The sequence below is a fragment of the Aquila chrysaetos genome, chromosome 4, assembly GCF_900496995.4.
Source record: "Aquila chrysaetos chrysaetos chromosome 4, bAquChr1.4, whole genome shotgun sequence".
Lineage (NCBI taxonomy): Eukaryota > Metazoa > Chordata > Aves > Accipitriformes > Accipitridae > Aquila > Aquila chrysaetos.
In genome coordinates this window covers 9808617-10096974 of record NC_044007.1, presented here as the reverse complement: position 1 = coordinate 10096974, position 288358 = coordinate 9808617, and the positions used below count along the sequence as shown (strand labels likewise).

Sequence of the window (288358 nt, the reverse complement as noted above, 5' to 3'; positions counted from 1 at the left end):
TTTGTCTGAAAGTTTTTGGATGTGTTTGGGATATATTTTGAGATAACAGGAATTATTGTGCTAGTTGCAGAAAGATTTTCTGTCACTTTATCAGCCTGAGTTTTTGAAGTCAGACCCATAGGGTAAGTAGGGCTGCATTAAGAGGTGAAATACAAATCAAAGGGAAGAAAAACATGACTTTTAATTCTTGGGCTATTGGACTCATGTGGATATGTACTCTCCATGCACACGAGTGTGTTCGTGCATAATTGGAGCTCAAGAGAAGGTTGAGGGAGTAGATGCAAGATAAATGGTTCCTATAAGAGCAACATGCCCAGTACTTTTTTTGTAATTTTAAAGCATCTCTCTCCTCTGAAGAAATTATTACAGTTATTGTCCCTTCATTACTCTAGAGGTCTGTTTTCTGCAAGGATTGAGCATAAAATATGCCACTGCTAGTGACATAAATAGTGTTTTATTTCTGCTAGCCGTGCAGAAAAGCACTTCAGGGAGAGGGAAGCAGGATTCTGCCCTTCCTTTTGCTTCATGGAGGGAATATCTGACTAGTTTCCCATCAAGACTTCACTCTGTATAGCTATAAAAGTGGTGGAATTACAGAGTTGTATTTCAGACAATGATTTGAAGCTTTGCACAGGTCAAAGTCAGGCCATACCCTCTGTCAGCTTGAAGGGAGATGGACAGGAACCGGCACATATCTGAAAGTCTGAGGTAAGCTTGTAGTGTCCATGAAAAGCAACTGCAGAAGTTCACAGACCTGAAGGAAGGCTCTGTGCCTACCAGTCTGCCTCCTTTTTACCCATTAGTCTAATTGGTTTCATAAAGGATATAGCTTCTGCCTATGAAACTCTCAGTATCACTTGTCTTCATGTTAGATACACAAGTTAAACTTTTCTTCCTCAAGATGTACTACAAATTTAACAGCTGACTGTTATTTTTAATCTTTTCTTGGTATTTGCTGCTGTTCCTCATTGATAGTCAGGTTTGTTTTTTTTACTTTAAGGTAGGTTTTTGTGGGTTTTTTTGCTATGTCCTTGTCTTAGGAGCAAATACAGTGCTTGCCTATTTGTTTTCTGGTACCCCATTACTTTGGTTGTCACAGCTTGATGCTCAGTGATATATATGTGCCTGACTCTGTGTGTGGTACTCATTGTGCTAATTGCTTCTCCTCTGTGTGAAAGAAGAGCTTTAGGTAGCTAAGTGCTGCCTCAGAGATGCAAATATTAAGAAGAGCTGAGGTTATTCTATTTTTAAAATTTCATAGCTCTGAATTTGTGCATTGAAATAGAGGAACCTGAAGGTGATGCTTTGGGCTCACTGATGACAGTGGGAATTTTGACATTGGCGTTAATAAGGTGCAAGACTCCTTCTTTGAGAACTCAGGATAGTCCTTGCTGGATTTCAGGTATTTACTCAATAAGGCCTCGTTTAAAGATAGATCTGTTTCTCTAAATACCATTTATTATAGCCAGGCATTAAGAACAGAGAGACACAGAGCTGGCATATAGCTTACAGCAAGCACCTCCCTTCTGCCCTGCAGCACCTCCACAGGGGAGCCGTGGGTCTGTATAGGCATATGGCAAGAGATTGCTTTCTTCAGTGAGGCTGATTCACCTAATCCTTAAGTGAAATAACACCACACAGAGCAGGCTTCTTTAAGCTGCATATTTGTTTTTTACTTTAGAGCTTACAATTATAGCAGAGCATATGGCAATGCAGATGAGCAGTCAAGGTCTGGACCCCTGGGATGAGTGTAGCTGCAGTCCTACCTCAGTGAAACCCAATGACTTATGCCAGGGATGACTCTGGTCCCAGGAGCCATCTGCTTCCTTGCCGGGGAAAAGCCGTGTTGGCTGCGCGGAGCCGGCTGATCAGAGGAGCAGAGCTCAACGCCCAGCTCAGCCACGTAGCCAACAGCATGCTCGGAAATGCAGGGAGTAGTACCACCAGAACTGCTTTTGAGTGCCTGCAGTAGTGCCCAGAAGTAGTTGAACGCAGGCTATATATCAGTAGTTCTCTGCAGTATCCTGGGTCAAGGGAATGAAGGAAAACAAGCTCGTTGTCAGCACGGTCACATGTCCTTGTACTACTAAGTGATCTTGCCCTGTTACTCAATGTGCTGCCATCCCATTGTCCTGGTTTCAGCTGGGATAGAGTAATTTTTCTTTCTACTAGCTGGTAGAGTGTTATGTTTTGGATTTAGTACCAGAAGAATACTGATAACACACTGATGTTTTCAGTTGTTGCTAAGTAGTGTTATACTAAGTCAAGGATTTTTCAGCTTCTCATGCCCAGCCAGCAGGAAGGCTGGAGGGGCACAAGAAGCTGGGAGGGAACACAGCCAGGGCAGCTGACCCAAAGTGGCCAAAGGGATATTCCATACCATGTGATGTCATGCCCAGTATATAAACTGAGGGTAGTTGGCCAGGGGGGGAATCGCTGCCCCGGGACTGGCTGGGCATCGGTCGGTGAGTGGTGAGCAATTGTGTTGTGCATCACTTGTTTTGTATATTCCAATCCTTTTATTATGATTGTCAATTTTAAAAATTATTATTATCATTAGTATTTTCTTCCTTTCTGTTCTATTAAACTGTTCTTATCTCAGCCCATGAGTTTTACTTTTTTTTCCCGATTCTCTCCCCCATCCTGTGCGGTGGGGGGAAGTGAGTGAGCAGCTGCGTGGTGCTTAACTGGGGTTAAACCACAACACCCATTCAGTCCAAGAGTAACACGACAATAAAAAAAAATAATCTCAGATCTATGCTGCTGGTTGGGGACATTTGCGTAGACAATTTTAATTTCAAAAGGATATTTGCTCTAATGCGTACCTTTCCAAGATCTGCCTTCGGGATGGTATGTACCATAAATCTTCTATCAGGTGAAAAAACCTGGCACAGGTTGTCTGCCTGCCTTCGCTGCCTGTAAGAACCTTCTGTTAGCTCAGTTTCTAAGGGCAACTTCTAAGTCTGCTGTGGGTTTGATCCCCCAGTGCTGTTTCTTTGTCATCTGTTCACTCCTACTGCAGACATCACTCTCCTACCAGTATTTAATTCCCGTCCAATCTGTGCACTTTGTTCTTGTGCTACTTGCCCCAGCATGTGAAAAGGGTGACACTGGTTGTGCCAACGTGGTACATCTATTGTCCAGGGTAACTCTACGCTCCTGGTCTGAGGGTCGGATTTTCCACACCACATGTCAGGGAGGAAGGAAAGACTCTCAGGTGTTTCTCCTGCGCTGTGTATGGTCTTACTACTGCTTTACTCAGTGCAAGTGGCTGGTAAGATGCATGTCAGTGTGGTTGAGTGCAGCTATTTTGAGAAGGGCTATTGCAGTGTGGAATTTATCCTGTGTTTACGTAAATGGCAGCAACCACTCAATGTTGTTAAAGGACAGAGCGCGGCATTTTCAAGGGAGAAAGTTGGTACGACTATAAATCCTATGGAATAATGGGATTTGTATGGGGGAAGTGTCTAATCCCTTTCATAATAAACAGATTTATGAATGACAGATGTGGATAAATAATGAATGCTTCCAATTCAAGATCAAGGATTGAGTGCGCACAAGAAAATGCGGTCACAGCTCTGGCTGAATTTTAAACACCACTTAAAATCTCAGAGTTCAGCTGTGAAGAAGACCTATTCGATCATTTGGTTCTGCCTGTGCTCTTTACTTCATTGGTATTAAAAACTTATAATTCTGCAGACACAACTAAAAGCTGAGGTGGGCTGAGAACAAAGAAATGCAAATAACTAATAAGATTTCATGCTTTATCCAAAGTGTTCCTCAAAGCTGTTTCACTGTGAACACTCGAGCACAAACAGTAAGTGTTAATTGAATTGAATTGAGTGTGAATGCGCACATCAGGCTTGTCAGCAGTAATAAGGCCAAAGAGACAACAGTGAGGAATATTATATCCAAAGAAAAAATTAGTTCAAAAGGCACTCAGGGCTGGATAAGTTCTCCAAAGCATGTAATGTGCTTGGGATTTGAGCACATATGGTAAAGTCTTAAAACAGAAATTAGAAAAGGGACTAACTTTTTCTTATTAGGTCATCTACTCAATCTCCTTGTCAATGTAGGATCCTTCTCTGAGGTATTGCCTTCAGGGTTAACTTTCTAGTGTTTTACTAATTCTAATTTGGGGATTTTGTCTGCGCTGACACAGTGAATAATTAACTCAAGGAACTCCTTGCTGCAGGTTAGCCTTGGAGCAAATTGCTTAGTAGTATTTTAAAAAGGCCTCGATCCATTTGTTAATAGCATCTGCACCTGCGCTCTTGGCAAATGAAACAAAGACTATCAATCTGACAGTGTCTGGTCTCAAGACAATTTCCTTAATGGTATGCTATAGCTGGATTATAAGACATTTGTATCAGCTTCTAAAGCATCTCTCCATTCACTTAGAGACAGGAAATCAGGTTTTCTAACTGAGCTAATGTATGAGGTTTTCTAGGGTATCCATCAGCAATGTAGCTAAACTGCCCGTGTCAGTGCAGCAATAAATATGAATGCAATCATGTTAAAGGGTGCACAGTGTGATTAAACTGGCTGCACTCTCAGCACAAAAGATGTCCTCAGACCAACCTCGTAGTAGATGGGCCACATCTGCCATACGCTACGGCAGGGAATTATAAAGAGGAACACTGGCTGTAGCTAGAACAAGGTGAAGGGCTGTATTCATACCAGTAACTTAAATGGTGTCAAGGAACATTTCTAGGAACTGGAACTTGATCATTTGTACTGTGAAAACACCAACCCAGCCACCGGCACTGTTATGGCTTGGCTCAAATTGGCCATCTCTTAAACCTCCCTTGGGGACAGTCTGGGGGACAGCATGGGACGGGGGTTCTTCTTCACAGGCGGTTTGAATGTGGCCACCCTACTCTGCAGGGCAGACACGGGTTGTTCTCCAAAAGCTGAGAAACGACCCTGGGCACATGTGACATGCTGATACAGGTGTGGTTTAGGGTGCCCCGTCCCCACTCCTGCAAGCAGGGACCTCTGGGCTCGGGTCCAGCCCTTGCACTGCTCACAGCGGGCTTGCAGCATCCAGAGACAGAGCGCACGAGAAGCAAAGCTTAGGAGAGTTCATAGGAGGATCTTGGATGTGCTTGCTGTCAGGACAATGTTGCCACCCTCGCATGCAAGGTCCCCTGTGGTAGGTTCCTGCCGCATTGTCTTTTCATGGAGCTTTTCACACTTTCTTGCCCGCCACAACAATCTGCATCAGCCTTTGTAGTCTCCAGGCTTGTACCCATACAGCTCCCTGTGCCAAAACCCCCTGTCACTGTTCTTCCTTTGCTCTTTTCCATGGCCATCCCTGAAATGCACCCTTTCTGAAAAGGCCTATGCAGCCCAGTTCCCATACAGAAGAGTGTAACTTAATAGTCAATCATGTAAAAACAATTCATTGTAACATCTATGGTCTGTGTATTTATCTATGGTTATGAATATATGTGTGTATGTACCTCCACTTATATATATCTTTCTCCACAGATATAGATAGGGAGGTAAATGTAAGCCAAAAGGGCAAAACTAACAAAATATTTGAGGTCCTTCCACGGCCCTCCTCTCCCATAACAACTGAAGTCCTGACAATTTTTGTGTTATTATCCCAACAATGCTTCCCTGACAAAAGGAGGGGAAACAAGCAGGAAGAAAGACAAATTGGTAGAGGAACGGGGAGCAGATCCAGCTTGCCTGAGGCCTGTTCACCAGAGCACTGCAAGTGGTGTGTGCTTGACCCACATACTCCTGGGTGTTGTAACCGAATGAGCAATAATAATAAAAAAAAGAGCCGTGCATCCAGAAGATAATCTTTTACAGTTCATTTCAGGGGATTATATCTGAGGTTTCTATTTAATAAAAAACCCTCAAACCTAATGTCATGTAGACTGATGTGTAGGACTAGGAAAAATAGTTACCACTGAAGTGATTTAGGGTTAGTAACCCAGACCACCTACACATTATTGGACTGAAAAATGTCCAAGTTCAGTTTTCAAAATGCTTCTCTAAGAGTAGCCTGCATGCCATATGTCTGCAAATGTTGCCTTCTACAGTACGTACAAGGAAATCCAACAGCCTTGGAAAGCTCATATTTCATTTGATGCTGCTGCTGTGTTTATAAGAAACAGAAGAAAAATAATGATCTGATGGCAGAATATGATTTATAGCTTTATGCGTAGGAGTGGGATGAAAACCCTGCCTCCTGGCAGCCAGCCTCTTGTCCTGCATCTTTCCAGTCAATTTCAACTCGGCGACAAACATCTAAAAGGAGTGGAGTTAGAGCTGACTGAGTTTTCCATTTAGGAAACGCTGGGAAGTGGCCAGATATCTAAAAATTATTTTTGACTGAATAATCTAGGAGCAGACAGAAGCATTTCCGTTAGCCTTCTGCATTGCATTTTGCTTCTAACTACATTTTGGTTTTGGTTTAGGATGTAATTGCTGACTTTCTGCAGAGCTGACAGAGATGCAAAGTCAAACCAGCATCCTGGATTGGACATTTCACGTGTGAAACTGGCACCAAACTTCAAAAAGAAGCAAACACAGGGAATCTGAGTGACAATACAAGTCCCTAGGACTCACTGAGAGGTCCAGCCTTGAACCTTTACCCAGGACTGAGGCCAGTTTACACCAGCTGTGATATAAGAACACAAAACTGCGTAGAAGATAGGCTAAGCATCTTCCCTATGAATGCTCAAAATCAGAAGGGCTTTATTTTCAGTTTTCCAATGGAAAAAGTATGAGGGACACCATTTTAGCTCAAACCCGAAGTCTCGTTGACAGCAGGATGACGCTAGTTAAATGGCTTCAGTCAGGACAAGTCACTTGCAAGCCCAATTTTTTTACTTTTAATAAGATGTAAGATCTAGCACATTTGAAGTCCAGAGTTTTTAAATATCCAAGACACCCAGAACCCAACTGCCTTCAAATTACTTCAGTGGAAGTTAGATACTTACCTGTTTTTGAAGATCTGGTTGAACTGATAGATAAAAATGGGACTTCAGTTCTGAAAGATCTCCACAATTTTTGAATCCATTTCTTTTTCTAATTATGTAGCATGTAAGTGTGGTTTGGCAAAACTTTGTCATAAAATGAAATCCAAGGATAACTTCGGACTTAATTTTTTTCATACTTTCCAGCATCAGTGGTAACTTCAGTAATTGGGTATGGTCTGGCCCCATTCCTAATTCTGATACAGAGCAGAGGGTACTTGATACAAAACCGTGAACTAGTTTTAGACAATATAAAAGAAATTAGCTACACGAATGGCTGCTGTGCAGCAGAGTGCACTGAAGGGTCTTTTAAAAAAATACGCCAAGTCTGGAGGAGAGAGACATGTTTTCATGACTTGTAAACCCAGTTACTGCAAGGTGAGCTTTTCCTTCACATATCTTATTTGGGCCCTAAATCAGTGACTCTCACATGAGCATGCGTATGAACAACCACCAGCAGATGAATAGGACAATTCCTGAGCGTCATCTGAACTGATCTGTCTCTGTAGGCTATGGCGTAGTCACTGCTTCCTTAAAGTCCAACAATGAGTAGTTCCCTTTTGCAACGTGTTCCCCAAACTGGCCCAGGGATACATGAAGCCCTTCACAGCACTGCCAAAACAGAAAAGAAATGAACTGTTCAACCAACCCAGACATCATTTATCTTTAATATTGGTGCTCCTGGTGCCTTGAGCCCAAATGCAACTGTGTATAAGATGGAAGTACGAGGCCCTGCCCTATGCTTATACAGTGAAACTAATAAACGTTTCAAGATCAGCAGTGACTAGAAATCTCCATTCTCAAATAAATCAGATCCTGCCTTATAGATGATATCGTCAATGACTGTTCAATGACCTCTGGTAGCTGATCTCTGGTAAACCTCTATGTAAACCACAGATGCTGTCATGTTTAGTGGTATAAGCCACAAGACCAAAGACGTAAATGGCTCGAAGACAGAATTGTTATTTTCCTGCACTGTAGTGTTTTCTGTAGGTCAGAGCGAGGGTGTATCAGCATGGACAGCATGGGTCAACTTCAAGCTCACTAAGAAGCAGTTTATGGTAGAGCAAAACCCTTGTACAGGGCTGACTGGTGCTGAGTATCAGGAGGCATTGCCATGAATGTTGTAAACCCTATTCCCACCCATCCAAAATCCTCCTGCACAGAAACCCTCAAACATGCAAGTGAGCAAAACAGGGGCGAAATAAAAGTAACAAATGGATGTTTATCACTTAATCTATTTTTTATGCAGTTGGAAATAAAAACCATTGCTACAACATTGCAGCAAACTTTCTGTGAATATTTTTCTTTGTCTATTTGGTATTTTGTTTCCAAAGGAACAGTGCGCCCTTTAATTAACAAGGATGGGAAACACTGTCTTGAGGTCAGAACAGCGATAAAAAGTGCACGGCTCTGGACTCTGCGATGAGACACAGGTCCTCCATCTGCCAAAAGCCTATGTGTGGTATTAGCCAAGTCGCTTCACAACTCCATGTCTATGGCACATTTTTCTTCTTCAGTGTTTATACATATACTTGGGGCATCAGAGGAGTCCTGAATTACAAGCACAGCCTTGTATTTAAATAGTCACAAAAAGATTAATGGCTGGTATTTGAGCCACTGGTCTGAAGTTAGACAGGTCCAGCTTTTTAGCATTTAATAGAGAACCTTAGAAAACATGGAAAACAATTTTTAAGAAGCAATTTTTATGCATATGAACTATAATTGATACCTACTGGCCTTCGGCTAGCTGAACTTTTGTGGGGGTCTTCAATAATTGCCAAAGGTAAAACACAGGCCAAAAACACAGTTCAAGAAACATTGTCACCGGTAAAATGACAATATCTGATTAGATGACTCAGTGGTTTAGCTGACAGGTACTTTAAAACAACTCGGAAAAATGACCAAGAATGGCCTGAAAACTAAATAAATTAAAAAAAGAAGAAAGAAAGAAAGAAAAGATCTCAAGAAATTTTCTTGTTGCTGTTGGAAGGTGTCTCATCTTTTTGGTTTAATGCAAGACCTTTCAGCCCCTGAAAGACTCCAGCATCACCCACTACTGTTGCTGAAGCGAAGGTCATGCCTGCCTTTCCATTATAAATTCCTCCATCTCCCTCCCTTCTCTCTCTCCCAGCCTCTCTTTCTTCCCAGAGTTTTATAACTCAGCTGTAAGAAATTGCTTCTGGCTGAAACTTGGCAGCAAAAGTCTGATTTCAGGCCAGGAATAATCCCCCTCCCCTCCTGATTTTCAAAACCCTTTTCTTTTTGTCAGATTTAAGCCGCAGAAGAGCAGAGTGGAGGGGGAGGGCAGCGCGGTGGATTCGGCGCAGGAGCTGGCTGGCTTTGGCTGCTTTCATAATGCTTCAGCGGCTCTTTATTTTTCCGGCTGAAATAAGGGTGATTTCTGCATAATGTGGCAGGGATATTTTTGTGTATGTGTTTGTGTTTAAGCAGAAAATGGCTGAGTCATTTCTGCTCGAAAGCGATTTTGCTGTGTGAGCTGCTTGCTTGCTTTCTGGTTCTCCTTCATTTTTCTTTGTGTTAATGTTTAAAAGGAAGGTCCAAAGTAACACACTTCTCTTCGGGTCAGCAACAAACGCCTTCACAAATACTTGTGTGTGCATCCAGAGTGCTCCTGTAGTGTTGGAGATGAACAGAAAAATTGAAATGACAGTACTGATACCATTGTAACAGTGGTGACATAGTAAAGACCTGGGAGTACTTTAGATGGTTTTCCTTGGATTATGAGAGGGCTTAAAAACCCAGACTAAAATCACGTCTCATTGTGTGAAAAGGCCGTGAGGATAAGTCCTGATTTAAAAGCTACCAGTCTAAAAAACAGAGAGACAAAATACGAGGAGAGGAGATGCAGGGGCTCAGGGTAATGACCTCCATAAGGTCGCCCCGTGGCTGTTGGCACATTTGAGCCCAGCAGCAGCAGCGAGGGGAGCATCATAACGTAGCTGAGGGCCCACCGCTGCTACGTGTTTTCTGCTAATGTTGTATCCACTCCCGCAGTATTAAAGGAGCGTGGCTGCTGCTGGGTGGTGCTCACAAAAGGAGAGGTAATGCCGATGTCCAGGATGGCTGTGAAGCCTCCTCTCAAACACCGTATGTGTGGGGATGAGGGTGCTGCGCTGATTCTCTGCCAAGCCCCAGCAGCTAGTTTATCATCTGCTCTGGGCAGTTTGTGACCTCAATACTGAAGGTGCTCCATCCAGCCCTTGAGTGACTTGAAAATACTTCTTTTCTCTGGTGCTTCTATGAGGGTTTACTGGAAGGACGTAATTGTCCAAAGCGGGCTGTAACACGGAGCAGGGTACTTGAGGAGGGTCAGCCTCATGCACCAGGTTGCCCCATAGCGTAGCACCTGCTGGCTTCAAGTGCGTATGTTCCTCCCTAGACCTGGGAGTATTAAGCGACATATCCAGCGAAAAACATCAATTAGCGACCAGCTGTGAAAATACAGGAATCGGTGATTTCCCCACATGGTGCCAGAGGGCAGAAGAGCCCTGCCTTGCTGGATCTGAGCCTTTGCTTTCCTCAACCGTGGGAGCATCTTTGCTGCTGCTTGCACAGCTCTGCCCTGTTTTCCCTGCCGCTGTCGCCTGCCGTACGAGCAGGACTGCTGGGGACAACAGCCTTTGCGCCCAGCACCGCACCCAATCCCTGCACTGAAAATATTCTTTAGGCCCTGTGGAAAAAATAGTATGTGGTCACCTAATTAAAGACTGTATCATAAAGCTTATACACACTGGGGCCCTGGCAACTTTAATTCTGGTATTTCCAAACTTCAGGCTTCGGAAATTCTTTTGCTTCTGATCAGCCTCTTGGTTTCTGTTTTTTTTGCATCTATGTATTGCCCTCAGATCACGCCAACCTCCTCCGCCTAAACATCCCCATGCTTCTGCAACCTTTTCTGCTAACCTTTTAACTCCCACCTACCCACATCCCACAGGGCTATCGCTACCTTCTCCCCAACACTTGGGCATGGAGACACGCGTGGTTCTAGTTTCCAGTATTTGGAACCACAAATATTTGGGGTGGAACTGCAGAGAATAGTTCGGTCAACCCCTGCATCTGCTGCCCAGAGCACGGCCTGCGTGGAAGGAACCGCTGGTGAATTCAGCTGACTCAGCAAGTCTGAGAGGAGTGTGTGCAAAAGGAGATATTTTAGATATTTTCATGGAGAGTAGCAGAAAGCATATTCTTGCTATCTGAGTGACCCCTGAGTCAAAGTCTCTGCTTCTTGCTGTGAGAGATACTGCACACCCCTCAAACCACCGCCATAGTTTGTGGTTTGAAATACCCAATTAAAAGGACTTTTTTTAAGGCACCTCTGTATGAAACTCTGTATGCAAATTTTCCCATGTGTTTGTTAATGAACATCTGAAGGAAGCTATTAACTTTTTTTTCTTTTTGCATACCACCGTGATCTCCTGCAGGCACAAGGGATGAAAGTGGCAGATATTTTAATCCATATGACACACTTTGAGATATGTATGTTGGGAAGTGGTTTATCTACACTCTCCTGTGACTAGGCTCAGGTAGCCACTACTAAGAGCAGTCTCTTAGTTGCAGGATCACTCCGTGATTGCAGTAAGGATCTCTGCAGTCCTCACTTTTCCAAGAGGCAGCTGTTAAAGACATGAGGATTCATCCTGGATTCATCCAACCTGAGTTTAGGCACTTAATTAATATGTCAAGATTAAGGTCATGGTCATCAGAAGGCTTCCTCTACAGGCAATGGAAGCATCTCCAGAAAGTCATTGGATTTACATCTTGGAGAGACCTCTGCCTCCCTCATTAAGGAATACATAGCTGCGGCTCCTGCCTCAGGTGCATTTGCTAAATATTTACAGAGCGTTCTTGCCCAGCTCATGCAATTGGACACCGAAGGGGAAGGCAGCCTGGAGGGAAGCCATAAGCAGACACAGCCTGACATTTGTTTTCAAAGCATGTAGGGAGTCATCCGTGTGGACTGAAGTTTTGCATAGCTCAGGGATGCTGTTGTGTTCATTTTGCCTCTCGCTCAGAACTGTTAGGCTCCTCGTTGGCAAACCTCCTCATCTTGGGAAGCGGGACTTCCAGCCTCGGGCACTCAGAAATCTTGAGTCAGGTATCAGAACAATCATGTGACAGGTTTAAAAGCAAGGAGGTGTTAAAAAAAAAAAAAAGAAAAAAAAGAAAAAGAAAAGAGAGAGAGAAAGATGGTTCGATTCTTCTGAGTTTCCTTCTGGTTCCTGAGGCTTTTAGGTTTGACTAAGATTCATGTTTTCCAAGCCTTGTCCTGCAACAGTGAGGTCTGGAAACTTAATTTTCTCCAAGAGAAAGCTGAGATTCTTGAGCAATGCATGTTTCCAGGAGCAGGGTCTTAAAGAAAAAAAATGAAATAATGTGAGATGTAATAAAAAACATTGAGGTTGGCAGTATTGCAGAAGAGATGGTAGGTTGTGGCTCTGTGAGAGCAGCAATGATGAGTGAAGCATAGTGTCGGTCTGAACTTGAACTCTTGTGATTATACTGAGCTATGTGTGTTATGCCAGACTGGGTCCATAAGAATGTTGAATTTTCTCTCTTCCTATGTATTTAAACCCCTGAATTTTCCTCCACATCCCATCCAGAAATCTCAACACTTTGTTTTTGATTATTTAAAGAAGAAAAAATTGCCACTAAACTGGTGCTGCCCTATGTGGACAACTCAAAACTATTCCCTCTCCCTAATTAATTGACATTGGCATCGTATTTATTGGATGTGTTTTCCTTCCCCCTTTCTTTTTTCCAATAGGAGTGGCCAAATCAGCTATCCTCACTCAGCTCCTGTGTCATTTGTGGGTGGAAATTTACAGCTTCTGAAGCCGAGCAGGGATGAGAGAGTGAGAGAAGGAGTCAGGCTGTAGCTGGGAGATCATGTCTTTGTAGTAACTGCTCTGGGCCCCAGTGCAAAACCAGAGATGTCCCCAAATGCGATCTGCAAGCCTTGATCCTTAGCCTGCTGCAGGGAGAATAAAAAGGAAGAAAAGGTAGTAGTTTAATGGGATTTATTCTTTCCATCGGCAGTGCTCAGTGCAGTGCACAGTCTGACGTGAGAGGCAGTAACGCTGCACAGCCCCCATGAAGTTTGCGGCTGCATCCACCCCTACAGTGCAGTACATCTCTATAAACATCTCTTCCCTGGCCTCTCTCAAATGGTAATTGGTAAAGAGCACTTTAAACCCGCTCCAACTGGCAACAAAATCCTACTTTTAAAATATTGGATGGGGCAGCTTATTTGTATGTTTTGAACAATACTGCACGAGCAATTGTAGATGCTTTTGAGAAAAATTACATTGTGAAAAAGCCCCAGAGAATCTCTTCATGACCATTAGGATTTAATTGTGGAAGGCAGAAGAGGGAAAAAGCAAAGGACAGCAAGTAATGGATCGTTATGACTCATGTTGCCTCAGAGGCTTTTTTTCAGCTGGTGCTGTGTGTATGGTTATTAAGTTATTTTATTATTAAATTTGGACTGACTTCTTATGGTAAATTTGGGCTTAAAAATTACCAGCCTGCTACCCATGAGATGTGTGTAAAAGGTGTAAAATATTGATAAAAGGATCCACTAAGGAGAATAGAAGGGTTAAACTAATGTAGAGGTAGTTTTTACACTTTAAACCTAAAGATAGATAAAACCTTGGGGTTTTACTGGAAAAAAAGTAAATCTCATTGCCTAAAAGGCAAAATACCCTGCCTGAAGAAAAACAAAAATTAAAAAGGAACAGATTTGGGGTTTCTACGTAAACACCCCCCCCCCCCCCCCCCCCAAACCAACAAAACAAAACAAAACCCACCACAAACTGAACCAAAAAAACCCAAAACACAAGAAAAAAAAAAGTCCTCTGAAAATTAGCAATACTGAAATCTGGAAATCCTATCTTAATCTACATCTATATGTAATGCTTTGCAATCTTACCCCCCCCCCCCCATCATTTCTGATTTTAAAGTGAAGGTTTTTTCCTCTCAATGAATCTCATTTTGTGTCCTTGATTATTATTCCCCAGCATGTATTTCCCATTCTTTGGCCTCCCCTGTGAAGCTTAGACTGTAAATTTTTTTGAGGAGAGGGACTGTCTCTCATTATGTGCTATACAGACTTGAGCACCACAGATCTCCAAAGGGTCTAATTCCCAGGGAAAGATGCTGCCAAGTTCTTTGCTGGTGGCCCACTTCTGATTTCAGTTTTCAGCTCAGGACTTCATTCCTTGTTGCAAATCCAACTTCTGGAGCTATCCTCAGGCTTCCCAGGAGTTTTGCAGCCCCAGTGATGAGGGATGGAGGTCAGGCTAGAGGGAAATGGGAATGAGAACTGAAACAGAGCTGTGGGAGAGGCTAGAAAAGCTGTACAAAGGGGATGGGAGGAGTAAAAAATGGTAGATCTTTCTCCTGGGACAAGATGTTCCTCTCCATCCTGCTCCCTGCTTAGTAGAAACTACCACCTTAGCACCTCCCAGATCCTTCTTGGATGCAGCAAGTAATAATAGTAATAGCAATAGTAGCAGCAGCAGTAACAGCAACAGTAATAATTAATAATAATAACAACAACAACAATTTATCTTCTTTTCTCCAGAGGCAATCCATCATCAGGTGAACCCAAGTGGACTCTCACTGTGTTGCCTTCTGAGGACCTTCTATATAGTGCCTTCATAATAAATCTTTGTGGCCCATCTTATCTGTCACTCTGTCAAGCGAATGCTGCATCAGTGCTAATATCAAGGTTAAAAGTAAAGAAGGGAGCAATATCTCAATTATCATTCCAGGCACGTGGTGTAATTGTGCTGCTGGCTGCCGGCCATGCAGCTTTTGTGGTAGCAAACAGTACTTTCCCTCAGCAGTCCCAGCCACCCTGTTTTCATATGGGCTGGGAAGGTCAGAAAAATCAATTAGCAGTATGGGATGTTAACAAAAGCCAAGTCCAAATGCAACTTCAGAAACACTTTTCTGAAAGATTAATGTATCTTTAAAAAACAAATGGCTATCTATATCATTTTTCAGAGCTGCTTGTGTTTGCTTCTCCTACTAGAAAAAGCCAATGTTCTCACTCTGTAACAGCAACACCGTCTCTTAGCTACCATACAATCATACATCAGATGGGAACTGCTGAACTTGGTGTTGTCCATACAAAATCCACAAAAAATTAGCTCATCTCCAGCTGAGACGGTGTTTAGGAAGCAGACAGACACACCAAGTCGGCTGAAGACAGAGACAACAACAAGATGTGATTGCACGATTCAGCCACCAGACACACCATGATGTGAAAGTCTGACCACGCTGCCAGACCCCAGGGTGAGGGATGGGGTAAGTGGGCCGACATAGTTCGGGCTTTATAGTTAAACCAGGGAATGAACTTCAGACTTCTGAGTTTTATTGCCGCTGTAGTGGTACCTTGGGCAAGTCACCTTCCTTTTAGTGGTCTCTAATAGCAATACCTGGCAGGGGCATTGTAAAGTTTAATGAAGTGCTTCACTATCCTACTGTTAGAGATGCCAAAGACTGTAAAGTATCATTAAATTCATTGTCATCTGGCACATCAGTCTTCAAATGGTTTAATCTAAATTGCACGTCTGCTTTCTAAAAAAAATATTTTATTTCTCTCATGCAGAAATGTACAAAGTAAAATATAATCTTGCTGCCCACAAACCCTATTTAAAGTCATATATAATGTATTTGTTAGATATTCATACTCTATTCCTCACTGTTTCCTTTTCTCATTATAAGGGAAATGATTTAGAACTGCAAAAGCTACTCAAATTGTCCCCTGGGCTCATCTCTGAATTTTCCTACCTAGCTGTACCATTCAATTAGAATTTTGCTCCTTAATAGGTGTTTTATATTTTAATGTGATGAACACTAACAAAACCATGCTGGGCAAAATGGCAAGTTCTGATGACTCTCCAAGAAAACAGTGCTACATTTCCTAGGCTGGGACTGCAGTGGGTACACAAACCACATTTGCTCCAATGACATCTGTGCCACTTGCAGAGCATGTTGTGTAAAGAAGACAAGAAAAGTTGCCATCCAGCTGATGCACCTCTTTTTCCTGATCCCCTGCAAAGACAATAGCAAAAAATCACTTTGATTGTTTCTGCAATTTATTAAATTAGGTGGGAATATGATCTCTAGTGAAATGAGAAAGGGAAGATCAAGTAGGTCAATCATGGACCTGTGAGGACCCAACCATGACCTTTTAGAACCCATCATGCTGAGCAATGATTGAACATGCCCACATAAGAAGAGGTCTTATATTCAAATGTAGAGTCACCAACCACACTACAATTAGGATTTCTTAGTTGGAAATGAGTAAACATTATCCAAAGCACCTGCTCTGTTTTGGAATTGACTTGATCCTTCTTCCTCCAGAGCCTGGGATCTGGGGCTTAAAAAGAGCAGGATGACGGGGGCTAGGGAGCATCCGTCTTCAGATACATCCCCATTCCTCCCCCATGCCACTGAGGAGGAAAGGCACATAGGACAGCTTGGCTAAAGCGATCTGAAGAGTAATTCTGCAAACTCAAAGGAGAGGAGTGTGCCCTTGAGTGTTACTCTTTTAAATGTGACTCTGAGTGAATATAAATTCACTGAGCACTCGTCATGGCCTAGCAGAAACTTGCTTAGGGGAAAGTTTCATAGGAAGATCATTAACAGTTACCATTAGGTGGAGGTTAAGAGTATCATGTCTCCTTGGAAAGCTTCTTTTTCAGGAGGATTCTTTCCCCTCATTTCTTTAGCAGGGAAGTATAAAAAAAAAAAAAAAAAAAAAAAGAAAGAAAAAAAAAATTTTACATGTCTTTGAACCACTTGATTACCATTATTCAAACAGATCACTGTCTTGAGACTCTCAAAAAGCACAGAACCTCTTTCTGTCTCAAAGGCTGGAAAATGATCATTAGGAACACAGCTCATTTCCTTAATGTAGGGCCAACTCTGATAATTTGTTATAGATGACATTATCCTGGCTGGGGAATAAGCAAAAACTGTACACAACAGCTAATTATCTCAACACCATTTGAAGTTAAACTTTTTTTTCCTTACAAATCATACATGTACAAGTACATTAGACTAGGAAAGAAATGCAGCAAAAACTCAAAAAAAAGAAAAGAATTATCCCGTTTTCACCCAGTAGGGTACGGATTGTCAATCTTCTTTGGCATCCCTGGTGCAATTTGGTTTTGGTCAGTCCAGTAAAACAATTGCTCCTTTAACTATAGCAAAGAGCAATTTACCGATTATCTGTTTCCTAAAAGCATTGAATGCTGAGTATCCTGTTCCATTTCCTGTCAGATATTCACATGCAATTAGATACAGGCAGTGGGAATGTAATGTGAAATGGGTATTTTGTTCTGAAACATGGCACTGTGCCTGTGCTCTTCCCCATCTCCTTGAGCAAAGTTCAAGTGCCAAAATGAAAGGCATGTTTAATGCCAAAGGTGATTCAAGTTCAGGCCAAAAATAATTCCAGACAACTCAATTCTGAATTATTTTCCTTCTAAACATTTTTTTGGGAAATGGAAATACTGCCGGGTGTTTGAGGCTGGGATGCTAACAGCAAAACCTCTTGCAAGCTATTCAAATGTCAGCCACTATTGTGTACAAAGTCCTCCGTATCACTGTGGAATTTGGAAGAGGAAGCCAACAGAGCAGCCAGATTTACAGTGTACTTGCAGAATTTTCCAGAAACTCTGGTTTTCTTTCTAAAAAATAAAAATGTTGTGAGAGTATTCTCTTCCTATCACATTTTTGCTTGGCTTCCAGGAAACAGGTTGCCCACATAAAATGTATTTACTGATATTGGATTTTGTAAAATTGCATTTCAAGAAGACAGCCTAGAGAGCTTAAACTTGAAGTTAAGAAATTATGGGTTAAATACTTTGTGTGAAATAAAGTACATAGAAATATCCACATTTGTGTATTTGAAGAATCTTGCTTTTCTTATATGCTATTGCAGAACACCCTTAGATCTTTTCTCTTTTTTTCTTGTTATGTAGCATCTAAGCCTCGTTATTTCAAATGCCTTCTGAGGCAAACCAGGGGGATTTGTTGCTCACAGTAATGATATTTTGAACCACCTGTCCAATGGAGATGAAACATGAAGCCAGGGACTGGTTTTCCAGCCTCTTCAATGTGAATTTTTGGGTAAGTCCTTCCATCTGAATAGACTTTAAAGATAGAAAGGCTTTGGAGACAGGGATGTGATATAGGTTAACCATGGTCCATGGAGGGCCCTCAAAATTAGATTTGGGGTTTTGAATTAGCTTAGATAGTACTGTGTTGGAGTCATGAAAAGGACTAACAAACCAGTGGTTTTGGTCCTAGCTGCTAAAGAAATGTCCTGATGAAGGTGATATATCTGAAGTTTTCTGACCAATTTGTTTGATCACTGTTCAATGGAATATTTGAGCACAGAAGTGGTGGGGGGAGAAGAAAAAAAACCACTTTTGTATCAGGTTCTTCTCTGGCAGGGGAAGGTGAAGCCTTCTGTCCAGCTGAGAAGACTGCTACTTATTTTGTCTAAAATGCAAGAATAGCCAGAATCCAATGACTTTGCACCTTCTTGATTGCAGTCAACTATGGAAATGAAGACACACAGAATCATAATGGGGAAATTACTCCTTCCAAGGGCTTTGAAGACAAATGCCCTTGCAGGCTTCTTGGGAAAGAGCAAACCAAAGAGCCAGAGGTTCAAAACCAAAATACTAAATGGACATAAACTAGACCTGAATGGAAGGTATAGAGGCAGTATGCAAAAAATGTTCCTGGACTAACCACAGCTAACAGAGGCAGAAAAGCTGACAGAGTGATAGTCTATGCAATGCTGTTTGAAAAAACCATCTAGTCCTAAAAGCAGCTCCAGGTGCTATACGGTTGTGAAGGTTGAGAGGACAATGGGGATTTCCATCTTTGCTGACACCACAGACCCTTGGGATTAGGAGCGAGGATCCTGCAGGAGGTGGCTGCAAGGACAGCCGTTTCCTAGAGGAGTCTACCTCTGAGACGAATGCCATGGGGGTGTAGTTGTGCGAGGGGTGCAGAGTCACAACGCTCACTCTGACACCCTTCTGAGCTGGCTGCACCTGAGCTACCTCCAGCAAGAAGCTGTGGAGCTCTGTTTCATGCAGTGCTGAGCCTCAGTGAACGTGCACTATTGAGTGCTTGGGCTCCCAACAACTTCAGTGAAACCAGCCAATTTGTGTACTGGAACCGGCTTGTCTCCGGCCGGCTAATGTGCATCTTTCTACTTCTCTGAGACATACTGTCAAAGAGTCTCAGCAGGGAGACCTGTGAGAAAGCTTTATAAACAATAGTACATGAAAGAAAGATAGAAATCTATTCACAAAAATGGACTAGCTAGCATGAGCAAAAATTCATTAAAAATGTATGACCAGAGTAATAAGACTAGCTTTGTTTTGGCATTGGCATCCTGCAGGAAAAAAAAGGAGGGCGAGAATCATATTACCCAGATGAAAAGGAAGGGAGGCAGAAAAACGGATTAAATAGATACCTATATACTTTAGTTTTAAGGATTATCATTGAAAACCATATAAACCTGAGAATGTTAAAAATCAGGAATGCCAAAAGGGGCAGTTGGATGATGCAGAATTAATTAAAGAGAAAGACACAGACAGAAACCATTTCACAGGAAACAGCAAAAAGGAGTGTGAAATCTGCTGACTTTGGTGAAATCAGCATCTGGATCTCTTCGCCAAGAGGACAGAGAGGAGACGTGAGCAGCTATTTGGAGACGCTACATAGACTATATTGCACTGTTACTGTAGAACGACTTTTGCACAGTCCTGAGAAGTGTTTTCTAGTCTTTTGAGAGCTGAGGCCCCCTTCAGGAAGATGGAGCCACCCACATCCCCACCCTGTAGCCCTGCCAGGTGTTGTGCCAGATGTTTTCCTATTGCCATCTGCCCTAACCACCCTTTCCTTCTGGCTGCGAGCAGGGCTGGCAAACTGGTGAAGCTATTCCCAGGTTGTGACACCGCTTCTGATTTTTTTCTAGGACAAATAAACAACTAATGATTTTTTAAGAAATAGCAAAGTAGTCATCCATATTTCCTAGATGGGAAGGTCTTTAAGATCCTCTAGCCTGACCTGGGGCATACTACAGGCCATGAAACACGACCACTTCTGCACTAAGCACATCATGTCTCACAGTGCTAGCTGGCATTTCCCATTAGCTCCACTCCCAGGCTTTCTGGCTCCTGTTTACTTCTGCCTATCAGTACAGCGGAGCAGGCAGACCCATTTTACATAGCAAAAAATCAGCTCAGAAAGAATTGGCCAGTAAGCCTGGATTACAGTTACCGCTGAAAAGTGCCAGCTGGTGGCTTCTGGAGAACTTCTTCAGCCACAGTCGCTATTGGTTTGTCATGCTCCCTGGTACTTTGAATAAAGCAGGGGATTAGCGGGTGGCATTTGTGAAGGACTTGAAGCTTCTGGGTTGGTTCATGTCTGAAAGATGGGAGAGCCTAGCAGCTCCCCTCCTTCTGGGCTGCCTCCCTTCTTCGGAAACGGGGATCACCCCGGGGCTCAGACACTCTTGGTGAGAGATGCAACCTCTGCTCACTCGAGTAAGCCTGTGATATATAAACCTATGGTATTAAATGGTCTGGAAAACAGCGTCTATCCTTCTTTTTTTTGCCTCAGCAGAATATAGCACTGCCATGCCTTTTACTGTCCTCTCCTTCACACAGCTCCCTTCACTTCTGAGTTTTGTCAGCATGGTAGATGAATATTTTCTTAATTAAGCTAGAGCCAAAACCGAACTCTGTTCACATGGACAGAGAAGATTAAAACAGAACAATTGAGGTTAATAACACATTACCTCGGTGTGAACTTCAGAAATGAGCTAGCTTGATTCCAAAATACCTCGGTAATTCTTTGAATGGATTACAGCTTCTTTTTAGGAGAGAAAACAAACCCAAATCCTCCTTGGCTAGGTTTAACTCTCTGTGTCACATTTTGCAATTTCATGTTGAGCCAAAACCCCCAGGTTCGCTGTAGTCAGATTATAGAAACTAGCTTAAATATGGATCTGGGAACTGAAGTCACTGTGTGACTTTGAGCTGACACTACAGTGCTTAAAGTAGATGAATGCTGGGGACTGGAGAACAGAAGCAAGGCAGGTTTTAAAAGCTGCAGCAGAAGTGAGTTGTGAATCCAAGGATAACAGCACCCGTCCTCAGATCCACTCTCGCCACCACTTGCCCTGCTGCATACAACGCCAAAGTTAGCAGTTATCTGCCAAAGTATTCTCAATGAAAGCGTTTCAGCCTGACATGGACTGTGTTTGGAGGTTGATAAAGAAACACTGCATAAGATTTTACTGCACAGATAAAAGGACACAGAGTCTGTGCCTAGAGGGAGAAAATCAGGAACAGGCTGGGTTTTAGGGTTTTAAATACCTAGGAGTGACTATGGTAATCCTAGCATAGCCAGCACCCAGCTTAATATTACATGCTCAGAGTGTCTTAAGAAGAGCAGATTCATTAAGGTCAACTCCAGTCCTCATCTTTATCCTTGAAACAGAGAAGCAGCATCCTTAGTCTTTCCCTGCGGTGAGTCCTTGTGATGAAATGGCACCTGCAGCATTGTCTGGTTGGGGATGTTTCCAGTCCCTGTTCCGTCGGCTGCCAATGTGGCTCCCACAGCAGCAGAGATGCTCAGAGTCTCTCCATCAAACGCACCACGCAGTACATGGTCAGAGTCTGTATAGCTGGTTGGCAACAGTTAGAAATAAATGCACAAGGACATGACTGTTTATAAAATAACACAGGTCAGAAGCCCCAATCCAAATCTGGCTCCTGTTTTGCTGCATATACGGGGGTAGATAATCTTTTTATATTAGAAAGTTTACTGCCAAAATAAACAAGGCAGGCAAATGGGGGTTGGTTTCATTGCATAAGTTAGGAAAGACTGAACCTACTGGTTATCACCTTTATTCCAAACCTTTGCCCCAGCTATAGGGCCTCAGAGCACCGCAGTAATTGCTTTTGTTCCAGTTTTGCCCATATAAAGGCCCCAAAGTCCTTTCAGAAAGAAATCAGTAGGCTTCTTTGTTCAGTTTAAATTTTGATGAAATGACTTTTTTTTTACCACAATGAGAAAACAAACAAACAACCCCCCCCCCCCCCAAAAAAAAACAAACAACCCCAAACCACCAGAACTCCTCAGTCACCTCTATCTAAAGTTTACTCCACACTACCACCTTGACTTAGAAATGTTTCCTGGAACCCCTCTGTTTCTCCTCTGCTCTCTGGTGCATGGCCTTCTGTGAGAAGCATGTTTGTTCTCCAGGAGGTTTTAGCTAAATCAGAGTAGATGTTTTTGAGGCAGGGTCATGAAAAATGAGATGTTTTTATTCTCTTTTTGATTTTGGAGGAGAGAGGGGAAAAATTAGGAAATTCAATTTCTGGGTCTCAGAACTAGCATAACCTAGCCTAAATATTATATATATACATATATATATATATATATGTATATATATAATATTTACTCCATTCCTGGCTAAAATCTTTGACTATTTACCCAGGAGGCTGATTGATTCATTTTGATGCAATCTGCACCAAATGCTTGGACCTTGGAGAACTTCTTAAAAACTCAGTATTTACAAACTTTTTCATAGCTCAGTACTTGTGGAGTTTGTAATTGCTGCTGAGATCTCTGGTGGAATTTGTACATTCTGCCAGATAAACTGCTTCGAAGCTCTAATTTCCTCAAAGCTTACTAACGTAGCAATTGAATGAACTGTATATGAGGTCTGGTCCTGATGCCACTCATGTACATTTTATAGCCATGTTTGAATACAATAAAATGAATCCTGATTTATTTTCATACCTGTGAAATAATAGACAGGCATTTAATTGTACAATCTTTGCAGCAATTAATTATTTCATCAGATCTTGCTATAATCAAGAAGGAAGTCAGGGAAGGAAGGACTGTGTTGCATTTTCTGTTATCCTTGCAAATGCAGCAATTAGTAGAGACAGAGGTTCATGAATAAATAAAAATTTACTAATGGTCTCTCATCTATACATATTTAAGACCCTTTTATGATTTGAAGGAAGCAATTGATTTAGACCCAAGTAAGAGTCTGCATTATGACCACCTCTGTAATGTCTGCAATGAACTTCCATCTCTACTCCAATGTGCAAATTGATTAACCACAATTTAAATGCTATATTGCCTTCGTTCCAAACACTTGGCTGCATCTCAATAGCCTCATCTAAACAAACACTTTTTCCTTTGTGTTATGACTTTTCAGAGAAAGGGAGAAAGACTCAGTTTTCTGAAGAAATGCAGTGCGTGGAAATTGGTACCTCCTATGACAATAATCTGTGGCTGTTGCCCTTCCACTGAGCTGTCACATTCCCAGGTGAGATCCTGGGGCTCCAGGTGTGGCTGCAGTGTGCTGAGAAGAGATGAAAATGCTTTTGCTTGCATTTTGGGTCCAAGCCAGATGGCAGAGTGACGCATGGGTCAGGCATGATGTGGCAGCTAATAGTGTCTTGCAGCCACTTACCTACCATAGCTCCCTGACCAGTGAGGGACTCGAGAACACATTTAACTCTTCACTCTTAAACGTGCAACTTAGGCATGTACTTAGGTGTTTTGTTAACCAGGATTGGATTTCATTGCATGCATTGCTAAACTAGTGCCTCAGATCTTTTGGTTGTCGTTGATAAGACGTTGTCTATAAGCTATGCAACAGAGGCCCAGCCCTTTCAGACTCTTGCCATGCTCCCTCCTCACTAAATGACTAAAGGAAGTAACAAATGTCCAGATTTCTCTAGGACTGGGATTTTAATCTTTCTTTTTGTTTATTAGATGTTTGCAAGTCTATGTAAATGTAATAAAGCATAGGACTATACCATAATGATTGAAAATATAAATATTTAAAATGTTCATATTGTAGAAGACATTTGTCATGATGGTGGAATTGCAGTCAATTTTTATTTCAGTACAGACTGTCTAGAAACCGATGGCATGTTGAGGATAGATGTTCACCTTACGCTCCATAGATTGCCCCAACTAATGCCTTAAAAAGTGAGCTGTTTGCTAGATGAATCTTCTTTATCATCTGTTTGTTTTGACAATGTTACTCTTTTCATCTTCAAAGCTCCATCTGTCTGTCCTCTATTAAATTTACCAGTGGAAAAAAATCAATAATCTATTACTCTCCTGATGACCCCTTTGTTACATTAGAAGGAAATGCATGTTCGCCTGGGTGCCTCAGGGAGTGAGGGGTGTGTGCATGTGAGATTTCAGAACTGCTAAGTGCCAGCTGAGTGTCACTTGCACCACGTACGCAACCTATAACTCACCCTTTAAGGAAAGACCAACATACCGGTGGCACTGTGAAAGTGAGAAATGACTGTGGTAGTAACAAGCATCTTAGTTTGTCTTTACCTGCAGGGTCATGGTGGGTGTCTTTGGCAGCTGTTAGTAAAGGAAGCGTAGAAGTTTTCCCACAAAGACTTTCCCTTCGGTTGTTTTCTGCCCTTTCCTTTGCCCTTATCAGTAGTACCCTTTGCTCCCACAGCTACCAGTTTGACTAAGCAAACCCAAAGCTCTGCCCACATCTCAGCTCTCCGGAAACGGGTGCCTGCTGCTCCGGGGCAAAGGCAGCCACTGTGCAGCTTCTTTCTCACACTATCATCTCGTGACTGGGGGGGATGTCAAGTGGTGTAACTGGAAATTAGAGTGGATAAACAACTGTTACAGTCTTTACACTTCCCCTTCCTCCCTCACTAAACCTACTCTTTCTGACTCAGCAACAGTGAGAACCTGCCCCTCCCCATAACTGAGTATACAGATACACTTTTTCTGCCTTGATTCAACACACGGGGCAGTGGGATATGGAATGAAAAGGTTTCAGACACTGTAAGCTTCCTATGTCCCCTTTCCTACATAATCCAAAGCATTGAGTCTGTAGATAAGAAAAGAGCCTGCTGGGATCATGGTAAAAAAAAATCTTGGTTATGCTGCTGTTCACTACTGTACCTCAGAGAACCCTGACGGATCATGTACTTGCAAATAATGTTTACCCCATGGAGAAAACTTAGAAAACTTCTCACTGATTATTATCCACAATGAGGTTATTTCACTAGCTCTGAGTATAATGAAATGGTTCTTGGTTAAAAAAAAAAAAATAAAAAAATCTGCTGTTTTTGTCTGCTTGGATGACATTAAGGACATGAAACTGTGGAAATTTACCAGCAAAAAAAGTCAGAAGTTCACTCAGCTGGAGACATCAGAGACATGCCAAAACCAAAAGCTGATCTCCAGCACCCCTCACTGAATTCAAACAAATAAGACTTCTCCTTATTTCAACTAATCCATTTAAGTATGTGGATCCAAACAACCCTAACAGGCGTCTTGCACTGTGCTCCATGTCCTTAACTCCTGTTGAGGTCAATGTCTGCATTTACTCTCTTTATTGAGATGGCCCTTAGTCTGCAGCCCAGACCAGACCCGCTCACCAGACATTCACTAAGGTCCTCTGTTGGATTTAGGTGTAGCTGGGATGTGCCCACCAGAGCATGTGGGACCACTCAGGCAACTTTTTGGCTCACACGTTGCTGCTCAGCACTTTTTCATCAACACGCAAGCTGGGGGCTATCCACAAGGTTGCTATGTGGGTGGAAGGCAAACTAGACATGGATATAAACATGGACACCACACTTTGTTGTTCCATAGACACAACTAATGAGACTTGGGGGCACACAGCAAGGCTAAGTGAGGAATAGCTACTCGTTCCAATGACTACATTTCTAATGAATAAATAATATTTGGCCAGGAAAGGAGAAAGAGCTTGGCTGAATCTCAAGCCTTGTTGTTTGGACTAGGGTTCAAATTCCTACACCAATAATTGTTCAGAGAATGCAGAATAGCTTTTATAGGAGATGCTGAAACACAGTCAACTAAGAATAGCAAATGGGCTGCTAAGCTAGTCAACCAGGTAACTGGGCAGCCAGGTCCAACGTTGTGGTCTGGGTATGGATTTGGGCCTGGATGTCCTGACCTCAGCAGGTGCCCTAACAACAGCATGTTGGGTTTCCTAGCGGAAGGAAAAGCATCTCTCTTTCTCTTTGGCATTTTGACCAGAAATCCTATCCTACCATGGAAACCTTTCTTATGAAAATTTCATCAAAACTGGCATATTCCCAAGAAAAGTCTTAATTTCAACAAACTGGCATTTTCCAATGATAAACTATGTTTCTGGAAAATACCCAAATAACTCTACTGCTTGGCACCTGTTTAAGTTGCTAAATATTGAATCAAGTGGTTCACATTACCGTGGAACACCATAGCATTTTTCATTATATGATACTTGGAAAAAAGGCAGCTATATCAGAGGGGAATTTTTGCTGAGAGTCTCTCTTTTGTAGTACCAAAGAGCACTCTGAGAAGGGTGAAAGCTCAGGGGTGATCAGATCATGAAGCGTGTGAGACTCCCACTGCATGATCAAAACCCTCAGGCTTTGGTCGCCCAAGATGAAGCATTGGCAGCAATGCCTGCCCAAGGTATATCTGTCCCTTTCTGCTCTCACGCCCACATAACCCCTCACATGTGTCTGCACACCCCCTTGTGATGAACTGTACTAGGGAATTTAAACTGGTTTTAGAAAAAAGTCCAACATGTTTCTGTGAAAGTGGGCTTCATCCACCACAGCTTCACAGACAGTTCTGCCCACACAGCTAAGAAAGTCCAGCAACAGGTCAGGAACAAATGAAGGTGTGAAAAGGGGCAAAGCAGACTAATGGAGACCTCATGGGTGGACGCAGCCAGCAAGTCTGTGGGGCAGAAAACCGAAGATAAAAGGTGTGACATTGGTCCTACCTCAAGTAGGTATTTGATGTAAAGATGTGTTTCAGCCTCTTCTTGCAGGCTTGATTCAAAACCCACTAATGTCCACAGAATTCCCTTTTACTGACTTCGGGAGTTGTGGTCTCTAAAGTTATTCTGTTTTCTAGCCCATCAGTAAGAACCAAACCAAATTATGTTTGCTTTTGGTAGGACAGAAATAGAAAAACCCTGAGGATATTTTCTTGTTTTCTTCAGAGATCATGAAGATTTCTTACTCAGATGTAAACCTCAACAGTGAGATTCATTCTAATTTTATGTATCTAATGTCTTTACATAACTAATGATCGGGCATGATTCATCTCAGCTACCTGAGATGACTACTTTGGGATGAGATGAAAGGCACCGCAGGCAACGTCGATTCTGTTGATTACTTCCCGCCTGACCATTACAGATGAATCCTTGTCCAAGTGTTGGAAGTAGAAAACAACATCTCTTCACAGTCATGTTAACGTTTGTGCCGTGGAGCTCTTAACAAGTTTCTTGATGACTCAGATGGCATAGCTTCAAAGGGATGAGGCATGGCTAGTCTGAAATGCTTATTTTCTATCTGTTTATGCACACACATACACACAGAGCTACTTAAAATACATACATGCTGAAAGTCCATTTTCTTCCATAATCTGTAGACTCTCCACTACAAAGACTCGACTCCTTGATGCCTGGCACCCTGTAGGGTTACTTACATGACTGCAAAGTGGATGCTTACTCCTGTTGTGAGTTTTACATCTGCTTAGCACAGCTGTGAATGGCCAAATTTAGTACAGGGTGACAGAGAACTGAGTCCTCAGGAGTTTTATTCTCTTTGACTGCAGTTTTTTTCTCCCCTCAGTGCAGAGCTACAGCAAGGAATTTCTAACAGTCAATCAAAACGTGTACTTAACCCGATGAAACTCTGAGAGAAACATTCTCTTTGACAGAAAACGCGTGACTAACTCAGGGCAGGTCTGACAAAATCATCAAGAAATCATAAGATACATAAATACAGGTGAATTTCCTTCCTCCCCTCTCCCATTTCAACAGCTACAAATTAAATGTAAATGGTTATTAAAAAAAAAAAATAATCCTGTGTGACATTTATTGGCTGTAGGGCAGTTAGAAGCTAACATTTTCTATTTATTCCCACAGCATATGGAAGATAAGCAATGGCACAGCAGGACATGGTGCTGTGGAAAGACCCCCTGCCATTTCCAGCTGGTACCCTGGATCAATGTAAATTCATTGACCTCTCTGCTATGGCTGTTAATGTGACTTCTTGTGATGTGCGTTCGTATTCACTGGAAATGGGACTCTTCTCTTCAGGGTGGCATATTCTGTAGCATTAGGACACCCCACCGATCAAGAAATAAATGAATGGCTCTTCCATAGTTTGTTCTCTCTCTCCCTGCTGGTGAGATAATTATAGTTTTAAATTACTGTTATTAACTTAATGACCTGTTGCTCGGTGAGGAGAGTACTGCGAGGAGATTTATATTGGTACTGGCAAATGGCAACGGTCCAGTCCACCTGAGATGCTGGAGGCTGCAGAGACATGGTTTGGCTGTTGAGAAAGCCCTTATGCTGGTGGACTTTCATGGTAGGCAAGTTTCTCATTCTCTTGGAAGTTTTCAGGAGCATCCCAAAATGCAGAAGTTGAGGTCTGGTAGATAATATGGGCCTTTTCTGCCCAAATAGGATAAACACTGAACTACTCAACTCCTGTTCAGAAACTTTACCACAGAAAGCAACAGGATTAAGGCGTGTTGGTAGGATGGAGATTTTAAAAGATTTTTTCCAAAGCTTTGCCAGTATGTTTAAATTTGGGCCAGTATTCAGCAGTAAGCCAATAAAGTGAGCCCAGAGTAGCATGTCTGCAGACAACTGTGAGGCTGAGAAGATCCTTGCGCTCTTCTGTACCAAGGAAACATCATGGGAAGGTAAAAAGCATTGCAAAAGGTCATTGAAGAGAAGGCAAGGTTGGGGTTAATGTCATCTGAATTTTGAATGTGGCACTTATCTTACACCACACAGAGGTCAACATCTGGGTTAGTCCTTGTGTCTTGACAGGCTTCCTTTCTAGCTTTGATATCTATTCCCGGATGCAATGAACTGCCCTGTGGAAATTCCCGTTTCTCTTCACTGACTAGAGAGAAAGGCTAAACAGTTCAGCTGCAGACATCTATGTTGCAGCCCTGGTACTAGCCAAGGTAGCATTTAATATAACAAGTAAGCTAGGAGAATCAGCAGCTTATGGAGATGGGAACAGGATCTAAGTTAACACTATTAGCACCAACTCCTCAACAAGACCATTCTGCCCCTTCCAAAGGACATATTGTTTTTCAGTGCAAGAACTTGATGCAGAAAAATGCACCACTCTTGCAGGTGAAATCTCACAGTAGCTCCCTGCAATGATATGTGGATAATACATCAAATGCAGGAAAGGCTGGAGTCTGTGGGGCTCCCAGAGGCAAGTGCAAAGTCGCTTTCTGCCCATCATTTTCTGGAAAGACTCCAAACCAGGTTAACGATTGGCTTATTTCCACTTAGGAATTTGTAGCAGTTGAGTCATTGCTGCCAGGACTAAGTCTCAACCCGAGGAAAGGTTTTTTTGGGAAGGCTATCCTTATTAGTAACTACTGAAAATCCTCAGTCTCAGCAAAAATCAAATCTAATTTCTGGGAGAAGAGCAAGGGTTAAACAAACATGTGGATATTTCTTTGTCACACTGCTGTCTTTGTGACTCTTAATTTTTCCTGCCCTTTCCAAGGCTCCCTTGGGAAGGACTGGATGCATTTTCCTTGGAAGTCAAGGCAGAAATGTGAAAGTATGAGCAGAAAATGAAAAGCTCTTCAGTCAAGGGATTAGTTCACAGCGAGAGTGAGTGGAGTACATCCTAAACATATAAATATCAATGAGACCTCTCTAATATGCCTTGATATGCAGTTGTACACCATCTATCAAAGGTGTTAAAGAGACAGCTAAAGTGAGAAGAAAAATCCTTAAGTTGAATAAAGTGAAAGTCATAGATCAAACCTTATTAACGCCTGTCACTTACAACACCCACGTCAGAGGAAGAAATTAACACCTCCTGACACAAATCCCACGTGTACAAAAAGCAAGTAATGCACACGAAAAGGCACAAAAAGGGATGAATATTAAAGCAATCACTCAAAGGGAGGATTCATCTCCTGCTCCTAACTACGCATGAAGCAAAAAATAAAAAGCCTATAGAGAAATTTTATAGGCAGAAAAACAGCTGGGTACACCAGGGACCAGAGTCAAAGCGTGGAAGCTGTGAAGAGCAGATGAAGAAGAACTCAGTTTGATCAAATGTGGATGAATAAATATCAGTGAACTGAGAAATAATGAATACTTAGATGAGTAATGGGGCTAAACACTGATTTAAAATTAAGCACCTGTTTAGAAGGAAAACCAATCCTTTTAAAGTACCAACAAAAAGCAAGAGGCTGAAGCCAAAGCAGTGACAAATATTGCTGTGACAGAAAGTCCCTACAGTACTCTGGGTGGATAGAGATAGCAGAGGTAAATAACTTTAAAGTGATGAATTTAAGGGATGTGTGCGTTTGATTTTCTCTCTCCTTCAGTACAGGTCAAAAGGACTGGAGTTTGCAATCATGTTGATGGAAATGAAAAGACCAGAAGAGAGCTAGGGAGAGGAGAAATGTTCTGTGTCTAATTTACTGTGAGGTGAGGGAAAACAGTGATGAGCCACATAGTCTTGTTTCACTGTTTTGCCACTCTGTACAGCTGCACTAGCAATACTGATGTCTGGTCATCCGTTAACTTTTGGTGTCTATAAATATACCACTGCCCCTTGCTGGCAGCAATGATCAAGTCTCTGCAATCCTCCTCATCTCTAAGAGAACTACTCCAGGGCCATCCCACCTCTGCTGTTCACCACACTTTGATTGGCTTTATAACCCCCAATGTAAGCACAAACCTTGTCTTGAGTTTGGGGATGCAACAGCCATTGGGAATCTGCTTATCGTGGCTGTGTTTGCTGGCAGTCTCCCTCATCCAGGGCTCAGTTTCTCCTGGCCATGTGAGGCCAAGGATGAGAGTGTGTGTGCATGTATGTGTGTCTATAAAGGGAAGGCTGGGACTGTACTTTTTACTGACGGAGTTACAGATGCTGCAGCCTACTCACTCTCTCTCTCTTCCCCTCTTATACTCCTACCCCCATCAGAGCTAGAAATACTCCAGAGACTGCAGTAACCTACGCTGGCTGGGAATGGTGCCAAAGTGGCTGTTGGCTGAGAGTTGCTGGAGTCTGCTTCAGCGTGGCCTTTCATACCCTCCGCACAACCCTCCTAAACCCTAGGGGATTAGTACCCCTCTGAGCCCCATTATGCCATCTGTCAAAGAGCTCCCCACATGAGGGAAATGCTCAGATGGCCAAGGAGAGCTGGAGGCTGGGCAGTACAAAGACCTTCGTTCACTTCTCAGTGGAGGCTCTTAATTTTTAGACTTGCTGACTGTATATATACAGTGCGAAACGCTCAAAGTGACTACTTCCTGGGATTAGGAATTAAAACAAACAAGTAAACAGAGAAGCAATGTTAGCCTGCTTCTGCCCTACTATTAAAAACAGTTTTATGACCTGAAAATTATACGCCAACTGATTTTGGCAGTGCTCTCTCAACTAATCTACTCTGCACATACATGCATCTGTCTTCTTACTTACAGTATTAGCTGTCACCACGGGACTCTGTCTTTATTTTCTTCAACAGATTTTTAGTGGGTTCTTCAGCCTTAAAAATAAACAAGCTCTCCTGGGGTGTATGTTTGTCTCCTCAGCTCCCATGTGCAGGTTGCTGCATGATTCCTGCTGGCTGTATGGAGATTTATATCCCAGAGCTCTGTACAGACCTGCCATGTGGCAGAATGGGAGTGGAAGCCAACAGATGAGTTATGGAAGTTCCTGGGTATTTGCAGCAAAAGCAAAAAAACTGCCTTCCATAGAAACATGGGGACGGATCTTGCTTATCCTTTTGCATTTCATACTGACATGGTCAGTCTGTTGTGGGGTACAGGGCCTTCTACACTGGGACTCCCCTGACAGCTGGGGCCTCAGGACGGCCTCTATTGCAAAACACGGTGAAAAATAAACTGGCCTGAGTCACTTTGTGTGCACCTGTCTTAAATATGGAAACTCATTCCTTTTTGCATGCACCTTCAGTTCCTTCAGACTGTCAAACCCTTTGGGCCTGCAGTACTCAGAGCATTAGGAAACAGGCTATGAGCTCTACTTCATCATCTGAGCCCAGCTGATGGATTTAGGGGATTTAATTTTTTTGATTACTGCACTTAGAGAGTTAGCCTATATGAAGAACTCTGAATCACAGAATCACAAAAAAGTCTAGGCTGGAAGAGACCTCTGGAGATCACCTAGTCCAACCTTCTGTTGAAAGCAGGCTTTAGATTAGGTTATTCAGGGCCTTGCCAAGCCAAGCCTTAAATATTTCCAGCGAGGAAGTCTCCACTGCTTCTTTGGGCAACCTGTTCCAATGTTTAATTGTTCTCACAATGAAGCATATTTTTTATATCCAGGTGGAATTTCTTTTGAAGCCAATTGTGTCCATTGCTTCTTGTCCTGTCACTGTGCATCCTTGTGAAGAAAGTACCTTCATCTTCTCTATAACTACCTCTAGATATAGGAAGATTCTGATTAGATTCCCCCTAGCCTTGCCTTTTCAAGGCTGAACAAACCCAGTTCCTTCAGCCTTTCTTCGTATGTCAAGTTCTCCAACCCTCTGATCACCTTGGTGGCCTGGACTGTCTCAGATTTTTTAGCAGCTCCAAGTCAAACTGCATTTGTCTTTTCTGTACTCATCTTGGCACTTACTGGCCACGTTGGGTCAGGCACAAAACGCAGCCATGCATGAATAAACTGCAGAAATTACCTGTCTCCTCCTTTATAGAGCCTGAGGTACCTTTGCAACAGTGCTGTAGGAAGCTTCTTTGGCTGTAAAGCCTGCTGCAAGTCTGTAGTGGATCAATCCTGCACTCAGGTCTCTGAGGCTGCCAGCCTAGTACACAGTTCCTCTGTGCTAAGCATACTTACGGACACACACGCACACATAAAGTCCCTCTCTCAGAAAGCTGGTTTAACTGATCTGTTTGGAATGCTTGGGCCATATGGTTCTGATTATTTATATAGATAAGCGTGTGTATTTTTCTCTGCCTAAAAATAACCAGACTTAGGGAAGGAAGAAGCTTTTGTGTAAATTATTTAAAAATAAGAAAGCTGCTAATCCCTGGAGAAAACCCCCACTAGTGTTCCCTAGGAAGCCCCTGAGACAATAGGGCATGGGGCCTGGCTGCCCAACCACGCTTCAGCCACGTCCTTTTACACCCTCAGCGTGACCACCCCGGCTGCTCCCTCTTGAGTTAGTGCACATTCCTGCAGAACAGCTGGTGAAAGGCAGCTGCAGGGCAAATATAACTCGTGGCCTTCTGTGTTGTGGCTTGTTTTCTCCCTCTACACTCCAAGTTTTCAACAAACCCCTTAAACTCTCACCGATTGAATCTCTAATGAAGCTGGAAGGCTGAATGCTAACATCTGTGACTGCTCACAGTCTAAGTTGTCGTGGTGGATGTTGCTCTCAACTGCCTAGCGGCCTCGGACAGGATGAGCAATGTGGATGTATGTGGTGATGAAATTCAGGTCTAAGATGCGTAGGTCTATCTAAGGTCTAAACCGGGTTGGATGAGGGCCCCCAGGTATGGCTGAAGAACATGCACCATCCTTCTTTTCTGCTCCTCCTTCTTTGTGTGCTTTGAAGCTGGTGTCTTAAGCAGGGAAAAGTATTACCCACAGCTCCTTGCAGCCATCATGTTTCCCCTCCATCTACCCCATCCTTGTCTGGCTATGCTGCATCTTGGAATAAGCACGGAGGGCAGCTAAGCCATGGTTGCCTTTTAACTGGGCATGTTTGTTGTTCTTGGCAGTTGGCTGTCCTAGAAACTCTGTCCTCCAACTGTACCTATGCCTACTGAAGGATTTCATAAGGTTAAGCACACTAACACTTGACACTAGCATCTCAGATGCAAGTGTGAACATGACGGAAAATGTCCATACTGTTCCTCCTAGTACATATAAACAAACAATTAAACTTTGAATTTCTCCTCAGTTACGGCATCATTCCTTGTGACATTCTTCACAGAACAGTGTTGCCTTTTTGCTGATGCTGAGCAAAAAATCCTCTTTACAAGATTTATATTTATATAGAGCTCTCTCTAACAAGGACTTTCTATGGCACAATTCATAACCTTCCTTCACCCCCTTCCATCCCTAGTCTCATCCCGTAAAAAAGTGTTTCTTGAGGGTGAAATTGCGAGGGGACCAGTTATTTCTGTCTCCCTGACATTTCTTATTACAATCTTCCTCATTCCCCTAAACGGTTTGTTTCTGACTGTCAGCACTGCACAATCTCTTTTATGACAGTAGAGGAGATCTGACATTTAGCTGAGCTTTGCATTGGTTATTTGGGTGTAACAGTGCAGTGAATAGTTATTATTAATATTATTATCATTTTCTGAAGTTGCTGTGGGAATGTAAAAAGTCATTCTGCATCCCAGTTCCTCTCCTCTGGTAAGCGTGGGCCTGGCAGACCGCTGACTCATGCTAGCTCCCCCCAGTTTCACAGAAGATCCAGACTTGTGTCCCATCCAAGGACTTCAGGTCCTACATGCTTTCGTAGCTGTCACTGCTGCACTATGGGAGCACCTTCCAATTTCATCCTCCCAACACTTTTGTGAAGCAGGGAAAATAGAATTACACCCGTGCTGTACACGGGGACCTAAAACATAACCAGACCATATAATTTGTCTTCGATTCCACACTGGAAGTCTGTGGGAGGTCAAGAGCTTAGCTCAAATTCCCCCCTTGGAAGCAAGCGGTCTCACCGCTGGATGACCTCTTCATCTCTACAGCTACCTCCTGCAAGCCTACGGGGACCTCATCTTTTGCTTCTGTTTCTCAATCAGTGTTTTCACAGCAGAGCTCAGGCTCGGAGATTTGCTCTGGGCTGCATTACAGAGCACTGAGCTGGCACTCAGTTTAGGAGATGGCTGCCAAGCAAGTGGGCTCCAAAGCCTTTCAGCAGCCCCGTGGATTCCAGCCAACCCCAGCCACGTGGCACCTTCTTCCTGCACTTTGGGAGCAGGGAGAGGGGATTAGTCTTCCTGCCTTGCCTCCAGGTGGCCAGCAATAATGAATTGATCTCACTCATGTCTCATGAGAGACCAGATCCCCTTGTGCATCCCATCAGAGCTCCCTGGGTTCAGGTCCAGCAGACGAACTACCGTACCATACCACTGGAGTGTATACATGCATAATAATGATTAACATGGTGCACAGAAGTTTTGAGATAAAAATCTCAGACTGTGGCTTGATCTATGGTAGAAGATACCAAGAAGTGCTGAGTCAAGATCCCTTGCTCATTCAAAACAGGGTGACAGGGGAAACTGTTCCACTTGCCACCTTCTCTTCCTCTGAAAGGTGCTGTGATTAATTACTGATAGGTAGTCAGAAAAAGAGATTTTTTTTCTCTGCTGAGCAACAGCTAGACTCTGTTTTCATGCTAGTGGCAGAACTGGTGTTATTGTTTCAAATCCTCCAAGGATATATACTAATTAGTAGCAACAGTGAATTCCAGAGATCCAGTGCTCAGCCCTGACCCATTTCTCCAGCACAAGGACTGTCACTGGAAGTTCTCCTGGGAGAGTTTAAAAAAGCCCCAAACAAAACCAAGCCTTTGAAGCAATGTGTTTCAGAGGTATGTTCAATGTCACAAGGGACAAATAATGTTTCTGGGGGGGGTCTAACTGAGAGTCATTCTGGAGCTGAGAGAGCATCACAAAAGTAGTTAAAGATATTCCTTTGAGATGACCTCCTAGTTACCTTCTTCCATCACAAGCAATTCCTAATTGTCAGAAATCATCCTTTTTTGTTGTTGCAGTTGATTTCAAGGGCTAAGAAGAGTAAGGAATTTTCCTCCAGGCAAAGAAAGGTAGCTGGAGATTTACACATGTTTTCAGTGGAAGTACACTAAATCCGTATGTCTACATTTGGAATCATGCTCTGTTGTTTTTGGACATGAAAATAATGAAGTTAAGCTTTCTGTTTTACAAAAAAATAAAGTCTAATGGAAGGAAATCAGTCCATGGAGCCAATTTTGGATTTTCTCCTACATTTTTTTTAGATTTAAAGAACTTCGAAATGCAGGTTAACTCCAGCCCAGAGGAGAAGAAAAACCTGAAAAATTCTTATCCAATTCCAACTAACTCAGAGAAAATAGGGCTGCTTTGTTTCAGGTTTGTTCCCAATACATTTCTCAAATTCTTGTTTTCTCATCTATTTTGGGATATTTTTCTTGCTTGAATTTATTTCCTTGTAGAAGTGTTAAAGCCTATCACTAGGTTCAAAAGTAATATGGGATCCTGCTGTCCCCAGATGAGCCTCAATAAGTTTACTTAAAAACTTCTGTTTAAGGGTTAGTCAACTGCAGGGTCTGCAGACTGGGAAGAAAGTATATCCAGAAGTATTTTTCAGGAAGTACACCAACAAGTCAGGTTAGAGCTGAATTTAAGTTCTGTGAAATGAAGATTCAAACCAATAGAAATGTTTCCATATTTAAGCATTCCAATGAAAACAATTTTGATTGGAATTATTCCCTTGCTGGGTTTGTAAGCCAAACACTGCATCATTTTGCTAGAAAAGAAGAGCCAGATTTGTTAGCTTCCAGTAAGTTTCACAGTCTATTTTCATTCTTTATGTGGAGTGAAATACAGAAAGTAAGTATGCAATGACAAAAATTGAAATGCAAATTAAGTTTTTAAAATTATTTGCTGTGAGCGACATAGAAATGTAAATGCACTGAAAAATATGATCTCAGGGTTGAACATTTCCCCTGCTTTATTTCAAATCAGAGAGGAAATTCTGTACTTTCAAATTGCGTTTTACGGTTGATGTTTGCAATGCTCTCCCAGGTGCATAATACAAAGGAGTGTTAATTATTTAATGATGTGTACAGGCAGTCCACGGGAATGGGGAGAGTGGGAAATAAGCAAGAAGAGTGGAAAGAAACAAAGAGAGTAACCTAATGTAAATAATGAAACTTATAAAGCTCTGTCCTAAAAAAACTTCAGGATTACCATAGCAACAGAAGGCAGGAGCATGGCATGGGCAGCATCTCTGTCCCCCTCAAAGACAGCTGTTGCTGAAGGGAAGTAAGCTTCTGAGATGAGCTTTGCAGACGTTTTGGGGTTTTTTTTGGATCCTTTGCCTAGAAGGTTGGAATCTGTTCCCTTAGATGCAGATGCCTTCCAGGAGGTGCATAAATGTCCCTTCTGGCACTCACTCTTTTTCTTTGGCAGAGCTTGGACCCTTCCCAAACAGTGACTGCTTCCTGGAAGAGTACTGTCTATGCCAGTCCTGAGGAATGATACCTACTCCAGGCTTAAAGCCAAAATAGAGCTTCACAGCATGTAGTTTCTATACTTAGACCATAAATATCATACCAATACCCTCTTTCAGACCCCAGACTATAGCTAAGCTAGAGTCTGGGGGACCAAATCAGAGAGGACTAGAGAAGGTGAGGTTCCAGAAGTGCTACAAGACCATGCAGTGTCAGGACATGATTTTAGGAGTTGCACCAGGATGTTATTTATGTGTCTACATGGGTCCTGAAAGCCAACTCTGTAGATAACATTGTAAGTCACCATGGTAATGAAGCAATTTCCATTTAAACAATCTTACAAATTAATGCAGCTTCCACTGAAATTGCCAGGGGCTGGGTTTTTGTCTTCAGTGGAAGCAAGTCTAGATCTTTATTGCTTCATAGCATTTTTTCATACAAGCTAGAGCTTGGGAGAATTAAATAATTCATATACCAAGTTGAAATAATGAATAATCAGTGAGGGGGGGTTAAAATTCACAGTACGTAAGAAAAGATGGATCATTATAGTTTATTATAAAGCTTCCCTTATAGCCAAGCCTTGGGGTTCAGTGCCATAACATAATAAAACCAGTGAAACTGTAATTAAACTCTGCTTCTCCAGCCCCTTGAAATTCAGACGGGAAAAATGCAGGAGAGGGATATGATTCAAATGGTGATGGGAGGGAATGGTAATAACACAGAGTCAAAGAGAGGTCACTCTGAAACACACCTTGGAGACAGCAGGTGCTGTAATAAATTAACTGTATATACTTCTTCAAGGCAGGGCAAAAGAGACACAGAGGAATTCCAAGGAAGAGTAAATTGCACATGGCAGAGCCTGCCAAGCAATAACCTGCTGATTTAGGGTCCATTCTTGGAGGTGCTCCATGCTCAAAACATCTACAGACAACTGAACAAACAGGGCCAGACTTGTTCTTGCCTTGCAGCCCCTTTGCTATGCTGGTGCCTTTCCAGCACGGTGCATTGATCTACCAGTGATTGAAGTGGCTCACTCTGGCCGATGAAAGGCATTGAAACACAAGATGGCCCTGGAGGAGTTTTAGATCCATCTCTCCTTCCATACATACACTGAAATAATTACAGTGCCACCTAACCTATTTAGTGGCCCATGGCTGTGTACATGACCTCCTATTCTAGAAAATGGCTCTTGGGGAACTGGAGTAGCCTGCCCTCCCCAGCTAATCCAGGCAGGAGGAGATTTCATCCCTTCTCCCCCGCCCTTATCATGGAGGGTAAATCAAGGGATCAAGGTTTTGAGGTACAGTAAAATTCACTGCCCTCCTGTGTGCCCTCATCCTGACAGAGGAGCACAGAAATCTGATGGTGCAGACACTTAAAAAGACCTAAGACTGCAGGAGCCTGATGCCTTCACCCAAGACTCAGATGGATTCAATGATGCACACAAATAGGCTCATTACTGCTCATTTCATCCTTCTCCAATATTTTATAAACTAGGTGTTGAAAATCAATGTATGAATTGCACCATTTTGAAAACTGTGTGGAGAACCCCCCAAACAATCAGGAGAAACCCAATCCAGCATCAATAATTGCTAAACAGACAGTTTTATGGCTACAGCCTTAAGGCTTTGGAAGAAAAGAAAAGATTTTACTTGTAGCCGTCGCTGCAGTTGAATGTTAATCACCCCAGACTATGAAGTTTTGTTGACACTTGCAGGCTCTGAAATTACATGACCTAGATTCTCCATCTCCCTTTTCTCATTTCAGAAGTCCAGATTTGAGAAGCAGATCTCTGTTTGCGACATTTTAATGATCTGCAATTTACACAAAAGAAAGGGAGACTCAGTAGAGAGCTTTTGACATTACATTTTTTGGTAGGAAGTTTTACTGTGCACTCCGCCTTTTGATCCTGTATCCATATGCTGAAAATACATGAAGTTTTGTGTATGCAAGGACGGTAGGATTGAATCTTAAATGGAAATCAGAGTGCTTTTCCATCTCTTCTCCCCCAGTGTACGTTGTTTATACAGATGCTATAGTATACTCAAATATAAAGATAGTCTTCTACTTGATAATATTTACAAAATAAATACATCCCAGCTGAACTGAGAGAAAGTGGGTAATTTGCCTGTCTGGATTTCTGGAAGTAATGAATTTTTTAGAGAAACAAACTCAGCTAACCTTCTTGAAGAGCTACATTTTGCTTTAGGTCTGAAACATTGGTAGTTTGCTTCAGTTATCTTTGAAAGAAAGAGAGTATTTAACATTTTTGTCCAGTCTCTCCCTGCTGAAGGACGTAAGGGGCTATGGAAAGAAATAAGATCTCTTTAGTTAATGGATTTTACATGGGAATTAATGGGAGAAAAATTGGTGGTCTTGCTTTCTAGATACAAGTTTAATTCACTATCAAGGGTTGGTGGAGAAATCAATGGTCATGACATGCCTTGGATATTCCTGCCTGAAGAGGAAGAGTCTTTGCCTATAAGTCATAGAAGAATTATGTTCTTGATGAATAGCTGATCATCTTCATATTTGTCATAAGTAGAGATGACTTCCTTGACATCCAGATCCAAGCAGTAGCACAGCACGTCCTGTCACAGAAGTGGAGGTTGTATCACAAGAACAGGGAGTAAGAAACAGCTTGGATAAGGAGAGAAAAGGAAATTATGTCCCTATGTGGTTAGATGGAGGAGAACAATATGTAAGAACTAACTGGAGTACAGGCTCAAAAAAATGGGAAACAAAGTCACTTCCATCCAACTCAAGCTGGGCAACTCAGAAGGTAGCTAGGATTGGCCAAAAGAGGAGAAAAGTCTTAGAAAATTGATCAGGTCTCCTGCAAGGAGAAGAGTAGAATGGTGCAGCTACTTACTAGGAGAAGGAGGGGAAGCTTTTGTTAACTACAGATGAAATCCTGAGGTATGGAGGGACAGTCCCCTGGCAGTGGTCTGCACTGGAGCTGGTGACGTCGTAGGAAGCTTCATTGCACAGATCCTGGGAGATGTTGCAAATGGGAGGAGACATCTCTCTTGGTAGCAGAGAAGCAAGTTGCTGGGGAAGATAAGATGATCCTTATGGTTCTGTAACATTGGAAGGGAAAGGAAAAAGAGGAGACACTTTTCATCACAGCCCATGTTACCATTATGGGGCCATATGTGATTCCAAGTCAGAGAGAATGCTTGAATACTTACAGATTTGAAATACTAAAGTGTGAGATGTTTGGCAGTTACCACTTCTGCTTGGCTTTCATTGGACAACACAACTGTCGTCTTAAACATCTGTTTGCAATGTGGGAACATAAGTGGCAAATCTTAATGAATGTCGTAAATTGGTTATCTGAATATTCATGAAGGACCATAAGATCATGATCCTCCAAACTCAAGAAAGTGGGGGTTTTTTTGGAAAAAAAGGCATCCTGTAGGAAAAAGCACCTGTGAAACAAACATTTCCCAAATGTAAAGAACAAGAAAGAAATGGGGGTTAATAACCATGAATGTAAGTTACAAGTTTTAAAATATAAGTGCTTGATAGAAAAAGCTAAGGAATCAGTGGAATAGCAACAATTGCCAGGATTACAGACAGTAAGAACAAACATTTTAGGGAGGAAAAAAAAGCTAAGGTCAGGTATAAGTCTTTTACTGGATACAGATGTAGAATCATGTAATAAGTAAATGTAGAATCACACACAGAAATGCAAAAATGTTCAGCAGATATTTCTGTTCTGTATTTGAAGGACATAAAACAAAGAAAAAACCCCATCCCAAGTGATGTTGTGGATGAAAAAGAATTTTTACTAAACGTATCAAAAGAAGCTATGAAGCGGCATTTAATACCAGACTTCTTCAAATAAACAAATCAAGAAAAAAATTTACATTTAAGAGTTGAGAAGGCCTGAGGCGAGAATTACCCTAAACCTCTGTGGTTAGTTGGTAATTCATCCTGGTAACTAAGGCAATGCCGTATCATTAGAGAATCCTCTTGTGATTCCTATAGTTAGACAGAAAAGGAATAAACCAGAGAAGATCAGTCAGCCTGGTGTTCTTTAGGGGCCAGGCAGTGGGGCAGTGAATTCAGGACTCTGTCAATGAAGAGTTAGAGCTTAAGAAGGTAATTGATGCCAGGCAAAATGGTTTTAATGGAAGGTACATCTTGTTAAACAAGTCCGTTATCTCTTTTTGATAAGATTATAGGTTTGGATGATTAAGACAGCTGTGCTGAGGTGGTACCTTTGGATTTCTCCAAGGCGCTTCACTTAATACTGCCTGACACACTGATTAAAATCTTGCGTTATAAGGAATCAACAGGGCACAAAATAGATGGATGAAAAACTGGCTCAGTGACAGACCTTGAAATGGAGTTAATGTAGCTGTTCCTGAGTGAGGCTATTAGTACAGGACTTGTCTGGACACCAGCTCTTCGTCTGATACCATATGATGTTTTCATCACTGACGTAGCAGGTCATAGTAAATATTTGTTAGTTAACACACGTTGTGAGAAGAATGATTGGAAATGTCTGCTTTTTTAGTTTTCATCCAGAAATTTAAGTCTCATATGGTCTAATCAAGGTGCAAGGACTTGAAGGAAAGAAAACGAATGTCTCCACAGGGGCTATATGAAAAAAGGGCTATATGTTTGTAGGGGAGTGATACTTTCTTTGGACACAACTTTGGGTGGTTCATTAACAAAATATTTCATCCAATTGAGTTGACCATCCTTCCAGACAGATATGGAAAGAACAAAAACACTCCAGAAGAGGCTAAAATATTAACTGGGAGCTAGGAAATTAGCCTTCCTTTAGAAAGTTTGAAAAGCACAATCTATTAAGGTTATTCAAGAAAAAGTAGGAATAAGGGATTTGGTCCTATATATGTCCCTCAAGATTGTTAAGAATAAACATCAAATACATCAGCAGTTTAGGTAAAGCTGATCCCTTCCTGGAACACTATGAACCAAGACACCTCTCAGGGTCCCTCCCGGCCTTGTTCTCTATTATATTGTGACATGATGGGTTATAAGTTAGAAAAAAATGGCAATGCCCTAGTTGTGAGATTAATTAAACATTGCAGAAGCTACCAGCAAAGGTGCTGAACAAGCCCTTGCTTGAAGTCTTTACAAGAAGACTAGCTATCTCTATTAAACACATGCTTAGTCTAGTGTTTTTTTGAAGAATGCAATGGCCTGTGCCACCCCGCAAGATCCTGGTGGCCCGCCACCTCCTGGCCTTCCAACCTGACAGTTAATCTACAGAATGGGAATATTTCTGTCAACATGTCTTTGTTGCTTACACCTCCATGCATCTTCTTACTTGACTGACTTTTTAGGTACTACCTGAGCATCTCACTGTCTTCTATTAATTTAATATTCACAATCCTTAGGTCAAGCCTCTTCATGGTGCTTCTTCAATATACAGCACTAGCTTCACAAAGTTACCTTTGAAACTATAAATCTGGACTTTTCTGGGGGCTGAGGTATCTTAAAAAGTCTGATGGGGCGGCAAAGCATTCAGCTGTGTCTTCAGGCTGCTCTGTGTATCTCCTGAGGTCTTGGACACATCTCAACTACTTCCCTCTGTCACCCTTTGTGTCTTGCTTGGGGCTTCTCATAAGGTAGTATTGCAGTTTTCTTCCAAAATGCTTGTGTCAGGGAAATCTAGCTACAGCTAGAGGATTTAAAGTAGTTTGGACCTTTTACTTGGTAAAATAAAGAACATAATGCTAGAATTGAATCCTCCCTAATTAACAGAAGGGTGAATAGACTGGTGTTTTGGGTGCAAACTTAGGACTCAACACAATGCAGTGAGATGGAGCTACAGCCAAACTACTGCTCTGCACGTTGCAGCCTCTCCCTGTCCCTGCAATGGGCTGTCACAGAGAAGCACTCCCAGCAGTTCTGGTTTCCCATTTCTCATACCCATTTCTGCAACAAGGCCTTATCTCTGACATATGAAGAAATGCCAGGCATTTTTGGTAAAATTCCAAGAAACTAAGTGTCCTGGAAGAAAATTAATACGCCTTTGCTTCTGAGTAATACAATCTTGTTTCATAGTTACGGTTTCCTACATTATTTAGTGTTTATAAAACAGGTTGGAAGTAAAGTGCACACTTTTATTACTTTGCAGAATCCTATGATCAGAAATACTCTTACAGTCTAGTTCCAAGAAATAATTGTCTGGTTTTGGTTTGTTCAGAAATAACTCAATCCTAAATGATTGTTATTTTTGCATCAAAGAATTTTCTCTTCTTTCTGTGCTTCATTTTTTCAAGTGATATCCCAAGCAGTGTCATCCTTTAATAATTTAGCAATATGGCAAGGCTAGACTGTAACAGTAAGAAAAATGTATGACAGGTTTGGATAATGTCACAAATTGTGATGCAGAGAATACAATAACCAAATTTCACCCTCTCTGCAAAGTTTGTTTTGCAAGATTTCCTCATAGGAACTCCTGAGAATGAAATATTACTGTGGGTACCAATACTGATTTAGGGGACCAGCAAGCTAGGAGGGACCATTTTCTTTTCAACACAGTTCCACTTGGCTGTTCTGACTCAGTGAAAAAAGCTAGAACTGTTATATTATCATCAGCCTTTTGCCTTTTTTTTGTCCTTATATCAACATTTTTTTCCTTAGCAAACAGAAGATACAGCACAGGGCTGCTCAGTTAGTAAAGCTTTTTTTTAAAAGAATGGATGCTGTCAAATCAGTGTGCATGCTCATTTTGTTTTCTGAATTCATTACTAGGTCTCTAAAGACAACTTCTGATTTATTACTCCACGAATAATTATTAGAACTATTAAGGCTCATGGTGTCTGGTCTCCTGCTGATAATGTTTCTATTGTAAACATCTTAAAGAAAAGTTGATAACTTAGTCTATTGTATACTACAAAACCTCATTCCCACTGATTTCAGTGGAAGCAGGGTAGCATCAGTTGATTCCTACTGATTTCAGCGGGATGTTAGGAGCTGTCTAAATAGGAATTAGAAACCTAAATACTTTGTTATAGCAGGGGCTTAGGGAGTAATAAGATGGATTTGTTATAAGCTGGGAGCTCATCAGCAGGAAATAGCTAAGGAGAAGAAAGACTTGTGTGTAACAGATAAAAGCTGAGCATGAGCCACAGAAATAATACAGGTGTGAAAAAGACAAAGGCAGTCCTGGATTGTCTCAAGGAAAGTATTTCCAGCAGGAAAGCGTTAAGTTGTGCTGCATTCTGCACAGTTCTCATCACCCATTTCAGAAGAAAGATGAGTTGATACTGCAGCAGTCACAGAGAGAGGTCATGGTGGTGACCGGGGAAGGGGGAGTTCATCATTTGAAAAGAGTCTAACTGAGCTGGGAGCTTGTCTGGTGTTGCAGAAGGAAGAGTGAGAAGGGATGTGGCTGTCGGCTATAAATACACCAACGGGTGAACACAAGGGAAAGATCAGAATGAATTAATTTCAGGGATACAACTGGAAGAACAATTAGGTACCAACTGCTTATGGATAAAACTGGCTAGAAGTTAAAAGAGTGCTTCTAATTGTTGCAGCAGTAAGATTCTGGAAATCCCTTCTCCTGTTTGTTTTTTTTTTTTAAATTTGAAAGCTTATAAACTAAACTCGATGATATGCGGCAGCTGGGGATGAGACTTGGCCCAGGAGATCCTTCCAGTCTCCTATTCCTAGCGGTTGTCCAGGATTGTTTAAACACAGGATTGTCCTCTGTGTCTCAAGCACACAGGGATTTCCAGTGGGGGCTAATTCCTGACAACGTTTTGTATGTGACAAGAAGAGCCTGGGTCACAACAACACCTGCCACCATGTCCAGTGTGCCCAGTCCAGGAACATCTCCCATTTTTCTGGGGAAAGCTCAGGAATGTAAACAGAGGTCAGTGCCATTTTTAAAAGTCTCAACAAAGATGCTGCTGCAAGAAGTAGAACAAATGAACAAAGAACGAGGATGAAGCCAGTTCTTTCGCAAGAGATGGGAAAAAAAGAAGTTTGTCCTGCATGTCCCTTTGGGACTATTTATCTTGTAAAACCCTAGTGTTTTCTCTCACTATTTATTACTGCTTGTTCCTGAAATAAGCAATACTGAATCTGGAGGCCAAGGTAATATAAAACTTTGTTTGCATTGAAACAGTCTCACAGCTATCATTCTGACCTGCTGATTTTTGTTCTGTCATTTGGGGAACATGTCACAGCGTGGTCAAGTCAACCCTGGCTCCTGGGCTAGCTTGCTCAGCTTGAGAGACCTGTGTGTGCCCAGAGGGAGGCTGCTTATATCCCAACGAGCTGAATATAGCTTGTGAAATCTCATCATTTCCACTGAGCCTCAAAGTGCTTAGACTTGTGCATCTTAGGTGCCTGTCAAATGAGGCTTTAGGCAGATTTGCTAATGACCTTGAGAGATGGACAATACTAGAGCAGCACTGAGTGAACAATGTTTTCCTTTTCAATGTGTTTCACCCTGCAGAGCACAGCTCTGCTATGATCTCTTAGGTAAGGAGAGGGAGACTGAGACACTGTGGTAGCTTACAAGAGCCTTCTTAAATTAAAAGGAAAGTACTTGTGTGAACGTATTGTGGTGCTTGGTTTGTTGGACACGTCTACCCACTGTCTTCAGTCCTTCTTATCATCCTGAGCTGCAGCTCAGGCTGTTTGGTTTCCAGAAGCTGAAATTTGCCTTGTGGGAATAATGACCAACTAAATTCTTTAGTATTCATTGCAGGAAAGATATTTACAGAAGGTGTTCATGGTTGATCATATGATCAGACAAGTATCCACCAGGGGCAATGTGCTTGGCCACTTGAATTATATTTAGAAAAAACAAAAATCCCATTCTATTCTAGTATTATTTCTTAAGTCACACCCAGGGGGTCCGTAGGCAAACTGGACTCATTGTGCTAGATTCTGTACATATGTAATGTAGGAGTCAGGAATCTGGCTCAAAGGCTCTCACGATCAAAGCAATAAAAATGTGAAAATGGGCCAGAGAGGCTGGTAATTAGCGTATTCTGCGAGCCTTGCTTAGGTGTTGTAAGAATTCCCTACTGTCTGTGCAGATCCTAGGAAATGAGTCCTGATCCGACTCTATCACCCCACTGTTTCAGATGTCAGAGTAGCTGCTATAGCTGAAATTAGGCATCTATTGCACCTGTACATGACTCTGAATGGGGCTGTAATTGGAAAGAGATAAAATGGGATTCATCTCACCCTGCTTTAGACACCTACACTGTAGAGCACTGCCCACCAGAGAGGCAACCTCTGCTCTTTTGAGTCAGTGAATTGATACAGCATCTTTAGGGCATATCATGCCAAAATAGATGTCTAAAGCAGACCAGACAAAACTCTCCCTGAGAGTGCCCATTTCTTTCTCTTCACTGTAAAAGGAGTCCAGATGTTGATGCTTATGTGGGGGTGTCCTCCTTTTCCTCAGGTGAACCGTGTGCTGTGGCAGGGCTGTATCCAGATTTGGTTTGTTCCTTGATGGCAGATGCATTTTGCCTTAATTCCTTATAATTGTCAGATTTTTGTAACAAGGTGATCACTCACATGACCTGGAGCAGGTGAATATAGCTCTTAAATGGACTAGAGCTTCTGTGCATGCTAATGAAACCAGAAAAATAAGACACAGAGAAACAAGCTGGGAATACAGAACAAAAAGTAACACAGTAAGTGTCAGAAAAATGCTGGTTGCTCTCAAATAGTGTGTGGAAAATAGTTTGAGCACAGGCATTACAATGATGGGGGACATATAATTTGTCAGTCTGATATTATCAGCAAATAAAGCAAAGCAGAATTGTAGTTAAAGACCAAACAGGTAATTGAAGTTTTTTGTAGCTCTTAGAGGCTTTGCTGTAACTGCACTGGGCATATTGCATTAAGTTCTAACTACTGGAAATTAGAAGGCATTCAGGAGAGCAATAAAAATGATTAGGGGCCTGAAATTACTGACCTAGGAAGAAAAGATGAGGTAGATTAAAGCACATCCTTGAAAAGATGAAATGATGAGCTAATTGCTCCACAAAGGGCTCCCCATGTGGTTTTCCACACCACCCAGAACTTCAAAGGACCACAGTGTAGGTGAATGCCAGTTCTGATGTTAGTTAGTAATGTAAAAATCCAGTTTAATCCAGAAACACAAGCTTGATTCATTTCTGATGCCTTCTGACCCTGAAATACTGTTTTTATAACCACAAACCCAAGGGCTGGAAAATCCCTTTGAATTTCTTCCTTCAGCCTCTTCTTTTCCAAGTACTCAGTGTCTTTCTCTCAGGACAGAAACTGAGATCATACTGGTGAAACACAATGCTTTTAAACTCTTTATGCAATACTGGCACAAATAGTTCATCTCTCTTCAAGGGCCCTTGGGCAAAGTTCCTGTATATGTCAATAGAAATTCAGTGAATAGATTGAAGTGAAAATATTGTCCCCAGCAAAGAAACTTTTTTCACAACTCCAAATTTGTTACTGCTGTATTTTGAGGTTTAATTGCCACCTAGAGCATTTGGATGCCAACAAAAGTCAAAGTATTCATCTGTAAATATTTTACCAATGCCAGTGGCAAGAGCCTCTAAAAATACACTGTAAAAGGCAAAAGGCTCAGGCTGAGCATCAAACTTATGTCTGAAAATGCGGACAATCCAGCGAATTAATTTCCTGATTGAGGGTATTGTCCTGAGTGTTGACCAACCTGCAGTGAATCAAACTGCAGGACTCGGTATTGTCATCATGCACGCTCCCCCCACGGGTGGTAGAAAAGTGCACTGATAAACAGACTATTTTTCTGGAGGGTGAGTAGTGTAGGGCCAAGAACTTGAAGCTGACTATGAGCTCTTTGAAGCGGGAATTATTATTCACAAGAGCTAGCTGTTATAAATAAACTAAACCACATCAAAGCTGCAGAGGTTATGTAAGGATCCTAACATACCCTTGGCTTTCCAGAACCCACAGGATCTGGACTGAGGAGACCTGAGCCAAAGTTACAAGTGCAAACTCAGGCTGCTCTTAATGATCACATGATGTTTAATGATGATGCAGGAAAAAGAAAGAAATTAGGATCCAGTTCACTGGCATGGTGCATCCAGCCTTTAATGTAAATCAAATTCAAATGAACTCTTTTGCATGTACTCATGTCACTGTGGAGTTCATAGGATGTAAGCAGGAGTCATTTTGCAAAGTAAGCATATGGCTGAGTGCTCTCTGAAATAGAGATGGTTTACTGGAACATGATTGAAATCAGAAAGAGAAAATACTAAGACTGGAAAAAAAACACTGTGATAAAAAAATCCAATCTTTTCTCTACCAGATGTCAGAAGATGTCACCCATGGGATCCTGCATCACATATATACTTCTGTGGAGAGCTGGAACATAATTTTCTTCTTGATTTAAAGATCTGCCATGATGGAGCTCTGGCTTTCAGCTAGTTATGCCAGTGATTAGTTATGCTGTCAGTGCATTAAAAAATGCCTTGTTTCAGCAGTTGTTCATCACTCTGATTATTAGAAAAAGAAAAACCAATGTCTTTTAGGGACAAATATGTAGGTTAAGAGGAATTGCTTGAACAGAATTAACCTGTCCCTCCCTCCATCCCTCCTTACTACTTCATCTCTGGTCACACCTTTTAAAATAATGAACTCCTTAGGGCTGGGTCTGTTCCTTTTGCTTTAGATCTAGATTATCCAATGTGCTTGGGCTGTTATATTAGTCATAGCTGATATCGAAGTCCAAGGCTCAGTGTCATAGTTATAAATCAGGAAAGCACCCTAGGAGAGGCATGATATAAAAGAACATTAATTAATGGAGTAGCAAAAGTCTTCTGATCTCCCAGTAACAGCTACCAAATATTTGACAGCTGTACTCTAAATGTGATCCACATTGTACCTGTTCCACATGTCTGCTGTGTGGAAAGCACGGGCTGCCAGGCTTCTCCCGGGTAGTTAAAATTCAATATCATTCTATAAATTTGAAATGTCAAGTCAGATCAAAGAATCTAAAGCCATCCAAGGAGTGTGCTGCAAACACTGCATGCTAAGTGCCCGCAGGTTTTCACAACCTGCCAGCCAGATATCTTTTACCCATGCACACACTCACAAAAGCCAGGGAGTCATTAAGGAGGCAGGTGGAGGGATAATTCTCTAGCAGATAATTCATTTATTTTCCAGGGGTGACAAATTCACAGGTAGTATCAGCAGATCAGGTCTCTTCTGCAGTATCCAGTGTCGGAGCATACTGACAAAAAACCAGCACGTCACTGTAGTTCAGCATCTTTAAAATGACACCTGCCCTGCAGTCCTATGGCAGTGAATAACAACTAATTCCCATAGAGGAGAAATAACAAAGAGTCCTTGTATTAATGTTAACCCTGAACTGACTGTTCTGCACTGTGTGTGCTTGATTGACCTACTCCTATTCCTTCTTTGGAGGCATCATTTTTTTCTTTGGAAGAGGATGTGGTGAAATCCTGGCACCTGTGAAGCAGTGGGGATGTTGCTAGAATAGCCTGCAAGGCTTTGGGACTGGGTGAGACAATGACCCAGTTCTATTAGCTGCATCTTTGTACGTCTACTTCTGAAAGATATTGGCTTAAACAAGTGTACCAGGTATCAAAGGGTCACTGCCAACATCAAGTGTGTCTGAAAAGTGACCTTCACCACTGCATCAGCTGGGAGAGCTGAAAATGGCCTGGGTGACTCACAGGGTGCTTTGGGAAAGCACAGCAACTGATTTTTAAGATAACAGAGTGACTCAGATTCACAGATCACCTCTCCCCCTTCACGTGTCCCCAGAAATTGAAATTATTTTAAGACATCAGTATGGTTTTCCTAGATTAACATTTTTTTATCTTCACACACAGAAGAAATCTTTAAACTGAATGTGATAAAATATGACTGTCAGTTACTGAGATGTTATTTTATTTGATACTCTGTTCCAACTCCTCTGTTCTTTTCCTGTCCTGTCCTTTCTTTTTACTTCAATTTCTCACTGGATTTCTCCTTTGATTCTTTCCCTGTTCCTCTTTAAATTCTCCTCAAAGTAAAGATTGAACACAAAAGGTCCAAGTTCTAACCCAACATTTAAAATCACCAAGCTGTCAAGAGAATGTTCTGCGAATACATTAGAAATATAAAGGAGGAAAAGAGAGTGCATAGCGGCCCACCGTTTAATGCGAAGAACAAAAAAAAGGGGGTTATTGCAGAGAAGACTGAAAATAATTGCCATCTTTGCTTCACTTTTCTCCCCCAAAAAGATTACTTATGCCTAGACACATGACAAAATTAATTTTAACAAAGAGATTGAAATGCAAATGAGATCAGGGAGTGAACCAAAAGTCAACGGTTATTTATATAAAATAGATGTGTTCAGCTCAGCAGGGCCTGATAAAATTGAGCGGATTTAAGGAACTAGCCAAGGCAGCTCAGAATTGTTGGTGATTATCTTCGAGAACTCAGCAAGGGCACTATGGTCCCAGAGGACTGGAGGAAATTGTACATTGTATCAGGGATATCAAGATCAGCTAGTTTAACTTTGTTACCCAGGTAGGTACCAGAAAAGATTATTAAATAATCAATTTGTGCAGGTTTGTAGAATAATAAAAAGATGCTTAAAAAGCAATGAGTGTAGGTGTGTCAATAACAAATTGGGCCAAACTAATTTAATTTCCTTTTTTGAAGAAGAATTGGAAAATCGTGTGGACACAGAAGATGAGATTTGTTTAGTAATTTATAGATCCAGCTTTAGTGATGTTATTGATGATCTCCCAATCAACGGTAGCACATAAACTAGGAGAATACAGTTTAGATCCTTGACAGCCAATGTTCACCGGCACAGGAACGGGGCAGGACAAATAATGGGTTGTGTTAGCCTGTTCTCCTTCATTTCCATATCCTCATTTTCCATTAAGAGGGTCCTAGGTTAGAGACCAGGGTCTAAATTATGTCAGTGGATGTAAATACGGGTTGAGGAGCCATGGAGAAAGAGTAGATTTTCACAGTGAAAGAGGGCTTCAGTGGGGCCCAGTGTGGGCTCCTGTGCTGGTTATTTTTTTGTGAGTGATTTTGATGATGAAGAGGCAACATAGTTGGGACAGCTGAAGAGACCCCTGGATGGAAGTGGGCTGCAAGCTCTTGGTAGGACATCAGCCTTGAAAATAGCCTTGGTGAATTGGAGAGGGTGTCTGAAACCAGTCAGATGAAATTCAGTGAAAGACAGGAGCCAAGTTCTGTACTTTCAGAAGAAGAATGGACAAACACAAAGTGGCTAACGCTTGCATTAGTACAACTGCCAAAAAGAGTATGGTGAATATAGCGGATCACAAACTGAAATTACATTAAAATGAGGCAATGTTGCAAGATTGAAAAATTTTCTTCTGAGAGGTGTTGAGCAAGGTTTTGGATGTGAGACCAAAGAAGTATGACTTCCAGAATAACTTAAAAAAAAGATATAGGCAACATCAAAAGAATCCAAATAAAATGTACAGAAACAAATGAGTTTTGAAAAGGCTGGAGAAAGTGTGTTTGTTAATCTAGAAAAGACCAGGTTAAGTTATGGTCAGTCAGTGTGCAAAATGGTGTGATGAGGCCAATGAGAATGTCATCATTTGCGCTTGTGGTAGGACAGGAAGAAATTAGTTCACTTTAATAAATTTAATCAGCTAGGAAAAGGTATATTACACATTAGGAAAATATTCCAAAATATGAAATATGCAAAGCACAGACAGTGTGCAGATTTCATGGGATCTTCTTCACTGACAATTTCTAAGAGTAGTAGGACAAAAATTTTTCACAGACAATCTAAATATAAATACCTGTCCTTAGGGTAAAATGGTCTATTGTCATTCCTTCTGGTCCTATACTTCCATGTATGCCTGATTAAGTGATTAAATGAATTTACCCATCCATGCTAGCTGCATGCCTGTAAAACATTGTCAGGATGTGCTGAAGCAGGAAAGGGGATGGAGTGACTGTGGTGCAACATCAGGAAGGAACTGGCTCTGGCTCATAGGGATAAGAACTGCAGAGCCCCATTTCTTGAGACTTTTTAGATACGGCTTGCACACTGCAACTTATCCCATCTCTGTAAACATCCGTTGAAACTATTGGCCTGGGACTGAAAAAAAGGTGCTGGAAGAAGTTAAGCTGAAACTTTAAGAGAACAGCGAATACATACAAATCCAAGTGATAATTTGCAGTAAGCCTTGAAAGGATGAAGGAAATGGGATAGTGCAGTACAGAAGAGAGGATGTGGTCTGTGGCCATGAGCTGGCAATCAAGAAGGGTCCAAAAGGAGCCACACGTGATGTCAATGTTTCTCCATGATAGTGATTCAGAAGTTAGTAAACTTTGGACAATGAAATAAAGTGCACCCAATCTTTCCTTAGAGCTACAGTGTTCTCCCTGGTACCCACCTTTGCCCAGCACCCACACCTGATCCTCTGTATGTCTTGACTATCTGGACCTCATTTTAGAGAAAGGCCAAAATAAGCTTGGAAAAACTTTTCAAATATGTGCCTATGCTAAAAGCAAAACACAAATACTGTAGTCATCTCTTGAGTTCAGTATTCCAGGCAAAATGGGTGCAGTGCTCAGGCTCTTCTGAGGGACAAGGACCCCTTTAAATACCATCATTCAACCTCGCTGATAGCACCTAATGTCTTGTGATGGAGGGGTCATAAGAAGGTATATAGAGGTATATGAAGGTTTTAAGTAATTTGCCACATGACAGTCTGGAACAGAATTTGGATCTTCTTACTCTGAGGTTTAGCTCTGGTTTTAAATTTTCATCTGTTGTGAAATAGAACAGATCTAGATTTTTATAATGATTTTCCATTCTAGTACAGCATCAATGAAAATCCTTCATGACCAAGCTCTATTGACCTAAACTTCTATCCTAGTTTCAGCTGGGATAGAGTTAATTTTCTTCCTAGTAGCTGGTATAGTGTTGTGTTTTGGGTTCAATATGAGAAGAATGTTGATAACACACTGATGTTTTCAGCTGTTGCTAAGTAGTGTTTAGACTAAGTCAAGGATTTTTCAGCTTCTCTTGCCCAGCCAACAGAAAGGCTGGAGCGGCACAAGAAGTTGGGAGGGGACGCAGCCAGGACAGCTGACTCAAACAGGCCAAAGGGATATTCCATACCATGTGATGTCATGCCCAGTATATAAACTGGAGGGAGTTGGCCGGGGGGGGGACTGCTGCTGGGGAACTAACTGGGCATCGGTCAGCAAGTGGTGTGCAATTGCATTGTGCTTCACTTGTTTTGTATATTCCAATCCTTTTATTATTATTGTCATTTTATTATTATTATTATCATTATTAGTCTCTTCTGTTCTATTAAACTGTTCTTATCTCATCCCATGAGTTTTACCTTTTTGCTTCTGATTCTCTCCCCCATCCCACTGAGTGGGGGGAAGTGAGTGAGCATCTGTGTGATGCCTAGTTGCTGGCTGGGGTTAAACCACGACAACTTGTTAAAATGTTATTTTTATTTCATTAACTCTGAAGGTATTATTGCACTTTTACTGGCTCTTTTCTTGTAAGATTTATGTTTCAAGGCAATTTCTGAAAGCAACTTTTAATCCACTCGCTTCCATTCTTGCATATTTTTTTTCTTTCTCTAATGAATACTAATGCTGGCAAAGAACGCAAGGCTTGACCCAGAAATAAATTTATGCAAAACCAGCTTGTACATTCTTGCTTTAAACCTAAGGGGACAATAGTCAAAGTCTCTTCACTTCTATTTCCACTACGCAGATTAATTAATTCATGATCACCAAATGCTCTGAAAATTTTGGCTACTGGTGCTTATATAAGTGTTAATGTTAATATTGTGAAGGATTTTTTTCCTAGTCCGTTTCAACAGACATCAGTGTCAGGAGGGAAACCCACTGTAATTAGTGGTTAGCTTGCTAGTATATTGAGACAGCTGATTATTACTGGAGGACAGAAGGGTTAGATAAAGTTTTGCTGAACACTTTCATTCTTTGATCATTATTGACACAGGACTGACAGCCATAACAAAGGTCGGAGAGGGAGCAGCATGTCTAAGTGGCTTGTGTATGCCAATGTCTCACACAGGTAGTGTTTGGGGTAGAGCTGTTGATCTTCACCTACCATTTTGAGGTGTGGTAGGGTAACTTACAGTTTTCTTATCATATTAATCTTTTCCTATCCACAAACACTGTGCAAAGGGCCAAACAACATTTTTATTAGTCCCAGAGGACTGGAATTTAAGTGAATTCCTAGGTTATGCTTGTTGGATCAAAGGAGAAGGGACACTCCACCATGATGCCTTCATTGAAGACCCTTAGTGGGGGAGAATGGTGGAGGAGCTGGAATGTTTGTAGTGCCTGTCTTTACTTAGGGAGACCCTTGTTCCTTTCTCTAAGCCATAGCCAATTTTCATGGGTAATATATTCTAAGTCTATTTAAAGCTGTAGTGTCCAGCTCTTGCAATGGTCAGCTTGAAAGACCACCCAGGCTGTGGAACAGTGGTGGAAAACAGCATCTCCTTGGTCTCCCAGTAATGCAGGGCTGATTCAAGCAACTCTGATAAAATAAAACCCCAAAAGCTTGAATGCACAACATAGCTGAAGAAAACCATTAATGTTTTGTACACAGACATAGCTCATTTATCAGACCTCACAAGTATCGTGTCTCTAAGTGCACCAGACCTTATGCACTCGGTCATGGGACTTGGACTATATACTGGGATATGTGATGCTTGGCCTGGGCTGTCTTCTAGTGATATATGTTCAGCCAGCCTCCATGGTCTTCTTCAGCCAGGGGCTTTGACCCTTCTCACCAGGATATCTGTGCTGTTATGTTGTCTGTTTTTTATTTATACTGTCTGACAAGCAATATAATACTTGCATACAGCTGGTCAGAAACCACCCATGAAGCAGTCACAAGACAACATTCCAAAGCACGAGGACTATCCCATTTCATTGTGTTGTGTTGCAGATTAGCTAATTGGCTTTATAGTTTGTCCCTACACTTAACAGTGCAAATCACACTTCTGGTATACGCCCACCCATACAATGGTTCTTACTGTTGTTTCAAAAAACACGTAAGCAGGTCAGTTAAATTCCAGGTATTCTGTTTCTGCTAGGCCCTAAACTGTGGATTAAGTCCTGTCCATGTTGGACTTCTCAGAGTTTAGCATCACCCACAAGATCTTTGTAACCAACTTCCCTGTTAGAGGAGTTCCCCTGACGATTAGGTTTGCTCACTGCCAGGACCCATGCTCATTGCCAGGTGCACAGCCAGGGCTTCTTTAAACACAGCTTTCCATTTTTGTGGCACATCAGAAGCTGTGACACAGGCCTGTGCCACTCTTCCACACTGGGCTGAAGCAGCACATCCTGCACGGTCCCCTTCACAGGAGGAGATGGAGCTGGGAGGTCTGGTGAAGACAGTGGCTGGGAAGTCCTGGCTGTGATGCTATGTATGTCTTACCTGCAGAGTAACATGAGACAGAAGCCGATTTCGAGCCTCATGTTCAGTACGTGAGGCTCTGCAGGTCTGTTTTAAATGTGTGTGCCTTGGTAGTAGCAGTGTTATTGCATCTGTAATAATTGCCATCTGGTCTAAGCGAGCTGATGAAGCTCATCTCCTCTGACCTTATCGGATGGTCTGACAGGAGACATGTCCTCTTCTCCAAACTTTGCTTCCCCCCATGTACTTATATAAATGACTACTTTCCTATTTATAAAACTAAAAGTCATGCACTGCTAAAGAGCCTCATAGACAATTCTGGCTTATATTTTCCTTGGATGTAAGTGTGGTATCCCTCATATAGTGTCTCCAGGAAGCCCTTTCATGTGCAATATGGATCACAAAGAAAGATCATTCTGCTGTTACTATTTATCATCAAGATACAGACATTAAAAAGGTTTTAAAATATCAGCTTTAAGCTGGCCCAGTGATTATTCTGTTGCTGTAAACCAGCAATGGGGAACAAGGGACAGAAAGGAAGGAAACCATTAGAAAAATGGGCTCAGGCTTGTCAGTGTGCCATTTATGAAACACTATCTTACTTTTGTTCTTCTATTTACTTCAAATGCCAAAGAACCTCTGAACTGACGGCGATGAATGGAAGTTTTCTGGCATGCAGCACCACCAAGTTTAAAAGGAACAAATGTGATCAGGCCCGTAAAACATGTTCCCTGTTTCATTGTATGCAGCCTCTCTTGTGTGTTTATTTAACTTCCCTCTAGTCATACAAGACAGAAATGATGAGATGCGAGGCTACCTGGTAGCATTCTTGCAAAAACATTGCTATTTTGACCCATCTCAGCAACAAAAATGTCTTCAAAACAGACCTTTGGCTTAATACAATCTTTGCTTTCAAGATAGGCCAAGGTTATAATAACAATGCTTATACCTTGTATGGTGAATTAGCTCCAAGCTTGAAAGCACTTTGAAAAAGAAAGGTTCTTAATATTAGTAAATCTGTTTTCAGATGGGAACAATGAAGCAAAAGTGAAATAAGTTTCTTTGGTAAGCAAGTCAGTGGCAGGGCCAGGAATAAAACTTATTAGCATTATAATTGGAGGCATCTTAACCAACATTAGACTATAAAACCCCTGAAAGGAGTATTCAAGTTTAATTTCAATAGAGCTGTGAGATTTTACAATAGCTGAAGAGCGAGGCACTTCTGCAGAAACATTACCTTGCACTTTGCACTAGGGAACAGCTGGTTAAATGAGATCTTTGGTGCCTGTTTATGTTGAGTCATAGCAGACTTGTTAAAGCTGTTCCTGAATCTCAGCAAACTAATAAATAGGTGTTCTGGAGTAGCTTGGCCATGATCTGATGGACATGGGCTGCTTTCAGGCAGAACAGGCAGTCAGAAGGCTCTTGGCTGCTGCTATAAATAATAAACGTTATTGCAAGATGTTCTCTGTGTTGTTTATGCATGAAGGCAATGCTGTTAGGATAGCAGACCTAGTCCAAGAAAGTCTTCTGTAAATGTATGGGTATTATGCAATAACACCCCAAATGCATGTGCAAGTACTGCATTGTTGGGAAAGGAGCTGGCCTTTTTAATGGGATCAGTACCTGGGCAGTATGGTCTACTGAGAAATGAGAACTTTTGGTGTGAATTTAAGCATTTCCTAGATAACGAGCTAGTACTGAAAGCCTTTAGCTCTGAAAACGGCTTCTTCTTTCTTCCTGAACTGTCTGAAATGGACACTGTTATGACCCTGACAGTTTAAAGCTACAATTAATTGGCAATTGATAGATAATGACCTCCTTGCCCCCCACCCTCAGCCAAGAAACTAGTGGAAAAACTGGGTGACCGGCTTAAGGCTACTCCCTGTAAGCCCATGGCAAAGGGATGGAGTGACAAGAAGGCACAGCTAGGATGTCCTCATGCAAAACCACTAAATGTTGGGCTCCAGGCTACACAAGTATTTGCTAAAGGAAGCAGTAATGGGTGTAAATTCCTGGAGCATGCACGAAGGTGTAAGTGGAGGCCTGGCTGTGTGATGGGGACTGACTGCCGTGGAAAAAGGGCCCTGGGGGGACTACCCTAGTACACCCTTTCCCACTCCTTTTTTCCCCTTCTCCCCACTGGTGTGGTAAGCACATAGGCCACAATATCCTGATGGCTGTTGGAGATGAAAAGGGGCTGATATTTCCAAATCTGGGCCCTGGTAAAGCAACGTGGCAACTCCTGTCAGCTGAGTGCGGGGATCAAACCCCACCAACTGTTGTTTAAACTCTGACACTGCTATGCCGTCTCACGCATATCCCTGGAGGAAGGGGGCCATGCAGCAAGCCACAGGCCTGCACAATATTCAAGGCTGAAACTATGTCATCTAGCCACTGTCCCAGCTCAGATTACATCTCATGAGCCTAGTATGATACCACAGATACATGGCACTTGGCCACCTGATGTTTAATTCCAGGCTTAAGCAGTGTTTGCCAAACTCTACTGGAAGTTAGCAAACATGGTTTAGTCCTTCCAGTCCATCTGTCATAAAACAGGTTGCATAAAATGCAAGCTATTTGTTAAAAGGGCCGTTTTTGGTATTTCAGAGGAAGGTTTAGCTCTGAAGTGGTTACCTGAAAGTCCTTGTCATCCACCAGCTGTCACTTTGGTCTCTGGTAGTCGAATCGTTTCAAATCCCTAAATAGAGGTTAATCAGCTCTTCCACATCCTCTCTCTTTAGTCAGCTTAGGGAAACTTGGATATCAAGGCTGTGCTAGGCAATTGCTTGTGCACTTTACCATCTTGCTGAGTCCCAGATCTTGACTACTTGCAGTATTACAGGAAAAACAGTTTAATTGCATGTGATGTATGAAAACCTTACTGGTTTTGAACTTCCAGTTTTCAATTTTGGTGAATGCCTCCTTGTTCTTAAATGAGAATTGGCAGAACAAGCACCCACTAGCTTCTTTGGATGGAGCATTATTTTTGTTTCTCACCAGGAATGACTTTACCAGGGACAGAGAGGGGCTAAAGAGCACCCAGCTCTCTTTTGGCAGCAGCAGCTGCTGCTACACCTTGGCCAGAATCTGTTGATACAACTCTCAGTGTGGCCATACAGATACCACCCCATCCAGCCTGGGGGCCCTTCAGGTTAACAGTCCCTGTCTCTTCAGCATCTCTTCAGATTAGGTATTGACAAAAAGAGAGACTGCCAACAGATGCCCATTTCCCCAAATACTTGCTTTGACACAAGGCAGCAAGGATGATTGCAGGCAAGTAATGGCCTGATTTGAGCAAGCTGATGGAAAGGAATATGTGCTGTCATCCCTGGTTCATCTGCATGGGCTCTGTGCGTAGTGGTCCTGAGACAGCCCTGGGGAGAATCTGGGCGTTGAAATGACCCTTGCTAACAATGAGGGGTAGAAATAAGAGAATTCATGGTTGCCTTTCATCACAGGAGGAGGGGAAAATAATTTCTTTCTGCAGAGCCTCAGTTAGCCCCAGTCTGTTCCAACTACAAAGGCAGTCTGTTTGTCTTTTTTTTTCAGTCCTTAGGAAAACTGAATGACTGTCACCAGAGATGCTCTAAAAATATCTAGGCAGATCTCCGGACTGCTCTGGGGAGGCAGTGAGCTCCCTGCAGGAGATGAAAAACCAGGCTCAGATCACAGCAGATCCCAGGTCAGGGCTGCCAAGCACTGCCTCCCTCATTGCTTGCAGAGTGCTAGCAATTTAGAGATGTTAATAAAAAGTTTGGAGCAGTAACTTGTCCTTCAGCTAGGTGGGAGGAGATATAAGGAATAAACCAATTTCTCAGCCCACTGTTTTCATTTAGGCAAACTTCGGTCTTGTGTCTATCTTCCAAAAAGATCGCCTAAATGAACACTGGCTTGTGGTCATTGTGGCTTTGTCCTGCACTTTTTTCCCCTTGCCCTGCCCTTGTCACTCTTCTTTTCTTTGCATAAATAGAAAGAGCAGGTTTGTCCTTAAACGAACTCAAATGTCAGCTTGTACCTGTAGTTGGCCTCTACATCTTTGTATTAATTCATGCCAGCTGGTAAATCGATCTATTTTTCTAATTACTAGATTTAGATACTATACATGAAACCAGTTTGTAAAGACAACATTTTCCTGTATTATTATCTCTACTGGGAGAAGAGTTTTTTATTGTACTTTCCATATTGTCAGTTCTACTTTTTAACAACGATAGATTTACGCATGCAGAAAAATACTTGAAAATTATCATAAAACCTGGGGAGGGATGGATGAAGGAGGTAGAAAAGACCTTTAGTTTCTGTATGTGTGTACAGCAACCATTTTCTGCTTTGGTTTATATTTTTGCGATGAGCAATGAAGAAGGTCCCCATTTAAACATTTTGACTGATGTACCAAGTCATAGGCAGTATGACAGAAGTAGCAAGTGGACTTGTTTCTCTGAGCATGTCCCCATGAACAAACTGCCACAGCGGAATCAGGAGGAAGATGCTGCACTCCCATGTGGTCTCCCAGTGATGCTCCATGTACTATTTTACTGCACTGGTAGGCAGCAAGGTTTGTATTTGGGACCTTCAGCCCTGCTGAAGGAATTCCCTTGGAGTTCTGAGGTGGTGAGACACTTGTATCTGCTAAGCAGGCTTGGAAAGTGAGAACTGTAGGATTCAACTGATAGCCCTTGGAGAGCTGGCAAATGTGAGGCTCCCTGTGGAGTCAGTGGATAAGAGCATGTCTGGTAAGGAATCATGGAAGAAAGTTTTCAATGTGGTGCCTGGTCCCACTTTTCCAATGATTAGAGGGAGCCTGAAGTTTGAGATGAATGAAGACATGGGAGCTGAATCTCACTTTTGTTGTTAAGATTGTAAGAACCTTTGTCTCTCTTCTCTGCCCCAGCCTTCTGCTTCGGAAGGCAAGTCCCCAGTGCTCTAGGGTTGACACGTACTTCATCAAGGTGCTGAACCTTGCCTCTCCCACAAGCAGCTGCACCTGCTCTCAACTGTTTGCATAAGCAAAGTTTGGAGATCATATATTACTCCAAAAAGCAGCACATCCTGTCATGGGCACAGGCTTGCTTTGCTTTATGGAGGTTACCTTCTCACGGCTATCTTCTCAGTGTGCATCAGCTTGGCAAACAACAAGTTTGTTGAAGGGAATAGCAGTGCATATGTATTTAGAAGGAGGGGACCTAGATAGATGGTTCTGACCCAAAGTGACTAATTGCTTCTGATAAAGGACTGGGAGACATTTGCACCAGTGGTTTCTTAAACTGCAGTTCCTGGTGTTATGCTGACAGGTAATGAATGAGGATGCTGCTGAACAGGGATGTAAACAAAAAAGATGGCAAGTTAAACTTCATCATAGTTAAAAACCAGGAGAGAAAACAAACAGAGAGCAGTGCTTCAGAAATATAAAAGGACAAAAACGTGCAGAGAAAAGAAATGTTACTGTCTTTCTTCCAAGATTGCCATAAAACAAATGATAAAATGCACAGATAGTGTGTCATTAATATGAGGTTCCAAGTGCTCTACAAGCATTTTAATTAATAGCTCGCAGAAAGCACTGGGGGAGACCTGAGGCTGACCCCTAGGATTTTGGAGTTGGGGATATCGAGGATCCAAGGCTCACTATACTCCAACTGAAAAAGATATTGGCAGCATATGAAAGCATATTGGCAGTTCGGGCTGCCTCAGAAGTGGTTGGTACTGAAACACAGCTCCTCTTAGCAACCCGACTGCCAGTGCTGGGATGGATGTTCAAGGGGAGGGTCTCCTCTACACATCATGCAACTGATGCCACGTGGAGTAAGTGGGTCACACTGATCACACAAAGAGCTCGTATAGGAAATCCCAGTCACCCAAGAATTTTGAAAGTGATCATGGACTGGCCAGAAGGCAAAGTTTTTGGAATGTCACCAGAGAAGGAGGTGGCATGTGCTGAAGAGGCCCCACTGTAGAATAAACTGTCAGAAAATGAGAGGCAATATGCCCTGTTTACTGATGGGTCTTGTCGCATTGTGGGGAAACATTGGAGGTGGAAGGCTGCTGTATGGAGTCCTATACAACAAGTTGCAGAAACTGCTAAAGGAGAAGGTGAATTGAGTCAATTTGCAGAGGTGAAAACCATCCAGCTAGCATTAGATATTGCTGAAAGAGAAAAGTGGCCAGTGCTCTATCTCCATACTGACTCACGGATGGTGGCAAATGCCCTATGGGGATGGTTACAGCAATGGAAGCAGAGCAACTGGCAACATAGAGAGAAACCCATCTGGGCTGCCACGCTGTGGCAAGATATTGCATCCTGGCTTGAGAATCTGATTATAAAAGTACATCATGTAGATGCTCACATACCCAAGAGTCGGGTCACTGAAGAACGTCAAAACAACCAGCAGGTGGATCAGGCTGCCAAGATTGAAGTAGTTCAGGTGGATCTGGACTGGCAACATAAAGGTGAATTATTTATAGCTCAGTGGGCCCATGACAGACACCTCAGCCTATCAGGGAAGAGATGCAACATATAGATGCGCTCACGATCGAGGGGTGGACTTGACCATGGACACTACTCCACAAGTTATCCATGAATGTGAAACATGTGCTGCAATTAAGCAAGCCAAGCGGTTAAAGACCTTGTGGTATGGAAGGTGATGGCTGAAATATAAATACAGGGAAGTCTGGCAGATTTACTATATCACGCTCCCACAAACTTGCCAAGGCAAGCACCATGTGCTTACAATGGTGGAAGCAACCACCAGGTGGCTGGAAACATATCCTGTGCCCCATGCCACCACCTGGAACACTATCCTGTGCCTTGAAAAGCAAGTCTTATGGCAACGTGGCACCCCAGAAAGAATTCAGTCAGACATCAGGACTCATTTCTGAAACTACCTCATAGACACCTGGGCCAAAGAACATGGCATTGAGTGGGTGTATCACATCCCCTATCATGCACCAGCCTCCAGGAAAATCAAACCGTACAGTGGACTGTTAAATACTACATTGAGAGCAATGGAGGGTGGAACTTTCAAATATTGGGATACACATTTAGCAAAAGCCGCCTGGTTAGTCAACATGAGAGGATCTGCCAATCGGGGGGGCCCTGCCCAGTCACAACTTTTACGTACTGTAGAAGGGGAGAAAGTCCCTGTAGTGCACATGAAAAATATGCTGGGGAAGACAGTCTGGGTTACTCCTGCCTCAGGCAAAGGCAAACCCATTTGTGGGATTGCTTTTGCTCAAGGGCCTGGGTGCACTTGGTGGGTGATGCGAAAGGATGGGGAAGTCTGATATGTACCTCAAGGGGATTTGATATTAGGTGAGAATAGCCAATGAATTAAATTGTATGATGTTAATTGCTATATAACCCTGCCAGAACTGACTTCAGCATGCAACAATCCAACACTACACACCATCCTCCTGCTGTGCCCAATAGCACTCGCCCACCGCACTGCACCGAAGCCCGATCCTGCTCTGCCGACTGAGCGGACTTCGCACCACCCCTCCTGCCCAGAAAGATTGGTATGATAGATGGAGCCCAAAGTCAGGGACTCAATGAACTCAACAGACATTTTATAGGGATGGCCCATAGACTAAGGGATCGATAACTGTGTGTGTATATATATGTATCTCTCAAAGGACAGGAAAGGTGAAGGTCATTAATTAGGATGTATTGGAAAGTGTGGGACTTGAGCATGATGTAAATGGTATAGAATAAGGGGATAGTTTCAGCTGGGATAGAGTTCTTCCTAGTAGCTGGTATAGTGTTATGTCTTGGATTCAGTATGAGAAGAATGTTGATAACACACTGATGTTTTCAGTTGTTGCTAAGTAATGTTTATATCAAGTCAAGGATTTTTCAGCCTCTCATGCCCAGCCAGCAAGAAGGCTGGAGGGGCACAAGAAGTTGGGAGGGGACACAGCCAGGGCAGCTGACCCAAACTGGCCAAAGGGGTATTCCATACCATGTGATGTCATGCCCAGTATATAAACCGGGGGGACTTGGCTGGGGGGGTTAGATCGCTGCTTGGGAATTAACTGGGTTAGCAGGTGGTGAGCAATTGCATTGTGCTTCACTTGTTTTGTATATTCCAATTCTTTTATTATTATTATTATTATTATTATTGTCATTATTATCATTATTATTTTCTTCCTTTCTGTCCTATTAAACTGTTCTTGTCTCAACCCAGGAGTTTTACTTTTTTTTCTGATTCCCTCCCCCATCCCACTGGGTGGTGGGGGGGAGTGAGTGAGCGGCTGCGTGGTGCTTAGTTGCTGGCTGGGGTTAAACCACAACAGCCAGAAAAGTAGCATCAGCCTTTCATAGCCCACATGGACAGGAGAATTCAAACTGCTGTTTGTGTCTTTAAAGAGGAGAGAGAGATGATAGACACAAATCTTTTATGTTTATTTTTTAATGTACAAAATCCTGGTTTCTTGAACATAGGAGAAATGAAATTAATAATGGCATCCTCATTCTTCGTCCAAGAACCACCCCAGCTCTTATCACGAATGTTCTTAATTTTCTCTCCAGGATGAGATCTTGGACTCATTCAGAGTGATCCTTCACTTTTTTATGCCCCCAGATTTCTTCCCTTGACCCATTGCTCTACTCTGCCACTTGCTCAGACAGTCCTGGTATAAGAGTCAGTCAAACCACTTCAGTGCACCTATCTTTTGTTTCTTACAGTGATATATTTGGCATGGAACTGTTACTGTTTTATCTTTTTATTTCCATAAGGAACTTCACTGTTCCTACCAGCAGCCTACAAATGGAAAGACGATGAAGTGCCTATATTTCTTACCTGGGTCAATTGGTTTCCTAAATGCGCAGATCACCAAGCTTCTTGGGTTTTGAGTGGCTTGGAGTGATACCTCAAAAATCAGGATACCAGCCCTTGGAAGACCCTTCTTCCTCAGCTCTCTAGCCTTCCGTGGTTCACATTGCAGCCACAGAGCTGCAGCAACTCCTGGATGCTGCTGGATGTTTTCTGCTTTTCCACATCCCTCCCAGACCACTCTTTTTTACAGGAGCTATCAGATACAGCTCTCCCAGCCTCTCCCTGTGCTCTCTACCTCCCCTGGAAAGTGAGGTCAAGAGGCATTACAGACACTACCCAACAGCTTCAGAAAACTCAAAGTGCTCTTACACCTTCCTTTAATAATTAAACTCAGAAGACTAGTCTAAGACAACTAAAATGGAGCCCGAGAAGATCCTGGCACTGAGAAGCCTTGCTGTAAAGGCCTTTGACATCAGCAAGAGGCTTGCTTTTGACAGGGCTGCGAGGCTGTTGCTTTGCCCCCTTCTTTAAGGCAGTCTTGAGCTCAGGCTGACTTCCTACTAGTGAATCATCTGTGTGCCCGCAAAGGGCAACTTCAACTAAATCAAATGTGTTGAACAATTTTTAGGAATGACAAAAACTGTGTATTTGCTAGGGGCAGTGTCCTCATCTGAATGACAGAGTCACAAGGGGATCAAGTCTTAAAACAGGGACAAGACGCTGCTATACCCCTCTTCCACCAAGTAGTGCTCAGACACTCACCTCACACACGGGAAGGCACTTTAGGATTCAGGGCAGGGGCTAAACCATGTGTTTGGCCCCCTCAAGGCACTGCCCTGGCCAGTAAACCACAAATCTTCCCTGCGCATGGGTCTCAGTCTGATCAGTTGTTTGGCTTAGAAGGGCCTGAGGCACAGAACGGGCAACATGAAACAAACGTTTGCCCAAACACTGTTTTCAGGACCCCCATATCTCAGAGCTGCACATTTTAGGAGTGCAGCTGAGCAGCTGCATAGCCAAATGCAAATGAGATGTTAATTAAGTGGGAGTAGGTAGGAGAACTTTTCTCTTTTCTTCTGGTAAGTGATCCCCTTTACCTTGGTGAATGCTTTGGCACGTTCTTAATTCACCGTACCCTACCCTGCAATGAAATGACTGGGTTTACACAAGTTCAGCAGCACCTGTGAAAATATGAACCAATTATTTTTAAAAGCAGGCAGTGAGTGCCTATCAAAGAGCTTTCTGACAGCAGCCACGTTGTTTAGGAAAGGGTTTGTATGGCACAGTAATTATGTCAAGTTGTCCAGCTCTGTAGAGACATGGCATACAGAAATGGCTTTGAATGCGCTTTAGAAATGCAGCTGGTCACGTTCCCCTTCCCGGCAGCGTTCTCCAGGGATGCTGGAACAGGAGGGAGATGACAGTGAAATGCCGGTGCTGGTGTCAAGGCACAATTCACACTTAGTTGACACCAGCAGCAGTGCTATCCCCAGTGCCAGGAGAAGCCATATGATTAAATATGAAATTACCATGGGGCATTTCACCGCTCAGAGGTGTTTGTTCGGGTGGAACGGCGTGGTTGTTTCGGAAAAATCTTTTTCTCGCTCTGTCAGGGCTGGCATGGGAGTGCGACTTAAGAAAAAGACGTCGTACCAGCGTTTGCCTGGTAAGAGCTCACAAAGAGCAGAGGGAGAGTGGCAGCACACCCAGATGGAGGGCAGCAAGCAGCAGAGACCAGGGCAGGGCCGAGCCCTGAGGGATGCGCTTCCCCGGACACGGCTGGCAGCATCCCCTGAGCCTGGTTCCTTTGGGTACCGGGGCATCCCCCGATGTCTCGTAGCGAAGGTTGTAAGAGTCCCCGGTGTGCGGGTTGTCTCCCCAAGCTTTCCATCTCTTGCTGGCAGCGGGCAGGCGACAGTCAGCTGCGGTACAGCCTGGGCTTAGCAGGGGAGCAGCGATTCCTGCGGCAAAGCAAGGCTGGCTCCGGCAGCTCTCTTGCGAGCCCTAGTGATAGCAGGACCTGCCTGCAGACAGAAAGGGCCCCTGAAACACATGCCTGTTCTCACAGAGAGCACTTGCTAGGAAGAAAAAGGAAAAAAATGTTTCATACCTATGCTAAACAGGTTTCTTCTTCCATCCTCCTCTTTTCCTTCTCTTCTCTGAGAAGACTGAAACACCGGCGAACATCACCGACCTCCACAACGGTCTGCAGAGTGGAGAGACTTGTATTGCGTTTGTCCCCAAGCCAGAGGTAAGAAACGGGCCAAGACAGAAATAAAAAAGGGAAGGCAGAGCTAGTTGAAATAAAAAGAAATATTTTCTTCCCATGACATCCAAAATCCTAAGACATTTCAGGAGGTTGTGGACCTGGTAGCAGAGCCATTTATTCCCCCTTCCACTAAGTGGTGAAACACATACATGCTTTCATCCCGTGGCGAATGGTTGTATGGAACAAGGATGGGCACCTAACTGCTGTCCTGAACGGGGCTGCCGTTCCCAGCCCAGATCCTGACTTTCTACTAGACCTCAGAGCAGAAACAATGCGATGCTGTTATGAGTTTTATTTGTTCCAGAGGCCTTTTGTCTTGCTTTTTATCACATGTTCACTGTAGGCCTTAGAAATAGAGATGCTGAGTATCGATACACACACGCAGGTGGCCCCGGTGGCTTCCTTCTCAAGTAATGTATTTATAACTGCAGTTTTGCTTTACAGGCAAGTCTGGTTCAATGGAAAAATCAAACATCCAGTGATTCATATCCAAGTTCCTATCCCCAGGCAAATGGTGAGGGGGGAAAGCAGAACATGTAACGTGTTTCTTAATTCAGGCAATGTCTAATTTACCATCCCTGGATTAAAGCAGAATTACTTTTCAATTTGAAAAATGGAATTAGTGACTGGCAGATATTGTTAAGGATAATATCTGCCCAGTGCATGTTCCTAGTGAATGTGCCTCTGTCCTAAACAGGTCAGATCAAAAGACAGTTTGTGTATCTTCAAATCGAGCACCAGTCTCTTATTAAGTGAATTGCTGAGAGCTGTCAGGATGTTGCTTCTGGAGTTTCTTAACAACTAACATTTAATTCAGGATTTTTCTCTCCCATCTGATGAAATTAGAATGATTATGACAGGGGAAACCAGACTCAGACAAGGGTCAGAAAACATGTGTATGTATGTGTGTATATATGTATATATACACACGTACATACACTGCTAATTTTTATATTCATCTTCAAGAGTTATTTTAAATCTTCCTCATTTTGTTTGTTGACATGAAATGGGTAAATTTAAAAAGAAAATTTGCACTTGATGGGGCAAGTTCTGGTCTTGTGTAGTATTGACCACTATATTTATACCAAAATAAAACAAAAAAAAATACATTTCTATATTTATACCATAATAAGGGAGATCAACATTTGGCAAAAAAATGTACTGCAAATATGATAAAACAAACGTCTCAGTCTTCTTTAAATAAATAAACATTTTCCATCTGGCTAGTACTAGGTCTGAAAAGGCAGGTTTTTTCACAACGAACTTCCAGTACTGATAAGTCTGAAATTTCAGAGTTTCCATCTTGTTCTCAGCCAGCTTCTTTTTTTATTGACAGTGTCTGGGCTAGCTATAGGAATAGAGCAACAAATCTGTTCTTCCTGGATTTCTAAATGTCGCAGTCTTCTAAAAAGCTGTCTGGCAAGGGTACTGGATTTATCTTCAAGAGTGAAATTTAAGTAGTTTGGAGACAAAACAGTCGAACACAGGCCTCATTTTTCTTTTAATACAGGCAGCAAGAGGTTTCCCACTGATTTAAAAAGAAGGAAAGTTGGATATACATAGAGCTCTGGATATGCTTCATCTAGGCTTACACACAAATGTCCAAGCAGACAACTCATCATTCCAGGAAAAATCACAAGTTTATTCCAAACTGAATGTAAAAAGCAAACCAAAGAGACAAAAATGTCAACTTCACCCTCTGTCAAGATGATCCTCTTTATTGCCATGACCATACTATACCTTACCTGGTGATAATCCAGCTCCTGGTTCAAATCACTCATCTGGGGTGCTCAAAATAATTTATAGACAATCATTTTATCTCCCCAAACCTGTATGTGGGGAGCATAAAATAACAGATAGGGAAAATGAGGACAGAGAAATTTTAAGTTCTCAAAGATATTTGCCTTCTCATCCCTTCAACTGGTAGAGGGAATGCCTGGTCCTGGTTCCCAGATACTCTTTCTAAATAATCATCATCTTCTGACAGAGGGTCAGCCTCCTTCAGCTCATATGAATTGTCTCCGACCCACAGTATCCCAGCTAAACATCACCTCAGGTTCTCAGTCATATCTCCCACAGTCAACAATTAAAAGGCAAAGCAAAGCAGTCCAGGTGGTTCTGCATGAGGGACATCTTAGTCCTGCCTTGTCGCACAGGGTTGACGGAGCGTGCCACAGCTTGCAGGGCTGAATCAGCTCTGGTCAACACTTGGAGAAGTAGCTGCTCCCCTGATGGCCCAGTCTGGGTGACCATGGAGAAAAAGATTTGTGGGTCCTTCTCAAAACATAGTCTTGTTGTTTTAGTTTTTTTAGGTTTAGGTTTATTTTAAGATAAGAAAATGAGAGCAATGAAATTTATTCTCAAGAAACCACTTTTATCTTGGTCTGGTTCAAATATCTCCACAAAATGATACATAACAGGACTGAAAACACCCACCCAATAGCCAGTGGCATTTAAAGCTCAACCAAAGCCTTTAGCATATAAATAAAAATACAAATTATATTTAGCATCTAATGTAGCACTTTTTGCTTTCCATGTACTTTCATAACATCAGCTCATTAATCCTCACAACTGCCAACAAAGTGTTTTACAGATGAGAAAACTCATGAAGGGAATCTGTTGAGGCTAGATTTAAGGCTATAAGATGACTTTTGGCTTTTTCAAAAGAACATTAAATACTTGAGGTGCTGTAGCAAAATCTGCAATTATACCATAAATAAAAAAACTGTATCTAGAAGTGCAAATGTGCACTTACATATATAAACAGAGAAGAGAGGAGGAACAACAAGATTTAGCAACTTAAAAAAAAAGTTAAATTAAAAAAAATTAAATCTCCTACAGAGACCTATAGGGCAGTGCTGCCTTCCTGGTGGCTGATTTGAAGGTGAGAAGTACAAGTCCGTGTCCTATCTTCCTTGCTGCAAGCCAAACGTAGAAACTGCTGTGAAATAACAACAAAATGGCCATAAGCAGGTAATATGAAGATCTGCTCATAAAACCAGCCTGTAGTTTTAAAATAGTTTTTGGCTCTGTTCCTCTTGTGGGATTCATACTTCTACTAAATTAAAGTCTGAAACAGGCACTTTGAAATATTAAGTCACAGTTTATTACAAAAATCCCATTGCCTCTTTCAAAATATGAAATATTGTCTCAACTACTCCTGTTATCATCCATTATTTTGGCTATTCATTAGCATAAGATTTTATGTGCTTATGATAAGCTGTGTCACGAACTTCCAAGGTGCTTTGCTGTGCAGTTTTAGGCCTGGGTAAACTTTTCAAGATCTCATATTTCACCTAGCAGTTTGGGGGGGTTGTTAGATTGCTAACCCAGAGCTTGTTTTCTTTTTGGTTTTTGTTGTTCCCCCCACCAATATGAGGTATTTTGGAGTTCTGAATTTTTCTTACTTTCCCTTTTGAGCCAGGTTTTCTCTAACAGCCAGATGGCTGCTAGAAAACAGGAAGGCCTGTAGGTGGTCTTTATGATTAATATTTTAGTAGATTGGTACAGCTGCTTATTCGATGGTCAAATAGAGATTATGTCAGGCTACAGAAAACATGCAATTAGATAATAAACAATGACTGGGAATATAACTATGCATTTTTAAAATTTGTTTTCATTTTGATCTGCTGCTTATAGCAGGAACAAGAGCAAAGGATTTTATAACACATATCTTTTTAAAGCTGATTAGTTATGGTCTTTTATAGCTTCAGTCAATAAATACATTGAACCAAGCCATTCTTCTGAAGTCATATTTATAAATTAATCACTAATACTCAACAAGCTGTGAAGCATTTTGAGATGTGAGAAGTACTGCATAAATCCACTGACAGAACCAGCAGGAGAATGCTTATTTTGCAAGTAGACATTCACAACTTTATATGAAGGTTGCGAATCAGTTTAGTACACCTCCCTAGCACAGGTACTCCCTCTCTGGAGCATCTAACAGCTGGCTAAATTGGATCCGTGGCCAGCTGGTCAATCCCATAAGTGGGCAAGGCAACACAGAAAAATACTAAAGTGCTATAAGGAAAGAAGAAGTGTAAAATGAAACAGATGGGATACAGTCTTTTCACACCACTGGAAGATTCAAGACAAAAGCAAAACAAGAAACTATACCAATTGCTCTTTGGAGCTCTAAATGAATCTTATTCTGCCAGATTGCAAAACACAAAGCCTATACTCCTATAACACTTTTTAAATAACTTTTTTAAATTAAGAATTTAAGAATGGGTAATCTTAATCTGTATGATTAAGACCAATGGATGCCATTTGTTTATATAAACCCCCATATTTTTAATTTAGGACAACATACATTCCTGATAAATTGTTTAGAATATTTACAAAGGTAATTTCAGGGAAAAAAAAGTACAATTAATATTTGTGATTGTGGTGGGTTGACCCTGGCTGGACACCAGGTGCCCACCAAAGCCGCTCTATCACTCCCCACCTCAGCTGGACAGGGGAGAGAAAATATAACAAAGGGCTCGTGGGTCGAGATAAGGACAGGGAGAGATCACTTAACAATTACCATCACGGGCAAAACAGACCTGACTTGTGGAAATTAATTTAATTTATTACCAATCAAATCAAAGTAGGATAATGAGAAATAAACCCAAATCTTAAAACACCTTCCCCCCACCCCTCCCTTCTTCCTGGGCTCAACTCCACTCCCAATTTTCTCTATCTCCTCACCCCGAGCAGTGCAGGGGGACAGGGAATGGGGGTTGGAGTCAGTTCATCACACGATGTCTCTACTGCTCCATCCTCTTCAGGAGGAGGACTCCTCACTTGTCCCCTGCTCCAGCGTGGGGTGCCTCCCACGGGAGAAAGTTCTCCATGAAATTCTCCAATGCGAGTCCTTCCCATGGGCTGCAGTCCTTCACAAACTGCTGCAGCGTGGGTCCCTTCCACGGGCTGCAGTCCTTCAGGCACAGACTGCTCCAGTGTGGGTCCCCCATGGGGTCACAAGTCCTGCCAGAAAACCTGCTCCAGCGTGGGCTCCTCTCTCCATGGGTCTACAGGTCCTGCCAGGAGCCTGCTCCAGTGTGGGCTTCCCACGGGGTCACAGCCTCCTTTGGGCACCCACCTGCTCCAGCATGGGGTCCTCCCCGGGCTGCAGGTGGATATCTGCTCCACTGTGGACCTCCCTGGGCTGCAGGGGGACAGGCTGCCTCACCATGGTCTTCCCCACGGGCTGCAGGGGAATCTCTGCTGCGGCGCCTGGAGCATCTCCTCCCCCTCCTTCTGCACTGACCTGCGGGTCTGCAGGGTTGTTTCTCTCACATATTCTCACTCCTCTCTCCCAGCTGCTGCGGTGCCGTGTTTTTCCCCCCTTCTTAAATCTTTTCTCCCAGAGGCACTACCACCATTGCTGATGGGCTTGGCCTTGACCAGCAGCAGGTCTGTCTTTGAGTTGGCTGGTATTGCCTCTATTGGACACAGGGGAAGTTTCTAGCAGCTTCTCACAGAAGTCACCCCTGTAGCTCCCCACTGCCAAAACCTTACCATGCAAACCCAATACAGTGATGAAAAGAGACCCAGGTATAGCAAAGCATAGAAACAGGAAAAAGATGCACACAGACCCCTTTATGTCCATCTTTACCATTAAATAACTATGTAATTATGGACAGTGAATACCACTGTTCATGAGTCTCAATTAGAATTGATTGTTAAAGAGGTCTGAGGCATTTGGCTTCATGGTAGAATTAATGTTGAGCTTACCTCCTATATGCAGTTTCACACCCTCAATGTCTTTAGACAACAATCAAGATTGGACTGCAGTTAAGTTTAACCCTAACTGTTAATCAATTGCTATGCTGGCTGTGGACTGTAGCTAAACAGGAGTCTCAAATTTTGAGCACTTTTAAGTAGAACGGTCTCACTGAAGTCAGTAAAAGGACCTGTGTGCTAAAGCAGGCATGTTTGTGAGTCTGAGATACATCTATATCAAAGTATGACATCCATTTTGTTCAGTGGATTAATCATGGTTCTGCCTTGGCTTAAGGTACTTGGCCTATTGATTATAGCTGCCTGTTCAGAGAAAGCAAGCTCGATGTCTTGTTGAAGCACAACGTGGAGATGCCATCAGGGTGTGGTGGGTTAATGGCTGCCAGGCACCCACCAAGTTACTTTCTCACTTCCCCTCCTCAACAGGACAGGGTCAGAAAATGAAAAAGCTCATAGGTCATTTTAAGGACAAGCTTCTGGGCTGACTGAAGGAGAGAGAGATTGCTTACCTATTACCATCACGGGCAAAACTGGCTTGACTTGAGAAAGATTAATTTAATTTATTACCAATTAAATAAATAGTGAGATATTGAGATAGGGATAGTGAGAAACAAACACAAAACTAAAACCACCTGCTCTGCCCTCCTTCTTCCCAGGCTCAACTTCACTCTTTCATTCCAGACTCCTCTACCTCTTCCCCGCTGAGTGGCACATGGGGATGGGGAATGGGGGTTGCAGTCAGTTTATAATGCTTCATCACTGCTGCTCCCTCGCCCTCACATTCTTCCCCTGCTCTGGCATGGGGTTCCTCCCATGCAATACAGTTCTTCACAGACTGCTCCAATGTGGGTCCTTCCCACAGGGTGCAGTTCTTTGAGAACTGCTCCAGCATGAGACCTTTCCATGGGGTGTAGTTCTTCAGGAATGAACTGCCACGAGTACCCTATGGGCCGCAGCTCATGCCAGATCTGCTCCAGTGTGGGCTCTTCTCCATGGGCCAGAGTCCTTGTGAGGAGCCTGCGCCAGCGCGGGCTCCTCATGGGGTCACAACTTCCTTCGGGATACATCCACCTGCTCTGGTGTGGGGTCCACCACAGGCTGCAGGTGGATATCTGCTCCACCATGGACCTCCATGGGTTGCACGGGGACAACCTGCGTCACCATGGTCTTTGCCACGAGCTGCAGGGGAATCTCTACTCCAGCTCCTGGAGCGCCTCCTCCCCCGCCTTCTTCTCCATGACCTTTGTGTCTGCAGGGCTGTTTCTCTCACTTTTTCTCACTCCTCTCTCACAGCTGCTGCACAGTGGGGTTTTTTTCCCCTTAAATATGTTATCTCACAGGCACCACCAGCATTGCTGATGGGCTCAGCCTTGGGCAGCAGTGAGGCCGTCTTGGAGCCAGCTGGAGCTGGCTCTGTCTGACATGGGGGCAAGCCTCTGGTCTCAGCCCACAGGGGTCACCTCTGCAGTCCTCTGTATCCCACCCCACCCGCTACCAAAACTTTGCCATATAAATCCAACACACAGGGAGCAGTCTGGAAACATCAGCTTTGTTCTCAATCTTCTGAAATAAAAGACTGTCTATCTAGTGGCCATTTGGGAGACCTTTAGGTTATCAGTCTGGACACATGCAGCCATGTGAGAATTGAGATTAGAGATGCTACTTCAGGTGGAGTGTGTACAGACTTCATGCCACCAAGAACTGGTAGAAAGGGAGAAGGCAAGTGGCACTCTATGCAGCCTGAAAGCTTGGAATATTTATACTTGTAAAGATGACTCACCACACAAAATTTTGGCATGGTATTCCTGTTATTTTTCAGATATACACATACCTCTTTCCTGTTCTGAAAGAATAAATTGTGTGGTGTTAAGCTATTGCTCTGCTGTGTCATTGCACTCTCTTATGGTCCAAATCCACAACAAGGTTGCCGATTGAATGTAGGGCTGGACAAGCCCCAGGGAAGTTTAGGTCTTCTCAGGATAATAGTCCATGTGCACTACAAGCCAGCAAACATAGATTTAGATATATCCTCTATAGTGCATGCAGAACATGTCCAGTCATACCCAAACGATGAGTTTAGAGGCAGTCCTCAACCTTTTCTGAAGCAGCTACATGGAGACAGAGCACTCCTTGATTGCACCTGCACTAGGATCAAATCTTCTGGAGAATAAACTCAGTCACTGATACCACACATTTCCTTGCATGGCTGGGTTATGGCAGTGTGCTTAAGAATACACTGGATCAGAGCCCTAGGGTGGCTGCTGTATGAACTGGAAGTATCAATTGAATATGACAGCATGGATCTCACTGTGAAACCCCCTATTTTTTGAGCAATGACTGTTTCAGTTCAAATTTGCAAACTGTCAACTTTGCTGGAGGAGTTCCTTTTCTTGGATGTTCTTTAGCTTATCATTTTCCATGACATGTGTTGCACTGAAATAGTAAAAGCATTATCCTGAGAACAGTGTTCTGTGGGTGCTCTACTGCAAAGTGAATTTTCCTCATCATCAGTTCTGCTGTCACTTAGCAACCAAGAGGATAACCAGTGAAATTCTAAATATTATCTTGTCAAGGAGATCAAAACACAAAAAGCACAATGAAATTTTTGGGGAAACTACCTCACTTTTTCTTTTTTTCTTTTTTTTTTTTTTCCTTTTCCCTTGCTTCAGCACCTCTCAGTGGCAGATGCACAAAAAAATTGCTAGTCATAGTGAATTTATACTGTAGTCAGAAGATCTGGAAGGTAGCTCCAAGGATGGGTGCCTTTTAATAATCTTTAAGTCAAAAATGGTCCAAGGAGATATGGAGGTGGATCTGCTGAAGACAGGACTATGGCTTAGCATAGTATCACTAGTAATATCCTTTACCTCCTGATGTTGTGATCTGATCAAAGGTTTTGTTCAGAGAGATCAGCAAAACTTCACCTGCTGGAAGGGTTACGTAGCGAACACAGCAAGATTAGGTCTATGCAAGAGTTTTAGAGAAGCAGGATATAATAGTAGATAGGGACTGTGGACAAGGAGTTGGAAGAATTAGGTCCCTCTGTCTTAACCCATCATTCTTGTCTTGTGATTTGACTTCCTGGATCACTCAGGCCACCAAGTATCACTCAGCGATTCTGTTTCACATCCATGACTGAGTTAAAAAATATCTTTTTAAAGAGGCACAGTAGCACAGAGTATGCATTTAAAGGGTGATGGTTATTTAATTGTGTTGTAACGAAAGCTTTTCAGTGCTTAATTATCCATTAAAACATGCTATTTTATTTCCAGTCTGAATTTGCCTAGCTTTAAAAGAGACTGTATTCTGTCCTGTATTCTGTATTACATTAAACAATCTTTATAGTGGTCATCTTTTCCTCATGGAAGCATTTATACTCTGTTATTAAATCATCTTCTCACCTTCTTTTTTGTTAAGCTTCTCTATTGACCTTTAGTCTGCCTCCCTAGTGCTGTCTCCAACCTATCTTTAGATTGTTCTGGAACCATTGTTTCTTAGAAACTAAAGAAAATGAACAAAAGAATCCCACAAACTTCATGATTGGTGAAATTCATCATTCTCCAAGTGCAAACCTTAGCACTGGGCTCGGTATCCTAGCACTGAGCTCCTCATGCAAAAGAAATATTGTCTTCCTTTTCCTGATTAGCATTTCCTTTCCTTAGTTGCCTGTGAGGTTTGGTCTCTTTAGCTATTTATTACAAAAAGAGTCAGTGTTCATCTGGTTACCCTCAGGGAATTCTGAGCTGCCATTTATAAAGACACAGTTCTTTATTATGAAAGTGCATCTCAGTCACTGTGATGAACCTTAATGTAGCCTGTGTTAAATGGCATATTGCACAAGTCCATCTTGCATATGTTCTAGATCACACTATCCCTTAGGTGAACGTACCGGTTTTGGGGTGATTCTACGTCTTTACTGTTTACTGTTTTATCATTTCTTCTGGTTGCTATCTAGCGATCATAGACTATAAGGTTAGAATGGACTTCTGTAGGTCATCTAATCTATCCTGCTAAACGTAGGCAATTAATATCTAAGAAAAGTCCCCATCAGGTGAGGTTCAGTGGCTGTCTGACTGAAGACATTCTAGTTTCCCAGCTAGCAGCACACAAGGACGGGGGAAGGTATGACCAGCATTTCCATCTGCCCATCTTGAATTCTTGGTGCTTGTGATCAGGTACCTGCTTACAACAGGATCACTTGGAGGTGGCCTTCAGTGCCTGTCCCCAGCAAGGTCCCAGTTCATGCTTTTCAAGCTGGAGGCCTTTGGTGACCTAACAGAAGCACAGATGTCCCCTCGGACTCTACTGGGATGGCTGGCAGAATTTAAGACAGACAAGCAGCTCCCTCAAGACATGGCTCCTAGATTTCAGAAACCAGTGGCCCAAGCAGGCAAAGCTTTCCGTGAGAGGAGATAGATAAAAAGTGGCAGCAGCTGCTGCTGTGGAAGACTATGTTGGCATCGCAGCAGAGGACTGTGCAGGGGCATTGCAGCCTTAGGCCATACAACTGAAGTTGATGACCTTAATGTTTCCTACTAAAATCCATGTGGCTAAGCTTAACTGGTTCTGACAGAGTTGTTTCTTATTAAATAGGGAGAAAACAAACAGGAAAAATCATGTAGGAGTGTGTCTGTAGTTTAGAATATCATTAAAGTAAATGCAGAAAAAGCAAAAGAAGGTATTTCTCTCCATTACTAGCAGTTACGCTGCCTTCGGATGCCATGAGGCCTCTGCAAAGAAGACATTACTGTCCCCTTTCTGCAGGCTAGGATCCAAAAGGCACAGAGATAAGCTTAACTGGGGAATGTCACACAATCATCATTATGTGAGTGGTGAAAAAACCCACAGGTGTCTGACTTTCATTTCTATACACTGCTTAAAAGATAACTCCTCCATTTATGCAGAAAATACATAGGGTGCTGTCAATGACAAATGATTTACTTCAGCTTCTGCCTGTAGCCACCTGAATGATAAAATTAATCTGTATGCAAGAACTTACAGGACAATGTCAACTCACTTATAAGACAATGTTATGGAGGAAAACAGGCTTCCAGTATGTTTTCCTGATCACTTGCCACCAAAGACCTGTCTGATCACTTATTCTCTACTTATTTTTTTATTTTCTACTGCCTAACTTTGTGGTTCTTACACCCCTAACCAGGAAAGAAGACCATGCCGACAGTTTTCCAGGATCTCTGGCAACTGTGCTGATGGATTACCCTAAGCTGATACACACCACATGTCAACCTGGATTCTTCTTGGGATGCAGTTGATATAAAAAGGACATGCAGTATCTGAAGCCTCCCAATTGCACGCCTCTGCTTTCATCCAATCTTCTCACCTTTTTTCTGTGCCTTCAGAAGCACTGGGCTTAATCTGACCTCTCTTCCTTCTGTTTTGGAGTTTTCTTATGTGATGGTTAACCTTGGCTGGATGCCACATGGCCACTAAGCTGCTCTATCACTACCCCTCCTCAACTGGACAGGGGGAGAAAAATATGACAAAAGGCTCATGGGTCAAGATAAGGACAGAGAGATCACTCACCAATTACCATAAATCAAAGTAGGATAGTGAGAAATAAGAATAAATCTTAAAATATCTTCTTTCTGGGCTCAACTTCACTCCTGATTTTCTCTACCTCCCCACCCCGAGTGGCGCAGGGGGATGGGTAATGGGGGTTGGGGTCAGTTCATCACTCTTTGGCTCTGCCACTCTTTCTCACACTCTTCTCCTGCTCCAGCATGGGGTGCCTTCCACAGAAGACAGTCCTCCATGAACTTCTCCAACACGATTCCTTCCCACAGGCTGCAGTTCTTCACGAACTGCTCCAGCGTGGGTCCCTTCCATGGGCTGCAGTCCTTCAGGCACAGACTGCTCCAGCCGTGGGTCCCCCGTGGGGTCACAAGTTCTGCCAGAAAACCTGCTCCAGCACGGGCTTCCCACAGGGTCACAGCCTCCTTCAGGCAACCACCTGCTCCAGCGTGGGGTCCTCCCTGGGCTGCAGGTGGCCATCTGCTCCACCGTGGACCTCCCTGGGCTGCAGGAGGACAGCCTGCCTCACCATGGTCTTCCCCACGGGCTGCAGGGGAATCTCTGCTCCGGCGCCTGGAACACCTCCTCCCCCTCCTTCTGCACTGACCTGGGGGTCTGCAGGGCTGTTTCTCTCACGTATGCTCACTCCTCTCTCCAGCTGCAGTTTCTGTTGCACAGCAACTTTTTCCTGTTCTTAAATCTGTTCTCCCAGAGGCACTACCACCGTCACTGATGGGCTCGGCCTTGGCCAGCAGCAGGTCTGTCCTGAAGCGGCTGGCGTTGGCTCTGTCGGATATAGGGGAAGTTTCTAGCAGCTTCTCGCAGAAGCCACCCCTGCAACCCCCTCTCTGCTACCAAAAACTTACCGTGCAAAGCCAACGCATCTTATTTACCCGTCTCACTCTTTTTATTATTCTGCTGCTCTCCAATTCTTTTCATTTTTCTTTCCCTTCAATTTTGTCTCCTTATTTTATTGGGTGCTCCTTCTGCCCTGACACATGGCAACTATTTTGTTACACTATGTTACCAAGTCCTTACAAGATCAGCTGAGGGAAGTGTTCGTCCCAATGACAATTCAGTCCACCTAAGTGGGGGACCACTCTGTTTCCCAGCCCATGACCCTTAGGCAGTTCCCCTGAGCATGTTCTTTACTTTGGGGATGAAATCACTTCCTGGAGATCAGTGGTTCTGGCAAGCAGGATAGAAGCATGAACCACCAGCAAGAGATGGAGAAGGAAATCAGTAGTGAAAAATAAGTAGATCACTGCAGTATAAGCTGTTGTGGTTTAACCCCAGCCAGTAACTAAGCACCACGCAGCTGCTCACTCACTCCCCCCCACTCAGTGGGATGGGGGTGAGAATCAGAAAAAAAAAAAAAAAGTAAAACTCATGGGTTGAGATAAAAAGTTTAGTAGAACAGAAAGGAAGAACCTAATAATGCTAATAATAACAATAATAAAATGACAATAATAATAATAAAAGGATTGGAATATACAAAACAGGTGATGCACAATGCAATTGCTCACCACCCGCCAACCCAGTTAGTTCCTGAGCCGCAATTCTTCCCAGGCCAACTCCCCCCAGTTTATATACTGGACATGATGTCACATGGTATGGAATATTGCTTTGGCCAGTTTGGGTCAGCTGTCCCGGCTGTGTACCCTCCCAACTTCTTGTGCCCCTCCAGCCTTCCTGCTGGCTGGGCATGAGAAGCTGAAAAATCTTTGACTTGGTATGAATATTATTTAACAACAACTGAAAACATCAGTGTGTTATCAACATTCTTCTCATACTGAACCCAAAACACAATACTATACCAGCTACTAGGAAGAAAATGAACTCTATCCCAGCCGAAACCAGGACATAAGCTAGCAGTAGACCTATTTTAACCATTTGGTTATTTCTGTCTTCCCACTGTTTACTGAATCCGATGGGCTTACATCCTTTGTGTGAAGTTGTATCTCCTCTTCATAGCTCTTCGGAGCTCCCAGGAGCTTCATAGCTCCATAGGTCCTGGAAGACCATTATTAGCCTACAGGTGCTAAATACTTATATTATCACATAAGAGCCAACTCCAATAATCTGTACTCATCTAAAACTTTCTCCTACTAATTGCCTAAACTGACTTTTACACTGAAACAAGAGGAGAAAATTCTGTGGTTGCTGTCCTTTCCACAGCACGACAAATACACAGCAAAACAGTAACATGGAAGCAGATAGCAATAATATTCCTGATAAAAGGGCACAGCAGTTGGCAAGGGGTCTGTGTGAAGGGATGATCCTTATTTCTGTTTTTCATATAGCAGCTGCACTTTCCCTAGGGTGACCCATACTCCCATCAACCAGAACTTCTAACCTGGTGGAAGGCAGAACCTTCCCTCCTGAGATCATAATTTGATGCCTTTTTCTTCCCCTGCAGTCTGTCATCCTGTAGCACTTGTGATGTTGAAAGCTGGGGTAGGAATTTTAACCGTCCCTGTATGTGCATTTATGAACCATGAAAAAAATTAAAATTGGCATTTCTGTGCCATTGGCTGGGGGCCACAAGTTGGCTGAATCGTGTCCTCATTTATAACAGCATCGGTGAAAGAAGCCAATATGAAAGCTCATAAACTGTTTCCATCCCCTTCTGATAGTAGCTGAACAACAAAGAAAGAGCAACTGATGTTCTCACATTAAACATTTTGTTCAATATTTAAACATCAAGGCCTAAATTTTTAACACGGTGCAGAAAGCTTCAGCTGTCTGCCTCCCATGAAAGGTAATAGGAGGCATGGAGCTAAATCCCGCCACACCACATTTAATATTTATCCCTAAAGGCTTCTTCTGCTGCCGAAGAGATTTGAGCACATTGCACTTGCTAAGGTTTTCAGAGGCATTCCAATATCACCTAGCTGATTATGCTGTTTGCAAAGAGCATATTAACTTTCTGCCTTGCAGCGCACATGGCGGGGGAAAAGCAAAACAGTTGTGCCAGGCTGCAGGCAATGACAGAAGTTTGTAAGATTTAAAGGAAAATCAGAGATTTTAGTTAATCACTCCAGCCTAAATAATTTAATATACTAATGCAACAGGACTAGATCAAAGATAAAAGAAGAACAAACAAAGCCCTTATATTTACTATCCTGTATTTTTAGATCTTGGCTACAAAACATGTTTCTATTTATGTTATCCTTTATTTAAGCTCCTCTTTGTGCCTGTGCAACTTCAGTGCTCAGATTTTCATCAAATCTCTGAAGAGGCAATGGCACACACTTGTTCAATGCTAGATCGTTTGAGGCAGTTTTACAACATGCTCCTTGGTTCCCACTCTTGTCTGGGGAAAGTTGTGCCAGTTTTACATTCAACAGAGCGTCCTTTTCCCTCTACACTTCCTGAACTGTGCAACTAACTTGGGGGAGGAAAATCTCTACCCATTGATGTCCCCCAGACTGCTGGGATAGAGAGAAAGAAGCCTGGTGCCCTCCGTGAGGGCTCTCCACCCTGTGATGCAGTGGTGGGCATGGACCATCGGTTTGAGGATGCAGAGGAGCACAGAGCAAGACGGAAGGATTGCCCCAAAGTGCTTAGGGTTTAAGGGGGAGGTTAGGTGAGGAAGTTTGCTGTTGTACCAGTATGAAGTCTGTGCGTTCTCCCACTTTTTCTTTTAGCTTACAGTTACACTGTGTGAGAAGTGTGGCTGTAGCACTGCATGCTTCCCATCCTGTGCTTTTCTTCCCCAAACTGCTGAGCGAATAACCTTCATGGTGATGGGATACTTACCTGGGAACACCTCAGGTGTAAGCTCGTAGCATGGACTGTTTACAAGTCTGGTCTTGAAGCTGTATTCAGCAGTGCAGGCGTAGCCTATTTTCCTTGTATTGTGAAAAATCCCATGTGAAGCCTTGTCTAGCTTTTCTCTTCTTGGAAGCAACTCATCAGAGTTACCTTGATTCAAACAATTCTTGGCCTGTGCTGTTGAGACCAGTCCCAGAAGTAATCAGATGGCATTTGCAGATACTTGAAGAAACCTTTATAGGGCTACAGCTGATTAATAAGATGTATCAATTAAAACAGTATACGGACTATTATCTGGTAACTAGCTGAGCTAGTGATGTAACAATTAAGAGATTCCAGGAGTTACAGATTTCCATAATCTGATTTGGGTTATCTGTGGTTTGTTAAAGGATGATTAATGGAAACTCTGACACAGAGTTTATAATTCTGATGAATTTTCAGTATAACAATATAAAAGTAACAAACACTAAGGCATGTGAGAAATTGAGAGAGGGCATTTAGTGGAGCTACTTACCACACAATATTTAACCAGCATATTTCAGGGTATAGTTACTTTTTTATCATTATGCTTATAATTTTTAAGCCATATGAGGAAATGAACATATGATTCCTATGTGACCCTAAAAAAGTTAGTAATTTTAAATGCAAGTAAAAGTTTTTCATAAATGTATTAGTAAGTTCTCCTATTGAAGTGTCCAATCCACAATGTCAGGGAAATACTACAATTGTAGTGCCAGACACAGGGTGTTTTTCCCAAAGAAGAGAGTCTGTGGGGCTTGTCCCCTAGTGCAGGGTGGCTACATGAGCCTAAGGTGGGAAGAGGAGGGCTGATCCCCCAGGCAGGTTCCAAGAGAAGACTTCCTTCCTTCCTGCTGACTGACTTACTCTCTCCACAGGTTGGTTATGCTTCTGAGCCAGGTCAGCCTCTTCATCTTTAGGTGGAGCCAAGAGATCACTAAGACATACCACTAATCTTGCAGTTTGACTCCGTTATGTATAGAATCTGATAAAATAATAATATCATTATCTTCAGTGGCAATGCTTGCAGCAATGAATCAAGAGGGGTATGAGCTGTAGTCTGCTGCTATGGCAAAGACTTGATATGAGATCTATCAAATAATGAATAAAAAGCAGTGGGAATCAGATTATACCTCTGCAGCTGCAATTTTTCAATCACTGCTCATAACTGTGCAATGCACTTTATTGCATTTTGCATATGGTCTTCCTTATATGCTCCCCTTAGCAACTGGCAGTATGAATAGGATAGGGCCCTATATATCCTACTGTGTTAGAGCTTTACTGAGAATTTGCAGATACATTTGTGATCTGTGAGAGCACTGCTTTGTGTTGGGACAGCACAATGAACAGTACTCCTGCAAAACCTTTGAGGAACCTGCATGAAGGCAGCAAAGGGTGTGCTGCTGTGGAGAGGAGCTAGCTGAAGCTGCAACACTTTTATGGGTGATGTTGCCAAACTTTCATTGTTCTGCAGTTGCCTCCCTGCAATGACCAAAGGCTGAGGAATTACAATAGCAGTGAAAGAAAAAACAAACCACACACAAGCTGCCTCTGAAAAAATGCATGTGTGAAACTGGAGACCAAAATTCCCTGCTAAACTCATTACTAGATTATTTATCTGAATTTTAATTGCTGTGGTTGGCTTGAGGTTTTTGGCTCAGCCATATGCACTGAAGGTGGTTCACTGAACCCCCTCAAAAGTGCTCTGAGGAAGTTGTCACATTATATTGCAATTCCTCCTTTGCTCCTGTCTTGCTCTGCGCAGGAAACAGTCATCTTCCTTTCTGGCATGTGGCATTTCACAGGAGTGGAAAATCACTATCAAGTGGAAAAATGTGTTCTTTTTGATCCCACAAGGCACAAAAATGATGATACAAAGTGAGGTTCCTTCTGGTCTCATAAAGTCAGAATTGAAAGTAATTTTAAAAGATCTTATATAGTGATATGCAGCTAAAATGTTCTTTTTCTCCATTAATTATCATTTATTACTTTCACCTAAAATCAATCACACAACCAATCAATCACCCATGAGAATAATGTCATAATTCCCTCCACAAGTTAAAAAGGTGTTACATAGCTGAGGAAGTGCTCTGAAACAAATCCACCAGAAACTGGAAGGATAATAGAAATTTAGACAGATGGTTACTCTTAAGCCACATTTTAATTTATAAGGTAGTGAGCTCTGCAAACCAGATGTGCTATCCTTGTAAGACAGGTAAGCCATCAAACACAAGGGAAGAAGCAGCCCTGACCTATGATGAAGGGCTATTGACCAAAAGTAGAACATCAGTCAGAGCTGGCAGCAAAGATTAGGAAAACCTCTAGTTGCAATATCTTCTCTTAAGGCTGTTGATTGGAGATGTGGAAAATTACATTAGGGACACAATGAACAATTCAACCCTTAAGGGAATAAGAAAACTGTAAATTTGAAAGCTAATTTAGTCATAGCCCTGGTGAAAGCTCATTCCTTGGGCTCTGTAACTATCTCATAAGATTCACTGACCATTTTAAACCAGATTCATTTATTTTTATTTGTTTTACATGACTTGTTAACAATAAATCATCATAACTTTCATCTACAGCAATAAAAGTAGTACTCCTGCAATCACCTGCTGGAATTGTTATCCAATTTTAACTTTTTTTTTCACTGAAGGCATTTACAATGACTACAACAACCTGTTGTTATTGCCACCAAGTGTAAACACTTAAGGTACTTGTCTGTCTGTCTCTATATCACTGGAGAAAATTCACAATATTGCGCTGGAAGGACCTTGGTACTAAAATAGGAGCAAGTGTATCCAGACTGTCCGTGGCAGGCAGTACTGTAGGAGAGAACAGAGAATGTGGGCAAGGCTGTGATGGATATAATGGCAGAAGATAAGCTGTTGCTCTAGTGAGGGATCAAACTTTGACCATCTCATGGGAAACACATTTTTTGCCCAAGCAGGACTCAAAAACTCTCTGGAAGGAGGGTCCATGGTAGGTATCTTCTGCAGTTATCTTTGTCCCATGCTTCGCTAGCCATGTTGTGGAATGGTTTTTCTCAGATCTAACCATGTTTCCCACGCTGGAAATTAAACTCAGGATTTCGTGTGGGATCATGTGGAAAATGGAATTAGGAGCACTGTTAGCAAACAGCTGATCACAATTCCTTCTAGTATCAACTCATCTGCTCTTGTTCCTTCCCACTCCTTTCTGTTTTTTTTCTCCACTTCTGTTCCTTCAGCATTGATCTTTTCTTTTCAGGACTTACCATAGTAAGTCCTGAAAAAATATTCTCAGAGGCCATATTTTGCAGAATGTTTATCTTTTTTGTTTCTCTCCTCTAGGCTTACACTGGCATCCCTGAGCTCAGTTCTGTAACTCATGCTTCAGTAATGTGAAGACTAGAAGAGTGATGATGTCCCACAGCTTACACGCACTACACCTGTTCACGCTTCATGGAAAGAAATTTTATTTTTTGGACAGCAGCAGCAAGCACTGCCCAGATGTGGCTTCCAAAATCTATTTTTTCCATGTTATTGCTAAGCCCATTGATCTTTATGTTGTATTTGCTTATTTTCTTTCTCCTTCAGAAATGCAATGTGACACTTCTGTTTAGTGAACTTCAGCTAACAAAAAAAGATCACCTGTACTCTGTCCCTCATCGAAAGTGCTTTTACAAGTGCATGCCATTACAGTAGCCAAGCTGTTAATGAGAATTCTGACTAGGACAGGGCAGAAGATATCCTTTTAAACCTCCACATGAAATGCTGTTTCAGCATTATAGCCAGCTAATGATGTGAAACTTTACAAGGCAGTTATCAACAGATTGTTCAGACACTTTAAGGTGGATTAATAGAGACTATATTCCATTTGTTTATGAGAATGTCATGTGAGAAAGTTTCAAATAACTTCCTAATTTTCACATATCACACTTATGTGTGCTATTCTTAGGTGCTAATTCAGATGACCATCTACATAGCTGGTAAAAGAGTAAATCCTTTGCTAACTCCAGCACCTAGCCCGCTCCACTGTTTTGCAATGGACATCTGGCAGGTTCCTTTCCCATGACAATGCAAAAACTTCTCCTCTTTTTCTTAATGTGTTTTATTTCTCATTATTCCTCAGCTTGTGTAAAATGATTTAGCTCAGTAATTATATTGATTTTATATGCACTTTTATTGCATTTGAGGCATCATTAGCCAAGTATAGCTGGTGAATTGTTTCCAAAATTTAATCTCATAAATTTCACTTTGCATAAAATATGAATTTACATTAGGTTTTCAAGGTGTGCATCTTCTGGATAAAACTACTATTTCTTTGTAAGGAAAGGTATTTGTGTACTATGAGCAGGTACATATTTGTATGTGATGTGTGAGGAGAGGTTCTAACATGAGGTTGCATAAGGCATTGCCTTCATAAATTAATGAGAGAAAAACTTTGTTTCATCTGAAGATGCAGCAATGTCAATCACGGCTATCTTGATTAGATGGCAAGAAGTATAATTGCTGTTCAAGTGAAGTGTCTTCACTGATTGCTGACTATGTAATTGTGAGGGGTTGATAAAACACCCTGGCAACACGGACGTTAATGCTACACAGTTTTTCCAGGATTTTAAAGGAGGTATAGGTATAAGGTTGGTAAATAATGGTTTTAAAGCAAGGTATTCAGTTCTTTGCCATGCTACACTTCTAGGAGCTTATACAAGGTAGTTGAAACATTATTAAAAGGCAGATTTGTAAATCTCACTCTGTGTGGGCTGAAGAAGTAACCACATTAATTGTTTTGGAAGGATTGGACTTTGGATCTTTCCTCTTTGCGTAGGTCAAAACTGACATTGTAAAAGGTCAGAGGGACCTTTCCATAGGCCAGAGCTGCAGAATATGTATTAGAGGCTGATCCTGTGAGTAAGGCAACATCTCGGGCCTCAGGTCAGTTATGACTTTTAACACATTCTCTGTGATCTTTCTCAGATTAGGCTTTTCATACATTAGCACTCCTAAAGAAATACAGATATAACACTTACTCAGTAGTCTTCTGTTTACAGTAAAACTGCTGCATGTCCTTAAAAGGACAAAAGTTAAAGGAGACTAATCTCATTTGGGGGTTCATAATCTGCTGTTAATGAAGAAAAACCCCTGGCTTTGCAGGCTGAAGTCTCCTTCTAACATACCTGTACAGGTTATTTCCCTTGCCGAGGGTTTGACAGGTACCACAAACTAAAATCTTTCCATCCCTAGGGATGACCTGATTAACTTTAGTTTGTGAAGCAGGATATTTTTAAACCTCATTTTAAACACTTCTTGTCAGTGGTGACAATTCATTATGATAATGAAGGATAACAGAGAGGAACTTTTTTCCAGCAGCCATGAGAGATCATCTTTAATTTTCTGTATAGTATCCTTATGAAAAACCTGAATTTTGCTTGAATGATAGACATCGTATTAATAACAATGATAAAAAGGGAGTTTCTGAAGAGAAGCACATGAATATCAGCTTCAACACAAGCTAAAGAATTAAACAAACAATTTGCTTGGTGAAAAGCAAAGCTGGAAGATAATGAGCCATCAAGCTTTGAAAAACAAAAACATAGTAGGATTTTATCATTACCTCTTATTGAGGCCATCAAAGAGTGAGGGGAGGTAAATGACTCTGGAAGATCTTGTGTATGGACACTAAATGCTGAAATGCCGACCCAGCTCTCTCTGCAAAGGATGGAGCCAGACCTCTGACCTTGCAGTTGTCCTTGCACAGAAGAGCTAACCTCCTCTCCAGGATCCTAGTTCAGCTTTGCATGACATTACCAGCAACTTTGTGTGACACCCACTGCCCCCTGTGGTGGGTTGACCCTGGCTGGACGCCAGGTGCCCACCAAAGCCGTTCTATCACTCCCCGCCTCAACTGGACAGGGGAGAGAAAATATAACAAAGGGCTCGTGGGTCGAGATAAGGACAGGGAGAGATCATATAACAATTACCATCATGGGCAAAACAGACTTGACCTGGGGAAAATTAACTTTGTTTATTGCCAATCAACCAGAGTAGGGTAATGAGAAATAAAACCAAATCTCAAAACACCTTCCCCCCTACCCCTCCCTTCTTCCCAGGTACAGCTTCACTCCCGGATTCTCTGCCTCCTCCCCGCCTGTGGCACAGGGGGACAGGGAATGGGGGTTGGGGTCAGTTCATCGCACATTGTCTCTGCTGCTCCTTCCTCCTCAGGGGGCTGGACTCCTCACACTCTTCCCCTGCTCCACCGTGGGGTCCCTCCCACAGGAGACAGTCCTCCATGAACTTCTCCAACATGAGTCCTTCCCACAGGCTGCAGTCCTTCACAAACTGCTCCAGCGTGGGTCCCTTCCACGGGCTGCAGTCCTTCAGGCACAGACTGCTCCAGTGTGGGTCCCCCATGGGGTCACAAGTCCTGCCAGAAAACCTGCTCCAGTGTGGGGTCCTCTCTCCACAGATCTGCAGGTCCTGCCAGGAGCCTGCTCCAGCACGGGTTTCCACAGGGTCACAGCCTCCTTCAGTCACCTGCCTGCTCCGGCGTGGGGACCTCCCTGGGCTGCAGGTGGCCATCTGCTCCACCATGGACCTCCATCGGCTGCAGGGGGACAGCCTGCCTCACCATGGTCTTCCCCACGGGCTGCAGGGGAATCTCTGCTCCGGCGCTTGGAGCATCTCCTCCCCCTCCTTCTTCACTGACCTGGGGGTCTGCAGAGTTGTGTCTCGCAAGTGTGCTCACTCCTCACTCCCACTGCAATTTTTTCCCCCCACTTCTTAAATCTGTTCTCCCAGAGGCACTACCACTGTCGCTGATGGGCTCAGCCTTGGTCAGCAGCAGATCCATCTTGGAGCTGGCTGGGGTTGGCTCTGTTGGACATATGGGAAGCTTCCAGCAGCTTCTCACAGAAGCCATGCCTGTAACCCCCTCCACTACCAAAACCTTGCCATGCAAACGCAATACATTCCACCCCTCACCTCTGTGCATCACACATTTAAGAACTATCATTAAAATCTGCATTCATCACACAAAATCTTCACAGTTTTTGCAAACTTCACTCACATCAACAAAAAAGAATTCTCCACACCAAAATCAAAATAATTTTATCACAACACTGACAAAAAAGTGGACAATTTACGCACAATCCACCCCTCGTCCTTCAGCACAATTACAACAACACGAATTCCCCACAGTCATGCAGCTCTTCACTCTCTAGCTGTATTCAGTCCATTTTTTGCCCATTACTTCTCTCAGTTACTATCCTTATCTCGAATTCCTCACATTCCTGGGTTTCTGCACCAAAAAGACTGTGGCCTGCACTTTGCTGCCAAAGGAATGGAGAAAAATGCATCTGCAGTTTGGGACAAACCCAATACACCCCAAATGCCAGGATGTGGAGGGATTTAGCTTGCTTAGTTTTAGGTGTTTATAATACAGACTACTATATGGGACCATCGGATCCCTTTATAATCAATGACCTGTTCAGTACAGGAAACGGAGTGTGGGGTGTGATTTGTCTCACTGCAAAGTAGGTGCCCACATTTGACTGGATGGGTCACAGCCCAGACTCCGCTGACTCACCATTGACTACAAGGGCACTTAGCTGGTCAAGATAGATGCCAACAGTTGGGATGAATTCCTTCTTGGGGTCTGGCTTGCAAGGTGCCAGTCCATGAGTGAGCAGACAGATACATTGTGGATTAAACTGTTGTTAGTACTTCACTATGCTTTCCCATAGCTTTTTGTGCCCACTTATTCCATGACATCGGTTACAGCTCTGGAGGTTCGGTTTTGAGAGAGTGGACCTGCATCATCTTACTCATGGGTTGATATAGAAATAAACCAGGCCCAGAAGTCTTCAAGTAGAATTAATTTCAACTGGTTACTTGTGGGATTAAAACCTCAGAGTCAGTTACTACCAATGCTGCCGTTTGTATTGAATTTACCAATGTCAAACATTAATCACAATCTCTTTGTAGCTGGCTGGGGCCTAGTCAAACTACAGAAAGGCTCCAGCTGGTTTTAAAGCAATAGGACAGAAGCCTTTAATTAGGCATTAAGTGTGAGACTGTTTGCTATGAACTGACAGGAGAGTCGTGGTTTATATCCCCGCCATGGGAAGCCTTCTGTTGGAATAAAAAAGAGTCCACTTCAGGGACTGTCAATTACTGATGCATCTCTCTAAAAAATGTCTGGTTTACCAGTTCTGTAAAATACACATCCTTAGCGTGCTAGTTCAGTTCTCGTTAGAAAGTATTCCTAGACTTCAGGTGCACAAATGGGAGCGTGTGTGTGGAGACATGTAAGAAAGATGCCTAAAGAAGTATATGCAAGTTTTTGCAGAAACTTCTCTCACTTTGAAGAGGAGAGACTTACAGCCTTTGTGCAAGGCTGGATGAGTTATCTGTGAATATCTGTTGAGGGCTAGTTCTGAGCAGATGACAATGTATGTCTGATACATTTTTAGGAAAGCACTATTTTTGTTAATGTTTCCTACGCAATAACAAAAGAATAATATATAACTGGTCAAGAAAGTGAGAAGAAGTCAGTGTTTAGTAGTTTAGAAGCACTTCCTGGATGTGAAATGGCCCTTTAAATATCCTTAACTTTTGAATTTGACCAGTGGTCCATTCTTCCTGTAAACCTATGTCTCAAGGCAGTGATTTCGGTGTTAATTACATTCTCTTCTAATCAAAGCAGGTGGTTGAATTAGGGGTCTATTACACAGATCATTTCCTGTTCTAAGACTGGTAAATGTATAATTGTGCTGCTGTTCTTCAAGCCATCTAACTGCAGGTTTGGAATATTTTTTTCCCACTCACAGAGCTGGGCAAAGATCTGTGCAGCCTCCTATTCCTGTGGATAAATAATTTCTCTGCTATCTGAAAAACTAAATCTCTCACAGCCTAAATTTCCTTAAGCATAAAATCAATTAAAAGCATAGAAGAATATCTCTCCAAACTAATTAGCCCTTCTTAGCCAAGCTTTTCAACCATCCGGTTTGAAGCTAGTGACTCACCTCAAGGCAGAGACATCTGCCAGGTCTGTGTAGCTGCTAATGCACAGCTTTGTGGCTCAGGTAATGCAGACATCAGCTGGAAAGCAATAGTCTTGAATCTACACTCCCTTTTTCATAATGGGCTGACACTGACCTATCCTGGCTTCATGCACCGGCAAGTGAAGGTCTGAGGAGAACTGAATCCCAGAGGCACCCGAGGCAAACAAGCACCTTGAGTGGTTCAGCTGCTGAGACACAAGTGCTCAGGTCCTCAGGTGTGCCACACTTCTGAGAGCCGTGGATCATCAATCACCCACCTAAAGGTCGTGGGATCTTCTGCAGCATCTCAGCAGTAGAAAAAGAGCCATTGTGCTATTTTGCTGAATAGTGCCTCTCAGAGCCATGACTGCTTTCAGTTCCCACGCGCTCAGTGCCCAGAAGCAGGGTCCAACCACCCCATCAGGTATCATGAAAGAGGATCTTTTTTCTTCTCACCTCCCTTGACCTGACACATGGTCTGAATGACAAAGAAATATATTCATTCAGGTGAACAACACCATAACTTGAAAAGCATCAGACAATTGGCGTAGCTCTGAAAATTCAGAGGAGAGTGCTCAGAAGATGAAGGGAAAATGATCTTGGCAATTGCTGTTCTTTAAACTGCAGATAAAGTGATGGGAGTGTCCTGAAATGAAGAAAACACTGACACTATGTGCCAAAAAGCATGGGACTTGTTTTGGAGACTTGACTTTTGACAGAATTACACTGCAAATGTTTGCCCTCTGCAGCTGTCCTTAAACATCAGGATCTAGATGGACAAATGAAATGTGAGAATCAGCTTTGGATTTCAAGGAGCTATTGTGAATGGTGTGTGAATAATTCTTACCCAAAACATTAATTCAAAATGTCTTTGGAGGCAAGTTGGCTAAAACCCACTGAAACTACAGCATTTTTGAAGACGTGGCTGATGGGTTACCATTAGAGTCAATCTTGTTTAACACCCATGTTAATGGTCTAAGAAGGCTGAGTAGGCTGCTTGTTAATGGGATTCTTAGGCTATTAAATTGAAGGGAAATGTGAACACCAGGCAGGAGAAAGTAATAACGATAAAGGACACAAAGCTGCTAGCAAATAACAAAATGAGGTTTGGATTAGAGGAAAAGAAGCAAAATGATCCAGTGAAAATGATTTTTGGCTTAGGCAGTGGGTAGAGGGATATTAAAAATTAACGGTGCTGAATAAAAAGTAGAGACAAATACATCTGTGAGAATTTTAAAGGTAGAGCTGACAGTGTTTGGATCAGGAGGATGGCCTGGATGCTTTCTTCCTTTCTGTCCTATTTTCTAGGACTCTGCAAGTTTTCAACAAGCTACTACTGAAACTTTCAGTCTGCATAAACAAACTGAGCAAAGGAAAGTGATCGTTTAGCTGTGAGGTGTCAGTCTCATCTATGTATCCAGAGATTCACTGTACATAGGGCCATGCATTCAAAATGGTGAAGATTCAAAGAACAAAAGAGAAGGCCTTTGGGAAAACAGAGGAATTAAATAAAAAAGGAAAGACTAGATGCTAAATTAATCTAGCTAAATATGTTCTTGTAACCAGGGCTGGGTGGAGTTGCAGAGCAGACAGACAAGAGCTGTTTCTCCATGCCATGGCACCGTGGCTCAGCCATGGCATTTCAGACACGTCAGTCCACTGTAGCACTGGTCTCCCAAACGTGGCAAGCAGATGAGAGATGGGGTGGGTGGGGGCTCAGCACCATTCATGAACAGCAGCTGATGCCTGGATGAGACACCTCGGGGAATCAAAAATGGCACTATAGGTACCTGCATTGCCCCCCCAAGTATTTGGGGATTGAATAAAATGGGACATCAATTCCTGCCTTCCTTGGTAGGTAGTCTTTCCCAACACAAAGCAGCATCTCTATTTGTAGATGCAGGACAGGAGCTTCTTATCTCCCTTCATTTTGGATGCTGTACAGGGGAATCCCCACTTGTCTGTGGGGCAGAGAAAACTGTGACATGCAGAGACTACACTGATTAACAAAGCTGTTTTGTTACGTGCACCTGGATCATAACCCTGCAGGCTGCCGCCCTGCCACCACAGGCAACTGCAATCCTATCTAGTCACCAGCTGAGACCCAGCTCAAAAGCAAGTCTGTTGATTAGAAACCTCCCAGGTCAATCTCAGATGAATAAATGAGGTTCTCCTTGGGGTCTTACTGAGCTGTTTTTCTCTGACCATTTCCAAATCTTATCAGACCTGAATAATAGCACCCCAGCCGGTCATAAACTAAGGAGTGGCTTGTGAAGGTAAGGATTCCTCCTTCTCCTGGAGCCTACAGCTGCATGCAGAGATGACCTACCCAGCGTCTCCTTGCAGTGACGCCTCTTTTTCACCACCATGTGGGTTTAGGGAGGTCTCATAGGAGAAGCTGCCCCTGATATTTGATCTGGGCTTACACTGTGGGGCACAGAAACAACTCCTGGGAAAGCTGCTGAACAGTGATGATGTCAGCACTGGTAAAATAGCTCAGGAGCACGGAGGGAAGACTGAGGTCCTTGTAGTAGAGTGCAGCAAGCTATTCCAGACCACGGTGGATGGAGGACTTTGTGAACAAGAGAACCTCTCTGGACATGGTCACCCAAGAAAGAGCTTGTTTATGGCTTGTTCTTGAAACCAAGAGCTGGCATGGCCATGTAGCAGATGCGGAGTGGATAGGTGTCACAAACAGCTCACTCTGCTTTCTGGAGAGGCCTGGGGGTGAGTAGATGCACAGACAAGTGAGACAGGCCTGGGGTTGGTGTCGTGTCCAATGTCCTCCTCTGTGAGCATGGGCAGGCCCTTCTTGAAAGCAGTGGGCATAAACAGCATAGACACTTTCCTGTACTCTCAGACTGAGTCCCTTCCATCACTCCAAACCTACTCCTGCTCCTGATTTTTCTCCTCAGCTTAATTTCTGTATTTGGCTGTTTTTTCCCTACAAAACCTCACATGCCAAGACAAACACCACCACCATAAGGGTAGAAGGCACCAGACCTGCCCCCTTCATTCCGCTTATGATGTCACCAGCAGAATTTTGGGGTTTTTGATCATGAGTTGGTCTACACAACACCAGGCCCGCTGGTAACAGGCAGGGTACAACTGTCTCAAAGCGTGAAAAGGACCTTTGTGCAGGAGTTAGCAGGGCTCAGTGAAAGAGCTTTAAACTAGATTTGAAGGAGGAAAGGGATAAAACCAGGCTCATTAGAGATAAGCCTGGGGGTGGCATGCCAATGTTTGAGGGACGGTGTGCTAGTGAGGTCCTTCGGTTTGCCGTCTCAGTGGAGGTAGGGTTTGGAAATCCATGCAGCCACAAAGACGTAAGAGTTATTGATGTGTTAGAAACCACAGAAGCACCTGAGAATGATCATGTAGGAATTAGGGCTTCTCCCCCCAAAAAGGTGGCGGGATCAATAGCCCAACTGAAGTGCATCTACACCAATGCACACAGCATGGGCAACAACCAGGAGGAGTTGGAAGCCATTGTGCAGCTGGAGAGCTATGATATAGTTGCCATCACAGAAACATGGTGGGATGGCTTGCACAACTGGAGTACTGAGATGGATGGCTATAAACTCTTCAGAAGGGAAAGGTAAGGAAGCAGAGGTGGTGGGGTAGCCCTGTATGTTAGGGAGTGTTTTGACTGTCTAGAGCTTGATGATGGTGACAACAGGGTTGAGTGTTTATGGGTAAGAATCAGTGGGAAGACCAACAAGGCAGATATCATGGGGGGAGTCTGTTACAGACCACCCAACCATGATGAAGAGGCAGATGAAATGTTCTATAAGCAGTTGGGAGAAGTCTCACAATCACTAGCCCTTGTTCTCGTGGAGGACATCAACTTACCAGGTATCTGCTGGAAATACAATACAGCAGAGACAAAACAGTCTAGGAGGTTCCTGGATTGTGTGGAAGATAACTTCCTGACACAGCTGGTGAGTGAGCCAACGAGGGAAGGCGAACAGAATTTGTGAACAGAGAAGACTTGTGGGTGATGTGATGGTTGGAGGCCATCTTGGGCATAGTGATCATGAAATGATAGGGTTTGTGATTCTTGGAGAAGTAAGGAGCAAGGTTTAGCAGAACTGCCACCTTGGACTTCCACAGGGTAGACTTTGGCCTGTTTAGGAGACTGGTTGACAGAGTCCCTTGGGAGGCAGTCCTGAAGGGGAAAGGAGTCCAGAAAGGCTGGACATTCTTCAAGAAGGAAGTTTTAAAGGCACAGGAGCAGGCAGTCCTCATGTGCTGGAAGACAAGCTGGTGGGAAAGAAGACCTGCCTGGCTGAACAGAGAGCTTTGGCTGGAACTCAGGAAAAAAAAGAGTTTATGGCCTTTGGAAGAAGGGGCAGGCAACTCAGGAGGACTACAAGGCTGTCATGAGGTTATGCACAGAGAAAATTAGAAGGGCCAAAGCCCAACTAGAACTTAATCTGGCTACTGCTGTAAAAGACGGTAAAAACTGTTTCTATAAACACATTAGGAACAAAAGGAGAGCTGAGGAGAATCTCCATCCTTTATTGGGTGCGGGGACAAACACAGTGACAAAGGCTGAGGAGAAAGCTGAAGTACTTAATGTCTTCATTGCCTCAGTCTTTAATAGTAAGACTAGTTGTTCTCTGGGTACCCAGCCACCTGAGCTGGAAGAGAGGGATGGGGAGCAGAATGAAACCCCTATAATCCCAGGGGAAATGGTTAGTGACCTGCTACATCACTTAGACACACATGAGTCCATGGGGCTGGATGGGATCCACCCAAGGGCACTGAGGGAGCTGGTGGAAGTGCTCACCAAGCCGCTTTCAATCATTTATCAGCAGTCCTGGCTAACAGGGGAGGTCCCAGTTGACTGGAGGTTAGCAAATGTGATGCCCATCTACAAGAAGGGCCAGAAGGAGGGTCCAGGGAACTACAGGCCTGTTAGTCTGACCCCGATGCCGGGGAAGGTTACGGAGCAGATCATCTTGAGTGCCATCACATGGCACGTACAGGACAACCAGGTGATTGCGCCCAGTCAGCATGGGTTTATGAAAGGCAGGTCCTGTTTGACTAATCTGATCTCCTTCTATGAAAAGGCGACCCACTTAGTGGATGAGGGAAAGGCTGTGGATGTTGTCTACCTAGTTTTTAGTAAAGCCTTTGACACAGTTTCCCACATCATTCTCCTGCAGAAACTGGCTGCTTATGGCCTGGATGAGTGTATTCTTCCTTGAGTAATAAACTGGCTGGGTGGCCGAGCCCAAAGAGTGATGGTGAATGGAGTTAAATCCAGTTGGCAGCTGGTCACAAGTGGTATTCCCCAGGGCTCGGTGTTGGGGCCAGTTCTGTTTAGTATCTTTATCAATGGTCTGGATGAAGGGATCCAGTGCACCCTCAGTAACGAGAGATAAGACAAGAGGAAACAGTCTCAAGTTGTGCCAGGGGAGGTTTAGATTGGATATTAGGAAAAATTTCTTCATCAAAAGGGTTGTCAAGCATCGGAGCAGGCTGCCCAGGGAAGCAGTTGAATCATCTTCCCTAGAGGTATTTAAAAGATGTGTAGAAGTGGTGCTTAGGGACATGGTTTAGTGGTGGACTTTTCAGTATTAGGTTAATGGTTGGACTCGATGATCTTAAAGGTCTTTTCCAACCTAAATGATTCTATGATTCTATACCCACCCCAAGCTTGTGCCAGTCCTCTCCTTTTAATCCGAGAATTTTGAAACTGGGATTATCCTATGCTCTGTGTTATACTCCATAGATAGCACATAAAGGATGTAGCTTACAAATGTATAAAGGTGAAAGGGCCTTGCTCTTTGTTGGTGCTTATATAGGACAATAATAAGTGTATTTAATGAAAGAAAAAGATATGCTTCTCTATTCCCAGGAGGAACACAAATGAAAAGTTTTTGAAACATGAAAGTAACTCAGAGAAAATCATTGTGACTCTTCCAGCCATAACATAGTACAATGTGATTCTGCAATTCATTAGATTTTGACAGATTCTAAATGGGAGGGGGGGCAGGGAGGGTGGAAGAAGGAAAGAAAAAAATAAAGAAGCAAAGCATTGTAAAGGCCTGGAAGTGAGATACATTATTTTCCCCAGTGAATAAGTGTATTGTTAGTGTTCCCAGACAAAATAATGTGGTGAATTCACAAAGTATGAATAAGCAGCACTCTCAGTACAGTTTGGCAACCAGGACTCTTCCCTGTGTGCCTGAATTGCTGCAGAACTGAATGTGTTGCTCATTACTGAAAATCAACAGGTCAGATACTAATTGGCATCACTTCCTTCCCTCATCATTTATGCTGTGGATTGTGGGTGTTAAATGTTACTGTGGGGCCAGTGAGTGGAAAACTGTGATTTGACATTGAGTTCACCCATTTTGCCAGATTCTGTATGAGGACATAAGAAAAATGTTTGCAGAAAACTAGGACCTGAAGGTGTTGGTTTGTTTTTAATGCTCAGAGCATGAGATTGGTTAGGTTGTTCCTTAAATTAGACACGAGAAAAATGATGACTTATGGCCTAGAATTTCTGCAGTGTTAATTAATGTAAGTCAACGCAACGGAGCTATGCCAATTTGCACCAATCGGTGATTTACAGAAATTTGCATTGGCTTAGAAGAGCATCCTGATTGCCTTTGCACACCTTCCCCAAATGTCAGTGCAATAGCTATTTTTGCTCTTCATGTTTGGGCTGTTTGTTAATGAGGTATGTGACAGGCAGTACATGAGTTTATTGAAGTGACACTGATTTAAACAAAACAGTAATTACTGTAGCAAATTACTGATGATAACATTTGCTTGGCTCCATCATAAGGTAGTGCTGCCTCTTACTGTGTGCTGTTACACGGTCAGAGGAGGTAAAGAGAGCTTGGAGTTCACATGGGTGGAGAGCATCAGTGAATTGCCAGACTATTTTGCACACTGAATAGCATTCATCACCCTTAGAAAGGCACTCACAGCTAGTTATGCTAAGCATTACATGAACAAATAGAGCATTTTCTGGCCTCAGAGAATGCAAACATTATGCAGTGTGGTCAAGTGGGCAGAGTACTGGTCTCCAATTCAAAGAATGGAGTTTTCTTGCCTACTGCGTGACCTTGAATAAATTGATTTGCCTCTCTGTGCCTTAGTTTTCTCATCTGTAGAACTGTGGCTGTGTTGTTGATCTCCATTGGAAAATATTTTGGGATAAACTGCTGAAAAGGACATCTTAGTTATGCCTACTTCATTATCTCTAACAAACTCTAGCTAAAGTGCTTTAAATTTTAGTGCCAAGCTCATAGTAGATGAATCCATTCCATTGCAGTGATTCACCCTCTTAAACTGAGGTCCTGGCTTACAACACTTACCACTTTTGACAAGATATTTTCTATAGTTTACTGCAAAACTAACAAGAAAGTAGCTGTTCTACATCTACAGCTCCATGCTTCATGAATGAATTGCTTGATGAGTAACTTTCCCACTCCATCTGCCATGTGTCCTCTTCTAGGATATGTCATCTCCCCATCTAAACTTTTTTAAAGTAATTCAGTGAATTTACACAAAGAATGTTCTTTGTTTCTCTGAATGATCACAGAATCATGAACACAAAGGATTTGTAGTTGTCCTGGATTTTGGAGTTCACATATATTAAAAACTGTGATGCAGCACAGTCCAACAGGAAGACCTGTTGTGATACTCTCCTCTGAAAATAGCAGGGTACTGATGGGGATCTTTGAAAACAGACCCTCAGGTGAGCTCACTATGTTTCAAAATGCCAGCATTTGGTATAAAAGTTTAATGTTTGGGCTTACTTCAGCAGTGACTGTGAAGTACCCCAAAGAATGCACTGGTTTCATGAATAAACCAGCTTGGGGAGGGGTGGTAATCCCCCAGATCCATCCCCCTTACGGCTGACATTTAGTGTACCCAAAGCACCCCCAAACAACTAACCTGGCTTGTACGTGCCACCATCACCCAAAGAGACAACTGAAAGGGGTCTGTGGTGGATTTACAGAAGAGTGCTCCTTCCTCTGCTTGGGTTAATGACCACTCCAAAGCTTTTGTTTGGTTTTGTTGTCAGGCTAATGACAGGCCATGCCCAGGGAATAAGGGACTTGCTGCATCTTGCTGAAAACTCATGGGAAGAGGTTAGGGTACTATAAACTGCCTGAGTTTTGGAAATGTCAGCCACTTCTGAAAAATGTGAATATCTGCCTGCTTTTTATAGGATTCAACCTTTTTCTTCTTAAAGAGATAAATTTTAACTGGAGAGGAAAAAAGAGGCAGAAATAATTCCGAGGTAACATATTTAAAGTGTCTCAGCTGATGCTGTTTTCGGTGCCTTAATGAGAGACCATGTCTCCTTGCAACGCTGTACCTACAGAGCCCTGCAGTCCCACAGGCTTTTACAGCACTGTTCTACCAGGATGACATAAAGACCTTCAGGCCTCACAGGTTTATGTCACGTAGTCTGTGGATATTTTCCTTGACAGCGAAGCAAGCTGGAGGCAGCCTTGGCTGCAGCTCATCCAGAGATGATTGCATTATCTGCTCTGGGCCACCCTGTATTGGATAATAACATTTGGTTACTCATAAATAAAGACCACGTGGCACCATTATTCAGAAAGTAAAGATGTTAATAAACTAGTACTGTGAAAGGGAACCTACTATGGCTATAAAACATTCAGGTCAATTCTTATGATTTACCACCATAAAGTTATAGTGTATGTTCATAATACCACTGGGAGAAAACATCCTTAAATTGCCTGTGACTTTTGTCATTCCTACCAACTTGAACAGTCCTTATAGGATCTATCTTACGAGTATTCTGGGTTTTTTTTGAGGATTTTCTGTTCTTTCCCTATTTTGGATCAGAAGACTGCCTGCATGGAGAATCATACAATGTACTTTTTATTATCATAATCATATCTGTGCAAATAAAAAAGTATTTCCCTCATAATGAACAAGGACTTGCATAACCTTCAGCATTCATCAGCTCAAGCAGTTCCATAAACAGATAAACCCAAGAATGATCTTTCTACAGCTCTTTTTTAGGGTTAAAGCTGCATTACCCCGAAGAATAGATCTCTTCTTGGAAAATCTTGGATAACAATCTACTTACAGAGGTGAAAGTGATCTGTACCATGAGGTGCATGCACAGTGCAAGTGCCACTGAGCTTGTTAGAACTGATGGGCTGCAAACTTGTCTTGTGACCTGAGTTTCCAGAAAAACATGTGGCTCTCAAATGCAATGAAGGTTTGTAAGATCACTCTTCAGCCTCACTGGGAACTTGTGAGCATTTAATGTCTTCATCATATATTGGCTTTTCACGTCAGCATTTTCATATTTAATGGAATGCAAAATTTGGCTGTTAATCTTGTCTGACTCTGTCTTCAAACTCTGGTATGGAACTTGTCTTTCAAGAACAGGATTGGCTTCATAACTAATCCAAGAATATTTTATTTGTCTGTCCTAGGAGTCATGGCAGTAAGAATGAGAATTCTGCTTGAGCTGCATTAAGTAAACACCTATGCATATTGTACTTTCTCTATATATGCATATATATGTATACATATGTATACATTTACATAATACCTGTGCATACAGTATATATAGGTGTATACAGTATATATAGGTATATACTGTATACTTGCATATGTGTATATTGCCCCCCCCTCAGCTCATTCAAGGTAAAATTGTTTCATGCTGGTTTCACCTGGCCTGAACGACGATGTTTTACTACATGGATATTTTACATTTGAGCTGTTTTACCATACAGAGACTGGCACTCAAAGAAAACCTCCTCTCGTGAAGAAACTGTGTGAAATAAACCAAGCTTCTTTCACAGAGATCTGTCTCCAGTCTAGGTGAATTTAGGTCAGGATATATTTTTGGTGAATGAAGCCTTTTATTTTTGTTCTGAATGGGCGTTTTGTCTATTATCCCACAAGAGGGCAGCAAAGGAAAATGGTTGCCAAAACACAAGACAAAAACATTCAAGGACATTTAAGCATTTAAGTTTCCTACTGTGTTTAATAAGATACTGAAAATACCATTGTGTGGGAACTAGGAGAGCTTGTAGAAAGCCACCTGGTGAGAGAAAGAGATTTTTTTTTTTTTTTTCCAAATGCTCTCCAAGCTTCCAAATCTGTTGAGACCTTAATGAAGTTACTTGCTATTACCTTCAAATACGCTCCCCGGTCATGTGATAACAGCACAGCAGCTAAGCAAGGTCTACTGGGCTTCAGCATCCTCATCTCTAGTGCTAATTGCTCTATGCTCACAGAATTTAAGAGCTTTCCCCCAAATCCCCCTCTCCCTTTCTAAACCACTCCTTGCCTGGGGAAGCACTGACACAAATGGGGAGGGTTACACTTGAAGAACAACCTGGTGACAACAAAACTATCTCACTTTTGGGTCTTTTATCCCAAGATCCCACCTAAGTAATAAAGGAATCCTGATTTGGGGGGTTTTGTTGTTTGGCAGCCTTACCTAGAGCTATTCAAGCAAGAGCTAGGGAGTTACAGATGGTTCAAGTTGCTGGGGGAGTGTCTGTGTGCCACAGTGGCTGTGCTGAATGCAAATAGGGATGTAGTCAAAGAAGTGGTTCTGTGCCGCATCCTGCATTTTCATTCATGCGTTCTGCAATCCTGCAGGCAACCAGGGCACTGGCATGTTAATTACCTTTAAAATATACAGGAGACTTTTCCCCATTTTGAATGTTTCAGCTTCTAAAATAAATGACAAACAGAAGGCAGAGAAAAAAAACTAGCATAGGAAAGTGAAGGCATCTTTCCAAGGGCTGTATTAGAGCTTGGATGTGGATCCAAATCTCAGTCATTCTGTAGTCTCAGGATGGTGGTGTTTTCTGCTACCACTGCTGCCATAGTGTACCTAACAGAAAGTGCGCTCTGGGTGACACCAGAACACAAGTAAGAGGGACCACACACGGACACGTTTGTTTATTCAAAGCAGGATCCCTCTCCATGCTGGTTGCTTCCAATCAATGCGGGAGAATGAGACCTGAAATGCAGCAAGCCACAAGCGTAACCGAAAGTGTTACAATTTAGCTGAGGCTGAGGATGCAGATAAACTATCGCTTTAAATGATGCCCAAGAACTATTGGGTCTGGGCCCAAGACCTGGGCATCCCTCCACCATGTGCCTGATTGCCAGAAAAGAAACCTGAGCATCTGCCTCAGGGGAAGCACCAACACGCTCCAACCTGCTGCTCGGATGAAGAAGTGGACCGTGTCCCCACCGCCATCTGTGGCAGATGTGGCCATACGGAGCCGATGTCTTAACTGGGGCAATTTTGGCTGCCTGGAAGGTTGCCCTAAAAGAGGTTGTTACCTCTGTGTGCCTCCGTCCCCCCTTTTTTTGCCACAAATGGGCCTATTTCTGATTTCCTAGTGAAGCCCTCCTCCTCAGACTCAAACTAGAAGTGATAACCACTGCGCCCTGCCTGCTGCTACTTATAGACTGACATGGTCCAACATTCACTGCAGAGCATCACTCTACGCACTGCTGCCAGCAGCAGACTGGGTCCTGTCAGGCACCTGCTTGCAGCTGTGCAAAAGTTTTCTCAGTACATCTGCCTGGCACCAGGGCACCATGTCTTTGCGTCATGCTTCTGCTATGGCTTACTGGGATGGGGTGCATGATCCTGTCCGTTCAGGGTTGCAAGAATCAACCCTAAATCTTTTCCAGGGCAGGAAAGGCCCTGGCCAAGCCCTGGCTAAGACCAAAAGAGAAACATATGTGGGATAAAACCATGGACTCAGTGTAATACTTTCAAGCAAGGGAAAACAAAATCTTTTCCATGTAAGACTGAACATCTAAAATAGTAAGTACTGCTCAGCTCTCCAGAGCTCTAGCAGATGGATGGACTGGGAGTGTTTTTTAAGCCAATGTGCAACTCTCCAAGCAAAATGCCACTCTCCATTATTCTGAGCTGGAAGAATAATGAAAGAATCAATCAAATCCTCTAACAGTGACAGAAAACAGACAAAAATCCATGTGAGTCTCTTTTGAGGCTCTAAGAGGATTAAACTCCTCAGGCAGGAACTCTTCTATAAAGGTTTGTTTATGGGGAGAAAGAAAAGTTTGACAGATATGTGCGGTCAGTTCAACAAAGCAGCCTGTAAAAATCTTGTATGCTATCTGAAGTGACACAGCCAGGTTCTTTAGGTCTGGGTTAAGATCAAGGACCTGAAATGCAATTTTGACTCTGATACGAACAAGCCAAGATGCATCAAACAAATCCCTCTGGTGCTTAGGGCTTTTCTTTTCCTTCTCTATTCATCCCGTTTGTCTACTTTGGTAGCAAACTCTTCAAGGCTGTCACTATAGACACACTTCCAGAAGTAGCTAGTGAAGTGATTAATACAACCTGACACCCACACAGGGAGTCTTGTGTAGTCCCACCATGCTAGATCTGTGCGCAGTGATGGAGATGAGGGGTACCAAGAAAGTCCCCCTTCCTGTAGCAGTGCCTTCTGGCATGCCAGCACCCCACATGAGATTGTAGTAGTGCAAGAGCACTACTGAATACTTCCCCTCATCCACAGTGTGACTGCACCTGGACCTGCATCTGATAACATTTCCAGGGGCACTGAAGAGATAACTAACTCCTTTTACACCATATGACATGGAGCAAAGCGGGATTCCAATCTTGGCTAGAGACTGTATTGCAAATAAACAAGAGTCTGGTGTAATATAAAAAAAAATGTGTAGAATGAATTAGCCAGACAGCTTGGACCTTGCATTTTGTTCATGGAAGATAATGTTTTGGAGAATATAATGCATAGGGTAGAGTTTTCAGGATTTCTAGTACAATAACTCCAGTAGAAAGTTTTTAATATTAACCTTCCACTTTAATGTTAGAATGTGCTGGGTTATGTATTACGCAAGGTGAAACTACAAAGCAAGTTTTATTTCTCTGAGGTGATTGAAATGACTTTCCAATGACTGATGCTATTCACAGACTGGGGCTGGGTCTCAGGCTATGTTGTCCTGATCAGAGACAACAGAGGTCCCAGAGCTTCATGGGTCGCAATATGTCATGAACATTGTTTTAAAGAAACAGGCTTTACTTTGTAATTGCCAGGGGCTATCAGCAGGCACGCAGTCAATGGCAACTGGTACTTTTGTGGGGAGTAACGATTTGTCTGTGCATCTGGAGCATGGTTGCGGTGACTACTGCAGCATCATGTGCTAGAGATACAGAGATATATACATTGGGTAGCTGCAGTCCTATAAAGTTCAGGGCTTACTGAGGTCCAGGAGGGAGAATGGTGATGTCTTGGGTGTTATTGCTCACTGTTACTTTCATTTAAGTCTTCACGGCACATCTGGCTGCTTTATAGGACAAAGATACTAAACCAATCCTTGTCCCAGGCTGAAGGAAAACACAGGAAATGCTGTGGATTACCAGGAAGAAATCAGGTTAGAAAAGTCCATCTGTTCTCCCTGTCCCCCTCCTTCTCATTTCAATTCCCATCTCATCCAAAGCATAATGATTTCACATCAAAACCACACATTTCCCAATTGATATGCCAAACCTCTCTAGGTTAGTTTGGGCCCTACAGCTGACCTGAAAACTCAGAAATGTTACGTGACCTCCTGGGAACCTGATGTGATCTTTGAGTAAAGTCAGATGATTTCCATGCACTTTAATTTGCACTCTAAAATTTTTGCTCAGCTATAAATACAGGAACATTATATTTTTGGACTCATCTGCCTTCTTTGTTCCAGGCAGAGGGTGTTGAGTGCAAGAAGAGCATCTGATGCTGGTTCGTTAGAGGCCCATGTGAGTTAAGAGCTCCTTTTAAAAAATGATGCACAGTAGAGAACTGAAAGCAGCTGACCTTTCTGCACATTAGCATTCTGTGCTGGTAAAAGAGTGAGTGCTATTTAAGGGTGTCACAGGAAAGCAAGAAAGAGGGAAAGTTGTTTGTAGCTACCTAAACAATGATTACACAGTAAATGGATCTCTCAGAAAATACTGGAAGGGTTTCTAATGCTAGTGGTTTTCCTCTGCAAGCAGCGTGACAGATTTTCAGATGAATTAGACTGCAATAGTCAGCAGATGTGACTGTTTTCCAGAGCCATTTTTAAGACAACCCTGCTACAATTCTCTGATTTTCTTTTTCAAGCTCCCTGCCTCCAAAAGAAGCTTGCATTGTCTCTCTTTTCTTCTCCCTCCCCACCAACTTCTCAGGTGTTTTTGTCTTTATTGACTCAAAACTGAGGCATCTTGGTTTCATGGCAGCTTGTTTCAGATATCCAGGTCTGAGCCTGTGTTTGCTCATCTGCATGTTCTGCATGAAATTTTGCATCCTTTCTATTTCTGTACCTGTGGCTCTTTATAGCTTCTGTCATTTTGAACACGGGACCACCTGTCTTACCAAAAGTAATGGAAGAATTTGCACTGAACTCTAACAAGGGGTAATGCCAAGTGTAGGAAGTTTCATCTGCTAAAATTGTTTTATAAGAATGTGCATATTAGTGTTTCATCACCAAACTTGATGTGATGCAGTCAAGTGTTATAGCAAAGGTCAGGAAAGGTAGCTGTTATGATCTGATTGCTCTGGAAAAAAAGCGCTTTAACTTTAAGAGTCCCTAATGTGCTTTGGCAACCACAGTAATGAACATCACGCTCTTGAGGGCTTGAATCCAGCAAAAGTACAAGATTTAACATAAAGAGTGCCATGACTAGTCCCTAGAGTGGCCTTTCAATACTGGTAGGATCATGATCGTGAGGGAAAGTTGACAGCCAAGGTCAGGTTAGGAGGTAAATTCACAGGGGGGTCTGAGATGCCAGTGGCCATTTTATGCTGTTTGGCTTGGGAAGAAGGGACTCAGTTGAGCTGGTTGGTCATTCATGGGCTCATTCATTCCTATAGCTCTCCAATCCATTTCTCTGTGACTGAGATTTGCATCAGCAGAGTAGAGGCCTAAACTGATTAAGGATTCTTCAGACACAGCTGGGAGGAGTTAGGTTTCCATGAATGCTTGAAGAAATGCAATGTATACACCACTGAGGAAAGTATTTGCTGTCCCTGTGGCTGGGATAGAAATTGCAGGACTTGGTAGACTGACAGGCTCCAGGTCATAGTTTAAAAGCAACCAAGGTCAGAAATAAATGCTAATTTTTTGTTGGGTCATAAAACTCATTTATTTAGATTATCCAGCCCTAGGTGCTTTCCGTGCAAGATAATAAAAGCCTTGGTCCATGGACATAATTTGCAGAGGGACTGGGCCCACAGGCAATGTCCACAGCTCTGTATACATTATCCCTGCATCTCCTTGCGGTGGCATTGTGAAGAGGGTACCTACACAAAAGCAGCTTCTGGGTGGCTTGTGATAAGCAGGCAGAATTTATCCTGAGCAAGGCTACTCCCTGCTATGGGAGTCAAAATTAGTAACTCGGTCAGCTGTGTGTACTTCATCTTTTTCATCTCTCAGGCCAATAGTTTCATCCTGCCTGCAGGTGCAAAAAGATATTGCTGTGTCATTTATACTTGTTTCAGGCTTTAAAGGCTTTCTTCTTCTTTCAAACAGTAAAAAGTGAGCTTCTGCTGTAGAAATAGTGTCTTACATTTTCTAGGTAAATGAATCTGTTAAGACAGATTTGTGATTCCCCTGCAAGCCATCACACCTTGAATCTTTTCACCTATCAAAGACAGAGGAGACAGAAGAGGTTGTAAATAAAGATGTCTCTGCAGAAAGAACTTTTTACATATTTCAGGAGCAACCATAGAAGGGCACTATGGAGACAACTTATTCTAGTCCACTGCAGCTTAAACCTCAAACTGGTTAGAAAGTAAGGTCCTCATAATTTCAGAACATTTATTTGGACACAGATAATGCACCACTGACAACCCCCTGAGCTGTGCTTGCTGGTGTTTCCCATGAGTCACAATGATTCCAGGACACATATAATAGGTGTCCAGCAAAGTGCTTTCTGGTCGTCTTGAAGAGGCTGCTCCTCTGCCTCAAAAATACAATTCAAGCCTGTTAGATGTGTTAGGAAAAGACTAAACATCAGAACCTATGGAGTAAACTGCATAAAGACAACCAGCAGAAGGGAATCACAGTGCATGGCAATCATATGCTTATATAATTACAAATTTTTTTTTTTTTTTTTTTTTTTAACAGCGCCTGAGGGGTTTAGGAGCACTAAACTGCTTTGCCTCCATTTAGATGCTGTTGAAAATGTCTTCCCAAAATAACTTATGTGAAATCCTTATTTCATGCCCCTAGGCAGGATGATATGTCTTTAAGAAGTTTGCCCTGCCCTGAAACTATCCCTGGTATGAAATAGCTGGGTGGACTCAAAGCGCTTTTAAAAAGCTTGAAGTGCACTGGAAACTATACTCCTTTCTCCTGAGGCACCAGAAAAGAGAACAGTGTGATTGCTGTGTGCACTGCAGTGATACACTATTAATAATTCAAAGCAGCAGAGGCTTTTATTCTGCCTTGCCATTGTTACTTTCCAGTACAAATCTCTCGCCTCTGTCATTTGGTGGGAACTGCTAATCCAAGTGAGATATTAGGACTTGTTCTTGTATTGGTGACAGAATTAGGTAGCGGTGCAGTTTGGGGAGGGAAGGGGAAAAATTCTTCTTGTCAGCCTTTGTGAGAAGTTTGAGAAATGCATCATGAATTACAGGTTGCAAATAGGTAATTGGGTTATTTGGAAGATACTTTCTGAGCATTTAACATGCCTCTCTTTCTTCCCTCCACAAAACTTCAGAGGAAGCTTTTATTTCTATTCTTCTTTTACTGAATCCCGTGTTTTCTATTCAACAGAGGCTTTTCTGGCTGTGGAACAAAAGCCTCCAGAAGCCTTGTCAGGCTGGGTATCTTACGTACGTAATATCATATGCTTATATAAAAATCAAAGGGAGACATCATGATAAAAAAACTACTCTTGTAGCAAATTCTTCATCCATTTAACTCAAGGCCACACTTTTAGTTATAAGGGAAAGTACGAACACCCTCAGTATAGCCAAGGTCACGCAACTCAACTACCACAAAGATTTCCTGAGATGTCACTGAACCCTCTGTGAACAGACTCATGTTAAGAAACAAATGCTCTTCCCCAGTGGGTCTTACAGCCCTTACTTAGAACAAATGCAACGGGGAGTTATTGCTCTGAGCACCAGGGTAAAGTAAGGAGAAATGGCACAGTGAGAGGTGGTGGGGTGGGAATGGTGGAATGCAATTGGGGGAGTAATTCAATTTCTTTCCTGATGCTTGACTACAGAGTTTTTTGCTAAAATCAATGAAGCACTTATAAAAGTGCTAGGGAAGCTGATTAGCTTGGTAGAGTGTCTGCCAGGGAGCCAAGCCACTGGTTTGCAACACCTCCAGTGCCTTCCACAAGGGGAGACATATAACAAAATAAGTTTTTCCCGGGCTCTGAATCAATGCATGAGATGAAAAAGGTTTGCTTTCCTCATCTTCAAGTACTAGCAAGAGCTGTGAAATATTCTCAGGACTGAAGATTTTGCCTTCTCCTGCTTTGGTTGTTTATCTCAGTGGTGAAGAGATAATGCCAAATTCATGGATTTAAAAAAAAAAAAAATATCTTAAAATATCCAGTCTGTCCGTCAGGACTTCACAGATTGCAGAAAGCCTCATTGTTCCCCTGTCAGTGGACTCAGGCACTTGTATTTGAATAAAACATAATTTCCACAAAGGTCTCTGTAATCTTGTTTTGAACTCTTCAGGAGATAATAGATTCACTGTTTTTCATGGTGGTTTGTTCCAGTGGTTAATCATGTTTGCTGTCAAAAGTATGAGCTTTATTTCCAATTTGACCTTGTTTAACTTCCCATCATCATTTTTGTTCTGCTTTTCTTCACTAGCTTAAAGAAGTCTCAAGAAACTACTATTTTTGGCCCATGAAAGTATTCATATATTGGAATTAAATCAATTAACTCCAGCGGAGCCTTCATTTCCATAAGCCACACTGCTTGACTCAGTTATGCCACTGATCTCCACCAGAATTTTTATGAACACATTTTTGTCATCTCTGACAGTCTTAGGGATCACAAGATCATAGAATCATAGAAACATTTAGGTTGGAAAAGACCTTTAAGAACATAGAGTCCAACCATAAACCTAACACTGCCAAGTCCACCACTAAACCATGTCCCTAAGCACCATGTCTACATGTCTTTTAAATACCTTCAGGGATGGTGATTCAACTACTTCCCTGGGCAGCCTGTTCCAATGCCTGACAATCCTTTTGGTGAAGAAATTTTTCCTAATATCCAATCTAAACCTCCCCGGCACAACTTGAGGCCATTTCCTCTCGTCCTATCTCCAGCCACCTGACAGAAGAGACCAGCACCCACCTCACTACAGCTTCCTTTCAGGTAGTTGTAGAGAGCGATAAGGTCTCCCCTCGGCCTCCTTTTCTCCAGACCAAACAACCCCAGTTCCCTCAGCCACTCCTCATAAGACTTGTGCTCCAGGCCCCTCACCAGCTTCGTTGCCCTTCTCTGGACACGCTCCAGCACCTCCATGTCTTTCCTGTAGTGAGGGGCCCAAAACTGAACACAGGACTCGAGGTGCGGCCTCACCAGTGCTGAGTACAGGGGAGCAATCACCTCCCTGCTCCTGCTGGCCCTAAAGTAACTAAGACTATTACAAAACTGTGAACCAGGGCTGAAAGAGCCTGAAATCTAAAATGGACATACACAGAAGACAGGTGCCCAAATCTGAAGTTATGACCTTGAGCAAAGGTGATGATGGCTGTTGTGTAGATGTAGTGGCTTCCACCTCAGAGGAGGAACTCTGGTTGGATACCAGTCTCTGCTCCAAAGACAGATAAGGGTTTTGTTTTGTTGGGGTTTTTGTTCGTTTATTTGGGGGTTTTGTTTGTTTGCTTGTTTTACTAGTAATTTCTTAACCATTGGAACACGGAACAAAACCAACTTCTTCCCGAGTGTGTTGATGCTAAGGTGCAATACTTTCTGACATCCACAAGTTGTATTCCAGCATGGGGTTAAAAAAACAAAAGGGATAATAGATTGGAGCTGTAAGGATGCTTTTTGGACTCTTAATCAAAGAATACAAATTAGGGTATAGCTAAGTGTCTGAAGTGGAAGTTCATACTACAGCTGTTGCCATCAAATTTGTCTTTCTTGTATGTTTGTCAGGTGATGCTCCACAAGACAGAATACAAAGGCATGGGTTGCTATGGCTAGCCAAGACTTGCTAATGTCAATATGCTTTGCATGGGAATACAGATTAAATGTGGAGGTAGAAACAAATGTGAACATAAAACATGTGAAACTGTGTTCTAGGGGCAATGGGTGATACTGACATTCTCTGTGTTCACCATGAGTTTAAAGCTGAAAACAAAATCTTGACTATTATATGTAAAGTTCAAAATAGTCTGGAACTTGTTTCATGGAGAATTTTTCTTTTTTTTACATGATTCTCAGGCCCATGAAGTCCCTTCTGCTCTTTTCTTCTAGCTCTAAAAGAGATGGGAGCAGAAAGATGGGGTGAGTTGGCGGCTGAGATCTCCTTGCAAACATGCTGTATATGAACCTTTCAGTTCATAGAGTTGGGGGTGGAATACCTCTGGGAGGGAAGTATGGTGGAGATCCTTAAGCTGCAATGGACACATGATCAATCTTGTCTGAGAGGGTAAGGGGAAAGCATGTTGTTGTTTAAGTTAATTTTTAAGTATTGGACACAGGTGTGGGTTTTGTTTCCAAATAAATTCTGAATGGCTAAATAAAATGGAAACTATGAAAACACATATTTCTGTCTGTTCTGCAGGAAGCAATACAAAAAACCCAACAAAAGCAAAAAGCAAACCCGAAAACAAAGCCAACAACAGAAGAGGATTTGTTGGAGATAGTTCCATGAAAACTTGCCAGCTAACATCCATACAATGGTTTCTGAGAGGTAATAGGCCCTGCCAAGTTAATTGACAGGAAAGGGGGAATTTAATGGGGCAGCAGGTGACTGCATACTGCAGTGGCAGCTGTGGCATGGGGGAAGGTATTCCCTGTGCCCTCGTTACCCCGTGAGCAGGTCTGGGCCAGCCAAGCTGCTGAGTGGCCATTATAACAACTTGCAGGTAACTAGGCTGTTAACGAAGAATAAGCTGTAAAGGCAGTGTCTTGACTCACCTCGTGGGCTAGGTCCTGCTGGGATCTTCTTCCCGCCCTCATTCAGATGGGAAAAGCGTTATGCTACAGCTCCCAGCCTGCCCAAACCCCTGGTCTTGCCTTTCTCAGGAACAGGGCCACGGGGAAAGAGCTGGTGCCACTGGGAGCCTTGGTCTTAACCATACAAAGTGCTTTGACCCCAGAGATGGCGATGTGGCTCTTGACTCCTGGACGGAGCTTTAGAGTATCGATCTGGGTACATCCAGAGGAGGCAATCGCTCATCTGAAGCAAAATTACTTTGCGATTCACAGAAACTTAGAAAACTGACAGCTTGTCACAATAGTCTCTGTGAGGAAAGATGAGTAGGAAGAGGCCGTTGTATTTTTATTGTTTTAAGTAACTGATGAGTTAATTAAAATGATACTTAATATCATGTTGCTGTGAAAATATCCCTTGGTGTATCCCATGTCACTGCTGCTGGGAATGGGTTTTGCAGTCAAGTCATTTCACACATATCTCATTTGGTTTAGAACCATAGATTTTCAGCAAAACAGCTGAGATTTCTTCTTCTTTTTCTCCATGTGGCAACAGTGGTACTTCGTGGGTTTTTGGTTTTTTTTTTTTTTAGATATTGCAAAGCTGAAGAAGGCACTGATTTCAAGACCCTCAAAAGGTACATGGACTATGAAACAGAGAGATGTTCAGTGTATCAATATTAACATATTTATCAGCCAGAAAAAAAAAAAACCAAAACCCCCAAACCTTTGGGCTGAAGGAGATCTGGGCCAAGAGAAGTAGCATGAGTTGCATTCTACAGGAGATGCTGTCTAACCAGCCCTGCACATTGCTGTCATTTTCACATGAAAGAGCTGAATGAATTGGGCTCTGGATGGCTCTGTAACTCTGACAGCCGTCACCTAAGAAAGAGCTTAGTGGAAAATGGACAGAAAAAAAGAATTTTTTTTTTTTTAAATTGGGCCTTACCTACTAAAGTTACGTAAACCAAGGAAATATTTTGTTGTACCAGGAGAGCTGATGAGAGCATTCCTTAAATGTTAACTGAACTGCAGTAAGTTTCAAGTGCCTGGAGATATGGATATTGATTTTTTTACCCCTTCCCTCCCATCCGCTGACTGCTCCGCTGTCATATTTTTTCCCCTCCTCCAGCAAAATCCAGAGTTGGGGAAACCACAAATGCTTAATCGTGGCACTGCCATTGTGCAACAGAAAGATTGATGGGGAGGTTAATAAGTTGACTGTGCAATTATAATGCTTACCATGTACCACCGACGATGGTTAATGTGGTTATTTCCTGCTCCCCTGATCATTTCCCTGCGTGTTCGTCAAGTCAGCTCTGGAGCCAGGCTCTCTGCTCCCTGCATTGCAGCTTGACAGTATGCAGCGACAGGACATTTGGCTATTAGCCACCTTTGCTGTGCTGTGTATTTGTATAAACTCCTTGACTCCCATTGCACTTAGGAAAGGCAGCTGAAGTTCTGCTAATGATAAAAGGATTAGAGGAGTTGTTTGGGGGTTTTTTGTTTTTGTTTTTGATTTTTTTTGCTGTGCTTTTCGAAATGTGAAGTAATCAGGAATGGATTAAAGCTGAGGACAGTGAGTGATATTTTTCCCCTGTGTGCAAGGGCTATTTTTTTGAATTGCTTTTTTTCTCAGCACAGGCTTCTAAGTGATATCACACCTATCACACTGTTCTCAGTAGAGGTAAACTCTCTCTGTCTTGAGTCTTAATGTGAGCAAAAAGTAGATACCTTGACAGGTATCAGTACCTAACTGTGACTTTCTGGATAGATATTACTAAGATTGGTGAATGGCCTAAATTGATCAACACTAAAACCTCTTCACTGTCATGCAAACAAGCACTCTTGCCACAGATATGGTCTTTGCTAGAATATAGGAGTGATGGTTGCAAATATGCACTAGGAGCATTACAGTAATGATTTTGGCACAGGGCTGTTGTCCAGATAGTCAATATTCTATCTGCTTTAATGATTAAGAATAAGTACTTCAAAGCTGGCATAAACTGCCCTTGATGTAGTTGATTGTATGCTGCTTTTCAGAGAAGAAAGCTGTGAATTTCAGCCTGTTTGTTTAGAAAACATTTAAGTCAGCAGAGCTTATGGCACTGAGCTTGTTGGAGGGACGGAGGTACAAATTTCTGACCAAGCAGCTGGCTGCTGTTTGTTTCTGTAGTGTGCATCTGTAGAAACAAGTGAGGTGATATCAAAGATTGTAGTGAGGTTCTGCCAAGGCTTCTTCCTCTTAATGGGGAAAATCGAGGAAAGCTCTCACACTGTCTAGCTGGTTTGGCCAAAGAGTTACAATATCAAGGCAATTTGCCTTTATTAACCCAGGCATGCATGTTTCAAAGGATATTAACTAGGTGGTTTTGTTTTATAGGTCCTTGTATGAGCAATTCTACCCTGTATGAACAAGAAACCCTGAAGATAGAGTTGTGAGGGAAAGCTGAATACTGTAACGGTACCATAAAGTCACGGAGTAAAACTGGAAGACTGAGAGCACAAATAATAGCTGCTGCTCCACTGAAAACAGATGCTACAATGAGAAATAACATTGCTGACCTTTTAAGGTCATCACACTTGGAAAAGGAACAAGCAGTGTAATTGCTAGGGTGACAAATAGCCATCTAGTGTAGACAAATAGTCCCAAGCAGGGATTTACCTGAGGCAGTCACAGGTGAAATTCCTCACTAAAGAATTATTCAAGGTAATGAGCTGATTTAGCAAATTCTTTATCTGGTCAACACAGACTCAGGCTTCATTAGCAAACAATTTTGCTTGGGAACGTGGTTATGCTAATGGAGATTTTGAGAGGCATAACACAGAAAGCCATCCCTGTCTATGATAAGAAGCAGGAGATCTGGGCCCATGCTAAGGAGCGGTGAAGTTGCCCTCACAGCTCAAGTTGCCAATCCTGTTATCTAGTTAACACCTTCCACTCACTGCTAATTGTCGTTACAGAGGTTGGCAGCAGTGATGAGAATTAGAAAACCAGTTCAGCTGGGAAATTAGCAAGAATTAAATGTTTAGGGAACCAGGAGAAGTGAACCCATCCAGCACAGAAATAAGCTGTGAAGGAGAGGACAGCTGTTAATGAGCTTTTTAAACCAGCCAAAACTTCATTTTTTCATGCTTCAAATACCACTGTAAATGTGAAATTAAATTAATTGCTTCAGATGCTAGCCCTTCCTTGTCTTCCTCTCCTACAGTATCAGCATTGGCCTGGGTGAGCTGAGGGGCTCAGCCTTCCCTGTGTGGCATAAAAAATGATACTTGTGGGGATTCAAAGGAGTAATCAAGTTGGAATGAGAGCTCAGTTACTGGCAGCATCACCACTGGGTGTAATATTTCAGACTGCTGTTTGGTCTGTGCTCAGACCCATAGTTCAGTGACACAATTTTCTGTAGAATTTGGTCATTTTTATTATTTTCTATTTCTGAAAATGGCACTCAGCTGATTAAATTTTGCCCCAGAAATGCATTCATCAGGTTATTTTACAAAGAAAAACATTATTTTTATCTTATTACAATTAAACACTTTCATATTTTGGTGCCTCTTGTTAGTAAATGATAGTGTCTTATAAAATGTAGGAATTAAGATTTCCTAGCCATATTAGCCATCTTCTAAAAACATGCCTGATTCAGTGGTGATGCTCCCAAGAAACCCCAGATTTCATTAAGGACTGGGTAACAGGCTGCAAAAACCAAGGCCTGTATTTACAAAGAATCCATATGTTGCGCTGTATTGGTTGTGTGAGGTCTCATCTGGGGATTGCTGTGTGATTACAGGTTCTGCTGCTTCCATCTGTGATTTACTTTAAAGATAATATGTACTGAGACAAACCCAGCTCCTTTGAGCATACAGACTTGAGAAGAAGTTCATTTGTGCACTTTACAGCTCAGTATGAATCATGGCACCAATCCATATAGGAACCTCTGCTATATACTGACTGTTTCCAAGGCAAAGTTGATTAGCCATCCCCAAAAAACTTATTCTCCTTTTGACGCAGGAATTGTAACACGTAGGTGTGCCATCGTAACATCCCAGCAGGACTGTCTCTGTGCTGGCAGACAAATAATTTGGGGTATCCTCAGTCTTGGCCTCTCTTCCTCTTAAGGCAACTGAGCAGGAGTTTAGCGGTGAGCTTTACCTCCTACTATACTTCAGCACATGCTCATTTTACAGCCTCAGACAACCCTTGTTTTGGTGAGAACTCAGGCTGGTGGTGGGGTTAAGAGCTAAACTCTGGGACTTGACTCCAGAGAATTTGGTTAGTTCCTTGACTGGACAATAGACTCAGCTGTAGGGTCCAGACTTGTCATTCAAGGTGTAATTCTGTCATCATTCATAGGTGTCTTGTGCCTGTCAAGATACCATAGCGCATTTGAGCCCTCCAAAGAGGTCTGACAGATATGACCTAGTGCCTACAGGAGAGCCTTGACCTCCTGGCTTGGGTGCAAGAAGTCAGGTGGACACCCACATGCAATTTATCTGTCTACAGTGGAGTCACCCACTTGTAAGGAGGCCACCTGAGGCTATTTTAAGAGCCCACAGCTAGCGGACTCAATGGAATCAGTGGGTTTAGGGCAAGACCCATCTCCTCTGTCTCCCAGATTCTCACATCCAGGCAGATAGCACACCTTAAAAGCCTTTGGCTGTATTGACTAGCTTTTCCCTGGCTGTTATGGAGACCAGGCAACTAGCTTAGATGCTTATAACTGCACTTGTGAAGGCAACTAAAGGTGAGAAGAACCTACTCTATCTTCTTATACCTTTGCTTTCACCTGAAAAGTGTGGACAGTATTCCCTCCTTTCCCCATCATTAACTCCCTACACAATTTATGTTCTAAATCCCTCCAGTCAGAGGTTTATTTTTGTCCCTTTTTGCAGGTAGCTGGCACAGCAGAGCGGTGGCCTACAGCTACTATGTCTGGAGATTCAGAAGTTAATCACAGCTGAAGGGAGAGATGCTGACACCATTTGTTAAAATGTAGGAATTTGAATCTCATCGAAATAGCACACCAGAAAATAATCACACTTCTTCTAAAAAAAATTAAACCCTTTTTATTTGTATATTTATTTTTATATATAAAAGAAATAATAAAAAAAAAGAACACAAACAAAATGCTGATTATGGCAATTCAGTTTTGTCAGCCCCCTCTGCCTGGGCTGCTGCCTCAGATCCACCGGGAGTGAGCAAAGTCCTCCGGTTATAATGTCCTTTTATGATTCCAGAGTTATTGTTCTCATTAAGGATTTGCTTCTGTTTTTGCCTGTTAAGAGACTGTACAAGTCCTAATACAACAGCTGCTAATGAATACTGTCCAGTCAGTTTTCTTGGTTGTAAGATTAAAGGATTTGGTTGAACTCTTCCTAGAAGAAAATATGTTTTGATTTTTCCTTCCTGTTCACTGATACCTTTGACATAAATCTCTCCTCGGTAGTCGAAGGCAAATCCCCGGTCCTTCAGGATCAGATACGTTTCTTCAGGCACTTGTATTCTGTCACTAACACCTGTGCTGTCCATTCGACTTGCTAAATTAACTGTTTTGCCCCAGATATCATATTGGGGTTTCTTAGCACCGATGACTCCTGCTACAACAGAGCCATGGCTAATCCCTATTAAAAAAAAAAAAAAAAATTGAGAAGAGACAGCCAGTTAGACAAGAATGGCTGAAAAACATATTTGCACTTAAGAACCATATGAAGCCTTGTTCAGATACGCTTATCTCTAAGCTTAAGGAAGAGGTGTATATACAAAGGAAGTTAGAAAAAAAAAAAAAGCCTGAAAAACTAGAAAACATGAAAAATTATATCCACAGAGTTAATTTACAGGATGTCCATCTCAGTGGAACCACAGTACTTACATATCATCTGTATTCTGCACGCTATTGCCAAAGCTCCTGCAAACTGATTCTTATGTAGTAGGAAAGATCTCTCTGGAAGGATCTTTCTGGGTCTACACTTGTTGAAGGCTATACAGTCAAGAAATTACATTCTTATGTTTCATGAAGTGAAAATATTATTCTACAAATTCATTGAAAGACTGTATCTTGTAAGATTGATGCATAAATTCAAGACAAGCAATAATATAGAAGAGACTATTTTTTCCTACAGCCGTGATTTAAGAATACGTTTAGTGATGGTGAAAGGCACATCTTTGGCAAAAGGATCTTAGTTCTTTAGATTTTTTTTTAAAGAATATTTTTTTTAAATTGGTGATAGAAATTATTTCCAAAGACTGTTGCATTCATGCTTTATGAAATCCTTGCAAGTGATCCACACTTACTAAGAGTGGATGCATGTTCCCTGAGAAATCTTGGGAACTGAGAGTTCTCTGTTCAAAACTCTTAGGAACTGCAGACCACAGATAGTGATGCTGTGACCCTCCATGTTGTGACTGATGAATATACTTCAGCTTTTTTATGGCAGGGTCATCTGTAAAGGACATGTTTCTTCCAGTTGGTTTTTGGTTTTGGCCAGTGAGCCAGTCAACATGAGAAGCCATCAGGTTTACTGCTGCTACGTGCCATATATTCAGGCCATCTTTTCATGTCCCATCCTACTACCCATCCAGGATATCCCATCCAGGATAACAGGTTCCCCATCACAACAATTCAGAGCTGCTGCCACTGGTCAGGTCAGAACTGGATTTCAATTTTTGTGCAAAACCAAAGTACTACACACAGGGTTTAGGGTAAGCTACTATTACACCTTTACTGAAAAAGAATCTGAGACAGGGAGATTAATTAGAGACTGTGCAAGCCAGTATCAAGCTTGGGGTTAGATCTGGGCTGCCCAGTTCACTTTTTTGTGTTATATCTATGGGCTCTTGTCCAGACTTGTTAAAGATGGTAGCTTAATTATGCTACCCATTTACAATTCACTAAAACTTAGAACTCCTGCAGTCCCCAAATCAGGGCCCATATTCTGCAAATAGAGTATTTCTTATTTCTAACTTTGCCTGGGATGAAGTAAATTTGAAAACAGAGGATACAGTATTTGGTGTCTCTTAAATTGTATGTGTCCTTGCAATGCTCCTGGGGTGCACTTACAGAGTTGGATCCTTGCAGACAAAACCCCATTTTAATTCTCATGTTTGAACTGTGCTTACCAATACGGAGTTCAAAGTTGTTAAATGAATGCTTGTTGATCTCCTGTATGCTTTCATTCAGAGCTATGGAGAAGTCAGCCAGAGCACACAAATGCCCCCATTTGTCTTCGCATTGCTGAGGAGTAAGTTGTAAATCAATATGTTAGAAAAGTTTTGCATTTGCCCAGCTCCCACCCATCTCTACCAAGTGCCAAGTATCTGAATTTGGAATTTGTAAGAACAGTTTCAATGTACTAGATCCAAGAGAGGTAGGGTATTATTAATGGTAATGCTTCCAATTTATATTACAACACTTGTATACCTCGATACAGAGCAGCTTAGCATGAAGTACCAAAGAAAGTAATTTCCTGTCAATAATCTGAGGGGCAATCATGGGAATTAATAAGGCATGTGAAATCTGTCTAAGGCTGAGAAAGAAAGTATAGAGAGGATTGAGAAAGCTCGGGTTCAAGGGACTAGTGACAACCCATGTAAGCGCGAAGTAGGGCAAAAAAAGTGAAAGATGGAATTGTCCTTTGCTGAAACTGTCACCCAGGAAAAGCACTAATTCCAGTGCTCTCAGGGATGAAATAGTGACAGGAATAACAGGGCAAGCCAGGCAGCCTGGGACCAGTTAACTGGGAGAGAAAAGGCTATTCTGTAGCTCATTAGTCACCTCTGTTTAGAGCAGACAAGTCACTCCCTGCTCCTTCCCCTCCATTTCCATTCCTACAGGGCAGTCGATATACAGATGGGGACCAGGACTGGGTTTTAGTCTTCCCAGAACACCAACAGAGCAGATGATGGGGCAGGGACTCTCAAGAGAGGACAGGGAACTCCTTAACTGTTTCTCTGAGTAGGCAATAGAGTAAGGAACAGTCGAGGTTTTGGCCTGATAGTGGTACAATGTCATCTCCTCTATTCTGAAACCAGGTAATTCTTCCATCAAACAAATTTGCAGTTCATAGGAACGAAGCATTGCAAGCCACCCCTGGGTCATACAGTCCAGCCCTTTGCAATTTTCCTCATCCTCAGTGTTTAATACTGCACATAAGCATCTCCCTGGCGTCACTCTGTTCCACTCACACTGTGCTTGGTCCTTGTCCTCAGCCTCATTCAGTTCACAGCATGCCAGCCCTCACTTCTTAGATGCTGACAAGATGATAGACATGTATGTATGAAGATAAGTATATTTAAAACATACATAAAAATTCCATTAGGCTATTATAGTTCAAGAAAAAGGATGAGTTAATCGGTCTCAGAAATGCAGTCAAGATTTTCTCCCTTTGATTTTTTACCCACATCAAGAGTCAAAAGAAGTGGTTAGAAGCTGTGTAGCTATAACCAGCTACCTCCCTGATGTTCAGTCCTTCTTTGCTCATCTCTGCACAGAAGCATTTTGAATTGGAACAAACAAAAATCTCATGCATGTCTAGTTTTGTGGATTTCTAGCTGTCTGCATCACTTGCTACTCTGTAGGTGGGAGAAGCTCAGCTAGTTACACTCCACATGTTTTATAATGTATTCTAAACAAACAATGGAAATTTTCTAGTTTATAAAGTTCACACTAATCTGGCTGCTTCTTTTCTGGCAGCTGCAATCAATGTGGGCAGATCTGATTCCTACTTTGTGGTTGATCTGGGGCAGCACACCCTTTTTTGTAGTGTTCTTCCTTGGGGAGAGGTACCGGTTGCCAAGCAAGACAGATTTCAGCAACAGCCAATTTCTCGCTGGATGTATCTTAGAGCCTCGTCTTATTTCTTTGGAGACCCTGTTTCTAGGCATATTCTTGGGTGTAATTATGAATGGATTTCTCTCATCTGACTTATCTGAGGTTTATGGCTGTGACTGTGCATGTGTCCTCTGTGGTTGAATTTTCCCTCAGCTTGGTTTGCAGCTCTGCAAGTAAGGGGAGCGTGCAGCCTTCTGGCTTTGTGATGTTCTTCAGTTGAACCGATGGGTCTGCTTTCATTTTGACGTATGGTTTATCATGCTGTCTGTAGACATACAGCTACATCATCACAAAAATGTATAAATGCAACCTTATACTTGCATAAGTATGCTGTCAGTTAATAGATCCTCTCTCTTCACAGATCATTGGAAGCTGTCAGGCAGATTCCAGTCTGAGTTCCAGTGGTAACTTTAGAGTATATCCGAAGATATAGATAGACCTGCTCTAGATTCACATCAATGTGACTGAAAAGAGATTTTTTTTTTTCTCTCCTATAAACCTAAATTTGAGGAAAGAATTCATATGTTTCTTGTTCCGAGCACAGGATGGCATTTCAATTCATCAAGAAGTGCAACTGTTGTCTGCCAGAAGCCCCAAATGTCTATTTTTCTTTTAGCAAACACAGCTCTATGAACATCATAAAGGTAGCAATAATATTCTCTAACATGAATGGTTGGACACACCAAAAGCTTTGCTTCTTAAAGAAAGCTATTCTCTTACCTGTTTTTCAGGTGATAATCCTGACACGGCCATGTATGTGCTGCCAATCGTTTTAATTTTTTCAATATCTTGAAATCTCTCTTCACCTAGTAACTAATACAGATGTAAAAAAACCACAGTTACTTCTGTAATTCTTAATGCAAAATGCTTCTACAGATATCAAAATGAATTATTACACTCATGATATCTTCCAGTTGGTCACAGTGCACACCTTATTCTGGGTTCTGGGGCACACTGAGCTGGCACTCTGCAACATCACCTACTTGCAAAGTGCATTCAAGCTAAATTCTGCTGTGCTCTGTAAAGCTGTTTGGTAAATCACATAAGGGATAATATAAGACATGCATATTCCAGCCTTACTTAAATGCAGATGAGTCCTGCGTTTCCTGAGGTATAATCATGGAAAATTAGTGAAGACAAACTCTCTGTGTATGTCTGTGTGAATATAAGAAGACTTGATCACTTAAAAGTGTTCTTAAATCTGTTTTGGAGGAACTCAGTTTGCAAGTTAAGTGCTGCTACAGCAACAATTCAGGTGATGAGACCAATATTAAAGGGAATTCAGTCCCTTTAGAATAACCATTTTAACCATCTTATACAGACAATGGATGGAGGTAGATGCCTTCAAAGAAATTCTATGAGAGATCAAGTCCTCCTGTATCCCATGCTTCCCTTTACTTACTGTCATACCTAACACTGGTATGTCCATTGGGTTATTCAGTCTGCACTTTTGTTATGTATTTTTCCCCTTCTATCAAAAATACAGGGAACCAATGGGAAGCAGTAAACACCTGTATGTTTTTGGGATAGCTATAGGTGATAAGTAAGCATAAAGAACTTGTCAGATTGAGACTCTGCAAGAGGAGGAATAAGTTTAGTCTAGTGACTAAAGCACTGAGTGGAGTGGGAGTGACAGTTTGGTCCCTATTCCAAGTCCATATTCACAATTTAACTTAGGACTTTCCATGAAATAGAAGCCAGAGCCTTCCTTGAGAGACCTAAGCTGAGTTCAGGTTGTGAACTCTATCAATGGCAATAGAGCTTTATGTGGGATATGGGCACGTATCACCTCATCACAGGCTTTGAAAATGTGTGTTGCTGATGTTAATACCAAAATACCCTGGGAAACTTCATGATAAGCAGTATGGTATCTAATAAATTTACGTATCAATCTGGTTAGGCAGTCCTGGAAGAAAAAAAACCAGTTCACAGAGAAAAGGAATTTCAAACTTTCAGTTCTAAAGGCTCAACTTAGTTGGAATTTAAATGAAAAAAAATTCTTGCTGTGGTCAGACAAAAATTTAATGAAGCATTTCCCCCTTTTTTTATACACTGTCATGTATTCTTTTTCCATCTTGTGGGTTTGAATTTCCTGTCAATTAAAAACTAAAGGGATTACTTCATTCAAAAGGAGAAACATACCAAAGGCATAACATGAAATATCCCCTGCCATTGAACTAACCACAGTGTACGTCAGCCGGAGCGCCGGGGTCTTGGAAGCTTTGCTGTTCGTGTACAGATATCACACCATCTGTCTCTAATGGGAGGCTGCACAGCATTGCGCGCAGGGAATACAAAGCCATATGGTTAATGGCTCCCTTCCAAGCCAGGAAAGTCCAGAAACTTGACCTGCTTCTCATTTTTCTTGAAACTGCCAGAAAAGCCCATTACCTACATATCCCTCCTACAAGGGCAGCTCTTCCAACTGCTCTCTTAAAGATCATTTCTTGTAGCTCTGCTTTTGTGAGTAGTCTGAGAGCACCAGGTGTGTGGGCAAGGGCAGAAAATGGTCTTGGTTAAAAACAACCTATATTTTAATTTCCAGATGGTTGCTGGAAGCAACAACAAACAGCACTGTAATTTAAAATGTATGATAAATATCTAAAAACACTCTTTTTAAGGAAGAAAGGACCTATTGGCTGTGAGGCAATTTAGAAGAAATAATCTCAGATTATCTTTTTTCTTGTCATTCATTATTGTTTCCAAATCTCTATTTTTTTCCTGCTTTACCCAGTCTGTTAGGTAGCTTCTTTCCTTCTTCAAATAATGGTTTATTTACCAATTACTTTCTTCACAGTATGACAGGATGATGGATTTTGATATTGGGGAAAGATATTCCAACTCAGTCCTAAATCAGCTGCTATTAGTTATGACATTTTAAATAGGCTTGCTAATTTACCAAGATAGTCCAGGGAACATTTTCAAACACTGGAATGTGGTTGGTATCTGAAAAGCAACTAATGGCTCGATGCTGCAATTCATGTACAGCCAAGGTTATATGGAGGTCAGACCCTGGGATATACACATACAATGAAACATACACAAAGTAGTACAAAAAAGAATGTTCCAGGACATGGCACACAGCTACAAGTAATCATCAAAGTCTGAAAGCAGGATCCTGTGTTCTGGCGAAACCTCTATTTGTGGCAACATAATATATTAAAATCTGTTGTCATAAACACAGTGTAAATCACTGCAGGATAAAGAAAATGAGGGGAAAAAAACTGCCCATGAACTAGAAAGCTCTTATTAAAGCACAAATCCCAACTGTAACATCACTAAGATACATAAATGATAGATTAAAAAGGTTAGAAAGAATATTACATTAAAAAAAAAAAAATTCCTTCAAGACTCATAATCTTCAGCAGAAATGTTCCAATATTATTTTTTTGGTGCAATACCCTAAGAATGGGAGTTTAGCCCTGTAAATGTCTTAAGACTACAGTCATATAAAAAATGGGTAATTATAAAGGTAGATTTGTAATGTTCATGGGTTTTTTTTTTTAATGTATGAACTGTTCCTGTCAGCACTCCTGTGCTTGGGTACAAAATAGGAAATTATATATAACTGTATTCTATAATGATGCTATATGTCAAATTAAAAAAAAAAATCTCCTTTTTTGATCCAGAAATCAACACCTCCCATTCTGCCTCAATTGACAGGAAGCCTGGATAATTTGGAAACCGACAGATTTGTGAGCCATCAGGGAAAAAATCCCTGAGTAAAGCCTGTGCTTTGAGTCAATCACCTACTCCCCAAGACTGACTTTTGGACCAGGTTCCCCCGGCTTCCTAAGAAAGACCCAGTCACAGCCTGACTCTCTGTGGGCTCCTACCCCATACAGTTGTTGGTGGCATGTTCTGTTCCACCGTCCACTATTTTTTGTTTGACTGGCTTTGTCTCCCTAACATAGATCCGTTACCTGGAAAACAACAGATCTAGAGTGTAAGCCTTATGTTTTGTAGTAACAAGGAAACTCCTCTAAAAAGGAGAAAGAAATAACCCAGATCTCCTTCTCATGTACCTATCACATTTTCCAAACCAGGTCAATTTGTATTTTTACCACTGCTTTCATTCAGAAATATCTTCCTGGCCCTATGGACAGAGCATCCCCACTACTATTATCCATGTAAGGAAGGGAGGGGACTCACAGAGTAGAATCTGTTCTGAGATTAGGAAGTCAATTCAATTGTCTAAACGTAGATGTCTAGTGTCATCTAAAGCATGCTTCCCTGAAAAACCTCCAATGGTTTGCTCCAGAACAGCATGAGTGCTAAGACTTCTACATTTGGGTATCTCTGCAGAGGTGTTCACGTGATGCTGAAGAGCAAAGTTTTCTGATGGCTAACAGATCTGCTCTGCTCTCAAGCTGCACATCTGCATTTTGCTTCCAGAGCTGTATTGAGACAGCAGGCAATCTTGGCAAGACACATCATGAAAAACAAGGAATTGTGATACCATGTATTGTTAGTCAATAGTTACATGGAAACATTACTGGCCATGAAACACCATACCTGAAATGACTTCTGGTTCCTTTTCCATGGGTAGGATTACTCACTTGCTCTGTCTGGCATATCACCCTTCAGATTGCTTAGACAAAATAAACTAGTGGCACGACCATGCTAGAAATAGGTTAGCAGTCAGCAGGGGATTACGTAATTTCATTTACTACCCATACCCAGAACATACCTATTATTCAACTAAACATGTCTGGGACATAATACAGTCCCTAATTAGGTCCTTATTAATTACAGAGCAGGTGTTAAGGGGCCTGAATGTAATATTGTGTTAGGGCTTTTGATGAAAACCTTGTCTTCAGTAATTGCCACAGTGGCAATGGAATTTTGTTGTGAAGATTATATGAACGTGCATGACAAAATATTTTAAAATAATTCATGGCAATAGGCTTTGCATTAAGTTTGAGCCATAATCATTTTAATCGGATCTGGAAAGAAAAACAAAACTCTTAATCAAGAAGCATGCTGACAGCTGTGCAAGATCTCAGAGATAAGAAGCAGGTATTTATACCTACAGGAAAAGCAGTGCAGGAGCTTAGCATGTTACAGAGCTCTTCTCATAGGAGAGTAGTTTTTTCTACTAAAATGTGCAAGAATGAATCCCCTGTGAATTCTTCTATTTCGCACTAATAATTTTAGTATCTGACCAATTATATGGATAAACTCTCAATTTTATTATCTCTCAGAGTTTGGTAACCTTAACCCTGGTCTACTTTTATGAGCTACCACTCTATGAACATTTCCCATGCAGATGCCCAGGATGAGGAAGGATGAAGGTGCAGTTAAGACCCTGATCTGGGTTCATATTTAGGTTCTAGCTTCTGGCATGGGAACATGTATCTTTGTTTTCAAAACAATTCAGGAAAGTCAATTACCCCTTTGTGCCTTTGTTTTCCACTTATGAAATGAAGATAACATAACTGCCACCAGAGGAGCAAATTGAAGATAAATTCCTCAAAACTTGTGAGAGGTCTTAGGTACTTGCTGCTCAGGATGGAATGAAAAAAAAAAGAATAATTTTTTCTTTCCTAATCTCTTTTTCTCAGTCGCATGCCTTCCACTTTCATCTTTTCCTCCAGTACCTTCCTCCGAAACCCTTGGAGATACTTGCTCTTCAAAGAAAAAAACCAAACCAAAACAAAAACTCTAGGCTCGATCCTCAAAGAGAGATAGTTGTTTAAAGTAGGACTGAGTTAGAACTAAATAAATTAATAAAAAAAAAAAGGGACACTGGTTCTTAAATCTTCATTCATCTGTATTCTAAACCCTGGAGAGGTCTCAATTCTGCCAATACTTTAGTTTTCTGGAAAAACATTTTCTGTATGATTAATCTATGGACAAAATTCTGGTCCAGATGCAAAGACTAAGTATGTCTTCTTGTTTTCCCTTAAAAACTCAGCCTTTTGCACCCTGATTATGCTTTTTGAGTTGAGACCCAAAATGGTAAAAGATGTTCTCTTTTTTCAGACCACAACCTAAGTGGAGTTTTTTCCTTCTCTGTTTTAGACAATTGCTCTATCGTTACATAGCTCATGTGGGATGTGAGATCCAGATCCAGCTCCTTTTGAGGGAACAAATTCTGTTTTCTTGAACTGCATCTTAATTTTAAGCTGACAAGACACTCATCACTTCTCCAGTTGATACTCTACCACAATACAAAAATAAATTAAAAAATTCCTTGGGATAAACAGAGATTAAACAGAACATGGGTTTCTTGGGTAGGATTTTTTACAGTTTCTCAATGATTTCCTGCTATCCATGTGCCTTCTTCCCTGCTGTCCAGTTTAGTACTAATCTTGCCTTGCTCAGCAGAATTCTGGAATTCTGAAAAGGATGTCTTTTTCCCAATTTCTCTTTAAATAACTTCTCCAAAACCAGAGTCACAGACCAATGATACCACCACCACCTAGCCCTTTCCCCTCCCCTTTTCTATCTGGACCATTCCAGTCTGGCACACAGACCCAACCTCACTGTTAAGTAGAGATGGCTCAGTTTCTCCTTCTACCACTTGGGGAGCTCAGGAGGGCTACACAGTCCTGCAAACTGCTTGCAGTGTATAGGTTAAAACTCCCCATGCTAGGTAATTTTGGCTTTACTTCTTCACCCTTCCTAGTTTTAAAGTTTTTTTCAAAGCTCTTTGTCGGTCTATCCTTTGTCCCCTTTCTTAATTCCTCTTGGGCTCATTGCAGGACATGATACCACCTGTCTAAGCTTCCTTACTAACTAGTTGGCAGAGTATACAACACCAAGTATGCAACTTGCTCCTTCCTGACTCCCTCTTCACTTCCCATGTTTTCCTTGCTTTCACCTGGCAATAGCTACATTGGCGACCTGATTTTTCTTCTCCTGTTTATCTTATCCCCTCCTCAGCTTCCTTTCTGAAATTAATTGGACAAGATACCTAATGTCCTTTCCATTTTATTTTGTTTGTAGCTTTCCTTTCACCTCTGAATTCCTCAGTAACGCACGCAGCTTTACTTCATTTACCTCTGTATAATATACCTGACCAGACAAGTCCCCTCAGTTAATATGTCACCACTTTTCATTCTCTACCCAACATTTGCTTCTGAGCTGTGTCCTTCACATTTAACATGACACTGTTTTACCTTTAACATTTACTGAGTCCATTCAACCAATGTCTTCAAAACAACATCTTTGTCTGTTTGGATTTAGACCACTGCTTTCCAGAACTGTTGCAAATAACTTCATCCTCCTTTCTTCTACAGAACTAAGGCATGTTCTACTTCAAGATACACTGGAGAAGATTGTGCTTTTATTTATGCATGTTTATACTCAAGTAACTATTGATTTCAGTCTCTATCTCACTAGGTCATTCAGACCAAAGCTTGGCAAGACTAAGTGCAAAAAAGCAAAATAAACAATTGTAACTGGAGTAAAAAAATCAGACAATTATTGGAAGCAGAATAGTTACTAAATTTGATAATTTAGGATGACATATTTGGTATTTAGGAACTCATTGTTTAAGCACTATCAGATTTTCTCTTGTAGCTGGTATTACCTCATCAAAGTCTGCAATGATTTCATTCAGCAAGCGCAGACATTCTACTCCTTGGTTATTCATCTCGGTCTGGGAATAGAAGTCAGCAAATCCAGGAATAGAAGCAAACATTACACCAACAGCATCATAGGACTGAGAGTATAATTCCTAAAAGAACAATGAAGAAAAATGTGTTGAAGTGGTGATATAGGGAAGAGAACATAATTGGCTGCAATTAAAATAGATTTCTTATTTTTTCCATGCATAACACATTAATATCTGAGGTTAGCATTAGTGTATTAAGTGTTAGCCAAGTTCAACAGCAGGAGTCTGATGGCTCTCACGTTTTTTTTATCACAGATTATATGCGGGGTTTGCCCTTTCTTTGAAAGCCTACTCTTTCTGTTTCTGAACTCAGGGGGCTACACCAGCAAAAATGTAATAGAATTTTTCATTTTGATTTATATGGGGAACCACTTGAAGAAATGAAGATTTCATTTGCAAGTACGAATACTAGAGAATCAAACACTGTTAGGCAGGTAAAAGGAACCTAAAGTTTATTATTTATTATTGTTTAAGTCTGTCTCATAAATGTTTGCAGTTGACAATATATTTCTAAATTTGTTGATTAATAGGGATCAGATAGAACCATTTAAAATGTCTGATATGGCCTCTTCGTAAAAAGTCCTCTCAGTTACAACGTTTTCTGGTGGATAATTGATACTTCACACTACCGCAGCTCTTTACCAGTTTGTTTATTCACAGATTTTCAAAGAGCCCTTACTCTGTGGTAAACTGTAGGTCTCCTAAGATGACTATTGAGCTATTTGGTTGCCTGGCTCTGGGAGAGGTTCCTGTTATTAGGGTTTGAAAGGAGGGAGAAACAGAAGCGAGCGTGATAATGGAGTTACTGGGGACAGAAAGCAGCTTATAAGGGATCGAACACAGGAGGCTATTAGGATAAAGTGTGCTCTGGGATAAGCTTCCACTTACATTATTCATATAATTCACTCTGGTGCTGAATGACAGATTTATTTATGGATGGGTTCTTGTCATTCGTTATATATGTGAAAATGCAGTCAGTTCTTTTCTGAACCCAAACACATTTTTAGGAACAAAATTAATTTCAACTTTAAAAATGCCATGGACAGAGGCCCCCCACAACTCCTGTTATGCTTTTCTAGTGGCCAATATACCACAATCATATGCATTCTCTTTTGTTTAATTTTTTTCTAGCTTCAACTTCTTTAGTTTTACCCAATGGCAGATATTTCATTTCCATTCTGGGACTTCCCTTATGACATTCTGACCTGGAGTAGTTGCTTCTCAATGTTCTTGTTAGTGTACTTTGGGAAATTTTAGTTCTTTGGTCTCATGACGAAAGGACTTACTGCTGGATGCCATACACCTGACGTGAACACCTCAGGCTCCTCTTCTTCCTTCATCCTGCTTCTCCCTAGAAAAGCATCCTGAACCCCTGCCCTGCACTTTGTTATGCTGCTAATGCTGCTACTTCTCTAGACTCTTTAACAATGTGTCCTACAGTAAAAGTGGGAAAATTCTGCTAGTTTCCAAAGACACTGCAAAGCTTTGATTGAGAAAAACCATGATTGATTCCCTCCCTGCCCTTACACTTTCTTTCAGTGATGAACATCTGCAGGGTCATGGAAGCAATACTCTAAGGAGACTCCTATTCCCTTTCATAAGTATAGAAAAAGGTAATACACACATTAGTTCATGAATGCTTATGGAAGACTAGACAGTGTGTGCTAGGAGAAGCTTGTATACACACAGACATACTCTTTCCTCAGATCATGAAGACAGAAAACAACTGGCTGAGCCTTCAGCTGCTCCATTTTTCTATTTTTGGTAAGAAGCATCAAGACAGAAATAATACATCCATGAGAAAACGCTTACAGTACACATTTGGGAATTCATTTTTTGAGAGCAGAGAAATTAACTTAATGGCCAGACATGAACTGCAGGATTGATTGTACTGAAATCTGGTAGATGTTACAGCCAGCCGGCTCATGCATAAATCATCCCCAAGTATAGTCACTCTGGAAATTGCCTTACAAAAAGCAGGGGTGGTGGAATTTAATTCAGTGGCAAATTATTGAAGCATCAGCAGTGATCCATGGGGCATCTGTTTGTTTCTGAAGATCATTATGCATGTGAGTGTATGTGAATGAATGTGTAAGAGAGGACATGTATTCCCTGAAAATCCATAATGCAGATATACCAGAACACACTCATAGTTGGTATCAGGGTCTGCTCCATTTGCAATGAAGAATTTTAACCTAGTTGCTTTCACACACACATTTTCTCATCTGCAGAACAGTGTTTTTATGGCAGTTTAATACCCACAGAGTGTAAAATTCCTCAAGAGGCTGATTTCTAAAGTGCCTTTTCTTGTAGCTTCTCACTATAGCATCTTTCCCTAGGTGATATTTGAAATCACACCTTCAGAACACAATGATTCCTCATTGTGCAGTCTAATTCATCTGGCTACATCTATTTCCAAAATGTACAATCAGAAAAGGGTAGCCTTGATTCCTGTTTGCTGCACAATGAATAGATAGGTCAGTGCTGGCAACCTGAATCTTGTAACATTTGTAAACTCTTTATTAGAAAAGATCATTCCAACATTACATGAGAAAATTCCGATTTCATCATACAATAGCCTTTATTCACAGATAATGTTATAGTACACATTTGCCTTAGTTCAGATAAAGAGTAAGTGACTTACTACTGCTTTCAGGAACAAATTCTGGACTTGACTTTATCCCTTCAGCAACTTCTCTTTAAACTCTGTCTTAGGAATATCCAGAGACTCCATTATCAAGCTTTTCTTTGTGTACTACAAAAACTCTTTAGGAACATAGCCACAAACTATGTTTCTGAAATGGGTGTTTTGTTAACTGCCCCAAAGAAGCAATTCAGGGGCAATACGAAATGGCAAAAATGTTTCCTTGGGTCTGAAGATGCGAGAGGATCAGGTGTGTTGCAGCCTGTTGCAAAGATTCCTTCCATAATAACAGGCAGGGCTGTAATAATACTTCTGCAACACTGGACTATCTTAAGGTGGCACAGACATTCTATTAAATTCACGTATCTTTTTTAGGAATACTAGATTTTCATAGACTCATAGGTTGCAAGGGACCTATGAAGGTCATCTAATATAGTTCCCACTCAAAGCAGGGCCAATTAGGTCAAGTCTCTCATGACCTTGCTCAGTTGACGGTTGAATATCTGCAAGACTGAAGATTTCACAACCTCTCTGATCCCTCATGCAATGACCACTTTCCCAGGGATTTTTTTCCCTTGTATCTAACTGAGATTTTTCTTCCTGCAACTTGTGTCATTGTCTCTTGTTCTTCCACTTGCACATTGGAAAAGATTTTGACTCTGTCTTCTCTATAAACACCCATTAGGTAGTTGAAGACAACGATGAGATGCTTTTTCAGCCTTTTCCTCTTAAGTTTGAATGAAACCAGCTCTCTCATCCTCTCCTCATATGTCATGTGCCCCAATCCCCTAATCATCTTGGTGGCCCTCTGCTATACTTGTTCTTCTAGTAGGTCCCTGTGTCTCCTGCTGGTGAGCCTGAACCTGGAAACAGCACTCCAGATGTGGTCCTAGAAGTGCAGAACCCTTTACTTTAAAACATGAACATTTTTTTAATGTGGATCAGATACAAAATGTTGGCAGTATTTGTGTAATGAATCCTATTGACATCTAAGTTCTAACAATTTTCTAATGGATCCTCTTTTCTTTTGCTAATTAGACAAAAGTATCAGAAATAAACCCGATACATACTTCATTATCCCGATCCTTCTCCAGGAAGTGACGAGCAACATGGCTGGGTAAAATATTCCGTAGCATATTTTCATTGTGCTCCCTTAACTCCTTCATTTCATTGATTTCTTCTTTTGCTTGAACACGCCACAGAAAATCCAGCCTTGCTGTGTATTCAAGCTGTAGTTCCAGAAAGAAAAAAAGGCAAAAATAAAACCTGACAAGATAAGAGTAGAGATTGTATTGTCATCCTGGCAGGCTGCTTGTGTCATGTAACTGCCTTCAGTGCTGCTGAAGATCTTTGACTAAAAGAATTTGATTCAATTGCCAGAAAAAAGAGATTATTTCTTTGCCCTGTGTATGGTAAGTGTCTCAGAGGAATCTTGGGCAAAATAATATTTGTCATATTACTGCCATGGTCAGTGGCTAGAAAATGTCACAAAATTATTGTCCTTTTAAGCACCTCTTTATTAGTTAGATAATGGAGTCAGACAGGAGATAAGGTATTGGAAGATATTGGTATTGGTATGAAATAAATATGTTCCACTTTTCATATGTGTTTTCAAATTAAATAGGTTTCATATTTGTGAGGCTTGAGATGCTCTAACCAGAGATAATAATCAAAGACCCAGCACAGAAGTGCATTATGCCAGGAAATAGATGAATTTTACAACTGGGAGACATCAAATGGTTTGCTAAAAGGTGCTGGGATTAAGGAAGTGGTTGGGGTATAATTCATGTACTAAGCTGAAATGAAGGGCAAGCCTGCAGTGGGTGGGAGTGACTAAGATGGGGTTCAGGCATTGTTTAGTGACTCATCTTGCTCACATTTTTTGTCACCAGCAGTGAGCAATGGCAAACTCTTCAGAAGAAAATGCAAAGCACCTTGTAAGGGGGCTTATAGGTTGACTGTACTCCAGGGAGATTTCCTTCCTAAAAGCTAAAAGTGACCCTGGCTTGATATAAACTTCGAAAGGTTGTATGCAATTTAGCAGTGATTTACTTGCCCTCTGGATGCTCTTGACACCTTTATAAACAATACCTTTTTTAGTTCTAATATTTTGATGTTCCATGTTTTGACTATTAATTCCCTAAATTAACTGCACCAAAAAAACTGTCAGGAAAAAGTATTTTTAATTTTTTTTTGGTCAACATTTTTCAGTTTCCTTCCCCCTTCCTTTTGTGCTAGAAGGCAGAGCCCATATCAGATCATAACTGACTTTTATCTCTACCAGCTGACTGAGAAGGCAACATTGACTGTAATTTTGCAAGGTGTTCTAAAGGTGTTTTACAGATTGGCTTGGAGCAGGAGCTGCTGGTGGATTCTGAGTTCTTTGATGCTTCAGATATTTAATGTTGCTACAATAAGAGCTTTGCAAAAAACTAATACAGTTTTTCACAGCTAATTTTTTATGCTGCTGTACAGGAAAATTTCACATCTCTAAACCTAGCTTAGAATATTAGCAGCTAATCTTTACATTGTAGATAATGTCATTCTGGTTATTTACAATCACATTGTAACATGAAATATTTTTCTTCCATCATCAGTGGACAACTGAGATGACACTGTCAGTTCAGAGATAAAAGGGTGTGCTACATATGAGGCCTGAAAATAGAAAATTTTAAGAAGATGCTTTGCTAAGTTCTGATATTTGTTAAAACTAAGAAAATTATAGGGTTGGGGTTTGGATTTATTTTTTGATTGTGTAAAGAAATGTTCCTGGGCACAGTGGTGCCAGTAAAAATGACTGTCTGCAACATAAATCTTGAAATGTCCAGGGTTTTTTGCCCTGATATGCAGCTCTACAAAACACCCCTAATTTCAATAGTGAGTGAAGAAAATAGAGAAGATGTATTATACAGAAGGCCTAACACTACCTATGTCCTCTAAATGGTGTACAACCCAACTGCTCTGCAGACAATTGCCACATGCAAGGTAAGCACCAGGTAAGGATCAGCATTTGAGGGACAGCATATTCTTCCTTGAAGAATAAGAAAAGAGTATTTACATCCCAAAGGGACACTTTCAACTACCGAAAACACTCTAAAACTCCAGATAAAACAAGCAAATATCCTTTCTTCACTACACTAAAATCTGAATATAGAAAAGGTAATGAAGAGACCTGAAGCATAATACCAGAATTAGGTATGTCTCCTCCTCTCTTTTTGAATTGGAACAATCTCCTTTTTGCATTTCCTCATTCCTCCCCTTTTTCCCAAGCATGAAGAAGGTTCAGAGGGTCATGACTGTTGCTGATAAATTGCTGTGTAGGGATATCAGTCCTTCCTCCCTTCCCACAAGGTTCGGTAGAGCTAAGCTGCAGCCCTGCCATCCAGAGGTTATTAGGTACAGAGCTGTCTGTGCCTGCCCTGTCAGAGTTCAAATCTTCCTTTGTACCAAAGAGCCCCAGAAGCAGAGGAGCAAACCGGTCAGTCAATACTTGCCTACACCAGAACACTCATCTGGTGTAGGCACAATCTACTCTCAGATCTATAATCTAAAAGAAACCAGAGACGATTTTGCCCTCTGTTTTATAATGCCTCTTTTTAGGTCTAATTGGGGTGGAGGGAGAGGAGGGATTGAGTCTGCTGTAGGTAGTTTTATTCTCTCTTTGCAATTGTTAAGACCTTCCCTTTTAAAGCCATGGCAGAAGGTTTCACTCAGGGTTAATAAGCTATTTATACTGTGTGTTTTCATTAGAGATACATTTCTAGTACAGAAGACTGTATATGGTATTGTGTTTTGATAGGATTTCAAGGGATAGTTTATGTTCATACAAAATATTCTACTTAACTCATTAAAAAGATAAAGCAGTAAATGAAGACATTTTACAACAGAGTAAGTTTAGCCTCAAAATTATCCAGAACACTTCTTTCATGTGCGCTTTTTTTTTCACGTTTAGTTTGCAGAAACACTGCTGTAAAATACATATTACTCATGTTAAAAAGATGTACTTCTGTATGAAATTGAATTTCTAATAGGGAATTAGTCTATTTAGCCTGATGTCATGTAATAGTAACACAACTACTTTTAATTACGGGTTTAGCACAAGAGACCCTTGAGATTTATTGGCTGAAGTACATGTAAGATTTTAAGAATGCTCTGAGTCTAATTAGGCAGTCTCACACAACTTTTTCTTGAATCTCACTTAAAATTCTGTGTAGAAAAGTGGGGATTAACTTCAAATCACAATGGATAGAGAACAGTAGTTAGTTGTTCAGAAATTAAAGGCCCATGAATTTAACCTTACAAAAGTAATCTTTTTTGTAAATCCACCTAGAATGAGGCAAGTTTTAAGCTATTCTACTTCAGAATACTTTTGCAGTTTGTGAGAAGCAAAGCTGTGCTGGAGAACGGCTTTATTGGACTTACTGTGCTCCCCATCAATTCAGACTATTGAAGAGATTTTTTTTTTTTTTTAATGTGCTCTGGATGAAATTTTTATATATATTTTTAGTTGGCATTTATACAGAGGCCTTTAGGTTAACTCTATAATAAGAAATTAAACAATACAAGGAAATGTTCCTGGGCACTGCCATTGGGTATTGTTAAATTGACAGAGTGGCCCTATGAATCATTTGGGAGAACATGCAGGAGTTTTAGCACGTCTCAGGGACCATTTCCAATGGTAGTTTGAGTGCAGCCACCCTCTTTTATGGAACAAGGAATATTAATAGAATGGAAAAAGACTGTGCTGTGCTAACAGGCTTCTGCCCTGGAAAATACTCTTAAACACCCCAGATCAGGCTTTTGTAGAAGACAGACATTTACACTCAGAATTGTGATCCTGAAGACCATTGACTGGATTCTGCCTAATCCTTGCTCTACCTAAACTCGTTTAGTGTTTTCTTTCTTAGTACTTACTCTCACTTTAGACAATTCCCAACCCTTAGATTTGTATCTTTGCGTATGTTAAGAATCATTGGGAATATTATATGGTTTATCATGAATCTGGGATGTTCAATTCTTATTTGTTGCATATTTTTCCTATATGGGCTTTATGTCTTGATAAAGATATGTCAAAGTACATTGTATACCATCAAACTTAAATCTGGGCTCAAAGTGCATTTCATCTCCTGCTTCCCCTACTCACTCATTCCTCATTTCCTCAAAAAGAAGATAAAAAGGAAGAAAATTACTAGACTTTTTAGGTGTTGCCTTCTTTTTGATCTATGGAAAGAACAGTCTGTAGGTACCTGCACAACTTATAAAGTTATTGTAGTATTGTAATAAAGTGTATAATATTGTGTTATTCATCACAGCAACATTCCTCTCTCATTGCCTCACTCAAATTAGGATTGAGAAATGCTGGTATTAATCAGCCTGATGCTTTTGAAGGGAAAATCTTTAAGCAAGTTGAACATGCAGGACAATGTCTAAAGTCATTTGTGGTTGCTGCTTCCTTTGATGCAGTGGTCCCGTTTGCCTTTATGTGAACTGAAACTGCCTGAAATCAGCATGTTTGGCATGCAGCAGCCTAGAGGTTGCCAACCAGAAGTGCTGTGGAGAAAACACCCTGCTTTAGGTTGCTTTTACTCAATGGATTTGTTGTTTTAAATCTTAATTTGTCATACTTCACTCTCCCTGTGCACTGTGTATGGATTCTTGAAATACCCAGTTTCTCAGTTCCTCCTCGAGGATATCAGCCTAAAGCTCTGAGGCCCCTAAATCCTGGTTATGATCTAGGTCTATGTGAAAGGATTCTCGCAAGTGGTCCATGAGCCAAAGAAGTTACCATTGGTGATTAACCACAAATTTTTCTCATTTCCTTAAATCTTTTGTATTTCTCTATGAACATACAAAACTACTCTAAAGCATGGGAGATTTATTATTTACTGTTTGTTATTCCCATTCTTCATTTTGGTTTTATGCTTAAAGTGCACGGATGCAGTCAGATGCCACTGGAATTGTACATGTACCTAAGACAAATGAACTCCCATTTGTTCCTTCAGTTTCTATTAGAAAATGCAATATAACTTGCATATTGCTGAATAGAATATTGCACATGTTCTTTAAGAATGCTAGGCAGTGTCAGGTGTGGGCTTTCTTTAGTCAGAATCTGCATATGGTTTATTAAATTGTTAAAGGTCATATGCTCAAGTGGATAAAAAGGCAGTTGGTATTTTGAAGTAATTGTTGTCACATCCTGTAATTGCAAATGATATAGGGAATGGTTAAAGCAAATGTTTGCATTACCTGTTGGCCGTGATAAAATACAGCTAAAAGGAACATTGCCATCAGTAGTAAAGATGCCTCCTTTGTACCCAGGAAGTCTGTGCTGGAAAAAAAATCCAAAGTAAAATACAGTTATTGATTTGTCAATGTTGCACTTGTTCAGAAGTTTCATTTCATAATGCACGCTGGTACTTTTTGTTGTTCTTTAAAAAAATCCCCTGTATTTGAAAATTTAACTTAGCAATAATTAGTTCAAGAGAACAGGAGTGTAATTGGGGTGCTCACTGTTTGGAGACAAATGTATTAAATAACTAAACTGTAGCCTACAGCAGGTCCACAGAAGGTGATGATCTTTCTCTTTCAAATGCGTGTCAGTCAGTCTCTTTTCCTGGGAGCCTGGTAAATAACCATGAACACCACAGCCCCTGTGCAGGACAGGAGGTGACATCTGGATGGGGAAAGGTTGAGGCTGGAGCTGGGAAAGGGAAACTTCCAGATTGTGAAAGTAAAAGCCCAGTGCATGGGCCTAGAGATAAAAGATGAACCCCAAGGCAGGTGCTGAAAGTTAAATATCCCCAAATTGTGAGAAAGGTTTGGAGAAGATGACAGGTGGGTTGAGGAAGAAGATGTGGATCAAAGGGGAATCAAAGAAATGGCGAACAGTAACTAGGACTGGTTTTGCTGAGCCATGAAGAGAAGCACAGAGAAGAAATGTCTGCCTCTGACAGGGGAAGTAAAGGAAACTCTTGCAGACAGTAGGGAAGCAAAGAAGAGGAGCCAAGAAGGTACTGGCTGTATGAAATCTGCTGTATGAAATCACTGAGGTGCTGTGCGTGGAGCATGAAGAAAGTGTGACAAAATAAGGTGGAAAGGGGTCCAAAGCAATTAAATGGGGTTTCAAATATGAGGAGAAATTACAGTTATGTGGAAAGATGACAAAACTGAAGAAAATTAGTATCTCTGTAACACCAGGAGGTTTTGGAAAGGCATTTTTCCCAGGGGAAAAGGCATAAAAGAATAGGTTGTGGAACTGGTAGGGCCAATCTTATAGTAAATCAAAAGGGAGAAAGAACTAAATTTGGAGGCAAATTGAACATGGATACTTGGCAATTATTTTGTTGAAGGGAGATGAGGAAAGATGAGAAAATAGCTAAGAGGTGCTTAAAGCTTGAAGTTGTGAAAAAAGTTAATAAAGGAGTAAACAAGGAGAAGAAGTTGGAAGACACTTTGGGACAATCTTCTGTTACCTTGAGATCTAAGAATAAAGCAAAGTCAAGACCCCGAATCTATTTTCCATAGTAATTTTGAAAAAAAGATCAGGTGATATTTGTCAGAGAAGGACTCCTATGACGGAGAAATTAGAGAGAGAAAGAGCAGAGCTTGATGGAGACTAAAGCAAAAGGAAACTTTCTTGTGAGAGAGCTAACTGAACTGACTTTGTGGGTCTCATGAAGAATTTACTGTGAGGAAATGTACCACTATGGAATGAATCATCCATATAGAGCAAAAGACGGGAAGGAAACATCTTTGACATCTGTAAATATTTTGGCATTCAAATATTTCCCATTTTGAAGCTGTCTGAAATACAAGCTCCCAAAGATTTCATTCCAGAAGGACCCCTTGTACACTGGCTAAAGGCAACAGCCTCAAAGGTCTTAGTTATGAACTCATCTGTTATTGGATATATGTGGTAATGTAGCTATAGCCACAAATATATGAGCTAGATGAGTTTTCTAAGGAGTTGCAAAACCTTTTATTCAACTAATTGGTATAACTAAGAAAACAGATACATTTCTGGGCACACAGCTTTGAACCTCATGCTCCCTAATGTCAGAGCTGAAGTTCAGATCCTTGTCCTGAGTGCTCAGCATCTCAGCTGAGCTCCCTATGTCCTGGACTGTTGGGAACAGGAAATAGAAACTACTCTAAATTCGCTAAGATTTTCACACAAGGGAGAATCTTTCTTTGTCGTGCTTGATTAGTGACAAAAATTAAAGACAATGATTATGTTTTCTACTTATAGTTACTTAGCCAAAGTACTGCTTACTGCCATTTGTCATATTTTCTGGAGTCTGCTGTGAATATGCTATATGTCATATTAGTCTGTAGGATGATAACTAGCATTAGCAAAAGGAATTGCATCCCAAATCTTTAGTACCTTGCTACTGTAGGAAGCTAGCAAGGAAAGATATGCTTGCAGAGCCTTACTATGTGTAAAGATGTGGCTGTTGTGAGAACTAATTGCACTGCAAATCCACGCTTTTCTGTCATTCTGAGGATCTTCATCTGGCATGCACTTGCAAGCACAAGCAACTGCAATACTAAATTGGTCAAGTATCAGATTGAAGAAGTGTTTTTCTCAATGAGCTAAATCACTGATGCTCTAGATTCAGTTATTGCAACACTTAGTGCACTGAGTCTGCAAATTACTGTGGCTATTCTGTCCTCTTCAACTCCTTTTGCTGGGAAGGAAGCCTCGGAGGCAGAGTCTGTCCTTCAGATGCACTCCTACAAAATGGGATCAACCCTGTATTCCTTATATCTTTCACATCTACACATTATAGTTTGGGTTTTACTCAGTTAAAAACATGGACCTAAAAAAATTATTGTTCACTCCTGTTTTCTTAAATTCAGGTTAGAGTTTCAATCAGTATCTCTGGAGTTTTCAAGAATAGAAGTAACCAATGTATATGCACTGTAATGCATATTTTTAGCAATATGGGTGGATTATGAGAGACATAAAAGAAAAACCCTGCTCATAATGTCCTCATGAAATGAACTTCTTAATAAAAAGGCCTGAGAAAGAATCACATTATAAATCTTTTTGGATTAGTCATTGCCTCTTGCAACCATCACTCCATACTTAACTATGGTACTATCCAATACGCATACACTCTGGCAAGACTTGACCCATTACCTTATTAAAAAGCAGTTCCTAAAGGAGGCTGTGAACACTTACTCTCCATTGTGGTTAAAGTTGTCATACTGCAGAAAAAGGGAAGCATAAATGGTCTCAGTCAGCAGAGAATAGATCGCAATCATGATGAGAAGTACTGCCAGCTTCAGGACAGAGTTGAGACGGAGAAAGACTGCACAAGTCACCATTGCCAGCACACCAGTGAAGACAAAATACTGAGTAGAAAACAGCACTGGTTACTTTCAATGATCAGTGACTATATGTTAATTCCATAAGTGTCTACATAAATGATCAAGTGATCAGAAGTATAAAAAAACCTGCTCTGGATTTCAGTGCTCAGCTGTCTTCTTAGGGTACAGGGCACTTTGAAAATAAGGGTTTTGCTAGAATAAAATGTGAAATTACAAATTCTCTATTTTGCATGACACTTCCATGTTAGCAGAAATTCTCCACTGTGCCTTTATGGTATATTCATTGTATTAGAAGGGAAAGGGCATCCTGTATAGTTAAAAGAAGAAAGGGAGAGATGCTGCATGTAGTATTTTGCTAATGAAAAGTCAACTGAGAGAAAATAATTTACATTCCTTTGGATTCTGAACTTCTGCAAGACCCACATTAATCAGGATGGGAGAATCATATTCCTGCTTTAATCCTTTTCCCATGCTATTTGAAGAAAGGATAAAGCCACAGGTTTGGGTGGGTTTTTTTGGTTTGTTTTTTTTTTTTTTTTTTTTTTGTATTTTTATTTTTAATATTACAGGTCTTGCTTAGTTACATTACTCTCTTAAAAGGTGGTGCCTGGAAGTTTTATTCATATCCCATTTTCTAACCTCTTCATTGTCTCATTTTTCTCAATGATTAGTCATCTGTCAAATGCAATCCATGCAGCTGATACTGGATATAGAGAGACAATCATGGCCGTGAGCTGTTCAGATTTAAAATAGTAACATCAACACCCACAGTCCAAATGTAGTTTAAATTAACTCCTATCATACAGCTTTAGGAGAGATAGCATTCATTTTCCTGAGTACAGTTTTTCTTTAGTACAGTTCCTCTGCAGGAAAGTCTGCATCCCTGCAATTTGCAGCATACTCCTGGCAGTATCTTGACATCACCATATGACTTTCTAAGCAACATACTTTTTTTATCTACACATGACCAAACCATTGACTTTTTTGCCTCCTTGCTCATCATAGAGAGGATTTTTTTCTCCAAATGCAAATTTAAAATAACTACAGCAGAATGACTGGTGGTTTTGCTATGTAAGCTCCATTAGCTTCATATGAATAAAGTAGTGTGGGTTTTTTTGCACTAGGTTCATCGAATTATTGCTGGATGTGTTTCCAACGTAAAGGTTCTGTATGAAGTTTAAAGGTTGAAACTTGGTTGTAATGCCCCATTAGACCATAAGATTAATTCCTTCTGTAACCCGCCTCTGATTTTTCTATTAGCATATAGCTAGATGCAAAGGTTCAGCTTCACAATGCTGTTGGGGCACCTGATTCCACCACCAGTACACAAGTCATTGATTCCAGGCAGTGGCTGCCATGTAACCTTTGTGGATCCATGCCTCAGATTCAAAAGTACCCTCAGAAATACCTCAGGATAGGAACAGATGTCTGTAAAAGATGCAGATGAATTGAACGTCTGGTTCTTCAGGGCTACTGGTTTGTCAAAATCACACCATAGCTGTGAAAAAAGAAAACAAAATCAGGGCTATATTGTGCACTGATGACTAAGTGCTTGTGTGTCTGTCTGGCTGGGTTCAGGGATAGAACTGGCCGACCTGCTGCTCTCCATGCCAGCTCCATAACTGGCACAAAGGACTAAATGGACAGGAGGAAGACATACTGTGGAGATGAAATGGAAAAGGGGAAGCTATGCATGCTACAGACATTCAACATCTGAGTAGCCTTCCTACACTCTTGTTGCCAAAGGGGAAAGATGAGCTCCTCTGGGAGTTCCAGAGGACTGTTGTTGCACTCTTAAGAATTACCCTCTCAAAATGGGTATAATAATAATAATAAATAATAATTTATATTTTGCTATAAACTGTAGAGAAAATTATTAAATTGGGAGCATAAAATCAGATTACGTGTGTGCACTTGTTTGCAAGCACTTTTCTTCTGCTACGTTGCTATGAACAGTGTTATCCTTCTAGATGTGGGACAAAATCCCATGGCATCATGCAAAATTGGCTTGTGCCAAAACATAATGTGGTCCCAGAACTGCAACTCTGATGCCTAGAATGGAAGGGAATGAAAATTCATTCATGATATAATGGTTTTGAGAATGTAATACTGCCTTTTGCTGTTATGACCTGCATTCATTTTAATGGTGTTTCAAACCAAGTGTATTAAATATAAACAAAACAGCAGTGTTGAATTGCAATACATCATGGTCTTAGAACACAGGAAAAAAATCTTTAGTGGTTTCATATTTTGACAGTTAAAGCAGATGGAGTCTCCTGTTACATATATTAATCCAATCTGAATGTTTATACTAGGTCATTTCATCAACCTGGTATGTACCAGCTAGTTCCCCTGTCTGTCTTTCCAACAGAGTTAGAGAGTTTGTTTAATGAGGCCCAATTTCTTATAATTAAATTCTAATGAATTTCGAACTTGGAACTTTGTTGTTTGTTCTTTCAGCAATTCAGTCATCTCTGCAATGCAGCAACATTATGTAGGTTGTCTGTGCAGTCCTCCGTGACAAGAGATAGTTAATGGTACTTTCTGAAAGTTTATGAGGTGTACAGCACCTCTGTGCAGGGCAGAGTGCCGTGAGGTCTTTTTAAAAGCCCTTCAGGATCAGAAACTTTATTCTAATTTTATAACAGTAAGAATGCACTTGATGTAAAGAACCACAAGACTCATTTGTGGCACTTGTGGAATCAAAGCCTTATGGCTCTTGTTAAAAAGTATCTGAGTCTTAGTCCCCTCCAACTGGGTGCATCTGAACTCAGTGGATGCGTATCGCATTACCTGTTCTTAAATGCATGCGGGTCCCTCCTGAGCAAACTATTATTACGGCAGAATTTTGACATTTGAAATAATGAGGTTGCATGAATGTTGTCATTTCCTCTAGAGGTCAGGACTCAATTATTTAAGTCATTGTCATTCTAAATATATGACAATAAATATAACTGTTTACTGCTTTATAGAAACCTACTGGGATGACAGTAAAAAGAATTATATTTCTTTTGACTGTTTTTGGATTAGCCATCCCACAAGACTGCAGTGGACACAATCTTAAAAATTAATCCACAACAAGTCTGGGGAAGATCTCGTTATCATTATATCCATAGCAAATTGGGTATAGATAGCCCGTTAGAGATCTTGTTTCAAGAACAAGATTAATTCTACCAAAATCTTTCCTGACAGATATTTGTTAAACATCATTTAAAAAAATCTAAATTCTACAACACTTCTTAGTGATCTATACTGTAATGTAACACTGTCCTTATCTTCAGGAAATTTTCAGCCCTATTGAACTTCCTGTCATTTACTGTATTTATATTTTTTCTGTAAGGATAGAAATCAGTGGCTGCATTCTTCTTTCTCTGACTAACTCTTCTATCAGCGACTGCATGGTATCACTAAAAAACCCAGACAGATGCTGAGTCCTCACATATTGGCAACTTGAATTCAATCATGGAAGAATGACAGCAATAGAGCATAATAAATTCTCATATGTGTTAGCGAAAGATGAGGCAAACCCTTGAAGTATCAGACTTCAACATACTCCAGTGACACAATCATCATTATTATTAATTATTACAGGATAATTATTCTTGCTGTTGTGTTGTTGTAGTTGCTATTGTTATTACTGTCACTAAACACTTTCCTGTTCTCATCTAGAAGGAAATAAATATTTACAAAGAATGAAGTTCAGGTGAAAAAGCACTGCTACATTCATAGCCAAAAAGTGCCCTATGAGAGGAGAGAGTGATGCAAATGTTACTTTTAATCTATGAGTGAGATATTTACCTTCTTCTTGGCTCAGGCTTCAACACCTGCCAGGTTGTCTGACATGATAATCTGCCTAATTCATGCAAAGCTGTCTCAAATTTCTGAAGACATCAGGATAATCAGGGCTGTATGGTATTTGCATACAAGACCCCACTCTTTTACCCTGTGACATTGTGTAGAGCCAGGCCCACAGTACTGCATGACCAATTTTTTTATCTAACCACAGCTGCTAAGCAAATCTTGGTACATGCCTTTCCTCACAGATATGCTGATAAACTTTACTTTAGATTTGTCACACTTTAGAGTCTTAGTGGAGATGTGTAAATTAGGAGCCAAAACAGACTAAACTTGCTGTGTGGGCAGTGGAGAGAGAAGAATCTCTTTATTGGGACCAGTATGATCAAAAGAATTCTTTGGGCATGCCTGTTTTTCTGCACTGACTATAAAGCAAGCTGAGAAAGCCTATGCCCGTGGTTTGGTAAGGTGAATCTAGGCCGAAAGGGTTTGTCAAACTACTAAATAAGCCAGGCAAAATATGTTTAGAGTTTATGCTTTTTATCTTCTTTTCACATGCTGTGGTTACTGGCTCAGCTTGACCTGCTCTGTCCTTTCTTTGAAGGTATTTTCTGGGTTCGTTGACGCTTACCATTTTTTTAGTAATCTAATTAATGGGAGAACTGTGAGATGAGGAATTTAATATCTATAAGGATTACGTGGATTGACAGTCTTTAAGAAAGTATATCAGCATGTCAGAAAATTACAAATGGTCCTCAAAGGGTGGATGCATTGAACAGAAAGTAGCAAAAGGGTTTTAAAAATAGATGATACTCATGAGGGAGAAATAATCAGATATTTCAGAAATGCATAGTTTAAGCAACAGATTGAATTTCCTGAAGCTGTGGTACTTTGCCTTTTTTTAATATTTAAATCATATCTGGCTTATAAACACATTAGTTAGCAAGTCCTGTGGCAAGCTTAATAATTCATAAATCATCTTTTCCTGTATAATATTTCCTGGTTCCCTATAAGCTTACAATATTGATGATAGCTCCAAGAAAATTAATCAGAATGGATGCAAATATAATGACATTCCTGGCCAGGTAGGTCTCATTAATCCAGCAGCAAGTTTTCCGGAGCATTAAGGGTAAACATTTGTAATCCTCTGCTGTAGTGATTAGCACAAGAGCGGAGTGCAGCATAATCAGAATAGAAAACTGAATAACCATTGGTATCACCCTGGGAAGAAAAAAAAAGAGAACTCAGCATTAAACCTCAATACAACACCACTGCTAGTAAAAATAAATGTGTAAACAGTTAAGACCAGGAGAAATCAGTTGTCATAAATCTGAGACAATTAGTCCAGGAAAAAAAACAGAGAAAACAAAGATTTGTTCATGTTCCATAGGTCTGCCATTGCTTCGCATGGTTTCTTGCTGAGAAACTGCTGTTGAAGAAGTAAGCCAGGGAATTCACTGCCAGTGCCTCTATCTGTCTAGATAGAGTCTGAGTGGCAGGCATGTCCTTTCTTTTGGGACTCAGTTGTCCCTTAAGTTTATTTCAGAGCAAATCCATTCAGCCTGTAGGATCCTGATGCCACTTCTGCGTAAGATGGTTCCCACTCTAGTAGACTAGTTTGGGGGCAGTTTAGTACAATGTTATTTTGTATACAACACATCACAGGTGTCTTAAACTCATACTATATTGAGGGTCATAGACTCTAAGGTGAGTACAATAATGCAGCCTAATTTCTGGTGTAAGTCAGGATATAGTAATTACAGAAAAGCAAGATTGCCCTCATTTTAGTTAGTAGTGGGTCAACTGCAGCTAAGAATCTCACTGGTTTCTAAAAAAGCAAAAGCATTACTGTTTTCATGGAAGCCCTTTAAAATATAAAGCAGATGAAAAGGTGTTCTATGATACAAACATGTTTAAACAAAACATGTTGTTTGGCATAGCCTATAAACTTTGTTCTTGCAGATGTGATCCTTAATCAAGTACTGTTAAGTGCATACACAGAACAGACAGCTCAATTCCTTTGAATAAACTGTTAAAAGCCATAATTTCTTCTAGCCCAACTTTCATGATAGTTTTCTAAATTTATTGCTTTTTCTTGCTTAAATCTGGGAACTGAAGTCAATCAAGTAACCGAGAAGGTTCATAAATGCAGTAAATTGTTTTCTTTGCTGAGAAGAAAGCACCCAGCACTTCACAAGTCAAGTTCTTGTCCCCATTTGTGTCTATCATTGTCCTTCTGTGTCTCTTTTCGCAAAGATCAAACCCATGCAAAATAAAAGTAACTCCACTGCTCCTGCAAACCTCTCCCCTCTTCACTCTGCTTTCCCATTGCCTTTTTGCTATAAGGAGAATGATTAAACTTGAGGCTTTGAATTAAGTAATTAAATTTTCCAACAACCTAGTTGTACATGTGCCAGTACACTACAGTGATTTAATCATAATGTCTCACAGAAAAAAAATCTTTGAAAGTGGACTATCAGGGTGCTCCAGGCAGACTTCTGCACTTGCGGGTGCCTGAATGGAGTCAAGCTCTACCCTGCTCATTAAGCCTTCTGTGAACATATGTTTTGTCTTATTGAAAACATGGTTTCAGATTTTGCTACACATCACCTATCCTTCTTATCTTTGGGTAGGGCACAATGCTATTTGTACATTTGGGCCCTACAGCAAGACGAATTTAAGGGTGTAAGTTGGAAATAGAAATGAAAACAACATAGCTTTTCTTTTCTCATTTTTCAGTAGGTCAGTCAGAACCACTCCCTGAATCTCAATGGACTATATCTCAATCTAACTGAAATTCTCCTCAATTTCAGGCTATTCAGTTTTGGCTTTAGAAGAGCAAATTCTAAACTCATACAGATCTGAATTCAAATATGGGGTTTGAGCCTATTAACTAAAGCTTTCGCTCTAAAAAATTTCACCATAAGCTAATAGGTATTTAATCAAAGGGAAGAGGAAACCACACTGAGATAATGGCAGGAGAGGGTATATGGACATAGCAGGAGAAGCTTGAGAATCAGTCTGTGAGGGAACTGCCATTCCTTAGCTCTGGCCATATTTGTAGCTGATGGACAGAGTCCAAAATATTTGCACTAAGGAGACACCAAAGATGCACTGGGTAGTTTATATGAAAACTGTAAGTACATCTTCCTCACAGTACTCATGTTTGTAGAAAATACCTTGAGAAAACAGGATAAATGAAAATGTTTATGTTCAAAAGGAAATATGTTTTTTTTGAAAAAATTAGGCATAAGTCAGGGTATATGTGGGAAAATGTTGGTCATGTTGAGGGAAAAGCCATAAATACCATATGACGTACAGGTGTCAAACTCAAAGAGATTTAATTGCAAAACTGTACTCCTGTATGCTTTAGCAGGCTTAATTTTAAATATTATCTTTCACAAGAATGTTCTGATTTTTAATGCCTTAATTCGTCTGTGATGATAGAGATTCATACACATTAAATCTGGTGGTGTTTTAAAGACAATATTTACATTACCATTATTCCTTTCTGATCATCCAAATAGACTTGCTGGGACAATGACTCCTTTAAAGTATCAGGACAGAATAACATACAATTTACTTCAAAATTTCTTGTCTATCACCTACTAAAATTAATCAAGCTAACACAGAGGTATGATCAAGGTATAAGATTTTGAAAACAGCATGCAAGCCTCAGAATAATTTACTGTAATTCAGCTATGTCTTATATGTACAGCTCCTACTCTCAGAACCTCAAAATTAATGAGACTTGCAGTGTAGGAGTCCAGAAAAGAAAATGAGTTAAACAGATAACAAACAGAAAATGAGGCTGTAGTTAGCAGAGTTTTTCTTTTGGAACATGTCTGAACTTCTATGAGTAAGATATATATGCATAAGATGGTATTTTTTTGTAGTACCAAATTATATTACAAAACATTTTGAAAGAAAATGTGAAATATATCAAAATGGAAGTTCCATTCCCTGATGAACTGAAATAAGATGAATTACGCATTAACTTCCCTTGAAATATTCCATGTGGTAATATTAGCTTTGACACTGTTCTGATGATGTACCATTGGTATGAAATGTTATATTACACTTGGGTCAGCATTTCACTCCAACAAGCTTTGTCAGAGTTTTGAGTGTGACTTGAATACAGGACACAGTCGAGCTTCCCAAAAAAGTCCCATCCTCTCCAGCGACTTCACCCAGAAGTAAAGCTTGCTTTTGAAAGAAGAAACAATGTGGCCAGTAAAAACAAACTGTATTATGAAGGGAAGAGTGAACAATGAGGAAACAAAGACTGGAGCAGGAGCCACAGATTTCATCCTGTGCGCCTAAAAGTTTTGTGGGAAGTCTCAGAACTTGCTGAATGAAAGTCCCAAGGCTACCAAGTAGAGACACAATAAACAATGCCTTGAGAGCAGCTTCTCTCTGTGAAAATACACAGAAAGCCAAGGAGAGACAGTCAATAAAGGCAGGGAAAAGTTGGACATTATGTTCATGGAGAACTAGTCAAGGGAGTCAAGAAGGGTCTTCAAGAAAGCTGTGTAGTTTAGGATACAATTAATCTCACTGCACAGCAGTCTCTTAGATTTATTCAGGTCCACTGATTGACCCGTTCTCTAGTGGCTATACTTAGAACCTGGGTATAGACACTGACAGTTAGTTATGTGAGATGAATTCCTTGTTTCCCACACTACAGCAGTATTCTGCAATAGCCTTCTTGCTTTCCAAAGCCAAATGACTGAGATCCTCTTTGGAACTGATAGTTTCTATCTATATCTCAGATATATATAGACAGTCTATATATGCAGATGTAGCCTACTAATTCTGCAGACCTAGCAAGATCCAGCTCTAAATGAAACTAAATTAAGGCTGTCAAAAAGATTAGGGTCAAGCCTCATGAGGTCAGACCTGAGGACGTTAAACATGAGTTCTTATTTTGGATTGCCAAACTCTACATGTAAGACCCAGTGTTATTGAATTAAGGTATTATAAAGGGAGCATCTAGGGACCTAAGTCTGGGATATGAATCCAAAATGCAACATAACCTGCTTAGGTGCCTGAGAAACCACGGCCTTGTATTTGTTCATAATTAATATATAGGCTACAAAAATTCTTCCACTGTAGCTGTTCAGTTGAACATTGATGTGTTTGTCTCTTGTCTAAGACTGCTTGAGATAAAAACAAAACTGAAGTCTGCACACCTATGACCTCCTAAAGGATCAATCCAGGATCTGTGCTAAGATTTTGTTGGCAGCATGCTGATAGGAACAAGTACAACAGAAGACGTAGCCAAGGTTAGAGGGATAGGAACAAAGAGCCATAATACTCTTCTGTCCATGAACTTCTCCCAGAACTAGGACACCTGGGATGGATCCTCTCTTCATCAAAGAAGAGATTCAAGACCAAATGCTTTTTTTTCTAGGGGTTGCCTTACTGTCAAGATCAAATGAAGTTTTAAATGGAGCTTTTGCCTTCCCTCTTCCTTGTGTACAGTCACAAATCAAGGGCTGAACCAGAAGGAAAACTTACGTAAAACAGACGATGCAGATGTTTAAATGAACAACGGTTTGAAACCTGGTTTTCTCCCCTCACAGGAATAACCCAGTGAAAAACTAACAGAAATAAGAGTAGTTCAGCAGTCTACTCTAGTATGATCTATTGCTCATGTGAGCATATAGAAAGTTCATTGCAGGAAATTAATCAAACTCCCAGGCCTCTCAGATGGAGAAGATGAATCACTGTAAGGTTGGCAATGTAACTTAATGGCTTCATAGAGGATAATTACAGCAGAAATATGGCATTAATTTATGTCAGAGTAATTTCCCCAACTCAATATTTCAAAGAATGAAAACTATTGCAAAGATTTTTAAATTCAGTGGTGTGCCTGCCCTGTCAGGGAAACGTATGAATGGATCAAATATTTATCCTACGGGAGACAGATATAAACTGAGATAAAATTCTGAAACTCCGATACACAGTAGATGCAATAATAGAAAGATGATTCCCTTCTTTAACACACAAAGACAACCTATGTGAGAAAATCCCTGAAGATCCTTAGTAAGATATGTTTTACGAAGACTTGAATAATGTTTTCTTTCACCAAATTTCCAGAAATCCCCAAAAGACTCAGCTCAGAAAAATATTCAAATATGTACTTAAGCAAACATAAAATTCCATCCTTGTTCAACAGAGCTCTGAAGCATTCATTGAAAGACACTTAAGTGTGGTGTTAGGAAATGGGTAAGTCACCATGAGGAGTGTGAACTATAGTTTGTTAATTGTTCCATGGAAATGATGTCCATGCTTTTCCACTGTATCTTCTCTGATATCTACAAGAGGTATAACAGATGAGCATGAAGTTATCTCCAAGACTCTCTGAATCCAAATCCTGCCTAACTTTGTGATAGCATGTTCATGTGCTTATATGTTGAATTGTTTTTAGAACTGGAATTTAGGAAATCTGAACTTCCAGATTATTTCCTCATTCAATACATTTAAGCATATTGAAACCTTCTCACTCAAAACCCCTCATCCTGTTATTTTAGGGTTGCTCAGCTCTTGACCTCTGCTCATTTAACAGGCATGTTTTTTAAGACTGAAACACATTTTTTGAAGCAGAGTATCAGAACTTGAAAAATGAAGACCAAAATGTCCCTTCTCAAATCTTGACTGTGATCTGCAGTTCCTCAAAGAACATAAGAACTGCCATAAAGCATCCATGTGGCTCCAAATCTTCTCTCACAAAAGGGATAGTAGTAAATATCCTCTCCCTAAATATCTTCCCAGGTTCCAGCAATCAACCTTTAAGGGCACTCTTGAGGCCAAGGTTCCATATTTTCGTTTAAAAACCTCTGCTGATCTTATCTTGTAGGAATTTATCTAATCTTTATTTGAACGTATTTATATTTACGGCCTCTTTAACATTCAGTGACAAAATAGTCCCCAGAGCATTTCTGAAGCACAGGGGAAAATACAAGACTACTGTGCAAGACGGGAAACCAAGAAGTGAGACAGCTGCAGGCAATGTGCTTATATGACTCTTTCTCCCCTAATTGCAATGGCACTAGACACCCTCACGAGAATTAATAGAGATGAATCTGTGCAGACAGGAAAAAAGCCATGGTTTTTTTTGCTGGTATAGCAGTGATTGATATAGCAGCAGAAATCTTTTTGGAAAACAGGTTCCATTAATAAGAACCATAAATCTTCCACATACTAAGAAAAAAGTAAAAAGAACACTACCAGAAGTGAAGAATTTTGGATGTGTATTGGGAGAAGAACTTTAAAAAAGCAAACAAACTTATTAGTACTAGGGTAATATAGCACATAAGGAACAGCAGAAGGTCAGGTAGTACTCTGTGTACTTTCCCAGCTGAGAACTACAAAATATATGGAACGCCACTGCTGCAGAGTGCCATTGCCTGCCTGCTTCTAACCACCATTTTGCTATTCTCAGACATAAAAGTGGTGAGCCAGGTCTTCCAGAGATGATCCAAGAAATATTGCTGCATGACTGTAACACAATAAATGTCTTATTTCTTATACAAATACGGTATTTTCAAGGTTATTCTACAGGCATCCATAAGTTAAGGTTCATCTCAGTGTTAGAAACCACCTGAGAACTATGTTCATCTGGGCATTTCCATTTTAACACTTGCTCTGCCAAAGACCAAATGGGACCAGGGGCATGTTTTAGTGGCAGTCATGTGCTGCTGGCTCTGCTATGATGCTAGAAAACTGACCTTAGTCCTTGTACACACTCTTATGTTCTCACTATTAAATAGTAGACAAAAATGCCAATTGATGGGTTTGACTGTGTGAAACACGTGGACACAGAAGTCTCAGCTATGTCACATTTTCATCACCTTGACAGGAAGTTGTTCTTGGTCAGCCTCAGATAAAAGCAGAAGTGAGAAAAGATCTACCAGACTACCTCCTTCCTTCTTCTTCATGGCACAAGATTTGCTTTCCCCAGCTGGGTAATACATATCATCAGCAACAAAACACAACAATACAATTTTCTTATGTAGCACGTAATAAACAAAACCAAAACAACCACTGTTTCCCAAGCTGATTACCAGTCACTTAGCAAAGAGGCAGCTCTGTAAGTCTGGATCATGTTTTACTTCAACACTGCAAGCAGCAGGCCATATTGTGTCAAACTTTTGTAACGCAAAGTTCCCACTTATGACAGTGGGAGTTCTGCTTAAAAACATAATGACATAATGTCAGTAGATGCTACTGTCTCACATGAAAACATGTAGCTGCAGATAATGTGATACTAAAGTAGTTAATATCGGGGGAAAAAAGTGAAAAAATATTTCTGAACACTTTTGGGGAACAAGCAGATTTTATTGGTTCATTCCACATCACTCCTAGAAATGTTATCCCGCTGTTTCCCCAAGAGCGCCTTCAGATATAAAGAGATATATTTCTGTATTTACCTGGAAGAGGGAAGTAAGCTTTGGATAGCGGTGATAAATACAAGAACAATAAAGGCGCACACCAAGTTTGATTTGAATACTTCATCCCGCATTTGGGAATACTAGAATAAAAAAAAAAAAAAGAGTAAATTAGCTGTTAACCCATGTAGTAGTTTCATAAATACTGATGCATATAGGAGACTTTAGAGAAATTAGCAGGAAGAGCTAATGTATCAATAAACCTGAATTTATTTTTAGAAATGAAACACAACAAATAAATCATTAATAAGCTGGTAAAACACTTTATCCAAGAGAGCAAAACTCTGTAATTTGCAATACAAAGTTGTTTTACTTGGTTGCCACTCTTTCAAAATTATTTGCTTTAAAAATTTCCAGGTAGATACTAGGGGCTTGTGCTGCTGAGCAGAATACTAAATACTTAATAGCTTAACCAGAGGAACCATGGGTTTCCTCACCTGAAGGCAAACACTGAAGTCAGACGCGACTCTGCATGCATGATGTCACAGAGGTGCCTCCATGCTTGCCAAATTGAGGCCATTCTGTTTTATTTATTTATTTTTATTTTTTAAGAAAAGTACATAGTTTGGGACATTCCGTGATTATTTGGGATGTGGGTCATGATCTCTGTATCCTAACTTATCCAGAGGCTGTGCAGAAACTTGGCAATATGGGCACTCTCCAAGGAGAAAATGAAGGTAGTATTGTGTAAAAGACCATTGCAGGTACATTATTATTATTGTTACTGATTTGTTATTAATTTGTTATTAGTTAGAATTAATCATATTTAGTTTTAATATTTTAGCAAAATCATATGTATGTTGTATTTTATATATTTAACCACCAACCAGTGTCTGCTGTGAAATCCCCTGTATAGCCCGTATCAAGGCCAGAGAAGAAATTGGCTAAAATCATCTAGTAGGAACATTCAGAACTTAGAAGAACAGGATAAGAAATACCTTGACAACGGGGTGGTGTAAGAGTTGTCAGTACGTTACCTGACAACGGCCTGTTTGGAACGCAGCGGGCCGATCCCCTAAGGATAGAATGTGCGGTACAAGGCTCCTGGAAGGTCCATGGCTAGAGCCGTTAGAGATAACTGCCATAGCTACTGTCAAAAAGGATGGATTGCACCTGTTGCCATAAAATCGATGAAGAAATCATAAACTCTAGCCGAACTTTGACTTCATTATAATACCAAAACACACCTCCTGGTCAAAAGCTACCCGCCTCCAAGACTTACCACGCCTCGGAGAGACCTTCACTACGCCTGCGTAAAAGATATTCACATATGCTAATGATTTCCCAAAAATCTAATGAATATGTATAACTTTTCTTGGAAATCTAATGAATATGTATCGATAAGTCTTAATATAAGGTGTATTGTTTTGAAGACAGGTGTGCGTGGTTCGTGAGAGGACTCGCCCGCGCACCGGCCGTCAATAAAGAAGTGTCTGCTTATCTACACTAAATTGGTGTTGATAAGTTCTTCATTCCGAGCTTTTCGGTAACAGTTTTGGCGACCCAGATGGGACCTCGCTGAGAGAGACCGGAGGAGTCGGGGACCGATCGGTTCCTGCCGGCACGAGGATTTCTCGGGGATACCCATCGATCCCCGATCCATAAGGCTCTTTGCGACGTCCCCTGGATTTTGGTAAGACACTTCTTTAAATATAAGGATAGTGGGTTAGAGTCCCACCGGTATTGTTTGGGGTTGGAGTCCCCCGAGTGGGTTAGAGTCCCACCGGTATTGTTTGGGGTTAGAGTCCCCCCGAGTGGGTTAGAGTCCCACCGGTATTGTTTGGGGTTAGAGTCCCCCCGAGTGGGTTAGAGTCCCACCGGTATTGTTTGGGGTTAGAGTCCCCCGAGTGGGTTAGAGTCCCACCGGTATCGTCTGCCTGTCAGACGCGGCGAAAGCTGCGCAAGGTTGGACAAAAGGATCCTGAAGGAAGTAGAAGCCTAGGCGTCTGCCCGTAAGACATAAGCGAAAGCTATTGCTGGGTTGGACAATTTGGGAGTGGGTTAGAGTCCCACAACTTTTGAGGATTCTGGGTTAGAGTCCCAGCTTCAAAAGCATTTTGGAAATTTTGGGTTTGAGTCCCAAATTCTAAAGAAAAAAAAAAAAAAAACAAAAAAAAAAAAAAAAAAAAAAAAAAAAAAAAAAAAAAAAAAAAAAAAAAAAAAAAAAGGAAAAAAAAAAAAAAAAAAAAAAAAAAAGGAAAAAAAAAAAAAAAAAAGGAAAAAAAAGTGAGATATATTGTGTACTTGGAAGTATCGTGAGTGTTGTAAGTGTGGGATGTGCAATTGAGCATGAAGTGAGTCTTGGCAACGATTGTAGTGTTTCTTATTGAAGTTGGAAGTTATAAAGTGTGAATATATTTGCTGGTTAATAATTTGCCAGGGGATATTGGTTATGACTCTTGCTTAGGGAAGTCGGCTTTGTCCGTGCCCTAGGCAAGTAGGTGGACTCCATTACCTGGCAACAATTGTTATTTGTATTTATTTAATATTGGTGTTTGATATATGTATTTGGTATTTGAAACTTTGTATTTGATATTTGGCATTTGGTATTTGGTTTGGTATTTAACATCTGACAATTGATTATTGATTTTGATATTTGTTATATATTTAATAGATATTTAGTATTGGGTATAAACATAATGGCATTTGCCAAATTATTTAAGAGTAAGAGTATGGGAAATTTGTCCACTGATGGAAAGATACCGAAAACATCTCCGTTGGGATGTTTGTTGGCACATTAGGGTGAATTATATGATGATTTACGTAAAAATCAAATGATTGAATATTGTAATCATTGGTGGCCTCTGTATACATTAGAGGATCAGGAAAGGTAGCCCGTGAATGGGACACTGAATTATAACACCATTCTGCAGTTAATGTTGTTTTGTAGAAGAGAGGGGAAATGGAGTGAAGTACCTTATGTGGATTTATTTTTTTTACTTAAGGCAGAGACAAGATTGGCAGAATGAGTGCAAGCTAGTTAGTAGGGACAATTTAGTAATGGCTATAACTTTTGATAATAAGAAAGAGAAGAAATGTTGTCTGGCATGTGATATTGCCCCCAAAGAGGATGAAGGGCCAGAGTTGGATATATCCCCTCCCAGGAGAGGAAGGAATTGGGGGTGAGAGCATAGGGAACAGATGGAAGAAACAGAAAGCAGTGGAATAGAGGATACAGGGGAAGGACCGTCTGAAGTTGTGATTCATACCCCCATTTCTCGAAGAACCTGACAGCAGGCACAAACAATAGCTCCCTTGAGGCAGGGAGTTAGTAACAATGGACCAGTGTATGTAAAAGTGCCCTTTTTGGTTGTGGACTTGATGGCTTGGAAGCAGGCAGCTGGAGTATATAGAGAAGATCTTGAGAGAGTTGGCAGAGTAGTGGATACTATAATTAAACGCAGAATCCAGACTGGAGTGATTTACAGGTGATCTTGGATAATTTGGATGATACAGAAAAGCAGATGGTACTAAAAACTGGCAAAGCACAGGCAGAAGTGGCAGTATTGAGTGGACAATAGGTGGAACATTAGAACAGAATTTTCTGTCTGGGGATCCGCAGTGGGATCCAAATAACGTGGAACATAAGAAAGGCTGAGTCGGTATCAGAAATAGATTTTATATGGAGTTAAACATGCTATCTTTGAATTGGTCTAAATTATATGAGGTGAGACAAGATAAGAATGAATCTCCCTCAGCGTTTCTGGAAAGATTGAAGGAAGCTGCCAGAAAATATACTGATTTAAGATAGAAACAGAGGCGGCTCAGATACAGTTGGCTTTGATTTTTATGGGGCAGTCGGCACCAGACATAAGAAAGAAACTTCAGAAGCTGGAGGGAGAGGATTCAAGGAGTTTGAATAAAATGTTGGAGACAACATGGAAAGTATATAATAACAGGGAAAAAGAGGAAAGGAAAAATAGAGAAAATAGATTACTGGCCTTAATGACAGGAAACAGACAGAGGACGAGGTAGAAGAAGACGACGAGTGGCAGTGGACGGAGAGAATTTATGAATTTTAGCAATCAGAATTTTAACACCCCCTTAGGAGTGAATCAGTGTGTTTTGTGTCGGGAGAAGGACATTGGAGAAAAGATTGTCCTAAAAATGTGCAGTGTTCAGAGGAAATATTCAAAAGAAGGTAGCCAGAATGATAGTTTTGGATGAATGAAGGGGACGGAGGGGAACCCAGCTGAGCCTCTGGTTATAATTAAGCTGAGAGAAAAAGAAGTCAAATTTTAATAGATACAGGAACGACATTTTCGGTATTAAATACTTGTAAAGGAAAATTAGAACAAAAACAACAAACATAGTAGGAGCAACAGGGAAAGAAGAAAACAGACCATTCCTGCAACCTCTGGATATGAAATTTGGAAATAAAATAATTACACATGAATTTTTGTATGTACCAGAATGCCCGATACCCTTGTTAGGAAGGATTTGTTATCTAAATTAAATGCACAAATTGTTTTTAAGAAAGGAGAACTCTTTTTGAAGATACCTGAGTCAAAAACAGAGAAATCCTAATGATACAAGAAAAAGTGGAGGAGCAAGAAATTCCACCAGAGGTGGATTTTGCAGTGATCCCTACAGTGTGAGAAACAGATATTCCTGGTAAATCAAAATTAACAGCACCTGTAAAAAAAGAGATCTAAAAAAAAAAAAAGATGCAAGAACAGTAAAAATTAAACAATACCCAATTAAACCAGAAGTTAAACAAGAGTTAAAGAAATTGATTGACAAATTTTTGAAGTATAAAATTTTGGAGGAATGTGAATCTGAATATAATACTCCTATTTTACCAGTTAGAAAACCCTCGGGAGAATACAGGTTAGTGCAAGATTTGAGAGCAGTGAATCAAATAGCCAAAGACATATATCCTGTGGTTACAAATCCTTATACATTGTTAACAGCGTTAAAGGAGACTCATCAGTGGTTTACAGTGCTTGATCTAAAAAAATGCTTTCTTTTGCATACCCTTGGAGAAGGAAAGCAGAAAGTTGTTTGCTTTCGAATGGGAAAATCCAGAAACTGGGCAAAAGATGTAGCTGACATGGACAAGACTAACCCAAGAATTTAAAAATAGCCTGACAATTTTTGGAAACCAGCTGGCAAAAGAGCTTAAAATCTGGAAACAGGACAAACCAAGGCCTGAACATTTACTTCTACAATATGTGGATGACATATTGATTGCTACAGAAGAAAGATCTACCTACATACAGGTAACCATTGATGTCTTGAATTTTCTGGGACTAAATGGGTACAAGTATCCAGGAAAAAGCCAAATAGCATGTCAACTGTGATATATCTGGGCTTTGAGATTTCAAAAGGGACAGAGACAATTAAGAAAAATCGCAAAGAAACCATCTGTAGTATACCTGAGCCGAAAAATATCCATGAACTTAGAACGTTCTTGGGAATGGCAGGGTGGTGTCGTCTTTAGATCATGAATTGTAGTCTAATAGCTAAACTGTTATATGAGGCCCAAAAGAACTCTTCCTTTGTGTGGGTCCAAAACAGCAAAGGGCCTTTACAGAGTTAAAACGCGCTTTAATGTCTACACCTGCTTTAGGCCTCCCTGATTTAACTAAAGGTTTTCAGCTGTTCGTTCATGAAAGACAACACCTGACACTTGGTGTGTTAACCCAGAAGATGGGGAGCTGGAAACGACCAGTTGGCTACTTCTCCAAACAACTGGACACAGTGAGTAAAGGGTGGCCAAATTGTCTTAGAGCAGTGGCTGCAACAGTGATGATTATACAAGAACCTCGGAAATTGACTTTGGGAAAAACAATAACAGTCTATGTCCCACACATGGTGAAAACTGTTCTAGAACAAAAGGGGGGACACTAGCTATCTCCGAGCAGAATGATGAAGTACCAAGTAATATTAACTTAACAAGATGATGTAATTTTAAAAGCAACTAACCTGGCAAATCCAGCTGTGTTTTTAAGTTCCATACAGGAAGAAGGACAATTGGAACATGATTGCCTGGCTGCTATTGAGTATGTTTATTCCAGTCGTGAAGATTTGAAGGATGTACCATTGGAGCGACCAGACTGGGAACTGTATACAATGGTAGCAGCTTTGTAGAACAAGGAGTTCGATACGCTGGATATGCGGTAACAACAGACACCACAGTTATAGAAACAGAAGCATTGCCAAGTACCACCTCAGCTCAGAAAGCAGAACTTATTACTTTGATTCGAGCTTTAGAACTAAGTGAAGAGAAGAAAGTAAATATTTGGACAATTCAAAGTATGCTTTTGAGTGGTACATGTCCATGCAGCATTGTGGAAAGAAAGAAGATTATTGTCCTCCCAGGGATCAAATATTAAACACCAAGATGAAATTTTACAATTATTACAAACAGTTCAGAAACCAGATCAGGTAACAATCATACACTGTAAAACACATCAAATTAGAAACACAAAGAAAATCACTGGAAATAATTTACCGACCAACAAAGAAAGGTAACAAAAAACGAGCATTGCAAATAGCATTAATTCCCTCCAAAACAGTAACTCTCCCTAGAAAAACGAAAATACTCAGAGGAAGATGATAAGCTAGGTCAATTATTAAATGCTAAGAAAAACCTAGCCAGATGGTGGGTAACACCTAAAGGACAGTAGTAGTAGTTCCACCCTTTTTGATGAGAAAATAATTCAAACAAAGCATCAGGAGTGTCACTGGAGAACAAAGGCCTTAGTAACTTCCTTACAAAAACAAGTGGTATCACTCAGAATGTTAGAATAGCTAAAAAAAAATAACTGCAAAATGTGAAGTATGTTTGAAAAATAATCCAATAATCAGAAAAAGTTCAAAGGGTCGAATAAAATCTAGTACAGAGCCTGGAGATTATTGGCAAGTAGATTTTTCAGAACTACCTAGACAGAATGGGTATCGGTACATCCTGGTGAGTTGATACTTTTACAGGATGGCCAGAAGCTTTTCCCTGTCGTTCCACACGAACAAAAGAAGTAGTAAAATGGTTACTACGAAAATAATTCCAAGGTTTAAAGTTCCTATTAGAATTTCTTCTGACAGAGGTCCACACTTTGTTGCAGAAGTGGTCCAAAATGTTAACAAAATTCTGGGTATCACATGGGATTTGCATACCCCATGGAGGCCACAAGCCAGTGGGAAATAGAAAGAATGAATCAAACCTTTAAAAGACAAATAAGCAAAATTTGTCAAGAGACTAATTTAAAATGACCTCAAACACTTCCATTGACATTATTACGAATCAGAATACAGCCAAAGAGTGGAACCTCAGTCAGTCCTTATGAATTATTATGGGAAACCTTATGAATCTCCAGAACCAAACCCGAACATGCAGGTAAAAGAAAACAAGATGTGTATAACTATTTGCTTTCCTTAGGAAAAACTTTGACTGCAATTCGGAGAGCAGTGGTGTAGAATAGACCATTATCCCTGGAAGTTCGGTGCATAACTTACAACCAGGAGACTATGTCTATGTGAAAACGTGGACTTCCGAACCCTGCAGGAACATTGAAAAAGACCCTTCCAGATACTGTTAACCACCTTACAAGCTATTAGAATTACAAAATCAGATGTTTGGATACACTACATTCAAGTGAAGAAAACACCTACTCCATGAAAATTATTAGCCGGGATCCAAAAACTTTAAAACTGACTCTGAAACATGTCTAATTTTTCATATCTGTTTGTGTTTGTTCTTTTATATTAGTTCAGCAGATAATGATATAGTAGAAACCTGGACTGATTTGATAATCAGGAACAAAAGACAAGTAGAAACAAAACAATTGATTAGCATTCCTGAAAAAAATGTCTGAAGAAACAATTTACCAATAGAATTACAGTAAATTGCATGATCATGAGAAAGGTTCCAATTGTTCCACCAGAATGCAGTCCACCACCAGTATATACCGAAACAAATATTGACTCTCAGAATAATAATAAATAAATATTAGATAGATGATGTGAAAGTATTGAAATAATTTTCAACACTTTCAAAGGGGGGAAATGTTACTGATTTGTATTAATTTGTTATTAGTTAGAATTAATCATATTTAGTTTTAATATTTTAGCAAAATCATATGTATGTTGTATTTTATATATTTAACCACCAACCAGTGTCTGCTGTGAAATCCCCTGTATAGCCCCGTATCAAGGCCAGAGAAATTGGCTAAAATCATCTAGTAGGAACATTTAGAACTTAGAGAACAGATAAAGAAATACCTGACAACGGGGTGGTGTAAGAGTTGTCAGTACGTTACCTGACAACGGCCTGTTTGGAACGCAGCGGCCGATCCCCAAAGATAGAATGTGCAGTACAAGGCTCCTGGAAGGTCCCTGGCTAGAGCCGTTAGAGATAACTGCATAGCTACTGTCAAAAAGGATGGATTGCACCTGTTGCCATAACATCGATGAAGAAATCATAAACTCTAGACGAACTTTACTTCATTATAATACCAAAACACACCTCCTGGTCAAAAGCTACCCGCCTCCAAGACTTACCACGCCTCGGAGAGACCTTCACTACGCCTGCGTAAAAGATATTCACATATGCTAATGATTTCCCAAAAATCTAATGAATATGTATAACTTTTCTTGGAAATCTAATGAATATGTATCGATAAGTCTTAATATAAGGTGTATTGTTTTGAAGACAGGTGTGCGTGGTTCGTGAGAGGACTCGCCCGCGCACCCGGCCGTCAATAAAGAAGTGTCTGCTTATCTACACTAAATTGGTGTTGATAAGTTCTTCATTCCGAGCTTTTCGGTAACATTATGATTTATTGCAGAAATATTTTTCTACATCATATCAAACCACTGAAAATGCTAGCAGGTTCCCCTTTTACGGGCGTTACCAAGAAAAGGAGTAATGGATACATCGGTGAATCACGGTGGATCAGTTCAAGTGGAAACCTTACCCAAGTCCTCAGCTGGTATCTATCACTGCTAAGTCAGTTAAGCTCCAATTGTTTACAGCAGATGAAGATTGGTCCATAGACATATTTTTTTGTAAACCTTTTTATCCTATACTGATGCCACTAAATTTTATTCACCTAATAAAAAAATCCCACAGATGCCTGCCCCAGTCATTTTTCCTCCTCTGAGCAATAACTCCATTTTATTTAATCTTCTGTGGTTTTGCAGGTTCTAAGAGTTACACATGCAGAACAAAAGGAAATCAGAGTCAAAGAGGTATCAGATATCAGAAACTTTCTCCAGCAATCTGGAAATAAAGCAAACTGCAATTATAAATGCCTAGAGAGCATTATAATTGAGAAAAATTACAACCAATTAAGAAATGTATCAGGAGCATACATTGAGAAAGTTCAGCTATGAACTACATTTTATAGCTAATCTGCTCTTGAAGGAAGATCCTATCTAGACTTAGCCTATATTCACTACATGGACCTTCGTTAGGGACTTCATCTTAGTTATAAACAGCTGGTCAAAACAACCTCAAGCTCCTGAAATGGGAAAAAGGCTTCTCTCTTCCCTGCTCCCATTTGTTATGAGTTAGAGAGGGGGATTATTTGTTGACACCCCTCATTTTGACTCCTCCTCTGCTGTGATTATACCCCGTGCCTGCTGTTGGCAGAAGCAGTATCACTTTGACATCATTTTCGATAGTGCTCACAGGCAACTCCATTTTGCTGCTGGAAGCACAGAGCCTCTGACCCTGATTTCATGTGCAGGAAAACGGAACTGCATCAGTCCACTTAAATAATGGACCAGGGCTTTTTTTGGTTGTGGTAGAAAAAGAACCAAAGGGAAAAAGAAAGGTACGTTCCTTAAAATATAACATGAAATTCCAACTGTTCCTTAGGGAAATTATAGCAAACTAATTGAATGAAACACAAACATGGAATTGCCTGCTGTGTTGAGCATTATGTCAAAAGGATGAATGCTGCGGTCTAATCAGTAACAATGTTGTGATGAGAAATTGTTAGCATCTCAGAGGCAGCACAAACACTAATGATAAACGTAGCACTTCTGTAGCAGTCCACCCCTTAATGACTTGGAGAATTAATTGAAGGATAGACTAAGCCTCAAGGCACTTCCATAAGTATGGAGAGGCATGTAGCCAACTAGAGCTACATAGAGTGGTGGGAAGAATCGCGATGTGACCTACTCTGCAATGAAAACCTTAGCTGCAACATCCCACAGACCTACCTGCGCTGGCATGACTTGCTCATGGCGTAGCGAAGGCTCGCCCTGCTTCCCATGGGACTTGAGCCATTTGCCTGCGCTGTTGCGGGAGCCAGCTAGCTGAAACTGAGCTTGCGTAAGAAAGGGCAGGTTTTCTCTGCCAAGTAATGCTGCTTATTCCCCACCTCTCCTCTCTTTTCCCGGGGCTCTTTGAAAGGGGAGTACCGTACGGTAATACAACAGGCTTTATATGTTCACCTAGAGAAAGCGTTTGTGTGCTGGGGAGGAGGGGGTTTGGTTTTATCCCCACTGCTGGTCTTTGACTCTGGTAGGACCTTATGGATGAAAAGAGAGACTGTGTTTGTTTTTTTTTTTCTTCAGAGCAATGGTGTTTGTGCCTTTGGAAAAGCTTCTGCAGTACAGGGGAGAGGCAGAATATGTATCAGGAAGCCCAAGGCAGAAGGGATGGATGAACTCCTGAGAAGACCAAAGAGTAGACACAGATCCAGTTGTTGACCAATGACAGAAAAGAAGATGCTGAACAGGCCCAGAGTTTGCCAAGTGTTTCCTACAGACCTTCTTGCCAATGGAAGTTTCTGGGTTGAAGGAAAGAGGCGAGGCCCATGTCTGCAAGGATACAGCATGCAGGAAGGGCAAAGTTTGTTTCCTACTAATTTGATTTCTATTAATCTCACTCATCAGAAATTCTGAAGCAGAAACTCAGGTATTTAGGTCCAATATTTGGCCTAAGAAAACCTGTACTATGAAATTCAAAGCCCTTTTGATATTTTAAGTGTGCTCACCTCACAGAAAATATGTAGACACTTCACCTCTAAGCCCAGTCTGATTTATGATCCCAATACAAATATGCAGGAAGACATAGAATATCTTTATATGAATCTTTGCATTGGAATCTTTCCTTAACAAAAACCCTACCAGCATGTAAAATTCCCTGCCCTGTTACTATGCTTTATCCTGTACAAAAGTACATGGTACTGATATTTCCAAGTCACTGCTATTAATGTGGAGCATCATGATGATATCTTTTAATTATTGGAAATCATCTAAAGTAGTATCAGATTTTCCTTATGAGCTATTACATATTTGGAAACCCTTAGTGTATTTTTGTGCTACAATTAGAAGTACTCTCCTGTGATGAGTCTTTTGCTCTATCTGCCTACATCCTATTTGTGAAAATAACCTCTAGCAAAATTGAGAGTGAATTAGTCTCTAAATGAGATATCGAATGCTAATGAGTGAAATACAGGTTAGTAATGACTAATCCATTTGGGTAAAGAATCTATAAAATATACCAGCTGTGGATCCTGCACAAATCCTCTGAAAAATGAAGTATCACAAAATTCATGTGGAAATATATATACTGCCTCACGGAGATAACCCATTTGCTAATGCCACCGCTACTCCTTGCTGTGGAATCTACAATTATTCTATCACCAAGAAGAACACAGAGCAATGAGATAAGAGAGGAGTGGGAAGATGTACCAATGGCTTAAACTGCTGTGACATACCAGTCGTTTAAATGATTGTAAACCAGGAGATGTGCTAGCTCCCATGGTAGTTTTGGGCATGCTGATTCCAGAAATTATTTTTTTTTTTTTACCTTTTGAAACCTTAAAGGAAGCAAAATGGCACTTTCATTGCTAGCATAAATCTGCTGTCTGCAATTGTTTTATAATGAAAAAAAACACGAAACAACCCAGACTGTTTAAACAGAAGTCCAGCATGACATTTCAGATCTATTCAAGTCACCCCAAAAGATTTATGATCCCACAGCATGGTAGTCCTGTTACTAATGCAGGAGGAAGAAATATAGTTTATTGTTCATATGGTTACTCACTTCTCTGGGGTTTGAGGTACAGAGCATTATTAACACAGTTCTTATTGAACAAGGTTAACGTAACACTTCTTGATGGGATGTCAGCTATGGGTACTGGTTGTTCTGCCTATTGAATAACTGTAAAGTCTGGAGCGAGAAGTACTTACAGTTAAAAGAAATATTAGGCAGATGCCAGCGCTGCCTGAAAGTGTGATGGCTAAATGTGAGGGCACAAGCTTTTACATAGGAAAGTTACTTTACTTCAGAGCTACCTCTGACTCGAAGCTGCCACGGGTCTGAACAGCTAAGTGGCAGCAAATGGAAACGGCAGTGTGAGATGGGAGGTCCATAGACACAGACTGTCTACTTGCTCAGCAATGCTGCAGGGAGCAGCTCAAGACGCTGATGTAGAAGGTCATGTAAGCAGTTGCAAAATGTTAACGACTAGAAGAAAGCATAATTCCAGACTGATAGGTTAGAGGAGGGGAGAGCAAAGGGAAAAGGCTTCTGAAATAACTTTATAAGGCTCCAATTTAAATCTGAGTTTGTTTTGTTTTGTTTCCTAAATGGGCAGGAAGAAAGGAGAAAGTAATAGTAATATAAGATAACATGGAGGAAATACCTACTTTGTGTAGCAAAATGGTTCACACATTATTTTTTTCATGACTGCCTGTAGACTATGGTTTAACACTAAGTCTACTGGGACAAACATGTAGTTAATGCACAGGCAAACAAAGAGGGAAGGGACATTTCCCACATTGTCCCACGTGACATTGCCCCTGCCTATAATGATGAGGACACTGATTCATCTTTCCTTAATCCGAATTATCCCTTTGCATCCTGGTGCATTGCCCACCCTTCTCTGAGCACACCAGTGCGTGCCCCAGCACCCTGAACACAAGCAAGAAAGTTACTGACCAGCAACTAACCACCTGTTGGAGGTGGATGAACCAGAGCAAGTAAAACAGTGCTGATATTTTTTAAAACTTTACTCCTGTGTAATGCCAAACCCCAGCCCGATTTAGAGGACAGAAAGAAGATTCAGTCCAGAAGTTCAGGGACAGGTTGGATGGGGCTTTGAGCCATCTGACCTAGTGGAAGGTGTCCCTGTCCATGGCAGGGGGGTTGGAACTAGATGATCTTTAAGGTCCCTTCCAACCCAAACCGTTCTATGGTTCTATGAATCTATGATCCAGTTTACAGGAAGGATTTTGTGTTTGGGTTGCCTGCGCTTACTGGTTGGGACTAGCACATAAGGAAATATTGAATGAAAGCTCCATTTTCTAAGCATTGCAGCACAGGTTGTCATTGGAAATGTCATACTGAGAAGAAAATGTATCAAAATTTCTCAGAATGTTGAATTTTAAATAGATTTTTTGTCATCCAGATGCAATTCAAAACATTATTAATATTTAAAAACTGACCTATGTAATGTGATGGATTAGAGCATGGGGTTTTTTCTTCCCCTCCTGCTTAAATTGCATTTAAATGAACATCTACCCTTTCTGTACAGATTTTCCTTGTGGTTGCTAATTGTGAAGTCTAAAATGACAAGAAAATTTATATTCTGAATATAGGATCTGATTCTGGGCAGTGTCCCTTTACTCCAGCCCATGTTCAGGTATCGTTTTTATTAAATAGTAATGTAAGACTAGGTGAACCATTGACTAGCTTGCTCATTCAGCAAGTTGTTTGTGATCAGGCTGTTTCCTCTTTTGCACAAAAATTTTTAATATACCATCCCTCACCTTCTAGGTTAAATGCTATTTTGTCTACACTTTTTTCACCTTATCTTTTGACCTTGTGCCTTGAAAAGATTAAAGATTACTCGTTACTTTGAGGCCTTTAGATGGTAATTCACAGGATATCAGAAATCTAGGATTTCACTTCCTGGGTCCCTGTCAGCTTTGCACAATGTCTGCACTGAAAGAAATATCTTCATATCTTCTCTTGTAGCAGCAGTGGCTAATTTGGCTTTGGGGATTCTACCTTGTCTCTCAGTGTCATAAATACCCTCATGGTAAAACTGAATCTTTTCTTTTTTTTAAGTGAACCTTTCCTTTTCCTTCTGCAGGATTGCTTGTGAAATAAGGGCTTAAATATACTTGAAATAGAATTTTTCTTTTCCAGTGGTTTTCATTAAGCTCTCACCACTGATACCACCTGAGGACTGGTCTCCCATAAGTCAAGTAAAAAAAGTCTGTTTTCCAGTGCAGGTTAAAGCGATGATGGAGAAGTGGGCCTCCATGCTTGCAATTCCCCATTATTTTTCTTTCTTTCCAGTCTAAGTGCACATCCTATTGCAGACCTGCTGTTGCTGCATTGTAATAGCATACAAGTCAATGAAATAATTTGAGATCTGTGCAACCCCACCCCATGTCATCAGTTTGCAAGGAAAACTCTCCCATTGCCTTATCTTTTTTAACTTAGAACTTACATCTGAATGTTGACTGAAATAGAAATTAGTGAGATCATACTGCTGTTGAGAAGCAGCAAAGACATGAACAATATTTACCTCTTAGAGGCAGCTGTTAAGAAAGGATGTTTAAAACAAAGAGTTGACAAATTAGTTTTGATTTGAAACAAACATAGCAGCCTAGAAGACATCAGATGCATCCTATGACTAAATGAAAGAAACATATCTATATAAATATAGATATATGTTTTGAATAGAAGTGTCAGTTTATTAATATGCTCAATCACCATTTGTGCCAAAGCAACCTGTCATCTGATGGAAAACTGCTTGTACTAGACAGCAAACGAAACCCAGCAAATGGCTGTTGTTCTCAGAAGCAGTTTGCTCAGTGTAGGCATTTTCCAACAATGAAATGTAATCATTGCAGCATTATAACACCTCCGTCATGACACTGTCTATTAAGACCTCTAGCTCAGTTGCAACTTTTGAAAACTGAAACAAAATGAAAAAGAAAAACAAAACCAGAAAAAAACCAATGCAAGCTAGAACCTACAGCTTCTCTACTTCAGTGGACATTTATTACAATTTGAGTTGCAAATAATGCAGCTACCAAGACCCAGCTACCTTATGCTCCAGGCTGGAGTCTTTAAACATCAGTGAAAAAGGCTTGATATGCTCTCTTCTCAATTTATCGCCACTCCGTAAGTCGATGGTGTGCTCTATTCGCTTGTTAATTTCCTCAGGCCCAGACTGGACATGCAAAGCTTGTGCAAGATGGTTTGGAAGCAGATTTATTGAATTTCTTGTTAGGGCAGCCAGAGTCTAGGGGAAAGCACATGCAAACAGAATAAACCTGCTGGTCCCCTTGGGTTAAAAATGCAATGTTTTAGATCATGTTGCATTGCAAACCATTACAGCATTCCATGCAATTCATTCAATGAAATCTATAGAAGTGTAAAATAAGAAGTCTGTTCCACTAAACACATACAGTACATTAGGGGGAGTACTCTAATGCCTTCTTTTATACAGACTAGGAGGTTTCCTGCTGCACTGAACACTAGGACTGTACTCCCCTTTCCAGATTCTGCTGATTAATTATTAGAGCATGCATGAGGGGAGTACACACCAAAATCTCAGCAGGGTTTCTAACTCAGTGGTGTGTTTTAGCAACTACGAACAGAAGCTACAGAAAACAGAAGTCACAAAACAGGAGTAATGATGTTTTTCTTGATCTTAAAGATACTGGATGTGTGTAGTTAAGGAACAGATCAGTTAGGCAGGAGTGAAGAAGGTGACATTTCTGATTACCTCAGCATGGGTTTTCAAATAATACGTTCTTCTTCACTACTGGTATATTTCAGCCACTTTAGATTACAGTTAGGCTATATGAATTAATTTAACTGTAATTCATATTGTTATTTTATATTCTCTCAAATGCATTATTCCTTTGGTATTTCATTGACTAATCAAAAGAAAAAAAAAAGAAAATACTTTTGCACAGCTTCGCAAAGGAAAGCTAGCGGAGATAGTATGAAGGGTGCTTCACCTTCAGGAAAGAGGTGGAGTTTGCTTTCATAAAGAGAATAACTCAGTCCAGTTTCATGGTATCATTTCATGACACAAACCACAGTGAAGCAGCACTTTTCCATTTGAATGGGAAAATAAACTCTACTACCTGTGATATTCCCAAGGGTTAAGAAATGTTAATGAATGGAAAGGATATAAACCTTCATACATCACAGCATAAGACATTTCAGAATTATTATGGACAAGAAATACACTTCTGCTCAAAAAAGTTATCCTGTAAGTCCTTTCTGAAAAAATCTTCTGCTATATGCCCCACTGGGCATTGTTGGGAAAAGGAGCTTGGGATGCATTTATCACTAGATTTCTCTGGAAAGCCAATTCTTTTAGATCATGGGATTATGTACAGCAAATGATATAGGGAGATTTCCCTTGTTCATATTCAATGGATAGTCAACAATTGCATTCTAATGAATCTTGGCCAGCACATTAAAACACAGGAAGGGTCTCAGGTACCCACTGTCAAACCCCAATTGACAACTTTCTTTGCAGTCCTAAAATAAAGTCCAAGGACTCCATAGTCACAGATAGTATCTTGTTTTCTCGTCTTCCATCATTTGATGAGTAACTTAAGAGCCCAATAAATAGGCAGAAAAGGGTATCAGGACTGAAATCTTCTCTCTGTTGAAGTGAAAAGCAATCTTCCTGTTTGCTTTAGTAGAGAAAGGACTTCAGTAGAGAAGGTTTGGCAAACCACTCTACTCAAATCTCCCCATTTTCCCTTCAGAAAATCAGTATCATCAACATTTAGAGGAAAAAAAAAAAATCAAGGAAACTTTTCTCATACTAGTTTCTCTTCTCATACTAAAGTTTCAGATATGCTTGAATCCATATCTCAGCCTTGGAGCTATAGTGTAAACTCTAAGCTTAGAGACAAATTCCGGGTAAACAATCCATTGAGTCAACTGGATAAATACAGTATTAATACACACTAAGGTACTGCTTTAGGTATTCCTATCACTTTTAAACTGAGCTATGCAGAAAATTTATTATCAGTTTGTTGTGGCTGAATTCTTACAAGAGAGTCTGAAGTCACTGTTAAAGGACAAGATCGTGTCAGATGTTGTTATGTGCATTAATTCCTTAGAATTAGTTCATATTGCTGTATCTCCACTAGAAGTGAGGGTGGACAAGGTCCCTAATGTTTTAGTTGGGCATTGTGTTTTAATTACATGAGGAGAATGATCTCAATTCATTCTAGTAAGTGACTAAATTTTGCTTCAAATTATATTTTAAAATTTCATTAACATGAAGAACTGTCTTCTTGCTGAATGTATGAAGTGGTTTACAATTCATGGTAGATGGACATGACATAATATCACCACTATGGCAACGGTGCCAGTAGTATTGGTGCAAAAATGGACTTGGAAGTTGCATTTATTTTCAGAGGATAACAAGGAAATTCATATTTAAGTTTAGTGGTCATCTCTCCCTCACACCCATACATACACCTAAGACAACCGCTTTCCTGTAATTAGTAATAACAATAATGAAAAATATCACACAAATTATTGTCCCAAGAATATGTTCTAATCACATTTTGTCTCTGTATCCCCCTCTTTGCTCTGCATCTTTTAAGACTGTGTTATGCTGACGTAAAGAAATATTGGTTCTCCCTGTTACTGTGCCTACACTTTTGTGAACAGCTGTATGGAAGATACAATCGTGGATTGTAAGATACAATGGGCTTTTGAACTTTGATGCCGACAGTAGCCATTCATCATACAGGAACACATACAAGATTCTGTGAGCAAAAAGCCCAGCCAAACTTGCATCTGAGACTAAAAGTAGGATGAATTAAACCAAACAAATAATAAAACTCCAACTTTAAAGATATTTTACAGAGATTTAAAAAAGGTGGCTGGGATTAGATTTTACTTACTTCCTGTAAAGTTTTCATGCAGCAAGTCCAAACATCCTGACCTCAACAAGAAGGGAAATTTTTAATCATTGCCATTTAGAAAACTCTAGGAAGGTTTTAAATTATTTTTTTCATACTGCTAACACCAGGTCTTGGAGGGAAATAGGGAAATACAAAGTCATATGTTTAAAGAGACAGGATACAGGTAGGATTTGGTTCAAGAGGAAGACACCTAAATGAAGGTGTTTAGGTGCTTGGTGTCTAAGCTTCTATTACTGGCAATATACACTCTGGAAACTTTCAGCTGGCCAGTCATATGCAGCTATGGTCAGCTGAGACGCCCTAGGGTATCCTGGACAACAGTCTGGAGCTAGGAGATGTGGCACAAGACCTATGGGAAGCCCATGCACTGCTGGTCAGTGGTGGGGACCAGCTGGAGTGTGCTAGGGTATCAAAAGCTGCAAGAGACAGCCACAGTTAAGTTAAATTAAGCTCTTGCTCAGTGTATTTCAGCATAGGTGTTTAGCAGTATTTGAGACATCAGAGTCTCTTACCTGGCTTCTAACTGATAGTCTAGATCATCACAGGTCTTTTATAAGCCCCTCGTCATATGGATGTCTCAGGCACCCTAGAGCACCACAAGTAACACTAGACCCTTGCGTTTAGGAGCTGAGCTGTGTGGGAGATCGACACCTGGGACAGTCAGTAGATTCACAAATGCAGGTGCCTTGGTTTTGAACTGAATTCCACCCTGTTGTTTATACTTGTCTGTCATCTTGGCAGTCTTTAAGGGGAATTTTTGTGATAACTGTTACTAGTCATTGCAGCTACCACTAAAATATGCTTATACAAGACACAGACATTTTAATATGGTTTTTTCTTAGTTCATATCATTAGAGGCCCACCAGGTGCCTCCAGCACCACGCACAGTGACCATATTATGCTTTCAGCTACTTCTTTTGTAAGGCCCAATGAAGAAATCCAACTTCATCTGCTATTAATTTATTTTAAAGGAGAAGGCCCCCACTCTCTTAACATAAAATAACTTCTGTCCAACTTCCTTTGCTTTAGGAAAGAAGCCCAGACACTTGTTTCAATAGCAGAAAACTCCATCCATATTGTGCATGGTCTGAATTTCAGAGCAGGCATTTGCATCCTTGGCTTATCTTACCATTAGAGCCAAGGCACATGGAGCTAAATGTGCTGTGGACACATGTAGCTTTTATTAATGTCTGTGACTGTGTGCATAAAGAGTGGTTATTCTGTTCCTTACTCATATTAACATGACTTCAATTCGCTGACTTAGGCTGCCCACAGAAAATTAGTCTGAGGTGAAGAATATGGATTGTGATGAATTTGAGTTTGGCAAGAGAGCTCACCAGAGACCTTGCCATTTCGTATTCTTCCTAGCATAACTACAAGTAAAAGTAAGACACCTGTGATCAGAGTTGCTCAAATTTTGTTGTAACTTACATTGGGTAAAGAAATAATTTAAATGTTATTGGCAAATATTCAAACATTTGGAGTGATTCATTGTTGGGTTGCTGCAACTTGGGTTCTCAAGGTCTGCTGCTGCCAGTGACTTTTAACCTGCATAATTAATGCTATTAAATGCTTATTCTGTCTAAGACTGACACAACTCTGGAAAAAGTTACTATATCTTAGTGTAATTTAAATCTACCATTTGAATTTTCAGCTGAAATACATTATTTATGAGCAGTAATGACTATTGTCTCAACTTTAAAATTGAAAATTACATAATAATTTAATCACATATGGAATAGCAGATTTTTAAAATCTTGTCTCCACCAAGAAGCTTATTGTAAAACTGTGTAATATAAAATTATAGTTATTTCCAGCACAAAACCAGGTTCTTAAAAAAACAGTGAGAAACTATTCTAAAAATGGATTGTTTATTGCCATAAGACAAAAATCTGCTTTAAAACAACTGTTCAGTTATACCTATTTCAATGATTTTCATGGACTTTTTACTAGTTTATTGGGTGGAAGTTGTTTAATAATTGAATAAAAACATTAGTCCTTTATTTCATTCCTTGTCTTTGGTAGTATCAAGGTCAAGTTTAACTGAGAAAATGATCAACAAAAAGATAGCCTACTCCGCATAGGGTTTTTGGGCTACAGGAATTGAAATGTCTTAAAGGGAAAGAAGAAGAAACAGAGAGAGATCAGAAGATAATTCACAGCAGCATGCACCCATACCTCTATTCCTAATGAAATGAGAATATAGAGACAGGTCAACAAAATACAGAGAATACTAAAAGGCAGTGTACATGCAGATACACAGATGTATAGAACACATATAAAACAGGTGGTTTATATAACAGCAAACTATGCCATGCTCCAGTTCAGTTTGAAGAGACGAAGACACCAGCATGGGCTGATTGATTGTGAAGGCTTATCACTTCTGAGCAGATTTGTAAGAAGCAGAAGGCGGTTGACAAAGCAAGACCTCCACACAACGCCTGAAGTTCAACAGACAGTGCAGACAAGTAGGACTAAGGATGTACAGCAGAAGAAAGGATATGTCATGTCATTACAGATCCCTCAGAAAAATGGAAGAAAAGCTCCAGCTGACCTTGTTTCATAAAGCCTCATCAATCTTTCAAATGCAGTGAAAAGAGTGGTGTCTGAGGGCATTTTAACCTTTCCATCTTTAATACCTCTAAGCAAGCAGATTTCACAAAGTGATTTTTATGACTGTACAAGAATTGCTGGTTCCCAGGGTGCTAGCAATTAGCCATGCAGTGCTTTTCAAAAAGATCTGATCAGAAGCAGTTGTTATTATCTCATGTTTCTATTGAGCTATGCATGACCTTAGAGTCTAACTCACCTGCTAGTGAACCTTAATTATGTCTTAGAATCTAAGGTTTTAATATTTTTTTATTAAAAAAGAAAAAAAAGTGAAGAATGGACAAACTGTTTTCACAAGGTGCTTTTGTAAAGTAGATTTTTTTTCTTTCCCCTATATACCAATAACCTACACTATGCTTTTTCCTCTGGCAAAACGTCCATTCACTCATCCCTTTACTTTGATGGCAGTGCAGTGAAGATATGCAATGAGATCACACCCTGGCTAGAATGTCCCAGCTAGTTTAGTAACATTAGCTTTACTTTTGATTTACTTCTTTATGGACTGGTTTAATTAAAACTAAGCTGAGTAGTATTTAATTTCAGTTGGAAAAAATCCTCAAAACCTCTTGTCCCCTGGCATTTCCCAAGTTTGGATACCTGTTTTATTTCTGCCCTGAAACAATTTGTTTAGTCCTCTGCTGTTACAGTATGTGTTAGAATAAAGGTTAAAGATGAATTTGTCTCCTCTGCGGCTTCCATTATTGAAATGCATTCAAGCATGCATTCATACTTGATGACATTAAAGGAAGTTTGACTTACATTCTGTTTTCCCACTATGTTATCAAATGGAAGTTCAGGGCTCCAGGATCCTTCGGTAAATGTTGCTCCACTGTTTCTCCTGTCAGAGGAGCTGACAGCCTCTTTCACAATATCTTCAGGCAAAGTCAACAGACTCTCCTCAGGTTGTTTAATTAAATAAGTCTCAATGTTATGTTTCCTCAAGAATTCATTACGCTCTTTGCCATGCCCTTCTTCAACTTTATAATCCCCGTTCAGGCAGTCCAGAGTGGCTTTGGAGATGTGAATTCTCCTGCATAAGTGAAATAAGTAGTAGCAAATACTGATTGTGCTCTAGTATACGTAGGTAAGAAGGAGTTTATGAACTCTGTATCATTTTTAACATGATGGATAAACAGAAGGGTTTCTATTGTATATGATGATTTCTATAAAGAAAATTAAATAGTGTATTCAACAAACATGAGCTTCATTTGGGGACAAATACTCTCAAGACATGTTCTCATCAGTAGAATCTCATGAATGCACAAAGTCCTGTCACAGGGAAAACATTTTGATATTCACACCTGATACCTTTGCTCACAGTAATAGTTTAATGGGAGACCTTCCTGAGTATAATACTATTCAGAGTGAATGAAAATTGCCGCTTCAGGTAAATATGGTGAGAGGAAAATATATGGTATGCATTAGAGTAGCTTATGTGGTGATCTTTAATTTCCTTCAGTTAGCTGAGGTAGCTTAGACAGTTGAAATCAGTGGTCTGATTGCATCTGAAGTGAATTAGGGAAATAGGGAAACTATATAAATGCAAGTGAGGTGATAATTTCTGGTAAGACTAAGTGATGACTTTAAAAAGCTTTTGCAAAAGTAAAGCTGAATTTAAGAGATGACATACAAAAAGCTCAGATTTTGCAAAAGCATAATAGGGTTTTGGATGTCTTCCAACCAAACCTGGAGGTGTTTGGTATTTGGACTTTCTTAACCATAATTATGACTGCTTGAGAAGAACAGAAAGAAGTTTAAGTAAAAAAAAAAAAAAAAAAAAAAAAAAAAAGTAGGTCTTTCTTATCTTTATTTTTAAGAAATCTTCAAGTTCTTACATGTAGGGTAAATTGCAGACACCTCTAAAACACATCCACATGGTTAGCCATGCTATACTTTATAATGCAGCATCATAAATGCAATAAGAGATGTTCATTAGACATTGAGCAAACTCAAGCAAATAAATGTAGTGACTCCATTAAAATTGGTTTATTTTTCAACCTTTTGATGCATGGCACTTTCTAAAAGTCAGACTTGCAGATGGATTCCTAAAATTCAGAGTCAGCTAAAACTCTTGATAATTTCTTGATGACACATGTTGAGGCATTTTTCTCAGACGACACAAATTGGCTTGTCTCCACTGAAGGAAATGGTCCTAGCATGCCCCTTGGGAACTTTCTTCTGGAACGTAAAGGATGCCACTACAGAGTTAAATTGCATAAAATACTGATGGAGTAAAAGGCTATAAGTACATGTATGATGTGCATGTATCACCAGAAAATAAAGAGCTGGTTGTCTTTAAGCAGTGTGAAATGCCCAGGAGTATCAGAATTTGGCACAAACTGGGTCTAGGTGGAGTATTAAATATCAGTATCTAACTAAAAGATCAAAAATTTGTCTCTCAGCCATTTTTTAACCTGTCTTAGCTTCCCTCTGAAGTCAACAAGGTTTTGTACAACTTTCATGGTCTGAAGTCATGCCGTTATGATGTCTGCAGAGATCAGTACTCTTTTGCAGTCAAATGTCAGTAAAACTGACAATAAAAAACAGCAAAAGTGTTTTTCAAATATAAGCAAATTTTGGCCTGGACTTTAAAACCATAGCATATGACCTTTCAGAAAGACAATGCATTACCTAGCTCTTAGAAACCCAAATAGGCTAAATTGATTTAAGTAAAGTACTAATTTAAAAAAAAAAAAGGAAAAAAAGAAGAAAGAAAAAGAAAGTGATACATTAGTTGCCACGGTGACTATCTTTGTGCTGAGTTTCAACTAATATAATTTGGGAATATTGTATTATAAAGCCCTGAAATATGGATTTTACAATGGAAATGATAACAGCTTTAACTAGAGGGTGGAGCTGGCTATTGATGTAATACCCTTAAATGGACCAAATATTAATAAATAGTTGGTAGATTAAAAATATTTTCTGGTTTCACCTTTTGTACATCTTGCTTAAAAAACTTAAAATATACAGTGGAATGATGTCTTTCTAATTTTATACAAACACAGTAAATTGGGAACCTGAGCACTGAGGTTAAAAAGTATAGCCTGTCCTGCTCTTAAAAACATATCAGGCCCAAAGTTCTGGATGATACTTGTCATTGATACCTCCTGGAAAATTAAATATTAGGCAGGTTTTATGCCAATTCAACACCATAGGTTAATACCTAGATACAGCATGTGAAGACTATTAGAAGATGGGGTCCTGGCAGAAGAATGTCTCTGAAATAACACTCTAGGATCTGGCATGGTTTCCTTCTCAGGTGTTGTGGAGACATTTTTTTCCCCTCAGAAAACCAGAAATGACTGCTTTTCCTCAGTGCTCCCCACTGCCTCCTTCCACGACAGTTGGGCTGCCCGCTTGTGCTCCTTCACTCGGGGCCGGTCTGTCCCCGCATCACCCATGTTTATGAGTTCTCGGGGTGATACGCAACTTCCAAGGAGAAGAGCTGAGCCCCTTCTCCCCTGCCCCCAGACTGGGTGGAGGGATCCTTCCCATCCGAGGCAGGCGAGCTGCCTCCCTCCGCTGGGCACTCAGGAAAGGGCTGTGGTTCATCTTTGCTCTTCTTTCACACTGTGGGAGCAGGACCATTCATAAGCCCAGGGCAGCTTTTCTAATGAAACAGAGGAACGCAGTGCGGCTCTGGGAATGGGAATGATCTCAGTATTGTGGCAAGCAGGGGGATTTGAATGCTGGCAGCAGGGAGAAGTAAGGAGAGGCCGAAGCAAACTTAACTGCTCTATTAAATCTGCTCTGTGTGCTAGGCAAGCCTGACGTAAATCACTGTTTTGCTGGACTTAGTGAATTGCTGTCACATACAGGCTTTGTTCTGTTGGCAAACTGATATACAGGAGTGGAAATCACTCTGCTCCAATAGACTGCAACCTAGCCAGGCATTTTATCAACAGCAAGGTGGTGCATTCTCTGGGTTATTCATTAATAGCCGTACTACTTGCACACATTAACAGTAATAAACTATACTTTTTGCAGGTGCGAATGGTGAAACTTAGATGATTGATTAGCTCGTGTTAACAAAGCAGCATGTGACCTTTCTTAGTCATCTGGGGCTGTCATGCGAGATAAGCAGCAGGGAAAGAAACTTTTTTCTGCAATTTTATACACTGGTGACATATGCAGAGAATAGAAGTTGTTTTCAGAGCATGCAATGTTTCATTTTCTGCTGATTCTAAGAATATATATTAGTATAAAGGTCTACTATGGGGAACGATGAAAGGGGCCTGCATTTGCAAATACAATATAAAGCAAATATCTTTCTAACTTCCTGGGAATATGACAGCTCTGACAGATCCTGATGCGTGTGTAGGGAGTACAGCACATGACTCAGATTTGATGACTTAAATCCTCTCTCACTCAAGATGACAGTATCACTCAGACTTTTTCCATGTAAAGATGTCCGCTGTTATTGCTTCTGTGTTCCACGGCCAAAAATTGAATTGTTGTAGGGCATCTTTTGCTCTATCTTTCATCAGTAGAAGGTGGAACTGAAAGTGAACAAAGTATTCCTGCAACCACTACTGTTGCTTCAAATTTAGGATTTGTAACTTCCAAACTACAGTGAGATACAGGTCATGTCAGGCAGAAATATCATTTTGTCTTCCAGGTGAATCAGCCACATCAGACAAATTAAAACTAGGCAGCTCAATGGAAAACCATATATTTTCACATATAGACAGGGTGACATAAATGTCTCAGAACATCTACTAAAGCATGAAATTATTTAAAAGACTTCCCAGAGAGCCTGCTGTCCATAATGCCTTGTTATTAGTGTAACAACCTATGAACACATAATACTTCCCACACTTTGTGCACTATTAAATAAAATAAATTACAGCCTTGTGCCTTACAGCAGCATTTGAATGCAAAGCATGAGAGAATGAAGCCTGGAAAATCTCAGGAATGGTCAACACCTAACTGGGAAATTTGGGCTATTTGAGTATTATATGGCCTGAATACAACCACTGACCTTTCCCAGGAAATCATAGCTGGCAAAGAAAAAGAAATATTTTTGTCTTTTCCAATGCCTCTGCAAGCTGACCATTTCTACCTATTTTGACTATACCCTCACAAATCCTTGCCAAACACAAAATAGGGGGAAAAAAAAGATCATAGTTGATGAAATAATGTAAGAAAGTTAATCTGTTAGCAAAGTTAACAGTGTACTGTGTTGGCAATGTTTTCTGACTGTGGGAAATACATGTTGTCTTACCCAGGAATTCCACCTGACTCGAGTTTGTTTGCGATATCCACGTCCCATGACCAGACATCAAACTGCCACTTTCGCAGGCCCAGCACTCCACACAGGACAGATCCGGAATGTATCCCTATTCTCATGTCAATGTCATGCTTTGTTCTTGACCTAACATATCTGTTAAACAAAACAAAAAAAAAAAAAAAAAGAAAAAAGAAAAGATCAGACTCATGAAAGTATATGCCACAATTTTTCATACCTTTTAGGAAAGGATATGATGCAAAATACAATGTCATTTGTTACAAAGAACCACTTAGTCTGTAAAATGAAGAGATAACTTCCTAGGTAGCAAAGTACAGGTAGTGATAAAGTGACTCTAAAAGCCAGGTTATCATTAAGCACTTAATTGCATGCATGGTTCAGTGGAACATGTTATTCTTCCTAACAGACAGAAAGAGAAAGATAGGGAGAGAAAAGATGTCTGAGTGAAGTGTCTGGACTCACTGAGTCCTTTAGCTTGAAATTATAAAAGAGCATTCAATAACATTACAAAAACTATTCTCATCAAACCTGCATATACTTTTATATTCTATTGTACTTTTCTGAATAATTTTCAATATTTCAAAAACGTTACTTTATTGACTGAAATTTTCCAGTTACTCTTTGTCCAAAGGTGAATTATTTTCAGTAGATTTGGCTAGAACACCATTTGCTCTGTTATGATAACGGCGTGATCCTAAAATCATTCTCCTTCATTCTGTGTGATGGCAAAGACCATTTCACCTCTCAAAATTAAATACATGCAGGCATATTTGTTAACAGTCTCAGAAAAGAGACTTTGTCCCAGCACTGTTTTCAATTGATATGTCTATTGATTATAAAGGGAATTTTACTGTGTTTAAATAGTATCATCCTCTTCTGATATGAGACAACATATATTATTCACAGCCAGAGGCACCTTGGTAGTGTCTTAGACCTAGGACTGCATCTTCCAAATCAGTATCGAGATACTCCAGCACATCACCATGGGAAATTCACAACTAAAATAATTGAGCTGTATCCATTAGGATAGTAAAGAGAGCACTTTTCCAGTTGTGCCTGTGTGACAACAATTATTTGCACCAGAAATACTATTAGGGCTAGTGCTCATTAATATTTGAATAGCATGCTCGGGATAGGAAAAGCGCATTGCTAGTGTTGGTATACAAACAAGGCTGCTGTTTCTCTGTAAAGAGTCCCAGTTCTATGGTCACTGAAGTCAATAGCAGCACAGCAAGATCACACGACAGAGCAGGCAAAGAATAAACAGCTCTATTTCACAACTCTGAAGCTAACTGCTGTTGCCTCAGATGCCTCAGTCACGACCTTGACAGACCCTCTCTAGAGGAGAAAAGGGTAAATTGTTTACTGCATTCAATACTTGGCATTTCATTGTTGCAATGGGGCATCAATTCAGTTTATGGGGAAAAAAATAAAGGCAGAAGAGCTTTTAAATGGAGAGAAACTAGTCATATAAAAATGTGAGGAATTGAAAATAAGCAATTCATCTTTATTCCCCTTTCCTGCATATTCTGAAACTTTGGAGAAAAGCATGCATATGGTAAGTCCCAGTGCAGTCGTTTGCCTACAATAAGGTTTGTTCATCGTATCAGGAAGCTAACATAATTCAGATATCTAAAAGGAAGAGATTTTTAAAAGTTAGTCATAAAATAATAAAAAAGAATCTTTGAGATGGGATTTATCTGCATCGTGATACTCCGAGTTCATAGTTTTCACTTACAAATTTTTTTATTAGTTTGCAAGCAAGCGGGCTTGAAGTATCAAAATTAAACAATCACCTGTCTCTGGAAGATGGGACATGGAAACAACTCCTCCACACTGAAGTAGTGCCTTAGATGTTGTGAGAACAGTTAAGAGAAGTAAGAGCACTGCAATTTGTAATGTGTTTTGAAGAATTTTTATAGGTATGCTACAAAAATATCTAAACTAACACTCATAGCTGTCAGAGGAATTATCACACAACTCCCCAGATGATCATTTCCTCAGCCTGCCTTTTTCTTTTGTTCAGACTAAGATAATTATTTCTCATTTTATGTCTGATTTCCTTATCTTCAAATAAAAACCTAATTGGATCCAGAGGAATAATTGAGCAAAAAGCTTTTCATTGGAAAAATGCACACAATAAGAGGACCCTAAGTTTAATAAAATGGTCTAAAAGTATATATTAATGTAATCTCTCTCTCTACGTATCTATACATTCTTAGACCAATTTAGATTTTAAGTACTATAGTATTTAATTGCTAATAAATACTAGTATTTAACATTGGACAAATACTAGCACTGGGCAATCATCAATGGCATGGAATTTAACAAGTCCAAAATGCCAGATGGAGTAACACCAGGTACAAGTCTAAATTGAGAGAGGAATGGCTGGAGACCAGCTCTGCAGAAAGAGATCTGGGGGTGCTGGTCGACAGCAGGTTCACTATGAGTCAGCGGTGTGTCCTGGCAGCCGAGAGGGCAAACCCCGTCCTGGGGTGCATCAAACACAGCACAACCAGCCGGTCAAAGGAGGTGATTATCCCGCTGTATTCAGCATTGGTGCGGCCTCACCTGGAGCACTGTGTGCAGTTCTGGGCCCACAATTTAAGAAGGATGTGAAGGTCCTTCAATGTGTCCAGAGGAGGGCAAAGAAGCTGGTGAACGGGCTGGAAGGCGTGTCCTGTGAGGAGTTGCTAAGGATTTTGGGCTTGTTTAGTTCGGAGAAAGGAGGCTGAGGGATGACCTCATTGCTCTCTACAGCTTCCTGAGGAGGGGAAGGGGAGAGGGAGGTGCTGACCTCTTCTCCCTGGGATCCAGTGGTAGGACGCATCGGAATGGTTCAAAGCTGTATCAGGGGAGGTTCAGACTGTACATTAGGAAGCATTTCGTTACTGAGAGGGTGGTCAAACACTGGAACAGGCTTCCTAGAGAGGTGATTGATGCCCTGAGCCTGTCAGTGTTTAAGAGGCTTTTGGACAATGCCCTTAATAACATGCTTTAACTTGGTCAGCCCTGAGTTTGTCAGGCAGTTGGACCAGATTATAGAATCATAGAATCATAGAATGGTTTGGGTTGGAAGGGACCTTAAAGATCATCTAGCTCCAGCCCCCTGCCATGGGCAGGGACACCTTCCACTAGGTCAGGTGGCTCAAAGCCCCATCCAGCCTGGCCTTGAACACTTCCAGGGATGGGGCATCCACAGCTTCTCTGGGCAACCTGTTCCAGTTTCTCACCACCCTCACAGTAAAGAACTTCTTCCTTACATCTAGTCTAAATCTACCCTCTTTCAGTTTAAAGCCATTACCACTTGCCCTATCACTGCATGCACTTGTAAAAAGTTTCTCTCCAGCTTTCTTGTAGACCCCCTTTAAGTACTGGAAGGCTACCATAAGGTCTCCCTGGAGCCTTCTCTTCTCCAGGCTGAACAACCCCAACTCTCTCAGCCTGTCTTCACAGGAGAGGTGTTCCAGCCCTCTGATCATCTTTGTGGCCCTCCTCTGGACTTGCTCCAACAGGTGGATGTCCTTCTTATGCTGGGGACCCCAGAGCTAAATGCAGTACTCCAGGTGGGACTCACCAGAGGGGAGTAGAGGGGGAGAGTCACCTCCCTCAACCTTCTGGTCATGCTTCTTTTGATGCAGCCCAGGATATGGTTGGCTTTCTGGGCTGCAAGCACATATTGTTGGGTCATGTTGAGATTCTTGTTAACCAACACTGCCAAGTCTTTCTCCTCAGGGCTGCTCTCAACCCACTCATCGCCCACCCTGTAACTGTACTTGGGATTGAACTTCATGAGGTTCACACATGCCCACCTCTCAAGACTGTCAAGGTCCCTCTGGATGGCATCCCTTCCCTCCAGTGTATCAACCGCACCACACAGCTTAGTGTCATCAGCAAACTTGCTGAGGGTGCACTCAATCCCACTGCCCGTGTCACTGACAAATGTTAAACAGTGCTGGTCCCAATACCAACCCCTGAAGAACACCACTTTTCACTGGTTTCCATTTGGACATCAAGCTGTTGACCGCAAATCTTTGAGTGCGACCATCCAGCCAATTCCTCACCCACCGAGTGGTCCATCCATCAAATCCAGGTCTCTCCAATTTAGAGACAAGGATGTTGTCAAATGCTTTGCACAAGTCCAGATAGATGACGTCAGTTGCTCTTTCCTTATCCACCAACTCTGTAACCCTGTTGTAGAAGGCCACCAAATTTGTAAGGCATAAGTCACCCTTATTGAAGCCATGTTGGCTGTCATCAGTCACCTCCTTATTTTCCATGTGCCTTAGCATAGTTTCCAGGAGGATCTGCTCTGTGATCTTGCCAGGCACAGAGGTAAGACTGACTGGCCTGTAGATGATTGTTGTAGATCCCTTGCAATTGAAATATGCTATTCTATTCTATTCTATTCTATTCTATTCTATTCTATTCTATTAATTTTAAATACTATAAATTATAGTCTTGTATTTGTACCCTATATGGGAACTAACAGACACAGATCTCATTGGAGAGACCAGGTACAAATGATGGTGCAACTGAGTAATGCACCTCTCTGTTTCCAGAGTGTTTGCTAAGGATTGTTAGATTTTAACTTTTCCTTTGTTATAAAAATGTGGTGATGGCTTCGACATCCTCAATCAGCCACATAGGACTTCTGCATTTCTTCAAAACTTCACATAGCTGTGCTCTCCACACCACCTCCTGCATGACACTGCAGACTCTAATCAATGTCCTATTCCCCTTGCCTTATCTGTTGTCTTTCACAGCCTCCCAGCAACTTCTTCCTGCATGCTGCTCAGGTGATATTTGATCTCAGCTCTTCATCTGCAGTCAGTGCGGATTTGGCTACCTGCCTGCATCCTTTGACTGAGGGTTGTTCTGTTTTTCTGTCTGCTGCAGTGCTGGTGCACCTGCGGGGCCCTATCTTCACATCCTCCTCTTGCTTGCCCTTCACAGCAATGTGCTCTTATGTTGATAGGTAGGAAACTAATTGCATGAGGGGACCTGATTGCATCGAGCCACAGGCAGTCGGAGATATATTTAAACAGGCCCTGTCCAGAACATGAATCGAAGCACAACAGCGATGTAGTCTTGCTCCCATTGCTTTAGTTTTTGCAATGCAAGACTGAGAGTAGAGCTGTTGAGAACCTGTTTGTAGAGACATTAGTTTTCACTAAACTTTTGTTGTAAAGTTTTAACTTGAATAAAGAATAAATAGTTGTAGTTTAAAAGTGAGGTGGTTGATTAGTATGTAAAAAGCCATGGAATTATTCTTTTTTTTTAAAATTTGAGTGATGTGGGGTGAAACAGATTTCTGAATTATGTAGAGAAGGGGACTTCATCATGGTCAAATCCAACTCCCTAACAGCCAGACCACCACATACTTCATGAGGTCTTGTTTATTGACTGCTATAGGAAAAAAAGCAATTAAAAACTTTGAAACAACGAACTCTGGATTATCTTCATCAATAGGGGTAGTTCTCATTTATCCAGAACAAACTTCTCATAAATAGTAGCGTGTCCTAAATACTGAAAAAATGAAGAGTGTTCATTTTGCATAGGCTCAGGTGTTCCACATCTTTAACTTCTTCTGTCTCTTAAATTTATTCAACTATCAATGAAGCTTCTAATTAAAAAAAAATGTATTTGCTTCAACTGCTTTACAGGCTTTCTGCAAATACTTTGACAAAGCGCATGCATGAAGCTGCATTATTGATGATCTATAAATCAGGGCCGTTTACCTCACAAGCTGTCTGATATCTTATCCAGGATGAGGTAACTGTCACTGACGCTGTTCATGCAATTCATCTTATTTCAATCAAGTCAGTGATAGCAATTTCATTGATTTTAATTGGATCTTGGCATTTCATTCTGGCCAGCATACTTCGATAGGTATTTGATTTTTGTGCTGTTATTCAGAGGCTTTTCTATTTGCATGTAGAAGGTGAGCCAAAAGTCAGAAGTCTGCTTTTCAACCTTTTCTGTAGCTGCCAAAAATGTGAATGCCCTGGAATTCACGCCTTGCAGGTTCAGACAGTGACACACTGGCTACATCTGTGCTGACCAGTTCAACTGTGCAAGGTTCTGTCTGTGCTTTGAGATACTTGAAACAGCCCCAGAATGTTTTTTTCCTGGTCAACTAGCTCTCACAACCTGTTCCCAGGTTCGGCGGTTTGCGTGTGACGAAGACTATTTCCAGTAGGCAATTTGAATGCAACTGCCTGGTTTGGAAGCAAAAAGAGTTGAGAAGAATGGAGTTGGCCAGTCTGTGCCAGTTTTTCTTGGTGACAGCTAACGTTCCCTTGGGCTGTTTAATTTACCTATCAAGACATAGCCACCATCATCGCCATGCAGATGTAATAGGGAAATCTATGTATTCTGGTTGAAGTAAATAAGGGTCTTAGCTGACCCTGCTTTGAGCAGAATGTTGGACTAGTGATCTCCTGATGTTCTCTCCAAACTGAGCTGTCCTATGATCCTAAGGTTCAATTACATAGAGAACTTTTTGGTTAAGCTTAACAGGTTTGTGGAATTTTCCTAAATGAACTCAAATGCTTTTTGTTGCTGACATGAGAGAGTAGTAGGTGAACTGAGGTAAGTGCTCTTTTTGGTGTGACTCTGGGAACCGTGCCATGTTTGTGAAGGAGATGTCCATTATTCTTAAAAACTTAGGTAACAGGATGCACTAAACTACTGAACATTTTGAAGAATACAGTTCAAGTACTATGACTCAGGATGTAACACTTTGTAGATGGACTTTACACAGCATTGAATTTACAATTTCAGGTAGATATTATTGCAAGAAGCCAGTTTAATATAGCTCCAGGGTGAGTTTACCTTGGAATTTGAGCTGGATTCCAATGTCAGCAGAAACTATTATCTGGAGAAGTTTCATATCATCAGACTTATCATTAATATAATTGACTTGCTCTGAGTTCAGACGGATACTATAGCAACACAGACAGACTTAAACCACTGCTGTATTCCTGGGTTTTATGTCTATCTGTTCTGAGAGGCAGGAAACTAATACAGCACAAGGGACTACAAACAATATTATCAGAAGTCTGCTTTTTCGTTTGAAAACTATGTTATAAAAAGCTATATAAACATTTCTATGCCATCTTGCCAATATAGCTTTGATTGTATTTGGTGGCACATTCAAAGAAAAGAGGTCTCAGAGGTACAGGAACCTATTAATCTCTACCTAGTTCAATTCATGTAGTCACCCAACAGCAAAAATGGGGAAAGATACAGTGTCCTGACACTCTGGTCATTCGCAGTCGGTGGCTGAAACGGACACGTGGAGGTGGTGATGTGATCAAGTCCCAGTGTGAAACTTATTCACTCTGTGGCCTGTCTGAAAAGAGCTGGTTGAACTTGTGACTATCTGCAATGCCGCTTTCCACCACCACACAGAAATTAAGGTAAGCAATAGTTTTTGGTTTTGTGAAGCATTACTCTGTCTTCTGTGAATCAGGGCTCATTCCATTGTAGGCTGAACCTTGTACATTAATAATCTGTGGAAGGAGTCCAGAACTGGATCAATTATATTATTACATGATCATATAATTAAATAATGATTTATTCATCATGGAATATGAAAGCAATTCCTGGCTGCTTCATTGCCTGAGTAAATTCTTTAACAAGCATTGATCACTTCATGATTTTTTTTTAATACGCAACAGATGAAGTTAAAATCAGTTTTTCGTGCTAAAGGCAGGAAACCTGCCAGGTCAGTCAGTGAGATCATCTGAAATCATTGTGGTATTTTGGGGCTTTTTGTGTGCGTGTGTGTGTGAATTTTTTGTTTAGTTTTCTTTTTTCTTCCTCTCTCATAAATTGATGTTAATATTAGTAGTTAATTACAGACTTTTAATGAGGACAAGCTGTTATCTAATTTCCGGAGTTTAGCTTACATTGTATGCTGGGACTATTTTTTCTGCCATAATAATTACTCTTTCAGCTGGTATTTTAGTGGGAAATCATCCAAGAGATGAAAACACTAAGAACTCCTTGATTTACCAAACAAATATACCAGCAAAAAGGTTTGTTTGAATTTCCACAGTTATGTGGATTGTTGTGGGATTTCCATCGTTATACCACGTGAATGAGTCCTTGAGGAACTGGGCCTCATGCAATCTCCCTCCCCCCTCTCTTCCCACTCACAGAGACTTTTGGAATAAGGACATTTGAGAAGGTGGTGGTGAAAGCAGCAGCCTTCAACCCCTGGAGACAGGTCCCGTCAACGGGACTGTTACATTGTCCACCTTGATACTCGGTGCCACACAGGCTGGTATATTTTACCCACTCGGGCTTATTTGTATTCCAGTAACTTGTGCCTGATGGAAGTATTTACTCTAGGAAGAAACCCAGTTTTGATCTGAAAACACTGAGGAACAGCAAAGCCATCACTTCTTTTAGTAATACCATCACCCATTTTTAAATAGTATTTTCTGCCCATAAAAATTTTTTATGTGCTACTACCAGATAACTTCTCAATCCTTTTTTTTCTCTCAGCTAAACAGATCAAGTTTCATAATTCTCTTATTTTAAAAGCACTTCTGCTTCACAAATTATTTTTGTGACTTTTCCCTCCACTCTTATAAAAATGTTTAACAAGGTTTTTAAAATGAGGCCACCACACCAAGATTCATTATTCTCATCTTGGTCTTGACATTGACAGACTATGCTCTATAATTTGCACTTTGGAAGTACTTTCTCCTCTTTAAGATTATTTCCTTCACCTCTCTTCACAGCCCTTCCTCTACTTCAACTTTCTTCCATGCTTCCTCTCCTTTCTCCTTTACCACACTTTCCCTCTAAACTTTCCTCACTATTCTTTATGTAGCTATCCCTCTCCTCACAGCCCTACCCAAAGAATGGAAAAACCAATGAACAAGCATGCTAATCTCTTTCTGGAGCATAATGTGATATTTAGAAATTATGTCAGTTCAGAATTACTTTTATGTACTATACCTTTCTCTTATCTATTTTACATCCATTTTAATATATTTGAGGGAACGATTGTCTCACCAGATCTAACCTCATTTTATTGTTAGATCTTAAGCTCATGTTCCATATTTGACTGTCAGCAAATAGATATCCTCATCTTGAATTTTATCACATATCCCATCCATCTGGCACTCCAGCATGGCTTTGGAATTTCATTAACACGCAATGAAAATGTTGATGACTGCTTTCTTCCTACAAATCTTTCCCTCCCCATATAGACATAAATATAAAGATAAGATGGCTGCTCTTTCTTATAGGTAAGAGCAATTGCAGAGAGTTAGTTTCTCTGAGTGTTATCTCTGACACCCATTTAGCTTGGGTGATAACTGTTAAAATGAAACATTATCATCTGATAACTAAACATTCCATAGTATCTCATTTCTCTCAACTGTCAGTACAGAAAGTCATTAATACAATAAAATTAAATACAGGAAGAGTTATGCTGCATGTGAAAAGATACGAGAGCCAGCTGAATAAATGAAGAGCTTATTCTTTTTATTTTAATTTGCATTTCCAACTGCAGCTAAAGAGAGTTTACAGGAGGTTGGGTTTTGCGAGACAGCTGGAGTTAGGACCCTTGCTTTTGCACAAATGTGATGGGGCAAAGCTTCCTTGTTTTAGAGTAAATATCAGATTTCATGGAATCTTCCCATGGCTGAAAGTTGTAGTTCAATTGTACCCAATGGTTAAGGGAGCAAAGTACAAGAAGACAGTGTGGAATAACAATAATAATCTTTCTTTTCTAAGATTTGTAACAAGACACAGTGATGCAAAAGATCATTACAGAGAAAATAATGATCTTGGAGTGTTTTGTTGAGTTCTGAACAGTTCCGTACATCTGCAAAGACACAAGTGGAGCAGCAAGACTCAAGTCTAGATCCTTGGTATATGAACATAAGATCAAGTTGTAGAATCTCAATTAACATTACATTAATACTTTAGCTGTATGGATACGAGCTGCATGAAAACACTAAGTCCCTTGTGAGTTAATCTGTCCATGTAGATTTATTTTACATGTTGTGTAATGAATAGATTTGACATTCTTGTTCAATTCCCACTGACCATGCAGTCATCTAAAAGACTAGAAGGAAAATTTAGTAATGGTGCCCTGAGATGGTAGATTTTTGGGCACCACCTCACCAGAAGTGTTGGTACTGATCCTTGCAATGTTACCAACTACCTGTTATCAATGGAGAGAACAGGAATCTTGGAGGACCTGCAGGGGAAAATCTGGTTTGCCTAATTTAAAACTTCCTTCTACATTAATTGCATAAACAACTTAAGCCGGTACAAGAATCAGGAGCTATAAAAGTACCTGGATTGCTCTCCACAATTTAGGTGCCTAAATGCCAATTATAGGTGGGATGCTGTAACATAAATCCTGGGTTTTGTTTTAATGTCTAATTCTTAAGCTAGGCTAAGTGCTTGAGCTAAAATATAGCTAAGATTTAAATGCTGAGACATAACTCTGCAAGAGGGAGAAGAAACAACTGTACATGCAGGCTTTATAAGTAGTGAAATTTTTGGAAGTTTCCTGCAAACACACTGTCCTGATTTTAGCTGGGATAGAGTTAATTGTCTTCCTAGCAGCTGGTATAGTGTTTTGTTTTGGATTTAGTATGAGAAGGATGTTGATAACACACTGATGGTTTGAGCTGTTGCTAAGTAATGTTTATACCAAGTCAAGGATTTTGCAGCTTCTCATGCCCAGCCAGCAGGAAGGCTGGAGGGGCACAAGAAGTTGGGAGGGGACACAGCCAGGACAGCTGACCTAAACTGGCCAAAGTGATATTCCATACCATATGATGTCATGCCCAGTATATAAACTGGGGGGAGTTGGCTGGGGGGGTGGATTGCTGCTCAGGAATTAACTGGGCATTGGTCGGCAAGTGGTGAGCAATTACATTGTGCACCACTTGTTTTTTATATTCTAATTCTTTTGTTATTATTATTGTCATTTATTATTATTATTATCATTATTATTAGTTTCTTCCTTTCTGTCCTATTAAACTGTCTTTAACTCAAGCCACAAGTTTTACTTTTTTTTCCTATTCGCTCCCCCATCCCACTGGGTGGGAGGGAGTGAACGAGTGGCTGTATGGTGCTTAGTTGCTGGCTGGGGTTAAACCACGACACGTCCTCTGGTTTGCAGAAAGGCTTTGAGTTCATCTATACAACTTCAATGTAACTGTGAAGTCTGAATGATGGCTTCTCATATCTTGGATCATCTCACTATTATTTTGGACATGAAAATATTTAATTTGTGAAATCCTCAGATGAAGGTTAAAAAAATTGATAATCATCAAAATGTAATTTCTAGCAGGTTTTAGATCTGATCAAATTCTGCAGTGACCAGTAATGTAGAAACTCAGTTTTCTAAAGATTTTTTTTTTCATTTTAACTGTGAGAGATATCTACTAATTTAAGTTCTAATTAATAGACTGTAGACAACTCCAAATTCTCTCAGAAATGTGGACTGAAGTATTTGTAATATTCCATGGAAGGATTGGTCCTCCCTGTGAACTATACGAGCACATGTTAAAATAAGTAACATAAGGCTTCTACACTCTGAACAGAAAAGCCTGGGGACAAAATCATGCTCATTGAATGGCCAGAAATTCAGATACTGGGATTATCAAATAAATCGGAGGCAATCTCAACTGAATTAGCCTGGGATGACCCAAGTCCTAATGGACTTTTGTTTCCCAGCTCCCACTGAATATAACTGTCATTTAAGATACTAAAAATACAGTACCATTTCTACTGGATTACTGTCTTTGAGACCTGATTCGTAAAAGGGCACTGGGGTGTTAGAGACTTCCACATGTGTAAGGAGATTCAGAGAAATTTACTATCATCTTAGAAGAAAAATTACTTACAATGGGTTTGCTGCAGATGGTATTACCAAGCAAATGCAAATGATTTGATGTGTGTTTCCAAGAATTTTTAACAATGCTGGTAGATTTTTTCATCTTTGTGTTCTCTAATTTATGTTTCACTTCCACTGTGGGGATTCCAGAAGCAAAATATTGATTACTTTGTGCAACATTTAGTCTGTGACAATTAAATCCAACCTTCTTAGGGATCATTGTTACATAATCATTATTCAGTTACATTTTCTATGAATTATTTTTTGTCACATTTTTTCTCTGTTAAGATCTCAGTAATGTAGCTGCAGTATGCATTAACTGTCTGCTGTATGTAATGAGACATGCTCAGACTAAAGGGACAAAGTCTGGAAAACAAGCAGACAAAGAGACTGGACAGCAAAACATCCATGGAAAGAGGAAAGTGGTCGGGTTAGGCAACACTGTTCTAGGGAAGACAGTAACTGAAGAAGGATTTTGAGAAGGGGAACTCAGCAACATTGATATAGAGGATAAAAAAGATGGAGAAAACCTCTCTTAGAGCATCAGATGTCAGCCACTGTCATGGTAAACCATTGGACTAGCTCTATAATGGACTGCTGAAACATTATTATTAATCCGAATTGCATCAAAATACAATAACTATCAGCAACACAACTATATTTACATGATGGGACACATCCCTTAAGTAAAACACTTCCAGCACTTGTGGATTTAAGCACCAACCTAATTTAAGAAGTAAAATTTGCTCGTCTGGCAAATCTTAGTGGTTATGAGTTTGTCTGTGACCTACTTTCCAAGCTATAGTATTGCCACAGCTGTCTATTTAGTGTTTATATTGTTGTTTTATTTTATTGAAGGGTTTATAGGAAGCAATTCAGTCTCATCCTCCTCAACCTCCTCTTAAAAGTGACAACAGTACCAAGTGAGAACTGTTAAGGACTGTGAAACCTATCACTCGCAATGCACACAGAGCTATTGTGTTACATGTTCTGAAGCAGCACAGGTTAATAAAATGCATTTAGTGTCCATTCCCATGCATTACATGGATTGAAAAAGTCCTGCCCTTTTCACAGTGATAATCCTGAGGTCTCTGAACCACCATAGGAATTACTTGTCTACTAATAACATTCTCAGATAAGAAGTTCAGGACACTGTCAGAAATAATGAAACAAGAAGAAGGAAAAAAAAAAAGCATTACCTGATAGTTTTGATCATGCTGAGCCCCATTTCAACACAGCAGTGTGCATGGTCCTGGCGAGGTTCTGGGAGCCCTGACACACAGTAGTAACAGTCCCCCAGGATCTTTATTCTGAGGCAATGATGTTCCTATATGTAAATGTATCAAAGAGAAAGAAAAGATTTGCAGTTATTTTTTCATATTTTTAAGGTGAATGTTAAAGTGGCTGAGAACGGTACTGAAAAAAAACACCAAAACTTGTTGCTGGATGTTTCCTGCTTGTGATTAGTACAATTTTGGTTTATTTCACTTTTGAAATAAAATACCTTTACATTTTCAGTAAAAAAGGATATACTGATTTTTGTGTCATGCTAGTCAGAGATGTCCTTGATGATGGTGAGAAAGGTTTCATCAGTTAAGCTGGAAGCTAGGCCAAGGATTCAGAAATGCCAGCTGAGATAATGAATAACCCATTTTAGACTATATTTCTCCAGGGCATCCTTTCTGCCCCCTTTTTACACCAGAAATAAATGAAAAAACTCTTTCTCCAACTGATAATCCTTTCCCACCTAAAGTGTCCACTGTCACACTCAAGCGTTCCCAACAGCTATGGGATCTGATCAAGTATCTGCATGCCAAGGATATCAAAGAAGGTGTCTTGCATTAGAGTTGTACTGTGGAGAAATGACGTTTATTTGACATCCAGCTAGAGACATCCTTTACCCTAGGAGCAAATACTGTATTTAATTTCTTAAATACATGGTAACAGTATCTTTATATATTGAAACAGCCTACTACTGTGTGATTGGATCATTATTTTAGCAGATCCTTTTCTAGTGAGCAGAAATACCTGGGTTGCTGAAACTTTTGCAGTTCCCAGACAAGCAAAACAAGTAAGCCCAAGGTTAGCTGTAAACTTGCCCAATGTATTCTGCTGGCTTGGCACTCATGGGAGACAATCAATGCACAGGAACAGAGACCATAATAATTTGAGGACAGAGTTGCAAGTGTCTAGGGGCAGGCAGTAAGTCGAGTCAGGGAAGTGTTTGAAATAATAAGTGCAGTATTAACACTCAATCAGTAAAGGTTCCAATGACAGAACATTAAAATGAAGACCAGTCATTACTGGGGAATAGGATAATGATTTGTAAAACTGGTTCATTAGATGATAGCAAAATTTGCCCTGTGGTATTTATTTCAGCTTTTCTCTTCTCTTTATCTCTGGCAACCTGTGGTGGAGGCTGCACTAAACAAAGGAGCGGGGATACACTAAAGCCACTGGGGAAGAGACAACTTTAAGTAGGATATAAATACAAATGTGAACGCTGACTGTGCCTCAGGAATTGAGTACTGGCCAAATGAATGGGACTCCAGGTTATTATTCAAGATTTTGCCTAGGAAGAATGAAGCTTTGTAGTCAACCTCAGACAAGTCTTTACAAATCCTAGAGCGGCACAGGGAACATACACACTTGTACCCAAAGCTTTTGCAGAAGTCAGCTGAAGCTTTAAGCATGCCAGTGAGGGTAAAATCTGCTCTGGGCACAGGGCCAAAGTAAGCTGATTCACCCTGAAATCTCCTTAAACCATCAGTAGGAGCTGACTGTGTTTGAAGCTTTGGCTAAGTCTGTGGCTAATACCATTTCTGGCTCTCAGAGTGCAATGTCTAGCTGCACAAGTTTCACAAGGAAATTCAAGACTCAAGTCAGGCTTCTAAAATGTCAAAATTCATATGTAACAATCCTCTTTCCTTGTCCCCTTCTCTTCAATCCCTCTGCAGACCCACAGAAGCAAACATTAGGTGTTTTTCATATGGTTGCAGCTGAAATTGTACATCTTAAAATCCACGAAAACATTAATTTTTTACATGTTTCCTCCTCAATGGAAAGAATTAGAGATTCAATTTTACAGAACTCTACACCTAATTTTTTTTCTATAGAGTGAAACTATGAAACATTAATCAACAAGTAGCGAGGACTCAATGGCATGAATCAGTGCATGTCAATCTGTTAGTCAGCTTCCCTAAGCTTCTCTCTGTGTTCTCTGGTTAGACAAAATGCAGAGATAAAGACATTGTAAAACACAGATTCTAAAGTTCTTTGGCTTTTCCAGTAGTGCCATTCAATTGATTCATAGTCTAACTGACATTTGCTTTTACATCTACAAAGTAAAAGGAGCATTTATAACATCATATCAGTTTGACTGAGGTGGAGTAAAGGAAAAGGCAGCACTTTTAACTCCATTCAGACCCACTACAAATATATTACAACTGATAAACTCATAGTATAATAGAGAAAAAAAAAAAGGAAAACCAGTCAATTTCCAGGAAAAGACAGACATATGTCAAGTAATATCATATTTTAGTATTATAATCACATTTTTACATGTAACATTTGTCATAGATTCTTGCACCTGTAGTACCTGCCTATCTGATGATGCGGGAATCCCCTATTAAGTGAGCATCTAATTCAGCACAGATAAAGTAGTCTGCAGCAGAAAAAAACTCAGCTGTTTGGTTCTTAATGATTTATTATAACTGGCTGAAATGCTTATTCCATTAAAGACAGATGAGACCTCTGTCACCTGGCTGCATGTGTCCTTATTTGCGAAAAATCAGAACAAGGCAGACCGCTCCAAAAAGATGTGATTTTTATAAGAATAAGAAACAAGAATCTTAATGCATAACAAGACCTGCTAATGAGGGTTTGGTGTATGCAGATATGAGTGCATGTGTGTGACACAGAAAATCCATTCAGCTGCACACAAATGTATGCTTTTTCTTGTCATGATACATCACCTGTACACTCATTTGCCAAAGCTCAGGAAGTCATCTACAGAGTGAGATATCCAAACAAAAACTACATATATGTGTCCATACATCAGCCAGCAGTCAAGGCTGCTGTTACAGTCAAAAGAGAGCCAGGCAATGCAGCCAGTGAAGCCTAGGGACTGATTCAGTTCACAGTTAAAGCAGTTGGCTGGGCTTCAGCTCAGTTGTCTACGCATAAGCTTATGGTGTATTGGTAAGACCCCTGGGTATGTGAGGCACCCACACAGGACTAACAGACATGACATAAGACATATGTCCCTCTGGAGCGACGCAAGGACCAGGCAGGTCTCTATTGGCACAAGAAGCCACAAGGAGCACTTAAATGACTCTTTGTCTTCCTTATTTTTCCTGTTAGTCAAATCATTATGACTGTTAAGCAGGAACTGTGTTGCAGTCTGACTATATTGTCCTTACCCTTTTTATTCTTCCCTTATTATTCCCATCATACCTATTTCAAAAGTAAACTGTGGATTTTTTATCACTGGAAATGTTTCACCCAGAAGAAGATAATTCAACAACTGCCAGGAAGGACAGAGGGCTAATGGTATCTGCCTTTGGCAGAGGAAGACTGTGTGGTCTCCTGAGATTCCTTCTGATAACTCTGCAGTTTAATCACATCTACAGTTTAGACTCAATGCTTTGTCAGGCTGGTTGTATAATGTCATATCGTTATGTAAGTACATTAAGGTTAGATTCATGGCTAATGTGGGTAGCCATGCTGTAGTTGTAAATAGGAGACTGAGTTTTGTAAGGGTCTGTCTACTTTTCAGTGATATAAAATGATAATAATAGCATTCAAGATTTTGCTCATACTCTGGAGCTCAAGCCCACTTCCTTAAACCATCTCACTGCAATGGTATCTAAGAGTTGCAAGTTGATATTAAATGAAAATGAATGAAAAATATAAACATCTATGAAGAAACTGTAAAATTAGTGAATTATTTAAAGAGAAAATGGCCATACAGGAACTCTGATGCAGCAAATATTACACTGCAGTGTTAAATCCTTACACTGTTGTGAGGCTATTACGATCTTTTTTTTTATTCTATTCCTCTTCCCCTTCCCATAAGCAATTCCAGAAGTTGTCCTTGTGCATGTAAATGACAGCTGATATTATACAGACATTCACATCGGTATCCATCAGCCTCACATCCTTCCCCATACTCACTCATTAATGACATTTACTGAAGGTATCTGTTAATTTCTCAGCATGTCACAGATACGGGCTTTTTTTCCCCTTATTTGCAGCTTCTCATTTGCTACAAGTGAAAGATTAAGGGGCCTGATTCTGCCAAGATCAATTGAAATTAGTAGAAATTTTGCCTGGGGATATTGAGCAGATTCAAACACTCAACTATTAATAATAATTCTAGATTAATTCAGTGGCAATTGATAAGAAATCTTTTTCCAAATCACCTTAATCCAGAGCAAAAGAAAATATGCAGATTTTTTATAAATAATTACCTCATACGTGTGAATGATTTATGTTTAAGTTTATTAAATACACCCTTAGTGACTGGAAAGGAAGCAAAGCAAATTGGCATAAAGTGGAGCTGGAGAAATGAGTTGCTCAAATATCAAGTTACTGAAAGACACAGTCACAAACTCCATTAATATTTCTTGTTTCCTTGGGCTAAATTTCTGATAAGGGGAAAAAAGTGATTGTGTTTTATAAGTTACACCACTTTTTCAATTCTGCCTGTGGTGAATTAATCACTTCACCTATTTTTGAAGGGAATCCCGTAGGCTAGCGAACAGCCCACAGAAAAGTCCACATTCGCAATTTTTATAATTTCAAGCTAAAAATTTAGAACATTGTGGATGAGACATTACTGAGGCTGAACTGCAGAACAAAGAAATCACACACGTAAATCTCCTTTTAAAAGGAGGCCAGAGTGGGAGGAGGCAGGGACTTGGCCTTTGTGTACAATAGCTCAGTTCCCGAAACATTTGCCAAAGGTATAGGAAACCTAGATAAAAGGCCTTTCTCAGCACGAATGGGGTCTAGGCCAAAGCTCTTAATCAGCAGGCTGTTTTGGGGTGGGCTGGGGAGAGAAGTCCATCCAAATTCTTCCTATTGCAGCTCTGTCACTTCGGAAAACAGAGCTGGGACCTTGGCAGAGCCAGATGGAGGGAAGTTCTTGAGTCTGGTGATGAAGGCAAAAAGGAGGACCAGGTTTGGGTCACGCTTGCAAGGCCTCTTTCTATTTTTTATACACATAAAGGAAAAAATGTGGCAATCTTTCATCCTCTGCCTGGACCAGGGAATACTTAAACATAGCCTTATATTAAATTCCTTTTACATAATTTACCAGAGCATGTAAGGAATGCTTTCTTTTTTTAGAACAGCCTATAGCAGGGTGGTTAGGACTTCTCCAGGCTGACAGAAAATATGGGTTTAGGGTCTCTCATGCTGCAGAAGGAACTGAGGCACATTCCTGCTTGAGTTTTCTAATATATATTGACACTTCTGCCCCTTGCCACACTGTGGAAGAAAAACAGCTGTGGTTGTTGTGTCTGATGAGCAACCATCCTTGCCAGCTAGTGTTAATTAGTAGATTATGCCCTAAGTGTTTTTAGGCACAGAAATCCCTGTTCGAAAGATTCAAGGTGTGTTTCTTTCCTGCTAAGGCAGGAGCAATTCTGGATGGAAATTCTGCCCCTTAGGAATTTCTAGGACTGCAGATATATAAAGGGTGAGGTAGACATTTCTCAAGAATATACTTGTGAAGCTTAAATTTCATTCAAATCCTAATTTAGTCAACAAAGTGGGTGGGTTTTTTTTAGGTTTGGTTTTACCTAACTCTTAGTTCCTAAATCATCAAGAAATTTTGAAACTAAAATTTTATTTAATCTGTCATTTTAATCTGATTTTTTTCATAAAATGCCTGTAGACTATCACTTCTAAAACTGTTTTGCTGACTAGGGTTTTATTTGACTGTTCAGGTCTTTTGATGATTTACTAGGCTCTTTAGCATCTGAAATACTATAACTTTAGTAAGAACTTCATTTAATAAAATTGTTTATTCACTAGTATTAGACAATTAATTATTGACATTGGGGAGGAGGGAAAACACCCTCGAATTAAGCACTGCAAAAAAAGCATTCACTCCTTTCCATTACTATAAATTCATACAATGTCCTTATAATTAACTAAATATCACATATGTACACTCATAATCCAGTTAACTCTGCTTCTTAATACAGTACCCCAAACATATACGCATGAAGAAATTCACACTTTTATTTACTGGCATATATGTTTAAACAGACAGGGGGGTTTAGGGAGTCTCTAGAGTCCTGCAGGTTGTCCTGCAGGTTATATGCTTGAAGATCATTTCACAAAAGAACAAAGCACTGCCAGCTCAGAGGTGAAATGTGGCCAGGAAAAGTAAAGCATTGCAACAGGAGTGTCTTTATTGAGGAGACAAAAGAGCCTTTAATGTCCTCCACTAGTCCCTCCGATACCAGGTGGTGCAGGTATTGTACCGGGGCTATATGATGATGCATTCTTGTGGAGCCTGCTCATTAGGCTGGTTTCCACCCCTGGAAATGCTAGGCACAAGTAAGACTGGTAATACACTGTTGAAGAAATTTTTGACAGGTTGTCTGCAGTCTCCCAAGAGAGAATTTAACCAAGGTTAAAGGAAAAGACCACCTCTCTTAGGAAAAAAAAAAAAATCATCAGTTCTTTAATAAGCAAAAGCAACCTGTGATTCACATTACATAAATAACTCTCATGCTAACACCAGGCTAGTGTTAGAGAAAAAAAGAGGAAAAAGGCTCATATTAAAGTGTGAATTTTCCATTCAGGATCTACAGTTCCTCTGAGTAAGAAGCACTGTTATTCTGGTTTATCGTATGAAAGCTGATGAGACTGTAAAGAGATGAAGTGTCTTACAGGCCAGTCATTTTATTCTCATATGAAACCCATGGATTTTAATCTTTCAGGGGGAGATTTCTGTTTCAGCATCAATGCTTCATGCTAAGGATGGGTCCAAACTCAAATCTAAGAGTTTCTGTGTGCTCGTCTTTGTGTTATGTGTCTAAACCAAAATATCGTGGCTTGATTTTATCTTTAGGTCTCAGTGATGTTGGACTACATCTCAGCTGCTGTTGTGACAAAGCTTACAGATGCCTGTTTAGGGTTTTACTCTTTTTCACATCTGAAACTGAATCTACACACAGTGTAGATACATTCAGAAATATGACAATTTAAATCATAGTTTCGGCTGACATCTAGCACTGCAGAGATGGCAGAGGAAAAACAAACATAAAAAATAACTATCATTTCATCAAAGCAGCACCTTTTTTAGGCTTAAGTATCTTACCAAATGTCATCTTATTTCCCTTCTCTGCTCAAAATTTCTGCCTAAGGAAAACATTAATATTAATTAAGTTTCTGTTTAGGCCTCTCAGTAGATGAATATATAGGGAAATCTTTCTTCAGTTCTGTTTTATGCCAGCTTATTTTTCTTCCTTTCTAACTGTTGCTTTTCTCTTTAATAACTATAAATCTCTTACAAATATCATAGAGTGATTAGAAAGGGGAAAAAAGCTGTATATAACTATTACATTTCTTTCTTACAAGAAATATTGTACTGAGTTCTAATTTTTATTCAAATTGTTCTGTGGTAATGATACAGATATTATGGAATTTGTTGTTATTAATTATATGTATCAACATATGCCATAATGCTTCATGTAACTGACTGAAGATTTTAAAAAATCTCAGAGCTCTCATTGCTTCTGCATTGCACAAGAAAAAGGAAGGCTGAATAAGAGAAACAAGAAACTAAGCTAAATGACATTCTTCAGTAAGCTGTGAAATAGTGTCGTCTTTAATATTATATGATTTATATAAGATGATAGAGCAGATTAAACAATCCTTTATATGAGATTATAAAAAACTACTTTTATTTAGAAGAAAATAAGGATTTATAAGGATTTTCCTTAACATCTAAAGAAACTGCCTCAAGCTTTCTGCAATTGACCTCTTTGCTTTAATGACAATTCTTAACAAAACCCGAGTTTGAGTAACAATGTCTATTTTAAAGAGTTATGATAACTCTAGTTAAGTTAAGAACCAGTTAAGCGATAGATTTGAAATCTAGATGTGAATGTGTAATCCTCCTTAGTGGAAGGTACTTCTAGGGGGGTCTTGAAAGGACCACTTTCCAAAAGGCATGTCAAGGATTTACAGGCAAGTATGAAACCATTGCTAATAACATTTGCAAAAGGAATAAGACTGGTAGAATGATCAATACCATGCAGGCATGATGGTCATAACAAGACAGCAAGACCATAAAAAACCAAAATAATATGTTTCAGTACCATAGTGTCATCATTGTATGTTCAGAAATACGTGATCTTTGGACAGTGATCAGGGAAAGAGAGAATAGGAGGAATGGTGATGATCTGCCTCCACCACATTAGTGGAGGTTAGTCCAGGAACACTACTTTGAGTACTAGTATCTATGCATTAAAAGAGATTCTGAAAAATTGGAGGCAGTCCAGAAAACTAGTCCCCAAAATTATTTGAAGGAATAAATCTTACAGAGAAAAAGCCTCACGATGAGCTTGGTCTGTTTCTTTCATCAAAAGGAAACCTGAAGAACGGCTTGATCAAAGCACACAAATGTATTCCCAGAGAAAATCAGTGGCTACGAGATGGTTCTTTTGTCTAGGAAAAATAGGTCATAGCAAGAATTGATGGATGTAATTCCAAGTCAGAAAAAATCAGATGAGAAACAAGCCATACTGAATTAACAGTGAGAGTGTTAAGGCACTGGAATAGACTCCCAAGATACACAAGTATGACTCCATCTCCTGGGACCTTCAGATAAAGACCAGTCATTTTTCCAAAAGATACACCTTTGCCAGGTGTGAAAGCGTCATACAATATCATTTGGGCAGATTGATAGGTCCATGTAAATCAAAAGTCCTTAAAATTTGGGTCATGGGCCAGTCAGTACCCTCTTCCAAAATTTTCCAAAGGCAAAGGTTAAGTTCAATACAAGAATTAAGCCCTTATATTTTAGGCAGCTGGCCCCTCCATAAGAATCCAGGACCCTGAGTGAGGAGTCTTGGTTTCCTACAAAGTGCAGAGAGAGGGTTCATCTTCTTGGGCTGGACAGAAACACCAAAAGCCACATTCTGTTCTGTTCCTCTCTAGAGCTGTTGGGCATCTCTATTGGCAGGACATCAGGCAGGTATCATGACATCCAAGTCTCAGAATCCGCAAACAAGGAACACAATCCAAATTACTTTCTTTTTAATAAATTTTAGTTAGTTACGGTTAGATCACTCTAATCTTTGTAGTCAAATCTGTTCAATTTCTGCAGTGATTCTTCCCCGTGTCTTCCGCCTTTCAAAGGACTGATCTAGACAACTGGATTAGTCTAGTCAATGATGTGTAGAAGAGAAAAGCAAATTCACAGACTAGGAAAGAAAATGCATGAAGGAACCTAAAGTCATGAATTTAGTGGCTGGGACATTCACTTGAGAGGTGACTGTCCTGATGATGAAGTTTTGCAGACAGAGAAGTTCTTTCATCCCAAACTCTGCAAATTTCAGGGTAAGAAATTCTTGGCTATGTTAGACAAACTGGTACATTCATTACTGTTTCTTTAAAATAAAGTCACCTACATTTTTGGTATTCCCGCTCCTATGTGGGCACATTCAGTGTTCTCCATAAAGATTTATGAGTTTAGGACTGTGACAGAAATATTTCTAGAAGGTTTAAGTAGGAGATGTATGACAAACCACAGAGAAGGGGGAAACCTGTGGGCGTTTAAAGAAGCAAAATTTTCAGTTCCTATAAAATATTAACACCAAGCAGGGAAGTGCCTTCAGGGTTAAGTGGCAAGTGAGGGAGGATTGTCTGGATTACACTTTTAGATGTAAATGCCTTCCTTGTTCTTAACTCTTTTATTGGATCTACTCCTTCTATACAAATCTCTGTTGCTTAAATATAGTTTATGGAATGATTAGAAAATATAATTAATGATAATGAAAGAAGAAAGCAGACATTGCTCCTATAAGCTTTCTAAAAGACAGAACTGAGGTAACTTCTTTCATCCTGCTTGGTTTTTAATGTAGATCAGAGTTGATGTGTTTTTTTTGTTTGCAAAACAAATACTGTAGATTGCATTTACCAGTTTGCCAGTGTCCAGGCAGTGGTTTATGGCATCACTCTGTACATGAGAAAACACATTGCTATTTGACATAACAGTAGCTGACTCAAAAGAACTTTGAATAATTACAGAAGTCTTGCCTTTCTTGGCTTTAATTTGCAAGCTAGGAGACAACACCAAGGGCCTTACTGATGCAACACATGCACAGATACCCCATACACCTGAACCAGAAATATGTAAAAATCAGTGCGGGATGTAGATGCGTACAGTAGAGCAAGTCACTCTAGGCTCCCTTTAGAGTAAATAAAGAGCATGGTCAATGATATTCAGAATGTAATTCCTGTTTTTCCATAGTAGGTGCCTACATTTAGTTGGATAAGTTATAAGCTAAACTCTATTAAATGTACTTTATTGCCTATGCTAGCAGCCTTATTATCCAGCTCAGATGTTAACACCTAAAGATAGTCACATGAAACAAAACTTTGACCAAAGAAACATAAAAAAGAAGAAAATGCAACCCTAGCAAAATTGAGCGTGTGTTCTGCTTGTATTTGTGTGCTTTCATTTTTTTCTAATCAGTACTAATGAAGTAGCAGCTAATTTGCTTAATGTAAAAAATTCCTCTATTGTGTTTAATTTCATTGTTGAGTTAGATAGACTCTAACCCAAAGATTGTAAAACCTGCTAGTAACTAACCATTGCAATGACTGTGATGCCTGATTATATGACCTTTTAAAGAATAGGTCTTTTAACTTTGCTCAGTTCTTAGAAGAAAAGTCAAAATAAAGCTATGGTCTTAAAAAAAAATTCATTTCCAGCAAGGACCAGAACTATAAAACTTCCTTAGAAACTGTGGTATGTGATCTGCTTTCACACTGTTTTGGTCTAGCACTACAGAAGCATGAAGTTCTGATGACTATCTGAGCTTTCATTGGCTATCGGAACTTGTCACTTGTGATAAAACTTGTCAGTGTCTTCCAACCCCAATGGCTGTATAAAAATCCCAGTGGGGAAAATCTAGATGAATATTGTTCAAAGTGATCAGAGGGTGTTTCCCAAAGCTCCCAAATACAGAGTTGACTTCATATCCTTTTGCAAATAAACTGTGTTTAACTCACATGTGCTAGTCGATCAAATCTGGCAAAGAGTTCATTCAGCATTCTGACCAACTCCTGGGCTGACAAAGTTGTGGAGAGGTTGGTGAATCCTTTAACATCTGCAAAAAGAATGCTAAAAAAAGGAAGAGGTATTAATATTCCAGTCTATTTCCTTTGATAACCGAATGTCCTAAGTCACCTTCTAGTAATTTACTAGTGAAGGATCATTTTAAAGTCATGCTACCTTTGCTCTAGACTTTTGGAGATTCTGGAGTACTGAATATAAATATTGAAGGGACTAAAGGAATACTAGCAAGTATGAGAAAGGGTTTTGCTAAAAATGTGTGTAATGCAATTTTGGATTTTCAGATCATACAGGAAGATATAGTTAACCCTTAATAAGCACAGTTGTCCCCATTTATCAGCGAGAAGACTGAGGCATAGTGCACTCATAATACAGAGAGCTGTATAAACAGATAGGCTTGGCATCCAGCTGTGTGTTAGTATCTGACAATGTTCTTTGAGGGTAGGTTTATATAGAGCTGGTTTTTAGAGTGGGTTTGACTTCATTGATTTCAATTTTGTGTGTGATTTTCAGGCTTTACTTATCTATGTTCCATACAAGACTCAAATCCCAAGACAACAGAGATTCATGACAGTCTTGATATATGCCAGGCTCAGGCCAGCTTTATTGCATCTAATTTTAGGGACTTGGCAGAAGTACCTGAGTTAAAGTATGAATCTTTATTTGGATAATTCCTTGTTCTTTCTGCTGACTTCACAGGGAGCCTGGTGTGATCGTACTTTAAATTTAGGTGTATCAAATTGGGTGCCTGAAGTTATGGTAGGATCTTAGTCAACAAACTAGTTGCAAACAGAGTTCTAACCTATATTTCAGCAATCTGAATTTTCTACCCATGCAACTTCAGTTGTTCATTATGCCTACAATGAGCACATGTGAATATAGAGAAACATACACACACAAAGTCTGTGGTGTGCAAGCTATCACCCAGACCAAAGCATGTAACAGCTTAGTACTTAGCAGCTGAAGAAAGGAAAGTATTGTCTGTTTTAAAAAGTAGTAATGTTCAAAAAGACACATATCATGCTGGCATAGACTGGAATTAACCCAAATGAACCTTGTTAACACTTCAAAGTCAACGAATAACTGGTGTTACAATCTGAGTAGCTGAAGGTCTTTCATTTGTGTTGAACAAGATCACAATTTGACAGTGTCTGAGAATCACTAATGTAACCAATAATAAATATAGTAATAATCAGGTGGACAATAAAATATGACTAATGATAATTCAATTAATCTTCAAATGTATGGACTGGTAAGGGTCTGGGTAAGGATTAAGTAAGGGGCTCACAAACTGGATAAGAGTTTTACCAGTGAGAAAAAACAAAATTAAAAGGTAAAGTACCAAACTACACAAAGAGGAATAAATATTAATAATAGCCTAAATTGATAAAAATAAGATTTTCAAACAACTAATTTCTAGTTTTCATTATCAAAAGAACAAACCAAGTGTAACTGGATACTAATTTTAGGGGTTCATATAGCATTGGTTTAGGTAGTGTTCAGTGTTCAACATTTAAGAAAAAATAAAGTGAAACCCAGTTTTGAAAAGTCCCTGGCAGCATACATGGGACCAACCAGTATCTGTACTCTAAAACACAGAGAATCTTCATTTTAAATCTCTTTCAAGCATGAATTATGTTTCAACTTTTCACCCCAACTACAACTCTTTTCCGTTCAAATAGAAGGGCCATCTTCTCCCTGTTTTGATTCTTCTACAGCAACACTTACACTGAGAATGAAAAAGGGTAATGGAAGATATTTTAATTTAGTGCAATTCACCCTTTTGTAAACGTCCTTGATACTTTCCACCAAATATAATAAAATAATATGTCTGAGCTACTGAAAGGCCACAGAAGCAGCAAATAATCAATTTGCTCTTTTGCAGAAGTTCAAATTATGTTTATTGAACTTGTCCAGACAAAGTTATATTTGGGTTTCATCAAAAGGCAAAGTACATGCTTTCCTAGGAAACCATCTCACATCATATCCAAGGATGCTTATTTTTCACTTCCTTCAGTGATGGCGACTCAATCATTTGCCCTTGTGGATTTGGACAAACTTGTGGAAAATGTTACTGGCATAGCTAAACATTCTGATGGTTGGGAACCAAAATAAATTCAGACGTTCTGTAACATCATGGAGTGGAAGCTGATCATTCTGGTGTAAATGTACAGTTAGGACTTATTACCTTGAATAGCAGCTCATAGGATAACTATCACCTTCCTACTAATTTCAGGAGAGACAACATTTTGAGAGGGGAATTAAAAAGGGAACTGGAATTAGGAAAATGATAATAAGAATGATTGAATGAAATGGCTACTAAACAGATGAGTTGCATGACATGTCTACATCTTTGAGAGCATCTTACAAGTCTTCATCTCATTTCTCAGCGTGTGGAGTCAACCAGAAGGTTGTGGCAGAATATGTGTCCACATGCAGGCAGGGCTCCCCTTTCTGTGCAACACTGACTACTTAATTAAAGTGAAAAAATACACATATGGTCCAGGCCCAGTGTTCAGTTCAAATGGGTCTTGCCATGGTAAAGGCATCCAAGGCATCTTGATGAGTAGGCACCAAAAAGAAGGCATCAAAGTGCTTATCTGCTCAGGGATTAAACAAGGGTACACTAATTTTCTAATTTATAAATGAATAAAGCACAAGAGGGGAAACTCTCCAGCAAGAGACCCTGAGCAGTATCTGAGACCGTAAACATCAGAAAGAGTCTCCTCCACCCACCTGACGTTCTCATAACGATGAATGTAGATCTTATGAAACTGGTGTTGCAAATGTTCATCTTCTACGTTGGTCATATCATTTATCATTTCCAGGACTACAAACCGTGGTAAGACAGAAAGCACCAGCCGTTCCTAAAACAAAGAGGAAACCAAAGTGTCAGTATCTGTCTGAATTAGTACTTTACAGGAAACTGTTTGAGCTCTGCCCTATTTAAAGAGCTGGATAACTGGCAATTTAAGATGTGACCCTCCCCTCTAAAAATTCTAGCTCAGACAATTTGTGATAATTCACATTACCAACCTGAGTCCAGAATATGGACACTTCTGTCTCCTTCCCTTCCTAGACATTCTTCCCTCTAATATTTTAACCTTCTTGTTGATTATTTAAAGATCCATCCTACTTATTGCCTACATTACAAGCTTCTCACTAAACATCACTTACAAACATATCAAGCACTGCATTTCAGGCAGTGGTAGCTTGGTTAACAGATATAGGCCAGAGGAATTTGAAAGTCCTCAGCAGCAAGTAGGACCAGCTTTTTTATTGTTGCTTATTTGTCAGAATTCACAGACTGTGTGTTTAGCATTCCTAAACTGTACAATTAATAATAAAGCTGGAGAATAAATAAAGCAAAAAATATGCAGAGGAACCTGATTCCTCTTCACTTAGTGAAAAGGACAGCATTTAGACAAAGCTTAGTCATATTGTCAGAGTTTAAAGACAGGGACAATATAAACTAATGCACCCCTAAGAAATGTTTTATGGGAAAGATTTAGCCATAGACTAGTTTGTATATTAATAGGGTTACAACAGTTAACAGGAACTAGGTTTTAAAGTGACTTGGGAATCTCACAGTCTTCTCAACAGTCTGTGGCATTGAAGTGCTTACATCATTTTGACAAATGGGACTGGGTTTCAAAGTTCCTTGAAAACTCTATATGTAATCTCAGAAATAAGCATTTATATGTGTCAGTGAAGCAGGTTTCCAGGATGACTCATTTGGCTTGTGGCCCACTTCACCTCTTTTTTGAAGATCCCCCCAGGACAGATTGTGGGATGAAGTGTTCTGCTGACCCAGAGCTGACCATTCTTTTTCCCAAAGACCTTGTACAACCTCCCTGCCCCATAATGGATTCACATCTGTTCACATCATACAGTAAGAGCTGTACAGCAGCAGCCACAAAAACGGTTAACGGAATATATAACCTTCTCCCATACCCAAACGCATGGGAGAGTAGGGAGAATGGGTTGTTCTGCAGATGGCAGCCTGCTCCTGTCCATCTTTTAGGCCTTAAGGGAGCAGACAGGCTTTCACTGATTCACTGTAAGGACATTCATGGCAGAATGCCTGTCGAGAAAGAAGAAACTAATTTATTGGGATGTTTGCATAGAGTGATGCTCGCATACAGTCTCAAATCTCCTAAAATGGACAGTTGGTTGACGGTGGTGGCAGGAGTCTGCATTGCAAGGGTCCTCATGGCAGTGTCTTCAGCTAGGTCAGCAGAGACTCCTCACATGACTGTTCTGCTCAGTTCTTATAACCTGGCTGGCCTGTGATCCCATGTGACAACCCCAGTCCTACATAATTCATCACTATTGGTATATTTTAACCACATATTAAACATGTCTTAAATATCTAAATTACGTACAAAAGACTAGTTCGATAGACCATTTCTGCAAGGACAGTTTCTACTGGTTATTTACAAATGTCTTATCTATACACAATTAAATAATTTCAGCAGCAGGAATCACCTAGAAAAGGTCCTGGATGAGACACTCCACCAGAATATTAATTAACACACTGAAACATATAAATGGGATTAGACAAAACAGGAGTTGCATTTGGGAATTTCTAGAACTGCCCCAAATTCCCCATTCCTGTAAGAGTCCATCAATGTTTAATTGTGAAGGTTCAGTCAATATCCTGCTGTCAGGGTGGTTCCAAGTTAGTCCATTGTGTCCAACCAGTCTGTTATCTCATTTATACAGATGACTAGCCAAGAAGCTGCTGGATCACACAGAGAACTGGCAACGTAAGTCTACTGTGTGAGCACACTTCCCCCCCGCTCTGGTGCTAGACCACAATTATGAAAATAATTTCTTTAGTTATACTTGTAATTCGAGTCCCTTAGCTCTTTTCACACACGTAGATGTGTTATGCAGTTCTTCTGAGAAGGGCTGACTCTTCTGCTCACGTGCAATAGGTCCAGTCATGCTCTGCTTCTGGAGGAAGGTGCATGACCTCCCTGAGCTGGCATTTGCAAATTGTGTATCCAGGACTCAGGGCTAGCATGTCTCTTGACTGACTGATTTAGCTAGGAACAATGCAAATGAATTTAAATAAAGCCATTCAAACTGGCCCTCTCTACGAGGACGGCTGGAGAACATATTCAGCGTTTCCAATGAGTTTTGTCTCTGTCTCAGGAGAACTCAGGAAGAGTAAATATTTGAAACTAGTTGAAGTGACATATAAATATATACATGCACATGTTTATTAAGAATTTATATTATTAATGTATATTAGTAGAGTATCAGTGTATATTAGTTTATTATTAGTGTGTATATACAGTACATCAGTGCGTATTAGTGTACATATATGGATAGTATTAGTGTATGAGTATATATATACACCCAAAGTGCTGTTTTCCAGACCCTGTCATAATATAATGACTAACCACATTTAAGTAGGGCCAGGCAAGCCCTCAAAAGATTGTTGACTTCTTTCACAAAAGCTCTAGATCATGCCCTGAGAGATTTTGCAAAGTCCCTGTTTCAGTGGCTCATCAGTTTGACAGCTTTGGCAGATTTTGCAAGTATCCCACCCAAATCTGTTTCTCTGCAAGTTAAGCTTTCTTTTTATCCTTTCAAAGTGGGTATGGATAATCATTGATTGCAGCCACCTCGGTAACAATCCTTCTCTACTGAAATACTGTCATTGTGTCCTCTTGCCCTCAGTCTTCCTTTTCCAGATTAAACAGATTTGTCCAGTATTGGAATATATCACTCCAAATCACTCTGAGGCAAAGCTAGCAGGTTTTCACTGAACTGGCTCCAAATTATTAACCATCTTTTGCTTTACAGGATTGCAAAGAGTGAAATCTTACTGAACTAAAGAAGAGAATGTCAGTTCTGTAAGCTACTTATCGCCAGATTTCAGATGACATTTGGGGGAATAGGATGGGTCTAGGGAAAACCAGATGTGAACTTCCAAATCAGGCACATACAGAGACTGTAAAGAGGTGGAAGACACCAATGAAGAAAGTCCTCCTAGGCAATGCCCACAGAGGAAATACAGTGTAGTATGAATTTATTCCTGTATTTTCAAAGCAGTTTAGTGATATTACTGTGGAGAAAGCACTTACACAGAACCAAGCCATATAGGGGATGGAAGTGGTTTCCAGACCAACTCTTCCCTTTCATACTTAGGAAAGGCAGGTATTTCCACAAACCCTTTTTCCACCCCACTCCACCCCACCCCACCCCACCCATCACACCTTAAGAACTGCCTTTTGCAAGTTTGGGAATTGAGATCAGTGTTGAACCCAGACATGAAGTGGGAGCAAAAAGTTATCAGGAAATCAATTTCAGAAAAGAAAATGTCCAAAGGTTTTAAAATCCCTTTACTGAAAATATGCATATGGAATAAAATAAGTAATTTAAAATAATGTCATATAAATATTTGATGAGAAAAAGCATGAGTCCTGGAAATAGCCTTATAAGTTTTAAGATGTTCAGAAATTCTAACAGATTGCAGCTCTTTAGGGCTAAGTCTTAGTAAAGCTTTTAAACTGTAAGAAAACAATTGCTTCATCACCAGTGTTGTCAAGAAGTTCTTAACCGAGAAGGAGCTGCAAAGTAGGACATAAGATCAATTCCAGAGGAGTCCTGGTGCAGGACAGAGCCCATCTTATAAAATCTAATTACTAGTATGAAGCTAAGTTATCACAAACATCGTAAATAGATGTGTTTTGTTTATGACCATTTCTAGGCAGGCTCAATCCAAATCTTAACATTAATTTCTGATTATTTTTTTTTTATCAGCTAAGCCAGGCTGGTCTTGCTTTGTGTCCTGTTCTAGTCAGCCACGTGAAAAATTCATTCTTACCATCACTTCTTGGCAATGGCCATTTCCTTTGATTCCTATTGCCTTAACTTTGGCTGAAGACCCTAACTTACAGAGCAATTGCATTTTCTATGCATATTTCTTACTTATTCCTTACATTAGGAGCAGTCTTTTCTTCTATTCATACCTCACCTCTCAGACCTCAGAAGAGTTTTGGTCTTCTAAAGGACTATATTGGTCACACTCAGGATAAATATGAGGATAAAAGGCAATTTTAGCTTGGTTTAGAAGAATATGGTTAATTCTTGCACCAGCTGTAAGGAGGGAACCATCCCTACTGAGTACCATAGAGTGAATACAAATGAAAATGCACTCCACAGAAAATACAATGCTTCTTGGCATTGAAATCCTAAATCTTACAGAAGGGCAGTGTTTTGATTCTGAGGTTTCAGGTTCTCCTATTGCCATAACTGTATCTTGGCATTTTAGTTCGGCACTGCTTAGCTTTCTTTCTGGCTGTAGTTGCTTCCCCCCATGGTTGTTTTAGCATGCTCCAGTGAGATGATATTTAAAGAGGAAGACTGGGCCACTTTTCATAAGTGCCAAAGTACCTAGCACCCAGGGGGCCTGGCTTCAGTTCCTCCCTGTACTATCAGTTTTCTTGTGGAAGATTAAACGTGTTATATACACTTTCTGTTTTCTGCCGGAGAAACTGATGTTGAGGTGGTTGTGAGGCAACTTGATATTAGGAGGATATAACATAAACTAATATTATCCAGGCTGTGGGATATGTCCCTTCCTGAGGGGAAAAAGTTGTTCAGAGAGAACAAGACAGAGCAAAGAGGGACAATAGGTGGAACGAGAGAGAAAGGCAAAACAATCGTGAAAATTCTGGTTTTGATGCCAGCGGGATTAGATGCTGTGGATGAAATGTAGCCATACGTGAAACATCTGAAGAAATGAAGGAACCCCTCCCCAGCATTCACAGGAGGCAACATCTTTTCTAACTTACAACTTTCACAGTGAAGTTCATGAAGAATTCCCGCTCTGAGCAGTCTTAGTCAGCAGTTAGTAAACATTCCTCAGCTACAATGAAAACACATTGTGCATAAACACCTTCATTTGTCTAGATGGCAGCCCCAGCTGAGGTGAACTGTAGGTTTACTTAAGAAGGCAAAACACACGCTGCTCATAGCTTCTGCTGAAGTGGAGGTGTGTACCGCTCCACTCTGAGATGGCATCTTTCTCCTGGGCTCCTGCCTGCATAACATACTAACATGGAAGTTGAGAGAAACGAGACTCAACTAATCTTTAATCCACCTGTTCTACAAACCTTTACTAAATCAAGGGCTGCCTTCAGGAGGGAGGGAAAAAAATGATGCAAGGCAGTGATAGCTGATATAAAGCAGGCAGCGAGCTGTCATGCAGTGAGCTCATCCTTTATTCTGTTAAAAAGCCCCACTCAGACCTTCCGTTTCCCCGTACAGGGTGGTACTAATTTTAGCACATCTGCATTGTCTTGACTTCCTTCCACCCTTCCCACCTGCGAATTCTGCTGTCTTCCACTCTTCTTCTGATGTGTTAACACTGGATGTCGTGCTTGTGATAGCAAGAAGAAAACCAGTCCCTCAGGAGGTCCTTTACACTCCTGCAGGTTTTCACAGGAATGTCTAGCCCTAAGGTAGCTCCACTCCCAAACAAATGTCCCATGGCATCTTAAGATGGCATGTTTGGGAAGAGCTGCTGATTGGTGTTCCAGGAACCAGAAATATTTTTGATATTTTGTGTCATTCAGCCTCCTATAACAGAAGGCATTAGGCTATATATTGTTTTATTCCTTCACTATTAAGATACATTGTTCAATATGACCATGTAATAAATCCACCCTTTGAATAAATCAGATCAGTCTTTCAGGCAGCCGTATGATTAAAGTCTTCGGTGAGATCCTGTGAAGATACTTTCACAATAGCACAAAATCTTTTCACTGTAAATAGAAATATGTTATTTCCTAACTTATCTTTGTAGGAAGACAAATAGGAAAACAAATTCAGAAATAAAAGAAGATAAAAGAAAGCAAATAGAAATCCTGGTTATTATTGAACTGCTTATGAAATCTGTGATAAGAGAACATAAATAAAGGCCATTTTTTCATAGACATATGGCTAAAATGGAGAATGTACTTTTTTCAAAACAGGAAAAGCTTACACTCCTTGTTTGCATTCACTTAAGAAGGTATCAAGCTCTAGAATGTTTATTTAGAATAAAATGTAGTTCATTTGGAACATGTTCACTAAGCCAAGAAAAATATGTCCGGCACATTTGATATCTTAACCTTCATGCTACTCATTAAGGTAAGTTAAAAGTTCTTGGCTGCACATAAGATCTGGCAATGACCCATAAAACAGAGGTTAATTAGTATGTCTCTGTGGCAGTCCTCTATTAATACTGTAGCATGTGAAGAGCCCTTGTCAGGATCACAACTGAAAGTGCATATACAGCTCACGTCACTATTCTGTATTATGTATGTCATGGTATGGAGAAACACTACAAGAAAAATAACACATAAGTGTGTATGTATGTGTGCCAGTGTGTGTATGTATATATATATTTTTTTTTTCAAGGCACTCCAGCCACCAGCCAATTCTCTGCTACTGAAACATTCAAAGGACAGGAAATTCTTCTGTGTACAGGCATCAGCTGTCCTTTGGTATTCCAAGCTGCTCTTACACCCCACCAGATTGACGGGGTGGTGGGGATGCTGAACCAGGGTCCTTCCACAAATTGGACACTGAGAGATGGACTCTAGTGTGGATCATGTCCAACCTTTCTTTTCCTACAGCTGATGCTAACTTTCTATGGACCAAGATGTGTCCCTCTTCACAGGCCTTTCACATCACTTTGCTTCAATCCAGCAGTTAAAAAAGATTTTCAGTTATCCAAGAATGAGTATCAAGTCACTGTCCCCTTCATATAAAGATCTTTGCCACATAACTCCCCTTTAAACTAGTTAAAGATTATTATTTCCATTTCACATATTTAGATACTGTGACACAGAAGAACAGCAAAAATTTGTGGAGGTCATGTGCAAAAGAGCAGTAGCAAATCACACAGAAGAAAATTGTAAATTTTTTTATAGTCTTCTGTACCTTACTATTTGCATGATTAAAGAGCCTTCACATTTCTAGTCAGTCTCTCCTGGAAGGCATTTTCAGGGAGGGAGGGGAAGACATGAGAAAAAAATATCTTCTCTTTTTCAGAGAAAGGCCTAATAAAGAAGTGTCATGAACTCTAGGGCGAAGGAAACTACATTATCGAGCTTTGCTGAAAGCTTGCTAGTTGAGCAATTGGCTAAGTGGAGACAATTCAAAGGTGAGCAGCAGTACTGGTAAGTGGTTTGAAAAGGAACAGAGATATATTTGTTGGAGAGAAAAGACATAGGAGAAAGAAGACGGCAACAAAAGGATGTTATAAAATAGCTGGTGATCTATTCTTCTATTTACCATTCATGACATGAATCAGCCCTAGTCTTTAAGATGGAGCAGTCAGACTTTAGAGTAAATAAATGAAGAAAGAACCTTTAACCCAAAGAATAACCAAGTAAAAGATAAAAGACCAGTAGAAATCCCTAAATGTAACAGACTGATGGTAGAATTCAGGTCTGGATTCAGACACCTGAATTTTGGTGACTACAATGTAGGTATGCCTAAGCTTCCATTTTATCCAGTGAATCTGGAGAGATACTCGACAGATCAGATGTAAATGACTACTTTGGTGTCACTACAGGTCTCTCTGGGCTCCATTGTCTGTATTGACTAGATCTGAGCTGACTGTAGCGGAAGCTCAGGGGTGTAAAGAGCATGTAGTCAACTAGTTTAGGAGGAGTCTAAATATGGAGCTGACTCCTGCCTAATCTACTCCTTCAGGAAAATTTAGGAACAGTGAAATAAATCCTGCAGTGATAAAGCGAATTAATTTCATGAGTCAAACATCTGTTTAAATTCCCAAGACTATAACATTAATACTTTGTTTAATGCCCGCTTCTTGATTTATGCACCTGCAATAGTCATTCTTTGTTGAACAACTTCTCTGTGGTCTGTGTGCACTGATCCCTTGTGTCCATTGTACTGAAATCAGGGGGTATCAACAGTGCATACAACCGCACAAATGTAGCTAGGCACATTCATGAAAAAGTGGGACATGTCCCTGATGAATAAATAACAACCTTTGGAACAATTTTTGAGAAGGGTCAATGAACCAGTGCACAAGGTCTCAGTCTTGTGAATAAAAACTGAACGGGAGACCTTTCCACTGGTGCTGATCAAAGAAAACAAAATACCAACAAGCACAAAACATCAAGAAGCACAAAACATCAGCAAGCAATGTGGGGTCTGCAGGAGGTTGCCAAGAGGAAGGTCAAACTCCCCAAGGTTTCCCTGCAGAACATGCGAGGGTATCACCCCTGCAGGGTCTGCTGTCCGCATAAGCTCGCTACACTGATTCCCCTTAGATGGTACATGGCAAATGACGAAATGCTGCCTATACTTCCCTGGAATTTTCCTTTGTTTCTCAACATCTTCGTCAGGGTTGGCTTTGCCAAGGGATGAAAAGCCCCTCTTGAATGACTGTTCAACTCAGGTTTTGTTCTTCCTCCTCTACATGTACTTTCAGGTGGATGAACCTACGTATATCTTGTGGGAGGAAGTCTCTGGATTGGGGAACAAGTTGCTTATGACTGTTCTCAAGACACATCTGTAAAACTGGAGTGGACATACCCTAGAAATATTTAACTCAACAGTGACTCTAGAGGAACTTCTCCACACTTTTCATTTTGATTTTTAAGAATTATTTTGCCAGAACCATCAAGCTTGGCTTTAACAACATTTACAATTAATATCATAGAGGCTTTATTGTCTTAAGCACTGAACTTAATAGCATGAGAAAAGGGCTGTTGAGAGCAGTGGTTTTAGCCTTTCAGGAGCACATGAGCTTTTGTTATGTTTAAGGGAAGTAGATAAGAATGGTATTGTTTTCTACTGAAAAACTGACAATGTTCAGAATAGATGTAATTATTGTAGATGCCACTCTAGAAAATGGGAATTAGCACCCCTCGTTATGATGAACAGCTCTAAAGAGAAATTTCTTCATTCTTTACTTAGTGAACAATGAACAGTCTGTTTGCAGCTGTTCTTTCTTGTGCATTATCGAGACAATGGCAAGTAATTTAAAAATATGGAAGGACATGCAATATCTAATATGTTCAGACTTGTGGGGTTATGAGGTTGCCTTCTAGCTTTTACTACTTACTGCTGCAATATGCAATATGAGCTATATCAACTTTCTTTTATTTAAATTCAGGCAGTTACCATTCCCACTCATCCCAGCCATGACTACATGTTCCATTTAGGCATCTGCTGTTCTCAAAGAGAAACAAGGCCAGATCAACAGGAGGTTTTGGAGTCTCCTTTTGTTTAGCTATAAGCTATGAAACATAGCTAGAGTCTCATCCAAACTGATAACCCAGTGTTTAGGAGAGTTATGACTTTTTATAACTGTGTCTAATTAGTTGTTAACTGAGAAGTGTTATAAAATTTGTGGTAATGCAAGAAGGAAAAAAGCTTTTTCCACACACTTCTTGTAGGAAGGACATTTTATCCAATTGTTTCCTCAATACTATTGTCCAGAACAGCATGAGATGATATATGTAGCACATGCTGAAAGTACTGCAAGATACTGCTGGTCCTCTGCTTTGGTTGGATGATGAATGGTTTGAAGATTCAAGTACCTGAAGCTACATTACAGAACCTTGGCAGGGCTTGATGGTTAACAATCCATTGCCAGGTGGCAAGGGAGGTGCCTTTCTCATCAGCCACTTGCCTATGTAAGAATATTGTAATCTTAATACCTGCTTGCCCTGTGCTCCCTGAGCTGTGGAAGGCTGATTCCAGGGCTGCCAGTTTGTATTTTCATGCCTTCCCAGCAACGTTTCGGCTTCATACACACCTAGCTGATCCTGTAGCATGCTGGGAAGTGGTGGAACAACCCTCCCTGTTGTTTTTTTTGGCATGGTACCTGTTACTGCTTCTGTGTGTATCTTTTAAGTGAAAAATTGTATTCCTCCATAAAATACTTACAAAAATATTTATAAAATTATTTCTAAAAGCAACATGATTAATCATGAAACTAAGTGTAGCCGATGCTTACACCGTATGGCACGGATGCAATGAATCAGCTCACCATAAGGCCACATGAGCACCACCACTAACTTGTACTGGAGTGGGTGGGAGCATGTGTCTGGGGCAAAGAGATGCAGGGAGGAAGTCTGTCTGTAATGGGTACGAGCAATGGTTAATAATTCCAGATCCTCTGGATCCTAACCAATGATTTCTTACCTCCTGAATGAAGAGCACATTAGACTTACGTTCCATTGTGAAACCCAGCCATGTAACAAAGATGTTGTGGAAAGCAGGAGTTGTTACAAAAAAATTTGTATTACCACCCTGTCTTGTTGACATGAACATTTATGCTTAGAGGTGATACTGTCCAGCCCCAAAGTAATCCATTAGACATATCTAATACATGGAAAGGCAAATTTTATAGTTTTGTAATTTTGTTTCTTCCAAATCTCATGGTGATTTTTTTTTATTTATTCTTTATTAAATGGTTGTAGAGAAGAAAAATATCCCGAAGAAAAAAAATTGTATGGAAATAAGACATATATCTCAACAAAAAGCATTGTACTATCTTCTAGTGTACTGGCTTCCATAAGTTTCAGTTAGTTTGGACAGGAAGGATGGAGTCATACCTTAAGAACAGGAGAAAGATAGACACACCTACTGGAGACTGATTCCATAATGGCATAATCTTAAGCTATTCCTTATTTTACTGGAATAGAAAATGAGAGCAAAACAGCTCCTGCAATTCAATTTTGCTCTAAAATATCAGAATGGTTCCATCTGACTTTAATGTCTGTGGTGCTATGCCCCGGTACACTTTCACTTCTTCAGGGCTGTTTTGACTCCTCTGCTGTTGAATCTTCATGTAATTGTTCCACACTGTTACTACTTTCTATTCATTTAGATGTTTCTTTTTCCTTTTTTTTTTTTACTTTTTTCTGTTTCAGAAATTACTAGGCAATTTCAGCAAAATACACATTTCTCAACAGTACTAGTTATTGCAGCTATTGACATGGAAAATTTCAGAAAGCAAGCTCACATGCCATTTATTTTTCAGCTTTATATGACTAATTCACTGCAGAACAACAAGATGGAAAAGAGCTTGGAGGTCATCTATTTTGGTCAAAACAAAGAATAAACCTTGTCAGAGACTTACAAGACTCCAATACTAAGCAGCACAAGCTGGATAAAACTTCTCCTGGAAAGTTTCTATAGGTGGGAGTAATGGTCACTTTCTGAAAATCAAATCCCTTTTAATGGGCTTGTAGGTGGGTACTTAAAACCTGATGTTTGAAAGAACCTCTGCCTATTCATAAATGTTAACCTAAAAATTTTATCTTACCTTAAATTATTCTCAGCAATGGCATCAGTGACTTGACTCTGGCTGGCTTAGAATTGATGCTGCTCGTGGCCAGATAATTTAAAACCATTATCTGGACCACAGAACCTCTCTATTAATTGCGAAGCTTGTAAGGACATTTTCAGAGTCCTCCTACAGTCATTTCAGGGTACTAAGGAAAGTTAGTATAAACTTTCCCTAGTGCCCTGAAAGTTCTGATCCCGAATGAGAAAGAAAAATGACCTTAAAATGAGTAAGTATATTCAGAGTTCAGGAAAGGTACTACCCTGATTAATTTGGAGCCTGGAGTTCTTTATTTAAGCAGAGGTGACTGTACTGCAGACCAGCTGGCAGAAGTGTCTCATCGCTGTAGGGGGCTGAAACTATTTCATTCCCCTTACTCATTTCACCTTTGTCCACTTTCCTGAGTCAATCAGCAAGGGTCACTAGTCAGTGGCAGCTGTGATAATGGCTTTTTTTTTTTATTAGATACCTCTCTCTTTAGCAAGGAGCTGAGAACGCAGGAGGCACAGGCCACCAAAACCTGATCAACGAGCTATCAGTCCCATTCATTATCGACCAGCACAGCATTTGAACAGCCTTATTTAGAGATGAAAAAAAAAAAAACAAACCCCACACAGATTTTCAGAAAGTAGTTTTATCTCTACTGAATCCAAAAGTCATCTACTAACAAGGGGAAGCAGAGGTTTCCTTCTCACCAATTTCTTCTAGGGAAAGCTCCCATGCCTGAAGTCCTGACACTCTTTGTGATTATTTTTCTTCTGTATAAATTGCAGTTCAGGGTCTGATTCCCACCTCTCTAGCATTGGCTGTAAATCTCATTATTCTGTTTGAGTCCATGTGATGACTCCAGATTTGCAAGGAATGGGAGAGAAGGCAGAGGATGATTTTTATCTTGATTTTACCTTAGATTCCTACTTGAAAGCAAAATGTGGGCTTTATGCTCTGATGATAAGAAACAAACATCAGCAGCATATGTGAAGGAACAACATCTAAAATCTGACATGTAAAATGTTGTGTTTTCTACTGCAAGTGGGTTAAGCAGATAGGGTGTTCTGAGACAAGAAAATGTAGAAAATGTAAATGCTGGTCCTGTGATGTGTTCCCTGGTACCTACAAAAGCATAAGTGCATGTAAATATTGCTTCCTCCCACCCCAATAAGGAGGAGAAGTCTGTCAATGGACTTAGGAAACAGGTCACCTACTGAATCACAATATGGACATGGATTATGATGAACAATATAAATTTTGCATATTCCTTTTCTTGTTGGATTAACTAGTATGTTATACTTTGAGTTTGATCCTCTAAGTAGCAAAGGAGCAATGCAGAGAACAAATTTCTACTGGGATTGTGGTTCTTTAGAGAAAAGCACCAAAACCTTTCTGAGCATCTTACATTTAACAGATTGTTTCCTATAAAGAAAAATAGCTGACTAAAATGTAATATCTAAGCAGAAGTTTACACAGAATTTTTAATTGTGAGGTTATTTTTTGCCCTTTAAAATTAAAGCCTCAATTATTGTGATTATGATTTTTATTTATGAAGCATTTTAAACTACTTTTACAATGAAAAAGGAAGGTCATGTGATCTCTAAAATTCAGATTACTTTTTTTTAAACCAAATCTGAACTTTATCCTCATACCAATTTAGAGGGATTTTCATATTCTTAGCACCAATATAAAAAAAGATGACTTTATAGTGTTTAACCCTCTTAAAGTGTCTTTTCCAATCCCAGTCCAATCTGCTCTTACTTTAGAGGTTGCAAAGTACTGGTGGTTGATTAAAATCTACATCTGTAAGAGCTTGATAAAACCTACACAACATGTAAGCTTCTTTTAAAAAAAAAAAAAACCAAACCAAAACAAAAACCCAAAACCAACAGAGTTCATCAATCTGCAGAGAGCCTCTTAAAGCTGTGGGAAATAGAGATTGTTGCAGAGGAAAGTGTGAAAAAAATCCTTTGAAAGTAGAGGTAGAAGGGAAACAAATTGTCGAACAGAACAGTTTTCTAATGGAAAAAGAGATTAAGACAGGATTACAGTTTTTCCACAGATAACAGGCAGGAGAGACTAAATATGCCAACAGCAGACTGTTCTGAAGACTAAGGGGTGTCTTCTCCTTCTACAGCCCTCATACCCACACTGGAAAAATAGAATGTGTGTTCATACCCAGAAAACAAAACAACCCTCTTCTCACCTGCACAAATGGTTCTTTAGGGTGGTTGAGATCAAATCTTTTATGGAAATTGAAAGAAATAATATCCAAACTGTTTTAACTTTCAAAATGAGCTTTAATTGAATTTGTGGAATCCCCTGTGAGAAATAGATTAGCTGGAAAGTAGGTGTCCAGTAAACCAGTGGCAGGACTTGCAGGGAGGAAATGTCTGCTAGGGTGTTCTCATAGAGGACTCTTCTCATTAGACCATTTAATGAAGAACAGGTTTTTCTTCTTGTTCCCCACTAATCTGACCAAACCCATAATTATGTTTGCAGATGCCTGTCTTCATCCCACCTGGATGCAAAGCATCCCCAGAAGCCCAGTGGATCAGGCATGATGCCAGCCTGGACCTTCTCACCTGAGCACTCCTTGCAAGACTAAAGCCAGACAGGGATTGTTCCCCACCAACTCTCTTAGTTGCTCCTTCTTCTAGCCTTCCCCTCCATTTCCTCTGCCAGCTAGACACCCAAGAAAATATTCATAAGGCTTAGGAAAGACATTGAGAAAGAGTTTTATTTCCATATAAAAGGACTTTCTCTTGGTGGAATTTGAGATGGTGCCTGCAGAGGAAGGGCTCTGCTTGCTAAAGACTCTGTTGGAGTGGCATGGGAACAATACAGCTAAAGAGGCTAATGCATTGTGGCTTTAGTACCTTCTAGCACTAGGTAACTCCACTGAAACTGCACAAATGTAGGGCTAAAGTAGAATAATTTCTTCTATTTGGCTTCTCAGGGTTTAAAAACTGGAGGATTTCTTTCTGATTTGAGTTTAGTCCCTCCCAACAGCTTAGCACAGCAGTGGCAGTGCAGCTTTGCTGGTGAGCTCTGCACACCAGGGAGGGAGTTTTCTTTTCATGAATGATGCAGAACCTGCTACAGTGAGAAGAACAAACGTCTCACCAGAGAATGAATATAAGCATCGCACAGATCTGGACTGATTTCAGCTGTCATCTCAAACAACTGCAGAGAAGATCCTTCTTTCATAAGATACCATCAGGAGCTCTAAATCTACCAGAAATAATGCAAATAAAAAGTTTGAGAGAGGCTTTATGTTATTTTTTTTGAATACTAGTCTAATCCACAGGTTATTCATGTTAGTAGGATACAGTCGAACAACTTTGCTTAGCTTGAAAGCAGCTTCACGCCCATATTTCCCTATTGCTTTATCCCTGCTTCATTAGTCTCATTGGTCTATAGAGGTCTTGGATGGAGAGTCGAAGTGTGGCCGTGACACAGAAGTTTCTTAATTATGAGTAAAATGACTTTTCTCTGAATAGCAGTCCTGTAACACTGTGATCTTATTACAAGATAAGAGATAAGTGCTGGACTGATTTTTAAAGCCATTTAGCTACTTAACTTCTGTGATATTCCCTTCCTGGTCATTTTAAGCCTCCATTTCCAGCTTCAGTCATAAGAAATTTCATAAGTCAAATATTAACCTCCTTGCACAATAATTGTTTTCAGATATGTGTAACTTGGTATATGTATGTGTGGTGGAGGAAGAGGCAGAGTGACAGTCATCTGAGAGACTCTTTATAATTAAATGGTAGTATTTGAGGGTTTAAAATGTTAGACAATTTTCAAGTAAAGATGAATTGCTGGAGAAAGAGCAGGGAAGGACACCAGAGATATATTATAAATTCAATTCTTCCTAAAGTCATCATTTAAATGTGTGTCTGGATTTATTACGTCATTCATTTAAAACTTAGGGATTTTGTATGATGAGAAACAGAAATGAAAATGAAATTTAAGGCAGGTTCCTGCTCTTCAATAAGGCAATTTCACAACATTTTCACAATGAGGGAAATTACATAGTCATTGTTTTTGAAAGTTTTGCAGTAGCTAATTAAGAAAGTGAGTTATATTTTCTATTTTCATTGCCCAGATATGATAAAAGCAGAATTACCTGCCGTGTCCTTACAATAAAATCAAGGTAAAAAGGAAAACAGTGTTTTTGAAGTGGTTATTAACAAAGTACAGCACTGGGTGTCAACCTTTATGAAACACATAGAAATTGAATAAATATATTGTCTCAAAATTTCAGACAGGTAGCAGAAAATGATGATATTGCTGGAATGAAATGGACTTAAGGAAACTGAGAACCTCATGTGTGTTGTTTATTCATAATTATAAGGTGTTGAAAACAAAACTGGAGGACATTTTATGGCTGCCATTTTTGGTTGGTTGATATAGCTACATATCTCAAGCACACGCAGCTAACTACATTTCATTAGAAAATATTTAAATTAATGATTTGATCAATAACTGGTAAACTGAGACTGTTTTTACAACACATTATTTTGTCTGTGCTACCTTCTCTAGCTTGCTTCTCTGATATTTCTATCTTTCTATGATACAGTTTTTCTGGTACTCATCAGCTGTGGAGTCTCACTTAACTAAGCCAAGCTGTGAAATGTTTTAGACCGTCACCAAAATTCTAATTTTGTAATGAAAATTGGGAAAGAAGTAGACACAGATGTTCCCTCAGTTTCACAGAGTGCTGGGATTTCCAAATGGTGTCACACAGATAATGCCGTACTGTTAAGTGCATAAACATCATTAGCAATGACTGCTGGAGTAATTTGCCTTTGTATCCACAGTACTGTTCACTTTATTAATAGCGTAATTAGAGTTAGAAAATTCATTGTAATTGAAAATGCTAATATGTACTTGTTAACAACTCCAGGTGCTTAAAAATAAAAAAATAATAATTAAAAAAAATCAAGTCCTTGATGATATAGTCCTTCTGAAAATACAACTAAAACTCCTAACTTTCTGAAATACTTCTGAAAATTTTACTCAAAAGTCCTGTTGAGAGTAAATAGTGATGAGACGGGAAGGATGGAAAAAGATGTAGGAGCTTAATTGGAAACATGGAAACTGGAAATTAAGTCACTTAAAAGCTTTGAAAAATTTTGGCCAGGCTCCTTAAATTTTTCTCCATCATACAGGTCTGCACTTCACCCTCTTCCTTCCTGTGCAGTAAATGAATGAATTGTAACTAGCGTAAAAGCTGAACTTGCACCTGAGGATATTTTCTGTGGGCAATGAACCAAAGGAGCTAATTCAGATTTACAGAGACTATACATGGCACACAGACATTTCTACAGAGCAAAATGGCTTTGACTGTCAAAATGGAAAACCTCACAACAATACTGAAATAGGGCAAGGAGTCCTTAAACCCTGAAAACCCCAGAAAAGGAAGAGACTGCTGGAAAATAACGACACCTGGAAAACAAACTATCACATTTAACTGTGCAAATTTCACCTCAGAGTAGCACAAACAACAAAAAAGAGTTTTTTGCCCCTAGTGGGATTTTGGTAGTTTCACCTTGTATTTTCAACACACTTTACAAAAAAGTATGACTGCAAATGAATGAAACTTCATTCACTGAAAAAAATTTAGCTCGTTTATATGAAATTTATCAGGAAATACAGAACCTTCTCTTGCTTTTCATGGAAATACAGAAGCTGATACTTTAGAAACTTTATATTTGCATTCCATAAAACCTGCAAATACTCATTAGGGGATTCTTAAAAGTCTCTGAAACCTAAACAGTTCCTTACTTATCAGTATTATTGTTTCCTTGTACAACTCCACATATCTGATGGTACCTCTCACTTGTCTCTGAAACATAGATTATAAAATGTTTGGCTCACAGTTGGGTGACATTCCATGACTGGCTCTTTCAGGCATTACACAATACTGAATAATGATAGCAATAGCATTTATAGTTATTAGAATGACAGATGATTAGAGATGACAAATCTAAGGGATACTGAGAAATTGGAAGGGTCATTTTGAGGGTGCAGAAACTTGATTTCTTAGTTTTAACAATGCACAGTAATGAACTGAAGTATATCTGAAGCATTTATATAACCATTATAATTATAAAAAATTTGAGTCTTACTCTGCAATTACTTATGGAAGAGCATACCATTCCTTGTTGCATTTTTTAACTCATGTTGTTTTTTCTTACTTTAATTTTACTGGTTTTCTGATTTAAACAAAGTAAGGACAAAACCAGACCCTACAGGACCTACTTGTCAAGCTGTCATACTTCATATGACGTGTCATATGTATGACATGTCAATACAATTACCCATTGTAATTATCTATTATTTTCAGTTTAAGAAGTAGAAGCCATGTAGGGTGGAAGCAAACCTTGAGAGATTTTAATTACATCACCCATTACTGTAAAAAGTAGCAGTACCACCACTGAAAGCCACAAAAAGCTTTACCCTGCTGTAAGAAACCTTAAGTTTGAACCGTTTATGAGAAGTGGAGGAGAAATAAATCAGAGTGGAATAGAATTTGGAATTCTTGGAATTATTATCTGGAAGAATTACACATATAATTATTCCTCTATTTTCTCTGCACATTTTTAGCTCCTCAGACATATTTTTAGAAATTTTCAGAAGCCACATCACAACTATTGGCCTGCTCATGCTTTCCCCCTTTTTGCCCCCCTTCATATATCAGAGCTATTTTCTAGAAAGTCATAGAATGAATTTATTAAACTTCATTAGGATTAAATCCTTACTTTTTAAAATATGATATGCATCAACAGGTAATATGATTTTTACACTCATGTGAACTACAGATCCCCTGTATGAAGAAATATTTGTCTCCAAGATAGGAAGATGCTAGCAGTCATTGAATTACTGCCTGTGGATACTGATCAAGTGAACATGAACAAGCTGCTCAAGAAAAGCAGTCACCTAAAATGTGACATTGCCAGTCTTCTTAAAGAAGTTACGTTTAGAAATCGCTTAAATGAGCCACTCCTTCAGAAGCAAAGGAAAAGAACAGAAGACTGAGGTAAACAGGCTCTCCATTCCTCAAGACATTCCAGTATTGGAATATTTTGTCATTGTTGTTGTCGCAAATACAAATGAAAAGCTGAACAGTATATTACGTGTATTATATATATATATTTATAGGTGTGCATAATAACAGTTTCAAAGTTCCAACAAAATTAATGGGAAATATTTCAAAATATTTTGTTCCTAAATTTTGGGTTAGCTTATCATTACATTGGGTTTTAGATGAGATCTTTCATTTGGTGTCCTGATGTCTGTATTTTTCTCTTGGCATTTTTGTTGGCCCAAATACATTTTCCCTTATGCATTTCCAGTCATATGATGCCTATGACACACTGCTTTGTTTGGTTATAGGTGAGTCTCAACTGCAGTGAGGTAACTCTCCAGGAAGTTCTGCCTTCAGGGGACAGCACAGTCCTGAAGACTTGCAAGGCACTGGGCCAAGACAAAATGCGCAGTTCAACATTGACTGATTAAAAACAAATACATCAGATCCAAACTTCCCCCCTCACCAAAAAAAAAAAAAAATTCGATTTTTTTAACCCCACCCAAATGGAAACAATCTGTCTTCATTTTCCTAATAGGAAATAAAATTTCAGCAAAATTGAATTTCTCAAAAAGAATGTTGTCTTTGTAGAAATTTCATTTTCCATGAGAAAATAAAATAATTGTGATGGAAAATCCTCAGAATCATCTGGAACAGGGGATTCTTTTCCTAATATTTTGTAAAGATTTTTAGAATGAACTCTACAAAACAATGATCAAAGTAAAGCTTACAAAATATTAGTTTATAAAAGATCAGACAAGAAGAAAAATGAAAAAAAGCCCCAAGCTCACAAAAAAACAAAAGCCATAAAAATGTGGTCCTACACTCAAAATGAGAACAGAGCATCCTAGATAGCATCCCTCAAAGCCTCTTCTGTCAGCAATGGCTGGAGAGATGTTCTGGCATAGGTAACTTGCATTACTCAGCACAGTCATGCATTCATACTGAGTCATTAGTCAGTAAAGTCTAGAATATGACTTCTTCCTAGATCTCTGTAAAAGAGCATGGCTTTCAAGAAGTAAATGAAATAAAATTGAGAAGTAATATATGTATCTATACAACAGGACAAAATGAATGGCTAAGATAATTTCAGAATGAAATAGCAGTGTAACATACATATATATATATATACAGGCAGGTTGTATTTTGATCTTAATGCAGGTTTTTAAGCAGCAGGTGAACCTTCTGATCTTTCAGTGTGAATGCAAAATATGTATAGCATGCTACATCTCATTTCTGCTCTCTTGGTACAAAATAATAAGCAGCAAACTTCTTTTTATTCAATGCCTCTTATTCTGGATTGGAAAAGATGATTTATCTAAGAACAACCATACCTGCTTGGATCAAAAGTTCGTGTAACCCAGTATGCTATTGCGCACAGTGGCCAAAAGGAAATTTTTAGGGAATAGTTTAAGAACAGAGAAAGCATATGGTAATACTTCCCTGCAGCGACCTCCCAGCTCCAAAAAGTCATCTGTGAGGCAGAGGTGATGTTTTAATATTTTCTCTGCCTAGATAGAGTCCACTGCCATGAACTTGCTTAGTTTTCACTTGACTGATACAAGTTTTAGTATGCACATTTAGTATTCCGAAACGTGAAGTTCCCCAGCTTAACCCCTCTTGTGTAAAGAACCATTTTTAAACACCTGCCAGTTGCTGTTTCATTTGATGGCCTCTTCTTGTATGGGAAAGAACAATGAACAGCCATTCTCTATTCATCCTGTTTCCCAGTGAAAATCTTTAAGAAGTATCAGATCAATACACACCAGCAAAATAACAGCATGAAACTCACTTAACCTGCACAAATCAGGTGGCATCACATTGGAGTCAGCAAGGCTACAAAAGCCCATTCTTGTCCAATTATCAATTCCAGTTAACACAAAAATAGGACTGTTTCTCCAATACCTGTCGCTGATTTTCTGTCTCTAGTCTCAGCCTGGCTTCTACGCATCTTCTGGTCTCCAGGAAGGCTTGACGTTGTGCTCTGTCTGATAGGTAGCTAATGAAGATTCCTGCAGTGTTCATACACATAAATAACACTGCCTGAGCTGCTATCTGCAATGAACAACAAATAGGATTTGATTAGACAGAAGCAGCAAAAATATCTGTTTAAAAAGAGAAAGAGAGAGAGAATGACTGCTCTGCAGTCATGTAGGCTGTAAAAACAATGGTTAGGAAAGTTTGCATAAAAGAATCTCTTGGATCTTAATTAGAGGCATCAAACGTGTAAAATGCTCTCTGCCTTGAGGAGGAAATATGCAGTATTTGGGGGCATTAAACTCTAGTTGAACCACAAACAATGTTTCTAAGAACTGACTCACAGGGTTTTAGTCAGGAATGATTACCAACATAATTAACAATTTGTTTTTGCACTGCCTCTTCTGTAAAAGCAACTTCATGATTTGTTTTGTGGCTTAGTTTGAGAAGAAAGCCATATTAAGGAAAACAAAGAGTGTCAGTTAGCTAAGAATTAATATCAGTATTAATAGTTATTCTGTTATTATTGACCAAATTAAATAAATTCATTTTCAGCTGATGCCAAAGCACAAGCTTGCACAATCTGAATCCTGAACCATTCAACAGGGGAAGCTGAAAGGATAACCAAATTCTTTCATAGCCTGTGCCTGTGTACATAGAACTTTTCTCCACTGAGGCCTACGTAAGAGCTGCACTCTTTTTCCTTGCAGAAGGTGCGTCACAGCTTCTTGCTTTGCAATATGAATTTAAAAGAGCCAAATGGGAGGGGATCCTTGAACAGTGTAAATTTCAGTGGCTTATTTGTCTTTCATTGATACCTCTTTGTGCTCTGTATGTTTGTAAGGCAGGGCACATCAACACCATTGAAGTGAGGATTGTTTGGGAAACTGCGTAAGAAACTTATAATATTTGCATGCACTAGAGACGGAACACTGACCTGCAGCTTCAGCAGCTTCACCCAATACCTCATCCCTGTTATAGGCTGCGAATTCATGTGAACTCCTCTCATTTTCCACTTGATCCCACCTTTTTTTAACTTGTAAGAGGGTCAAGAGTGAAAATTAAGTCCAGAAATTGTTAATAGTCCTCAAACGCATCACATAGGGCCAAACTGCTCTGACCGCTACCTTAGCTAGAGAAGCCCTCGGGGCAGGGTGAACCAGCTGAAGATCTGCAAACCACAGCTCCCCACCTTTGTGCCAAGCTCCAGTCACAGCCACTGTGCTGGTGAGGTCCCACTGAGGGCACCCTGACTTGTGGGATCACACCTCTCTCCCAGTGGCAGACCAGCCCTGGAGCAGGACTGGGCTACATTACCTCGTGGCCACATCACCCACCCAGCAAAGCCGCCCAGGCTCCAACAGCTATGGACCATAATGCTATGGGTGATACCTACAGGATCGTAACAACATCAGAACAGCCACGCCAGGACAGATCAAGTGTTCATCATTCAGGATCCTGTCTCTAATAGCAGACAACAGAGAGTGCCCAGGTAGGAGCACAGGGATAAAACAGGAGGTACAAGTACAAGAATAAAGGAAGGATTCAGTGATGTTTTGTCAAAACAGTCTTGAACACTCCAGCAGTCTGTGGTTGCGCAACATTGTGGGCTAGAGCTTGCATTTTTGTAGTATTATCTGATAATCAGTCTCCCTAAAATCAAAGTGTTGCTTGTCCTAACAGAAAAGAGAAAACATTTAGCAAAACTCCCTAATCTCATTGTGATGCTGAGCCTTGGATTTGCAGGTCTCACTCCTCACATTCATGTGAGTTTGAAGGTGAAATCTGATATCTAACCAAATGCATCTGGCAGAAACTTCAGCTTTATATATTCCCGTATTTCTGAATCTGGAGTATTGTTCTACGATAGTACAGGGAATTCATTTACAATTTATATGCCATGATTAAATAAGAATGCATATCCTGGCTCCAGCTGAAGTTTTGTTTAACCTTTGCCAGTAATAGACGTCTAGGCAAAGCTTATGAGAAATAGGACACGATTAGCATGATCCTTGCATCTTCCTGACTTCCAGGATCCTATGGTTTACAGCACCTCTGAGCTGGAGGTGACATACTGTACCCGTCTGCTTAACTTTTTCTGATACCTTTCTGAACTTAATTGTACCTTTGGCCCCTATGGCATTCAATGACAAAGATTTCTACAATTTAATTAGGCACTTTGTGATAAAAATGTTTCCTTTTGTTTGCTTTAATTCACAGGCTTATCATTTCTTTGAGTGCCTCATTATGCTTGTAATATGAGAAACAGTGACTAATCATTCCCAATTCATCTTCCTCTCACCATTCTTGATTTTACTGACTTATAGCATTACCCCTTAGTTTTATTTTTTAAAAGGGAGGAATCTGAGACTATTTAGTCTCACTGCATTTGTCACTATTCCACCCCTGTGCTTACTGCTTTTTCCCTGTTATCTACCTTACCCTGTTTTACTGGAGACAGGTTGCCCCAGACCAGCCAGCTTCCCTCAGACACTTTCTGCCTTTGCTCCAAGATAAACCAGAGAATGCAGTAATTCAGCCCATGAGATAACTCCTTTCTCATGCAGGCTACTAAGAGGCATATGATGAGCTGACATGAGATAAGACCGGTTCAGCAGGACAGCTGAAATCAGCTGTGGGTGGCTGGAGGAGTCAACATTTCATATCTTTTTGACTGACCTGAAGATAATCAACACTTACACACTAGGAAAGCTAGAGTATAGGGCGAAAAAAAGAAAAGCCTTTCACAACATTCGAAATGTGCATTTCAACAGTGAAAGCAGTGGCAGGGTGCTCTCCTTTGCTTGCAAATTCAATTGTAAGTTCCTGATGAGCCCAGTTTAGTCACCCGCCTCTGCTAATACTCAGGACTAGTGCCACTCACTTCAGCAGATCTCCTTAGAGCAAATGTAGTAGAATTTGGCCTTCAATTAGATTTCATGAGCACATAATTTGATTTGGACAAAGGGAATTATGGAAAACATATTACAGGTAAAACAACAGCTTACTCAGAGGCAGAATCTGCTTTTCTTACACATAGTAGTTTGATTGAAACCAATCTAAAGAGTAAAGCACTATGCCTTGCAAGGATATTAATCTGTGGCTCTTGTTAAAAGAATAAAAAAGACATATAAGACTTGAGTCTCTCATTGCCAGTCCTTTTTCCTGCAGCTTACTGTGGCCAATTCCAGAAGTCTTGCAGGATTTTCTACTGCCTATCAGGGCCACAAGCCAGGGCAGACTCCGATTTTATAAGATGTACACAGTCTCATATCTTTTTGACTGACCTGAAGATAATCAACACTTACACAGTAGGAAAGCTGAGGTACAACATGAAAAAAAGGAAATCTTTTCACAACATGTATAAGCTCTTTAGTGTATTTGCACCTTGCACAGCACTCGAATAAGCAACTGTAGCAGAGACAGCAAGTGATCTTAAAAAGCCATGAGTGATACATTTTGATGTTAAATAGGGCTCTGGGGAGGTCTGCTTCTTGAATATTTAAAAAATGCAAACAAGAAGGTACCCATCATCGTGCTGCTTGGGAATATCTGTGTAACAGGATCAGCACTGTCCCTGCTGAACCTGCAGTTGCACATAATCGCATAATAGGATGAACAGAGCTAAAGAAAGTTACTTGACAAGATCATGTAGGTAGTTAGAAGCAGACGTTAAAATTTTTACTCCAAAACTCTGCTTCCCGTATTCTCATAGGAGGTGATTAAGAGCTTAGTTCACAGAGAAATCACTTGTCAAATGAATTTACATTTATAAAGTGTCCATACAGGTGCCTTGGAGCCCTTTGCAAAATTGATATGAAAACTACCCAAAACCAAAGGCAATGAAAGGAGAGGACGCAGGTCAGACAAGAAAGCTAAGTTTAAATTTGACAGTACACATAGATTGAAATAATTTCATTTTTATCTGTCACTAATTGTATAAAAAGGGCTTTGCCAAGACCGCTGAAACCAAGATAATATTTTGAGTGGATTTGGGAACCACCAGATCTCAGACAAAGAAACAAATAAAAGGCACTAGACAGTGATCAGGAAGAAGTACCAATCCAAGTAGGTACAGTATAGTAATGTAAGAGAACAGGAAAAGGAAAATTCATTGAAAAGATGGTAAAGTAGCTCACAAGGCTGTTGCAAAGTGGTGGGTGAATCAGCCACAGACAGCTTTTCAAGACAGAATTGAATGTAGTTCAGGAAACAGGAAATTCAGAAGGGTACAGGTGAGTTACTGAGAGCAGAGCTGGGCTAAGCATAACAACAATTTGTAGGCATTTCTGTTATTAAGAGCACCTAATTGAGTTTGCCTTGATTTGGAGTTTACACAGAATCCTGTAAGTTTATGAACAACTGGGAGTGACTTAAGGAAGGGTTTGCAAGTGCCAGAAGTTTCAAAACTTAAAAAATCGTAACTGAAGTGTGTTTTAATTTTGCCATGAGTTTCGTCTTTGAAAAGGTGCAATTGTCCATCAGGGAATATAAAGCTGTAAGGCCAGCTGTTGAGTCTCCTAATTCAGTACTTTCTAAGACCTGCCATTAATAGACTTTTATGGAGTGTATAGTGATTGACTGACTTCAGCACTTCCAAAGACCCCATAACCTGAGGAAAAGTGAACACTTAGGAACATTCAACAAACCCAACAGACTGGAAATATGTTGTTTGCTAGCTAGCCCTAAAAGATAGTAATTGCCACAATCTTCATTATGAATAGTTGAACCAACGGTAGCATACATTCACATGGAAAGCACAGTGGAGGTGGAGGAGAGAAAGCAGAAAAAGTTTAGAAACAATTCTGAAAACCAGGAGGACACTGAACTTGTGTGTTACTGCCTCAAGTGCAGAAAGAAACCCTAGTGTGCTCTGCAGAATAAACCTATTATTAACCTCTTCAGCAGGTAATTTTGTTCTGCTGCATAAAAGCAGAGTAGTGCTGGGGCTGATCTTGCCAAAACACATCTAAAAAGTAAAGAAATGGTTTTTAATGTCATCTCTGGTTGGACATTCTCAAGGCAGATCAGTCCTAAAGGGCAGGAATTTCATTAATTCCTGAAATGATACTGTGGGAAACTATTTAATTCTTTTCCTATTTTGCTTTCTAATTTTGGATTGGCTTCAACAATGGATTAGAGTAGTTCTCGTCTGTTTTGGGAAAACTGGAAAAGTAAAGCAGTTGTGCTTCTTTAAGAGTGTTTTCAGCATGTGCTACATAAAGAACTGGTTGCTATGGTAATTATTATTGGTTAATTAGGTTTGGAGAAGCATTTTGATTCATCATTAGTTGTTTAACTAAAAATAGCAGCTTGCCACAAGGTTGGGTTTTGTAACTAAAATGTCTCAGAAACCCCATTACCCTCTCTCCCTTCTCCATCACCCCCTTGCTTAGGTTACTTTGAGGGAAAATAACTTATGCTCTCATAAGAACTGATCACCAGGAGTGAACTGAGGGTTGCATGAGAAATGTGGGATTTGAGACCAAAATGCTCTACTTTGTATAGAAAAGGAACATCTGGCAGCACAAACTCTACCACTCTCACTGCTGGGCTGCAGCAAGCCTCTATCTCCAGCTGAGACCATGATTTTATGAATCAAAGCTCCTGGCAGCAAAACTAGAAAGTACCTGTATCTCTCTACTGCATCTTGCCCACCTTGATCCCTCAGCACAGCTACCCCTTTGTCGTGCCAGATCAATTATTTGTGGGACCATACTGTGAACTGTATCAGGGAACTTGGCCAACTTAAAAAAACCAAACATTTGGTGTTGGCAGTGATTTTCCAATCTAGAGCAGTCTGATTGAGTTCACAGCACAGCCTCCACAGGGAGAGGAAGCACGTGAACATTCATAGTTGGCATTGCTGCCAACTCATTAAACTGAAATCATTGCTGCCTTATTGTTAAATCACCTTGTAAGTTTTTTTATTCCCCAGGTTCTCTCCTTCTGAATTCTCCTGGGTCTAACTGCTAAATGCCAATGGCCATGATAGAGGGTTTTTTGTTTGTTTTAGAGTGTGGGTGGCTTTTCATCAACATTTATTGGAAACCAACCTGTCCCACAAAGGTGCCCAAACTGCTGCCATGACTTTCCAGAAAGCTCATCTGTCCCTGATCTTCTATATTGTCCAATGCATAAGTACAACAGCTGTTTAACTCCTCACAGCTGGTGTGAGTGTTAACTCTTTTATCTGATCTAGATATACATAGTTTACTGAAAGACAGGAATATACAATATACAATACACCTGAGAAGACGGGGATGGAGAAAGGTATATTGTTTATTCATGGTAAATTTATTCAAGCACAGACTATTATGGTTAAGAGCAGTGCTTTAGCCCACCCACCCCTGATTTGTTAAATGTGAAAGGAGCCATTTACATCAGTGTCACTTCCTGATGTTGTGTTTAGAACTGAGTCTTGTGGTTCAGCTGTGCACAGCTCCCATGGGAACATTCTTCAAAATTCTTCAAAATTCTTCAAAAACTCAGGTCTTATTTATGCCCCTAGGAGAGCTGAGATCTTTTAAGAAGCCTGGTCTTGCTGCTTCCAGAACAGGCATTAGAGGATTTCACTATGTACTTAGAGACACAGTCTGGCCTTTAATGTGCAGGAAATTTGTAGCCTGCAAGGCAGGTTGGCCCTATCACGACACAAGGTGTACCCCAAAGAATTATCAACTTACCCTCAATGAGACTAACTGGTCTCAGACATGGTTTTCTCCACCCTATTGCAGAATATCCTAACATGCCTATTGCTCCTGCACTGCTAATTATTTAGAAAACAAAGACCAGTTTCCCTCTGAACCGTGACATGTTTGCATAAAATCAATTGTTCTAGTTCAAGACAGAATTCTGAAATATGTATCTTTAATATTCAGAGCAACAGTTTAATTTGCTGTTAGAAAAATAGCTATTTCCTTCTTGCTCTTCCTCTCATTGAATCCATTAGAAACGTAGAAAATTGAATGTCTGATTAAGTTGTTCATAGGTAGCTCAAACCATACAATTTGGTAAGTCAGCTATCAACTATAGCAAGACTTTTGCAACATGGTGTAGTACAAAAGATCTTTCAGGAAAATCATATCATGTCATATCAGACACATAAGGGCTGACATAACTTAAATGATGCACAGAGGCGGTCAAGCAAATACATAACCCTGCTAGTGCCATCGAGCAGCCCCAAATGGCAAATAATTTTCAGCACATCTCCTCTAACTCCCCTTAAGTTTGTTTAAAATTTAGGATTCAGTCATAATTTTAATTAGAAAAAAAATTATTCTGGGACTTTGGATAACCTTTTTTTGGTGCTTTTCTTTTTATAGATGTTAAAGTGACTAGACATGTCTGGGACAACGTCAGTAGTAGGGTCATAGCCTGTGCATACAGGCAAACGGACAGAGATGGATAAATGATATTCAATTTTTAGTAACTGCTTTCCACAGCTACAGGGTGCTCTGCTGAACTCTCTGACCCCCACCTAGGGACCAATCCTGAACTACACAATGACATCTGGTGATCATGTCTCCTGTGCACTGAGCAGCACAGCACTCTTTTGTCATCATTTTGCACACAGGATGCTATTACAGATACCTGAAATGTTCCTATTTAGAAAGAACAATCTTATCCTTTGACGTTAATAACCCTCTCTATTCAGTGTTTTCTGTGTGCCGGTTAGGTACCTTCTCCCTCTACTCTGAGACAGCTGCATTGCAGGGTAATTACAAAGAGAAATCTAAAGCCAAACCTTCCAGATGTCATCATTTCATTGTCCAAAAACATCACCTCATTTGGTGTGTTTAAGTAAATGTAAAAGGCTCAGACAGGAATCTGTTTTCTTCTCCAAATATACATAACCTTGAAACCATAGTACATGTCCTACAGAATTATTTTACATTACCTGTACTGTCTATCTAGGAGTAGATCCTGTAACGACCCACAAAAACCAGCAAAAACCAAGGCACAGCACAAATACCTGCACAACAGAGAACACACTGGAAGCACCCGTGGCAGTCAGGGTAGGTTAGGAAACTGTTGAAGTGATGGTATTCTCCTGCTCACTGCTCAGAAGGGAGTGTAAAACAGCTGTGGATTTTCCCTTTCTGTACTTCCATATTTCAGATTCTTGAAGCTCAGTCTGGCACTAAAAATTCGGCTACACTTTTTCTATGTGGAAGTTGATCTTCCTTACAAGCTACACATGTACTGTTCAAAACAAATACCAAAGTAATTACGTTCAATAGAAGCCACATTCCATTTAAAGCCACTAGAGAAATAAATTGCTCCTAATAAAAGTTACAGCATCTAAACAAAGATTTATAAGAAATTTATCTGAAATGTGGAAGCACACTCACAACATCCTAGATATGAAGAATTAAAAATAATTCCTGGGGTTTTTTTTTGAAGCAACCCTTACCAAATGTTAATTTTTCCCCTTGCATTACATACACGAATATCTGAATTGGAAATAACAGTCTCCTAATTCAGATGTACCCCCATTTGGGGACCAGCATTAGATATCACATACAACTTCTCAGTGACAAAAAATTCCGGCTGACATCCAGTCTGGAAATGTCTGAGAGCATCACTGAATTTTAGGGTAAGCCTGGACACCCAAAACCCAGGACCTCTAAAGTGAAAGTCACTTTTGGAAGTTTTCCTCAAATTACCTCAGTAGTTCTGCCTAAGTCAATGCAAGATAGCCAAGGCAGAAGAACTCCCAGTACTTCCCCTAATAGATTATACAACTGATTAGGAGTAGAAAAATGGTAGGAAAAAAAAAAAAAAAAGATTCATCAAAGCTGCTTTGCAACATTGGGAAGAGTTTAACTACATTTTAAGGAAAAGAGAATTAAGTTGTCTGCATTTCTGCTAAGTGAGTTGGGGGTGGTGTTCTGCACAGCTGTTTTTATTGCTCTAGATAATGGCTCTTATCCAAAGTAGGATGTCAAAACTGAGTGAGCAATAATTATGTTTGTAGGGCTGACAGCAGTTCATCTTTTCTGACACACTTCATTGCTGTTTTCATCTGATCAAATGTGTGCGTGTCCCAGCAATTACCTGCAGTATGTACTCCATGTCTCTTCCCAATGGAACTGGCAGTCTTCATGAGTCATGTACAGGTGACCCTGCTTTGGTGAATTCTGCAGAGTTGTAACAACAGACTGCACAAGAGAAGATTTTCATTTTTCTTCCTAGCTATGTTAGGCCACGTCATGTGTGTTTTCCTCTGAACTGTCAAGCTGTAGCCATAGGTGGAAGAAAGAAGCAAGATTTTGCAAATCATTTTTCCCCTTTGGTATTGCAATGGAAAAAGAAAGTAATAGCAAAATGTAATGATCTTAAATTACTCTTGGACTCTTTATCAAAAAATAAGACAGCCTTATGAAAGCCACTCCAGTCTGGGTGAGAGTGAGACTAATACCTATTAAAAAGTAAATTGGTTTACCTGAAATAGTACTGAAAATACTGGTAATGAAAAATAGACAAGGGATATCATAGTGTTGAGGGTCCTTTTCCAAACAATCCTCATCCTTCAAAGCCTGCTTCTATTCTGATGGGAAGCTCTACTGATCAGCTGTTTCTGTTAATCAGATTATACCTGCTGGCAAACAAACCACCCCCCATAGCTGTTCTTTTTTTTAAACTATTCACCACCAAAAAAGCCAAAACAGTGCTGGAAACAAAGGCTCTTTACACTTTATTATCAGCATTTTTAAATAAAGGCCAATGCAAGGTGAAATTTTTCCCACAGCTGCACCTGTAAGTGGTTGTCATTTTGCACAGGTGTCATTAGAGATGGAGTTTGCCCATTGAATCTACAGCTGATTGATGTGTGAGACGGCAAGAATAGACTTATAGTTCCCAGATCAAGCTGTAGGTTTGCTAGCCAAGAAATAACAAGGAAAATATCTCCTCTCTCCAAATTTCCCATTACAGCTGCTCTGTTTCAATTTTAAATTATTTTTGGAAAAGTGACCTGAAAACCCCAATGAAAGCAATTTGATATTCCCTGTGTTTATTTTTTCCCTCAGTATCTCGATTTGTTGTTGACTGTGATGAGCCCCTGAAAACCAAGAAAAGACAGAACTCAGCAATGCCATTTTTAGAGTCCTTTCCTAGCAAAATATTAAAAAAAAAAAAACAACCTACAGAAAACCAAAACACCTCCTTTCTCAGCTATCCCTGATGCTAATATTGGGCTGTAAACATGGCAGATTACAGCACCTGAGGCCTGCCTTTACTTTGGAGGAATCTTGAGTAGCATAAAGGCAGTGGATTGTAGTCTGACTTCAGTGTACACAGAATTTCAGGCATCCTTAACCACACTGAGAACCAGTGCTGATATGACCTTGGGAGACCACAAGAAATGGAGAGCCTGTAAGGATATGGATGAATCTGCAAGGAAAACTCTAGGATGGTTGGGCATGGGGTAATAGGGCCCAGGAGCCTTCGTCCTCCAGAGCTGAGCTGAACACAACTTAGGCACAGCAGAAGACATGAATCACTCCAGGTTAAATGAGAATTTTATTGATAACTATCTAGTGTTACTCAATATTCTCTTTAAGTCTGCTTTATCTCAAATTTTTTAACTCTCAATTAGGAACTGTCCTGGAGAGAAAATAGGGAAGGGACGTGGGAGCAAATGGAAATGTACCAGACAAAAGCTACAAGAGGTTACAACATTCCAGACCAGCTGGATTAAAACTTTATCTCAGAGAGTTAGGCGAGGACAAACATTTTCCTTTGTGAAACCTGTGGGTGTTGTTTTGCTATTAGTCATGGTGAACGCTTCAGTGTGGTGAGCTAGAAGAAGTCAGACTGACATCAAAAGTACAGAGAGTGCTGTGGGAAAAAGTTGATTCAGTCCTTTGGCTGGCAGAATACGCCACAGACAAATAATGAAGGATTAGGTTTCTTCTGCCACTTTGCTAGCAGAGGAGACATATAGTGCAGGATTCATTCTGCATTGACACTGGTGTGACCTAGGACTAATTCCTTTGAAGGCAGTGGCTTATTCTGGTATAAAACAAGGATGGGATTAACATCAAACCCTGATATTTACTGTGGGCCAAATTCTCCTTGCCTGACAATACAAGCCATGCCTTTGTTGTCACTGCTTGTATAAGCATGAGAAATAGAAACTGGACTGTTCGTGGAATATTAAATAAATGATACAAGACAAAACGACCGCTGTCTCTGATGATGAATAATGAATCCTGCTGACACCAGTGAGAGCTGCTGGAGACTATTAAATCTTGATGGACATAAACTAACAAGAGAAGCCCACCAGATGGTTTACATCAGGATAGCTGTGTATAAGTTCATCCAGGGTTTGATCCAATGCACAGCCATAAATGCTGTCCACATTTTTGCAGTTCAGGTTGTTTAAAGGCACCTACTCAGGAGCAAGGTCAGTCTTAACCAGCTCACACAGAAGTTCATTGGCTTTGAAGGGAAATTTGGTTGGGCAAAGCAGTGTTTGGTCTTAGTGAGTATTTAGCTCGTGTATGTACTATTTAGATCAATGTAGCAGCACTCATGATACATGAATATTGCTCTCTTAGGAACACTCAGCAGATGAGTGCTTGAAAAGAAATTGTGTGTGGCCTTGGACATGCTGGGATATGAATACAAAGGCTGACAATGCTGTGTTTCATGGCACAAAAACCATCCCAGAATTTAAGTCAAGAATTAGCTGACAAAGTGGATTTCTTACTGGAATTTCAGGCACTGGAGGGAACACTACTTCTGAGCCTTAAAAAAGAAAACCAAAGAAAATCAGTTTTATAAACTGATCTTCCGAATTGATTGATGTTTTTTGGAAGCCAGACAGCACTAATAGTTAAATCTATGAAAGGGCTCAAGGAGGAAGGACACAGTTAATGACAGGGTGAGACATTTTCTAGCATTTAATGCTTGATCCAAAGCCTGTTCTGTTTGATGGAGATATGCTTGCTGGCTCTGATGGCTTTTTAAGCAGCTTCCTCCAAGAATCTTGGTTTGTTAGCTATCAGAACACATGTGAAATGAAGCATTTCAGATATCCTAGGGAATGGCTTATGTCTCCTTCTTGATAACAATTTGAAATTTTTTTGACCTAGAAGGATTAGATCAGTTCTTAAAGTGTAATTTCTGTCACCCAGCCAGTCAGTACAGTGGCCAGATGCACCCTTTCCAAGGTATGTACAAATGTTTCAAACTGCAAAAAAAATTAGAATTTCTGTTCTTAAAGGAAAATAAGACCCCATCCAGGCCCAACTGTTCAAGTTCTTTTCTTTTTGTTTAGATAGTGCAGTGCTGAAAGCAATTAAAACCATGTCTATAGACAGCACTACAAACATGCTAGTTGTCGATATTAAGCTGACATCTGATGGCCAACACTGTACAGTAACCACATATGTAACCTATATTAAATTCTGGGTAAAAGTAAGAACAAGCTCAAATGACTTCTTCATGTTGCCCTCCTCATGAATATCCACATCCAATTGTTAAAGTCAGCTCGATTAATCATTATGTGAGCATAAATCTAACATATCCATGCCATAAAAGCACAATGTAGTTGTATTATAAATAACTTTTGTCATGCATTCTGGTCTTCTTTTTTGCATTCTGACATGTTTCTATGTATTATTTCCACAAAGAGTTTACAAAAAGGAGAAAAGTTCTAAGTCATGCCAACCATATTTTTAAGGAGAAAAATATTTTAAAAAGTAGAACCAGTTGGACTAAATACCTCACAAGATGATATTAAAAAAAAAAATAAATTTGAGAACAATGTCTGGAGACAGGCAAGACAAATCTGGAGAACTAGAAAAGGGCTATTTTAAAAAATTTCTTTAATGAAAACCAAAAAGTGTGTGTGTGTGTGTGTTTTAAAATTTTCAGTTCTTGGCAGATTATATATAAAAACCCAACCCTCACACTTTTTTCTCTTTCTCTAGTCAGTAGCAAAGAGGTGCCACTACTGCATTTCTGGGCAGCTCAGTCTTGTAGGTGTGCAAATGCTTTTCTTAGACTGGTACAATTCTGGTGGCACCCAGAAGGGAAAATGTGGCTACCTAGAGATATTTAAGAATCAGAAGACACCTACAGCATGTGAGCAGCATATGGTAGCTCTCAAATTCCCATTTCCACTGAGTTCAACTGGGAACTGAAATGAAAGAGTCATTGCCACTCAGAATTGCAAAATCTCTCCTCTGGGAGATGAGGGCTCCTGCTGACCTCAGTATTCAATAAAAAATCTTTGCTGGACCACAAGGGTGGACATTGCTGATCTGCAGGATTTGCAGTTGTGAGAAGTGATAGCTCAGGAACCAGTCCAGTCCAGGCCTTGCAGGAACACAGCAGTACCACTGGATTTGGATGGGATCATCCAGACATTCCTGGAAAAACGCATCCTAATCCATTCACTGTTGATGTGCATTATCTTCAAAATTATTATAATGATAAAAAAAACCCAGGATGACCTACCTCTACCTACCACATTATTTTCACTAAGAAGAACAAGAGCACCTGTATTCCACAAGTGTTTTATAGTATCATAGAATAGTTTGGGTTGGAAGGGATCTTTCAGATCACTTAGTTCCAACCCCCCTGCCATGGGCAGGGACACCTTCCACTAGACCAGGTTGCTCAAAGCCCCATCCAACCTGGCCTTGAAAGTGTCCAGGGAGGGGGCAGCCACAGCTTCTCTGGGCAACCTCTTCCAGTGTCTCATCACCCTCACAGTGAAGAATTTCTTCCTTACAGCTAATCTAAATCTACCCTCTTTCAGTTTAAAAGCATTACCCCTTGTCCTATCACTACACTCCCTGATAGAGTCCCTCCCTATCTTTCCTGGAGGCCCACTTTAAGTACTGGAAGGTTACTACAAAGTCTCCAGGAAGCCATCTCTTCTCTAGGTTAAACAACATCAACTCTCTCAGCCTGTCCTCATACCATCCTCTACTTTGAACAGAAAACCCTGCATGAATTTGCAAAGAATTCATCTTTCAAAGAGATTCCTGTATCTGGAAGGCATAGAAATGGTTGTCTAAAAATCTTTCATTAAAGGTTTCTGTATAGTTGCTCTGAACTGCTGATACTGATTTTTGCAATCTGGAAATAAAGACGTTTTGCTGAAAGCCTGAATTGCCCTTCACAACATGAAAAACGTGATTAAAATATTCTGGCAAGGTCAGAGTTTATTGCCCTTGAAGAGAACATTAGCCACCATGTTCCCTGAATTACAATTGTGTGCTGCTAAGGCCTTTTTCTTTATTGGAGAAGGAAGGAAACATTTTGTGTCTGTTCAAAAGTAAAAGCCCAATTGCCTGCTTTCTGGCAGGGTGGGATGCTCGGCCCTAAGAAAGGTGCTATGCTATTCCAGTAACAGAAAGCAGCCTCAGGTCGAATGGACCCATTGTGGGTGTTACACATGGAGAAACTTTGCAAGAGACAAACTATCCCATGAGGTTTCCCAGTGTGTAGGGTGGATATAGATGCAAAGGAAGAGCCAAGGCTCTTCCACCTCTTAACAATGTTCCAGCTACTCAGCAAGCATGAACTAATCTCTATATTTACTTATGGCACTGTATGCCTATATTGTTTCCATTACTTTCATGTGTACAATATATCTAAGAATAGTTCTAAAGTCAGCTGTAGTCCCAAAGATTTCAGAGACAATATCCATAGCTTTTAATGTACACAGGTACTTACATACTTTGCTTAGAGCAGAAACAACCAGGAGAATTCTTATTCTTTGTAATTAAGTGGCATATGCACTACAAATGTATATAATGAACAGAATCTACAATAATGATGATCCTCTGAATATATTTATATGTTTACTTTATATATATAAAAATAAAACAGATCAGACCACCACATTTATGACATAAGAGGAGGAAGATAGAAGGTCAATTAAAATGAGCTGATGATGACCTGAAAAATATTTTTCACTGTGTAAAAATGGCCCCTCCTTATTCAGCAGATTCACTCTTTTCCGTTTCTTTGCCTCCAGCAAAACTTTATTGACAATACAGCCTTTTCACCAGTTGTTAGCCTCTTGGAAGAGATGATTCTGTCATTTTCTTGCATCATCAGCAATATTATTGGCTAATGGTTGATCCAACGTGTTCTTAGCAAACCACAGATATAAATCCTTGCATTTGTGGCATTTCAGGCTACATAAATGAAGCTAGTTCAGACTAATCCATCAGCCTCAGTGTAGCAATTATTAGAAATACAAAATGGTTTTCTTCTTTGGAAACTGGGGATTGAGAAGACTTTACATCATAGCCGGAATTAGGAGCCAGTATCATTTAATTATAGAAAGTAGGGCATGAGAGGACCTTGACAGGTCATTTAACCCATGCTCCAGGTCCTGGATATTATCTAAATCACTCCTAAAAAAAATGCCTCTCTAAACTGCTTAATCATACTTCAGAGTAAAGCCTCCCAGGCAAAATGAGGTTGTTTAAGTTATTGTTATTAGGTTATTGTTACAGGTTTCTCCTACTAGCTAATGTAAATATTTCTTTTCATAATTTAAGCCCATCATCTCTTGATAGCTATAGGTGAAACAAAGAACAATTAATTTCTTCCTCTCAGTAGCAACCCCTTCCATATTTGAAGGCTGTCACCGACTCCCTTCTCCTTCCTTTTCTCTAGAGCAATCCTCTTCCTACAGAAGTAGTGAAAATGAGCAGTATCTGTTGCAACTGAAAACAGTATGTTTAAAGATCATCAATGCTTTGTTGGGAGAAGGTTAGTTTCTGGCTTTTAAAAAGAAAGGTAGTGTCAGTTGCTCAAAATATTGTCCTGGCATTGGTGAACCGCCTAAGGGTAAACCTGCCTCTAGCTTTCTTTGGCAGAAAGCTTTTCTGCTGAGAAAGCCATAGTGAGACCACAGTTCACACACAGGTTTATCCAATATCTCCTAACACTTCTGTAGCAATCTGACCATCTGAAACTGAATGGTTGGTGCTGATGGAGGAGCTCTTTTTGCTGGTGGAAAGGATGGACATATATTAGTGATATTCCTCAAACTCTCCCACCTGTAATACCACATACCACAGAGATCTGGTGGGTGGAGAGAGCATTGTTGCCCCAAAGAAGCACAGCATGTGTGTGTGCCTGATGTTTGCTATAAGCTTGTGCTCTGGGACTGCCTGATGTCACCAGATGGGGATGGGGAAAGCAAGGATGCTGCTTTGAGCTTTGGACCATGTGATGGTGATAAGCCCATAGAACAACTCTCACGAAGAAGTGATGTGCCAGGTCAGGTGATGACACGTGGTAGACATGGTAGTGTTAGGTTTACAGTTGGACTCAATGATCTTAAGGGTCTTTTCCAACCTGAATGATTCTATGTTTCTGTGATACGGGCCTGCAGTTAAGTCCCACAGCAGGACTCAAGGCTGGAATGGACTGAAGTAAGGGCAGAAGGCATGGCATGTATATTAAACCAGGGCTCACACTGCAATTGCAGGAGCTGTGCCCTGTGCTGGCTGTGTGTTTGCTTCAGGCTGGATTCGAAGATGTTAGTTCTGCCCTCCAGATCCTCAGCAGATCTTCAGATCTGTCTACTTGAAACAATACATGTACTGCTATCACAGAATCACAGAATAAATGAGTTTGGAAGGGACTTCTATAGTCAAACCTCCTTCCTCAAAGCAGGGTCACCTAAAGCAAGTTGCCTGGGGTCTTGTCCAGTCAGATTTTGAATATTTCCAAGGATGAAGACTCCACAACATCTCTGGGCAACCTGTTACAGTGTTCAATCACTCTGACAGTAGAAAAAGCATTTTCATGTTTAAGTGGAACCTATTGTGTTTCAGTTTGTGTCCATTGACTCTCATTCTGTCACTGGGCACCACTGAGAAGAGTTTGGTTCTGTCTTCTTTACTACCTCCAGTAATGTATTTATACTTATGAATCAGATTACTCCCTCCCCTCCCCGCCCCAACCTTCTCATCTCCAGGCTGAACAGTCCCAGCTCTCGCAGCCTTTCCTCATTTGTCAGACGGCCCTTCATAGCCCTTCTCTGGACTCACTCCAGTATGTCCATGTCTCTCCTGTATTGGGTAGCCCAGCAGTGGGCACAGCACTCCAGATGTGTTTCACTAGGGCTGAGCAGAGGGGAAAGATCACCTTCCTCAACCTGCTGGGAATGTTCTGCTTAATGCATCCCAGGAGGCTGTTGGCCTTCACACTGCCAGTTCATGGTCAATTTGGTGTCCACTGGTCTGCTTCCAGTCTGTACTGGTGCATGAGGTTATTCCCCTCCAAGGTGCAGAACTTTGCATTTCCCTTCTGTTGAACTCCTTGATGTTCCTGTCAGGGCATTTCTCCAGCCCACCAAGGTCCCTCTGAATGGCAGTGCAATCACCCAGGGTATCAGCCACTCCTCCCAGTTTTGTATTGTCTACACCATATAAGACTGCTTCTATTGAGTTTGGTGGGAGTTAGTGGGACTTAAGGAGTCCCACGAGATACCCTTATAACCACTTAAATGATTTAAGGGATCCCTTAGCCTGTAGAGTGTTGAAAATCTCACTTGCTACCTCCCTGTACTTTTAAGTCTCTAGATCACATTGAAAAATGGGCTCTGTGCCAGATGACTATCTTGGGAATAATTGCTATGACCACCTATCTGTCCATGTTTTGTAAACCACAGGGTTCATGCAAAGTCTGTGAGAATTTTTCTGTGTGTGTTTATGATTTGGATTTTTAATCCTTTCCTTATTTGTAGGACATTCTAGCATTTCCCTTTTTTGTCTGAGATTCCTTGTATTGTCATTATATGGTAGAGGCCACTAAGTTCTGACTAAGCACTTTGCAAGTTCTCTGCAAATCTGCAACTGCTGAATCCATATTGCTGTTAGCCAGAAGACAACAATTTGATTTCCAGATTATAGTTTGAGGTTTTGATGATAGTAATTAGAAAAAATGTCTCTTAATTAATGGTGTGTGCATTTTCCATTTTTAAATTGCACCTATAAACTCTCTTTAGATATACACAAACTTTAGAAACATAGTAAATATTATTTTGACTTGCAAATGTAATTACTGAACCTGAAAGCAAGTTACAAAAAAAAGAATAAAGCATGAAATTCCACAGCATTGCCTTTGCTGAGTATTTGTATTTATCTAGTACAAATATATGTAAATCTATGAAGTGTTTTGAACCTTTAAAGATTTAAATAGGGGATATTATTCAATTTTATTAGATCTATTTGTTGCTTTTGGATTTTAAATAATGTCAAGTTTAATTACAGAAATCTTGTGTTACAGAAGAAAACCAGAAGTGATCTCAAGGAGGAATACTCTTCCTTCTTGTACATCATCAAGACAGTTCTTTAATACATGATACTTGGATAGACCATTTGTAAATTCAGTGAGGAAGTTAGCATGTTCTGCTGTCATGGAAAGTAATCTGGCCAGTAAAAGCTTTGTTAGCTGCTTGAAGAGGAAAGAACAGCTACCATAACAATCTTTGTACTAAGTTTCAAGGCCTCAGGCTATCAAACAACTTAAACTTATACCCATCTTTATGCATATGAGTGCTTTTCTTGACTTTAAAATAATTGGCATAACGTTAAGATGAATTCTTTTACACTCCTTTTCCAAAGTCACATTACCTCTGAGACTCCTCTCTTTAAAGCTTTTAAATTTTATTGTCTTGATTGTTGATGGGATTTTGAGTAAATGAATGCTTACATTAGATATTCTACTATGGAGGAATAGCAAAGAAGAGTGGCTGTCATCAGATAGTGTACATAACTATGCCTTAAGAATAAGTAGACACAAGTACATTTTTACAGGAAAGAAAGTGATAAGTCATTGGAAAATAATTTCTAAGCATGAAGAGCTATTAATATTATAAGAAGATTATTGGAGGCCCTATCATCCTGTACCATCACATAGAAAATGGGAACACTTCATGTGTTCTTCTACCATTCTTGTAGCCTCTCAGGTGGCTAATGAAACATAGCAGACAAAACCAATTGCATTAACAGAAATGAAATACATATGATAAATTCTTCTTCTCTTCCCATTATTGTCAATAAGCTGCTATTACTCTAGGGATTAGGGAGAACATGGAAACTATCACAGCATCAGTCAGAGTGGCACTTAGCTACATTCTGGAAATGTCAAAAAAATTTTTACAGTAACGTCCTTGGGAAAGATTCATATGACTTAAGTTCTGCCTAAGTCTCAAAGAACAATTTTCACTAGCTACTCTCAAGGACCTTCAGATCTTGGAGGAATCTCCTATAAATCTCTCCATCCATTTGGGGATATAGTGCTTCCTTAGTGCTTCAAGTATAGGCTACTATATAGAATCATAGAATTATTTAGGTTGGAAAAGACCTTTAAGATCATCAAGTCCAACCATAAACCTAACACTGCCAAGTCCACCACTAAACCATGTCCCTAAGCTCCACATCTACACATCTTTTAAATACCTCCAGGTACCACTTCCCTGGGCAGCCTGTTCCAGTGCTTGATAACCCTTTCAGTAAAAAAATTTTTCCTAATATCCAATCTAAACCTCCCCTGGCACAACTTGAGGCTATTTCCTCTCGTCCTACCACTTGTTACTTGGGAGAAGAGACCAACCCCCACCTCACTACAATGCTCCTTTCAGGTAGTTGTAGAGAGCCATAAGGTCTCCCCTCAGCCTCCTTTTCTCCAGACCAAACAACCCCAGTTCCCTCAGCCGCTCCTCATCAGACTTGTGCTCCAGGGCCCTCAGCAGCTTGGTTGCCCTTCTCTGGACACGCTCCAGCACCTCCATGTCTTTCCTGTAGTGAGGGGCCCAAAACTGAACACGGTACTCGAGGTGCGGCCTCACCAGTGCTGAATACAGAGAGACGATCACTTTTCTCGTCCTGCTGGCCACACTGTTTCTGATACAAGCCAGGAATGGTATCGGCCTTCTTGGCCACCTGGGCACACTGCTGGCTCATATTCAGCCGGCTGTCGACCAACACTCCTAGGTCCTTTTCTGCCGGGCAGCTTTCCAGCCACTCTTCCCCAAGCCTGTAGCATTGCATTCGATTGTTGTGACCCAAGTGCAGGACCTGGCACTCAGCCTTGTTGAACCTCATACAATTGGCCTTGGCCCATCCATCCAGCCTGTCCAGATCCCTCTGTAGAGCCTTCCTACCCTCGAGCAGATCAACCCTGCCTCCCAACTTGGTGTCATCTGCAAACTTACTGAGGGTGCACTCAATCCCCTCATCCAGATCTTTGATAAAGATATTAAACAGAACTGTCCCCAATGTGCTTAACACCTTGATCAGGCAAACCAAATATACACCTCCCACTCAGCTTCATTGTAATTCAGAGGAGGACAGGCAGGGGGGAGGCTGCATCCCTGCAGTGCACTAAACAGCATTGAAGAACATCTTCGGAATGCAATCATCTATGCTGCTAAACCACCAGAATGGTTGCAGGCACTGTTCTGGCCTTGGTCAGCCACCCCTCCATCCATAGTTCCCACGCATAGTTTGGCAGTCATCATAGACCTGTTTTTCCCACCACACAGGTTGGATGCAGGCACCCTGTTTTGGATGAGTCAATACAGCTACAGCCTTTGGGGAGAGGGATGGTCTGAATACTGATATGTGTTCTAGCTTTGATTAACTCTTTGGGCAGCACAGAGCTCAACCTGAGACCTACTATCTTCAGACAATTTCACTCAGTGCCCAGGAAGGAGGAAATTTCTCCTTGCTCAAGAGCTTACAGCATTTGCAGAAGGATCAGGACTTGATTTCTGGTTTTCCCTCAATTCTATGTAAAGCAGTTTGAATCTATGGATCCCAATTCTGGGAAAGAGACCTATTAAGGCAACAAATTAATCAAGGTCGGAATCTTCTCCATTCCTCTCATTGAAACTGGTGCACTGCACAGATGTGAAAGCAAGAAGCATGGGGTCACAGGGAGGCCAGCTGAGGAGGTGTCTGGCTCTGTAGCCCAGTGCTGCAAGCACAGCCTTGTATAAACTATATGGCAGGTACTTTAAAGTCCCCTCAGCACAGATGAACTAATGTAAAGGGATCTTGGAGTCACTGATGATAGGGCTGAAGTAGAATAGAATAGAATAGAATAGAATAGAATAGAATAGAATAGAATAGAATAGAATATTTCAGTTGGAAGGGACCTACAGTCTTCATCTAGTCCAACTGCCTGACCACTTCAGGGCTGACCAAAAGCTAAAGCATATTATTAACGGCACTGTCCAAACGACTCTTAAACACTGACAGGCTTGGGGCATCGACCACCTCTCTAGGAAACCTGTTCCAGTGTTTGACCACCCTCTCGGTAAAGAAATGCTTCCTAATGTCCAGTCTAAACCTTCCCTGGCGCAGCTTTGAGCCATTCCCATGTGTCCTGGTATCACTGGATCCCAGGGAGAAGAGGTCAGCACCTCCCTCTCCCCTTCCCCTCCTCAGGAAGCTGTAGAGAGCAATGAGGTCACCCCTCAGCCTCCTTTTCCCCAAACTCAACAAACCCAGGGTCCTTAGCCACTCCTCATAGGACATGTCTTTCAGCTCTTAAGAGAATTCTGTGGAACCAGATCTTTTAAAAAAGAGTGAAGTTGTATGCAAACATTCCCACTACATTCAATGTATTCATTATTTAACAAAAAATATGTGTGGCTGACAGAAGTCAACACAGTATTCCTCTTTTGATGCATCATGGAAAGTGATGGGCATGTTTTGCACAAAACCCTCAAAGCAATTGAATGTATTAGTCACATATTACAGCAACTGAGAAAGGCAAATTTTCAAATCAAATGAAGCACAGAAACATAAAGTGATGTGTGTGGGTCAGCACAGGCCAATGATAAATTTAGTGTTGAAATGGGAATGATCCTCATTCCCAGTCCCTAGCTAAAATCTGTGGTGAATCACACTCCTTCTAAAAGAATATGCATGTCTGGCATATTAAATTAGATCCACAGTGAGCACGTGTGGGGTGATTTCTATGTCAATTATAACCCTATCTATTATGCTTATGAAGATTATTAATACTAATAAGCATTAGAGATACTTTCATATGTGACAGAATCATAGGATTAAAGAATGTGTATATCTAGATCTTGTATGGTTACTTGAGTAACTGCCATAAGATCCAAACAATTTCTTTACCTAAGATCCTTACTCCAGAGTTATGAAACACCTGGTACACTGTATAATATCATTTAGTTCTTTTGTGCTGCTTGATTTTCCTGGTTATTATTATTTCTTCTTTGCATTGTGATGTTACCTCTGGATTGATGGATAAGGCTCCTACTGTGGTAGAACTAAAGCAAGCAGCACAGAACAGATAGCTCCGTCCCTGACTAGCTCTCAGGTAAACAAAGCAGCAGAGTTTGAACAAAGGAGAAATAATAAAGTGCCTGGAGATCAGATCCCTCCAAAGAAACAAACTGATTTTTCTAATTAGGATTCTGCCACTGTTGAATGCTTCCACTGATGTCAGTAAAGAGGGTTTTCTGCACTGTATTTTTAAGGGACTGTGCTGTTAAAACAGATGAAAGTAAAGATACGGAAAAATCCAAAACTGTAAAATAATTACTAAATCAAAATTGAAAAAGAAAATTGAGGTAAAAGAATTAAATCATTAAACTCATTCAAATAGTATTTCATCTATACCGGGGGCTACTGTTCTCTAGATTAAGACTAAGAGCATCATATAAAATTATAACACCAACATCAGACTGTTTGGGAGAAGCACAATTAATTATTTGTTGGGGTTGTGAAAAAAAAATTGGCTTGGGTTAGTTTTGCTTTTTTTTTTTTACACTGATATGCTTCAGCTGTTTCTCAGACTGCAGCAATGGTTAATTAATGAACTCAGCAGCCTTCCTCTCTCCTCTAGGGCTAACTGCATGAAACCTTGCAGCAGCAGAAGCTGGCAAATGAAATAGCAGCACTTCTTAAAATAGTTGCTAATAAACAAAACTCACGTGATCAAATATTACTCTGTCCGCCAATGGCTGCTTGGCTTTGCAGTTTGCCCTGTGTACATTTCCTGACATTTTTTGTTCTAGATTAGGAAGCACCACGCTGGTATCTCTGTCTGCAGACCTGGGTGTTTGGACAGATAAGAGTGACAGAGCTCACTCCAAGAGATTCCTGGAGGAGCTGGATGCCCACATTTGTGTTCTCTTTCAGAAAAAATGTGGATTCAGAGCAATGCTTTCCCTAAAGAGGGTCCTGAGAAGTGATCTTCCTGGTTCACCTAAAAATCCTAATGTCTTTGCGATTCTTTATATTACACTCTGGGCTTTAAATCAGGTCCCTAAATCAAGCTGTTGGAAGTCTCTGAGTCAGTCAGGCCCTAATAAGATCCCTTAGTAAGATCCTTAGTTCCAAGAAATGCTAAGTACTCAGTACTTTTTTGTGCTTGATCCCTTTTGACCAGCCAGATCTCTTTTATCCCTGGTTTGACTGAGTGAGACTGGTACCAAAATGCTCAAGATTCACTGCATCACTAATTCAGCAATTTGCATTCATCTCCTTCCTTGGGCCAGATTGCAATTCTACAGTCCCTTCTGCGCTGGGGATGGGTACAAGCTGCACTGCACCAAGAACAGAGCAAGTAAAACAGAGTTTGTCTCTGAAGGAAGGGCTACATGAAAAAAGCAAAGGCTCAGAAGCCACAAAGCAAGGTCCTTGCACTTCTCATTTGCAGATATATGACTACAAGAGTTTAAGCCAGAAGCCTGTGTTGAAAGCCACCATGCTCTTACGGATCCCTACACAACATGCAAAAAGAATCCAATGTCTCAGATTGAATGAATATAAAATAGCCAGTGTGATGAATGGGAGGAAAGCTGGCTAGGAGGGAACTACTAAAGGCATGGAGTATGTCTTAAATCTCGTTTTTCCCCAGGATTTAGAGATTCACTGTGAACATTTTCCCCTATATTTGGGCTTCTCAGCCCCAAGCCCCCTTCCCCTCTACCCCCAAGGGCACTGCCTATATATTTTTGTTCAAAAGCTGAACTGTCTCTTAAAATAGTTATATATCTTCTGTATAGAAGCTCAATGGCTGGAGGCTCACCCCTCATTCAATATCTCCTGCCTCCCTGGGAAATGCCCTCCCTGTAGGCTGTATTTGCTTTTGAGGAGTTGGAGGGGCAGCAGATAAGGAGGGAGAGAAATTCTCTGGGGAAGCTGTACCACTCTGAAAAAGAGACTCAAGATTCATTGGGTCAGAGAGAGGGGAACCAGACTGTACAGTCTGCTGGTTGGGACATGTGCTTGAGGGAATGATTTAATAACATTATATAAAACACTAAAATGTTCAGCAAGGACACCACCAGAGTTGAATTCCTTAATCAGTTGGTTACAGAGTCAGGATTATTCTTTCTTTCTTTTTTTGGCCCGCTGGATCTTAACCTTTTATCTTCCCAGAAGAACAGCTGTGCTAGGAATGGGGGAAGGTTTGCTTTGAGACTCTCTGGTGAGGTAAGAGAGGTGGATTTCAATCCCCTCTGGGGAAAAAGGATTTAAACCCTGGTCTGCTACATCCCAGGAACATCTTCATCACTGCATTTGTTACACAGAGGAAGAGCACAATCCCTTTTTCAGCAGGCTTTGACATCAGGTAGGCACTGTGTGTGTAGTACAACCGCAAAATGTGTTCCCACTAGAACAGTGTTTGGATTCTGGCTAGGCTGCATGGTAACTTTGAGTCATTGAGGCACTTCACGGGATGCTCAGGAACAGAAGTGCAGTTAAGTGCAAGAAGACTGCACTTAAAGAAATGTGATGTTAACAAGGTGCCCGCAGGGATGGGGTGCTAGGCAGGAGCTGATTAAGGGTTTTCAGGTTTGGAGTTTCCATCAGCCTAAGCATCACTTTAAAAGCTTAATTCCATTCTGTTTACTAGATTTCACCTTTTACATGAAACACTTTAGTGTTTCTTGTGCTTAGCCAGATATTCTGGAAATAAGGAAAATGGAGGAAGGAGTCCTTCCTCTCGCCACCTTCTCTGCCCTCTGGAAAGAGAAGAATCCATTAAACAGTTCTAGTTTTGCCCTCTTCTCTTTCTTGTCCAAATCACATCATTTGCAGGGTTGAGAAGTGCAGTAAGAGGATGGAAGGGAGATGTTTATCCCCTTCAGTCTTCTGTACAGGCTAATAAGGATCATTCCGGCATGATCTGCTGTTAACTGTCAGCTGTAAGTGCGCTGCTCTGGTATGTGATTATTTTGCATTAGATGCAGCTATTTTAGAGCGTATGCCTCTTTCTAGGCCATAAGAAACAGCAAGCAAGCAATAAATAAAGCCTTAAAAACAACCCAGAAGTGTCCTGACAGCAGAAAAAATGTCACATCAAATCTAGCAAAGTAACTTTCACTGAGAACAAGTGCACTAACTGTTGTAAGCTGAAACTCACTGATAAAAGCAGGTTTCATTCATGTTTCTGCCTAAGTTCCTCCATTTTGGAGGAACTCTCTGAAGGCAATTAATCATCAAATTGTAAATATAACTAATGCATTTGCCCTACTTAGCACAACAATGATGCAGCTGCTTCAGAGAAAAGTGTATCCAATTCTAATCTAATTATGTTGTGACCCACTGATACTGGTCAGGTGATATTACAGGATATAAAAGGAAACCAGATCATAATCCAGTCTAAAATCACACGATCAGGTTATAAGTCACCCACAAAGGACTAGGGCAGAAAAACAAATAGTAAATAACACTATGAAAGCAACCATAACGATAAAGGTGGGGTGAAGTGTTTTGATTCTGATTCTCAGATGGCAGCCAACTTTGAAATATCCTTATACCTTACAGATTTAACAGATACTTCACAAGCATTTGGCAGAAATTTTGAAGAGATGAGTGTGTGTTGTACATACTCATATACTGATATCTATGATCAGATTTTGGAAAACATGTAGCTGAAATATGCTTGTAAAAGCTGCCAGTTGCCATTGTATAATTACACAGATTTATCTCCATAGGACTCCTTGTGACTTCACGTATTCTGCCTTTTCCTCTATTAATAACCCTGAGTGAGGGTTTGGGAAAAAAAAGAAAGCAAGCAAAAATCGCTGTATTAATTCAAAGAACTGCCTAGACTTGGAAAGACAGATGCTAACAGAGGGAAAAGAATGAGCTTCCCCAGTCTTGCTATTACCCACTTCAAAGTTATTTCAAAAAGTATTTTTAAAGGTTTTTTTTAATAGGTGTAATTTAGGACTTGATCCTTCAAGGTATCCCTTATGCAGGTGACTTACTCACAAAAGTAGGCTTACTGACTCTGGTAGAATTTACTCACGTGAGTGAAGAGTGGAGAGGATTAAACTCCAGAGTATGTTTGTAACTTACGTAATTCCAAGCCTGTCAAAATTCATATCTAAATTATCATCTGCCTATGTTACATAACAAAAAGGAGCTCGGAGTTTTTTATTCTTCCCCATATGCCTGAAACACATATATGCTCTTAGAAATTTTGGACTGTATACTACATTAACACCAAGGAAAAAGTAAGAAAGAATGCAATACAAGTTAAACTTTAATTCTGGGGAATGTCAGAGGCAAAACCCACCCCCAGCACAGTATCTGACCAGGCACACAAATCAATGCACTTGTTTACCAGTAAGATCTTGCATTTGTTTCCTGACAGAATCTTTAGTCAAGTCAGTACCAGTGTTGCCTTTACCTAAATCATGGTATCAGGCCCTGTTTTCATGCCTTTCCCCTGGTTGAGAAGCAGCACATTGCTCAGCATTTCAGCCTGGGGTCAGCTGGGTTTAAGGGTGGTCATATTTCCCCAGAAGCACTGAGCACTTGGCAGGATTGAAACTAGTGAGTCTATGTTTGTTTTGTTGTGTTTGGATTTAAAAAAAAAAAAAACTAATTTCAAGGTAGGCTTTATCCTTCACCTTTACCTAGCATGCTGGTTCAAATTAATTTTGAGATGCAAGGGAAGAAAATTCAGATGACCTCCTAAGTGTTACTGCAAGAAAAAATGGTGAACAGTGGAGATTATTTGTATTCATGATAATGAATACTTTGTTAACTTCAACAAATAGCTGAATCAGGCAGTAGTACTGCATGCTTGTGTTCAGCATTACTAACGATTTGAACTGCTTGTGAACATATTTATCAATGAAAGCTAAGATTAATTAAGAGATTAAGGGAGAACAGATTACAGCACTTGATTTTCCTCTTGTATAAACTGTTGCAACTTTATGAGTTTAGATAGCCTTATAACTGATTTATACCTGTGTGACTGAGAAGAGGATCAGAACCACTGTGCCCGTGGATGCTATCAGGTACAGTAATAAACTGACTCCGGGGTAGACAATTCTTTCTGTTCAGAATTGAATTCAGTGTTTTCTCTGCATTAAAACCTGGTCCCCAAAATCATTGGAAAACCCATTATCTGTACCGTGATCAGAGTTTTACCCTCTGCTTTTTATTTCATTGTATACTCTAATTCCTGGTTTTGGTCCAGTGTAAACTGCTGTCTGCATCCTGAGGCACAGCAAGATGGTCACAGGTATTGCCACATAATCAAATAGTTCATTTAGTCTTGTAAGGCTTCTCTGAAGGGAAGATGCAGTATTTTACCTGGGAAAATAATCCCTGTGATAAAAGAGAGTGCTTTGCCTGCAAGATCAAGAAACCTGTGTTGTCCGAAAGATTTCCTATATAGCCTTGATGACACAGCCATTTAAATTCTCTGTGTTCACCTGCCAAGTAATAGCTACATACCCTTCATCAGCCGTAAAAGCCCTCGTTCTCTAACACTTGAAAGCGCTCTGCAGTTCTCTGGGAAAAAAAAAAAAAAAAAAAAAAAAAAAAAAAAAAAAGAGGAAGACGTGGTGCAACAACCCTAGGAAGCAAGAAAGCGGGGCCGCGCCTCTCCCCGGGCGCCAGGTCCGGCTCCCCCGAAGCCCCCGGGCCGCGCGGTGAGGAGGTCAGCGCCTGAGGCGGGGAGGCGCGGAAAGCGCGCAGCGCCGTGCGCGGGGGCTCAGCCGGGGCGGAGGCGGGGGGGAGGCGGCGGGCAGGCGGCGGGCGGGCTCCCGCCGGGGGCCGCTGGAGGGAGCCCCCGGGCCGCGCAGCGCCGCGCAGCGCCGCGCAGCGCCGCGGCGGTTTCAGCACCGCGCCGGCGGACAGCGCCCGGGCGGCCGCGCATCTCTCCGCCGCGGCGGGGGCGGGGAGGCAGCGCGGCCGCCGCCGCCGTGGGCTGGCTGCGGCTGAGCGGGGCGAAGGGGGGAGCGGGTCCCCGGCCCCCTCCCGGCTGCCCCTTGCACCGGGGTGGGGGGCAAACCCCGCGGCGGGGAAGGATCCGGCGTCTCCCGTAGGGGTTTGGAGGCAAAGGGCCGAAGCGGCGCATAATTAGGCGGCGTTAAGCGGGAGCTGGGAAGGCGGGAGCCGGTGTGAATCAACACCGACGTGTGGCAAGCTGTGCGGATCCTGTTAAGGAGATTTATATATGTAGTTCATGAAGGCAATCATCTGGCTGGTAATCTCTCATTGTGCACCGCTCAAAGGCAGTTCATTCACACAACTGGCAAGGTACTGCGCTGCAAAATGAAGATATTAGTATCTCTCCTGAGAATTGTCTTTGTAAGGGATGTCTGGGGGAAACGTGTGTGTGTGTGTGCGCGCGCGCGCGGACTGGCTAAACAGCTGTGATACCTGTGCGTAATGAGATAGCAGCGCATTACTCATAGCTCCAGGATAGGACATGGAAGTAAATTAAGAAATCGGCACAACTCACACAGCTTTTGACCCAGCACTAATAGCACCAGCAGCGCATGGGAGTGGGACGTGGCACGCGGCTGCAGTTCATTCATCAGCACGTTACCAAGAGCTGAGGGACAACTCTGCGCAGTCTAATTGTCTCGCACCCATAGGGCTCAGCCAGGCGCACACACACTGGGGCAGCTTTTCCTAAAACAGGGTGAGCCTGGCCACTGGGAAGTGAGGTCAGGCAGCCCACAGCTAACAAGTACGTGGAGGAAGGGGATGGAGAGGGGTGGGTAGGTGTTTCAGGAGGGCCAGGTTCTGAAGGAGGTAGATGTGTCCCAAGAACCATCATCATCAAAACTTCCAGGTGCAAGATCAGCCACTTCCCAGCTGCACATCCCAGCGTTCACATAAACAACATGCCACCAACAACACATTCCTCTGCACCTTCCCTCCTTTGGGGATTATCTGCCAGTACCTCCACCCCCTTCTCCCTGACTCCCTGGAGCTAGCCAAATGGAGATGATAATCTGCTGTGAAATATTGGTAGCACAGAGCTGTGACAGTCTGGGAAGGGAGGGGGAAAGGGAGCAGCAAGAATTTCCAGGATGGAGTTGCCCTAGAAAGGCAGTGTTTTCTTGCCTTGCAGGGATGTCAGGAGTTTGATCCACTTTTTTTTTGTGGAAGAAGCCAGGTGAGTGTAAAGTGAGATTAGTCCTGGTTTTAACTCCTCAGACATATACCTTGCCCCGTGTCTCTCAGTGGCTTGCACTGCACCACCGCTCCCCCATGTAACCAGTGCTCTGTCCTAGACATCACTTGTAAGGATGCAGCACAACAATGTTTGCCCAAGACCACCAGCAGAAAAGGCTTCTTGGTGCCCTCCAAAGGCAGCCTAGGATCTCACACCAAACCTCCAAGGGGAGTTTTCCCTGATTTCACTGGGGCATCGCTTTGCTCTCCTTGCAAAAGAGCGTCATGCTTTGCTCCTGTTTTCCCATAGCCCAGATCAAGCTGCGCTGCACATATGAAAGTACCAGTCCTCCCAGCAAATCCAGAGTTAAAAGGCATAGAATCACAGAATCATAGGATCATTTAGGTTGGAAAAGACCTTGAAGATCATCATAAAACGTAAGCAAGTAAAATGAGAGATGAACAGTGGGATAGTTTGGCTGAGACAGAGTCATCTCATGCCATGGACCACTGCTGGAAGTAAGGGAGGGGAATGGTAAATGACCCATCCTCCCCACTTGCCCCAGGAGCTCCCTTCCTCAAAGCTATTTCAAGGGATAACAGTGAAGTAAACATACAAGGAGAGGGGGACAGAGTGGTCAGGAAGTGTCCCCATCCCCAGCTTGAGGTGAAACCTTGGGATAGGCAATGGGGGACTGAGGAGGGGGAAAGGAGAAGGTTGCATTTTGCCTACGGTCTCCCCTCCAGGTAGTGAACCTCTGAGCACCTGACTAAAAGGGAGAGGACCTCTTGGGACACCCCACACCTTCTCTCACCCAGAGTGATGGAGAAAGAGGAAGGTTCCCACCCTTTCGTCACCACGGTACCTGGTTGAGGGAAGTCACGGCCAACCTGGGGATAACCAGCTGCATGACGAGCTGCAGGACAGAGGTGACCAGCCCAGCCAGGATGGCCCAGGTGAGTGGCAGCGGGAGCATGCTGTAGGTTGCAAAAAGCGTGAAGAGCACATAGCCAATGCCGTCCCCAAGGAGGCCACAGCCCAGGCCGGCCGCCAGGATCTGTGTGGCCATGGCCACCCAAGTGACCACACCGCTGTACTGCAGGTAGGTGTACGAGGTCGTGTCCTTCCTGACCACCACTAAGGCACAGATCACCACCTCGATGCCGGTGAAGAAGCCCAAGAGGATGCCCTTAATGGGGTCCATGGGAGCAGAGGCCAGGGTCAAGTGGAGGAACAGCAGGGTCAGCTTGGTCAGCACGTCCAGGATGTTCATGACCACCTCGGATTTGCGCCGCTGGCCCAAGAAGTAGCGCTGGTAAAGGCGCTCCAAGTCCCGAGACTTGAAGGAGTTGCGGAGAGTGGGGAAGATCACCCCGCGATAGGTATAGCCCCAGTTGAGGAAGAAGTCGGAGTTGCTGGGGGCACAGTCCAGGGGCAGAAAGCCCAGGTCCCCGCTGCTGCTCGTGCGCTCCGGGAAGACTTTGGTGCCTCCGTTGTTGTGGCGCTCACCGCCCAAACTCCGGCCGGCCGACTGTCGCCGGAGGTGGTGGTGGTGGTGGTGGTGCGGAGGGTGGGGGTGGTGGTTGGGGCAGCAGGTCTCCTCGGAGCTGAAGCCCTTGCCCCCACCGCTGCTGCTGCCGCCGCTGCTGCTGCTGTGCTCCTGGATGAAGCGCTGCTCGGTGATGTGGCGCACGGCCGTCTGCCACAGCAGGCGCTGGGGTCTGCCGCTGCCGGGGGGGGGTCCTGTTGATGGTGTAAAGTTCATCGCTGTCGCTCAGGCACCGCACCTCCGAGAGCTCCATGGCGGTGACTGGCGGGGGGCAGAGGACCGGCGGGGGGCGGGGGGGGGGGGACGGGAGGACGGGGGGGACGGGGACGGGGACGGACCGTCTTTGGGGAGGGGAGCAGGATGAGGGATGGAGCCGCGGGAGCGGAGGGAGGGGATGGAGAAGGGCGGGGTGGCGGCGGCGGGGGGGGATCACATTTATAGGCAGGTCCCTGGGTCCGGCGGTTTGGCTGGCGGCGGGGCTGTTTTGCCGCCGGGGGGTCGGCGGGGCGGCTTCGCCGGCTCAGCGCAGGCGGCCCTCGCCCCGCGCCCGCTCCCGCGGAGCCCCGCGGAGCCGCATCCCGCGGAGCCCGGCTGCGGCGCAGCCCCGGCGCCCCGGCGGGCTGGGTGCGCGCCCTCCTCGGGGCGGTGAGCAGGGAGGGAGCCGAGCCGCGGGTCCAGAGAGGAGGAGGAGGGAGGAGCGGAGCATCTACGGGCGCAGCCCCGCTGCCCGGCGGGCGATCCTTGGCCCCATCCGGAGGCTGGAGGCGCGGAGGGCTGGGGGGAGCCGCCTTGCAGAGAGCCGTTCACAGCGGGCAGCTCTTCTCTCCGGGGATCCCGGGGCTCGGCTCCGCGGTCTGGTTCCCGGGAGCTGCTGTAATCCCCGCGGCTGCGGTCAGCGGGAGCCCTGCGAGCTCGGGCGGGAGGGGAGAGGCGGCCGGGTAGCGGGCATCCTCGGTCACGGCGCCGGAGTCGCCGGCCGGGGGCTGCCCGCCCGCATCCCCCCGGCGGCGGGGCATGCCCCGCCGGGCGCTCTGCCCTGGCTCACGGGGCGCCTCTGCCCGGGGGGGGGCTCGGGGCTGCCATCCATCGCAGACGCTCGGCTTGCTTGGTGACGAGAAAAAAGGAGGGAAAGAAAGAAAGGCGGAAAGAAAAAAAAATAAAAACAAAAACAAACCCAAACACCAAAACCCAAGGCTAAAAAAAGCGAAAGCGCGGGGAACGAAAATCCCGCCCTAAACTCAGAGCTCTGGGAAGACCGCTGGGAGCATCCCAACTTCTCCGCGGGTCAGGGCAGGGAGGGCTCCGGCTCTGGGGCTTCCCCTGGCAGCGGGGAGGAGGAGAAGGAGGAAGGGCCGAGGGGCAGGAGCGCAGGGAGCGCGGCGGCTGCGGGGAGCCGGCGGCGGGTGCTGCCCCGGGAGCCCCGGGGATCGGCACGGCCGAGCCGCCGCCGCCGCCGCCGCCGCCGCCGGAGTGGTGCTGCGGGCGGGCGGCCCGGGAGGAGGCAGAGCCCGGCGCGGTCAGCTGATGCCCACGACGTCGGCGGGGCTGCCCGCCCCCCCCCCCCCCCCCCCCCCCGCCCGGTTAAAGCAGCCGCGGCAGCGGCGCCGGGAGGGGACCCGGGGCAGGTTCCCTGGTCCCTGGAGGCTCCTCCGGGTGTCTCTTCGGTTTCTCCAAGCTGCATTTCTATAGACGCCCCGGCTGTCCCGCAGTGCCTAGCAGATTCCTCCATCCCTTCCGCTAAGTGAGAGCTGATGCTGAAGTGGGGCATCCCTCTGCCCGGGCACAAGGGAGGGCCGGCCCGGGCCTTGCTTGGGAGTTAAGGCTCTTGCCCAGGGTGGGAAAGCCTTGGGAACCACTCCACCTCTGCCTCTGTGAGCTCAGACCCTCCGGGAAAGGTGCTGTCGCTGCCAGGACCGTGGCTCTGACCACCCTGTGCTAAGTGAGTGCATGTTTGATGGCTCCTATCCTGTTGGCATTTACATTAAGGCCACTGGATAAATAACAGAAGCTGTCCCGTACACAGAGACTGGAGTTAGAGCTGCTCCTCACTCCCTCGTGTTGGCAGATGAAATTGTCCCTGCTCCTCTGCTTGTGGGCTGTCTGCGGCAGCAAACCTGGATGCTTTGTGCAAGGTGGCACAGCCTGGAGAAGAGGGGTAGGAGGTATCCGTCTTTACCTCTCCCATCCCTCCTCTGCCCAGAATAAACTTTGTTAAAGTGGCTGAACCCCGTCCTGGGGGAAAGGCAGTTTTGGAGATGAAACCCTGCCGCTAGAAGCAGCTGAAACAGAAATAGTCTACACATAAGACTACTGCAAATAAAGGGAGACGTGTTTTCTTTGTTTTTCAAAAGACAAGAGTGATGCCTGCTGAATTCTGTGAGATAAATGTGCAGTTGCCTTCTGTCAACAGTGAGGATGTGTGTGGACAGAGGCCCTGCCTGGAAGGGAGCTGTGCTACCCCGCTCGGAGCTCTGGCTTCTGTTGGGATTCCAGATGCTTGAACACGGCATGTGATGCTTGACTTTGAGTGGGCCTGAGCCTCCATGAACACCCCTCTGACTGTCATTATTTAATTCACCTTTTATTATTATTGTAAGGAAGGCATGGAGATTTAGGAAGGATTTCACTGATTGTTTCTGTATTTGCACTACAATGGATGTGGGGACTCCAGCCAAGTCTGCGTCCCTTGTGTAAGGCAGGTTTTGTACAGATATAAGCAGAGGAAATTCTTGTTCTTGAGAGCCCAGATAAGGAATGAGTGGTGCTTTTGTGAACAGGGATGGGTCTTTCCTGTGGTTCAGCATGACCCTGCTAACCTGGAAAGGGTTAATACTAGTTTCACAATAATAATAGAGATACACATCCTTACTCCTAGATAAATCCCATGGAAGTCACAGCACTTCTTGAAGATGAAAATGTTACTGTAAGTGGGGAAGTCTTATATAAAGACTTACATATTTCTTTTATAAAAGAAATTATAATTATTAGTGATATTATCCCAGAGCACAGAAAGAAAGCATCTTGCTCATTCAGACTGCTCAACACAAATCATGCTAAATCAAAGGAAAAGGAGACAAATATGTAATGCAGCTCAAGGAGACACCCATTCAAAAGAGATAAGATGAAGCCAAGACAGGGAGCTCTCAGTTCACTAATGTTGCTGTAATCACTAAATCACAGTGCTGGAAGGGTCCTCGGGCCCCACAGCAGAGTGAGCTCTACCCTCACCATTGTCCCTGGGATGGAGGCTCTGTACCTCCCCAGGCAGTCTATTTCTATGCTTCTCCATCCTTATCATTTTCATATCTAACCTGAATTTTCCTTGTAGCATTCACTAAGCGCATCACTTCTTGTCCATCCACCATGGGCAGGGAGAACAGATTATCCTGGCAGTAGTCTATACCTATTTAATGAATGTGTCTTCCACCCGTTCCCTCTTCCCCTTCTCATTTCTTAAGCTAAACAACCTGATTTCTGTCATTTTTTTTTTCCCCACAGGTCACATTTTCTAGGTCTCTGATTATTCTTTTTCATTTGTTCTGGATTCTGTACACTTGTTTCATGATTTTATTTTCTTTTTTCCCCTCTGTGAGATGCCCACAAATCAACTCGGTTCTACAGTGGAAAGATGTCTTATGTCTATGAACTATGTCTTATGATCTGCACTCCTATTTATACATCCTGTGAGATGTCTGCCTTCCTCCCATCACAGGTTTATCCACAACTGATGACCTACTGAAACTTTTTTGCTGTCCTCAAGGCCTAGGCAGGTGTTACTGGCTCCATATGTGCATAACATCCTACATGAAGTATTTTGCACTTCCCTTCACTAAAATGTATTGTAGTTTTTCCATCCTCTATGCCCAATTTGCTTAGAACATGTTGAATACTAAACCTGCCCTCCTCCATGCCAGCAGTCCTCCCCAGCTCCGTGCCATCTGTGTGTTTGGTGAGCCTACTCTCCCTTCAGTGCTGATGGCAAAGTAGTGCAGTGCATTTAGGTAACAGTCAGTGTGCCAATTTCTTGCATATATTTCTGAATCTCAGCCTCAGAAGTACTGGACACCTTTTTGCAGGGCTACCAAGAGGGGACAAGATCTTTCTGAGCATAGGGACCCACTTGCGCTCTGCAGAGTACGGAGGAAGGCTGACCATCCTGGGGAGCCAGAGAGGGATGAGACTGCCAAAGCCCTGGTTGCCACTGAAGGATGGACGAGCCGGGGGTCCGACAAGGTAATTTCACACATACCTCCTGAGTCCTGTAAGTCCTGATAGGGCTCAGTTGGCCCCAGATTAGTAGGGTGCATTATTCAATCTTCGTTACTATTGAATTTTTTTTTTGTTTTTTTTTTAATACAGCTAAATGACTTGGCAGTGCCACAAAATCACTAAAAGCCACTTAAAAATAACACTGTCACTAGAAGGCTTTTGAAGGATGAAATCAGGCAGAATTCATTCCTATTCTGTCACCTGAAAGCTTATGTCACACTCCTCTCCTCCTTCCCCCTCTCTACCCACAGCAGTAACATTTATGTACAGTTTAATGTTATGATATTTAATCATGCAAATAATGATCTCATTCACTTTAGTGGGACTATTTATGTCCTCAGGATTGCAAGCCTGGCACTGTGCTCTACAAAGCACTCCGGGGTTCTCCAATAAAGGTAGCCTCAATATCTAACGTATTATGAAGGAGCACTTGTGTTACTTTATATCTTCTTTATTTAAATACAGATTTCACAGAATAATTAAAAAAAGGAAAAGTGAACAATCAACATATAACCTATTTATCTTTTCATGCCCACGTGAAACGTGAAACTTCAGTAATGATGGAAATGACAGAATATGAGCAAATTAACTTTGATTTCCTCCTTACCTGTTGGGTTTTTTTCCTGTAACTCTCCCTCTTTTTTTTTTTTTCTTTTCTCCTTGGCAACAATTTAGACATTCTAATAATAATGGGGGGAAAAAAAAAAAAAAGAGCTTCTGGTATTGATGGAGTCTCTTTTTTTTTAAAATCTATCATTTTTCTCAAATGAATGCGTATCTCAATATGATGTCTGTATGAAAGAAAGCAAAGGGCATATGGGAATGGATTAAAAATTGTAACACTTGCTGGTAAAAGCACTCAGACTGATTAATGAAAGCCACAGTAAAAGAAAAGCAAGGCTTCATGGACTGAAAGATCAGAGAGAAAGAGGACGAGGACACATAGTTTAACAGATGATGGAAACAATCAACATTTGCTGGGGATTGCAGATGATTTCTCTTAGTGCAGCGAAAATATCAATGAAATATTTTAAAGTTTGCAGGCAAAGAAGCTAAATTATTGCATACCTCAATGATACCATATGGTAGAGAAAAAAAAAAAGAAAAAGGAAAGAAAAAAAGGAAGGAAAAAAAGAAAGAAAAAAATTTAGGTCAGTTATAAAGTGGTAGCAAGAAATGTCAATTTTAATGTTTATATTTTAAAAGAAGATAGGTACTTTTTTTTTGCTTTTAGTTTTTCCTTTTTTTTTCTACGCATGCTATTGCTTCTCCATGTTGTGAAGCAACAGTTTCCTCCTATGCCAATGAATTTCTTCTTCTCTTCTCTCTCCCTCCCTTCACAGATACACATACTCACATGCAAGGGTCAGAAGAAGGTCTGCGCATGTGGATTTTATGAAGGGAGATAAGGGGCTGGAGACGAATAATTCACCTTTTAACCAATGGGTGAAGCTGTGTTCCCCCCCAACCCCCACCTTCTAGGTCTACTCCTTCCTCATCCACCCAGCTATTACTCCAGTTTTTAAAATGGATTGGCAGCTGTGACCATCGCAAGTCTTACTTATGACTTTTTGGGCACTGGTGCTGACCAGGAATATATTAGCCAGGCTGTTTTGTATTGAAAAATATTGGTCTGTCTATTCAAGCAGTTGTTGCAGTTCCCCTGAAAAGTAACTTTCAGAAAGGCATTAACATGATGGAAATTTTCAACTCTTAGGAAAAAAAAAATTTTTGAAACAGTGAATTTAAGTTTCTAATTTTCAAATGATTCTTTCAATTTTTTATTGTGGATGATAGGTATTTTTCAAAATCAGAGATGAAATGTGATGGAGTCCTTAAAGCAAACAAGATTGATTAGAAAAGAAGACCATTCTTCTTCGCTGGGAAAGGAGGGCCTTTATCCCAGTTTAAAATTAAGTGCAGTTTCAATAATTTGAAAAAACTTCCCACAGCAAAACTGCTGTCCTTCTCATTGCTCTGGGCCACCCAGAAGTTTCCCTCCACCGTTTCACCCTTTTCCAACCAGGTTTCAGAGAGTAGCTGTTTCTTCGCTCATCGCTCCCCTCTACACACACCATCACTCTCCTGTAATGCTGTTCAGAGCCGAGAATCCCTGGAGCACCTGCATTGCTGAATGAATACTACTTTTTACAAAGCAGTAGACAGTTCTTGATGCTTTATGGGATTCCTTTGAAGAAGAGATTTTTTTTTTTCTTTTAATACAAAAGACCTTTGACTTGCATGTTAATTGCAGCAGAAGTTAAAAGGAAATGAACTATTAAATTCACTTCTCAATGCACTACAAGTGAAATCTTTATAATCTACAGCACACAAACCATTCACAAACATTTTATTCTTGATTTGCAATCTGAAGCAGCAAGGGGTAGGAGTGATAGCCTGACGGGTGAAGCTACAATCGAAATTAATACTAGAAAGGACACCTGAATTTGAGACATTCAAAAGAAACTAAAAACATAAAAAGCACATCTAAGGCTATTCTGTGTAACTTTTTCACTTGCAATAGTAATTCTTAGCTCTATGTAAAGGTTTTCACCAGCAGATCTCAGAGTGTTTTTCTTGTTACAGGATGGAGATGTTTCCTGTGGATGTATACAATAAATCTAATTAGGCTGCAAATAGGGAGCTGTTATATTGTATGAGATTTTAAATCCATCCAGATCAGTATCCTGCAGCTATGGCAGTATAAGACACATCCTAAGAGGAAATCCCCCTGTCAGCCACATCAAAGGGGGGAAAGTCTGGTAGGGTTGTGCGCTTATGTGCATGTATTAAACCTTGGAACAGCAACAAAACCTAGAAATATTCATGTTTCCAAGAGAAAGGAAATTCTGTTTTGTTTCTTCTCCTTCTTCTTCTGTCTGGGGAAAAATAATTCTATTCAATTTTTAAATAAAATATGAAGCCAGCTTTTCAGCTCCTGGGAACTCCTTTCTTTGCATCCCTGTTTCTTTCATGAACCAGGGAACCTGGAAGCCCTGGGACTGTGGCTTGGGCTGCCAGGGATGTTGGGGTTGCGAGGATGGTAAAAGCCACAGAAATACTGGGAGTCTGGGCCGAAAAAGGCTTGCACAATGTCATCTTAGATGCAGAGCCCCTGAGCTGAGTTCTCAAGCAGCTCTTTACAGAATGCCAGGCAGGTTTTTGACAGAACCTGGCTTATGTTTCTGAAACATTGCTTCATCAGATACTTTGCATATGCGAATGTGTAGGACTCTGTGTTTTGTTGGCCTGCAGATAAGCATAAGGTTTAATTCAGCTGGGTTCCTAGGCAGTACTTTTCCCCAGCAACAAAACTCTTGCCCCCCACTCCCTTATCTTCTTTATGAAGTTTTCTTGCATTAGAAAATAAAGAGTATGAAAATAAACCTTTAAGTGACTTCCCATATCACAGAGAGAGCACTGATGCCTGGTGTGCTGATATTAACAGTGATTTATTTCAAACTGAGCTCCCATCATAACTGAAGCATGTTAATCTGCTCATTGCCAGTCAAGCTGGGGATGGTAGGTGTTCTTAGACAAAATGTTTAGAAGGAATCGTTGACTCATGGCAATCTTTAGTCATTCTCTGAAATGATACTATTAATGTGTATGGGATCAGCGGAGTACTTGTTTCTCTATTCTATTATCTTGTTTTTACATTCCGTAACATCTTCCTTGGCATAGGGGGAGGATAACAGATTCATGTTTGAGCAATCTATTTGATATTGCCTTTCTCTAAATCACCAAAACCTGTCATTTTCTAGTGTTGCAGGATTTGCTGTAGCAGATTAAATCTGGTCTCCTTTTGATAGCAATGGCAGGTTGTTGGTGCTCCAGACAAAGATTTAAAACTGGTCTGTAGGTGGTCTACCCTACACATGAGATAAATTTGATTTTCTCTTACATGGCTAGAAAAGGCAATGCCAGCCTTAAAGGCTGCATCTACTCTGTTTTCAACATTGTGAGGTTACTAAGAGCCAAGGAGAGTATCATCTCACTGCCAGGTAACACAGGGATCTACAGAACATCCAAAAGCCTTTTTCAGGAAACAAGCATGGAGAATGCCTATGACACCTATAGGACTCTAAAGCCAGGTTAAACAACTTCATATGAGAATCAAACCACAGGTACTGTTATTGTGATTAATATTATTTATAATGGCAACATCAATAATTTACACAAAGGATGGTTATGACTGCTCTCAGCTCTATGGGGAAGCAAACAAAATTATTTATTCTGGAATCATAATGGGAGACAAAATATCTTAAAGTCTAGTGCTTTGTAAGGAGGAAGCTCCACATTATACTACACTCTGCTGTAATTTTTTTGGCATCTCTCTAATCAAGACATTTCCAGTGGATGTTTTCAGCATGCAGCAGCTCAGACATTTTGTTTTAGCAGTAAAAGAACGCTATGGTACTACTGCCTGTTGATCCCAAGTGTTACTCCAATACGGTTCACATCATAATATATGAGAGATGCCTCTGAAATGAAAGCCCAGTGTGGTTTTGATTGCTCTAAGGTTTTGCATATATTTTTTCCTTTGAATTACAGTCTCAACTTGTGACTACAACCCCATTGCATAATTCTTTCTATAAATATATAACAACAAAGCATTTCTGGTTCCAATGGATTTGCAGCCCAAGATGGGACACAGCACTTAGACATAGTGAAGAACCGTATGGAATTACAGATAACAAGAGAAGTATGTGCGGGAGCAGTTGTGACCACTGCGGTAAGCAGTGGCCTTTACATAGCAGCTGACCTCTTTTGACATTTCTGCAGGAACTATGGCAGGGAAGTATTTAAATATTTAGGAGGGCAAGATGATAGCTTTCCTCATTTTTACAGAAGCTGACAGTTTTAGCAAAAGGCTGGCAAAGTGGTGAAGCTTTAGTGCCACAAATTCAGGATAGAAAATCGAAGTCTTTCTCCAAATTTGAACTGAGAGTTGGCCAAAACCACTCCAGCAATAAATGTACTCCTGATCGTTCAGCTTGTATATCTTTGCCAGCTAAAATCAGGAACTCTTAACAAACATCCTGGTGGATGATTTTGTCTGTGACAATAGATCACTGAGTTTTTTTAACTTCAGGAGCATTGCATTATTTACACTTTAAAATATCTACCAGGGGTAAAAGCCTGGATGATGGAATAAGTGCTGTTCTTACTAAGTACCAGGGCAAGAAGGAGCGCCAGTCGTTGAAGGGCACAACGAGTTTTAAAAATAATTTTGGCTAATTCAAGATATGGTCTAGAAAAATAAAGAACAGAAGATGCAATTCATTAGGGGCAAGTGGAAGGTACAGTATATAGGCAGAAATAATTGGTTACACTAGCACATGATGGGGAACAGCTGCTTAAATAGCAGTTCTGCAAGAAATGATCTGGGGGTTTTTGAAATTGAGCCAACAATGTCATGCTGTTGCAGGAAAAACAAACATTGTGGTGCATAAGCAGAAAGGTAGTCTTTTAAAGCTTGTGAAATAGTCCTTCACTCTGTTCAATACTGGTAAGGTCGTAGCTGGACCCTGTCGAGTTGTAAGAGTACAGCACAGGTCAGAGACTCTCTGGGGGATGGCTTCAGGGGATGCTCCCCTGGTGGGGCCATGCAGCTCCAGCCCCTGTCTTCAGGGACCTCTGTGGAGACAGAGATGGGTTGAGGCTGAGACATCGCCCTGCAGAGCTGGGGACCGGCATCGGTGGGGCCATGCAGCTCCAGCCCCAGTCATCAGGGACCTCTGTGGGGACAGAGATGGGCTGAGGTTGAGACACTGGCCTGCAGATCTGGGGACTGGCTTCTTATGGCATCACTGGGGCAGGGACTGATGGCCCTGGGACGGGCTGTGCTAGGGTCCTAGGCCATGGGTAGGGGTGGGGGAGGCCCTGGGTGAGGTGGAGCAGGGCCAGTAAAGAGCTGCTGCTGCCCTCAGGGGCCAGACACCAGTTTTGGAAAGTACACATCAAAAAATACTGGACCTTCCAGAAACAGTTCCAGATGTAGGAAATGTAACTAGCAGGAAAGTTTGAAAGGAACACTTGTTTGGCTGTGTTCAGGTGTTGCCTCAAATGTTGTCTCCTAATTGTCCTAGTTTCAGCTGGGATAGAGTTAACTGTCTTCCTAGTAGCTGGTACAGTGCTATGTTTTGAGTTCAGTATGAGAAGAATGTTGATAACACACTGTTGTTTTCAATTGTTGCTAAGTAGTGTTTATACTAAGTCAAGGATTTTTCAGCTTCTCATGCCCAGCCAGCAAGAAAGCTGGAGGGGCACAAGAAGTTGGCACAGGACACAGCCAGGGCAGCTGACCCAAAGTGGCCAACAGGGTATTCCATACCATGTGACATCACATCTAGGGTTCACTCACTCACTCCCTATAGGAACTGGGGAGTGGGGACGGGGAATCGCCGCTCGGGGACTAGCTGGGCGTCGATCGGCGGGTGGTGAGCAATTGCACTGCGCATCGTTTGTACATTCCAATCCTTTTATTATTGTTGTTGTCATTTTATTAGTGTTATCATTATCATTATTAGTTTCTTCTTTTTTGTTCTATTAAACCGTTCTTATCTCAACCCATGAGTTTTACTTTTTTTACCGATTTTCTCCCCCATCCCACTGGGGGGGAGTGAGTGAGCGGCTGCATGGTGCTTAGTTGCTGGCTGGGGTTAAACCACGACACTAATGAAATTAAAGAACAGTATTATAAGAATAGTAAAGAAGTAAAACAACACAAAGCAAGTATTAAAGTTTTATAACTGTAGAGGATATTGTTATTTAGATACTTCTATCTGACTGATATATATTTCACAAAAGAAAGAAGGCATTCAAACTGCATTAGTAATTTTCTGAAGAGTGCGGTGGATGTTACTTAGATGTGATGACACTTGTCATCACCATATGTAAACTTTATGCATAATGTATTCTTGACTCATATTCACCTTTGCATTTCAAAACTTCATTTACTCTGTGTTAATTTAAATTGCACATACAACAGTAAGGGAAGGGGACAAGTTAAGAATTTCCTTTTAAAGCAACATCAGCTTCTAGCAGCTAAATTTTAACAATTTCTGCAGTACAGGGAGGAATTCTTTTTTAATCCTTGATGGGCTATTAACTGTTGAAATGTAGCTATTCATCTTTCATTATTTCAATAGCTCAGAGTCATAGATGCTTGTACATTTACTCTCATAATGCTTTGTATTTTTGCAGACCCCAGTATTTTGTATGAGCTGAACATATAAGGCCACGTTCTCATTCCATTGAGACTCTCTTGACTCAGCAAAGAGAGAGGCTGGCAGAAGTCCAACTACTTCTCTCCAGTTCTGTGTTTGGCATAGGGCCAGACCCAACATAGTCACCCATCCCTGGAAGGAGACTAATCACCAGAAGGCAGGATTCACCCTTCGGGGTGCAGTGTCTGTCTATATGTATTTTATTTCTTAGTGTATCTTAGAGCAGTGGTGTAGCAGAATGAATGACCATTCAGCTGGACCTCCCTTTACCACCTCTCATTTGCTGTAATGGTTCATCTGGAATGGCAGAACAAAAGCTGCTGAATGGCAGCACTGAACCCTTTAGCTGTTCTGAACATTTGTTCCCAAGCCAGCTCACTGAAACCTGTTCTGGTCTTCCCAGTACAGAAATGCTTGCAAGTATCTTGCTTTGTTGCGCTCTCCAGGGAAGCACTATTTTCACCCAAAGAGTCAATCTATTCCACCTTGCCAGCTTGTCTCCTAATTTATTTTTATATAGCCATGGGGTATCAGTGCTATGCTGAACTCCAGGTGCCTGACGCTATAAAATTCTGACATTGATATCATTGAATGATTGATGCCATTACTGACACTCTGTGCTCTGAAACTCATTTACTTGGGTGGTGTGGAATGGGACTTCCATGCAGGCAGTGCCTGTAACCAAACAAAAGGACACTTCAAAGATAGGTCATTGCAAAGCTTTTGCTGCCTCTTTGCAAAGTAGGAAGCAGGGTCAATGTTTCCACATATTCTGAAGTGTGACATCAGAAAATGCTTATGACTTGTGCAATCTGTGTTTCAGCCTGGCTCCTCGCTATACACCAGCTGAGGACACTCAGGGAATGACCCACTGGGGTAAATCTTAATCTAGGGTAGAACTTCTATTTTGCCTCCTCCTTTTTTATATAGAATGACATTTCCCACAAAGGAGGTGTACTGAGGAGGTGCATTTCCAATAAACTTCTCTTAGCTCACCTGAGGATCATGTGGTAGATGTTACTTTCCTTTGTCATGGCTTTTCAGAGGCTGATGGTGTGATGAGACCAAAGCACACAGGGAAATTCTCACTCCAATGGTCTTCTGAGTCATACAATGATTATAGTGTGAGTCCACAAAAGAAGAGAAAGAGAACAGCAGTGATAGGATCTGGGAAGACAGAGGTGCTGCCAGCTTGGGAAGGTCTTTGTCCCTTGGGAGGGGCCACTGTTAAGAGATTCATGAGAGAAGGACGTCAGTGGTATGCACTTGTGCCACGTTACATGAAGTAAAAAAAAGCCCAAAGGAAAAATTCCAGACTCTACTGTTCTTTTTCTAGGAGAGGAATTTGAGGAACGTATGGTTCAAAACACTGAAAGGAGAAGTAAATCGTAAGTGTGGAAATATCAGAGAAATATATGACAAGTATGGCCCAAGGCAGGAGCCTGAGATAGCACCAAAGAGCAGTGCTGGTGTTTTACTCAGTGCTAGTCATAGAATAGTCAGGTGTGTTTGACCAAAGATTTTTTTCCCCCAAAACCCTACCAAGAAAAGGTTTGTTGGCATTTCTTGTCAAAAAGAGAAAGGCTTTCAAAGAAATTCCTAGCAGAGATCTAGTGGTTCAGATACTCATCTGAAATAAGGGAAATTAATCTTCCAACTCCTATGCTGTCTGATGCAGAGCAGGATTTGAAGCTGCATCTTCAGATGTCTTGTGGGCCCCTCATCACACAGGTGCTGGGACAATATTTGTCCGACCCACTGAGTGTGGAACCATTTATACAAAGGAGAACTGCTTGAACAGGAGCATGAAACTGACCCAAGCAGAGTGACTCCACTCTTTCCCAACTACCTGTGACTGTGTTTCACATTGAAGTAGTTGGTACCAGGAGTTGTAGGGGGATACTGCAACGTCATTCGCTCTGCCCCTTGGCATGCAGGCTTCATTCACCTAAGCACTTGATTCACATCATACGTTTAGTCAGGATTACCAAGGTGATTTTGGTAATATCTTACTTGAAACCACTTCACTCTCTGAGTCCTTTGGATGTAGGAAAACCTGCTGGGCACCCTCACAAGTTTTCCATTTATATTAGAATAGCTGCCTCAGAAAAACAGAATGACCTTTATGTTTTTTTCCCCCTAAAAGTACAGTGCAGCCAGAGGAATGCTGGATGGGCTGGAGATAGTACAATTTGTATGGTTCGTGCCATTAAACTTGGTAAAAACAACAGGGATGATATATACCTGCAATGTCTTCCCTAAAATATATGCTTTGACATCAGAGGTGTTTGCTGTCCCCACAACAATTTGGAAGGTGGAGCTCTATTGTACCAGGTCTTTGATTTCACTGCAATAAAGAGGGTGAAATGCAAACGAATATTTCTAATGCAGAATAATAATCACTTTAGCTGGATGAGCAGTAAATGTGCAGAATGATCTAGGCTGAAAACAGGTGGTTTCAGCAGAGCTGTGGGATCCTAAAAACACCAGGCAGAGTTTCAAGTCAGCAGATTAGAAAAAGAAAAGATCATTATCTATGTCACAGTTAAATTCTCCCATTTACCTGAGGGGTGTTGGTGGCTGGGACCTACTGCCAAGGCAGAGGACACACTCAAGAGACCGTCTGGCTAAGTGAGATCTGAACTTATATAGGTCCTCCATAGCTTGATGAGTTGGAGGTGAACGCTACACTTATGAGGATTAATTGAGTGTCCGGGGAGAATGGGGTGAGTTTCTTGCATTTCTGCCTCACGTTTTTAAGGAAAAAAAGGGTGATGTTTCTCTATTCAGAGAAATGAGACTGCCAATAGGGTAAGAGGCCCCTCTGTGTTAAGAAGAGCAATTAGAGGAGGAAGGTTGCCTGCCCTTATAAAGGCCTGGGAGCACAGCAGAAGAGTGGGAAGTGTCTGGGTGAAGAAGTGCTGCACAAAGAAGGCAGGAGCAAGGGGATATCTTGGCTGAATGCTCCATGACCGATAGCTAGAAGAGATTTGTTCTAAGGAATGCTTTCTTGCTCTTCTCTCTCCTGGGTTCTGTCAGAGCTGCTTGGAGCTGTGTCTATGAATGGGCTGTTTGGTCTGGAACATCATTTACTTGACTCCACCTCTTTCTGGGTGTCTTGCTGATAGCAGCTGATGTGTGGTGACATGCTGGCATGCCATCCAACACGGTGGAAACATTGTCAGGGCCTCCCTCAGCACAGCTTCCAACTCCCTTTGCAAAGCTGGAGCAATGTCTCCAACCTACCCCAATCAGGCCATCTGGTGGGCAGGGACAGGGAAATCCAGACAAAACAAGGAACAGTTCGGCAATCACAAAGTTTACTGCTGTAAAGGATTAAGGATCACTGATGATTGAATTTTAAGTGGCAGAAACACTAGCTCAGCCCAAACTACCCAAACATTTCTCTGCAGCTGCTTATTGAAAGTTTCTCTTCTTCTTTAGTCAGCAATGATGTGCAGTCTGAGCTTACGGGGATAACTCCTGAAGTCCTGTTATCATCTTCCATGATTAAACTGGGAAACACAGTCCTACAAGTATATCTGAGGATGAAACTCAGACTGGCAGAGAGATGGGCTGAATACGTCTCCAGGCTTTTACCAACTTTGGCAGCAGCTATTGCAGTGCCTTTAACGGGTCTGTTTTGACTGAGATCTAGAGACTTTTCTGACTCAGCTGCAATCAAAAAATCATCCATGCTCTTTATTTCCTCTCTTTGAATAAAAGAGTTTCTGTTTCCAGTTGCCAAATACAAAATCAATGCCACATGCATCCTCCTGAAGACAATGAAACTTAGTGTGTATTGTTCTACAGCTTTATTCCTGACTGCCTGTCATATTTTCAAGTCAGAGATAAGACTAAAGGGAAAGTTTTGTTATTCAGTAACCTCCTCCATCTCTCTGCTTATACAAGATTGATGTCTTGTTCCATTTTTCCCAGTTTTCAATGACTAAAATGAAGCGCTGCCTATCACAGGTGTGTTTCTCTCCTGGTAACAGACATTAACATTAGTCTATTTCTTAGAGGTCAATCTACAGGTATTTTTGCTCTGTGTCATTCTATACCTTCTATTTCTCTTCCTCCACTGTAAAATAACTCTTGTTCCTCCATTGCCAGAACAAAACAACAGATATTTTTATCTCCTGTATGTTTACTTATCTTTGATCAAGTAATGCATGACCTCTTCAGTTTTGCTGTTTGTTTGTTTTATATAGTACAACCCCAGTCTGTTTCTTAAATTCTCTTCAGTAGGCATATTCCCTGGCTTTGACCCCCACACATTCTTCAAGATCTTAAAATGGTATTAAAGAGAAAATCCTTTGAGCATTAGAATACACAGGATAGGTTTAATTATTTCCCTGACACAGCCACCAAAAAGACCCTCTAATTTAGGGACACTCTCTGCCTTTTCAACAGTCTCCTCAGTATGCAGCATAACAGGTGGAAGGAGTTTCAAGATTGGGAAAAGAACAGCTTGTGTGTACACAACATTATATTTATAATTCTCTTGCCTCCAAAACAGAGGTTTCTTGATAACTATAAGTTTGGGGTTTATGTGGAGGGGTTTTGGTAGCAGGTGAGGGGCTACAGGGGTGGCTCCTGTGAGAAGCTGCTAGAAGCTTCCCCGGCTCCAAGTCAGACCCGCCTCTGGCCCAGGCCGAGCCCGTCAGTGATGGTGTTAGCACCTCTGGGAGAACAGATTTAAGAAGGGGAAGCTGTAGTGGGGGAAGGAGATTGGAATGTGAGAGGAACCCCTCTGCAGATACCGAGGCCAGAGAAGAAGGAGGGGCAGGAGGTGCACTGGAGGAGGTGATGCCCCTGCAGCCCATGGTGAGACGGCAGGCTGTCTCCCCTCAAGCCCATGGAGGTGAGCAGGGTAGCAGATGCCCACCTGCAGCCCAGGGAGGACCCCATGCCGGAGCAGGGGGATGCCCCTGACGATGGCTGCGATTCCATGGGAAAGCCCACGCTGGAGCAGTCTGTGCCTGAAGGACTGCAGCCTGTGGAAGGGACCCACACTGGAGCAGTTCATGAAGAACTGCAGCCCATGGGAAGGACTCACATTGGAGAAGTTCATGGAGGACTGTCTCCCGTGGGAGGAACCCCACACTAGAGCAGGGGAAGAGTGAGGAGTCCTCCCCCTGATGAGGAAGGAGCGGCAGAGACAACGTGTGAAGAACCGACCCCAACTCCTATTCCCCATCCCCCTGCGCCACTGGTGGGAGAGGAGGGAGGGAATTCGGGAGTGGAGTTGAGCCAGGAAGTAGGGAGGAGTGGGGGGAAGGTGTTTTAAGATCTGGGTTTTACTTCTCATTATCCTTGTCTTGATTTGATTTGTAGTAAGTTAAATTGATTTTGTTTCTTCCCCAAGTTGAGCCCATTTTTTACCTGTGACCATAACTGGTGAGTGATCCCTCCCTGTCCTTGTCTCAACCCACGAGCGTTTCTTTATATTTTCTCCTCATCATCCCACTGGCGCCAGGGGGGAGGAGTAGGCAAGTGGCTTCGTGGTGCTTTGTTACCATCTGGGCTTAAACCATGACACTATACCTCTAATATAATTGCCAAAGATAAGGATGAAAGCTGAATACATCTGATTAGAATCTATAATGTTTTGAACTGTAGGTTGCCTGTCAGACACATTGACAGCATCTAGAAAGAGGAAAAGTCAATAGTTCAAGGAAGTAGTTTATCGAAGATTTACTGTATCTTTATCACATTTTTGTGGCTCTATTCCTTTGTTTTTCTGATTAGAGTAAGTCACAGTAGGTCCAGAAGTAACAGAGCAGGACAGGTCACCTTTTCAGGTCAACTCCATGAACTTCTGTAGCTGAGGCAATGTGCATTTCCAAAATGTAAAGTTTTACTAGCCCATGGGGGTGTCCAGGTTCAGAAGCCATTTTTTTCTTGCATGTAATTTAAAACTTCTACCTCACTGAGGATGACAGGAATGCTATCACTGTGCTAACCACCAGTGCTATACTTCAGTACTCTCTCAGGCTCCTGCCGTGGGTAGTTTTTGTGCCAAATTTTTCATCCACATGCTCTGTTATTGTCTAATTTAGCAGTTAACAAATGCTAGAACAAAGCATGTTGTTTATTTTCCATTCCAGTGGGCAGTGGTTTCTTGGTATTGGAAATCTCAGCTCATGTATGTCAGGAAAACTGATGATGACTCCCCACAGTTCTGTTGTATGTTAATAACAGCTTAACTTTCCATGTATCCTCCTGCCAGGTAATCTTCTAAAGCCTTTCCTTCTTCCCATATTGGAATACTTAAGCTAACCTTCATGTGCTATTGTGTTATGAAAAAGTTTTTTTCCTCTCATGTCATGCGAACAGCAGAATAGCACATGTTGGCACTGAGTAGTTGTAAAGATATGCTGGCCCACAGGTGCTAGATCATTTTCTTCCTTCAGATATGTTGTTCCTGGCTTTCTGTAGTCTCAGACAGACTGAGTATTTTCTGCCTGATGTTTTGAAAGTTTTCAGTGCAACGTTTCAGAATGCAGGATTTTGGAGAACACTTATTAAGCTTCTCGCACACTATTTACATCCTCTTTATGTTACTTTATGGGAGGGAGATGTCTTCATTGGTGTCTGTGATCCCACCATGTACTCCAAATTATAAATATTTAGCCAGATTCTGCATCTGCCATAGGTCCATGAGATAAATAGCACCTACAACACCAATCAAACGTGGTCCGCAGTCAGGGAGCAATGAGGGCTGGGTGTTCCCTAAAGGAGAGAGAGACAGGACCTGAGAGTGATCTTTGTGTGGGTAGTGCCATCACTAATAAGGCAGAGTCCCGCAGGGTCTTGACATGATGGGCAGAGTTGGGTGCTGGTAACAGGGTCCATTGGCAGTCCCAGACATGGCAAATGATGAACCAGAGCCAGGGTCCATGCAAGGGTTTCAGTCATGAGCAGAATGTGGTGGAGCAAGGGACAGGACTGGAGACTGGGCTACAACAAGATTGGGCTCCTGAGTCCTTCCAGTAGAAAGCACTAAAGACAGGACTAGGGACAAGTTCAGCATACATCTGAGGGGTCAGGTTCACCCAGGAGGGAAGCTACCTCCAGTGTAGGTTGAAGGTCCATCCAGGAGTCAGGCCCAGAGACAAGCCAGAGACTGGTACTCCTGCGACAGAGGACAAGCAGGGACTGAAGGTCCAGGGCTGAGCTGAAATGGGGATCCTGGGCCCATGGGCAGAGGACACAGGCAGAGGCCCCAACTGAGACTGGTCAGTAGCATTTATGCCTATTAGTGCTCTCAGGGCTCTGACTCTCGTCTGCTCAGTGGCAACTGATCGAAGGTTAAGGCACCAAAATCTTCTTATCCATGTGTGTGTGTGATAGTTGTCCAAGCTCCATTAGAGCTGATAGGCACCAAGGGCTTAATAAATCTGCCTAAACATAGGCCACAAGTTATTTGCCACACACAAGCATATCTGAAACATCTACAGGGAGCTGGCTGGAGACCATGTGCACATCTCAAGCTCTGGAGGCCAGGTGGGATTCCCTAGGGCAACTCAGCTGGCTCCAGGCATCCCTGTCAGACAGTCATGTTGTCACTGGCTGTTGCAGACATACTGAGCTGAATAGTTCATAGCATTCAATTCAGATGCCTATAGCCAGTATCTAAGCTCATTTTAGACACCATGGATGAGTTGTCCGACAAACTCAACATGGAGATGAGAACTTTCCAGGCTGATATGATAGTCTTATCTTTTTTTTGTCTGTCATGCTCAGCTCTGGAAGTCCCTATCTCATAAAGATTTTGGCAGATGATTCATGTTCTTCCTTTTCCCTCTCCTTTCACCACTTGGTCAAACCATCCACTGAACTCAAACTAGGATACGGATTTTATAGGAACATGGACAGTGGGTCAGGAAGAAGACCATGTTTGTCTTGGAAACTCTTTGATCTAATCCTCTTCCTTCCTCCTCAGTTATATGTGCTCCAGCCCCATGCTTGCCTCCATGCTATAGCCCTAATCCACATCTTCAGAACCAGCTTGTGTTACATTGGCAGCACATCCTTTCTTGACCATGGAAACTGAGATGCTGACAGATAAACTTGTCCAGAAAGGAGAGCAGTGCACTTAAACTATAATCATCATGAGTCACTACAGCAGCTTTTTAGAACAGAGGGAAGTATTTTGACTTGTGCTCCATTTTCAGTGAAAAGCCAGAATGTTCTGCAGAAATCAGACACTATAAAAATAATAATTTCCTTGGTAATCCAAATTTTCTTTTACTAGGTAGTTTTGATCTAAATTTTTCAGCTAGCACTTGGAATAATCTTGTTTAAGACATGATTCTTTCAAAATTTTAACATCAGGAAAAGGTAAAAATGGGATTAAAAAACCCAGTCTAACCAGTGAGGCCACAATTATGCCAAAGATAAACGCTTTAAAAAAAATCCATGCAAAAGTTTCATTTGGTTTTCCCCTTATGAAAGTTTTTGTAGAGAATGACTGGGTTTTGTCCCTCTTTGTTAAAGCTTATTTGAGACACAGGGAAAAAGAACAAAGTCTTGTTAAGAACTATCAAGTATGCCATAAGAAGATGCTCTATTGAGGAGACAACTGTATTAGTGAAGCCTGGAATTTTAGAATCTCTTCCTGATAAACCTTGAAAGATGAACATGTATGGGGAAAAAAAAAAAAAAAAGTTGTGTGCAATAATGAATTGGAAGCATGTAATATGACTTTTTGGCTTTTGTGGAGCAAGGCTGGAAAATATCAAAAAGCAGTGATAAACAGTTTGCAGCACTGGAGAAGGGATAAAAATTGATCACAGGTTTGGGGACTTGCTTTTGATGAAGCCATACTCCCAGCTCATCATGTCTGATGCCATGTGCTCAATGTACTCTTCTCTCAGAGGACCTTAAGGGGAGTGCTAATATATTTGAACCAGATTTTAATTCATCACAGTTGAACTGCTACCTGAGGCTGCAAAAGTCAGTGAGCAGATGAGTTAGGCTTGTTCCCGAGGAATTTTCCTCCTGCCTCCATAGGGGGAATGGACCAGCCTCTTTACAATCCTTCAGATGACTTCTAGCTGTTTTGAAGACAAAAACTCTTCCATATGGCATTCTAATTGCACAATAAAAGTGATTTAATTGGAAATAATTACTTTGTTTTCAAAGCACCACAAATATTTCAGCCCAGAGCCAGCTTTCGGAATAGTGTCTTGTAAAAGAGTTCATAGACGATAGAGGTGTCTGTTTCATTTTAACTACTGTGTACATCCTTCAGTTTACCTACTTGGTATTGTTTATATTGCTACAAGGAACTAAAGACAAAGGGCTGTTGGTAAGAGCAGTCAGAAACGAAACAAGGGCAGAGATAAAATATCTTCAAAGAAAATATCAGAAGGCCTTAAAAAAACAGAGGAGGCTTAGGGGAAGTGCATATTTATCTGGCTGCAGCCAAGTACGCAGGCATGGGGGTTTTTTCCAATGTTGGGGTCTAAGATCAAAAAATAAGTGAACTTTTACAAACCATTTCTGTAGACAGTTTGGGGGGAAGCAGGAGCTGGCATAGGGGAATAAGTGAGGCAGCAAAAAACCTATTTGAGGAAGACGTTGCAGGACTGACACCAAGAGAGGCAGAGGAGGACCAGGAAGCTCTGGGCAATGAGCCTGGCTGTTTGAGTTAAACAAGAGCATCCTAAATTTGTGAGGAGATTGTGAAATCTAGTTAGACTCGATGAAGCTTTGCTCTTGGGCTAACTCTCTCCTCTGGCAGCTGTTTGAGTAAATAAGCAATTCTTCATTTTGACAAAGCTCTTTTACATCGCTTTCCTCAGCAGCTGGTCAAAAGCTTCCCAGAGGAGTTTCTTGGAGGTGTAAGTGTGGCTGAGAGAGCGATATCGAGTTCCCGAGCAGCTGTACCTTGACAGAAGTGAAAGCAAGAATGCTGATTGCCTGACAGCAGTGTTTAAAAGGGTCTAAAGGGGTGTGATGCAGAGTTTGGTTTGTATCATGATGGCGATTTTTATTTTGGGATAGCTTTAGTGTAAGAGTTATTCCAAAAATAGCTCTTCTAAACAGCTTATGCCTTTTAGACCCAGTCATAAGATAGTCTAAAGTAAGCAGTTCTGCTGCTGAAATATGTACTCACACAGCCTTTGGGATTACTTTAATGATCCAGGTGTGACTCCACATTAGCAGCTGTACTGATGCAACTTTCACCTGCAGATCAGTTTGTGGTGATGTCTCTGCATTTCTGCTATCACTCAGTACATCCAAGCTATGCTTTTATATCACTTCAGAGGCATGATCTCATGCACTCAATTATCCTGGTGTAATGTGAATTGTTAAGGTCATTCTGTTGTTAATTAATTGGTCGTGCCACATTAAAATAGTCTCCCTGAAGTCTTCTGCATTACAGATTAATGTGAGCTTCTCCACAGACCTAGCAGTTTGAAATGTCTCAACAGCAATCTAAATGACACTGACGGGCTGGGTTGATAGTTATTCTTTCTATTGCAGGAGGGAAAGATTTCAATAACATTTCAGCTGTGTTTGGATGTCTGTTGGAAATACTCTCTCTGAAATGCCAAATGAAATCCATGTGCCATAAAGAGAATAAGTAGAAAAGTGAAGATCATTTGGCTACGTCTGAAGAGCTCATGTGAGCCCACAACGTTAGCAGACAGATGATGAGAAGCAATAAAATTAGAGCTTTTTAAAAACATGGCTGAGAGTCTGGGAAGCCACCTGTAGGGAACCTCTAAATTCTTGGCCCTGCTAAGCAACTGACCATATTGTTTTTAATAATCTCCCAATGTAAACTTGGAGAAGTTTATTCACAAACATCATTGTAATTTCCATGGGCAACTAATCATTGCTATTATATTCATGCCCAGCTGCAGCTGGATGCAGCTAAAAATGGAATGCTGGATTTTTTTTTTCCCCTGTAGTTTGTTTTGGTAATTAAGTTTCTGATAATTGGAGCATTATTGTGAGAGTGAGAAGCATAAAAGCTTTGCAAAGCTCACCTTGTGATTAAGCTTTTCATCTGAAAAACTTGGCTCAGGGCCTACTGATGGGCAGGATTATTCCCTGAGTCCTCCACTGCTCTTATTCTTCTTTTGACAGTCCTTTCAGGATCCCAGAGTGCTGTTATGAATGACTGCTTCCCTTAGCAAGCAGTACTTCAAGCCGCCTCTCTGCACCCCATTTACCTTATTTTCCTAATCAGCCTCTCCTCATGAACCCTACTTGTTTTTCTGATCACTGTCAACTCTTTGTTCTTCAGTTAGGATACAAGTTAACATAAGAACATAAAGAAAAAAAATAATTACCATGTAGTTAACCACTGGAAGAACGGCCCACAGACATGGTGGAAGCTCCATCCTTGGGGATGTTCAGACCCTGACCGAACCCTAAATCAGGCTCTGAGCTGCCTCACCCAAGTTTGAAGTTAGCCTTGCTTTGAGCAGGGGGGTGGAACTAGACATTTCCAGGAGTCTTTTCTAACCTAAGGTTTTCTATGATTGTGTCCTTATCCTAGGGTGTTTTTTCCATTTAGTACTGAAATGCAGAAAAGGTCATGGAATCATTTAATCTGAACCCTTGCAGAGTTTTGGCTATGGAATCAAGGAAGTCCTGAACTGAGTCCAAGAAGAAATTCAGACCTCAAACACCTCTTTGTACATTTGGAGGTTGTCTTTTGAGGCCTACATCCCTGTACATACATACGAAGTTTTTATAAAGTGAGTGGAAAATATTGCCAAACCAGATGAGGGCACATCTTACACCCCTATCACCAAGAAATGTATGCAGCTCTTGGGCATGAACTGAGCTGGTGCTGCCTCAGCACAGCATAAATTCAACTGCATGTTGCTGGGAAAGGGAAAGAGCTTTTCCTTTCCTCAGGAGCCACCAATGACCACTGCTGTGTCAGGTTTTGCATACATGCCCTTGAGGCAAAAGTGGGTCATGCAGTTGAATCAGATGAAACTGGTTGATAAAAGGTAAAAAGAGGGACTTTTCTGTCTAAAAGTGGGGGTGCCCAGGCACAGAAGCTGTTATATTCCCTAGTGTCTTTGGAAATCTCTAAGCATGTTTTACAAGACAGTAAAAATGTGGTGGAACTAAGGTTATGAGGTCCGTAAGTCCATGGACAAAAGCCTGTAGGTTCCTGACCTCTGTGGACACCTTTCCAATCAGTAAGTGCCTCAACCCAACTGGGACTCTCAGAGGAGGATGTTTCTTGGGTTTTGTTCCCTAGTGAACCGACAATGGTGCCCATCATGGCCTTCTTTGTCTCCCTTTATGTAGATTAGAGGATTTGGCACAGAACCTGGGCAGTTCAGCTTGCATTTTCTGGTATTGCAGTTACAGCACACAACTGGGGAGGGGGAAAATCTTGGTTCTGCTCCTAATTCCCCAAAACTACTTCTATGTTTTATTACTTATTTTTCTGTAGTAACAATCATTAGGTAAATACAGGAAAGTCTACTAGAGTAGTAAGAATATTATGCAACTCAGAATGCAATTAAAACACATGATTATACTTTGCTTAGTCCGTAGGATGCTTGAAAGGCATAAATTAAAAGCTATGTGAAGCTTAGAGATGAGACATTAAGATTCTGCTTCAGTTCTTCTCAAGATTTTTATTAAAAAATGACTTGAAATAAATGAAGATCAGACAAATTAATTTACATGTGAAATGAGGTCTGCTTGGAATTCTCTGATATTTGAGCTGCTGACAAGGTAGTTCATTACAAAAACAACAAAAAAGCATGGTTTGCAAAAAAAAAAAAGAGTATCTTTTTGTTATTTCAACTGATACTCTTGGAAAAATAAGTTCTAAGGCAAATAAAACCTTCTGCAGAACTGTAGACAGTTATGGCTACAAGAACATTACTCATAATAAAACAATAAAAATGAATTTTTAATTGTAATAGCCTGAAAAGGTCAACTGACAGTTTTAGGGAAAAATAAATGAAAAAGCTACAAAACTGGCTGAATTTCTCAATATCAAAAAGTCATTACATTTATTTTTTCTTTTGAAATGTCAGAGAAACTTGTGCAGTTTCAGAAATTAAAGGAGACTTTCTGTGTTTTTTAAGAGATGATGCTAGTGAACGTTACTGAATAATCTTGAGAGTAAGCACAAACAAATCCAGCAATCTGGATATGAGATAGAGATACTAAATTCGATGTGAGGAAAGAGATAAGATCTAGATATCTGAGTAATAGTGCAGGAAGTTGCTAACTTTCATCCTTACATTACATGGGATAATTGGACAAAGTAAAACCATTATTTTCAAAAACAATCTGCAATTTTGGGTGCATATGTTTCACGTGATTCTGAATTAAGATAAAATTTTCAGAGTTAAAAGATCTACCTGATGTGAGTGCTTGAATAGTCTTGGAATTTGATCTTGCGTGTCTAAACTGTAGATCACAGACACTGTGGCATCAGAAGTAATAAAAAAAACCCAATGGTTTTTAACGTTTGACCCATGACTTTTCTTAGTGTTCTTAAACGTCCAGAATGCTCATGGCCATACTCCCACTGAGCTCATTGGCAATACTTGTTTTGACTTACATTCATACATCGACTTGTACGTGGCACAGAGACACGGTAGAATTTAATTTGTATTTTTATAGTATTTGGGAAAATAAGATTGCTTTCTCTAAATGTGTTTGTTGTGTATAAACTGAACATACACATACAAAAAAAAAGAAAAAAAAAAAAAGATGCACTTGATTTCATTCATCGTTAGTTTACGTTTTCCATTCTGTGATGGTGTCAGAGGTCCTTGGGACACCTGGTGTTCCTTTGATGATGATGGATTGGTGATACTATTCCCTGAAGAATAGCCCAGGGAATTCTTCATTATTTTCCTTTCTATCTTAGACATTTTATTAAGCATCAAGCTCTGTTTTCCAGTGCAGGCTTCCATTTGATTAAAAGCAAATGATTCTCTAAGTCAGGTTTGTCTGATTGGGAGCCATTTCCTATGGCCATGCAAGCAGGTCTGTCAAACTGTGACCCTTCCTCATCCCTGACATGTTTACGTTGGCAAGGTCACAAAGAGAGATGTAAATTGTTTGGTTTGAGTAAAAACAATCAGAACATTTAAATCACAAGCAGATCATAACCCAGTGACACGGCAATGGAAATATCTCAAAGTGCTGCCCGCATTTTTGAAATGAGATGCTGTTATAGTATTGATTTACGGGCAGTGATATTTTAACAAAAGAGAGGCTTCAAAATATCTGCATCTGGCTTTGGTTAGGGGATGTCTGGAGGCAGCTGGGACTAATCCAAGCCTCAGATACATCTACCCTAGTAAACTACCTGTGTCAAAAAACATCCTTTGGTACTCTGGCTGACTGGCATAGAACAGCCCATGTCCATACTGTTAAATTTTCTTGCTCTCTAAAGGGTGACTGTGTAAAGACTAGTTACTGAGAGAAGTTTCTGCCCTCTGCTAGGTCCTAGGGAAGTGCTAGATGTCCCAGACCAAAATTATGCTGTTCTGAAGAATACAGCAATACACACAGTCTGGGTCTGGTACCCATTGATGTTCCCTCATTCTGTTTAATTTATTAGGAAGGTAGCTATAGCCTTTTGTCACCTGGGCTGGACAGACCAGGGAAGGCTCATGGTGATTCAGAATTCCCTCGGGCTAAGGTGAAATGACACCAAATGATCAATTGAACATTTTATTCATGGCAGAAGCAGCCTGAACTTGGAGGGCGTTAACATGGAGTGGTGGGGTTTCTCACCACAGGAATTGGCATGGAACTACCTCAGTAAACCATGTAAACCGTGTAACCATATACATCAGTTCAGGGAATAAGGAGATCCCTCCCGTTGGGTCACGATGTTCAGAGCAGACCCCTTTGCTTTCTAGCCTCCTTCTCAAAGAAGAGCCTAGGAGCGGCTGGATCCACTCCTAGTCCCAGACTTGGTCAACAGTTTTATGTCTAAAGGGATGAGGTGTGAGGATTATGGAAAAGGAAAGAGAAAGAGAGATCAAGACAGAGAGAGAAAAGGGAAAAGAAAAGATAAATACTTCACTGGTGCAGCGTTGGTGCAATCAGTCTAAAGGTCCAGCTCCAATGGGCACGTGCCCCGTGGCTTCAGTTTGTGTCCTTTTATCATCCTTGCCGCTGCTTCGGGTGGGCACTCGAACTCATTAGGCTAATTAGGTGTCACGTACGGTTTGTGCTTTCAGGACCTTCGGGAAATGGGTCGGTGGGCTTGGGAGTCATTTGGGGAGTAACTTCTCGTTCCCTGCAGACATGACCATTGTTTGATCTTTGGCCACGCATGGTGAGCTGCCCTGCTCAGCGTATCAGAACAGCACATCAGAACATGGAGCTGCGCACCCACCCTCCGGCAGGGCCTCCCTGTCCTGTTGTAGATCTGTGCTGGTCTGTGCTGATAGGCTTTTTTCACCTGTGGTTCCTTGCTATGCAGTGTTCGTTGTTATGCAGAGTTCATCGTTATGCAGAACTTGCCCCACCACAATGTTTGAGACACTGACTTTCAGTCTCTCACACCTTTGAGTGTTTCTCACTGTGTCCAACAAGTACCGTGTCCACTTCCCTTGGTCCAGATTCATTACAGCTAATAGGCACTTAACTGAGTGATTTAATGTAAGGCAGGAGTTGAGGTGGCTCCATTTTCCCCCAAGGAGAGAGACGGAGTCCATCATATATAAGATAGATAGTCAACACTGCTTTCTTGGTGATAGCTGTCTCTTTCTAGAATACATGGGAGATTTAGAATGACAACTCCCTGATGTGGGTACCTCTGGCCAGTGCCTGCAGTTAGCTGGGATGAATCTGGGGCTCTGTGTTTCCTTTCTTTCCCATGGAAGTTGGGAAATATGAAGAAACTCAGTGAAGTTTGATGCTCAGGAAATCATGGTCCAGTATATTTTAAGTGCTCAAAAATAGTTCAAGCAGGTGTGCTCAGTAGAAGTATTCACCATTCAACATTTCTACTATCAGACTCAATTTTAAAGTATACATTTTTAATCTAAAAATAAGACACAAATCCAGACTGGAAGCAAGATCAATCTAGCCTCAGACAGGCAAAAAAAATTGAGTGTTCATACAAACTGCTGACTTATTAACTGGAGTTTACTATCAACATTGCATGAAATATATAGGAAAAGCTGAAAGCCAAGTAAGATTTACCTTTACATGACTCTTGCTACAGTTGCACTATCTCTAGTAAGTCTCCAGATTTGTATTAAAGGCTACCTCCAGCTGACCCACTTTAAGGTGGATAACCCAGCAGTTTAGTGCAATTAGAAATGCCTAGCCATTCTTTGCATGTCATCAGCAATAGAAAATGGTATACCTTCACTTCACTAGCCCATAAAGCTCAGGAATTTCTTAATGCCACAGTTCACATTTGGGCAAATAAGTTTTGTCCTGTACTCTGAATGAAAAAACAAAGGAGCATGACTGTAACAGCACAAAGCTGAATCAAAGCTAACAATAACCTCTTGACTTTTGGTTTACTTTTCCTTGTTTTAGCAATCATTTTGGTTGTTCTAGTTCAAGTGGCCCGTGTGTTTTAGGACCAAAAAGTGATGGAGAGAAGAGAGATCTGTCTGATAGTCTGACAGGAAAATACTGATAATAATAATACCAATACAATCACTGCTCATTCTGGAGTCCACTGCTTTCATCTTCTAGGTGGGTGAAGAGACACAAGGCACGGCTAAGTGCCTTTTCCAATGAGAAAAGTGTCTGGACTGTCAGAACCCCCTGTTAGCTGTAGGGAGGGAAGAAGATTAAATCTCTTCAGTCCTCTGCTCCCAAAATGACGCTGATTTACAGAAGAGGGCAGGCAGGAGCAGAACTAAGTGATGCCTGATACTTTGCCTTGGAGGAGAGAAGTGGGGAGTAGGAGTGGGGCAAGCACTGGAGTAGCCTGGTCCTATTTTAGTGCTCTGTAGACATGCTGCATGATGGCTTATCCTTTTCTTGTCCACCTGCCTGGCATCCAGGAGTCAGAAGACAGACAGTGGGAAAACACAAGACTGCTTTAAGCAGGAAGGTATTTTGAAACTGAAGGAAAAATCGTAGTATTGAGATTTTAATTCATTTTCTGATCTTAGAAATATACAGCACCCTTCTATATTCAGAAGGTCCCTTTTATTACAAAAAGAAAAGAGAAAAAATAGTTCTAGGAATTAGGGCTTCAGGAAATACAAGATATTTTGAGACTGGAAGTTAATCACTGCAGTTGTTAAGTTTGCATCCACATTGCAGGTTTGTTACCTATACTGTACGAGGAAAAACACCCACAGTTCAGCCACATCCACTAAGGCAGATAGATACAAAGCCCATGAACTTGTACCTCTTTCTGATTTGTGGAGGCAAAGACCCTGGTTCTTCTGCAATGAAATCTGGGGATGAAGTCTCTAGCACCCATTAATCCTCCTACTGAATTTGAAGTCTTAGGTTTTAGACCTCAGTTTTCTTCAGTGAGCAATCAAACAGAATATCCCTCCATAAAACCCTGCTGACATGGCTTTGAGTCTTTTGAACCCTCCAAACTGAGATTCTCCATTCACAGTATCCTTTTGCAACTTTCTTTAGGGGTTTTGGCAAATCGCTTCCTCTAATAATAAGTCAAGATGAAAACTCCAAGCGTCAAGTCTGGTTATTGTGAAATTATTGGTACAAACACAAGGTTTAAACTATTACTATTACCACTGGCTAGAAGAGAAATTGTTATTAGAGGGAATCCAGCACTACCCGTACTTTCCAAACACATTGTGTGTAGAGATAATTTCCATTTCATTTCAATATCAAATCCAGTACTGTCCCTCTTTTATCTCTTTAGAGAGTTTGGAAAAAATAATTTCTTCTCACAGCCTTTCTTTCTCTCTCTTCCACCTGGGACCTTCTCTGTGCCAGAACTTTTCTCATGCTTGAAACAAACTCTCCTTTCCTCTGGCTGACACATTGCTTTAAACCTCCCTGACACTTGCTTTGCATCTAGCTTTCCCATGCCATTTGCTTTCGGTAGATGATTTGCTGCCAGAAGGACTAGGGTTCTGGGCCATCCACTAAAATAACAAAACAAAAGAAAACAAAACAAAACCAAAATTACAATTTACAAATAGCTGAACTTTTATTCCAGCTTCATTCATTGTCCCCATCTGTTAATTTAAGAGGAGAGCGCTCTGAGAGAACAGGGATCCCTGTAGGGACAGCTGTTTCCACAGCCCTGACAACCTCAGGAGGTTACTAAAGGAAACATCCCCAAAAGATATTTAGTGAGCTGTCTGCTGCAAACAGCTGATGAAACTTCTCATTCCTAGGGTCCTCACTTCTTCTGGGCCTGATCCTTTACTGTGGACTGCAGTGAAATAAGGGTTAGATTGTTTTGTATTTACCCAGACGCCTACAGAGGCCACTTGGCCCACTCAAAGCACACCCCACACAAAGGGCTGAGACAGCTGGGAGCTTCACCCCAAGTATGTTCCCTTTCCTGGAGTCCAAAAGGGTACACATTATCCTAAAAAACCAAACCAAAACAAAACAGAGAGGGAAAGACTGAAAATGATAACAATATGCAAGCAATTCCATCTTTGATTCGCTCATCAAGCCAACATAATAATAATCATTAAAAAGATTGCCTGGATAGTTTTTTTGTTTGGTTCCCCCGCCCTCCCCGATAAAGGTACATTCATTGTGTCTTGAGATGTCACTGCCAAATGCAAAATATCAAATCCTGTCTATGAAAAATCAGCCATCACAGAAGCATCAACACTTTAATTTTTGTTTTCATTGGTTTCCCCAATTAATGTTAGTTGGCAGAATTTAGGTTAAATTTGCAAATATTTTCCTTCAACTCAGTCCTGGTGGTTTGGGTTTTTTTGCCAAATAACATACCCAGCTATGCCCTTTTGCCTGTCTCTGAGAAGGAGGAACATGACTTTCACTTCCATCATACAGCCAAGAGGCTGATAGAAGGGTTGACCTGCCACAGCCCAGGAAAACCGAAAAGTTGTACCTCATGGCCTCAGGGATGTACCAAATGAAACTTGTTTAGATAGATGAACCTGGGTGACCTTTAAAATAGCAGTGGAGGCTGGCCAGCCACTGTGGTTTTAACTCAGCTCCTCAGCTGTGCTGGACGCAGGTTAAACTGGCTTCCCTCTTGCTGTTGCTCTGGGGCTAAGAATCTCCTGGTTTTAAAACTACCTTGGGTGCTGCATGAGCAACTTTTCTCTTTCAGTACATTACTGACATCCCTGGAAAAAGCCTCTGGGCAGAGACTACACCTTCCTATGTGCCAGCAAAAGGCCACACTCATCTATCTTGCACTGCTCTATTTGAGGACTAATTCTGGTTTCGGAACATTTTGTTGTTCTTTGATTTCATTCTTGATTGCAAAGCATACTTACACGAAGCCACATCTTAGTGTCTGGACTGTTTATCCACTCTCCTGAAGTCCTAATTGCTTGTTAGTCACCTCCTAATTTATTGCTGTGGAATAGTGATTAGGAAGGCTCAGAGAGAGGATTATGACTTCAGGTGGGATGTACGCTGGAAAGCCTGAGTAATATTAGGCGTTCAGGTAATTCGCTCTCTTGATAAACAGGAGTTAGGTCAGGGCCAGCCTAGAGGAAGGTGTGATGGGGTGAAGGACCTTCCACTGATTATGTGACTGCATGAGCTGACTGGCAGCTCCAGGAACAAAATAGGCCCTTCAGTGACATCCTGTCTGTGTGGACAACTGCAACATCTCTTTCAAACTTTTTTAATAAAACACTGCCTGTACCACAATGTTTGCCTGTGGCCCTTGTCCAAGGCATAAAAAGGAAGGAATATCCCCTGTTCCCCATGGAGTTGGGGATTTCTGTGTTAAGTTACCAAGACAGGAGGGAAAGAAAACTGCCACTGACACCATTACAGGGAGAGATGCCATTTCAACCACCGAGACAGCTTGAACTGTTTGTCCTCTGCAAACAGAGGAGCTCCAGGCTGGAATGAAGGACTGTGTAGATATGGCAGGCACTGATGCTTGCAGAGAGCTCTGCCTTGGTGAGCTGTTCACCCTTCCTACTGCATCCCCATGGCTGAGCTGGGGGCAGCAGGCAGGTGCCACAAGAAGCAGGAGTTTGGTACTGTCTCCACACAGCTGTGAGCAACGCCTTAAGTGGTCTGTATCACCGTGCAGGCTGTCCGTGCCCAGGCCGCGGGGCTGCAGGGCGGCCTCCGTGAGGAGAGGCCGGGGCTGCCCCGTGCCGGACACAGCCGGTTCCAGCCGGTCCCAGCCGGCTCCAACGGCCCCACCGCAGGACACAGCTGAGCCCCTCAGCCAAGCTGGGGGAAAACAGGTTCCAGAAAGGGCCGAAGGCGGCACAGGCAGAGGAGGAGGAGGAAGCCGAGGAGGGAGCAGCAGCAGCAGCAGCAGCAGCAGCAGCAGCAGGAGGAGGAGGAGGAGGGCGGGAGGCGGCGCAGGCCCGCAGCAGGGATCCCCTGCAGCCCTGGAGAGACCCCGCTGGAGCAGAGACCCACCCTGCAGCCCGGGGAGGGCCCCACGCCGCAGCAGGGGGATCTTTCCTGCAGGAGCTGCGGCCGTGGAGAGCCCGGGCGGGAGCAGGTTGTCCCTGAAGGACTGCAGCCCGGGGAAGGGCCCGCGCTGGAGCAGGGAGACGTGTGAGGAGGGAGGAGCGGCCGAGAGGGGCTGGGGGGGACGGACCGCAACCCCCGTCCCCAGCCCCTGAGCCCTTGTGGGGGGAGAGGAGTTGGAAGTGAAGGGATGAAAGTGGGCCTGGGGAAAGGGAGAGTGGTAGGAAGGTGTCATTTTAATGTTTGTCTTTGTTTGTCATTACCTGAATCTATTTTAAATGGCAATG

At 41.1% G+C, this 288358-nt stretch overlaps 1 protein-coding gene and 1 long non-coding RNA gene across 2 annotated transcripts; one reads left to right on the top strand and one right to left on the bottom strand.

Annotated features, from left to right (window-relative positions):
* The first annotated feature begins 79842 nt into the window (after positions 1 to 79842).
* On the top strand, positions 79843 to 98580 carry LOC121233243. Its single transcript, XR_005932208.1, has 3 exons — positions 79843 to 85806; positions 86638 to 86744; positions 98418 to 98580. It is a non-coding gene; the product is annotated as an uncharacterized LOC121233243 (long non-coding RNA).
* Positions 98581 to 116056: 17476 nt separating this feature from the next.
* ADCY8 (adenylate cyclase 8) lies at positions 116057 to 257487 on the bottom strand. Its single transcript, XM_030012099.2, is given in 19 exon segments — positions 116057 to 116622; positions 118118 to 118232; positions 120549 to 120641; positions 127366 to 127512; positions 131164 to 131322; positions 136340 to 136421; positions 139278 to 139450; positions 140835 to 140924; positions 144241 to 144442; positions 151657 to 151757; positions 166698 to 166895; positions 172930 to 173200; positions 177398 to 177556; positions 190502 to 190629; positions 201564 to 201675; positions 204364 to 204494; positions 224952 to 225101; positions 255304 to 256171; positions 256173 to 257487. Coding segments are annotated over 19 exon segments (3735 nt in total). The 5' UTR covers positions 256241 to 257487; the 3' UTR covers positions 116057 to 116134.
* Positions 257488 to 288358: the final 30871 nt, after the last annotated feature.